The 250,742-nt window shown below is 37.9% G+C and overlaps 9 protein-coding genes and 1 pseudogene across 19 annotated transcripts; 3 read left to right on the forward strand and 7 right to left on the reverse strand.

The window, feature by feature from the left end:
• The first annotated feature begins 2,613 nt into the window (after positions 1–2,613).
• LOC127437928 (glypican-1) lies at positions 2,614–57,343 on the forward strand. The gene is made up of 9 exons (XM_051693096.1): positions 2,614–3,168; positions 37,706–37,864; positions 41,388–41,785; positions 46,259–46,424; positions 46,856–46,986; positions 48,288–48,425; positions 48,573–48,703; positions 52,990–53,165; positions 54,092–57,343. The coding sequence occupies exons 1-9, from the start codon at positions 3,012–3,014 to the stop codon at positions 54,298–54,300; spliced, it is 1,665 nt and encodes a 554-aa protein (XP_051549056.1). The 5' UTR covers positions 2,614–3,011; the 3' UTR covers positions 54,301–57,343.
• A 4,459-nt stretch (positions 57,344–61,802) lies between these two features.
• On the reverse strand, positions 61,803–81,849 carry ankmy1 (ankyrin repeat and MYND domain containing 1). The gene is made up of 16 exons (XM_051693351.1): positions 81,649–81,849; positions 80,166–80,312; positions 79,528–79,988; positions 79,212–79,428; positions 78,681–78,857; positions 76,995–77,878; positions 76,698–76,869; positions 74,456–74,596; positions 74,028–74,174; positions 71,917–72,024; positions 71,540–71,671; positions 65,786–65,899; positions 64,160–64,325; positions 63,882–63,981; positions 63,221–63,375; positions 61,803–63,044 (listed from the first exon to the last, which is right to left on the reverse strand). The coding sequence occupies exons 1-16, from the start codon at positions 81,847–81,849 to the stop codon at positions 62,893–62,895; spliced, it is 3,474 nt and encodes a 1,157-aa protein (XP_051549311.1). The 3' UTR covers positions 61,803–62,892.
• Positions 81,850–84,740: 2,891 nt separating this feature from the next.
• hsh2d (hematopoietic SH2 domain containing) lies at positions 84,741–92,508 on the reverse strand. Its single transcript, XM_051693099.1, has 6 exons — positions 91,974–92,508; positions 91,150–91,307; positions 90,875–90,964; positions 88,958–89,123; positions 87,189–87,425; positions 84,741–85,638 (listed from the first exon to the last, which is right to left on the reverse strand). The coding sequence occupies exons 2-6, from the start codon at positions 91,272–91,274 to the stop codon at positions 85,126–85,128; spliced, it is 1,131 nt and encodes a 376-aa protein (XP_051549059.1). The 5' UTR covers positions 91,275–91,307; positions 91,974–92,508; the 3' UTR covers positions 84,741–85,125.
• Positions 92,509–92,648: 140 nt separating this feature from the next.
• LOC127437937 (tropomyosin alpha-3 chain-like) lies at positions 92,649–109,702 on the reverse strand. Of its 4 annotated transcripts, none has more exons than XM_051693106.1 (9): positions 109,386–109,702; positions 106,506–106,631; positions 98,538–98,671; positions 97,703–97,820; positions 97,549–97,619; positions 97,357–97,432; positions 96,586–96,648; positions 96,418–96,487; positions 92,649–93,678 (listed from the first exon to the last, which is right to left on the reverse strand). In XM_051693106.1, the coding sequence occupies exons 1-9, from the start codon at positions 109,497–109,499 to the stop codon at positions 93,596–93,598; spliced, it is 855 nt and encodes a 284-aa protein (XP_051549066.1). In that variant the 5' UTR covers positions 109,500–109,702; the 3' UTR covers positions 92,649–93,595. The 4 variants fall into 4 exon arrangements, with proteins under 4 accessions (XP_051549066.1, XP_051549069.1, XP_051549065.1 ...); XM_051693105.1 differs by lacking the exon at positions 92,649–93,678 and adding an exon at positions 95,283–95,490 and having other exon boundaries at positions 109,386–109,696; XM_051693109.1 differs by lacking the exons at positions 106,506–106,631; positions 109,386–109,702 and adding an exon at positions 103,712–104,181.
• A 2,039-nt stretch (positions 109,703–111,741) lies between these two features.
• On the forward strand, positions 111,742–139,616 carry LOC127437929 (lipoprotein lipase-like). Of its 2 annotated transcripts, XM_051693098.1 has the most exons (11): positions 111,742–111,862; positions 114,398–114,514; positions 133,205–133,392; positions 133,670–133,849; positions 134,055–134,166; positions 134,550–134,783; positions 135,060–135,302; positions 136,046–136,166; positions 136,672–136,851; positions 137,805–137,912; positions 138,052–139,616. In XM_051693098.1, the coding sequence occupies exons 2-11, from the start codon at positions 114,502–114,504 to the stop codon at positions 138,101–138,103; spliced, it is 1,431 nt and encodes a 476-aa protein (XP_051549058.1). In that variant the 5' UTR covers positions 111,742–111,862; positions 114,398–114,501; the 3' UTR covers positions 138,104–139,616. The 2 variants fall into 2 exon arrangements, with proteins under 2 accessions (XP_051549058.1, XP_051549057.1); XM_051693097.1 differs by lacking the exons at positions 111,742–111,862; positions 114,398–114,514 and adding an exon at positions 130,464–131,063.
• A 2,446-nt stretch (positions 139,617–142,062) lies between these two features.
• Positions 142,063–176,189, reverse strand: LOC127438069 (disintegrin and metalloproteinase domain-containing protein 10-like; annotated as a pseudogene).
• A 1,782-nt stretch (positions 176,190–177,971) lies between these two features.
• On the reverse strand, positions 177,972–187,400 carry LOC127438303 (scaffold attachment factor B2-like). Its single transcript, XM_051693799.1, has 21 exons — positions 187,113–187,400; positions 186,577–186,664; positions 185,730–185,794; positions 185,416–185,643; positions 185,029–185,082; positions 184,906–184,942; positions 183,737–184,175; positions 183,321–183,367; positions 183,108–183,205; positions 182,288–182,437; positions 182,098–182,195; positions 181,966–182,009; positions 181,797–181,879; positions 181,555–181,700; positions 179,932–180,228; positions 179,394–179,528; positions 179,182–179,224; positions 178,995–179,095; positions 178,751–178,806; positions 178,561–178,615; positions 177,972–178,446 (listed from the first exon to the last, which is right to left on the reverse strand). Exons 1-21 carry the CDS (start codon positions 187,263–187,265, stop codon positions 178,326–178,328), a joined length of 2,538 nt encoding a protein of 845 aa, XP_051549759.1. The 5' UTR covers positions 187,266–187,400; the 3' UTR covers positions 177,972–178,325.
• A 1,834-nt stretch (positions 187,401–189,234) lies between these two features.
• Positions 189,235–206,064, reverse strand: LOC127438167 (mucosa-associated lymphoid tissue lymphoma translocation protein 1 homolog). 6 transcript variants are annotated; one of them, XR_007896662.1, is made up of 18 exons: positions 203,912–206,064; positions 199,960–200,114; positions 199,702–199,868; positions 197,440–197,570; positions 197,054–197,204; positions 196,774–196,961; positions 196,505–196,601; positions 196,235–196,279; positions 196,111–196,152; positions 195,797–196,000; positions 194,545–194,722; positions 194,371–194,445; positions 194,157–194,284; positions 193,863–194,012; positions 193,545–193,702; positions 193,158–193,295; positions 190,755–190,940; positions 190,314–190,459 (listed from the first exon to the last, which is right to left on the reverse strand). XR_007896662.1 is itself a non-coding variant. In XM_051693515.1 (17 exons), the coding sequence occupies exons 2-17, from the start codon at positions 200,094–200,096 to the stop codon at positions 190,016–190,018; spliced, it is 2,433 nt and encodes an 810-aa protein (XP_051549475.1). In that variant the 5' UTR covers positions 200,097–200,114; positions 203,912–206,059; the 3' UTR covers positions 189,235–190,015. The 6 variants fall into 6 exon arrangements, 4 of the variants coding, with proteins under 4 accessions (XP_051549475.1, XP_051549477.1, XP_051549476.1 ...); XR_007896661.1 differs by having other exon boundaries at positions 190,326–190,459; positions 190,747–190,940; XM_051693515.1 differs by lacking the exon at positions 190,755–190,940 and having other exon boundaries at positions 189,235–190,459; positions 203,912–206,059.
• Positions 205,737–206,986, reverse strand: LOC127438169 (39S ribosomal protein L54, mitochondrial-like). Its single transcript, XM_051693520.1, has 3 exons — positions 206,825–206,986; positions 206,318–206,474; positions 205,737–206,215 (listed from the first exon to the last, which is right to left on the reverse strand). Exons 1-3 carry the CDS (start codon positions 206,961–206,963, stop codon positions 206,083–206,085), a joined length of 429 nt encoding a protein of 142 aa, XP_051549480.1. The 5' UTR covers positions 206,964–206,986; the 3' UTR covers positions 205,737–206,082.
• A 1,385-nt stretch (positions 206,987–208,371) lies between these two features.
• On the forward strand, positions 208,372–211,212 carry LOC127438181 (protein FAM32A-like). 2 transcript variants are annotated; one of them, XM_051693544.1, is made up of 5 exons: positions 208,372–208,573; positions 208,810–208,948; positions 209,412–209,465; positions 209,553–210,005; positions 210,460–211,212. In XM_051693544.1, exons 1-4 carry the CDS (start codon positions 208,506–208,508, stop codon positions 209,619–209,621), a joined length of 330 nt encoding a protein of 109 aa, XP_051549504.1. In that variant the 5' UTR covers positions 208,372–208,505; the 3' UTR covers positions 209,622–210,005; positions 210,460–211,212. The 2 variants fall into 2 exon arrangements, 1 of the variants encoding a protein (XP_051549504.1); XR_007896669.1 differs by lacking the exon at positions 208,810–208,948 and having other exon boundaries at positions 208,442–208,573.
• The last annotated feature ends 39,530 nt before the right edge of the window (positions 211,213–250,742 follow it).

Below are 250,742 nucleotides of genomic sequence, written 5' to 3' on the forward strand. Positions count from 1 at the left end.
TTATGCGTCGATCACTGCTGCTGTAAACCCCAAATAGCTCAAACTTTATATCTGCTTTTACCTTAGGCAGTTAAAAAAAAATAGCCATTTATTACTTGTCTGTGAGCTTGTTTGTGTGAATAATCCAATGTTATACCTTAGATGTCCAGAACAAAATATACAGTCCTGCAGGAGATGCATGCTAAACAAATCATCAGAAATATATGTTATCGACTATCGATGATAAAATGAGGATCTCAGTTTTCTAATGACACCTAGATTGAGTTTATAGTCCACTCAGAGGCCGAGATATTGGATGAAACAATAGGGGTGGTGCATGGACTGAAAATTAGACTGAATGTCTATGGACGAGTACATCTGTGTGGGCTAAAATGAGTTCAAGCACCACCTACATTTCAGATCAGCATTTTGTGACAGAAGAAAAATACATTTATTTAGTACTTGCTGCCATCTAGTGGAATAGAATAAGACTTTTTGGAGGGAGATGGAGTGAACAGAACCAGAATTACAAGCTTACAAATTTAGGACAACTACAAAAAAAGGATAAAAAAAAAAAAAATTGTATTCATCATAAGATTGTAAACATATCCAATATTATTGATAAATAATTGCAGTCTTTTTATTTTTTAATTGGGATGATCTCTGAAAAAATGAGACCAATTTTTGGTAATTTGTCCACATTATGTGTAAATAGTGAGCTTTTAAATTTGAGTGTGAAAAATTGCAGGCGACAGCCCAAAAATCCTCTAGAATTGAATTAAGCATTTTGTTTTTTTTTTATATCTGATAGCAGTTTTATATTTTATTTGCCAATGGAAAAGCTTTGCAACTCGAATCCCAGTTTTCATGTCAAAAAAGAAGGCCTAATCTGATTTATTGTCTATTGCATAAATAATTTCCGACATCATACTTTGTAGTCCACAGATGAGCAATGTTGGCAATTTTATATGCCAGTAACTCCCAGAACACATCTTGAATCATCATGTTATTCAGAAGTCATTGTAATTTATGCTGCTTTTTTTTTTTTTTTTTTTTTTTTTTTAATTAGCTGCGTCTTATTATTTAGATATGAATTAAGCTGTCAGCATGAATGTTTCCTGGTTTCTGGCCACAGTTAAACCCTTTATTTTGCTGTTGCTACGTTTTTGTGCCAACATAGTGCATGGCAACTGCCAAAGACATGCAGGAAAACTGTTTTGAATAGCGCTTTGAGCTTTAAGGTGAACGCTTTACTCTCTCAATGTGGTGAATGATGACTCACTAATTTTTCAGTGGCACTGCTATGATCAAAGTTCAAACAGGTTCTTTCAGGTGTAGCGAGGTTAGATTGTGCAATATGTGCTTGTGGACTTGGTGTGAAAATAATTCTTCTTCTTTAGGAAGCTGTGAAACCCTCATATAATTGCAATGAACCCATTCAGCACAAACCAAAAGAATTTAAGTGCTCTTAATTAGACGTGTCTTGACTAAAAAATAACAGGCTTTCATAACCAACTGCGTTCTTCTTGGTTTCCATCCCTGAACTGATTCACTCTGTTATATGATCACATCTATTTAATATCTAATCTCAAAATCAATTGTCATACAGAATGCATTCTGTTACAGTAATCGAGGAGGGCGGCAGGGGGAGTCTAGTAGGCCTACCACCCGCAGGTGTCTTTACCCCCACCCTCCGCTTTTATTCTACCACACGGCTGGTACATGTTCAGCAACGTTGGGAAATACGATTCATTTTAAAGAGTCGGTTCGTTCGAACAGTTCATTTCGATGATTCGATTCATTTGATTCCTCATTTCAAAATGTTCCAAATGGTCTGCATGTAGGAGAACGTCGCAATTTTTATTTTATTTTATTTATTTATTTATTTATTTTGTCTTGAGACAAATATTTACTTAAATATTGATGTTACCGCTAATGTTTATCAATGTTTCCGCTATTTTAAAATGTTGTCTTTTGATTTGTTGTATTTATTGTATTAGTGTATTTGATGCAGCCACTCTAATTGTGTGTACAAAAAAAAAAAAAAAAAAAAAAACAGGCTACCATTTACTGTTTAGGAAAACCGGTTTTCAATATGGCCGCTACCAGAAGTCCCGCAAACCAAACATGGCCGTGCCTCCAAATCTACTAAACTACCTATCTAAACAGCATTTTTGGGCATCATAACCACATTCTGATTGTTCGAATGCACGTATTGAGCCTCAAAACGCTGTCTTGATAGTAGCTCATTAGGTTTTGAGACAGCCATTGTGTCAAAATTTGGATTGAAAATGGTCTTATCAACCTTGCAGTCTTTTAGCAGAACTTGAATGGAACTTAAACGCAGTCTCAAACCACGTTTTTAAAAGTATTTAAGTTCTTTTTAACTTGACACAACGTCTTGAAAAAAAAAAGACGTTGAAAACCGCGAATTAAAGACGTCCGTCTAGCACGTGACCCAAAGCCAAAGAAAATAAGCTCAGATGGACGGAAAAACAGTTTGGTGTGAACAGGTCCTTGCTCCCAAATTGCAGCCGAGTGATTTACAAACGCGAATCGGTTCGTCCGAATCGATTCAGGGTTCGCGAATCGAACACCACCATTGTTCAGTGAGAACGGGACAGTAGAAAGACAGACAGCGCGAGAGCGCACAGCAGCCGCACTGAGCACTTTCGCATATAATTTCTAATGGGGCTGTATTTACTGTCAATACTAAAGTAGTCATAAGGATATTATTAGTTATGCATTATTAATAGTGCGTAAAGACATGAGCACCAGAAACAGATCCCCACCGCCGGACTGATCAATAACCAACATCCTCTTTCATCAGGACCACCAGCTGTATACCTGGAGGGGGGCGAAACAGCAAAGAAGTGCATGTATATTCCTAAACACGTGGATTGTATATATATATATATTTGCTATTATAGAAATGCTGGATGCTTAAATTCGCTGTCTAGTACCTGTTTTGAGTAGCATCAGTGGACTTCATTGAGTTGCCCGTCAACAGTCAATCGCTGGATCCGGACACAATGGATCTTACACCAGTCGCGCTCCTCGTGTCCCTCATCTCCGTGTCTCTGTCTGCGGATAACGCGGGCGGTAAAGCGCGGAGCTGCGCGGACGTGCGCCAGTTCTACAGCGGGAAAGGGTTCACGTTAAACGGCGTCCCCCAGTCCGAGATTTCAGGTATGAATTACCGGTGATAGAGGTCATAGTCACCCGGGCTGCTGTCTGATTAATATTGAACACAGTCATTTCTATTCTGCACAGTTTCTGCTCAGTGCCATTATTTCTATTCAACAAAGTAAAACAGTTATTTTTCATTCAACAATTTTTATCTATCTATCTATTCTTTCTCTTTTCTTTCTATCTATCTATTTCTTTTTGTTCTCTTTCTCTTCTCTATCTATCCATCCATCCATCCATCCATCCATCCATCCATCCATCTATCTATCTATCTATCTATCTATCTATCTATCTATCTATCTATCTATCTATCTATCTATCTGTCTATCTATCTATTGCTTTCTCTTTCTGTTCTTTCTCTTTTCTTTATCTATCTATTTCTTTTTGTTCTCTTTCTCTTTTCTATCTATCTATCTATCTATCTATCTATCTATCTATCTATCTATCTCTTTCTTTCTCTTTCTGTTCTTTCTCTTTTCTATCTATTTCTTTTTGTTCTCTTTTCTATCTATCTATCTTTTTTCTTTTTGTTCTCTCTCTTTTCTGTCTATCTATCTATCTATCTATTTCTTTTTGTTCTATTTGTCTTTTCTATCTATCTATTTATCTATCTATCTCTCTCTCTCTTTCTGCTCTTTCTCTTTTCTATCTATCTATCTATCTATCTATCTATCTATCTCTCTCTCTCTTTCTCTTTCTGTTCTTTCTCTTTCTATCTATCTATCTATCTATCTATCTATCTATCTATCTATCTCTTTCTCTTTCTGTTCTTTCTCTTTTCTATCTATCTATCTATCTATCTATCTATCTATCTATCTATCTATCTATCTATTTCTTTTTGTTCTATTTGTCTTTTCTATCTATCTATTTATCTATCTCTCTTTCTGTTCTTTCTCTTTTCTATCTATCTATCTATCTATCTATCTACCTATCTATCTATCTATCTATCTCTCTCTTTCTCTTTCTGTTCTTTCTCTTATCTGTCTATCTATCTATCTATCTATCTATCTATCTATCTATCTATCTGTCTATTTATTTTGTTCTCTTTCTCTTTTCTATCTATTTATCTATCTCTCTCTCTGTTTTTTCTCTTTTCTATCTATCTATCTATCTGTTCTCTTTTTCTTTCTATCTATTCTTTCTTTTTTCTTTCTATCTATCTTTAGATTTCAAAGGCAACATTTTTGTTAAAAAATCGGATTCTTTGACATTTGCACCAGTTTTGCACCTGACACATTCCTTGTTACATTATGAGGTGCTCGGTTTTATTGTCAAGTTCAGGATGCACATGAACAGATGGGCGTCCCAGGCAAAAGCTCTACTTGCCGCACTAATGAGAACAATAGACAAAACTGCTAAACGGGGCTACACCTGGCTTTATCTTTGTTATGACCGACTTGCCCATCAGAAATGACCTTTTGGCTCATTCATTATCTTTACAAAGACACCCACCTGATGTCTGGATGATCATGTGGTTTTAAAAGTGTGTGTGGTGGGCTGTTCCCTGTATATGTGGTCTCAGTAGGTCATGTTACAAAACGAACACGTTTGGGTCCCTACAGAATTCCCCCAGGGTTGCAGTTTAGTTGTAAAAGCATAGATGTGCCCACTGTAATTGAAGTATTTGTGGTTATTTTGCAATTTGCAGGTTTAGCAGTGTAAAGGAAGTAAATCATGTAACATGATGAGCAGGTCTCATGATTTTCTTTGTCATTTGCAAGTAACAGGCAGCGATTGGTGAAATTCACGAGTCAGCAAGAGATTCACAGCTGCACTGTGATTTTTTAAATGTTGTTTGGCCAACTCGATGCCAGAAAATGTTGGCAGGTTGTGAACCTGTCCTGCACATGCTGTAAACTCCAATATATCTGCCTTCAGTCATTTTTAGACAAAGGTATCTTAAAACTAATGTTGATAATAGATCACACATTATAAACCGGCAATATGTCATGACTCAATCTGCATAAACATCATTATTCTATGTGAATAATGTTTTTTTTTTTTTTCTCAAAGAATACCCCTGGGATGTATAAGTCTAACTGTGCTGTGTGCCCAAGAAGCTAAACAAGATAAATGATTGCACATGGGCCACACTCACAAACATAAACTCTTGTAAATAAAGCCTAAGCCATTACAGTTGTGGAAAGAAAATCCCCCACAACATAATTTGCACAACATGGTCATTATTTACATTTGCTATAGGATGATGAGAATATATCCATGCAGTTTATGCTGCATCACAATTGTATTCCATACACATTATATCTACAGCCTCAATGGTACTCATCACATTTCCTCTTCAGTAATAAGTGTATTTGAGGCATTATCCATTGGCTTCCTCAGCAGATCTGAGAGGCTGAGAGAATTGGAGAGTTCTTATTGGCCGGGAGGAAATTCTCAAGGTCACTGCCTGCTGTTTCAATGACAGAATGCACAAAAGGGGAGCTGAGGAAAATGTAACATGTGTCAGCCACCTACCACACACTCATTTAAGGCCTCTGCATCTTTTATTCATCCGTCAAAGGCGTTCAGAACAGAAACCGAGATACGTTTTTTATTAAAAGCTTTTAAGTGGTTAGCAGCCAGAATGTGTCGGTTTGCTTGAAGTTCAATGACAACTTCAAGATTCCTTGTGAATCATTTTAGAAGTTAGTTTTGTTTTCTGTATAAATTAAAGAAATAGTCAGGGTTCAATACAAGTTAAGCTCAATCGACAGCATTTGTGGCATAATGTTGATCACCACAAAAATTAATTTCGACTCATCTCTGACTCATCTCTGAAAAAAAGAAAAATCAAGGTTACAGTGAGGCACTTACAATGAAAGTGAATGCGGCCAATTTTTGGAGGGTTTAAAGGCAGAAATGTGAAGCTTATAATTTTAGTTTTTAGTGCCATTTTAGGGGTTACAGCGTTAGGTTGTCATGGCAACAAAGTTTTAATATTGTATATAACTTTACACGTAAAAGGTTAGTAAGCCATTTTAACACATTAAAATCATGTTAACGTGCATGTTGTTTACTTCTCGCAGCTGTACTTTTGAAACACTGAGTATTTTAACGTTTACGAATTGGCCCCATTGACCTCCACTGTAAGTGCCTCACTGTAACCTCGATTTTTGCTCTCTTTTTTTATTACGGGGCGAGTCAAAACTATTTTTTGTGATGATCATCATTATGTCAAAAATGCTGTCAAATGAGCGCAACTTGCATTGAACCCAGAATATTCCATTAAGTGATCACAATCTTTTATGTTTTTTACAATATTTTCTAGTTTTGAAAGGATATGTTTTGTTGGAGTCATAATCTCTTCTAATTATTACAATAACATATTATTTTGATGCCACTTCATTGGGTGGATCTGTGATGCACATATTGTGCACTCTGAGTTGGGGGGTTTGAGGTTTCCATTACTTATTGTTTTAGCAAGTTTAACGTGTTTCAGAAAGAGCTGATCATAAAGCAATAGCTAAAGGTCAGAAGGGAACCAAAGCTGAATGCTTCTGTCTAGAATTACCAATGCAACTAGTGTGTCTGCCATTTTTATAAAAACTGAGGCATCGTATTGTTCAGCGCAGGACTACATGACACTTTGCGCCCTGCGGTCACTTTAAACAATGACAATCTCGCATTTCACTCAAGTGAAATGTGAGATTGTTACTCAAGGTAACTGTGTGCATGCATGCATTTGTTTGTGATCAGAACTTGTTTTAAAGCACCTACAGTAAAAAAAAAAAAATATATATATATATATATATAGTCATTTTATTTATTTTTATTATTATTTTTGTTTATTTTTAATTTTATTATTATTAATTTTATAATTTTTTTATTTTATTATTATTTATTTTATTTTATTTATTTACATTTTTTTTATTTTTTTTTATTATTTTATTAAATGTATTTACATTTTATTTTGAGGGGGCACCAGTGGCAGTACTGGCTCACTTGGTGCCATATGCGAGATAAAAAATAAAAATAAGAACTTTTTCAAAATTCAAAAGCTAAGATGTGTTAGTCTAGTGGTAAATTTGTTTCACGTTCAAAGGACACAAGTTAAAATCTGACCTAATGTATAATTAATGCTTGTAACAAACTAAGCAAAATTGCAACTGAACTTTACAGCAAGCGATTACCATACAAAAAAGAGCAGCTTTGACATTTTGATAATAACTCATAATAAATAAAAAAAATAAATTAGCATAGAGTGATGTGAGGCTGGGTAAATTACTGCAGAATTTCAGACAAACACTTTTTTTTACCTTCAATATTAATGCAACTTAATTATTAATTAAATTAATTATCAAAGCTAAATTTTTTGGAAGTTGCATTCAAAATCAACTCAATTCAAAATTCTTAGGGGACATTTCTGGCGAGATCAAAGTATCTGATGTGCTCAGATGTGACGGTATTGACGTTTGTGATGTTTGTACCTTTGTAACCTTCAGACCATATTTTTGGCTCATATTTGCATACTGTGCAGCAGACAGCCATAAGCCCTGTGTGAAATGAATGATGTAAACACCCATGTTCTCTGCCACACACATCCAACCCCCATTCAATCCGTCTTGTGCAAGCATGGGGGCCTGTTTTAGTTAAGGTTTTTGCATATATTACTTGAAACCCATTTGCAAATGCACATTCAATAACAGCAGCTGGAGAGTGAAGATCAAATTTACTCATTAGAAGCTGTTTGTTCATTTAACGCATCTAATTATGTTTGTGCCACTGCCAAAATTCAAAGCCAATTCGTAATTGTGAAGTTCATCATAAATTAAGAATTTATTAAGCATTAATTGACTGTTAATTTATGATGGAGGAATTGATAGGATATTTTTCTTTCAGATGTAAAAAATGTTTTTGTTATGTAACAAATAAATTAACTGTGATTAGTCAATTATTAGTCAAGTAAAATGATTTTAGTGTAATCAACCTGACTACATTCGGTTACATCAACGAATGTAATTTTTACGGTCAAAATGAAATGTATTCGCAACCCATTTTACTTACGTAATCTGAAGTACTTCTGAGTTAAACAGAACAGACAACAGACATTACAAACCAGAATGGATCAAGGCGTTGGAAGGCGCAGTGGGAGAAAGGTGCCTCTGGTTGTTCCTTGTAGGGTACTCAGACTTACAGGCTCCGTATGGTTAGGATTAGGGTGGGGTTAGGGCATATGCTGCCTCCCAGGAACAAACTGAGGCACCTTTGTACAGTGGCTGTTGGAAGGGAGGGGTTGAAAAAATAAGAGGTATTTCTGCCGATTTCATACATTCAGCAAAAACGAAAGTCATTACAGAGATGGAGCAAGCTACTACATTTTTAAAGATTGCGAAGATAACAATCGTGCATAATAAGACCAGAAACATTACATCCGTTGGCACTGTTTTTCAAACGGCGAAACAAATGAAAATAAACTTCAACTGTAAAAAACACGTCTTGAGACACCTGCTTTCTGCTTTATTTGTTGTACTGCATCTAGCTTTTTTTTAGCGCAAGAACACGTTCGATCTTAACACTTTCGACTAAGCTGTTTTGGATAAAATCTTCTGCCAAATGCATAAAATGTACACTCACTGAGCACTTTAGGATCACCTGTATACCTACTTATTCATGCGATTATCTAATGAGCCAATCGTGTGGCATCAGTGCAGTGCATAGAATAATGCTAATGCAGGTCAGGAGCTTCAGTTAACGTTCACATCAACCATCAGAATGGGGAAAAAAAATTAATCTTAGTGATTTAGACCGTGGCATGATTGTTGGTGCCAGACGGGCTGGTTTGAGTATTTCTTTAACTGCTGATCTCCTGGGATTTTCACGCACAACAGTCTCTAGAGTTTACTAAGAATGGTGCCAAAAACAAAAAACATCCAGTGAGCGGCACCCTTACAAAAAATCTAAACTTGCCACAAACTTGCTGCTTGTTATGCAACATGCAAATGAGCTTTTGATTCACTGCAAATGTTTGCCAGAAGTTTGCAGTTATTCGGTAGTAGTGGTGAACCTCCAGCAAACTTTTGGCAACAATGAGCAATTTGCAAAGCTCATTTGCATGTGAAAATTATCAGTGGGAATTTGCAGCAAGTATGCAGCAAATTTGCCATGAAATCCCAGTTTTCATAAGGGCAGTTCTGCGGATGGAAATGCCTTGTTGATGAGAGAGGTCAATAGAGAATGGCCAGACTGGTTCGAGCTGACAGAAAGGCTACGATAACTCAGATAACCACTCTGTACAATTGTAGTGAGCAGATTAGCTCTCAGAATGCACAATACGTCGAACTTAGAGGCGGATGGGCTACAACAGCAGAAGACCACATCGGGCACTTTATTAGGAACATAGTGTTCCTAATAAAGTTCTCAGTGAGTGTAAATGTCACTGCATATTTACGCTTTTTACTTTACTTTAAATAACAACAGTTTTAGTAGTTTCAGGTTGCGTAAATGCACACAATACAAAGACGCTTGTGCAAAAAGTCCATGTTTCCACTGATTGATTGTCGACTCATGATTATTTGAGCATAATTACACCTTCTCCCACACAGCTCCTCTCCATCTGGTCCACTGATTGTTCTTTTGATGCATGGGGGTGTTCTCCTGCATGGCTCAGCAGGGCTCTACGATCTGCAGTGTGCTGTGATGCTTGTTAGAGCCAAGATCATGCTGAGCTGATCAGGGCGATGCTGGTTCATACTGGGACGTGCCAAAACAGTTTCACTCTTCAATCTTCTAATCATGAATAAAAGCGCACCTGCATTCATATGTACACGCATCAACACCTGGAACGACTGACAAGTGTTCTTTGTTCAGAGGTGTAGGAATGAGAAATTGGGGTGGACAGATTAAGGCATGGGTCTTTGAAAAGCACTGATTATCTCCTGAAAATTTGGGAGGACAAACATAGACATTTTGACCCAAAAATGTATGTATAATGGACCTCATTCAAGACACACAAGAATATGGTGCCTTGATCATTCCACACACTAAAAAAAAAGGTACTCCTGACTTTATTTCTGGGGATTTCAACTTTATTTCTTGCAATTTCAACTATATCTCGTAGTTGCCACTTTACATCTCACAACTGCAACTTTACATATCACAATTTCTACTTTATTTCTCGCAATTTCAACTATATATTTTGTAGGTGCGACTTTGTATCTTGCAATTGTGACTTTACATCTCGCAATTGCAATTAAATATATTGCAGTTTCAACTTTATATCTCACAATTGCGACTTCTCGCAATTATGAGTTTATATCACGCGTTTGCGACTTAACATCTCGCAATTGCAACTAAATATATTGCATCTTCGACTTTATATCTCACAATTGCGACTTCTCACAATTATGAGTTTATATCATGCATTTGTGACTTTATATCTCATTGCAATTTTACATCTCACAATAGTGAGCTTATCTCTCACAATTTCAAATGTCTCATAATTGTAACTTACAGTAATATCTCACAATCTAGACTTTTTTTCTCACAATTGCGAGTTTAGATCACACATTTGCATCTTTACTGTCTATCTCTCAATTTGTACTTTATTTCTCGCAACTGAAATTTAATATCTTACAATTTCGACATTATATCTTGGAATTGCAACTTTATATCTCACAATTTCGACTTTATATCTCACAATTTCGACTTTATAATGTCGTAGTTGTGACTTTATATCACAGTTTTGTGATATAAATTTTAACCTCTGGCAGTTGCAATTTATTTTAACTATCTCTTGTAATTGCAACTTTATATCTCGCAATTTCGAATTTATTTCTCACAATTTGGACTTTATATCTCGTAGTTACTACTTTATATCACAACTGAGACTTTTTCTCTCAGTTGCGACTACATCTTGCAATCACAACTTTATATCTCACAATTTTGACATTATTTCTCAAAGTTTCGACTTAATATCTCATAGTTGCGACTTTTTCTCGCAATTGCGAGTTTACATCACACATTTGTGACTACTGTATATCATGCAATTTCAACTATATTTCTCGCAACTGCAAATTAATATCTCGCAATTTCGACTTTATATCATGTAATTTCGACTTTATATTTCATAGTTGCGACTTTTTCTCTCAATTGTAAGTTTATAGAGTATAGAATATCATACATTTTCGACTTTATATCTCACAATTTCGGCTTTATTTCTTGCAACTGCAACTTAATATCTCACTATTTCTACTTTATCATAATTACAACTTTATTTCTCGTAATTGTGACTACATCTTACAATTGCAACTTTTTATCTCGTAATTTCGATTATTTCTCACAATATCTCATAGTTGCATAGTTTTTATCACACATTTGCGACTTTATTTCTCATAATTTTAACTTTATCACATTTGCAACTCAATACATTATATCACAATTTCGACTTTATTTCTAAAAATTTCTAAGGTAAAGTTGGTTTCACATTCACACATTCAGACTTCTGTTTTCAGTAGATTTTCCAATGTTAGATGCATAAAAGTTAATATCAGTATATTATTATTATTGGCAACTGTGACAATAAGCTACAACACTGTTTCCCCTGAAGTCAATGCTTTTTAAAAAGCAGAAAATGATCTCTATGGATGGTGGTGACGGTTATGATCTCTAAGGGACAATCAGTTTCAGAATGTATTCTGTCAACCTAGCAAGACTTCTGAAATAAGTGATTCTACTTAACTTGTGTTAATGTTAAAAACAAAAAATGTCAAATTTGCCTTCCCAAATATCTTTTGAATTTCGATAGTTTCGGCACCCTGTAATTCATCACACACACAAAAAAATTGTGAATTGTTTTCAAGAACGAGGGCATGACACAACCCGTCCTAACGCAATTTGATTAGCTTCTACCTAATGAAGGACAAATTTGTACCAAAATACCTTTGAGTTTGACTGGATGCACAGTCTTTCTCAACAACAACAGATATGGGAAGAGTTTTCTCCTCCCTTTTAAAAGCTGATAAACCTATGTATGATAATATGGTTAGTTGCATTTTATTAGCAATGTTTTTTCCTGCTGTCCATAAACAGGCTTGCAACCCACCAAATACTATATATAATCTGCATGTAGAAATTATACAGAACATAATACTGCTTGCTGTAAATGTAAGCTATAATTGATTATGACGCCCCATGTTTTAATATCTGGTTATAATACACTCATATACACATATATCCATGTGTAATTCTGCTTCTCCACACATACAAAACAATTAAATCCCTGACAACCATTCACCATATTAACTAGTTCAAAATAAATTTAGCTGCAGTTCATTGTTTAAGTAACTGTACATTGTAAGCACCTCTAGCCAAATTAATAAAGAAATGGCTCCTTTTGTGATTAGTCTTTTGCAGCCATCGACAAGCGTTTGTCGCCTCGTGCTGAACGCTTGCTAACAGCCGTGTTGTGAATAATTCACTGTAGTGCTGGGCGTTTCTCCAGCCACTTTGCTCTGTCAATATTAATTGCACGTTTTTTGTATTAGCCAATTTGCTGTCCGGTTATCTCGCTGCCAACACGTTGGTGAAAGGGAAGGGAGGTGATGAAGACAGAGAGGTGATTATTATCGCTGACAGTGGAACGACAGCTTCTTTGTTCCTTCAGGGTTCAAGGAACATTATACTGCACAAGTCTTTGAGTGACGGTGTTGTGAAATGTCTTAGTGTTTAAACAAGGTTCAAGTGAGTGAATTTGTGAATATCATACAACAACATGCCTGTTAGTTAGCATCTTGCTGGTTCTCAGCATATTTTTTTTTTTTTTTCTTGGTTTAAATATTTCACTAGCTTTTCAGTTGAAAAAAAATATTGTTATAATGTATAATAAGCTTTTTCTACTGTGTACATCAAGGAATGCTAATATATTTGGAGAAATTTGTTCTTTTCGTTGTGCTGCGCTTAGTTTTTTGTAGCACAATAACACTTTCGATTTGAACAGCGCCAACACAGGGTTCTGCTTGATGTAAACCACTTTACCTTAAACAAAATACTTAGTTGTTTTCACATATATCCGCATCTATGGACTGTGTCCTAACAACAGGGTCACGTCATGTATTGTCAGGGTTTAAAGAAGGTTTGGACATTGGACATCATCCTTTGTTGATTGTCTTATCCAGGTAATCTCTTTAGGGTCTTGACATTGAGTGAATTTTCAGTTCTTTACTACTCATTCATTAAGGGTCTCCTTGAAATTGGATCTGATGGAAAGGAACGCCTGTCAGAATCTATTTAAAGTGAAAGTGTGGTGTTCAGCATATTGCAAACATATCACTGGGTCATGAGCTGACCTGAGATCCTGAGAAGTTTTGGTTGTAGGTCTCTATAAAGATGCAGCCACTACCCAAAGCTCCAGTTCCCCTTAACATAAAATGGTGGCAAAACACTTCACATTTATACGTGTTCTACTAGGACTAAACGATTAATCAAAATAAAATAAAAATTGTGATATGACAGTGCGATTATCAAACCGCTAAAGCTATGACTTAATTAAATAAATAAATAGTCTGTATGTGCTGCTCACTGCACTATCTGTATGTGCACAGCTCTGTTCTCTGTAGTGTGTTACACATACTCAAAGCACGCGTAAGGTTAATGAGCATAGGATATCAAAATAAGAAAAATTAGGATAGCAAAATAAATGTCAACATTTTGGGGCCATTCACATCAAACATATTTTTGCATCCATCCATGCTTTTTTCTTCTTCTATGTAAATATGCAATAGACAGATGTGCAAATAAAATATTCAAAATGCACACAAAAAAAAATCGCAAAATCTTTGAAAGTAATCGCAATTAGATTTTTTGTCCAAATTGTTCAGCCCGATGTTCTACCACAACAGTTGTTTTGCGTGTGTTGCGACCCAAAAATGAGTCTGTTCTGATACATCAAAAGGATGCTAAATCAAGGAAAACATGCAGCTAACTAAATAATTGTGCATAGGATATAAAAATACGCAAAATTAGGATAGCAAAATAAATAGGCGTCAACATTTTGGGGCCATTCACACCAAACGTATTTTTTTGCGTCCATCCGTGCTTTTTTTTTCCTTCTATGTAAACATGCACTAGATGGACGTGCAAATAAAATCTTCAAAATGCATATAAAAATCGCAATCACAATATGTTTCTAAAGAATCGCAATTAGATTTTTTTGTCCACATCGTTCAGCCCTATGTTCTACCATAACAGTTGTTCTCAACAGATGTGTTTGCAACCCAAAAATTGGTTTGCAAACATAAAAAATGGCGCTAAATGGTAAAAAAACATGTACTGACTAAATAATTGTGCAAAGGATATCAGAGTAAGCAAAATAAGGATAGCAAAATAAATAGGTGTCAACATCTTGGGGCCATTCACACCAAACAGATTGTTTTGCATCCATCCGTGCTATTTTTCTTCTTCTATATAAACATGCGCTAGATGGACATGCAAATAAAATCGTCAAAATGCATATAAAAATCACAATTGCAATATTTTTTAAAAACAATCGCAATTCGATTTACTTGTCCAAATCATTCAGCCCTATGTTCTACCACAACAGTTGTTCTCAACTGGTGGGTTGCCACCCAGAAATTAGTCTGTTCTGATAGGGTCGCAAACTAAAAAAAAAGACAAAAAAAAAAACACGCTAAATGGGGCAAAACATGCAGCTAACTAAATAATTGTACATAGGATATCAAAATAAGCTACACTGGGGGCCTGGGTAGCTCAGTGAGTACTGACGCTGACTACCACCCCTGGAGTCACGAGTTCGAATCCAGGGTGTGCTGAGTGACTCCAGCCAGGTCTCCTTAGCAAACAAATTGGCCCGGTTGCTAGGGTGGGTAGAGTCACATGGGGTAACCTCCTTGTGGTCGCGATTAGTGGTTCTCGCTCTCAATGGGGCACGTGGTAAGTTGTGTGTGGATCGCGGAGAGTAGCATGAGCCTCCAGATGCTGGGAGTCTCCGCAGTGTCATGCACAACGAGCCACGTGATAAGATGCGCGGATTTACAGTCTCAGAAGCGGAGGCAACTGAGACTTGTCCTTCACCACCCGGATTGAGGTAAGTAACCACGCCACCACGAGAACCTAGTAAGTAGTGGGAATTGGGCATGACAAATTGGGGAGAAAAGGGGAGAAAATTAAAAAAAAATTACAATTTAAAAAATAAGCTACATTAAAATAGCAAAATAATAGGCATCAATATTTTGGGGCCGTTCACGCCAAACTGATTTTTGCATCTGTCCATGCTGTTTTTACTTTCTTTGTAAACATGCACTAATGGACATGCAAATAAAATCTTCAAAATGCACAAAAAAATCACAATCGCAATATTTTTCAAAAGAATTGCAATTCGATTTTCTTGTCCAAATTGTTCAGCCCTATATTCTACCACAACAGTTGTTCTCAACTGGTGGGTTGCGACCCAAAAATGAGTCTGTTCTGATAGGGTCGCAAAAAAATGGGGTAAATGGGGCAAAACAGGCAACTAACTAATTAATTTTACATAGGATATCAAAATAAGCTACATTAAATAGCTAAATAATAGGTGTCGACATTTTGGGTCCGTTCACACTAAACTGATTTTTGCGTCTTTTTTTTACTTTGTAAACATGCACTAGATGGACATGTAAATATAATCTTCAAAATGCACATAAAAAATGTATACACTCACTTGAGGTTGTCTTGCTATTTTTTAGCGTCTCGCGCAGGAGCGGCACATTTTTTAGACGCTGTGTCAAGTTAAAAAGAACATTAAGACTTGTAAAAACGCACCTTGAGACACCTACGTTCTACTTTATTCCTGGTGCTTTGTCTAGCTTTTTTTTAAGGGCAAGGACGTGTTCGAAGTGAGCAGCCCCTTAGAAGGGAGGAGAAAACTGTTGTTTGTTGATGCTATCAAAGGCATCAGAAATCAGTCATTGTGCACCATCTTAGTACTACAAAATGTTTAGTTGCAATAAAGGCGGTGAAAAGGTGTTCCTCAATTGTCTGAATGAACAAATTTGGTTAAATTAAGTGAACTTTATAGTGAACAGAGATCTGATGCTCAGTGTGCAGGGAGCAGTAGGGACCATGTAATCAGAACGTAGTTATAGTCTCTGCCAAGACACACTTCTGATACGTGACAGCTCAGGGATTAGGATTTCTTAAAGACACAAATACTCTGCCTGTAATCCAGGAACCCATAATCTAGATTTTAGCAGTGGCAAGCACGGCAATTGAAGTTGTCTCAATGACCTTGTTAGAAAAAGAAGACTTTGCAAGTTAAAGAAAAAGCCCTCAAAGGCACTCAAATCACTTATATCTGTTCTGGCCATGTTTTGTTCATTCTGATTGACCCCGTCAGCCAAAATGGCAGACTGTGATGCTGAAGAGATTTATTTATTGTGACATTTATTTATTTAACTCATTATTTTGCATAATGACTCTGTTTTAGTCATGGCACATTTTCCTCACTCACTGAAAAAACTTCACCCTCCAAATTAGCTATTCTAGTCGATGAAAGTCAGTGACAGATTATAAAATTAATATGTCATATGGAGGGTGATGGCACATTTTAATTTCCTGTTTTTATATATGCAGAACTGATGTTAAAGAGATCTTATTTGTGATTTTTCTCTCCTGTGGGCTCTCACAGGCTGGCTACTTGAAGCTCAAACCCTGTGATTTATCCATTTTTATCCCCCTCCAATAATAAGTTTTTATGTAATTGTTTTGTACAATCAAAGTTTAATATTTAAAAGGAAACGGTGCCAAAAATGGTATTTCTCTTCACCCCAAAAAGTGTATGTAAATTCTCTCGAAACCCGAACCCATATGATTTTCTTACATTTTTCCGGGATTTTTTTTTTTTTTCCCCATGCAATCCACCCTAGCTCTGTTTGGCATGTTCAGAACAGAAGTAAGAATGTCCAATTTGTGAACTAATTGTTTCACAACTGAATCAGTTAATTCGTTTAAAAAAAATATTGAATGAATTGCTCACGAATCAGACTAATCTGGTTCTCAAGTTTAACTCACTAGCGTGATTCTGATTAATGCCAGACCCAAAAAATGTATTGGCTGCTATTGCCTCCCAGAAGAACTGTCTGGCGTGCTTTCGAATGAAAAACATGAGGTTCGTGATAGTGTTTTGTCTTCGCATAATTTATTCCATTGAACAAAAGAGCCACAGTAGCTACAACTTCCATTTCCATTTCTGCTTTTTGCACCAATTTCCATGACGATTTTGTTCTCTTGAACACATGGGATGGAAATGCTGCTTTATTCGCAAATCTTTTTCTTGATATTCCGATATTTTGCAAAAATGTAATTCATAACTTGACTACTGACTCAGTTAAACTATTTGCAGTGGTTAACAGCTCTTTGGAGGGGAAGATTTTCAGTAAATAATGACATACATTTCAGTCTGTTCCTTACACAAAGCTTCAGAATACTAAAGTGTGAGTCTTATAGACTACTTTTATGATATGATGCTTTCACTTCTTTTTTGAAGCTTCAATGCATGATTTTTGAGTGAACAATCCCTTTAAGCTGCACTACGTCTTAGCCTTTTAGCCTGTTTTCCTCATCCACACTGGCACACGTGGCTGTGCATCATACTTGATTAGAGATCAGGTCATCCGTTTTAACGAGGTTTGGCAAACATTGTAATGCCCATGATTACAAGCACTGTTTGCACACACACACACATGCACGTGTTCAGTTTCACATGTGTGTCTGGCAGACAAGGCAGAGTCTGAGCTGCGGTGTATTTTTAGATTTATGGAAACCTAGAAATGTCCCATTCAAAGAGCTGGGTCGTCCGCTTTGCCATCTTTCACCATTAGCGAAGCAAGACGTACGTTTCAGATCGTATCCATAATGCATGCTTTGTGTCTACTCCGATTTCAACAAACGCTCAAGAAATTAAGGAGTCACTTCGAAGGAAACTTATCTGTTCTGCCTCAGTGTACTGCCTGAAGCATTAGAGGTTTATATGACAGTTAAAAGTGATTTGATAATATAATACTGTATTATGTCCAGTTCCAATGTATGAATTAATCCAGTAATTTCTCACAATAGAAGTCAACTTGAAATTTTTGCAACTTATTTTACATCTTGGGCGAAACTTAATCAAGATCTGATTGGATTGGATTGACTATTACATTATTATTATTTTTTTTTTTTTAAACATACTAATGACCAGACAAAGCAGACAAAAAATGACAACTAAATTACAAGAAAAGTAACATATACACAAACCATTCTTCCTTACAGAACTGCTTCAGCTCAGCCATATTCTTAGGATGTCTGGTGTAAATGGCTCTCTTGAGGCCATTCCGCAGCATCTCTACTTCGTTAAGGTCTGGGCTCTGACTGGGCCACTCCAAAAGGTGGATTTTCTTTTTTGAAACCATTCTGTAGTGGATTTACTTCAATGTTTAGGGTCATTGTCCTGTTCCATCACCCAACTTCTACTGAGCTTCAGCTGGCGCACAGCCACCTTGACATTATCCTGTAGGATATCTTGATAAACTTGGGAATTAATTTTTCCCCTGATGATGGCAAGCGGTCCAGGCCCCGAAGCAGCAAAGCAGCCCCAAATCATGATGCTCCCTCCACCACAATTCACCGCTGGGATGATTTTGGTACAGTATGCAGTGCCCTTTTTATGCCATATGTAGGGCTGCATGTTCTTCCCAAACAATTCAACCTTAGTTTAATTAGTCCACAAAACATTTTCCCAGTAGTGTTGTGGAGTGTCAAAGTGGCCTTTGGCAAACTTCAGGTGCACAGAAATGTTTTTGTTGGCTTCCTTCGTGGTGTCCTGCCATGGACACCATGCCTGTTTAATGCTTTCTTTATAGTAGACTCGTGAACTGAGATGTTAACCAGTTCCAATGATCCTTCAAGTCTTTAGCTGTCAATCTAGGGTTCTTTTTTACCTCATTGAACATTCTGCGGTGTCCCCTTTGAGTCCTCTTGGCTGGACGGCCACTTCTAGGGAGAGTAGCCACAGTACTAAATTGCCTTCATTTATAGAAAATGTGTCTAACTGTAGACAGATGAATATCTAAGCTCTTCAAGATAACTTTGTAGCCCTTTCCAGCTTTATGCAAAGCAATAATTCTTGATCATAGTTCTACTGAAATCTCTTTTTTGTAAGGCATGGCCCATGTCAGCAGATGCTTCTTGTGAATAGCAAACTCAAAATGTTTGAGTGCTTTTTATAAGTCAAAGTAGCTCTAACCCACACCTCCAATCTCGTTTAATTAATTGGATTGCCATATATACGCAAGAACGCGTACTGTGAGAACTGGACACATTGATGAACTCAATGCAAAGCAGATTGCTGTCAGCTGTAGGCTTGTTCAATGATATGAGAATAAAACAAACAATATATTGAGTTCTTTTTTTATAGTCTAATCAATGCTTTATTCATCTGCCACAATAATGCAATTTATTTCAAAATAAATTTCAATCCGTATTATATATTTATTATATAATGATTTATGCGATTAATTAATCGGCATGTCATGTAATTAATTCGATTAAAATTTCTAATCAATTGACAGCCCTAATAACAGTATATATATATATATAAATATATATATATACTGTTATGAATCATGCACAACAAGACCAGGAATGCGTAAGAAAATAAATAGGATCAAATTTGATGTTGACTTAAAAAGTAACAATGATAGTAACAATATCACAACCTTGCATTATTCTAAGTATTACGATAAAAAAAGTTTGGTCTTTTTACTTTCTTGTACACGTTGTACCCCACATACATTTAATATTGTTTCAAATGTTGGTGCTGCTGTCAGCGTTAAAAGTTGAATATCTAAGCTATGCTATCTTTACAACTCTGAGCTGTACTTTTTGTTTTATTAGTTTCCTAAAGGGCTTCTGTATATCAGGTTCTAAATATAAAGTCAACAGGGTTGTATTTTCTCTTTGAACCCTCTCATATACTGTGTTATAGAATCACAGCAGCTCATTAGACCAACCTATTATGGCCTTTTTATTTCACACTCCCTCCTGTTTCCCCTGGGTCATAAAACTGAAAACACGCATATGAGACCAGACCATGTTCAAACTAAATCACAGTCAGACCAGGGCTATTTTCACTGTTGATTATGGCCAAACCCCAGACATACTCACATGCACTCATTTAGTTTCAATCGCAGAGCTTGCCAATCAAACCAGTGTTGTGACGCTACTAAATTAAAGCTGAAGTGTGTAATTTTTTCCATGTTTAAGTTCTTTCTCCCATCCCAGTTTAATATGTGACAACTAAACTTAAGCGATTTGTAGGTTGATAAACAGTAGTTTTTTCACTAACGACTTTTTCCAGTGAATAGCAGTGTAGCACAACAAAACACTACGTTGCTTTTTATCATATTGTGTTGCACACGCCGTACAACTGAGTGAACTGAGGTAATATTCAAATGTGCTCATCTTAAATATTTAGTCACTCTTATTTAAAGCATTATGAAGTAATAATTTTAGAGAATCAGTTTGCACTCATTGAGCACTTTATTAGGAACACCTGTACACCTACTTATTCATGCGATTATCTAATCAGCCAATCGTGTGGCAGCAGTGCAATGCATAAAATCATGCAGATACGGGTCAGGAGCTTCAGTTAATGTTCACATCAACCATCAGAATGGGGAAAAATGATTGATTTCAACCGTGCCATGATTGTTGGTGCCAGACGGGCTGGTTTGAGTATTTCTGTAACTGCTGATCTCCTGGGATTTTCACACACAACAGTCTCTAGAATTTACTCAGAATGGTGCCAAAAAAAAACATCCAGTGAGTGGCAGTTCTGCAGACAGAAACGCCTTGTTGATGAGAGAGGTCAACGAAGAATGGCCAGAATGGTTAGAGTAACTCAGATAACCATTCTGTACAATTTTAGTGAGCAGAATAGCATCTCAGAATGCACAACACGTCGAACCTTGAGACTGTTGGACAACAACAGCAGAAGATCATGTCGGGCACCATAGTGGTCCTAATAAAGTGCTCAGCGAATGTATATATATATACACTATATTGCCAAAAGTATTCGCTCATCTGCCTTTAGACGCATATGAACTTAAGTGACATCCCATTCTTAATCCATAGGGTTTAATATGACGTCGGCCCACCCTTTGCAGCTATAACAACTTCAACTATTCTGGGAAGGCTTTCCACAAGGTTTAGGAGTGTGTTTATGGGAATTTTTGACCATTCTTCCAGAAGCACATTTGTGAGGTCAGACACTGATGTTGGACGAGAAGGCCTGGCTCACAGTCTTCGCTCAAATTCATCCCAAAGGTGCTCTATCGGGTTGAGGTCAGGACTCTGTGCAGGCCAGTCAAGTTCTTCCACATCAAACTCGCTCATCCATGTCTTTATGGACCTTGCTTTGTGCACTGGTGTGCAGTCATGTTGGAACAGGAAGGGGCCATCCCCAAACTGTTCCCACAAAGTTGGGAGCATGGAATTGTCCAAAATCTTTTGGTATGCTGAAGCATTCAGAGTTCCTTTCAATGGAACTAAGGGGCCAAACCCAGCTCCTGAAAAACAACCCCACACCATAATCCCTCCTCCACCAAACTTCACAGTTGGCACAATGCAGTCAGACAAGTACCGTTCTCCTGGCAACCGCCAAACCCAGACTCGTCCATCAGATTGCCAGATGGAGAAGCATGATTCGTCACTCCAGAGAACGCGTCTCCACTGCTCTAGAGTCCAGCGGCGGCGTGCTTTACACCACTGCATCCGACGCTTTGCATTGCACTTGGTGATGTATGGCTTGGATGCAGCTGCTCGGCCATGGAAACCCATTCCATGAAGCTCTCTACACACTGTTCTTGAGCTAATCTGAAGGCCACATGAACTTTGGAGGTCTGTAGCGATTGACTCTGCAGAAAGTTGGCGACCTCTGCGCACTATGCGCCTCAGCATCCGCTGACCCCGCTTTGTCATTTTAGTTACTGTCATTCCCAATCGCTTCCACTTTGTTATAATACCACTGACAGTTGACTGTGGAATATTTAGTAGCGAGGAAATTTCACGACTGGACTTGTTGCACAGGTGGCATCCTATCAAAGTACCACGCTGGAATTCACTGAGCTCCTGAGAGCGGCCCATTCTTTCACAAATGTTTGTAGAAGCAGTCTGCATGCCTAGGTGCTTCATTTTATACACCTGTGGCCATGGAAGTGATTGGAACACCTGAATTCAATTATTTGGATGAGTGAGCGAATACTTTTGGCAATATAGTGTATATATAGATATAGATATGCCAGATAAATATAGTTTATATGTAATTAACTACTTTTTATTAGTATCTTGTAGAGTAGCTAACTACTATTTAAAAAGTGTACCTTAACTGTATTTAAACTAGGTGTAGCTTGAAAAGGTGCCATTTCAAAATAGCTTTGCTAGCACTCAGTCACACCCATTTACCAAGCAAAGGCTGGTATCTTACAACTACCTAAGAAATCAATTAAAGTCTGCGTTTCAGTGTTTTAATAGGGCATACCATGCTTGCTCTGAAGTCGTTTCTTTTATCACATAAAGCGAGCGGCTGTCAGTCGCCTTTATTGTCGCTTCGTGCAAGGCCCGTTCAGGGGTCAGGAGCTCTTAGCGTAAAACGGCATGGCATCTGGGATATTCGGGGCACTTTGAGCGGCCCTGTGACTCAGCAGGGTAGTGGATAAGAGAGACCAGAGGCAGATGGTTAAGAAGGTGATAGAAACACATTGGGAGGGGGGTAATAAGTGCTAATTGGCACAAGAAGAGGTTGAAATAAAGGTCATCTGGAAATGTGGCAGAAGAGCAATAAGACAGAGGTTAAAGGAATACTTAAGGCAAAAAAAAAATATTTTGTCGTAAAAAAAAATAAAAAAAAATTAATAATAATAATTACAAAGTACTGACTGAATTTTTGCACTACAGCTCTCAAGTCAAATATGTGGCAGGTCTGACATCATGGCGTGTGGTTACGAGACATGCAAAATAAATGACGTTTGGTGTTATTGGCATTTTAAGTGCTTTTATAAAATTATAAGCTTCACATTTCTGCCTTTAAACCCTCCATTTGCCCCATTCACTTCCATTGAGTCTCACTGTAACATCGATTTCTGCTTTTTTTAAAGTATAGAGGGAAGAGCTGAAATACTTTTTTGTGGTAAATAACATTATGCCGCAAATGCTGCCGAATGAGCTTAACCCAGAATATTCCTTAAATATGCCACAGGCGTGACATCAAGTTATGCGAAAACCAATGATATTTGATGTTATTGACATTTGAAAGCTACAGCGGAGGGAAAATGACTTGGAAAGTAGGGCTTTTGTTATTTGTACTACTTTTATGGTGCTTTTTTGTCCTTTTTGGAGCTTGACAGCATGTGGTCACAGTGTCGTTTCATCTGGATTAGCAATGATTTCTGGATACTCCGGATTATTTTCTATAATGTCATCTTAAAAAGGACTAAATCCCTCATCAGTTTTCATTCACAATCATGTACCTCTGTGTATGTAGTCAAACCTGTGTTGCTGTCACAAATGTAGAGGTGTTTGACACACTTTTGAACCAACAAATAAATTCTCTGGCTTCCTAACCTAATTTCACACGTTTTTGTGTGGGTATTTTCCCCATGTCCTCAGAAGAAAGGGGTCTACTGAGGATTACAAAAATATTGGATTGTGTTCATTAACGGCAGCTTATCTTCTTAATGGAGACCAATGTTTGGGCAAAGCGCCATGTCACCCTGTGACCCCATATTTAAAATCAAGGTCAGATTTAGAGATTAGTTGTGAATGCAGGCCAGCTTTGGATGGACAGTATTACACATCAACCAATTCAGATTTTTTTCACAGATCTGGCAAAGATAAGATCTACTGTATGATGTATGCATGTAAACAGCAAAAATATACAAAATCAGATTTGGCACACTGTCAGATGTGGTTCTAAATCCAATACGTCCTCTTAATCCGGAATTTATAGGTACATTGAGGTCAGTGTTTGGCTTGTTAGCATGAGCCAGTTAGCCCCTGCTGGTAGATGCCATCATTACTACATCATTATGGGGGCAAAAAGTATTTTGCAAGCAACATTTAAATCATAAATATTTCATTAGATTGCAGTAGGAGTTTTGTGAGTCACCGATAGTTTTTGAAATTGAAATGTTATTAAAAATGTAGACATGAATAAAATGTGCTAATGCTCTGAGTGGTTGTTAGCACATTGATATGTGCTAACAAGGGTGTTCTGGGTGATTGCCAGGGTGTTCATAGTGGTTTTTAGCACTTTGCTATATGATGCTTGCTAGGGTGTTCACGGTGGTTAGCAGGGCATTCTTATGCAGATGCTAAGTTGTTCTGAGTGGTTGTTAGCACATTGATATGTGTTGCTAGGGTGTTCTGAGTGGTTGCCAGGGTGTTCATATGCAGTTGCTAAGGTGTTCAGAGTGGTTGTTAGCACATTGCTGCTTGTTGCTAGGGTGTTCTGGGTGATTGCCAGGGTGTTCATAGTGGTTTTTAGCACTTTGCTATATGTTGCTTGCTAGGGTGTTCACGGTGGTTAGCAGGGCATTCCTATGCAGATGCTAATTTGTTCTGAGTTGTTGTTAGCACATTGCTACGTGTCGCTAGAGTGTTCTGGGTGGTTGCCAGGGTGTTCATAGTGGTTTTTAGCACTTTGCTATATGTTGCTTGCTAGGGTGTTCACGGTGGTTAGCAGGGCATTCCTATGCAGATGCTAATTTGTTCTGAGTTGTTGTTAGCACATTGCTACGTGTCGCTAGAGTGTTCTGGGTGGTTGCCAGGGTGTTCATAGTGGTTTTTAGCACTTTGCTATATGTTGCTTGTTAGGGTGTTCACGGTGGTTAGCAGGGTGTTCCTATGCAGATGCTAAGTTGTTCTAAGTGGTTGTTGGCACATTGCTGTGTGTTGCTAGGGTGTTTTTGGGTGGTTGCCAAGGCATAAATGTGATGACTACGTTGTTCTTAGTGGATAACACATTTCAGTTTCTTTGGTGTTGTGGGTGGTTACCAGAATGTTCCTGTGTGGTGTCTTGGGTGTTCTGAGTAGCATATTGCTATGTTTTTTAGAGTGTTCTGGGTGGTTGCCGGGGTGTTCCTATGCAGTTGCTAAGATCTGCTGAGTTGTTATTAGCACATTGCTATGTGTTGCTAGGATGTTCTGGGTGGTTGCCAGGGCATTCCAGTTGCTAAGGGGGCTTGCATTTCGTCACTTAAATACAGGAAAAAAGGTGACCTGGATGGGACACAAGGCGGGGTTGTAAACATTTGCCCTCCCTAAAGATCAATATACCCCCAAAGATCACATTTGAGTACCGCCCCTGATGGGACCTCTTTCGGCCAAAATACGGGATGTCCCAGCTAAAATGGGACAGTTGGCAACCTTATCAACAAGGCACATTATTTGAGGCATTATTCATGTCCGTAGCATAAACTCTGCGGGACTAGTAACGTGCCAAAGTTTAATTCTCACGTTTAGGGGTTTTGAAAAATATCTAACCCTAAGTATGAGCAATATTTATAGTGTTGTTTGCCTTAGCAAGCACCAGTAATAAGAGTGATCCATTTGTATCTATGTTAGTATATCAGCTTAAGCTCTTAAGATCCAGTTGTTCCACTTTTGTTTCACTTGATATAAACCTCTCAGTATGTTTACATAAACTGCTTGCTTTGCTGGTTCCTAAACCTTGTGCTATGTGGTACTTATGCGATAACATCGGGGTGTGGTGTTTATGAGACATCCAGAAGGGTCTGGTTGGGAACCAAGCTTACCAAACAGATTCTCATTACTCCAAGACAGCCTGTTAATCAGGCACAGAGGACATAAGCATGTTTTTTGGCCAGCACAGGGATTTCAAACCACGACCGTGCTAACCTGTAGATCCTCACACACCTGTTGCTGGTAAAGCAGCGCCTGAGGCAGGCTGCTCTCTCTCATCTCAAAGGAGTCCACTCAAATCCCCTCCCAGGTAAAGAAGGAAAGGGAGATGGGAAAATAAAAGGACTATTCACATTGGTATGTCAGGGGCTTTGAAGGTGTACTTGAAGAGGGTTCCTTAAAAGAACTTCCTCTTACTGTTTGGTTGTTCGCTCTTAAAATGAGGCCTCACCTTTTTGTGTCTGAAGTCGGTCCAAGTCAATTTTCAGAAGCCAATCCAAAAGACACGAGGGTGTTTTTAGTCTGTCGTGTCAACACCAGTGTTTTTTTATGAATTATCCTTGGTTTGCTTGTTGGAATGCAGTCAGACAGGCCTCAGGAAATCAGTCAGCACATTTCATTTGCATCGCATTGTGTCAGCTTTTGAAAATCCCATCTAAATGTTTTGTTGTTCACTGTATTTCTCAGACTTGCGTGAAACTTAAATTGTTCAGATTCGTATGTATTAAACATCAGCAATATGTATACTTCACAACACTAAAGGTTACTTAAGTAAAGATACATACAAATCTAAATTAAATCTAAAACCAAGTAATCAAACAACTTGGCTCGTATAAAAACATATGACTTTTAGGCCAACCAATCAAAAAAACTGAATTTCAAATCTATACAATACAGGCAACAAATTTCTGCAACACTTTATTTTAAGAAAGGAAACTTCTGTGAACAAATCTAGTTACTCATTCCATATTTATTAATGCAAAACAAATGATTGATCTATGTCAGTCGTTAGACTTTATGGTTAGGTTTAGGTTTGCCGTTTGAATTAGGGGTTAAATATGGGAAAAATAGTAAGAATGCTCCTTCAAAACCTGATGTTTCTCTTTCTTCTGTATAAAATTCATGGTTAGGTTTAGGTTTTTGGCAAGGGGTTAGACTCTATGGTTAGGTTTAGGTTTGGATTAGGGGTTAAACTTGGGAAAAATCTTAAGAATGCTCCTTCAAAACCAGATGTTTCTCTTTCTTCTGTATAAAAATCATGGTTAGGTTTTGGGCAAGGGGTTAGATTTTATGGATAGTTTAATGTTTGGGGTTTGGATTAGGGGTTCAATTTGGGAAAAATTGTAAGAATGCTCCTTCTAAACCCGATGTTTCTCTTTCTTCTGAATAAAAATAATGGTTAGGTTTTGGGCAAGGGGTTAGACTTTATGGTTAGGTTAAGGTTTAGGTTTGGATTAGGGGTTAAATTTGGGAAAAATCATAAGAATGCTCCTTCAATTCCCATTGTTTCTCTTTCTTCAGAATAAAAATCTTTCTTCTGAATAAAAGTCATGGTTAGGTTTAGGTCTTGGCCAAGGGGTTAGACTTCATGGTTAGTTTTAAGTTTGGGGTTTGGATTAGGGGTTAAAATTGTAAGAACACTGAAAATGAAATGTTTTAGATTTATATATGTACAGTATGAAAGTTCATGAGTAGGCCATTCATACTTCACAATACTCAAGGTTACTTGTGATTTTGCTGAAATGTTTAGGATTTACTAGATGTTTACATTTTATGAAGAAAATGTGAGTTGCGTTTACTCGTGCAGAAGTCATCATCATGATGCTAGGATGTTGTGGGTGGTTGCCAGGATGTTGTAGTGCAGTTACTTGGGTGTTCTGGCTGGTTGCTTACTAGCCCACCCCCAAATCTCTATGATATTCTGATCCCCAGATATATTTTGGGTCCCTCTTTCAGTGTAAGTCTACAGTATTAATTTCACACATTTTATCATCCGCCAGACAAAAATCATAAGTAAAAGCACACCTCTCTTCAACAAACTGCACAAATTGAGGTATCATTCATGTCTGTACCACAAATGGTGCGGGACGTACCGAAGATTAATACTTAGGGTTATGGCTTTGTTTAAATCCCAAACACTAAGTATGAGCGATAATAATAATGATGCAAGCACCTCTAAAAATGCTTGTAAGCAAGTCACTGTGTATTTTCCCTGTGCTTTGTTCAAAAATGCTTAGTTATCTGTGATGACCTGTTCAAAAGTTGACACCCTGATGCATTATGAAGCATGTAAGCGAAAATCGAAAAGGCCTTCGTGGGAGAGGAAAGGAAAAAGAGTGCTCAGCACTACGCCGAATGGAGCAATTGTTTGATTAAATAGTCACTGGCCCTGAAGGGATCGAGCCAGTAGTGTTGAAAGCAAGCACATGTTGCCATATCCTCTTATTTAAAGCTTCGGACTAGTTTTTTCATATAGTCATTTAAAAATATGGGCAGTTACATGTTGTGATGTTTTGTGCTTCTAGTTTACAGTGGCACTAGGCTTTGCCCCCATAGCTCAATAAAGTATGCCAAGCACTAATAGCAATAGTCAACTAGATAAAGTTTGTAGACAAACTTTGATGTTGATGGTTTTACAGGCCCAACGGCCAGAGAGAGAGAGAGAGTGAGAGAGAGAGAGAGCGGCAGATATCGACAGAACTGGCTGCCCAGAGAGGGCAGGACATGCCCATACAGTAGCCAAGGAGATATAGAGACAGAGGAACACTTCCTCACCATCTGCCCTAACTATGCGGATCTTCAGAAACAAATATATCCAAATATATCCCAAACAAATATTTGCCCTGTCTTCAGAAAGATGGACAATAATACACAGCTTCAGTATTTATTAGGTGAAAGAAGAGATTGCATTTTACTAGCTACATGGTACTTCAATGCCTGCTACACTTACCTACTTTTTCTGTGTTAAAATACTTTCTCCTATACCTTAATATGCAGAGACAACTATAAGTAAGCCATTCATAGGTTAATTTTCTCAAAAGCTGTTAACACTGTGTTTCTGTGGCACTATGAAAATTGCTCTGTTTGTTTTGAGTGACACGCTTAGACCCGCCCCAACACTGTTACTCAACCAATGGTGTAAGTTGGGGGCGGGACTATCCCTTTGTTTTACCAACGGCAGACGAGGGCGTATTCAGAAATCAAAGTTTTGAAAACAAAGTTTATTTTTGCAAAAATTTCAGACTTCAGCTTTAAAGCAGATTCAATACCTAGTGTGGGTTTGTTTACCAGTTGTAGTTTGAATTCAAAAACATTCACAAACAAACGTCAATGTAAGTCTATGGGACTTTTTCCAATTTTTGATCTTCCGCTGTGTAAACAGTTAGAAGAACAGTTAGAAAAGTCACAGAACAGCCTGAAGGTCTGTGCAAAGTTTGGTGGATGTTGATCTTGATTTAGTGATTATGGACCCTAAACCTTGTCTGTAGAATAACAGTATGTTGACTTTGTCAAGCCAACAAAAATTTTTCTCCCCTTTTTCTCACTAATTTGGCATGCCCATGTCCCAATGCGCTCTAGGTCCTTGTGGTGGCATAGTGACTCGCCTCAATCCAGGTGGCAGAGGACAAATCTCAGTTGCCTCCGCATCAGACCATCAGTCCACGCATCTCATCACGTGGCTTGTTGAGCGCGTTACCGCGGAGACCTAGCGCATGTGCAGACTTCACGCTATTCTCCGCGACATCCACGCACAACTCACCACACACCCCACCAAGAGCGAACCACATTATAGCGACCACGAGGAGGTTACCCCATGTGACTCTACCCTCCCTAGCAACCGGGCCAATAAAAATGACTTTTAATAACTCTTATCCATAATCACAAACAACTGGAAAGGTCATTAAAAAGTCATGGAAATGTATTGGACAATAAGTGTCATTTACTTAGATGGATTCTTGTATGGTGAATTACTTATTTAGCTTATTTTAGCTTATTTTGTCAGACCAAGTTGCTTGCTTTTCTAGCAAGATCTGGTAACACTGGTTGAACGCTTTAACAGTTTAACATGAAGGGCTGTGCAGCCTCATCTGACACAACACAAGGTTTCTCCACTATATTCCTCTGGGCCTGTTTGTCGTCCTGCTTGGCTATCTTTTTAGCTGTCCATCACTGACAATTACGCTATCTGGAGGAACCCTTGATTTTTCAGCTCAGATGGAGGCGGTTGACAGGTGATTCTCAGTCACTTTTTGATTCTGGGTCTTGCTCTGGTGGCGGTCTGTCGCACACACGCAGCAGCACAAGAAGGCTTGAACAATGTTTATATTATATGCAACAGAGGAGAGATAATTCTTCTGGATTTATTTTTAGCTTATGCAGAATATTACCTTTGCGAGCCTCCTGCATCTTTGGATCTAACTGGAATTATGGGTGATGCATACACATGATTTGTCTGTCTTTCTCTAGTTATGTTTGGAATGGAATACTTGCCTACTGCATTCTAAGTAGTATACACTAGGGTGAACCTATTAAAATAATATTCTGGGTTCAGTAAGTCAAGCTCAGTCGATTTGTGGCATAATGTTGATAACCACAAAGATTAATTTCGACTCGTCCCTCCTTTTCTTTAAAATTCTGGGTTCCAGTTAGGCACTTACTTGGAAGTGAAAGGATGGAGGCCTGGGTAGCTCAGCGAGTAAAGACGCTGACTACCACCCCTGGAGTTGCAAGTTTGAATCCAGGGCATGCTGAGTGACTCCAGCCAGGTCTCCTGAGCAACCAAATTGGCCCGGTTGCTAGGGAGGGTAGAGTCACATGGTGTAACCTCCTTGTGGTCGCTATAATGTGGTTCTCGCTCTTAGTGGGCACATGGTGAGTTGTGCGTGGATGCTGCGGAGAATAGCGTGAAGCCTCCACACGCGCTATGTCTCCACGGTAACGCGCTCAACAAGCCACGTGATAAGATGCGTGGATTGACAGTCTCAGACGCGGAGGCAACTGAGATTCGTCCTCCGCCACCCGGATTGAGGTGAGTCACTACGCCACCACAAGGACTTAGAGCACACTGGGAATTGGGCATTCCAAATTGGGGAGAAAATAAAAAAAACAAACAAAAAAAACAATGGAAGTGAAAGGGGCCAGTTCGTAAACATTAAAATACTCACTGTCTCAAAAGTATAGCCACAAGACAAAGAATATGCATGTTAACATGATTTAAGCGTGATAAAATAGCATACTTACCTTTTATGTGTAAAGTTATATCCAGTTTTACAACTTCAGAAACCTTGTAATCAAGGTAAGCAATGTAATCACGGTTACAGCTCCAATAATATGCGAGTTTTAGCAGAAGTATATATGTAAGTGCTTTTTTAAAATTAGAAGCTTCACATTTCTGCCATTAAAACCCTCAAAAAATTGGCCCCATTCACTTCAATTGTATAAAAATGTCTCTAGCTCATTAAATTCCCTCCCTATTTTGTCAAATGTAGTAGTCCAGATATTCCATGCATACAGAAAATGTACACTGTGTAGTGTGCACATGCACACTGCATCCTGGCAAAATAGTATGAGTAGAATGGTAGTATGCTGTTCGAAACTCAGCATTTGTTTCTCTCTCCATCTCACATGTAACGTTTTCACACAGTTAATGTGCAAAGCGACATCCCTGTCCCAGTAGTAATGGCTTGTGAATTGTGCATATATGTCTGTGCCTGCATTGGTATGCAGGCACATGTCTCTGCATATTCTTCCTTTATGTGCCAGAGCAGGAAGAAAAGCCTCATCTGTCTTGTGTCTCGCGTTCCCTCGTCGGTGCCCATTGATATGTAGGCCACACGCTTGCGCCACTCACGGACAGAAATGAAGGGCCTGGGATGTGATCCGTAATGAGACTGAAGTCTTTTTAACACCACGAGACATCAGGCACAGTGTGAAACACAGAAAATGATCTCAGTATCCTGGTGCGTGTTTATGTACATCAGCGCACGTTTAAAATGGGCTCGTTATACGCGCACATGTGATTTAATGCAGTGGAGCGTGTTTGAAACCTTGTCCTGGAGACTTAAGTTCAAAGTATACTTCGGTTTTGACACGAACTCTTAGCATCTGTATACAGTACTCAACTTTCAAAAATATACTTTATAGTACGTGCATACACACTACGACCGCTATGAGAGACTGAACTATTTCTCTTCGGGAGTTCCCATAAAGGTGTCTTTATATTCCTTCAGAGTCAAGGTATACAAATACAGGTATCTCCAGACCTCCTCACACACACGTTCTACACTTGCACATCCGCTTTGGTTGTTTCTACCGTGATCTCTTGTAGTTTAGTGTTGACTACATCTTCTTCTAGCGCTTCTTTGTGACAGCAATGGCTCAAATGTGGACCCACTTATAAGTGCAAATTATTCCAGGCCCATGAGTATCCACCTTTTTCCTACATCCCGTTGTTGCAGTGTATGTCCATTCATTCTTTCGTTGTGGTGTTGGGTTTTGTAGGAGAGGGTGTCTGATTTCATGAAGACATACATCAATCACTATGTCAGTGTGTTCCTGAACAATAATAATCTGCAAAAAAGTCATAAAGACAAAGAAAGCGCAAACAAAACCGGTGCGCCAAAATTCCCAGATGCAGTTAAAATTTAACATAACATTTCAAACAAAAGAGCCGTGAAGTTCTCATGCTTGGGGATGTAATCACTTTTGCAAGTTGTCCGATCAGACGGGTATTTCATTTTAAATCTGCATGCAAGTTTAAACTTTTATTCAGTGCAGCGATTGTTTGACAGATGGTGCTTCGCTGCCGTCTGGGATGCATCATTTAGGATGGCATTTACACCTCAAATTCAATGTGGTAACATGCGTTTTTGACTACCTCTGTATGTGTTTTTTTGGGATCCAATCACAAAACTTTTTGCACCCGTTTACAATTTAGTGCTGACCATTTGCAATCAGATCATCCGAAACTCGTCTTAATACCAGCTGTAAACAGGGTCTAAAATGAATGCAGCTGAAGCTAGCGAATGCTATAGAACAACTTCCAGTGGAAGTCCCACACACATCCGTTTCCCCAGTAGACCCCCAGGAAAAAGGTGGATACTGCTCTTTCAGAGTATCCCCGGTTAGAAAAATCAGGCCACACACGTTCAATGCTCGAGCACTCTGCTGATGTCTAAATTTGTGCCACACGTCCTGCACGCAGACACCTAGCGTTCACATCTGACCTAAGTATACTTTGGTCTTTACAACCCCACAATGAGAGATATAGAGAGCGAGAGAGATAAGCTGAAAGATATAAGATATATATGTATATACTGTATATATCACAGATCACTTGCACACATTTACCACGACAACTAGAGTTTACCACCGAAATACCATAGTTACCACAGTTATTGTAACTACTGTAAAATCATAATAAATTAATAGGGAATCTCCTTTAAAATAACAGTGTTAGGGGCAGTTCACACTGAACTTGTCGTTGTGCTAAAAAAGCAAGCTGTAGCTCCACGGATAAACCAGAAATCAGGTGTATCGAGATGCAAGTTATTTTTAACTCGTGCTCCTGCGTGAGACACTGCTTAATGGTAAAAAATGTCTGTCTAGCATGTTAGCATTGGAAAACAATTTAAAAACAGTGTGGATGGATGGCAAAATGTGTTCGGTGTGAACAGCCCCCCAAGACATTTCAGATTTGTTCCCATAGTTATTTCCTTATTTATTTATTTATTATATTTTTTTTTTAATAGCATCATACCACCTTGGTTTTTGGTTTTGGACATGTACAATGGCAATACTGTGTTTTTGACACATGTAACATGGAAATAACATTTGAATTCTTTAAAATACCTTGGAGTACCATGTAAATACCATTGTATATACCCAGTGTTTTCAACCAGGGGCCCAGAATAATTTCAGTATTGAAAATATTTGAGAGTTCCTGTATTTCCTTCGCCATACTTTAAATTTGGATAAATAAAATATTGTATAAAGTCTGTATATGGATGCACTCAAGGGTGTGCAGTCTGGGCAAAACTGCATTAGCACAAAAAAAAACAAACATTTCCAGGCACTAAACTGCAAATGCACACAAGATCTGATTGGACGCCTCTCAGGTTGACCATAAAATGGTGAAAGTGATTTTTCAGCCCCCTCTGCTACAGTCTTACTTCTGTGAATACATAAAATTGTGCTTCTCTGGGATTTTTCGCTCTTGCTGCAGTCAGGCGGCATAAAAAATGCATGGCAGCGATAGCATCTCGCGCTCCAGTTCCCAAAGCCATGACCCAAGATAGACTCAGCCGGGAAAGTTGTTTGCTAAATGTCAACCGGGCTCAAGAAGCTCTTGCCCTGACTGACCCAGTTCTGGGTGTGTATTTACGCCTTTACATGGTAACACAGTGCAATAACTGCTTTGTAAAGATTTGACTCAATCAGCCAGGAGCATTAAAATGTAAATTGTTTTTATGCAGATTCATGCATCCTTAATAGCCACAATTGAGCTGAATTCCACTTGGCTGGAAGCCCTTGATCAAGTTTGTATGACGTATTGGTAAGTTATACTTTCAATTAGGGCTGTCAATCGATTACAGTTTTTAAATGAATTAATTACAAGGTATGCCGATTAATTAATCAAATTAATTGCAATTAATCGCATACATAAATATTTGCTTAGAAAGCCCCTCAAATAACAATAATTCAATAAAATGTATATATTTTTAAAAACTAATAATACAGATAATTAAAATTCATTACAGTATTTTGGCACACAAGTAAAGCATTAAAAAAGACAAAACAAAAAGTGGCTTTAGAATGCAGTATATTGTTTATTTCCATATTATTGAGCATAAGCCAAGCTTTGGCATACAGTTCACAGCAATCCATTTTGCGACTGAATTCAGTCCGAGATTTATTTTAAGGGCTTGTTTAAAGAAGCGTCAATATACACCTGCGTCAGAAGGACGCTTTTGGAGCGTCTCGGTAGCGTCGCGTCATAAACATACCGTTTGTAGGTCGACGTGTCAAGTTAAATGAAGTTTGAAACTTAGAAAAAACACGTCTTGAGATCCCTGCGTTCGGATTTGTTCAGTGTTTGTACGCAAGAACGTGATCTCATCTTGTGTAGTCTGCTCTCTGTAAGTGTGGTTTGTTCTCTGTATAAGCTGTGCGTTGCCTATACAGCAAGTTTTGCTTACTTCCCTGTGGAGAAAACAGGTTAGGTGGTACTCCAAGCTTGAATTTCTCAGATATAAGGAATATTCCTTATTACAGGGACATGATTAACTGCGTTAATTTCTTTACGTTATTTTTTTGTGTAATTAATAGCACCGAAGTAACGCATTAAATCGACAGCCCTACTTTCAATCAGATTTTAGTGTTGACCAGTGTTGGGAAGTAACCAAAAAGTATTAGGTAATTAACTAAAAGCGCTACTAACAACATTCTTCAGTGGCCTAACAGCAAGCAGCTCAGCTATTTTCAAAACAGAGCAGCTTTTGCAGTAACAAACTATTTTTTTCCAATCTGTAGCAGGTTGTTTGGACGGTTCACTCAAATGAATCAGACTCTATGGTGGAATCAAATGCCTGCGCAACATGATCACACAGGAAATCGACATGCTGCTTCCGAATGTTCATGTACCTGGAAATCTACCTCATCCTGCCAAATAAATGACAATTGCTATCGTCCATCAGACATTTTTGCATAAATTCAAACGTGTTCTGGTACCATGGAAACCAGGAAGTAATTACGTGCACATAAACAATGGTAAGCGCTATTCAGAGGTTGAGTTTTCGCTCTAAAATTACATTTATACTCCACTGACAGTTAGGTTTAGGGTTGGAGTCTGGGTTAGGAGGTAAGGTTAATAAAATATTCATTCCTGTTTACTGTATTACGTCATTTACAACTAAAAATACAACTAGCTTTTGGCGCCACCCTGTGGCCATTTCATCTCAACAACACTTCCAGCTTTGGCAGCTCTGACAGCACTTCCCTGTCAGTGATAAAATAATGGAGAAAAGACCTCTTAACGCTATTTGATGTACAAAACAAGCCAGATGGGACGTGTGATAGGCTGAAAAATACTTTATTTCTATGTAAGGTGCAAATCTCACCAAAACGCAGAATGAGAAGTTTTTGTCTGCAAGCGGTTTTCATGGTGAGTTCAAAGCGGTGCTTGATGCTGGCATAGATTCTCTGGTGCAAATCATGAACACAGCTTCATGGTTACTGTAGGAAATTGGATAGCCACAGTTTACTGGAAGATTAATATCGTGGAGGATGAGAGTTTAAGAGATTTAAAGCACATTGCAATGAATATGCAATCAGTGGGGAAACTAGTTCTTTCAATGAGTCAAATTCCCACATAGATTTTGGGAAACATTTAATTTTACTTGAATTGGTGCTATTTTAGTGCATTTCTATCTTAATACTGTGAAAGGCTATGTTTGGAAAATGTTAAAGAAGCATTATATTGTAACATATTGTTTTGTTTTCTTTCCTAAGATGTAAATAAATGCATTTTGACAAGAAAAGAATTACATATAGTGTCAAATTTCAGCACTTTCAAAATCTGCAATTAATGGCGATTAACTACAAAAAAATACTGCTGTTCATTGCTGTGTTTTCAACTAAGTTATATCAATTATAGCGTTTCTTGTTTTATTGGTGGTATTAAGTGTAAATTGATAATTGAGATCCTCATTGTTTGTGTCAGATAAATGCTGTTCTGATTTACATTTATGTATGTATGTGTATATATATATATATATATATATATATATATATATACAGTAGATATATATTCCAATCCATTATATATATATATATAACATTTTTGTTTTATTCTATAAAGTACTGACAACATTTCTCCCAAATTCCAAATAAAAATATTGTCATTTTGAGCATTTATTTGCAGAAAATGACAACTGGTAAAAAAAAAAAAAAGATGCAGTGTGATCCAGGGGTGCATCAGCAAGGCTAGAATCGAGCAGATTCGTCTTTGTGAAGTACGCATGAATCAAGTCACGTACAAGGTTATCCTGGAAGAAAACGTATTTCCTTCTGCTCTGACAATGTTCCCCAACTCTGAGGATTGGTTTTTCCAGCAGGACAATGCTCCATGCCACACAGCCAAGTCAATCAAGGTGTGGATGGAGGACCACCGGATCAAGACCCTGTCATGGCCAGCTCAATCTCCAGACCTGAACCCCATTGAAAACCTCTGGAATGTGATCAAGAGGAAGATTGATGGCCACAAGCCATCATACAAAGCTGAGGAGTGGCATAAAGTCACCCTACAGCAATGTGAAAGACTGATAGAGAGCATGCCATGAAAGCTGTGATTGAAAATCAGGGTTATTCCACTAAATATTGATTTCTGAACTCTTCCTAAGTTAAAACATTATTATTGTGTTGTTCATAAATGAATATGAACTTGTTTTCTTTGAGGAGGTGTTATTCGAGGTCTGAAAACATGGCATCTGTTTTTTGTTATTTTGACCAGTTGTCATTTTCTGCAAATAAATGCTCTAAATTACAATATTTTTACTTGGAATTTGGGAAAAATGTTGTCAGTACTTTATAGAATAAAACAAAAATTTTCATTTTACTTGAACACTTATATATATATATAAAACAGAGTAGTATATACTGTATATGTATGAGATCCATCTTGGTTAATGCATTTTTTGAATAAGTATGCCATCATGGTCAACCTTTTCATCCACGATCAGTTTAAGATAAGATTTAAAACTTATAGAACTTGACGTATGATGTCTTTTGAGTAATAGACATCAATGGTAATGGTGCCATAACTAGGTTAAAACGCTTAAATTATTTTATATTTTGATTCCATTTGCAGGGGAACATCTTCGCATCTGCCCTCAGGGCTACACCTGCTGCACCAGTGCTATGGAGGAGACGCTGTCGAACCTGAGCCGCCGGGAGTTTGAGGGTCTGGTCAGGGAAGCAGGACGTTCCATACAGGCCTCGCTCAATGCCCAGTACAGGACATTCGACAGTGAGTTCTCACCTCAAACACACATATACGTTGTTTGCAATCGGTCACAATTCGTTAAGTATTGGGCATATTGTCTTGTAGCTTCTTACACGTCTGTTCAGTTTTCCCAAACTGAAAAAATTCAAAAATACTTCTGCCAGTGTGGTATCTTTTCATATTTATGGGCAGGAAATTAGCTGTATGCTTAGTCAGTGAGATGATTTTCAAATGATTCTTAAGCTGTTTGTAAAGCTGTCGTTTCTCCACCAAGAGTGTACAATTGAGGAAGAACGGAGTGCCAACTGCAAGAAATTAGGTTTCACGGTTTTACAGTGTACTTGGACTATCACAGACAGCTTTCTTATCTGGAGCGATAGTTTATGAAACTTCATCTGCTCTTCGTTAACATTTTTCTTTTACTCTTCTACATCTTTAACGGCATCAGGGTTAATGAATGTTATGGGTGAAGGATTTGCAGCACTTTGAAGCCCAAACTCTCTTCTGGTTTGTGTCATTGTGAGTGCAGATTAAAGGAAAACTCTGAAGCTCATGTGCTTTCACACCGAGTGGTCCTCATGGGGCAATTACAGTGGGATTTTTATGGTGTTTTACTGCAGTGCAGCCATGTTAAACGATAGAGAAGGCCAATAATGATTAAAGATTTCTCAGTTTCTTGACCCTGGATCAGATACTTCCTGCAAAAACATGTAGGATTATGCTGCAGTATTATGTGTGAATAATATTAAATTGTTATTATGTTGATTTTGACTTTTGTATCACTTTTGTGATATTTTGTTCATGGCATTCCTTTGAAACAACTTATAACCACTAAATTTTTTTTTTTTAATTATTAATCATACATGCATTCAATAGAATTTATTGTAGTAGATGGGAATGTTGGATTAATAATGCATATATTATTAAAATGAGAGTAATTATATTTGTGTTACGTCTTACAAATTCCCCTAACAGACAAAATGCTCAATGTTTCATACCAAGTCCTCACTTTTCATCTCTAAAGGAAGTTAAAGAGACTGATGATTTATTTATTTTTAGAAAACTCACAGGCTGAATTTTTTTCTTCTTTGAAGAAACGCAAAGAGATTTGATTTTTCAATTTTTACAAAAACACAAATATACTGTATATTAATTAAATAAATGCCATCACAACTTTATTTATGCTTTTTTTTTTTATATATTAACTCAAGCTTCTGGTCATTTTTTTAATATTACATTTTTCATTCAAATTTAAAATTTCACATAAGCTTGTGGCGGAAATATTAATGTTATTATAACATAATATTATTAAAAATGTATTATAAAACATAATCCCCAGATCCAAAGAACTGAATACTGCTTGTACAATCTATAAAATCCTTGTTCTTATGTTGTTGTGTTGAAATCATTTTCTTAGTATTTTTATCTTATTTTCCGGTAAAAATATCTAAACATCCTTAAAAGTTGCATTTACTAGAGAAGCAAAGATATTAAGTCGTGTTTTCAGAAAATTCTAACCAAATTCAACTCTGGGCATTTTTGGGCTGTCTCCTGCAATTATTCACACTCAGATTTAAAAGCTTACTATTTACACATACTGTGGAGTAATTGCCAAAAAATTGGTCTATATTTATAGGTACAGTATGTGTTTGAGTAAAATGAACATTTTTGTTTTATTCTATAAAGTACTGACAACATTTCTCCAAAATTCCAAGTAAAAATATTGTAATTTAGAGCATTTATTTACAGAAAATGACAACTGGTCAAAATAACAAAAAAGATGCAGTGTTTTCAGACCTCGAATAATTAAAAGAAAACAAGTTCATATTCATTTTTAAACAACAAAATACTAATGTTTTAACTTAAGAAGAGTTCAGAAATCAGTATTTGGTGGAATAACCCTGATTTTCAATCACAGCTTTCATGCATCTTGGCCTGCTCTCTACCAGTCTTTCACATTGCTGTTGGGTGACTTTATGCCACTCATGGCGCAAAAATTCAAGCAGCTCGGCTTTGTTTGGTGGCTTGTGGCCAATGACAATATGTTTATTTGGAATTTGGGAGAAATATTGTCAGTACTTTATAGAATAAAACAAAAATGTTTTACTCAAACACATACCTATAAATAGTGAATCCAGAGAAACTGATAATTTTGCAGTGGTCTCTTAATTTTTTCTAGAGCTGTATATATATATATATATATATATATATATATGTATGTATATATATAGTCCTAAATTTGTAACCATGTAATTCTGGTTTTGTTCACTCCATCTCCCTCCAAAAAGTCTTATTCTATTCAACTAGATGGTAGCAAGTACTACAAATGAATTTGTCCTCTGTCACCTTCTGTCACAAAATGGCAATCTGAAATGTAGGTGGTGTCCCTCACAGATGTGCTTGTCCATAGACATTCAGTCTAATTTTCAATTCATGCACTACCCCCATTATTTCATCAAATATCTCGGCCTCTGAGTGGACTAGAAGCTTAATCTAGTTGTCATTAGAAAGCTGAGATACTCCCCTTTGTGATGATGTATAATATTTTATCATCGTTAGTCGATAACATATACAGTATTTCCGATGATTTGTATAGCATGCTTTTCCTGCTGGACCGCATATTTTGTTCTGGACATCTAAGATATAACATTGGATTATTCACACAAGCAAGTTCACAGACAAATAATAAATGGCAAATTTTTTTTAGAAACTGCCTAAGGTAAAAGCAAATATAAAGTTTTTAGCTATTTGGGGCTTACAGCAGCAGTGATCGATGCATAAAAAGACATTTGTATTTTATGTCTTACAGATATCATATTTCACTGATATCATCATTCAAATTGTGGAAAATTTTAAGCATAAACTTTTTTCACAACACAGCGCCCCCTTTTGGACCCGGCGGGAGTTGAAGAGGTTAAAGGTGCAGTCAGTAATTATGCCTCATTAAAGAAGTTTTACTCCTAAAGAAGTGTAAGAAAAATATGTATAAAATCACGAGGACTCACATGAGATGAAGCCTCCAGTCATTTCAGTAAGCTTATAAAAGCTTTTTAAATTTACATGGAGAGGGTCCCCTCATGGGGCTGCCATGTTAGGATCACATGACTAGCCGAATATTACTCGCTTAATCTCAGTAACCACACTGATATTGAATACTTTCACTCAGGGATTAAAGTAATCATGGTTAACTGTGAATAGTGAATTTCTACAATGGTATCAATATCTGAAAACTATTGGGTTTGAATGATGCTTCACCCATGCCTCTAGGTGTCAGTGTAAATTCAAGATGACATACATAAAAAATTACTAAATGCACCTTTATAACAAGAAAAAATTATTTGCCAATGAGGTATGGAAGTATAAACCGCACTAAATGTTGTCAGATTTCTCTGAATACAATATTAAATATTTTGTCATTTTGCTTTTCAAGTAAATTTATCTTGTGATCTTTAGATATTTTGACTGGAAAACAAGTCAGTGGATTCAGATGTACAGTACATTTCTTAAGCTACACTCTTGGAAAATAGCCATTTTTTTATCCTTGCAGCGTACTTCCTTGAACTTCTAAATGGCTCTGAACGGTGGCTGGAGGAGGCTTTCGTGGCAGCTCTGGGGGATCTGTACCGGCCTAATGCGGGAGTGTTTCGTGATCTCTATGCCGACCTGCGGCGGTATTACAGTGGCGCCGCCCTAAACCTTGAGGAGGTGTTGGACGAGTTCTGGATGAGGCTCTTGGAGCGTCTGTTGAAGGCGTCTGACCCTGAGACCGCCTCCCTGCTCTCTGATGACTTCCTCGAGTGTGCCTCCAAGCAGACGGAGACCTTGCGTCCTTTTGGAGACGCTCCACGTGAATTGAAGGCCAAGTTGGTGCGGGCGTTTATCGCTGCTCGGGCATTTGTCCAGGGCCTTAATGTGGCGGGAGAGATTGTACGAAAGGTGTCTCAGGTACTACATTATTGTTTGTTTGTTTTTTTTTGCAGAAAATTTTAATTTGTCCTCTGTATGTGATACACATTAATACTAAACCTACTTAACGAATTCAACCGTCCTCCAATTGTCCTTAATGCTCTTGCAGATCACTGCACATTGTGCTCCAGAATCTGTAGTCACTGCAGATCCAGATATCCTTCTTTGTTAATGGGTTTTCCAATTTAAGTTGCCGGGTTAAGTTTGTGCCAAATATAGTGCTTTGCTTCAAAGCTTAAATGTACCATTTAGGTCTCAGAAGATCAGACCATGGATTCTTCTCCAAATCATTCAGTCTCTCACATGCCTTTTGGGCAAATACCAACAAAAAAGTAATAACAAAAGCTTCGTTCGTCCATCCTCCCATACAAGCCAGATTTATGAAGTGCGATTTGCTATTGTCTCATGTCTCATGTTTTTTTCCATCTCTGTCGTGGAGAACTGGCAAATCCTGTTGGGTTGCTAAACTCTTCTTGTCCAGACAGTCAGTTTTAGAAGATTAACAGTTCCATATTTTCTCACATATTTAATGATAGATCTCACAGTGCTTCAAGGTACTTTGAATATTCAAAGTTTCTTGTATCCTTGCTCTGACTGGTGTTTTTAAAGAACCTTGTCCCAGATCTGCCTATAATGATCCTTGGTCTTTGTGGTATAGTGTTGCCTTTGAAATGGAATTTCACAAAATTCCACAAGTAAATTTACCATGTTAATGTGTTTGATTGTGTATTTATCTATTCGGGGATCGCCGTAGAAAACGTATGTCCATACACTGCTTTCAGTGAGAAAACATTTACTTTCACTAAACACTGACTTTTTTGCCTGTTTTGCCTGTTGTCAGTGAGCACATTTACATGCACGTTCTTGCACCTATTATGTTTAATAAGCAATGTGTGTGGTCGTTTAAACGCATTAAACGGCTTTACTTTATCGATGTTTGGTCATAAACCGCTTAAGAATAAACCAATCGGCATGGTAGATTTTTGCCAATTAACCTGATTTTGCATTGTATGTAAACACCTTTACCATCGATCTTATAGACTTATACAATGTACGCAAGTTTTGTGTTCCATTATTGTGGTAATGGGAATAAGCTGTGAACCAGAAATCTGTAGCATCTGTGTTGGAAGTGCACACCAAACATATTGGGTAATTTTGCTGTCCAGGAAAATCGTGGAAAGGAAAAATTCTTATATCAATGCATCTTTGTTCAATGCTCCAAAGCAATGTGATTGAGAAAGTCCAAGCATGAAGAATAATTTTTTTTTTTTTAAAGACATGACTACAGTATATTTATAAAAATTATGCATGAGGAACCTGGCTATTCAGATATACTTGTTTGAATGGACTTGCTTGTATCTCTTTAGGTGATCTGGTTGCATTCAAAGGGGGCAATATCTTAAAGCACCTTGTTGCAGAGAATGCCAGTCAACTCCCAAATTCATCGATTTTGAACCTGCTTTGAAACTATTATAAAGGGATACTTCACCCAACAATTAACATTTAATACCTCATCAAGCTTCAAGAGATTGCAAAAGTATAATTCAGAAGTCTAATAAATTATTGTATGAGCAAAAGCAATAATAGAACACAACACAACTGCACACAAAACAGAGAACAGAACTTACTAAACATGCCTGAAGAGTTTGTAGTCAAAAATTTATGCATTTCTATGCCCAGCCTAATTTTTTGAACAGAGGACTCGGAAATCAAACAGAAACACAGAGGCGGCTACAGTCAGCCACAGTCACACCGTGTCCTGATCTGACTGCATACGACATGCGATAAAAGGTATATTTTCTATGGTAATCAAAGTTTTTGTCCTAACCAGCAGTGACGAGCCATGGTACATTCTATCAATTGCTTGTTTTCTATTTTCGGCATTGTGTGGGTAACTCCGTCCACAGTGAACTGGTACTGGTCCAAAGGATGGGTATAGAAATGTATCAATTCTTCGACTACAAACTCTTCAAACATCTTTAGTAAGTTCTGTTCTCTGTGTGCAGCTGTGTTGTGTTCTGTTGTCGCTATCACTGTGGAGGACCTGTTTTTAGATAAACAAAACGAGTTTCCACTTGAACACACCAATGACGCAAGGGGGCTGCATGAACTGTTGCTTTCGTGCCCTATCATGAATGCGCACAGGAGATCAATGGTCAGTGAATATTTTCACTAAATAATACCTTACATTTCGGTTTGTTTCGCACCAAACCTTATCGTATGCTTTTTTTAACAATCATGAGTCTCATACAGTAATTATTAGACTTCTAAATTATACTTTGTGTACTTTTGAAGCTTGAAGAGGTGGTCAACATAAACTGCCATTGTTTGACATCACTGAGCACAATATTGTTTCACAATTTCTCCCTGTTAAGAAAGAAAAAGAAATTCATATAGGGTTATAACAACACAGGGGTGAGTAAACAATGACTGAATTTTCTTTTTTGGGTGAACTGATCCTTTAAGGATCCACGACATCAAGACAGAAATAACTAAACAGCAGCATTCCGGATTATATTCACCCCACAAGGAAAATCAGTCCAAGTCCTTAGTGGTTAGCCTACACTTTCCTACAACTCCCTGCTGCTTTGACAAATGAAAGTAGAGCGCAATAGTACATCTCCATTCTTTAAAGGATTTCTTACAGCATTGGATTCAGTCTCCCGATGAAGAAATCTCTGGACATTCCTGCTGAGAAGACCTAAATTCTTGCTGATGTTGAGAATATATTGGTTCGTAATATTCCATATTTTTTAGAAACAGCTATCAGTAAAACATCTTGTGTTGATATACTGTACGTAAAAGCTTGAACTCGCTTTCTAGAATCACGACCTTACTGCAAAGCAAATATGGAGAGATTTGCATGCACTGAACATGAATACATTCATTCTATGGTGTTTGCAAGTTCTCACACGGTCTAATCAAACCATGAAAATGGGTTAGTTCACGCAGTAAGGTGATTATATTGAAGTTGCCTTGGGCTAATATACAGCATGATTAGTTTGCCTTCTATACTTGGCTCTCCCAAAAGACTTCAAAGATACATTTAAGTTTTCATTGCAAAATATATCAAGAGGTTGACCTGAATCCAAACACACATACAGTAATATGCTAAGATGGAAGCATCTAGGAAAGATGCTTTCTACTTTACAGCGAGCGCTTTCAAGTGTACAGATGTCCATGTTTATTGTACCAAAAACACATTTTTTATTTTCTGACCCCACATAAAAACAGACAGGAGAAGAAATGTGAGTAATGATTTGGGAAGAGAAAGTATATTCCACTGTAGTCCATAGGATATTTAAGGGATGGAGAAGAGACTTAATTTGGTAAAACAGGGTTACAGGTAATTCAAAGGAACACTAATCTCCCCAAGGGTAACTTTAAGTCAAGCATTGTAATTTAACATAACACTACATAATCAACACTAAACTGAACTCGAAACAGAATAATAACCCAAATTACTGATAAATGACAAATGTTAACATTCCTTCGTGGTGTTCTGCCATGGACACCATGCCTGTTTAATGTTTTTAGTATAGTAGACTCATGAACAGAGATGTTAACCAGTTCCAATGATCCTTCAAGTCTTTAGCTGTCACTCTAGGGTTCTTTTTTACTTCATTGAACATTCTGTGCTGTGCCCTTTGAGTCATCTTGGCTGGATGGACACTTCTAGGGAGAGTAGCCACAGCACTAATTCGTCTCCATTTTTAGAAAATTTGTCTAACTTTGGACAGATGAATATCTAAGCTGTTTGAGATAACTTTTTAACTTTATATAGCTTTATGCAAAGCAGTAATTCTTGATTGTAGGTCTTCCGGGATCTCTTTTTGCGAGGCATGGTCCATATTTGCAGATGCTTCTTGTGAATAGCAAACTCAAAATGTTCGAGTGCTTTTTATAAGTCAAAGTTGCTCTAACCCACACCTCCAATCTCATTTCATTAACTGAATGCCAGGTTTGCCAACTCCTGACTCTATTTAGCTTTTGTTGACATCATATTATTTCCAGCCTACACTGTTAATGTTTGAATGATGTATTCAATATGTACAAGAGCAATACAATAATTTGAGTTATTAGTTAAAACAGATTGTGTTTGTTCATTATTGTAACAGATGAAGATCAAATCAGATTTTAAGACAAATTTATACATAAATGCAGGTAATTCCAAAGGGTCCAGATAATTTTTATAGCCACTGTATAAAAAAAGAGCATGACGTAAAATGTACAACCTAGTCCGTCAAAGTGACGAACATTTTTTATTTAAAGTGCAGTCTCTGCATACAAACTTAATTTTGCAGCCCATGTCTTCAACCACCATACCACAATGTACAGTACAGTGGCTTTTCTATTTTTGTGCTTAAAATTGGATGCAGAACTTGTTAAAAGAACTCTGTTTATTGACCATAGAAGTGGATGTAACACTACTGATAAACACCTTTCCTATAGGTTCCTCTGAGCCCGGAGTGCAATCGTGCCATTATGAAGCTGGTGTACTGCCCGCACTGTCGAGGCCTTAGTTCAGTCAAACCTTGCGTCAACTACTGCAAGAACGTCATGAAGGGTTGCCTGGCCAATCAAGCTGACCTGGACACTGAGTGGCAGAGCCTTATAGGTAAAATCTGAGATTATAAAGGCTGAGATTATATCCTCATACATACAGTAGATGTCTCTCAACAAAACCACGTTGAAACCAGGTGCTATTTGGTACAGCAACAAGCGATAAATCTTTTTTTTGTCAAAATAATCCATGACCACTACAAGCATGCATGCATGCTCACAACGGCGAGGCCAATTGGCCCGATTAACGTGTATGCATGCTGGACGAAGCTGAGTAACAATCGCATTATCTTGGTCTGTTAGTCTGACTTCACAAAATTGGATTGAAAATTTTAAAATTACGATTGACATGACATTTAAAAAAATCTAATTATTGTTTTAGTCTTACTGAAATCTAACTTTTAATGTGCATGTAAATGTACTGCCTGAGCACAGATAAATTATGCTGGAAAATAACTAAACATAGTCTTTGTTTTTCTCGATCAGAAACCATGCTACAAGTGGCCTCCAGTTTTAGTGCCGAGCCCAGTATGGACACAGTGATCTATTCCATTCCTGTGAAAATCTCAGAGGCTGTTCTCACCATGCAGGAGAATATGGAAATCTATACCAGCAAAGTTAGAACAAGAAATTAATCATCTTTTTTTAACTTATGTGTGTGGGTCAGGTTCGGGTGTACAGTGGGGTCCAAAAGTCTGAGACCACTTGTTAAAATGTTTAAATGCTAAAATGATTTTTTATTATTATTATTAATATGGAAGCCCTGAACCGCACTTTGAAAAAAAAAAAATTCACTAGGTGAAATTTTTGTTGTTGTTGTCTTTGTGCCTTCCTGAGCCAGTCCTACAAAAAAAAAAAAAAAAAAAAAAAAAAAATTTCTCATGAATTATTTTCTCTCTAATTGTATTTTTCTTTCTGAATCTTTTTTTCTCAAAATTTTTTTGTTTTGTTTTTACCTTCTTTTTTTTTCTCCACAAGAGGCAACACATGAGCTTTTTCTTTTCTTGCTAGCTAACAATTAGCATGTGGTACCAACCTTGGCCACCAGGTGCCACTATCAGTAAGCATAAAATCTAATGCTTACAAGGTGACAGAATGTCTGTGGTTTTGGATGTTCTCTGAATGTTTTGCAAAGAAAACCATTATCAGAGAGAAAAAAAAAATCAGAGAGAAAAGAAAATTCAAAGAAAAAAATCAGGGGGAAAAAAAACTTTTTCAGAGAGAAAAAAAATTCAGAGAGAACAAAATTGTAGGACATAGGCTCAGGAAGGCACTAAGACACCTAAAAATAAATCACCTAGTTAACAAGATTAACATTAGTGTGCACACTACAACAGGATTTTCACCTAGTGAAATTTTATTATCACAGTGCGGTTTAGGGCTTCCGTAACTGGTATAACAATTTGAGAGAAAAGTTATTTGAAAATTTAACATGAATTTAAAAATGTCTTAGTATTCGTTATGTCCATCTTTTGCTTTAATAACAGCATGCACTCGAGCTGGCATGGATTCCACAAGTATGTGCAAAACCCTGATGATGCATGTTGTCTCAGCATGATTTGAGAATGTTCTAAAGAACATATTTTGTTTCAGTGGAAGCAAGGAAATCTGACCTTTTGTTCAAAAGGAGTTAACATGGTCAGTGTCACAAATGTGCTTACTGTATATTTCATTAGTGACCTAAAATAGTGCAGAATCTTAAATATTTCTTCTACATTTTACACCATAACTTATATATATATATATTTATATATATATATATATATCTCATCCTAAAACTTTGTTTACTCCCAGGTGTCAATGGTATTTTAAGACTTTTGGACCCTACTGTATTGTGTTTCTTGTAAAAGTGCTATTTTTACTGGACTCTGTACTTATCAAACAATTTGTTGTTTATGGTTATATTTATGTGTTTCAGGTTTTTAAAGCTTGTGGTGACCGTGGCGAGGAAGGCACACCGAGCTCAGTATCTGATGAGCCAAAAAAGAAAGCAAGCACAGTAACAGCCCTTGAATACAAACCCAGCCCCAAATCTGCAGCCAGACTGGAGGTACAGGTATGTGTGCCAGATACAAAGAGGGGACACTTTTGCCCAGTCTCAACTTTTATGAGTTTTATACAATATTATTTAAGTGTGTGTGTGTGTGTGTGTGTGTGTGTGTGTGTGTGTGTGTGTGTGTGTGTGTGTGTGTGTAATTCCCAGGTCACAGATGTGTCTAGTAAACTGAAAGAAATGCAGTTGTACTGGATCCAGCTGCCCTCGGCTCTCTGCAGTGGTAAAACAGCATCGACCGCCAATGGTGACAAATGTTGGAATGGCATGGCCAAAGCTAGGTATTACCAAAGTACCTTTAATTCCAGTACCTTTAAAGGGGCCGTTCACACCGAACACCTTTTTAAGCCCAATTGCGCTATTTTTTTGGTTTTGTTTTTCAGCCCCATTTTATATTAGGTGTTTTTAACTACTATGTACTAGCATTAAAATACATACAATACAATGTACTTATTGTGTAACTACATGTTTTCTGCAAAATTCTCGCAGGAGGTAGAGGTACATGTAGGTTTAGAAGTAGGGGATGGGTTAGGGGTTAGGATTGCAGCAGGGTTAGGTTTAGGGCTAGGGTTCAGATTAGGGTTAGTATTTAAATTAAGGGTTGGGGAAGGGTTAGGTTTAGGGGTTAAGGTTAACAGTGTAACTACATCTGACTACCACCCCAGGAGCCGCGAGTTCAAATCCAGGGTGTGCTGAGTGACTCCAGCCAGATCTCCTAAGCAACCAAATTGGCCCGGTTGCTAGGGAGGGTAAGAGTCACATGGGGTAACCTCCTCATGGTTGCTATAATGTGGTTCGCTCTCGGTGGGGCGCGTGGTGAGTTGTGCGTGGATGCTGCGGAGAATAGCGTGAAGCCTCCACACGCGCTATGTCTCCACGGTAACGCGCTCAACAAGCCACGTGATAAGATGCGCGGATTGATGGTCTCAGACGCAGAGGCAACTGAGATTCATCCTCCGCCACCCAGATTGAGGCGAGTCACTAGGCCACCACGAGGACCTAGAGTGCATTGGGAATTGGGGAGAAAAAAAAACAAAAAACGGTGTAAAAACAGATGTAATTAAATGCAGGTACTTCAATTGTAACAACACGTATGTACATACATTGTATCAAAAGTTTATGTAAATGGTAGTAAAAGACACCTAATATAAAGTGGGTCCTGTTTTTCTATGTGAATACGCACTAGATGGACGTCTTTGACCGTTGCATCTTTGTTCAGCATTCCACGCAGGACTGCCGCATTTTTAAAAGACAGCGTTTTAAGTTAAAAGAACTTCAGCTTTTAAAAATGTGTTTTGAGACACCTGCATTAGGTTTCATTGTAGCCTTTTTACCAAAAAAATAATACTAAAAATGGGTAAAACTAATCAGTAGCTTTAACAGTAGCTGACACTGCAAACTGTATCACAACAACAGTTTTGGCAGGGGAAAAAAAGCATATTGAATGTCACAGTTTGTTAGAGTCACACTAAATTCACCAGCCTGGTCTCATGATAATTGCTTGACCATGGCAACATTTTTGAAATTACATGCCGAATTACACATTTGGCTGCAGTTTCCCAGTGAAATGTCCAGCAGGAGGCGCCAAAAGCGAGTGAAACGGTGTCGTTATCAATCAAGGTTTTATGGTGAATATAAGATAGAGGTTTTAATGAATAAAATGGACCTCTCTAACATAAAACTTTAACCTAAACCTAACCAATAGTGTCCTAAAAACACATGAGAGGTAAACAAAACTGACATTCATATCCTTAACCAGTGCCTAAACCTAACTGATAGTGTCCAAAAACACAATGCGAAATCAAAAGCACATTTTCTTAAGCAACCACGTCATCTCTTGTCACTTCTATGATACTCTCGTCTCACGTGTCAGCTTTCATGCTTGACTGATCTCGAACCACGGTTTCCTAGTCTACAGTCCAATATCAAATAAGTGTTTATAAAGTCATAATAAAGTCATAGGGCGCCAGAATGGTCTGAAATGGCCCTGTGTTGGTCTAGATTACATTTAGACAATATATTTCAAATCAGGAATAAAATCTAACCATAACAATAACATAAATTGTGCCTCTATTGCTTAAATTATGCTAAAAACATTACGTTTTTTGTGCTGGTCTAGAGTAAACAAACCGGCAACTGGCCTTTTTAACGGTAAGGCAGGAGTTCCAGTATTGCGTTGCCTCAATCAAGAAGCCGATTGGCTCTTTTTTTGTAAGGCAGGACTTTTTTTATCGTTACAATGCCCCCCATTTATTTGTGTAAGTGTGACCAGTCTCACTGCCTAATGATGTCTTTGGGTATTACACCTTTTGGCCAAACAAATCTTTTCAGTATGTAAGTGGCTTTTCACTCAGCTTGTCAGTACGTGTAATTTGCTGTTAATTTTGATATAATGAATTAATTTACATGGCTCTCAAGGCTAAATAGATCTGCAGGATTGTGATGGATGAATGCACATTATGAATTTCTAAATCATTACTCACGGTCAGTGCTGGCGGACTTCTGAAAACTGCGTCCCTCTCTCTTTTTGTGGCCAAAATTATTAAACTGATTGTTTAGATATCACTGCCAGAGAACTGAAATCCTGTTCCTGAAAATTGATCAGAAGTGATTAATCATTGAATGGAGTTCAGGTGTGTTTGTTTGTGTGAGGAAGGATGTGCAAGTACATCCAAACAAACTGTATTTTCAGTCATCAGTAATGCCTATTAGCTGCATGTAACAAAACTAGTGCTTAAAATACTTAGAATACCTTATCAACTTCGTGTTTTGCATAGGCACGCTCACACTTTTTTAAAATTATTATTCCGAAAATGTTATCTAGTATGAATAATTACTGGCATACAAGCCTGTTTTTTTTTTTTATTCTGCATATAATCATAAATTGTCAAACATAAAGTTGTGCTCAAAAGTTTGCATACCCTGGCAGAAATTGTGAAATTTTGGCATTGATTTTATTTAAGTCTTTTATTTAAGGACAGTGATCATATGAAGCCCTTTATTATCACATAATTGTTTGACTCCTTTTTAAATCATAATGATAACAGAAATCACCCAAATGGCCCTGATCAAAAGTTTACATACCCTTGAATGTTTGGCTTTGTTACAGACACACAAGGTGAAACACACAGGTTGAAATGGCAATTAAAGGTTAATTTCCCACACCTGTGGCTTTTTATATTGCAATTAGGGTCTGTGTATAAATAATCAATGAGTTTGTTAGCTCTCACATGGATGCACTGAGCAGGCTAGATACTGAGCCATGGGGAGCAGAAAAGAACTGTCAAAAGACCTGCGTAACAAGGTAATGGAACTTTATAAAGATGGAAAAGGATATAAAAAGATATCCAAAGCCTTGAAAATGCCAATCAGTACTGTTCAATCACTTAAGAAGTGGAAAATTCAGGGATCTCTTGATACCAAGCCAAGGTCAGGTAGACCAAGAAAGATTTCAGCCACAACTGCCAGAAGAATTGTTCGGGAAACAAAGAAAAACCCACAGATAACCTCAGGAGAAATACAGGCTGCTCTGGAAAAAGACTGTGTGGTTGTTTCAAGGAGCACAATACGACGATACTTGAACAAAAATGAGCTGCATGGTCGAGTTGCCAAAAAGAAACCTTTACTGTGACAATGCCACAAAAAAGCCCAGTTACAATATGTCCGACAACACCTTGACATGCCTCACAGCTTCTGGCACACTGTAATTTGGAGTGACGAGACCAAAATAGAGCTTTATGGTCACAACCATAAGCGCTATGTTTGGAGAGAGGTCAACAAGGCCTATAGTGAAAAGAATACCATCCCCACTGTGAAGCTTGGTGGTGTCTCACTGATGTTTTGGGGGTGTGTGAGCTCTAAAGGCACAGGGAATCTTGTGAAAATTGATGGCAAGATGAATGCAGCATGTTATCAGAAAATACTGGCAGACAATTTGCATTCTTCTGCACGAAAGCTGTGCATGGGACGCTCTTGGACTTTCCAGCATGACAATGACCCTAAGCACAAGGCCAAGTTGACCCTCCAGTGGTTACAGCAGAAAAGGTGAAGGTTCTGGAGTGGCCATCACAGTCTCCTGACCTTAATATCATCGAGCCACTCTGGGGAGATCTCAAACGTGTGGTTCATGCAAGACAACCAAAGACTTTGCATGACCTGGAGGCATATTGCCAAGACGAATGGGCAGCTATACCACCTGCAAGAATTTGGGGCCTCATAGACAACTATTACAAAAGACTGCACGCTGTCATTGATGCTAACGGGGGCAATCCACAGTATTAAGAACTAAGGGTATGCAGACTTTTGAACAGGGGTCATTTCATTTTTTTCTTTGTTGCCATGTTTTGTTTTATGATTGTGCCATTCTGTTATAACCTACAGTTGAATATGAATCCCATAAGAAATAAAAGAAATGTGTTTTGCCTGCTCACTCATGTTTTCTTTAAAAATGGTACATATATTACCAATTCTCCAAGGGTATGCAAACTTTTGAGCACAACTGTAATTAAATAACCATTAACAAAATATGAGTGATTGAAATGATTATGGAAAATTGATTACTCTGCAGTTACCTCCCAGAAGTTATGGGCGATGGGCTGGCCAATCAGATTAACAACCCAGAGGTGGACATTGACATCACCAAGCCAGACAGGACTATACGTCAACAGATCATGCTGCTGAAGATCATGTCTAATCGCTTAAAAAACGCCCTCAATGGCAACGATGTGGATTTTCAAGACACAAGTAAGCTGCTTAAAATGCTAAAAGTGTAAATCTGTGAGGAAAAAAAAAGGACATTTCGGAAGGTTTTATTTTTCATTTTATTTTTTTAAAACTTAAATAATATTTTAGAAATATGTGTAACCCAAGTAATGTACTTAAAAGTAATTACCTTAATTGAAAGTGAGTAACTAATCTGATTACAAGAATGTAAAATGTACTATGTTACACTACTTTCTGACCAAAAATAACTCGATTACAGTAACTATTTTTGTAATCAGATTACACCCAACACTGTTCATGAAAAACTAACAGATCTTTTTCTGAGTCATTCATACAACGATTTTTACATCAATTTTTCCACACTGAATAATTTTTATGGTAAATTTAGCACTGTTTTAAAGACCCCATGAAATCACTTGACAAGCGTTTTTTACTTTTCTTGTGTTTACGTATTTCCAATCGAAACAGGACGTTTACGGAGGACATATAAAAGCGTTTGTCCATTTTTTTTGGCCATGTTACGCCATACACCATGATTTGCTACTTGCTGGTCCACTGAAAGTGGTATTAGTGGGAGGGACATTCTCATTCTAGAGGGTATTTGATTAGACAAAAATCTGTGTAGTGCGGGATGAGTCATCAATATTTTTGGTCCTTTTCCTGGAAGAGAAAGACTGTGAATTTTAAATGTATATATCTACTTAAGGTTAATTTTGTCAACTTTTAAGAATACACTTGCATATAGGTGGCTTCAAAGCTAATAGACAAATCCACAAACACCCATTTTGATTTCATGGGGTCTTCAAGATGGGATAGAATTGCAGATCATGTCATTTGCATCCTGAAGTATGCTGTAATTTCACATACATATGCCATAACAACTGTTACTGTTTGTAATCTATTTTGCACCCAAGTATTCATCATCTTTTTCCATGATGTGCCTCTAGGTGACGATTTCAGTGGCTCAGGAAGTGGTATGTGTGCGGACCACCTGTGCATCCGTGGTAGGCCACCAGTCTTTGGGCCGAAAACTGACAGGCCCAAACTTTATGCCTATGGGCCTGAAAACAAAAGGGTCAAAGGTCCCGGAAACCAGATCCAGCCTTCTGTCATCTTACTGGTTGTGTTACTTGCGAGTCTACTGCTGAGACGGTAATGGAGACACAGTACCGCTAAATTGAACTTTGGGATCTGGGTCAGGAAATTTGGATAGGGTGGAGACAGGACATGGAATGTTAAAAATAAAAAATAATAGAAAAAAAGAGAAATGGTGAGCTATTAAAATTGCCAAAAGAAAAAATGAAACCTTGTGAGTGAATGGACATTTTACTTCCTCTGGGATAAAACAGAGGCATGAATATAGCTGGAAATGGAATGGGGTTTTTTTTTGTGTGTTTTTGTTATGTTTTGTAAAACACGTCAGATTTTAAGCGCTGACTTGTTGCATCAATCGACATCTTGCTTTTTCTACCTTTGAATGTAAAAAGATGAACTGGAGAGGAAGAATTCTGATTTTAATTCACAATACGAGGTTTTCAGCCACTAAGCGACTTACCCACAATTCTTTGCTCATAAAGTCACTCATTCACCAACTACACTAAGTCACCTTGTGGTTCATTTCACCATACTTGAGTTATGCAAGGTCATTTTTTTTTACAAATGTTCATTTAGTCTAAAATATTTCACAGAGAACCATAATTAGGTATGACTAAAGGCTCAAGGGGCTGTTCAAACCAAACATGTTTTTCTGTCCATTTGCTGTTTTTCAATTATTAATCCATGTAAACATATTCTAGATGGACGTCTTTGACTGTTGTGCCACGTCTTGCTTTTTTTTCCAGTGTCTCGCACAGGAGTGCGTCAAGCTAAAAGAACTTCAATTTTTAAAACGTGCCTCGAAATACCTGCGTTATATTTGTCTAGAACATCTAGCGCTCTTTTAGAGTAAGAACTTCTACCATTTTTAGCGCAATAATGTCTAGTGTTTTTAAGTGCAAGAACAGCTAACATTTTTTTAAGTGCAAGAACATCTAGAATTTTTTACTGCAAGCACGGCTAACATTTTTTTAGCACAAGAATTGCTAGCATTTTTTAGCGCTGTAATGTCTAGCGTTTTTAAGTGCAAGAATGGCTAACGATTTTGTTAGCGCAAGAACATCTAGCATTTTTTTTGTGCTGTAACGCGTTTGGTCTCAATGGCCCCTAAGTCAGTTCTGTTTTACATTACAAAAATATATTAACTTTGGCATGAACATGAATTGAAATATAGAAACACTGACTATATAAGAAATTATGTGACAAAATAAAATATAAAATGGTGGTTTCTTTAACTGTGATTCATCATGAAAGGTTTAGATAGTGAATTTACATACACAATGTCTGCAACAATTTCATCCGATAACAAGCTGCATTAACGGGTGAATCTCGCGAAAATTTTCCAGGTCATATTTCACCAAAAAATCAAAAAGAAAGAAAATAAGAAATTATATTTTGCATAAAGAAATAGTCACAATGCAAAAATCTTAATGGTCCTCCAAATAGGCTTCACACTATACAGTTGGGTAAATAACTTGGATAAAAAAGTAATCCACTACAAATTACTTATCTAAAATTGTAATTGATGGGGAAAAGTAATCATGTTACTAATTACTTTTAAGTTACTTTCTAAAACATTTTTCACAGAAGCTTTTGTTTTCCTGTCAACAAATTCAAATGTCAATCGTTCCATACACTTGCGTTTCTTTCTTACAATGACTCCTTACTGTCATTGTTATTTGTTATCACAGAAACACAAATGTTTTCTGTTTTAAATGTATTCTATGTTATTTTAGAATTATATGTATCCCAAGTAATGTACTTAAAAGCAACTTAATTGAAAGTCAATTTAAAGAATTTTAAATGCGTGACACTACTTTTGACTTCAAAAGTAATTCGATTACAGTAACTAATTATTTTGTAATCAGTTTACACCCAAAAATCACTAAATATGAGTATTTTTTCCTATTGATTTTAGGGTAAAATATGACGTAGTAAGAGGACAACAATCTCGTTTGAGATGCTCTTGTCTGAAATTGTTAATGTACAACAATAAATGATAGAAAGACAGCTAGGAACAAAATATTTGCTGCACTCACGCTGATGCAAACCATTAACTTGGATTTAGGAACTGTTGGCTCCGTTATTGCTCAGAGCAGCACAAACTTATATCTGGAATGTAAATTTTGGAATTCATTTTGTATGAGCACTGATGGCATACTTACGTGTTAATAAGAAGCATGTGTCAGCCTTGAATGAATTGATTTGCCTTGAATGGAATTTTATTATTAGCCAAAGCTCATGCGAAGCAGTCATTTACAGAATGTACCATTTTAAAATATAAACACCTGTCACTTTCATGAAATAAACTCATTACAACAGGCATTACAACAATTTTGATTCCAGAGAAATATGATTTGGACAAACATGAGAAAACAACTCTTTGAAATGATTTAGACAAAAAGTTAATATCAGCATCTAGTCCCTAACTGTTACATTTAAAGATGTGAAACAAGATTGAAATATCCTTTATTCCTCTTTTGTCATCTTCTGAGCATCTTCTGAAGTGTAATTACCACATTACTCTTTTTTTGATACACAACTGCTGTTCAATACATAAGGACTTGGTTTTGTCAAATAGGTATGATATGTGAAGCAAAAATGTAAAAAGTTGTGGAATGTAAACAAAGTACCTGAGATGTAGTGTACGGTCTCTGTCACAGGAAGGTTAGTTTTTGTACTCGGTTGTCCGGTATAAATTAAAAGCACATTGTATACTCTTAGTCGAACGAATGACTCATTGAATGGCCGTTGAGAAAGGCCTTAACCTTAATGTGTTCCATACAGTATGTCAGTGACAGATTGAGCACACGCTCATTTGAGCATATTTGAGGAATACCGAGATGTGTGTATTGGGAAAATTAATTTGTTATATTTTTAGCACTAGCATTTTGATTTGAGGTTTGGATTTGTAAATTTGGTCTGTTTTACGTAAATAAACATGCACATGTTGTTCAAACAAAACGGGCTTTGCCAATCTAAATCTTTTTGCATAATTTTGATGTTTATGACCAATGCATTGCAATTTCCTTACGCAGTATTTTTGTCTTGTTTTTCAGTAAAATATCTAAACATCCCTAAAACAAGATACATTTACTTGAGAAGCAAAACTGACATTCGATTTTAAGTCTTGTTATGAGAGAAATTTAGTGAAGTTAATGCTTAAAGTAAAACAAGAATAAACTATTTGCCAATAAGTTAAGAAAAATAATATATACACTGATGAGCCAAAACATTATGACCACTCACAGGTGAAGCGAATAACGTTGATCATCATGTCAAGGTCTGGGCAGATTAGATGGGAAGCAAACAATCAGTGCTCGTAGTCAACGTGTTGAATGCAGGAGAAATGGGCAGAAGTAAAGACCTAAGTGACTTCGACAAGGGCCAAATTGTTATGGCCAGACGACTGGGTCAGAGCATCTCTGAAACGGCAAGGCTTGTGGGGTGTTCCCGGTCAGCAGTGGTGAGCACCTACCAACAGTGGTCCTAGGAGGGACAAACCACAAACCGGCGTCAGGGTGTTGGGCGCCCATGGCTAATCAATGCGCAAGGAAAAAGAAGACTATCTCGTCTGGTCCAAACTGACAGAAGGTCTACTGTGGCACAAGTCACAGAACATTTTAATGATGGTTACGAGAAGAATGTGTCGGAACACACAGTGCATCGCACCCTGCTGTGTATGGGGCTGCGTAGTCGCAGACCGGTCACAGTGCCAATGATGACCCCTGTCCACCATCGAAAGTGCCTACAATGGGCATGCGTTGGAACTGGATCTTGGAGCAGTGGAAGAAGGTCGCCTGGTCCGATGAGTCCAGTTTTCTTTTACATCACTTGGACGGCTGTGTACGTGTGCGCCATTTACCTGGGGAAGTGATGGCACCAGGATGAACTGTGGCAAGACAACAAGCTGGTGGAGGGTGTGTGATGCTTTGGGCAATGTCCTGCTGGGAAACCCTGGGTCCGGCCATTCATATGGATGTCAATTTGACATGTGCCACCTACCTAAACAATGTTGCAGACCAGGTACACCCCTTTATGGCAATGGTATTTCCTGATGGCAATGGCCTCTTTCAGCAGGATAACGCACCCTGCCACACTGCACAAATTGTTCGGGAATGGTTTGAGGAACATGAGCAACATTGAGTTCAAGGTGTTGCCCTGGCCTCCAAATTCCCCAGATCTCAATCCGATTGAGCATCTGTGAGATGTGCTGGATCAACAAGTCCAATCCACGTCGGCTCCACCTCGCAACTTGCAGGACTTTAAGGATCTGTTTCGACTCATCAGTGTATATACAGAATATACATATTATATATATATATATACAGTGGTGTGAAAAAGTGTTTGCCCCCTTCCTGATTTCTTATTTTTTTGCATGTTTGTCACACTTAAATGTTTCAGATCATCAAACAAGTTTAAATATTAGTCAAAGATAACACAAGTAAACACAAAATGCAGTTTTTAAATGAAGGTTGTTATTATTAAGGGAAAACAAAATCCAAACCTACATGGCCCTGTGTGAAAAAGTGTTTGCCCCACCTGTTAAAACATAACTTAACTGTGGTTTATCACACCTGAGTTCAATTTCTCTAGCCACACCCAGGCCTGATTACTGCCACACCTGTTCTCAATCAAGAAATCACTTAAATAGGACCTGCCTGACAAAGTGAAGTAGACCAAAAGATCTTCAAAAGCTAGACATCATGCCGAGATCCAAAGAAATTCAGGAACAAATGAGAAAGAAAGTAATTGAGATCTATCAGTCTGGAAAAGGTTATAAAGCCATTTCTAAAGCTTTGGGACTCCAGAGAACCACAGTGAGAGCCATTATCCACAAATGGCGAAAACATGGAACAGGGGTGAACCTTCCCAGGAGTGGCCGGCCGACCAAAATTACCCCATGAGCGCAGCGACGACTCATCCAAGAGGTCACAAAAGACCCCACAACAACATCCAAAGAACTGCAGGCCTCACTTGCCTCAGTTAAGGTCAGTGTTCATGACTCCACCATAAGAAAGAGACTGGGCAAAAATGGCCTGCGTGGCAGAGTTCCAAGACTAAAACCACTGCTGAGCAAAAAGAACATTAAGGCTCGTCTCATTTTTGCCAGAAAACATCTTGATGATCCCCAGGACTTTTGGGAAAATACTCTGTGGACTGACGAAACAAAAGTTGAACTTTTTGGAAGGTGTGTGTCCCATTACATATGGCATAAAAGTAACACCGCATTTCAGAAAAAGAACATCATACCAACAGTAAAATATGGTGGTGGTAGTGTGATGGTCTGGGGCTGTTTTGCTGCTTCAGGACCTGGAAGACTTGCTGTGATAAATGGAACCATGAATTCTGCTGTCTACAAAAAATCCTGAAGGAGAATGTCCGGCCATCTGTTCGTGACCTCAAGCTGAAGCGAACTTGGGTTCTGCAGCAGGACAATGATCCAAAACACACCAGCAAGTCCACCTCTGAATGGCTGAAGAAAAACAAAATGAAGACTTTGGAGTGGCCTTGTCAAAGTCCTGACCTGAATCCTATTGAGATGCTGTGGCATGACCTTAAAAAGGCAGTTCATGCTCGAAAACCCTCCAATGTGGCTGAATTACAACAATTCTGCAAAGATGAGTGGGCCAAAATTCCTCCACAGCGCTGTAAAAGACTCATTGCAAGTTATCGCAAACGCTTGATTGCAGTTGTTGCTGCTAAGGGTGGCCCAACCAGTTATTAGGTTTAGGGGGCAATCACTTTTTCACACAGGGCCATGTAGGTTTGGATTTTATTTTCCCTTAATAATAACAACCTTCATTTAAAAACTGCATTTTGTGTTTACTTGTGTTATCTTTGACTAATATTTAAACTTGTTTGATGATCTGAAACATTTAAGTGTGACAAACATGCAAAAAAATAAGAAATCAGGAAGGGGGCAAACACTTTTTCACACCACTGTATATATATATATATATATATATATATATTTATATATATACACACTGATCAGCCACAACAGTAAAACCACTTGCCTAATATTGTGTAGGTCCCCCTCATGCCGCCAAAACAGCGCCAACCTCCGATATTCTTCTCACCACAATTGAACAGAGTGGTTATCTGAGTTACCGTAGACTTTGTCAGTTCGAATTAGTCTGGCCATTCTCTGTTGACCTCTCTCATCAACAAGGCATTTCCAACCACAAAACTGCCACTCACTGGGTGTCTTTTGTTTTTGGCACCATTCGGAGTAAATTCTAGAGACTGTCGTGTGTGAAAATCCCAGGAGATCAGCAGTTGCAGAAATACTCAAACCAGCCCGTCTGGCACCAACAAAAATGGCGGGTTGGCGTTGTTTTGGCAGCATGGGTCTGTTGAATGCTTGATTCTGATTGGTTGACAGACGTTCTAAGGTGTGCAATTATTTTTCAAGAAAAATGTCTATAATATTCCTGAATTTATTTAAATTTCGGTTGAAAAGCATCCTGCGCTCGCCTCACTCTCTCTTTCGCTCTCGTCTCACACACACTCATACGATGACTGACACACATACAGTACATACACACGCACACACACAAACACACACGCACATAGAGACTCAAGTTGCGACCAACAAACAGATCCGCAAACATGTGACTTGATCAGTACAACAGCTTTTTAATTATCTGAAATAACTTAATATGTGCAAGTGTTTCATTGCATTTCGCCCTAATAAGCCTCACTGGAAAGCACCCTTGTGCTCCCCCTCTCTCAACTACACTCAGACACGGACACACACATTTTTTTCATCCATGTGCACATACTCGGAAGCCTGATACATAGCGGTCTCAACGGACCCACACAACTTAATAAAACAGTTGTGTAGCAATGGGAAAGCTATATACAAGAATGGCAACACTCAGAAGTATACTTAAACTTACATCTTGGTGATTTGAAGTGATGTTTCTGCTGACGAGAGCCGCAAACAGGTAATCCAACACGCAATCTCTCTGTTTTCTTGCATTCTTTTTCTCACTTTCACTCATGTGCACAGTCTCACACACACACACGAGCACAAACGCTCTACCTTGTTACTTAAGTGCTCCAGTAAAGCAGCGCAAGCTTCGCAATCCTCTGTTGCTAGTTCTAAAGTGACGTTTTCGAACTAGCAATGGAGGCTTGAGCTGTATCAAAACATGATGCTGAATTCGTGGCGGAAGAAAGTTGTTCCACTCACAAGAGTGGTTTTAGGGGATGAAAACCAGACAATATCTTTATATTAAAACCTGAACGATATCTTAAGGTGTGGTAACCGTAGTATAAGCGGAATAATTGACTCTGGCCCGTTGAATTATTGAAAAATAATGCACACCCGAGGTGTAACGGCCACCTCGGGGTTTGCATTATTTTTTAACAATTCAATGGTCCATCGTCAATTATTCCTTACACACACTCACACACATACATATATATATATATATATATATATATATATATACACATACACTATAATTATTTATAATTATAATATATGTACACTGTATACATTACACCGAAAAATACGACTAGTAAGATTTACTTCATTTTTATTTCGCAGGTTTTTGCATACAGTTCTTCTAATAATAGTATATCAAATATAATTAGTATTGGTATAAAATTAAGTAAAATATACTACTTTTACTTATAAATCTGATGTCCATGGTCCTAAAACTTTGTCAATTTTAATTAAATATTTTTTTTTAAATTATTATTAGACAACATCGCTTTGCACTACTGGCTTTGGAAACAAGATGTTGAGCTGTGCGGTGTGCATGCAGACCTCAACACTTGATGCACAAAACACCATGACGGTAACAGTCAACAGATAATTTTTTTTATCATGAATGGGTAATTTTGAGAAGAAACTTCACTCTTCACAAAACAAGAAATTACCAAACGTAACAACAAAATAAACGATAAAAATGGTATAAATATACTTACAAACAGTGAAACCATGCAAGCTCATTAATTATCCAGGCCCAGTACATGATGGAAACACCATCATTTATTGTTAAAAGTTATGTAAAATGTACTTATTTTATTTACCTGTGAAATGTACTCAAATTAGCAAATAAAAATTACAAGGTTTTCTACTTTAGGACTGACACATGATGATACATTGTAAAGATAACAAACAATCATGAATAATATTTACAAGCTAGAGCATTAATTTTACTTGTTTGAATTGAGTGCAAATGTGGAGTTTACTTTTTTTTTTCAAGTTCACGCTTTAACTTATTCAATGTAAAAAGTAGTACTTTTTTATATGTACTTCTCCACAAAAAAAAAAAAAAAAATTCAATATACCTTTATATCATATTATATTATATTTTATAAATTATAATCTTTATTTCATTAATTTTTTTTTAATTAAAACATTTTCTTACCCATTGAAAAATCGTTTTTATTCATTTTTTGCAATATAAATAATCTGCCAAGTCAATTTCTACACGACCTTCACAATTTTATTGTTACATGTTATACGAGGATGTATGAGGTTAAAAAAAAGTTTTAGATGGAATGAGATGTCACATTCTGTGACAGAATATTAGAACAAAAGCTTTTCAGAAAATGTAATGTGAGGTCACAACCTTACATTACTAATTATATTTAATTGGAGTCTGGGGAAACATTTAAGCCTTTGTAACACCTAAATAAAACTGTAATTTTCTTTAAGGTCATATTCGTGTATTTCTGGGGTCACGTTCAGATGGAAGGTCTTGCCTTTGAAGTCTTTGGCTGAAAGAGGTTGACGGCGATTGCTGGATGTGTGTTTACCTCCACTATTGTGACCACTCACAACTGGAAAAACAAAAAAACAAAAGCAAAAATGCATTTGTTCATCCTACATCATTTGCAAATTGTTGGTGTTTTCAAAGTATTCTCAGCGCAACAACTCGTATAAGTAAAAGTCATTCTCACTTGTTGGATGTAGATGGTTGAGGTGGATTGTTTGAGAAACACATTGTTTTACTGACCTGGCACACGGATACACTCGTCTCGGTGACGCTCGTCCCAGGCCTTCATTTTGCAGGTCTTGCTGCAGTAAAAGACCTCAAAACAGCGACTACAAGCCGACAGGACCACCCCTACCGAACGACCACACTGGTAGCAATATTTGAAGAGAGGTTTTCTGCAATTAAAGCCACGAACAGGCATATTTGTAAGGCCAAGGTTTCCTTCGGTTTTTCACGTGCCGCTACATCTCACATTAAGCTTTATATTATTACATATTGTTTTGTTTTCTTCCCTAAGATGGAAATACATGCATTTTGACAGGAATAGAAGTATAATTAGAGTCAAATTTCAGCACTTTTAAATTCTGTGATTAATCGTGATTAACTAAAAAAAAAAAAAAATGGGATTAATCGCAATTCACAATTTTAATCGACTGACATCACTATTCTATAACAATAGAATAGGTTTTTTTTTTTTTGTCTGTACGGCTGGAATTGCGCTTACTGCCCTCTGCTGACTGAGACTCGTAAAAACACAAAGATGGTACTTTAAGCTTGAATTGTTCCGATGGTAGGAAAATTCCCGGGGCATAATTATTAGGTGTTCATTTATTATATAGTAAATCACACTGAATTGACGGTGTAAATTGACAGCCAGTGTAATACCTAAGAGTGTGTATACCTCTGTACTTTCCGACTAATGTCATTCTCATCAGAAGAGCTCAGCAGACTCTGTGTGGCACCTGTTCCAGTGTACACAAACCTATCTGTGGGACTGACGCCTTGAAACAACAGAAACACACACACACACATAAGTAACCACATAAAAATGTGTTTTCAATCGATAGAACACACTAAAAAAAGAATACTCCTTCAAGCAATGCTTCCACACCCTCTGAAACCAGGGAGATAAAATCCATAAACTGTTGTACATTTATAGAAATGATTGCCCTGTCTCACTGAGTATGTCTTGGCTCCGTTCCTCTTCAATGTGGTGTCTTTCCATTCGGATTGCTGCCTGTCTCAGCAGATCTCCCATGAGGCCTAGCAACTGCCGCCGGCCGTTATAAGCTTGTCTCTCACGTTTGTTGAGGGCATGATATGGGGTGTGAGCCACTCGCTGGTCCTGGTGAATAGGAAGAACAGGTCTGGTGAGCGAATTATAATTGGTTCAGGTAATAAATTTGATTTTACCTGAGTTTTTTTTACCATGATGGGTGATTTTTACTTTGTATAATCATATTTTTTTATGTAAATCCCATTGACAAAGCCAACATATTGTTATTCTACAGACAAGGTTTAGGTTTTTTCAAAATCCCTAAACCAAGACTATTTTTTTTACTGTAAATCCCAAAGTATACTTCGATCAGATGTGAAACCTAGGCGTTTACATCCAGGATGCGTGACGCAAATTTCATCATCAGCAGAGTTCCCAAACACTGAATGTGATTGAGCCGATTTTTCTAACCATGCGCATTCTGAACGTACAGTATGCGCATGCGCCTGTAATTATTTGCACTAATTAGTGGGTCCACAAGATTGCAACACACACCGTTGAGCTTTTGCTGTCAAGAAGCACTAGAAGAAGATGCAGTCGCCACTAAACAGCAGAAGGCTAATGTGGAAACAACAACAGTGGATGTGCACCTCAAGAGCGCGTATGTGAGGAGGTCAGGAGATACCTGCATTTGTATAGCTCGAGTTTGAAGGAATATAAAGACATGTTTATGGGTATAAACTCTTGAAGATATAGCAGTCGTAACGTGCATGTGCTAACTGCCTGTGTATGCGCACACAGTTAAGTGAAGTATACTTTGAAAGGTAAGCATTCAACTGTACGCTGACACTAAGCGTTCGCGTCAAATTCAGAAGTATACGTTGTGCTTAACTCCTCCTAGAGCTTTTAAGCTACATTCATCAAACTTGGTACAGACCTTCAGAGTGTTCTGACTTAGTTTGCTAAGTCATTTCTAACTGAACAGAATTACGGTTCTCTCATAGCGGATGATACAAAATCCGAAAAATCCCATAGACTTCTACTGACAGAATGTTCAAACGAGCCAAGACTAACAAAATTAACATAAAAACACACAAAAAAAGTTACTTGTAGCAAAACATTGTTTTGTTTGGTTTTCTGTGATCACCATATCAGAGCGGATCTGACAGGCTACACTAAGAGTCACTGCTTGGAAGAAGAAATTACTTCAAGACATATATCCGAAAAATATGTTGCCTTAGCAAGTAAGTACCATACCTGCCAGCTGACCTTCTTTTCTTTGTTTAGGGACATGACGTAAACATGCAAGGACAAATAACGGAAGCCTGAAATGTCCTGCCAAATCGAATGCGACAGCTCTTAATGTAAAATCATTGTAGGCATAGTGAATTGGGGGTAATGCATGAACGCTTTTTTTATGTACTGGCTCAATCATGGTCTTTTGTTAATTTTGAATGAACAATTAAAGGAGAAGTCCTTCGTAGTGCACCTTTACTATATATGCTTTGGTAATATTGTAAATGCTAACAACCACACCAATAAAGCTTTGCTGACTCTGGCTCTAGATGAACTGGCGATGAAAGCCGCACCTGTTGGAATGCGTAGTGCGCATAATCCACGACAGTTCCCACAGCACACCTGCGTCCCTCACCCATCATGACAGGCTGGAGGATGTTAGCGCCAGCTTTGATCAACTTCTCAAGCTGAGCAAACCAAAATAGAATCAAAGACAGCACAATGATTAGGAATAACTACATACAACTAACATTCAACATACGTTTATTTATTTTTCTGTATCTTCTTGACAGGCATGCCTCTAAAGAATTAAACTGTTTCTGAATTAGAGTTAACTGATAATTAGAAGGAGAGGGTAAAAAATCAGCATTTTTTTTTTTTTTTATTTGTTTATTTATTTTTTAAATATCTAAAAACAAGGTACATTTATTTTAATTAAATGTATACTTAAAATTGCATAGGATAGGAATTCTACCTTAAATAAAGTTTCTTTTTCTCACCCAATTAGCTAATTGTTTTTCCTTTTTTTAAGCATAAACCTCAAGAAATTTTGTTAGATTTACGCTTTAAACAAGAAAAATCAATTTGCCAATGGTGTAAGAAAAAAATAATTTATTTCAAGATACAAATGCATTTTTTATGTCTTTAGAATAAAATAGCTAAAAGGCTCATTTCATCATGTATCCTAAATACAACTTAATAATATTTTCACACTTTTTGCATAGTTTGGCTAAATTACATCTTGATTGGAAATAATTCCCAATAAAAAAAAATACTCTGCTCTCAACTGATATTTACCTTGAATTTTCTTCAAACATCACTTGTCTCATATTTCATCTCAAGCATGCTCTTCATTGACTCTTTTGTTGACCTGGTTAATAAGTACACTAACTTCTGAACAAAAAATATTAGCTGCAAAACTGTTTGGTGTGGCGGAAATGAAACCACAACTGTGGGACAGACATAATTTTTTAGCAAAATGATAGAAATTATTTTCACATGATAAATATTAAAATGGTTGATATTTATTTCACTATTTGTTTAGATTATCATAGTATTTAACATGAAATAATTTGTGTTTTTGTAATGGATTTTTAATAGCTTAATATTGAAAGTCCAGGTCTGGGACAAGGCTAAAACAGTAATATCATAAAAAGCATTTAAAAAGTACCAAAATAATTGATGAAGGCCTGGTAAAAGTTGTAATGTGACATGCATGTACAGTACTGTAACAACAAGAAAAAAGTTTAAATCTGTTTTTAAAATCATTTTAAAGGGATTATTCACCCAAAAATCAAATTATTTCATAATTTACTCACCTTCATGCCATCCCAGATGTGTATGACTTTCTTTCTTCTGCTGAACACAAACAAAGATTTTAAGACGAATATTTCAGCTCTGTAATTTCATACAATGCAAGTGAATATCAGAGTGGCTAAAAGAAGATACTCTGAGAAGCTGAAAAACAAGTTTTCAGCTAATGACCCTGCATCAGTGTGGAGTGGCATGAAACAACTTATGAATTACAGGACTCCTACCCCCAACCCTGTGGTGAACCAACAACTGGCTAACGACCTGAATGTGTTCTACTGTAGATTTGAAAGGCCCAATCTCACACCCCACACCCACTCTGACCTTCACTTCACACAAACACCAACACCTCCTGCAACCCCCCTCCTCCCCCCTCCTGCTACTCAGCCGGTACTACACATCTGTGTAGATGATGTGAGCCGCGTCTTTCGAAAACAAAGGATAAGGAAAGCACAGGGCCCAGATGGCATTTCACCTGCTTGTCTTAGATCCTGTGCTAACCAGCTGGCCCCCATCTTCATACAGATCTTCAATAGATCACTGGAGCAGTGTGAAGTCCCATGCTGCTTCAAACGTTCCACTATCATCCCCATCCCAAAGAAACCAAAAATCACAGGACTTAATGACTACAGACCTGTCGCCCTGTCGTCTGTGGTCATGAAGTCATTTGAGAGACTGGTGTTGGCCCACCTGAAGGACATCACTAGACCCTTTCTAGATCTCCTTCAATTTGCTTATCGAGCAAACAGGTCTGTGGATGATGCAGTCAACATGGAATTGCATCATATCCTGTGACATCTGGACAGACCAGGGACATATGCAAGGATCCTTTTTGTGCACTTCAGTTCGGCTTTCAACACCATCATCCCAGTTATTCTCCGGACTAAATTACACCAACTCTCTGTTCCCATGTCTATCTGTCAGTGGATTACCAGCTTTCTGACAGACAGGCAGCAGCTTGAGAGAAATTCACTTCCAGCACCTGTGCAATCAGCACTGGTGCTCCCCAGGGTTGTGTGCTCTCCCCACTACTCTTCTTCCTCTACACCAACGACTGCATCGCCAAGGACCCCTCTGTCAAGCTCCTGAAGTTTGCAGATGACACCACTGTCATCGGCCTCATCCGAGATGACGATGAGTCTGCATACAGAAGGGAGGGTAAACAGCTGGCTGTCTGGTGCAGTCAAAACAACCTTGAGCTGAACACGCTCAAAACGGTGGAAATGATTGTGGACTTTAGGAGGAACCCCCCAACACTGTCCCCCCTCACCATTCTAAACAGCACTGTGGCAGCAGTGGAGTCATTCAGGTTCCTGGGCACTACCATCTCACAGGACCTGAAGTGGGAGACCCACATTGACATTGCGAAAAAGGCCCAGCAGAGGTTGTACTTCCTTCGCCAGCTGAGGAAGTTCAACCTGCCACAGGCGCTGCTGATACAGTTCTACTCAGCAGTCATTGAGTCTGTCCTCTGCACTTCAATAACTGTCTGGTTTGGTTCAGCTACGAAATCAGACATCAGAAGCCTACAAAGGACAGTTCGGACTGCTGAGAGGATTATTGGCTGCCCGTTAAAACTGCCCCTTTGAGCAATAATTAATGTGCAATACATAGCTTAGTCTTTTTATATTATCCAACACATTCTACCTCTTCTGCCATTACATTCCCTTGCACTGTACATAACCGATTTGTATTTAGATTTGCACTACATATGTGTGTGTATGTATGTATATATATATATATATATATATATATATATATATATATATATATATATATATATATATATATATATATATATATATATGTGTATATATATGTGTATATGTATGTGTATATGTGTATGTATGTGTGTGTGTGTGTGTGTATATATATATATATGTATGTATGTATGTATGTATATATGTATACCCCCTTCCCCTTGGGAGTGACCCCCCCCCCCGACATAGACATTTATGGCCCCCACTCTTCCACTCTTTTTGGGGAGAAAAAAGAGGAAAAGAGGCCACGTCTGGGCTAGCCTGTCCCTATTTGTTGGGCAGTCAACTTGTTCCCGAAGGATCGTTCGACGCTCATAAGAGCATTGGGGGAGGTTACGTGATGGCCTGGTGTGCTGGCTGCGAGGCACACAGCAGTCTGCCCGTCTCGCACTGCCAGTCCACGTAACATAGTTCAGCTAGTTGTGGCATTTTGTAAAGGGACCCCTAGTGTCACTACATCAACACAACGTCGAGTGAGTGACAGATAGGGAATGTCCTGGTTACTTCCGTAACCTCCGTTCCCTGATGGAGGGAATGAGACATTGTGTCCCACTTGCCACAACACTGAACTACCTGCTGAAATGGCCGGGACCTTGTCTCGGCTCCTCAGCACAAAACCTGAATGAGCGTTTGCATACCAGCTCCTTTTATACCCATATGTCCAGGGGAGTGGCATGCAAATTCCACTTGCCAATTCCCATTGGCATTTTTTCACAACACTCCCAAGAGTGACCCCTAGTGTCACTACATCGACACAACGTCTCGTTCCCTCCATCAGGGAACAGAGGTTACAACAGTAACCAGGACGTTTTCAGTTTAAACTGGACCTGAGAGACACAACCGACCCAGAAAACACAATCTTTTCAACTTTAAAGTTTGTTCGAGTCGTTTATGGCAATAATGAAAACATGGAGTGGTATCAGAAAATACAGGTAAAAGTGAAATTCATAATTGTTCTTCAGTTGTCTCCAAGGAATGATTATTAGGCTACTGTAGATTTGATACATTAATAGGTTACTGATTTAAGCTATCAGACTTAAGGTCTTAAATTAAATTAAAATGAGCAATTTCTCATCCTAATTTTGTGTTCAGTTTTAAAGGGTGTATTAAGTTATCCAGAAAAGAGCAGTGAATGTTTTTCTCTTTTTCAGTGTATATTAATATGGAGGAATGGTGGTGGCGTAGTGGGCTAAAGCACATAACTGATAGTCAGAAGGTTGCTGGTTCAATCCCCACAGCCACCACCATTGTGTCCTTGAGCAAGGCACTTAACTCCAGGTTGCTCCAGGGGAATTGTCCCTGTAACAAGTGCACTGTAAATTGCTTTGGATTAAAGCATATGCATAAATGTAATATTCCCTACAATTTTATATTTAGGAATTGTATGCAATCTAAAGGACTGTGGTTATTTATATAATAATTATTATATTAGTAGATACCATGTGCCCCCTTTGTTTTTCCTTGATATTTTTAAAGCAGCATAAAGTGAATCTGGACTTGCGTGCATGTGCTCTTTATATGTACAGCAGGGTTTAACCATGGATTTATCAAATAAATAAAAAATAGTCCTGCATAAAGTGAGATATTGTCCAATATATATATATGAAATCATGTTTAATGATCCCAAAACAAATTAAAAATTACACTGCGTTTAAGAAAACTTTTTTTTTCTAATGTACAATAATTTATATCTTTATCATGATGCGCATTCTGGGTTGAGCGAGTGGCACTGAGTGGCCTGAGCGAGTGGAGTGGAATCTTCAAAAAGGCGTTCTCCGCTCAGGTGGAATTATCAATGCTCCACTCACATACTCTGGTGGCAATATGCATGAAGAATGCGGATCGCCAAAAACAAAAGAAGAAATATGTGAAAGTGAAAGTAGAGATTTATAGTAAAAAAGGACTTAAAAGGGGGCTTGGGTAGCTCAGCAAGTAAAGACGCTGACTACCACACCTGGAGTCGCAAGTTCGAATCCAGGGCGTGCTGAGTGAATCCAGTCAGCCTTCCTAAGCAACCAATTGGCCCGGTTACAAAGGTGGGTAGAGTCACGTTGGGGTAACCTCATCGTGGTCACTATAATGTGGTTCTCGCTCTCGGTGGGGTGCATGGTGCGTGGATGCCGCAGAGAATAGCGCGAAGCCTCCACACGTGCTAGGTCTCCGCGGTAACGCACTCAAAAAGCCATGTGATAAAATGCACAGACTGACAGTCTCAGACACAGAGGCAACTGAGATTCGTCCTCCGCCACCTGGATTGAGGCAAGTCACTACACCACCACCACGACTTAGAGTACATTGGGAATTGGGCATTCCAAATTGGGGAGAAAAAAAAAAAAGGACTTAAATATTGATCTGTTTCTCACCCACACTCATCATATCACTTCTGAAGATATGGATTTAACCACAGGAGTCTTATGGATTACTTTTATGCTGCATTTATGTGCTTTATGGGCCTTAAAGTTCTGACCACCATTCACTTGCATTGTATGGACCAACAGAGCTGAGATATTCTTCTAAAAATCTTCATTTGTGTTCAGCAGAAGAAAGTCATACACATTTAGTATGGCATGTGGGTGAGAAAATGATGAGAGAATTTTTATTTTTTAACTATCTCTTTAATAAACATCAACCTCTCAGACATTGAAAGTGCCCAAAGTTGAAGAAACACCTTTATGTTGTTTTACAGATGTTTTGATATTTTTACTAGTAAACAAGACAAAATACAGATTAAGAAATATATTTTTCGCAGCTGCTCACCAGCTTGACTTGGTTGCGTGGATGTGGCCCACAGTCATAGTTGATATTGGCAAGGGCACAGAGGGCGCTACCCACGCGACGAGTGAGTGGCAGATTAGGATCTACTCCCCCCTCCAGCAGTTCATCCACAGCCTGGGAAAAGAGTGTTTATACACACTGCATGTCAATGCTGACAAAGTGTTGAGACCTACAAAAAGTAATTACAGCGTAGTTCTTGCCCTTATCCTTCAGTAATGACCTTAGATTTTGATAAGCCGATTTTGATACAGTGAATAGTGCATCTTTGATTATACAAGTATCTGAGGATGATTTCCTGGAAACAGCTGCAATTGACAAATGATTCAGGTGAAAGGACTGTCCAAATACTGTTCACATACAAGGTCGTTACCACTTGCGATGGCCAGAGACAGTGGTGAATGGCCACTCCACACATGGTTAGTACTTGCTCTGTGAGAAAGGAGAAGGGCCACCACATCTCTAGCATTCTGAAAAAAGGCAGTAGCAAACAAGCCTTTAATTAGTATTTTTGTACACTGATCTCTCATTATTGCATTTAGCAAAATATAAATTTATTTAATATTATTAATACTTTGATATGTTCTTTAAAAAATGTCCCTGATCCTTAAGAAAACATCAAATCAAATTTGACCATGTTTGCTTTCTTTAAAGGTGCACTCAGTAATTTCTTTGAAGTATGTCGAAGTGGCTTACATTGGCTTACATTGACATCTAGTAGCCTGGATGCTGCATCATTCCAACACAGTAGTTTTCAGTTACCAGTGCCATTTTATAAATTCACTATGCACAGTAAGCAAGAATTAATTTAATTCATGAATGAAAGTGTCCAATAACAGGGCAGATACTGAGATTAAGCAAGTAGTATTCAGCTGGTCATGTGACGCTATCGTGGCTGCCCCCATGAGGCACGCCTGTCCCATGTAGATTAAAAGAGCTTTTATAAGGTTACTGATAGGATTGAACTCTTCATCTCACATGAGTGGTCATGATTTTCTACATATGTTTCAAAATTACAATTTATTTCTTTAGAAGTAAAACATTTTAAATGAGGAAAAAAATTACTGAGTGAATCTTTAAAAATGTCTCTGGTCTTGTTGTGTTTGATTGATCAGTGCAAGTTAGTTTTCATAATCTTTCAAAATGTAATTCCCTCCAGTTCTGAAGCAGCTTTTCTTTTTTGCGGTGAATGTGAGTGGAGAAAAATAATATAAATTAATCATAACCTACTTTTCATAATCCAATTGAAACCCAATGGATAAAAGTCCTGTCCAACATATTTGCGAAATATTCCATTTCACTCAGAAATACGTCATGTTACTATAACGTTACATGAACTATGAATGCTGTTTCATGTTGTCAAATTGGATGATTTCTTTACATTTATTGGTTTTATTTCACTTTGTTACACCTTTTGTGTTCCCGGTCAAAAATGACCAGCCATTGGAAATTAATGGATTAGATTACAAAATACAGAAATATTAAGTGTTCAGGAGCATCCCAATCCTTTAGATGAGCACATATGTGGATGTGTGTTTGCACACACAAAGTCCTCATACATGTGCACACTCACACACACACACACACACACACACACACACACACATAACGCGTTAAGCACCCTTTTGTGCATCGTCTTTCCATGTACACTCTTTGAGGAATATTTCAAAATCTACTAATCATATTATGTTGTGTTTGAGCTCGTTTGAATCAGGATAGCTTGCTGTAAGTTACAATATGTCATTGTCTATGTTATATGTATGTTTCCTGAAGTAATAATGAAAAACGTGACAAAAAGACACTCCTGTTTATTATATTTATGATATAATATTTACTAATTGGTCCCTTTCCAACGATATACAACACATGGCTATCTCATCTTTTTATGGTTTTACCAACTCTGAATATAATTGCTTAGATAACAAATCTGCAAATTATAAGAAAAAAAAATCACCTCTAATTTGTCAGCAAATTAAAAGAATTGGTAGGATTAGCTATATGCATTGTAATGTCCAGATTCTAAGCTTTAAAATTACACCTATTTTTTTTTAGACCAAGCAAGTGGTTATTAATTTATTACATAATTATTATTATTTTTCTTTTTTTCTTTAGGGAGTGCCCCCCTCTAGTCCGGTATAAGCTCAGTTCAATGAATCATTCAATCAATAAAAAATATATACTGTATTTCTAAAATGTGTTTAAAGAATTACAAAACCTGTCATAATTAGTAAAAAAGAAGTTGACAAAAATATCTAATGCAATATCTTGTGATAATATAGGCAATATGAGAGATTTATTAACAATCTTAGTGGGCCGGTCATTTTTGACCTGGAACACAAAAGGTGTTAGCACAAATGAACACAGCACAAGGGTTAAGTAGCAGTCTAAATAAAACAGTTGCATTGCTATTGAGACATTTTTTTTACCTCTACTGCTGAACACATGCAACTTCATATAGTTACAGCATGCTTACTGTATAATCACTGTCTCTTTGGCAGGCCACATGCAGTGGTGTCCTCCCGCCTTCCTGTGGAAGCTCGACAGGGGTGCAACTGAACTTAGCTGGGGGTCCAGAGGCCATGAAATGTTTATTCTCAAAGGCCTGGAGCTCAGACATGTTCTGAGGGTTTGTATGTCTTTGATTAGAGATATATAAAAAGGTTGTGGTGCATATACAGTATCTCGGCAGATACTGCATATGCAAGAATAAGTACTGTGTAATTTGCATGTCACCATTAACAAGAAAACATCATAGAACAACAGCATTGTTACTCCATACAAAACAACGTTATAGAGTAGGTAGAAGTTTATAGGATAAATTTTACATTAACCCTGGTGTTTCTACATGATTCAGCAATTGTGCGATCTAAATTCACAAGGTAAGCCAAAAGAAACTCTGACCTTATCAAGCTCATAGACTTCATCAGCATCCTCAGCTTTGACGTCAGGGTCTGCCAGGGCATGAAGGAGGAGTTCAGTGATTTCTGTGCCCTCTGCCCCTGGTAATCCTGCTGCTATGTGAAGGGGGTAAAGGCCCTTTTGCTGTTACAGAAAGAGGAGATAACTAATTTAATCCAACAGCCTGATGACTTTACCTTACTTTTGATGTTCTTATTAAATTTAGTGATTATTTTATTAAAACAATGGGATAGTAAAAAATCTTACAAATAATCAGTGTTGGGTAGATTACTCTAAAAAACAATCTGGTACTGATTACAAATTACACAACTAAAATCCGTATTCAGTAACATTCACTTTTTTAGATTACACTTTTAGATTTAAGATAATCATATCTGTTTACTTCTGGAAATTTTTTGGATTTCTTATTGAACAGTCTTAAGAAATTGCAGCCTCCTTTTTTTTATGCTTCAGGTCATTTTTGACCCATATTGAAAACCATTCAAAATGCATGATTTCCTGATAAGTGTGCAATGGCAGTAAAGACCCCTCTTAACGAAAATCTGTTTTATTATAAAAATATATATACTGTATATATACATTACTTTCCACTAATGTCAAACAATTTGTTGCAGTGTTACAGGGGTTTAAGAAGGTGTTGTAATAGTCTTTCTGCTATCTAATTTCTCTGCCAGAAAATTATATTCAATAGGTCTTTTACCACTGGGGGGGCTTTAGCCCCATTGTTCCCTATAATATAAAATCATGTTAGTAAATGTATGTACTATGTATACAGTAAATATATATTTGAGAGGAAAGAATGCAATTTGTGGGAAAGGTGCAGTAATCATTGGAGTAGGTGGGGAAGCTAGAGAAAATGTAAAACATTTTTAGCTCAAATTGGATTAATAGATGTACAAAGACTGTTTAAAGCTGTATAACATCCAGAAAGTCCGAAGGTGAAATGTCACAAATGGTTCTTTCCGTATGGGTCAAAATTGACCAGTTAAGACAAAGGAAGGAACAATTTGTTTTAAATTAATATTTTTTTTAAACAATTATATACAAAAATACATTTTCTTTTTTAAAATTTAGTTTGTTTTGATGGTCTTGGCAAAGTCACAACTTTTGGTTCCAATACCAAAAACTATGCAGTATTTATAACGGATTCTTTACCTGTCCCGGGTCAAAAATGACCCCAAGACAAAATGAGGTTTAATTACCAATTTACACTCCTTTACTAAATGTAATCATGTTATCCATCAAAAGTAACTGTAATCTTTTTACGCACATTTAGAAATTGTATGTAATCTAATCACAAGTACTTTGTTTTTTGTAATCTGATTACACAATCCAGATAAAAATGTAGTCCATTACTACCAATCACTGCAAATCATCTTCCACTAAAATGTGTCTAATGGAAATGCGAATAAAACTTCAAAGAGAGTTGAAAGACTTGATTGTTTTGTTGGTCTTGTCAAAGTCACAATGTTTAGTTTCAGTACCAAAAACTATGCAGTGTTTATAACATATTCTGTACCTGTTCGGGGTCAAAAATTACCCTAAGAAAATATGAGGTTTAAGTGCCAATTTACACTCCTTTACACACTTTTATTAAACAGAGCAATTCTTTGAAAGTCATGACTGATAGGTAATAGAAAATGTAATCATGTAATCCATGAAAAGTAACTAGTTATATTACACACATTTAAACATTTTATGTAATCTAATCACAAGTACCTGATTTTTTTTTATCTGATTACATATTTTAGATTACATGTAGTCCATTAATACCCATCACTGCAAATCATCTCCTATTACAATTTGTTTTATGGAAATGCAAATAAAACTTCAAAGGGAGTTGAAAGACTTGATTATTTTGTCTTGACAGTCACGTTTGGTTCCAGTACCAAAAACTATGCTGTATTTTTAAAGTATTCTTTACCTGTCCTGGGTCAAAAATGACCAATTTACTCTCCTTTACACTCCTGTACACACTTTCATTAAACATTAGAGCGACTCTTCGAAAGTCAAGACTGATAGGTAATGTAATCTAAATGTAATCATGTAATCCATAAAAAGTAACTGTAATCTTTTTACTCACATTAAAAAATGTAATGTAATCTAATCACAAATACAATCCAGATTGCATGTAGTCCATCACTACCCATCACTGCAAATCATCTAAATCGTTAAAGGGAGTTGAAAGACTTGAAACAGACTGGAAGAGCAGATGAATCCTCACCTCTGGAGGTAGAGGTATGTCTGTGCGAGCCCCACACTCCAGCAGACGGCGAACTCCCTCGACGTGGGAGGCTTTGATAGCCAGGAAGATGACTGGCATGGGGACAGTAGAGGCATTTGGGTCTGCTCCTCTCTCCAACAGAAGCTTAATTGTGACCCATCGATTCCGATGCCTATTGGAGCAGCCAATCACCAATTATAAAACAAAACAAACAAACAAACAACCTAACAAATAAATGAACAAAACCACACACACATACATGCAGACAGACAGACAGACAGACAGATATGCACTAACTCTGTCTTTAGAAGGGCAATTTTCCAGACCGTCTCTAGGGTGTCTGCAGGGGTCACTGTACTTATCTGGCACAGGGCCTCAGCACTCTTCTGCAGGTCCTCCTCTGTGACGTAAATGTGAAAACTAGCCATAGAACATGCAGAATCGAAGGTAGGGTCATCTGATTTGATGCTACTTCCCAAAGCTTCATCCATCTCCTGATCTTCCTCTTTCTCAGAGTTGTTATACTTCTCCAGCCTCTTCTCCTGCCAGGACACCGAGCCCACTGGGATTTTATCATCAAAGACTTGAATGGATCTAGTCTTAAGTATCTTTGAGAACTTGATGACATGTGGTTCTACCATTTGCCTGTCTTGTTCATGCTCAGGCTGAAGAACTACTTCCTTGTTTGCACCCATGTTTTCATTGCTTTGATCTTGAGCTTGAAGTTTCTCTAAGTTCTTGGGGCCTTCAAGTTGGTCAGGCTGGGGAACTGTCTCATCTTTGTTTGCAACATGGTTTTGTTTGATTGGCTCTTTAGCTAAAGGTTCCTCAGAGTTCTTGAGGCCTCCAGGTTGCTGAGGGACAATCTCATCCTTGTTTACATCCTTGTTTTTGTTGATTTGCTCTGGAGCTTCAGGGTCCTCAGAGGTGTTGAGGCTCTCCAGATGTTCAGGATAAGTAACTATCTCATCTTCCCTTGTGTCCTTGTTTTCATTCATTTTCTTTAGAGCTTCAGGTTTCTCTGAGTTATTAAAGTTCTCAGGTTCAAGATTTTTGTCAGCATGGTTGTTCTGTCTTGGTGTCTCAAATGTCTCTTCACTGCTTTCATCTTTGGGTGCTTCTGTCATTGGATCTGGAGAGGATTCATGGGAGACGTCCTCAAGAAGTGTGTGGGGTTTAATCTTTGGTGTAACAGCGAGAAAAAAGGGAGGATTGAGAAATTAATGCGAGAAATCGTCTTTTTAACACCATCTAAAAATATATAAGCAGCCTAGATTAATGTAAATTAAATGTCACAATGCACCTCAACCATTACTATAGCTATGCTACTAAGTTAACTACCAATTATGTTTTCAGTAGTGTGACATTTAACTTTTTCTAACAGTAGAGCAGCTTTCCAGTAACTAACCACTTTTTCCAATGAGTAGCCGTTTAGCGTCTTTGCATGGAGTCTTTAAAGCGAACCAGATCAAATAATCAAATGTGCTCACCGAAATACATTTTGTCTCGTGCTTATTTAGTGCATGAAAGTCCAAAATATTTAACTGAATCGGTTTGTTTGGACAATTCATGTAAGTGAATCGGTTTAAACGAACAATTCACTAATTCACTTATCTGTAGTTCCGGCAAGTTCGATTCATTTTAGTGAATCTGTTTGTTCGGTAGTTTAGTAAAATAAAAAAAAATAAAAAACACATTGTGTCTTCTTTTTTAAGCAAAATTTTAATTTTTGCTGTTTATCAAGATGTTCTCAACTCATTTATACTAAAATAAGGAGTTTTCTAGTTTTATTTTGATATAATGTATTGATATTATGATTAATGTTTAGTATAACATTAAGTTTACAGCACCTTTAAGTTGGGAAGCTATAGTTTCAAAATAGCTACCCCAACACTGACTTCAACCCCCAAGACATTACAGTGAATCAGATCGTCTCACAATATGAGATATCATAATAATTGTCTTTATTATTACAGTTTTTACCCATGTTTCAGAGCTGATATTCTGGGTAATTTTCTCAGCCAGTGTCTCATATAAAGATTGGAATGGGTAGTAAAGGATATTGCAGACAGCAAGAGCAGACATGCCTTCATCATTTAACTTATTAACATCAGCCCCACTATTCAGCAGCAAGTGGATGACGTCATTGTGGCAATTAACCTGCATAGTTTGAAACACAATGCACACATAAAAGTTACATTGTTGTATATGTTTATAGCTTTTCAAGATCTCAAATTAACCATTTAGTCCAAGATTTATACATAGCTGTGAACAAGAAATACCAATGCTGCCATCTGCTGGTAAATATTGTTTACAATTCATTAAGACAGGAGAACAAACATTTTAAGAAGGGCAAATGAGTGTTCTGCCAAAAAAATGTGAACTATGTAATATACTTGAAGTTAAAAAAACAAAAATGTTACATCCCTTAAAAGCTATGTAAATTGCTGTCACAATTGCATGCAAATAGTCAATCACCATATCAGGCTGTGTTTGGCTAAAACAGAACCGTACCGTGGCTGCGATGAGTGCCGTATGTCCTCGTGCATCACTCACGTCAGGATGGACGTTTCCATCTCTGAGAACTTGGTAAACGCTCTTGCAGTCACCATGTGAAGCCTCTTTGATCAGTTTCTCTGAGTTCAGTTCAAGTTGACCTTTGGGCCCAAACTGATCTCTGTTTATATTTAGGACTGCTGCAACATCCCAGTCTAATGTCTCTATCTCAAATCTGTGGTTAAAAAGAAGGAAATCATATAGACAAATGAAAAGTTTAAGATTTGAGGGACGGATTAGAGCAATTACAACTACCGTCCTAAATTATTCCTACCTGTGTCTTCGAATGTTGCCATTCATGCGCTGCTGTAGAGGCAAGGCTGTGGGTGGTGACTGCTCTTCTACGCTGATGTCACTTCTACCGAAAAAGTGCACGTCCAGTTCCTGGCGTAGAAACTTGGGAACGGGTAGGTGGTCTGAATCCGTAGAATATCTCTCAATGTCTGGAGGCAAGATAAAGTGTTCTTTGTCCTCTGATGTATCTTGATCAGAGACGAGAGACGAGACTGTCTCATCATCAGTCCTTGAATCTATGGAGAGAAGTTGAGGTTGGATCAGAAGGTGTTTCTTGGGTAGTCCGTCCATGTGTTCTGGGAAGTCCCTAAGAATAAAGCCGCCCTCCAGTATGGTACACAGTCGCAGTAGCCTATCTCTGTGCCAAAGGCCCACGTCTTGTCGCCCATCAGGGTATTTTAAAACCCCTGGCCCGAAGCGTTCATCAGCATGATACAAACCCTGTGTAGATGGGAAGAATAGTAGTAATGCAGTATTATAAACTATTCTACAAATAAACTGTGGCACACATGTTAATTTATAAGACTTACTATTAAAAGTTAATATTAAAAACAGACATAAACTACTATATTTGCAATGTACAGATATAAACAAAGAAAGCCATTACTGTTATATCACCTTGAAGGTTGCTCCATCTGAGAAAACCTGAACTCCATATCCCTCTTTACGGTTCAAATAAAACTTTCCAGTGAATTTGGATCCATTCGGCCAGGAATAAGTGCCTTTTCCGTGTCGATAATCCTTAAAAAATGAACCTTTGTAGAACTGAATATAAATGACAATACTTTAGAGTTAAAGGGATAGTTCAACCAAAAATTAAAATTCTCTCATCATTTACTCACCCTCATGCCATCTCAGATGTGTATGAATTTCTTTCTTCTGCTAGATTTTTAGAAGAATATTTCAGCTCTGTAAGTTCATACAATGTAAGTGAATGGTTGCCAGAACTTTGAAGCTCCAAAAAGCACATAAAGGCAGCATAAAAGTAATCCATAAGACTCCAGTGGTTTAATCTATATCTTCATAAGTGACATGATAGGTGTGGGTGAGAAACAGATCAATATTAAAGACTTTATTTTCTATAAATTCTCCTCTCTGCCCAGTAAGTGGCGATATGCAGGAAGAATGTGAATCGCCAAAAGCGAAGAAGAAGAATGTGAAAGTGAAAGTGGAGATCTATAGTAAAAAAGGACTTAAATATTGAACTGTTTCTCACCCACACCTATCAGTTCGCTTCTGAAGATATGGATTTAACCACTAGAGTCTTATGGATTACTTTTACGTTGCATTTATGTGCTTTTTGGACCTTCAAAGTTCTGGTCACCATTCACTTGCATTGCGAGGACCTACAGGGCTGAAATATTCTTCTAAAAATCTTAATTTGTGTACAGCAAAGAAAAAGTCATACACATCTGGGATGGCAGAATTTTCATTTTGGTGTCAACTTTCCCTTTAAAACACAAGCGTTCTCAGAACGTTCTCTAAAAGTTCTCTCAAAGTCATGAACAAACGTTTTTGCAGTAACGGTAACCTTGAATGTTTTTTTTTTTTTTTTCAAGGTTTTCTGTTGTTAATAAACGTTCTCAAAATGTTAGCATGAAAACATTATTGATATATTGTTAGTGGAACTTTATTTAAACATAACTACATTGTAAAAAAACTAAAAAAATATTGGTTTGCGCATCAACAAAAAAAAAGTAATGGTCCAATAACATTTCAAGAGCGTACTTATAACCAAAGAAAAAAATTATTGAAACAGAAAAAAAAAAACAAAAAAAAACTGGACGTTTTTAACGTTCTTAGAACTTTCAAAAATAACGTTTTCACAACCTAACCGTAACGTTATGAAAACGTTCTTAGAATAAAAAAAGATATATAAATAAATAAATGTTAGCTGGGCTGTGACGTTTACTATGGATAGTGTTGCTATGCAAAACTGAATCCCATAATTTGAAAATCTCAAATCAAATGACATATTGCTTTTAAAAACAACAACAACTATGTTTATTAAGGACTTATAAAGTACTTATAAACTTCAATTTCATCTTAGAACCACCAGACCATTATATTTGGTATCCAATTGCTTGTAAGTGAAACATACCTCTCCATTTGCCCATGTGAATACACCAGTGCCATGTTTCAGGTTATTTTTGAATTCTCCCTCATATTTAGATCCATCTGGCCATTCCTGAATCCCATGTCCATTTCTTTTGGGGAAATTATCCTTTCCCCACATTACCAAACTATTCTTTCTTTCTTCTAATACATCTGAAGTTCTATTCTGACTATTTTGGGATGCCATTTCATGACTTTATATACGTTTATATGGTCTTCATACAGCGTTTGACTTCTTAATAGAACGGGAAAAGACAGTTTTATGTTTAACTTCGGATGGTTACCTTGACGCCGCGAGTTATAGTTTTACTAGCCGCGCGCCCCAGTAAATTGAGCGTCGTAAATTTTCGTATCCAGGCATCTGTCAGAGTCAAATGCTGCACGTCATTCGCAAGAATAAATGTCCTTAAATTAATTAGTTACGCTCCTTCCACTACAAGTGTGCTGATACTCCAGATGGTCTATTTCTAATACAATTATCAATGCCAAAGGCTTGTGACCTCCCTATAAAAGGAACACGTGCCCTTTTTTGGTTTGTTTTCATGTTTCGGGTGACCTGCTGTTTAAAGCGCCGCGTAACCATGCGACCGGGACGTCCCACGGGGCTCTCGCGCTTGTTCTTGTTTTCGCTCTCACTCACATTAATTTACGTCTCAGTGTCTATTTAAGTAAATTATTACATAATTAATGTTGCTGTTGCCCAGTTGTTGTCCTATTTGGCAGCTGTCAGACATCAGCGCCAGCACAAAGCGTCCTCAAGGGCGCGCACTTCAGCACGCGACACTCGACACCTGCAGTGTGATTAATTACAAGTGGCTGATCACACCTGAGTGGACTTCCAGCTAGATCAAACTGATAATTTAATTAATAATCAATCGATCTCCTTGTACCATTATTGTACGATTTCCACTGACCATATTATGAGAAGCTAGAGACCACAAATGTTCTGTACCATGGTACAGATATGGCATACTACAATCATAGTTATTACAATATTACCCTGACATCTGTTTGATGTGCATGTTTACATCTAGGAGACGTTTATGATTTAGAATGTTTGCAAATCGTATCTTTTTAAGATGTTTATCAGATGTTAATTACCCTGATAGCACACATACAGTTGAAGTCAGAAGTCACCTTAGCCAAATACATTTAAACTCAGTTTTTCACAATTCCTGACATTTAATCATAGAAAACATTCTCTGTCTTAGGTCAGTTAGGATCACTACTTTATTTTAAGAATGTGAAATGTCAGAATAATTGTAGAGAGAATGATTTATTTCACCTTTTCTTTCTTTCATCACATTCCCAGTGGGTCAGAAGTTTACATACACTTTGTTAGTATTTGGTAGCATTGCCTTTAAATTGTTTAACTTGGGTCAAACGTTTTGGGTAGCCTTCCACAAGCTTCTCACAATAAGTTGCTGGAATTTTGGCCCATTCCTCCAGACAGAACTGGTGTAACTGAGTCAGGTTTGTTGGCCTCCTTGCTTGCACATGCTTTTTCAGTTCTGCCCACAAATTTTCTATCAGATTGAGGTCAGGGCTTTGTGATGGCCACTCCAATACCTTGACTTTGTTGTCCTTGAGCCATTTTGCCACAACTTTGGAGGTATGCTTGGGGTCACTGTCCATTTGAAGACCCATTTGCGACAAGCTTTAACTTCATGGCTGATGTCTTGAGATGTTGCTTCAATATTTCCACATAATTTTCCTTCCTCACGATGCCACCTATTTTGTGAAGTGCACCAGTCCCTCCTGCAGCAAAGCAGCCCCACAACATGATGCTGCCACCCCCATGCTTCACGGTTGGGATGGTGTTCTTCGGCTTGCAAGCCTCACCCTTTTTCCTGCAAACAAAATGATGGTCATTATGACCAAAAAAATTCATTTTTGTTTCATCAGACCAGAAGAAATATCTCCAAATAGTAAGATATTTGTCCCCATGTGCACTTGCAAACTGTAGTCTGGCTTTTTTATGATAGTTTTGGAGCAGTGGCTTCTTCCTTGCTGAGCAGCCTTTCAGGTTATGTCGATAAAGGACTCGTTTTACTGTGGATATGGATACTTGTCTATCTGTTTCCTCCAGCATCTTCACAAGGTCCTTTGCTGTTCTGGGATTGATTTGCACTTTTCGCACCAAACTACATTCATCTCTAGGAGACAGAATGCGTCTCCTTCCTGAGCGCTATGATGGCTGCGTTGTCGCATGATGTTTATAATTGCGTACTGTTGTTTGTCAGATGAACGTGGTAACTTCAGGCATTTGGAAATCGCACCCAAGGATGAACCAGACTTGTGGAGGTCCACAATTTTTTCTGAGGTCTTGGCTGATTTCTTGTGATTTCCCCATCTTGTCAAGCAAAGAGGCACTGAGTTTGAAGGTAGGCCCTAAAATACATCTACAGGTACACCTCCAATTCAGTACACCTCCTGTCAGAAGCTAATTGGGTAATTGTCTAAAGTCTTGACATCATTTTCTGGAATTTTCCAAGCTTATGGAAAATGTATGTTAATAAGTATGTCTCGTATGCCAATAAGACGTTCTGCAGATGTCTTTGAGATGTTTATGATTTAGAATGTTTGCAAATCTGATCTTTGTAATATGTTTAGCAGATGTTAATTAGATTGTGATGCTTCCAGATGAAAAGTTCTAAAACAGACATCTCGGAGATGTACGTGTGCTATCTGGGGATGGTTTCCGCCCCCCCCCCCACCCCAAAAAATACAATAAATACTACTACACTGATGGTTTATTTTTGAAAGGGAAGGTACCAGTTAAATGTTTGGACACATCTACTGATTCCTTATTTTTACTTTTTCGACATTTTATGTTGTATTAGGTCACACAATGTCCTGAGTGTACTGTGGTTGCAGCTTAAGCTTGAAATGGTTTTATATAAATCAAAACTATGAAATAACAAAAATGGAAGTATGAAAATAATGAAGTCAGCACAAATATTAAACAGATCTTATATTTAAGCGTCTTCAAAATACGTCCAAAAAATCCATGGTAGTGACATGATACTTTTTTGTTAGTGTGGTGTGTTAGCCTTTGAAATTAAACACAGATTCCATTTCAACATTCTTTATTGTTTGGTTTATATCAAACTTTACAAATGGAGTGAAAAGTTAACAGTTATGGTGGGTTTTTATTTTACTTTCCAAAGTATATGCCAAAGTATTTATAAAAATTGTGAAGTAAATTCAAATTCATGCCCACAGGCATAGGCACAAGACAACAACAACTCACTGTCACTTTAAAATATTTTACCATGCCAAACAGGTTTTTCCAGATGTCAAACTTTTGTTCACTGTCCACAATATAGAGTATTCCCTCAGAAATGAAAACGACAGTAGAGTAAAAACGCAAAGAACATAATAACAACAAAAAGATGTGATCAAACAAATAGATGATAATAAAATAAATACTTTAAGTAGAACCACCCATCTATTTATTTATCTAGTAACCAGGAGCAAATGGAGGTGGATTTAGGTACTCTACTGGTAATTCACTATCTACAAATTTAGGAGTACCATCAGATGTTTGATGTCCTACAGCTGGACAGTTTTCAGGCAATTCTTGATAGTCATTTTCCATCACTTGCTGAGGGTTCAAATTATAGTTCTCCAGTGTTGAAAATGTATCGTCCTCTTGACATACATTTTCAGTTATCTCTTCATATTCGTGGTCTTGAGATTGACTGCGCTTCTTTTTAAACTTTTTCTTAATTTGAGCCAGGCTAATAACTGGTTTTGGCTGTTGTTGGTGTTTCTGTTGGGTACGGTTGTTTCCATTGTCTTCACAGGGTGTGCTGGGTGGCATTTGCTGTCTGTCAGATCTGTCTTCCTCCACTGTAGTTAGTGGCCGTCTTGGCAAGGAAGCTCTGGGCGGTAACGGTGGTGGTATGTCCTGGATTGGTGTTATGGAAGTATGTATTGTTCTGGGCTTTGGAACAGGCTTTGGTTGCTGTTCCTAAAACAGATACATCCACCTGTTAGGTGAGTTAGTTCACCTACAAGCAAAATTTCATGTTGAAATGTCCAGACCCATATGATTTACTTTCTTCCGTGGAACACAAAAGTAGCTCCACCGTAGCTCTCAAATCCCATTTGTGTTTGCGTATATTCAAATGCTGCGTGAAGATGCGTCACGGCAGGTTTGCAGTCAAAAAGTTAGCAACATGCTTATAACTACCAAAAAAACAGCTCATTCAAAAACATCCATCAATGCAAAAAACCCTCCTTTACATAAGATTTAAAATCATCTGATTATTGTCTACATTCGACGTCAAAACGTAAGCAGTCATGCGCACAACACTTGCGCACACTGGATAAGCCGGTGAGAACATGGGTAAAGGTGTTTACATGCAATGCGAAATCAGAGTAATGGGCAAAAAAACTGCTGATTGGTTTTTGCTTAAAGGAATAGTTCACACAAAAATGAAAATTCTCATTTACTCACTTTCATGCCATCCTAGATGTGTATGACTTTCTTTCTTCTGCTGAAAACAAACAAAGATTTCTAGAAGAATATTTCAGCTCTGTAAGTCTATACAAAGAAAGTGAATGGTGACCAAAATTTTAAAGCTCCAAAAAGCGCATAAAGGCAGCATAAAAGTAATCAATAAGAATCCAGTGGTTTAATCCATGTCTTCAGAAGTGATATGATATGAATGGGTGAGAAACATATCAATATTTAAGTCCTTTTTTACTGTAAATTCTCCTCCCTGCCCTGTAGGTGGCGATATGCACAAAGAATGCTTATCATCAAAAACAAAAGAAGAAGAACGTGAAAGTTCAAGTGAATGTGGATATTTATAGTAAAAAAGGACTTCAATATTGGTCTGTTTCTCACCTACATCTATCATATCTCTTCTAAAGACATGGATTAAACCACTAGAGTCATATGGATTACTTTTATGCTGCCTTTATATGCATTTTGGACCTTCAAATTTCTGGCCACCATTCACTTGCATTGTATGGACCTACAGAGCTTAGATATTTAAAAAAAATAGTTCAGCAGAAGAAAGTCATACGCATCTGGGATGGCATGAGGGTGAGTAAATGATGAGAGAATTAAAAATTTTGGGTGAACTATCCTTTTAAACCGTTTATGACCTTATCCTGATAAAGGAAAACAGTTTAAAGCATTTACATGACCACACAGTTATCGACTTATAGGTGTAAAATTGTGCATGTAAACACGCTCAGTAATGTTAAATGTCATTGGTTTTGCGTGTCACATCGCAGTTTCCTGACGTGGCAAGTTTGCACTTATGGAAATGTGAGAAATAAAACTCCTTTTGTGCTCCACAAAAGAAAGAAAATCATATGGGTTTGGAACAACATGACAGAATTTAAATTTTTGTGTAAAATGTGTAATAGAAAAATGTGTATACTATATAATTTACCTCCTTTAGGTGGAGATTATTGTCTACTTTATAGTGTGAAATAGCACATGAAAATCTATGAATTTACATTTAGAGGTCTATCATTTGGCAATTAATGATGTTGGTGTATTACCATGCTCTGTAGATGTAGAGTGGTCAATTCTGTCTCTAAGCTGGGATAAAGTCTTGTTGTAGGACTTGGCGGTAGCGTAGGTGATTCATTTTGGAAGGCTGAAGTCGGATTGTTTTCAGAGATATTTGAGTGTGGTGATACATTTGCTTGTGTGAAGGAATTCAGAAATCCACTGGGATCAGGGTGCAAGTCTTTCTTTCTGGGAAAAAGCAACTCGACGTAGTCATTTTTGCCACCCTGTGAGGGAATGAGTCAGACAACAAAATATTTTTACACACATCAAGATTCACTACCTGCTATACAAAGATTATGATGTTAATGGAAATAAACATGTCTTTAACCCTTATCATATTGTTGGCTGGGTAAACAAACTTTTAAAACACATACTCATAGATTTAGATCTGTATTTTGAAATTCCCCAGCTGAAGGTGTACTGTAACAGATACACTATATTGCCAAAAGTATTCACTCACCCATCCAAATAATTGAATTCAGGTGTTCCAATCACTTCCATGGCCACAGGTGTATAAAATGAAGCACCTAGGCATGCAGACTGCTTCTACAAACATTTGTGGAAGAATGGGCCGCTCTCAGGAGCTCAGTGAATTCCAGCGTTGTACTGTGATAGGCTGCCACCTGTGCAACAAGTCCAGTCGTGAAATTTCCTCGCTACTAAATATTCCACAGTCAACTGTCAGTGGTATTATAACAAAGTAGAAGCGATTGGGAATGACAGCAACTCAGCCACAAAGTGGTAGGCCACGTAAAATGACAGAGCGGGGTCAGCGGATGCTGAGGCGCATAGTGCGCAGAGGTCGCCAACTTTCTGCAGAGTCAATCGCTACAGACCTCCAAAGTTCATGTGGCCTTCAGATTAGCTCAAGAACGGTGCGTAGAGAGCTTCATGGAATGGGTTTCCATGGCCGAGCAGCTGCATCCAAGCCATACATCACCAAGTGCAATGCAAAGTGTCGGATGCAGTGGTGTAAAGCACGCCGCCACTGGACTCTAGAGCAGTGGAGATGCGTTCTCTGGAGTGACGAATCACGCTTCTCCATCTGGCAATCTGATGGACGAGTCTGGGTTTGGCGGTTGCCAGGAGAACGGTACTTGTCTGACTGCATTGTGCCAACTGTGAAGTTTGGTGGAGTGGGGATTATGGTGTGGGGTTGTTTTTCAGGAGCTGGGCTTGGCCCCTTAGTTCCAGTGAAAGGAACTCTGAATGCTTCAGCATACCAAGAGATTTTGGACAATTCCATGCTCCCAACTTTGTGGGAACAGTTTGGGGATGGCCCCTTCCTGTTCCAACATGACTGCGCACCAGTGCACAAAGCAAGGTCCATAAAGACATGGATGAGCGAGTTTGGTGTGGAAGAACTTGACTGGCCTGCACAGAGTCCTGACCTCAACCCGATAGAGCACGTTTGGGATGAATTAGAGCGAAGACTGCGAGCCAGGCCTTCTCGTCCAACATCAGTGTCTGACCTCACAAATGCACTTCTGGAAGAATGGTCAAAAATTCCCATAAACACACTCCTAAACCTTGTGGAAAGCCTTCCCAGAAGAGCTGAAGCTGTTATAGCTGCAAAGGGTGGGCCGACGTCATATTAAACCCTATGGATTAAGAATGGGATGTCACTTAAGTTCATATGTGTCTAAAGGCAGATGAGCGAATACTTTTGGCAATATAGTGTATCAGGCCATCACACAAAACAGTAGGCATTTGAACCAATCGTGACCTTTAAGAATTGTATCTGGAAAATCCCTACCTGTTCGCAGGCCACAGTTAGTAGTTCATTATACGGCATAATGGGGTTTCTGCGATGAAAGGCCACCAAGTCATAGAGTGAACGATATGCCGATGTCTCCCCAACTATCACAAACTGGTTATCAGGCAACAGGTCAATCATGAAGTGTCTGCAGCGATCATCAGCTCTAGGGGAAAATTTATATTATGTAAAAAGAAAAAAACTGCAGTCTTTGTAGAATGATCCAACATGAGCACTCAGGAAATTGACATGTTGCTTCCGAAAGTTCATGTAGCTGTGGTGCTACCGACTGCACGTCATGATAGTAGGAAGTAGTCACGTTCAAATAGATAATGGTGAGCACGATTTAATTCAATATATAATGATTAAATAATAATAAATAGTTATATTTAAATAATTATAATTAAAATAGCTATATTTTTAAAAATAGTAATACAGAAAATTAAAATGCATTACATTATTCTCTGCATTCGGATTTGTGCTCCATCAAGCTGTGTTTGTACGCAAGATCATGTTCTCATCTTGTGTTGTCTGCTCTCGGTATGTGTGGTTTGTTCTCTATATAAGCTGCGCATTGCCTATTCAGCTGGAGTTTCGCTTACTGCCCCCTGGAGAAAACAGGTGGTACTTCATGCTTGAATTATTTATATGGAAGGAATATTCCTTATATGGTCCGGGAACATGATTAATTGCGTTAATTTTTTTAACACATTATTTTTTATATAATTAATCGCACTGAATTAACACGTTAAATTGACAGGCCTATTTACAAAAAATACAACTGTGGAGACTTTCACCTCAACGACACTTCCAGATTCAGCCACTGGGAGTAGTGGTTTGAATTTCGCCCAAAACGATTTCAGTAGCAAAACATTCAACCTCCTGTCTCCCAGTTAACTGTGTGATCAGTCTGAATTATTAAGTTCAACCTTGGGAAGACTGAGCACATACTTGATTCACGTCAAACTAGGCGATTTAAACAAATAGTTCTTGTGACTAAAACTGGGGGGGTTGCAACCCATCTGTTCTGATAGGGTCACGGACAGTAGTGAAACTTGTTAAAATGCAAATAATAAAACACAACTGACTATATAATCATTCAGAGAACACTCCATTTTGCATTTTGCTGGGCCTGTGCAGTCCATGCTAATATAAAGAACTTTCAATGTTTGGTTTTAATGGAATATTCTGGTTTTATTACAAGTTAAGCTCAATTGACAACATTTATGGCATAATGCTGGTTACCACAAAAATTCATTTTGACTCGTCCCGTGGTTTCTTTAAAAAAGCAAAACTGAGGTTTCAGTGAGGCACTTACAATGGAAGTGAATGGGGGCCAATCAGTAAATGTTACAATATTCACTGTTTCAAAGTTATAGCAACAAGACGTTAACAAAATGTGTGTTAACATGACTTTAGTGTAATAAAATCGTTTACTAACATTTTTTGTTTAATGTAATATCCAAATTTACAACTTCGTTGCCATAATGCCATAAAAACAAAATACAGCTCAAATAATACACAAGTTTTAACAGAATAATTCATTTAAGTGCTTATATAAAATCATAAGCTTCATATTTCTGCCTTTAAACCCTCCAAAAATTGGCCCCATTCACTTCCATTGTAAGTGCCTCACTGTAACCTCGATTTTGCTTTTTTAAAGAAAACGAGGGACGAGTTGAAAGAAATTTTTGTGGTAATAAACATTATGCCACAAATGCTGTTGACTGAGCTCAACTTGTACTGAACCCTGAATATTCCTTTAAGGACATTTTTACTTTTCCTCAGTAAACAATTTTGGGTCACCACATCTGGGCCTTGAAGCAAAACCAGTGGAGAACCACTGAATTAAACCACTTCATTTTATAATGAAGATTGTCAAAGCCGGCCAAAATGACCACATTCACACTGACTTACCGATAAGATAGCGTGTATCCCACCCTACTCTCACCGACACGGATGAGGAAGTAACCTGGAGGTTTGCACATCAGCATTTCCTCTGCCGCCCTATAGAACATTTAACAAAATACTGTAGGTTATCTGAAATTTACAAAACGCTCAGGAACCTGATTTTCTGCTCTATGACCTCATCATGTAAACATCATGACAACATGAGCAATCAAGCACATGTTACACACTCTGTCTGCTTATTTTTAAAATATTCTGTAATGGTAGCAATATTGGGACATTACTTCCTGGAGATAATGCCGTGAAACCATTCTGGAACAATTCCATTCTTCAAAATGCAGCTGCGCTGGAATTCTGTGAACCAGCCGAACACGGCTTCACTGTTGTCATGAGGTAAAGGCACAGCCATATATATTCAGTGTGTCCTAGTGCCAAAAAGAATCTGATAGAAAGATATGCATTTCAAAAATATTTACTTATTCACACAATGTAAAAATGTTTGGACAGACCTACACAGCCTTAATGATTAGGCAACTATTTTCCACATGTTAGAATATTAGTAAAGACCATAGGCTAATATAAGTTTAATTCATTAGTTAATGGTTAACTGTGCAGGTTACATTTTAATCTGAGGACAGCATGGAGGAAGTGATGGAGATTTATTTAGAATAATAAATGTGATATTTAGAATCGGTTCAGACAATAACATATCTTTAATAATTAAACTCATGACTCATGAACTCAATGTTACTATCCCTTAAAATGAACCAACTTGTTTAGAGTGAACTTTACAAAAAAAAAAAGGAAGTTCCATTTGGCTAAGCAGATTAATTTGCATACATTTTAATATTATAATGTTAAATTAGTAACATAGTTGACATGGAAGGTTGTTGTGACATGGGAAGAAATGACTTACCATTGAAACTAACGAACGTATAATATAGGATAAACCCTTCAAGATCTCGTCACCTTTCAGTATCATTTCGCATTAATAAACATTTTAACAATGTTTGATATATTACCCAACTGACCCCAAAACACTGCATCAAGCCAATCTGGACAAGAATACTTGTAAGTATATTTTAATACATTTTTGTTTATTGCTTACCTGCGAGGAACACGGTTTAGTGACGATAGACGACTTGACCTCACCTGTTAAAAATGTAGGGGTGTGCTTTAAAAACAAAGGCCACCCCTTTCAGATCACTTTATCAAAATATCCAGCTCTAGTTAGAAGTCTACCAATGTAATAACCGATGATCCAACATAAGGATTGTACAGACGTGAAACATCACCTAGTGCTTAAAGCTAAACTTTACGGGCTGTCTTATAATATGAATATTAACTAAATGTCGATGACGTCGTTTAATTACCTTCTGAAGCGTCCAGTCACTCATCTTAATTAATATTAATGAGTCAAGCCTTCAAGCCAAGATTACTTCCTCCCATTTACCATCGGACGTCACATCATGTCATTAATATTCATGAGCCATGCCTTCACCGTAGTAGCATTTGTAAATTCGTACGCTGGAATCTAATAGATATTTAAAATGTAGATGTTTTTTTATTTGTTTCACTTTCGTTTCTATACTCAAGAATGTCTCAACAATATCTGTTTTAACATGTTTAGAATATGAAGTGGCTTGTAAAAAAAATAAATAAAAAAAAGTGAAAAACAACAAAAAGTGGCCCTATTTTATGTATAGTAGGCCTACTACATTTAGTTCGTGTGATGAATAATTTTGAAATATAATTTATAAAACAGGGTGATCATACATACACAGACTTTTTATAAAAATTTATTACACAAGAGAGTGGAAAAGAAACTTATGAGGCATTTTAAAATAATTGACAGAAAAAAACAATGCATTCACAGAAAAGTCTAGTTAATGAACTGGTATTTCTTTGGTCCCCATTTCATGGTGGCTTTATTATTACCATATTCACGTGATATACCATATTCGACAGCATTTCCAGTGGCACCATATCCAAATCTTAATGGTACAACCATGGTGTTTTCTGGTACTTTCTTGATGCCAAATGGAATCAAATAATGGAAATAAAAAATTAAGACATATTTAATAAAGCATCAACATCAATCATTTCGTGATGTTATATCTCAAATGATCCACTATAACAGTCAGTTATAAAGTTTTTGATGCAGTGCACCATTTGACCAATAGGTGGCAGGCTTGACACAGTCAAAAATACTCCATGGAAAACTTGCACTTTTAATGACTTCATTTGCCCGGGAATCATTAATGCCAAAAATTTGAGGGAATGTTGAGGTATTTCTACCCAGCACACAAACGTATACACTTTCCATGTGGTATAGCATTTATTAAGCTACTTATAACATTGTTTCAGTGGGGAAATGGGGATATAGCACCTCAGGAGAAATGTCAGCTAATTATTTTGAAAGCTTTGGTAGCGATTCAAGGGCGTAGATTTGGCTTGAACATTGGGGGGGTTACAGTGTGAAGAATTTACATGGGGGCCGGGGGGGGGGGTTGCTTTGTACTTGCATGTTTTTATTATTGGGTTGGTTACCTCCCCTATTCCCCCTGGAATCTACACCCCTGTAGAAGGTACAGAAAACGCTAAAGAAATACCTAAAAATTTAAATTAATCTTCTGTGAGAAAATATGGCTTAATAGCTTGAGATTTGGAGTGAATGAGAGTATTTGTGGAATGTTGACGGATGGACATCTTTCCTTCTCTCTCATCGCCTTATAAGCTGTTCAGCTCTTGAAGTGTCTGATCCAGGACTTGATGCATTCCAAGGTTTTCTTCTTTAGCACTAGATAATTTTTCTAAAAAATGAGATAAAGGAAAATAATTAGATGCTATGGCCATTTTAATGTTAATTTAGAAGATTAAAATGCTGCTTAGTGCCCTTGTTTAGTGATTAATGTCTCTTAATCCACAACCACACAACAGTGTTGGAAAGTAGCTACAACATCAAAATGAATTTGGTATGTCATGTATAGCATTCAGATACAATAACATTTGTGTATGAATAATTTTTCAATAGCCAAATGAAAGAATCTTTCATCAGTGAGGATTAGTATAATATTACACAAACATACGTAGAAGCTGTAAATCACTCATCATGACTGAAATGTAACCTTACCTTTGAAGAAAGTAGAGTAGAAAACCGGCAAAACTATCTCATACGGATCTACACTAGCATATATGATTATTTTTTTAAATTAAAAAAATACTTCCAAACACTTAATTGTGGTCTAAGCTGAGCCTTAAGCCCAAAGTATACTTCTGATTTGACGCAAATGCTTACAGTTGAACGTGAGCCTATCAAAGTATACTTCATTTTACTGAAGTGGTTGACGCATGTGCACTATGACTACTAATGTTGGGTTTCCATCCAAAATGTTTTGCATTTTTTAAGCGCATTTCTAAAAATGAAGTCTTCAGAAAATACAGCTGAATGACCTCTCCCTGCTTTGGGGACAGTTTTATTTGCAAGATTGGAGCAAGTATCTCATTTTATTAAATGCATCCACGATATAATGTGGGCTAAAATATCTGCAATGCCCACACGCCGCCAGTCTCCGCGTATCTGGGAGCGCCCGCTCTCAAAACTGTTCTGGCGGATTGTGAGGACCCACTTTATTGACCAGCTGTGGGTTAAACACTTCTGATGGCAAGCGCTATGTTCAAATAATTGTGTGCCAAGGTCAAACCTTTTGGTGGGCTAGTCACATCAAGCTATAGCACACTCATAACACATGCATGAATGGTCAAAACACATCATCGTTTTGCAAATAAACCGTTTCCATCACTTTATGCACATTTGAACTAATGTGAAACTCTTGAAAATCCACCTCCTCCTCCTAGCGCATTAAATTTTAAGCAAATTTAGAAAGTTTATTCACATATCAAGCGTTTCCATTCAGGACTTGTTATGCGCAATTTCAAAATGCAAGTTACTGGACTATTTCTCCTCAGGAGTTTAGACACATAAAGATGTTTTTATATTCTTCGGATTTGAGTTATACAAATGCAGGTATCTCCTGACCTCCTTACAGATGCACTCTTGATGTGCACATCCAATGTTGTTTCCACATTCGTCTCCTATTGTTTACTTGCAATTACATCTTCTTATAGCGCTTCTTGGTGACCGGCTCAAATGTGAGTGTTGCCACCTTGTGGACCCACTAATTAGTGCAAATAATTTCAGGCGCATTCGCATTTTGCGCATTTAAAGACGCACGGTTAGAAATATTGGGATTTGCGCGTTCAGCGCTCAAGCACTCTGCTGATGACGAAATCTGTGAGTGTCTGACCGAAGTATACTTTAGGCTTTATAGTCCTATCAATAATTACACTGGATCCACTCGGTCCTCATAATAAAGTATTAACAATGAAAACAGACTGAAAGTTCGAGAGACTGAAATGGGACCACGAGATCATTTTTATTGAGACTAGCATAGGCATGGCACATTGAAGAGAATGAGGCAGACGTGAAGAAAGTAGCAAGAAATATGAGATAGCAGAAGACATCACAGGACAGAGATGCGTCTACAGGGAGGTCATGTCATTGAGAGCATGGTCCAGCTCCTCAGAGATGGCTTTATATTTCAGCTTCTGAGCATAGAGTTCATCTGAAGATCAGCAGGAAAAGCGGGAAAGCGAAACATGAAAAGCAGCAACGAACAAAAACCAAATGGAAAAAAAGAGAGACAAGAGAAAGTTAATGGGTATGGAAAAGCTACTCAAGAAAACGTACTATGAAGCTCACAGAGATCGTGGTATACATTCTATCTGGTTAATTGCCAATAACACTCTAAGCAAATCATATGACAAATGAGGATGGTAATGACTCTAAAATTTCCATACGATTTAGAAGATATGCTCCCTAGTTATGTTTGCTAGTCATATAGACCTTTAATAAGCAAATGCATAGTTCAGTCCTGTAAAGAGCTGACTTGCGCTTGTGTAGGAAACAGACATACTTTAATGCTCTTGGTACAGAAGCAATATTAGGCTTGTTCAAACTGATTCCATATACTCAGTCGAATATATCAACTTCCAATGAAGGGTTCCAGCAGTTGAAACACAAGCTTGTTGGAACTCTGACAGAATTTATCTAAAACAATATGGTGTTGTGAGTTTCAAAAGGTTTTATAACCGTTATATAGACAGGGGAGGATGACCTGTCTGTGACCTGTATAAACTTGTCCATGCAGGATTTTTGAACGATTCTTACTTGGTCATTTCTGGTGAAAAGGTGAAAAGTTCACTTAACCACTTGGTCTTCACTAAAGCAGTTTAGTGTGAATCAGAGCAGCAGTGTTGGGGAAGCAACTTTAAAACTGTTGCTTCCAAAGCTACAAGCTAATAATAATTTTAATGATTCAAATAAATATAGTTTTTGAACCGATTTGCAAGAACAAACAATCCGAATCAAATGGTTTGCTAAAATGAACCAAACCTCTGAAAGCTAGCTGTTTCAGTTAAAGCTCTATTCCACACTGAGCTTCCACACTTGACACAAAAATATTTGAAACAACTAATTAATGTGTTCGTACCTTCCAGGTCATCGATGGATTTTTCCAGTTTGGTCACTGATCTTTCTGCAAACTCTGCACGGGTCTCAGCCTAAAAAACACAATAAGGATGTTGCAAAAGTTGAATCAAGAAATTGGGCACAGGGAAGAGCTACTCGTCTTTGACCTTGATTAATTTATTTGCTTTACCTCCTTCAGCTTGTCACTAAGAACCTTGATTTCTTCTTCATACTTGTCCTCTTTTTCTGAGTACTGTAACATACACAAACAATGTTACAGCCAATCCACTTCACATACCAACACATTTAATAAATCAATGAAATTCATGCTCTGATGCAAAAGAGTTGGGCTTCCTAAGACCAATTCTTTTATATTCTTGAGGTAGGTTGCACACATAATGAGAAGTAGCCTGCCACGTTGCGTCACATGTAAGATAAAGCGATGGCATAGAATCGTTCTGTATGCTCTAGCTTAATTTAGAGTCAACTATGGGTAAGGTTTAACTTGACAATCTCTCCAATAAAGATAAATAATTTTGATGGAATAAATCATTATTGCACATTGAATTTATCACGTTGGTGAATCTGGCAATATTTTACAAGTCTTTGTTTGCTACATAGGTAGCTATGTGGCAGTAAAAGTTACATAGTAACTATCTATATAGTAAGCGAATGTTAGCTTGCTAGCCTGAATGCTAACTAAACAGGTTATCTGATATGTTTGTGTCTAAAAGCCAGTTTGGGGCCGAATTTGATGGAAGAATTTTGAGAAGCCCCCAAAATCGCAGCCGGATGCCGTTGATGGACGGCAAATGGTGGCAGCAGCAGAGTTCAGAGACAACAATGGTTTGGAATTTTAGGATGTTGTATGTTGTCCGTCTACCACTACCGGTGTGTAGCCCCTTTTGGTGCACTCAGACTTGTGTGAATGCAATCAGTTAGGAAGAAGGTGTTTACTTACTTTCTCTGCCTGAGCCTCTAGGGATTTAAGGTTGTTGGTAACATTTTTCAACTCCTCCTCCAAATCGCTAGCTTTGCTGCAAGCATTCAAGCAGAAAACACAATGTTTTTAACCAGCCAATCACAAATACCTATACTTTAGTCCACCAAATTGTTTTGAAGTCTGCAAAGTGTGAGAATTGGCAGGCTATACCATTCTGCAACTTCGGCTCTCTCCTCGGCTCGTTCCAGCTCACCCTCAAGAATCACCAGTTTACGGGCCACCTTTAGACAAGACAGAGTTCAGATAAAGAGCTTCAAATGTCAAACATCTGGAAGCAGTGTTACTTCAGATGCTTGTAACTCACCTCCTCGTATTTGCGGTCAGCCTCCTCGGCAATGTGCTTTGCCTCTTTCAGCTGCATTTCCTGAATCTCCATCTTCTCCTCGTCCTTCATGGCGCGGTTCTCAATTACCTTCATACCTCTGGAGGCGAAACAGTGAAATCAGTGGTCAATAATAAAATTATTAAGGGACATTGTTGATGGCCTCTTCAGATATTTATGAGAGGTATACAAATTTATTTCATAACCAAACAACTGCTTCTGAGGATACAGGTAAAACCCCTTGAGGTCTTGACTTGGGAGAACTGTTAACTGTCAAGCTAAACCACACAAATGGGGTTAAAAGTAACCACATTTTCTCTTAATAAGATCTTTCAATCACATTGTGCTAACTTTTTTATACAATCAGCTTATGGATTGTTCTCCTAAAATAAAAGATGTTCTGGAGGCTAAAGGTAGGGTATACCTAGTTTTTCCACATGCCATTACATCTTGTGCTAGTAGGGCATTCTAGCCTTTTAAAGTGTACTCTTTTTTCCACAATACCATACAAAAGCATTCAACACACACCCACTATGACTGCTTTGTGATACTCTTTAGTACAGTGAACTCCAGGCTGGAAAACTGGGCTTCGCAAGGACTGTACTGATGATGAAATGTAGCAGCACGTGGAAAACCGAAATATACTCCAGCCTAACAGCAATTACAGCATTTGGTTGAGAGGGCTGATGTCCACGAAAAGCATGGTATGTATTGGAATCAGGGTTGCAACCATGTTTGTGCCTGAAGAAACATAGCCATTCATTGCTCCCTCCAATATTTATGAATGAATGCTCAGTAGGAGAAGACTTCCATTGACCTCTCGCTCTCGTCTGCTGCTTTCTCAGCCTCTTCCAGTTTCTGCAATGCAGTACCCAGCCTCTCCTGAGCCCGGTCCAGTTCCTCCTCCACCAGCTGAATCCTGCGGTTCAGAGCCGCCACATCGCCTTCAGCCTGTTGACAATGAAAGGTCAAAGGTTAATATGGCAGGCAGGGATTCAGAGGTCCCCGTGTAGTAGGAGCCTAGACACAAGTGTACAAAATGTAATATGTAAGGGTTAATATACAGTCAACTGGTCATTATCGCAAAACAGCCTAATGTGAAGAGAAGGGGTTTTGTATTACCCATGAAACAGGAACAGCTGGGATAACAGGCAATTATACAGTTAAGCAGTCATTATACAAAAATATTTGACCATAGAATGGCATGACTGATCAATCAGAATCAAGTACTCCAGAGAGCCATGTAAACCTTTTATAGTAAAAAATGATGTCCTGGCATTTTTCTAAGTCTGTTGGGACTAATTCACAGGAATATGAACAATGTTTACACGTCAATAACAAAGGATCTTTATAAAGTACTGAGATGATGCAAAATAGATGTAATCAAAATTGATAAAATGAAACTCACTGCACAAAGCGCAACCACGAATGGAAAAAGAAACAATTTTTACATCCTTTTACGACCGCAACCCTGTTGCGATTCAAACAAAGATTGGCCTCAGAATGAACACAATGGTGCCTCTGTGACATTTTTCTGTTTAAAGAGACCGCACAGCCAAACTGCCCATTTACTGAATTAATACTTGCACTATAATTATGACAAATATCACCACGGCTCTCTTACAGTGTGGACGCTCAATTGAGCAAGCACACAATCCTGTCAGAATAGTTGGAAAATCTCGCAGCCAAGTAGTTGTATATGTGTTTAAAATTTGAGTGCCTAGGAAAAAAGAGTAAGAGGAAACAAGGCATATGGGAAAACTCAAATAGAGCCAATCCTTTCTTAGCCATTTTCTGATCACACCTTTTCAGTTTTGAGTCTGAGCTACTAGTGTTTCAACCACCAAGCTCCTGGAAGTAAGGCTTCCTGGCTACAGCTTTGTTTCAACGGAGCATTTGGAATGTAAACAGTAGTAAACAGATCAAGGATTAAGTAACACACTACTTTCAAGGTTATATTTATAGCTGGTTTACTACTGGATGGCATAAATAGGTCTAAGCTTTATTAAATACATAAATTAATGTAATACATCATAGTATACTCTATGGGTATCGGACTCAAAAACTAACTGCAATGTCTAAACTTAAATTTACACCAGTAGTGCATTTGAATAACACCAGGTTCCTGCTGCCATCCCGCAAAAGAAAACTGTGCCTGGAAAAACAGAATATGCATTTTCTCAATGGTAGATGCCAAAACATAATTTCACCCAGAATATGCTATTCATAACCGTGTCTGATATGCCATCATTAAAAAAAATGGTGGTCACATGAACATTTGCTTGCACATATTTAATGAGCATATCAAATAAAGAGTGCTTTTCACCCAGTAAATGATGACATGAAGTTTTATTTTGGGTGAACAATCCCTTTAATCCCTCTATATCTGAGCAAGAGCATACTGAGGGCGTAGGAAGTATTAACCCCCTCCGAATAAAAGGGCCACATTTAAAGAGGGGAGGAGAAAAAATGCACAGGAAATGGACACACACCACATCCTCTCCCCTCCCAACATGCTCATTCAGTTCAGGGTCAGGATACTCCCTCATTAGCCATGCCCTTTCCTTAGTCACCATGTTTGCTGGCTACTTTAGATGCAAGCCATATATGGTAAAACAAGCTCTGGAGAATGCTTGTGGTGAGCAAGCATTTTTAAAACAATCACCCTGGAGAATATAAAAAAAATAAATAAAGGCACTTATGAAGCCATGTGTTATCAGGAAAAAAAGAGGCAAGCAATGTCAACTACAGCGTCTGGAAGCCCTGAACAGTTTATCAGGCACTAAGCAAACTTAAATGGCACCTATTTGTGCTGTTAAGCAGCAAGAATCCCAGATCCATGGATTCCCAGCCTGTTTACACTACAGTACGAACCTGCACAAACTAGACCAAGCCAAAGGGAAATCTGCATAGAAGTTATTAAGAGTCCTTATGTGATTTTGTGTCTAACCATGCTGTTTTTCAGTTGCTTTTCTATGTAAACATGCATAGGTTAAAAAAATGTCCATTTTTAAAAAAGCATATTGATACCCCTGCGTTCTGTTATATTTTTGCGTTGCATCTTGCTTTTTTAAAAAAGGTAGGAAACATAGCACAAGAACACATTCCGTCTGAACAGCCCCTAAGGCCACGTCCAAACGAATGCGTTTTCGCTTGAAAACTCAATTTCACTATGTTTACACCTCCACAGATCTGCATTCTTTGTAAAACAAAAAACGGATTAGTGTGGATGTGGCCTAAGACAAACAGATCTTATTAGAACCACAATGACGTCCATGTCCAAATGTCAAATTATACATTTAAGGTTGAAATGTGAGTAAATAACCTGGTACTTCGGTTGCCGTATAGAAGACTTGCTTCTGTGAGAAGGGACAGTACCTACTATCATGTGTGACACTGAGCAAACACTAAAACAAACCCTATCAATATAATGACCTTTTTATGGGCTGATATTATGAAAATAATGCCTCATTAATCAGATTAAAGTGTAAATGAAGTACAGTCTCTCTTGTTAATAAAAGAGCCATATTAGAGAGTGTTGTGTAGGTGCAAAGTTGTTGCCAATTTCTAAACTGTGGTAACATTACAGACTAAGTATTATGGAGCAAGCTTCCTTCTGTATGACAAGACTTTTAAAAGACATGCAAAGGAGGTTCTGATATCCTTTTTAACACCATGGGAACTGTCAATGAAAATTGAGGCTTTGAGCTGCATTCTTCTGTGCAACTTGCTAGTATTTCGAATTAGAAGCAATAGTACTGATTCCTTTCCCATTTCTAAAAGCCTTTGGCTTGCACGGTTTGTAAGGCACTACCCTTATAAAGCTGCTTTGGAACTTCATATATTGTGAAAAGATCTATAGAAAATAAATGGAATTGAATTGTGGTTTCACAACCATTGGAAAAACTTTGCATATGGTCTCAGTTATTTTTCTGACATTAAGCACTACTATGAATTATGACCTGCATGAATTATGATCATCATGAAGAGCTAAAAGTTCATGCCAGTCCCTGTCATGATGACAACGGGCGGCAGCACACTGTTGTGGAAAAGACTTACTTAAAGTTCCACCCCAATGAAGGAAACAGGGAGGTTCGTGTGGAAGTGGGATGCCGTGAGAATTGTCTGGAGTGTGACAAGCAGCTGTTAATACATTTAATGTTTTGATTGGTAGGTTTATATGAACACAATCCTCCAAACTTTACTAAGACCTCTATTAAATCTAACAGACAACAGATACAAAAAATTTAAGTCGTGGACAAAGACACATTGTTGGTCTTCATACATTTGAGGAACATACTGATCCTTCTAAACATGACTTTAGTGAAGCAGTCCCAGTTTCCTGCTGCATGGTCTTTTGAGAACGAAAGAGGGTCCACAGGAAACTCAAAAGTGGAACAGAGACAACATCTTGACTCAGTTCCTTTGGGAGCTCAAGACGGGGCCATGGTAGTTAACAGTATGTGACATCCTCTCTTGAACAGATGGTTCAAAAAAGTCTAGTTCTTCTGTTTGAAAACTATGAATCCTAAATTTCCAGGTTTAATATAGAACATTCTTTGCATACAGCAACTTGAGCTTAAGGGTTCCTAGGGATGAGTCATTAAATTTAATCAAATGGATCCTCTATATCCCCCAAGGAGTATGGGGGAAGTAAACTTTAAAAACATGCATCTTGGCATCTAAAAAAAAAAAAAAAACATTTCACTAAAATGCTTCACATAATCTGCCATATAGAACCATCTTTGGAGTTGGATCAATGAACTGTTCAAGTGTCAGGATGGATGGATGGGTGGATAAATGGATGGAGGGTCCAATATGTGTAATATGGCTGAATCGACATGAATACATTAGGTTATACCAATGAAAGCCATTTAAAAGAGTCAGATCAAGTATTACTAGCTCCTTTAGGTGATGGATGGATGGATGGATGGATAGTACAATAAATGTAATATGGCTGGATCAACATGAATACATTATGTAATACCAATGAAAGCCATTTAAAAGAGTCAGATCAAGTATTACTAGCTCCTTTAGGCGATGGATGGATGGATAGATGGATGGATGGATGGATGGAGAGTACAATAAATGTAATATGGCTGAATCAACATTAATAACATTAGGTTATACCAATTAAAGCCATTTAAAAGAGTCAGATCAAGTACAGCTCCTTTAGGTTATGTATGGATGTATGGATGGAGAGTACAATAAATGTAATATGGCTGAATCAACATGAATACATTAGGTTATACCAATGAAAGCCATTTAAAAGACTCAGATCAAGTATTACTAGCTCCTTGAGGTGATAGACGAATGTATGTAGGCCTATGTATGTATGGATGGATGTATGGATGAAGAGTCAAATATATGTAAAATGGCTGAATCAACATGAATACATTAGGTTATACAAATGAAAGCCATTTAAAAGAGTCAGATCAAGTATAGCTCCTTTAGGTTGTGTATGTATGGATGGATGGATGGATGAATGGATAGATAGATAGATATCAATTATACATTAATAAGTACAAACTAAGATAACTAGGATATGCATTAAATACAAAGCAAGTTCTGCAAAACCCTGAATAAAACACTACAGATGCAGTTATTCAATAAAATAAATAAAAAGCGTATAGTGATTTGTGAGACTTACACTCACAAATGCTAATATAAGCCTGTTTTTAAAAAGCGTTAATGCCAAAAAAAAAAAAAAAAAAAAAAAGTGCGTAAAAACCGTCACTTTTATTCCCTATATATATTTTCCAGTTAGATTGTCCATCTTGAACCAACGCCTTTCATTCCACATGAACCTCACGTTAGCATCCAGGTCCAACTGTTCACCTAAACATGCAATTATCGTCTTCAAAGGAGCATGAGAGCTTTTTATAGACGCTTGTCTTCACAGAGGCACCATGTAGAAGAGCCCAGAGAGTAGGGGAAAAATGAGAATGAAGAAGACAGAAATAAGAAGAGGAAGTAAAGTTTTTTTCTCACTTTCTCTCGGAGCTCCCGTTCATTGTCCAGCTCGCGCTGTAAAACTAAAGCCCGGTCTTCTGCGTCGTCCGCTTGTTGTTGCAAAGTTTGGATTTTTCTCTTAACAGCGTCCAAAGAAGTCGCACCTGTCATTTTAACTACTTTATTTAAATTATATGTACTACTAGAAACAAAACGAACTGCTATTTTGATAATACAATATGTGCAAAGACGCGAAAAACGTTCTTTTTTTTTTCTTTTTTCTTTTTAAAAACGATTAAAAAAAATAAATACGTCTCAATTTAACGCTTACAAAAATACAATCCCGAAAATGCGTTAAAATAACGGAATGGTGCCGCGCTTGAATGGCCAGTGCAAAGAATGACTTAAAACTTAAAACTTGAATTTCAAGTCCGGATCAATACAAAAAAAGGTTTGATCAACAAAGAAGCTTTCACAGGAGGTTATTCCCGTCTCATGGAGTCATTGGAATGTTACGTGTGGGATTTTAAGGAAGCAACTTGAACAGAAAAGTTACTAGTATGTAGCCGTCCTGACGACGTCACAATGGGCGGGCCGCGCGGGAACGCTATTCAATTCAGCCTCGTTGTGTCTTAATTTCTTTTCTTTCACTGGATTTGCGTCACATTTTACATATACTGTAGTAGTAACTCAATAGCTCAGTGATTATAGTTATTATAGCTGTTTTTAGCCAAATATTTCTTTAGTTATTAACATTTTCATTACTGTTTTAGGATTTGCCATTCAGTTCCACAGATTTTATTTCAGAGCTTCTGCTGCGATACATAAAGTGAAACTTTTTACTAACATGATGTAGCCATGTTGGCTCTGAATTATTATTATTTTTTTTATTATTATTATTATTTTCTCCCCTTTTCTCCTCAATTTGGAATGCCCATTTCCCAATGTGCACTATGTCTTTGTGGTGGCGTAGTGCCTCGCCTCAATCCGGGAGGCGGAGGACGAATCTCAGCTGCCTCCGCGTCTGGGACCGTCAATCTGCACATCTTATCACGTGGCTAGTTGAGCGCATTACCGTGGAGACGTAACACGTGTGGAGGCTTCAGCTATTCCCTGCGACATCCACGCACAACTCACCACGCGCCCCACAGAGAGAGAACCACATTATAGCGACCACGCGGAGGTTACCCCATGTGACTCTACCCTCCCTAGCAACTGGGCCAATTTGGTTGCTTAGGAGACCTGGCTGGAGTCACTCGGGGTGGTAGTCAGCGTCTTTACTCGCTGAGCTAACCAGGCCCCCTCAAGCACATTTTTAGTATATCTGACAAAACCATTTTTGAGTCCATTTCTAATAGTCAATTTTCATCTAAACAATTAATACCTGCAATGGGTTTTAGAGACCTACAACTAACTATTTGCATCTTGATGTTACACACCATTTCTTCTCTCAGAAATGTGCTTTTGTTCTGAAGATGAGGCAGGAATCTCAAAGCACTGATTTCATTAGTCACAGGAGTGTGGCCCTCTCCGTTTGCTTTTGCCACATTCTTGGGATTCCAGAGCTTCTGCATGGCAATTGAAGCCCCAATCTCCCCTGCTGTTCCAGTGACTTATCAGTACCAGGCCTCTACAATCCCTTGTTCACTGAACTCATCGTGAAAAGCCTTGCATGCATTGGAGTATATTTTTCCCTTTCAATACTCTTTAGGTGCTGTGAATTCAGATATATAATTAGTTTACGGTTTCCTCTAATGCATGACATGTGGTAGGCTTGTCTAGAGCACATTTTCAGGGCAAAGCTCCAAAGAACTGAAATAGTGGTTGTGTCCCCAGCTTCAGGCCTCTCTCAGTCTGCCCTTACAAAAACTAGAATGTTCTACAGGAAATTATTCTAACACAGAACTACTGCATTTGTCTTGTTATTGGATAAAGTAGGATATTCTGATGTTCCGTAGCAATAGCTGTGTGGTCAAGGGACAAAAAAGCAGAGAATGAATCATTTTCAATTTTCAATAATGAACATAAAGAAAAGCGTGTACTAACATTGTGTTTCACATCTATTTCTATCTGACCCTTAAAAATAAATGTATTGGTGTGATCCTAGTGTAGTTTTAGATGTTACCAAATGAAGCACATTTGTTAGGTTACAAAACATTGTTATAGTGGATAAGCCTTGCATGGCCCAAATGAATTTACCCCATGCTGGAATCATTAGGGATTCACAAACAACCTTTTTGCCCATCCTTAGCTTCCTTCTCAAACTATGCAGTCATTTCCTTTGAGGTCATAGTAAGGAGGAACCTGAGCTTATCAGAGTGGTGGGCAGGATGTACAAACTCAAACCAGAGGTGTGATTACAGCAAGACTTAGATCTGGGAGAAGCAATAGTAATTTATGCATTGTAGTCCTAAGGCCAAGCAAGTTACAGGTGGAGGTCATTCACTTTATGTGATTTGAACATAAAATCATCTTTTCCATTACGATGAGATAATATGTAAATTTTTGAAGGCATTATAAAAGCAATATTAAGGAAAAAGGTATTTCAAAATATTCAGTGAAGATTGATTGATAATTTTTCTTGTGTTGACATGTTTTACAGAGGTAACTTTTTACTGCCCGATAAATTCCCATTAATTTAAATGGTGCCATTACCCAGAAATTGACTAATTGGGGTGGAACCAACAGTGAGTAACGGAAATAAAAGAATCTTAACTAAGCAGCACAAATGACTCAAGAAGTTTAAGAAGAATCATGTATGGTTCAAATGATTCATTCTGATCCGGTTTTTTTTTTATTTATTAACCTTAGTCTATAGGAATGTGTCACTTACGTCAGCAGCTTTTTTCTCAGACAGTTCCAGTTTCTCCTGGGCGTCTTTCAGGGCCTCTGAGTATTTGTCCAGCTCATCTTCAGTCTGTTTGAGCTTTTTCTGCAGGCCGGCCAGCTCATCCTCAAGCTGTTTAAGGAAGAGTGAATAAACATATAAAACTGCACTGCACACATGAAATTATATAAGGGAATGTTTCTGGTCTCGTAATACTGTCTATATGGTACAATCAGTGATAATTTAGTGACAATCAGTTTGACTAATACTTTTACAGATATTAACACTTTTCTACTTAAACTGTGATCGCTTCTTCAATATCAGGTCTACAGATAAGTGAGCAACATTAAACTGATTAAGCTTAACAGTTAAGGCCAAAGTATACTTTGGTTCAGTGTTGGGTGTAATCTAATTAAATTTTTAGTAGAAGAAGTAGTTTAATGCATTACATTTAAAATTCTTGTATTTAGATTAAAGTTACCGACTTTCGATTAATTTAATTACTTTTAAGTACATTACTTGGGTTACACATGACTTATGTTCATATACTTCGGCTTGCATTTCTGTGTCAGCAGAAGAGACACTAACAAGTCATTGTTGAGGAGAAACACGTGGTTTCAAGTGTACGACTTCTGTGTGACAATGAACGAGGAAATATAAACATTATTTAGAATTTGTGGAGCGGAAAAAGAAACTTTCGTGATAAAGAGTTTTTAGAAAGTAACTTAAAAGTAATTAGTAATGTGATTACTTTTAAAATGAAGTAATCATTAAAGTCAGTAATCTGATTTAAATTTTAGATTAGTAGTGAATTACTTTTTTTGGAGTAACATACCCAGCGTTGCTTTGGTTTTCCGCGTGCCGCTTCTTCTCACGCACAGTGCGCGTGACGCAAATTCCTTCATCAGTACAGTGTACGCAGACTGTTCACATGCAAGCCAATGCGCAAGCGTCAAACGTGTCTGTATGGACTCGTGGTCAAAAGAGTTTAGGCTGTATACTTAGTTTTTCCGCATGCCGTTTCGTCTTGCACACAGTCGCGCTTAACATTTTAAAGTATACTCTTTTGACCGAGAGCCCATATGGATGTGCATTTGACGCGCACTACAACTGATTTGTGATACTATTTTAACACAGTCAACGGCAGACTTGCAAAGACACTTACTGTACGCCACACATAATGTGCTTGTGGTGAAATTTGTGTCATGTGCACTGTGTGCGAGGCGTAGCAGCATGTCTACTTTGGCATAATACTTTGAAAGACTGAGCGCTCAACCGTGCGCAAGACAGAACACCACGTGGAAAAATGAAGTATACCCCTGCTTGTAGACATTGTCCAAAACAAATCTGAAAATAAATGTGCGACCATTTAATTTGCTAAAAAAAAAAACGCAACATTAAAATTACATAATTATAATGCACAACTATAAATTGATTAAAAAAAATTCATTGTTTAGTTTTTATATTTTTAAATATATTAATAATTTATTAAAATAATGTAAAAAATATATTGTATTAAATTATTCATAATGCATATATGTATCTTTTATTTGTGCAGTCTAATGATTATTTATTTTCAAAGAGCAGTAATAATACAATTCATTATGCTTTGAAGAAATTAACAGACGTCGAGAACTAATGGTTTTGGACACCCACGTTATATCATAGGCTGGCTCTTTGGTGTGGATTTAATTTTAGTCTGAGGTAATCAGTCATATGACAGTAAGTGAGATAAATACTCAAAAACACTTTACTAATCTATGGCTATCAGTTTGGCTGTAATCTTATGCTCAAGAGAGGGTCTGTTAATCTACTGGGATTCCAGACAGCCTGACTTCACTTTTCCATTTATAACCTGTGGTGTTCTGAATAGTGGAACAAATATCGGTGTATTGACCTGTCGTACTTTAGAGAAGCTACAGTAATATCACTTACTGGCTGTTTGCAATGAGCAAACAATAAGTCTTCAGCTAGCTGTTATCCAGACCGACTTTCCAGAATTTTCCAATTACACACAAGCACATAAAATAATTAGTCAAAATAAACCATTTACATGGTTGTGGACTGAGTAAATTCGCCATTGTATTGTATTGTGGACACTTACTGTACACCGTACTTGAAAATATATTAATTGAACTGGATTAGAAACAAAATACCAAACCAAGTGGCATCTGCAAACAAATGATGCTAGATCTTATCTTAACTTTTCTTGTCCATTGTTTGGGGATTACTGTGAACCAACTGGTCCCAAGGTAAGTTTTAGTGGATGTATGAAGTCAATTCCTTTGAAGTTCACACAGGTGTAGTTCATCACCATTAACAATGGACATGTTCCACTAATGTTTGACAACCAAAAAGTGTCCAAAGTATGCTTGTGCTATTATTAAACCATTTAAGGGTGGTTTAAGTGTTTTGGGGCCATGGAAGGCCAACCACATTACATAATATTAAAATCCCAAATCAGAATTTTATGGAGACCCTAATAGCATTTCTTTTAACAAAATTGTACAAAACAAGTAGACATTGTTCTGAAAGACACACAATTGCAGCTCAAATGCATATTTGGTGTTCAGGTATGAAGTCTTGGCACACTTTACAATCACATTATGACCTTATCTTTGAGTAATGTTGTTGCCAGGACTTTTGTTTGGACCTCTTAATCTTTCCATGTTGCTCCGAGGTACCTACACACTGGATTTCGATCTAGATTCTATTTATTCTATCTGGATTTAATCTAGATTTTTATCTGGATTCCATTTAAAGTCTATCTACTGTCTTCTGTATATTTTTCTATCTGGATTCTATTTGGATTCTGTCAAGATTTCTGTGTGAACTACTATCTGGATTCCATCAAGATTCTGTACTTCTGATTTTCTATTGGTTTACCTGCTTGCATTTTTCCTCTGCTGCCTTCTGTTCCGTCTCGGCCTGCTCTGCACGGTCGATGGCGTTCTCCTTGTCCAACTTGAGCATTTGCATCTTCTTCTTGATGGCCTCCATGGTTGCAGGTTGGTGTAGTGTCTGGGTCAAAAATGAAATTCAAGAAAGATACAACTGAACTGCAGTTCTTGGTCCTTCAGCTGAAAGTGTCACCAGACAAATGGATGGGAGGCAATTTTGAGAGCAAGCAGAAGTGAGATAGAGAAGAATGCAGCTGATGCTGCCTGAAACCAAGGCTGCTACCAATACATACAAACACTCTAATACACACTCACACACATATTCCCCTTCACTCCCCCACCCATCTCCAAATCTAGCCACTTGTGAGAAGGAATGGTCTGGACCAAACACAGTCTGAACGCACTTCTCCTTATTTGGAGTGGTGCATATTGTTTTTAGAAAAAGATGGATGGAGAGGTGAGCAGTTAGGCCCTGTGTCCAGATTTAACCCCATAACTGAGCATAAGGGTGAAAGAACCATGTTACTTATACACATGTTAATGGTTTCTGTCATGTGAGGGAAAGAACAAATGATAAGGATTTGATTTATACTTTAAACAACTTCTATTCTTTGAATGGGATATCCAAGACTCTTCATACCAGGGGAAGATGAACATTCATTTGGTGGTATTGCTGTCAACAAGAATTCTGAAGAGAGACAACAACAAGGCTTTGAGACTTATAGTCCCATCAAGATCAAGTCCCTGTTAGGTGACATCCATTTAAAGATGAGTAGAACTGAGTAGATGTTTTAGTGGTGCATGGCTGTTTGCAAAGGCAAGCATTAAAATTACTATTGTTCATACTTTGGATAAGTAACTTTTCAAATCCCTAACCCTAAAGGTTCGGTCACATTTACATTTGCACTGTGAAATTTTGAAAGTGAAATACAGTCATCTCAATGGGAATCTACATAATCAGGACATTCATCTGACGGAGAAATTTCCCTAAGCAAATTTTGCATGGGGTTTGAGTTTGGTGAACCTTTACACAAATTCTCAGCAATGACCAATAGGAAGTTGCTTGTTTTGTTTTTTTGCATCCAACCACACTGTTTTTTAATTGTGTTATGTAAGCATGCACTAGACGGACGTCTTTGACCATTGTGCCGTGTCTCGCTGTTTCTTTGTTGTCTCGCTCAGGCTTTGTGTCAGGTTAAAAGAACTTCAGCTTTTAAAAATGGGTCTTTAGAAACCTGTATTCAATTTTATTAGTGGCACAGCGTAATGCTTTTTTAAATGCAAAGATGTGGTTGGTGTGAACTTACAGCGGAAAGGCCAAAATATTCTTTGGCTTGCGCGCGCCAGTACTTCGCACACACAGTGCGCGTGACGCAAATTTGGTCATTAGCACAATACACGTAGACTGTCTGGGTGCAGCCTAGTTTTTTTAGACATGCGGACAGCCTGCGTCTTTGTGCGTTGTCTGTACATATGCCTGCCGTTGAGTGCTAAAAGAGTATCACAAGGCAGTCGTGGTGTGCATGCGTCAAAGTTGTCTATATGGGGTCACCATCAAAAGAGTGTACTTTGAAAGGCTAAATGCTTGACCATGCGCGAGACAAAAGGCATACAAAAAAAAATAAGTATACCCTAACCTAAACGTTTCCTTCAACTTTTGTGCTATGGACATGAATGATACCTATAATCCGGCAGCTTGTTGTGGAGAGGTGCTTTTACTTTTTTAGCAATCGGACAGACAATTTTCACGATAAAATTGGCTAAATAAAATCCCTTAAACTTACACTGGTGGAGGGACCCAAGCCATATCTAGGGTATAAGCCCACTACAAGTTACGCCCCCTTCAAATAACAAGCGAAATGCTGAAGTCTTGCAACAATTAGAACACATTCATACATTGTGTTTATTGTGTTTATTTGGAGTCCCGCAGCAACCCTGCAACTACACCTATCCCTACCCCTAAACATAACCATACCCCTATCCCTATGCCTAACCCTACCCACAAAGATTAAAACTAAACAGTTTGTAAATTATTAAATATACCGAACTTTAAAGTTCTATAGAATACAATCATTCCACAGTATCACTAGGTGGCGACAGTGAGGAGAAATGTGATGAAATTGAATAGAAGAAACTTTGCTAACATAATAGGCAAACTGGTTAGCTTGTAAGCTAACTGGAGAAAACAAAACAGAGAATTTTTTTATTTAAACATTTATATCTCTGGTTTAATAATATGATATATGACATATCATTTAAAAGTTATCCAGAAAATGCACAAGTGTTTAAAAGTTCTTTCAATCGCTTTGTGATCCAAGGGGGGTGTTACTTGCAGTGGGCATGTCATGTAGTTGGTGTACCTTGTCGTCTTGCAGGACGCAAACAGATACACTTGACTTAGGCAGGAACAAACCTCAGTACTCAAGGGGGCGATTGAGTTACCTAAAATGGATGTGTTATCAGGTAAGTTGCTAAATATATTGACTTTATCTTCCTTGCCCAGCAATATTTTCTTCAAACTGTTGTTCCTCCATAACAGTAGTTGGCTTGAAAGAGAAAACTCCCTTTAGAAGCAGACAATAATGTACGCTACAGCTCCCTTTGTGGCAACTTTGAGAATGTAACGTGTACTTGCATTGTGTAATTAATTGTGGTGTGACACATTTTGGAACGCAACTATGCACAAAATCAAGCTTGCATAGCTAGAAGCGTCTGCGTTCATGTACATGCATAGAGTATGTTTCAACCTTAACATTCAGCCTAACATGTTCTTTTGAGTTCCACGAAAGAAAGAAAGTCATACAAGTTTGGACAATCATGAGGTTGAGTAACTGTGATGACAGAATTTTTAGGTGAACTATCCCTTTAATGTCCCAATCACAAAACCACAAGTTTAGCATGAAGGTGGTAAAACTGTGAGACATGTTTGGCATGTACGTCAGACTGTGTGTTTTATGACCTACTCGTCTGTCAAACTGATGACTCACTCTCCACAACACCTGAACGATCATTCTGACAGCAGTGTACAAAACACACCTGCGCTGCAGACAAACAGATTCCCTGATGTCTAGTGCATGTCATCAATACATATGACGTCATGGCGCACCCTTAAGCAAAACACAGATGTTTGGCACCTGTATGCCCAATCAAATGTGCCCCTTCTTTGTTACCAACTCTTGTGCAGTGGTGTAAGGAAAAGATGTAATGCGCTTTGCCGTTTGTTCAAGATTATTTGTGACTCACGCCTCAAAGGAAGTATATGGAAGTGGGTTGCAATGTTCCTTGTGGAAGTACAGACAAGTACTGTACAAATCAAAGTGTACTCTGTAAAACTGGCCAATGGGCCAATTAAACAGGTTACACTGTCTTGCTAAAATTTCATAAAGTAAAGTTCGGTTCAATTCAAGTTAAGCTCTACTGACAGCATTTGTGGAATAATGTTGATTACCGCAGGAAATTATTTTAACTCATCCCTCAACTTTAAAAAAAATGAAAAACGGTTACATATAATGGTTAAGTCTTGTGGTTACACTTTCAAAACTCTTTATACTTTAAAGTTTATTTTGTTACCCTGTTTATTTCCATTATTTCAAAATTATATTCTGTGGTAATCAACATTATGCCACAATTCTTGTAGACATTAATGGAACATACGTGCCATATCTCAATAAAATTACGTGCTGTGGCGAAATTTTTGCTAAATTATATTACGCGGTTTATTTCACATATCGCAGCAGTTCCGAGGTGAAATGTCCACCGTGTGGCGCTAAAAGCTGAGTAAAATTTTCTCTCAAACTCATGATGTTTTTAAGGTTAATGCTCTATCGAGTTTTAAAGGTGCACTCAGTAACTTTTGTCTTTGTGTCATCTTGCACTGACATCTAGCGGCTTGGATGCAGCATCGAAAATCAATAGTTTTCAGTTTCAAGTGTCATTGTAGAAATTTAGTATTCACAGTCAGTCACGAATACTGTAATCAATGAGTGAAAGTGTGAAATATTAGGATGGTTACTGAGATTAAGCGAGTAGTATACGGCTGGTCATGTGATTCTAAAATGGCCGCCCCCATGTGTGGACCCTCTCCATGTAGAATAAAACAGCTTTTATAAGGTTACTGATATAACTGGAGTCTTCATTGTAATGTGAGAGCTCATGATTTCCTACGTATATTGCAAAATTACAATTCATGTCTTTAGTTAAACTGAGAAAAATTACTGAGTGCACCTTTAAATCAACAAAACCGATCTCCCTACCTTAAACCTAAACCTAACTGATGGTGTCATAACAGAAAATGTGACATGAAAAACGCAATTTCTAAAGCTACCACATCATTTTGTGGTGCTTCTATTAAACTTTCGCCGAATGTGTCGACTCGCGTGCTGATCAGTTGAGCAGTTGAGTTTGAACAAGCTTGTAAATGTAGTTGGTTATGTAATGCAAACGTTAAAATGTATCCCCTTACAAGTCATGCACTACAGTAAAAGTGTTAGATATTATAAGACAGCATTGTGTGAGGAACAGCGCAAAAAGTGTCTTTGAACATATAATCGGCTGTTTTCCTTGTGATTTGTGTGAAAGGAAATACAAGTCATTGTTTTAGCACCTCTAGTGTTCATTTGACCACAAAATGGCTACGATATGTTCAACAAGCCATGTAAAAATCAATTAAGCATAAATGTTGGTATAGTAACGTGTTTCTGTGAGACAAGGTCTGAACGTACATATGATATCAGAGATGTGTATGGTACCTAGCTTGTGATCTATTCTTAAGTATGGTGTCAAAATACACTCCAAAGGAAGTAAACCACACTAAACACAAAGGACAAATATTTTGATTGTCTCTTTTCATTGGACTCACTTCATTGTGAGTAGAAGTATGTGCATATAGGCTGAACACCAAAACACACACATATCCCCTCAACTATGTGGACACATTCATCTTAAAAGTGAGCACATACTGCAGCTAAGTGCTGAATGATCTGTTCTGTGGTCTTGCAGCTGGAGATAAGGGAAGTTGGTGAGTAATTGTGAGTGAGGCTGAAAGAGAACCAGAGGCAGAACAGAAGAGGCCCCTCCTACAGGAAACCATAGCTCAACTCAGCATGACCTTTTATGGTAAAAATTTCCACAAATCACTGCCTGGCTGTCTTGGGAATAGGTTATAAGATAAAACTGGATTTAAAGGAACAAGAGCGCAGAAAGCACAGCCAAAATGCTTGCTTTTTACAGTAGCATATAAACGGATAAACTGAAAAACCCACAAAGTAAAGGTTCTGACATTGTGATCTTTAAAAGTGTTAATTCTCGACAGGACAAGTAGCAGGTAATGTGTTAACATCAAAACAATCACAGCTACACATCTGTTTTGTAGAGTGGTTATCCATCCCATTATTTAAACAATTTGAATTAATTTCTTTTAAAACATAATTAATTGCTTTTATTTAACAGTTTAATCTTACTTTAAGAATTTAACCATTAGGGTGCCGCCCAAGGGCGTAGATTTGGCTTGAACACTGGAATCTATGCCCCTGGTGCCAACAGAAAAACCTGCAGGCATGCTAGTTAGCATTAGCAAAACACTTTAGCTTGTTCAGCTGCAGATCAGCTTGAAACTGTGTTTTGTTTAGTAGTCTGTACTCTGTCAGTCTATAAATTTTTTTGAGTTTTTTTTTTATCTACAGTTATGCAAACATTGACGTTTGATTTTATCTACAGTTTCAGTGCCACTCACAAGAACTGAAACGCCACCTTGTGCCATATAGAAAGCCATTGTAGACAGATGACTTCTGGATTGAAAATAAGCAACTTCTTGAATCATTATTTGAGACAGACTGCCAAAGGTTAACATAATTTCTTTTTTTACACAAATTAGAAAATATTTCCAACTTGCAACCATTGAATCCTTTATTGTCCGATAAAGCTGTTTTACATACTGTTTTTTATATATACACTACCGGTCAAAAGTTTTGAAACACTTGACTGAAATGTTTCACATGATCTTAAAAATCTTTTGATCTGAAGGTGTATGCTTAAATGTTTGAAATTTGTTTTGTAGATAAAAATATAATTGTGCCACCATATTCATTTATTTCATTATAAAACTAAAATTTAATTTTAAAAAAGGTTTTTGAAATTGATGACTTGGACCAAATAATAAAGAAAAGCAGCCAATAAGTGCCCAACATAGATGGGAGCTCCTTCAATACTGTTTAAAAAGCATCCCAGGGTGATACCTCAAGAAGTTGGTTGAGAAAATGTCAAGAGTACATGTCTGCAAATTCTAGGCAAAGGGTGAGTACTTTGAAGATGCTAAAATATAACACAGTTTTGATTTATTTTGGATTTTGTTTAGTCACAACATAATTCCCATAGTTCCATTTATGTTATTCCATAGTTTTAATGACTTTACTATTATTCTAAAATGTGAAGAAAAAAAATTATAATAAAGAATAAGTGTTTCATATATATATATATATATATATATATATGTATAGGCAGTACTCTGTATACTGCTGCTCATTCAGTTGCCAGTAAGTTAGTATTCCAATGCAAACATTTTACAACAATTGCATTTCCATTATCTACTCTTCAGATTTTTCAAGCCCAGTGCCACCATCTTGTGGTCATCTTTTTGGCTGTGTACAATGTTTTGTTTCTAGATTAAGTGGAGTTGAAAACTTAAAATTAAGAATTAAAAAGTTTTGGCAAACCATTGTGGCAAACATGCTGCTTATTTGCCTCTTGATATTTTAACATGCAAATAAGCTTTGCGCCAAGTTGTTTATTGTTGCCACAGTTTTGTAATTGAAGTGTTTACCAGTAGTGGCACATCGTCCATTATTCCCAAAGGTTTAATTTCTTTGGTTGCTGCATAATTTATTGCCATTTTGTTGCATATATATATATATAGGCAATTGGGCTAATCAGCCGAGGAGAGGGATAAATGCGGTGGAACGCGGCAGTTCGAGAGAGAGAGCCACATGCAGCTGCCATGTGTGTGTTTATGTTGTGTGTCTTATATATATATATATATATATATATATATATATATATATATATATATATATATATATATATATACATACATACAGTACTGTGCAAAAGTTTTAGGCACTTGTGAAAACTGTTGCATAGTGTGGATGTCTTCAAAAATAATGCCATAAATAGTTTTCATATATTAATTAACGTCATACAAGGTGCAGTAAACATAAAAAAACTAAATCAATATTTGGTGTGGCCACTTTTGCCTTCAAAACAGCACCAATTTTCATAGGTACACCTGGACACAGTTTTTCTTGGTTGTTGGCAGATAGGATGCTCCAAGAATCTTGGGGAATTCACCACAGTTCTTCTATCTATTTAAGCTGTCTCCATTTCTTCCATCTCTTCATTTAATCCCAGACTAACTCGATGTTCAGTGGGGGGGGGGGGGGGCTCTGTTGTGGTCATGCCATCTGTTGCAGGGTTCCCTGTTCTTCTTTTCTGTTTTATTATATTTGCAAAAGGAATGTTTGGGAGTTTAAAATGTATATTTCCTATTGACACACTAAAGCTGAAGATATGAATAACCATCTTAAGACAAATGTGTGACGAGGAGAAGGGTGGGGCCGGGCCGTGACTACGCACGCCCGGCCCCCAATTGGGCTAATCAGCCGAGGAGAGGGATAAATGCGGTGGAACGCGGCAGTTCGAGAGAGAGAGCCACATGCAGCTGCCATGTGTGTGTTTATGTTGTGTGTCTTTTTGTTTAAGTTCTTATTAAATATTATTTTGAATGTTCAGCCGGTTCCCGCCTCCTCCTTTCCCAACCTTAACCTTGTTACAAAATGTTTTTATGAAACATCTTATCTGTCTTATTCTGCACAGTATTGTGTATATATATATATATATATATATATATATATATATATATATATATATATACAGTGCTGCTCGAAAGTTTGTGAACCCTACAGAGATGGTCAGTATTTTTGTAAAAAAAATACTAAAATAACCTTATTAAATATTAATCTATACCCCAATTCATAATACTGACACTCCAAATAATGGACTCAAACAAAAGAAAATGATATATTGTCATTGTTTATTTAACAAAAGTGGTTGATTTAACAAAAACTCATGGGTGCAAAAATATGTGAACCCCTTCAGTTAATAGGGTATTGCACCTCCTATCGCAGCAATAACCTCAACCAAACGGTTTCTGTAGTGACTAATCAGTCACTCACATCTGCTTTGGGGGATTTTTGCCCACTCCTCCTTACAGAACGCAGCCAGTCGAGTGAGGCTGGATGGGCGTCTGACATGAACTGCCCACTTCAGGTCCCGCCACAGCATTTCAATTGGATTCAGGTCCGGACTTTGACTGGGCCAGTCCAAAACATGAATCTTATTCTTCCTCAGCCATCCTTTGGTTGTTTTTCTGGAATGTTTCGGATCATTATCATGTTGCATGATCCATTTTCGGCCAAGTTTTAACTTCACAACTGACGGCTTGAGGTTATGTTCCAGGATTTTACAATATTCCTCAGAATTCATGATTCTCTGGACTATGTGGAGTTGTCCAGGTCTCGAGGATGAAAAGCAGGCCCAGATCTTAATGTTCCCACCACCATGCTTCACTGTTGGGAGAAGGTTCTTATGGTGGTATGCAGTGTTGACTTTTCGCCAAACGTGGCGGTTTTGGTTATGACCAAACAGTTCAATTTTGGACTCATCTGTCCACAGAATGGACTTCCAGAAAGCTTCAGGTTTCTCCAGGTACTCTTTGGCAAAGTTGAGATGGACAGCTTTGTTCTTTTTTGAGAGCAGAGGCTTCTTCCTAGCAACCCTCCCATGAAAGCCATGTTCATGGAGTTTTCTTTTTATTGTGGAAGCATGCACATGTGCCCCAGATGCAGCAAGAGAGGTCTGCAAATCCCTAAATGTTATGTTTGGATTGGATTTTACCTGAATTATCACTTTTCTTGCGGATATTTTAGAAGGTCATCCACTTCTAGGCAGAGTTGCAGTAATTTTCAGTGCTCTCCATTTGTAGATGATCTGCCTCACGGTGGACCGATGGAGCTCAAATTTATTTGAGATGAATTTATAGCTTTCCCCAGACAAATGTGCTGTCACTACCCTTTTCCTAGGGTCCTCTGAGATTTATTTTCCTCTTGGCATGATTGACCTGTATGGGTTCACTTTGGTAAGACTAAACTGACCTGGTTTTATCTCTGTTTCAATCAGTGCTGCCCAGTTTCTTCCCTAAAGATCTCTCATTTCATTGGTTAATTTAGCCACCAATTTTGTCCCACCTAATTGTATTTACCTGCTCATTTTAAGCAATGCAGCTCAGGGTTCACTAACTTTTGCACCTACAAAACTTTACATAAAAAATATGTTTAATTTAGTCTTTTGACTACACAATTGATTTCCTCAATAAAAGTAAATGGAATTGATAAACATACACATGTTATTTCATATAAAAAATACTGGTTCTGATTAACTAAAGAAATAATGGTAAAAAAAATAGAAAATTCCAACATGCTCAAGAGGTTCGACAAACTTTCGAGCAGCACTGTATATTGCAATTGTGGTACTGACAGTTATAAAAGGAGTTAAAGTAAAATAAATGCACTTTTACTTTTCTCAGACCAGATTCTATCTGTTGGTGACTTTAACCTAGTAACCGCGTCTAAAGGCTGACAACTTTTTAAAATGAACAGCAGGGGGAGCCATGACTTTAACAATAATGTCAAAAAGCCTGCTGTTGTTGCCCCTCTTAAACAGGTGAACTCTCAGATTAGAAAAATAAATGATCTTGATAAACCAGAGGAATGGATGTTGATGTGCATAATTTTGTGATGTAAATTTGTTCTCCTATCCCAGTTTAATAGGCAGATGCAACTATAAGTAAGCCATTCGTAGATCGATTTTTACCAAAAATTGGAAAACATTGTGCCACATTCGCAACTGTATGAGTTTGGGGTGGCACTACCAGTTTGTCTACCAATGGAAGACAGGTGGAGTGTTTAGGAAAGTTATTTTTTGCAATTCCATATGGTACCACAAATGGTGCAGAAATTAGAAACCTCAACTTTGTAAAAAAAATAAATAAATATACATACATACATATATATATATATATATATATCCAAACAACTTATGTATGAATCAATAAGTAATGGAATTATAAAATAAGTCTTGCCAATTTTAACGTACCACCAACCCTGAAAGCGAAACCACTTTTGAAATCCTGCTCTTGAGACGTTATTGAACTTTGAATCCTGCTCTTGAGTCTTCTAGTTGCTCCTCTGAAAACAACAAGAGGCCCCTTTATCTTGGCACACATTTAAACAAAAACATCAAGAGTTTTTAATCTTCTGTTCTCATTGAAGGCATAGTTACTATCGGTCAGGGGACTGGGCTTAAACATTAGATGCATGCCTTGACTTAAAGGGACGTGATACATAATGTCTTTCATACTCACTTGGCATCAATCACTCAGTCTCTACACTTAATGAAAACCAGATTATGATGGACTACACCCCACCCCCCTGCAGTTTATGGTGGTGGACGTACGCACTGTGCAACAACAGAGAGCAGCTAATCTAGGACGCCACTATCTAGGTCCCTCTTCAGGGGAGCAATGCTATGAAAACACACAAAGCTGTGAAAACATCCTTATTGTGTTTCTGCAGAATTTGTTCTTGGAAATGTGCACTGCTAAGAGACGTATATTTTAAGATTATGGGAATAATGGAGAAACCCAAGTTTCCGCCCCCAACAGACTTCAATTTTAAAATGGGCAATGTACCAATAAAATCACAAAAAACTTGGCCTGCTCTAATCAGAAGTATTGTGAAAGTAAAGAGGGAGAGGTTGAGCCGAGGTCTTCAATGTGATGCTGGTAGGGAGTGAGGACTTGTGAAATGCAGTTTGCAGTAGTCTGTGGTGAGGCACCCGCTGGGTGAACACTTCGCTAGTTTGCAATGCAATTGAGTTCTACAGTATGTAAAGTTTTGTGGTAAATCCAAAAAGACAAATACTTCGATAACACAGTGCAACTGACATCTTCTCCTGAGTCATTACCTAGATACATTGGTAAACAGATGCCGCGAGTACTGATGACACAGTTGCATTGCGGTTCTAACCAAATAATAGGATGTGAAAAGAGACCTGTGGTGGCAGGGGGAGGTGATAAAAAACTAACTCAGTTTCGGACCAAGCAATCGAGCCAAGTCTGAAAGCACCTTAGAGAATCGGGTGCTGAGACTACGCAGACAGCACGCAGTGCAAATAAAACGTGTGATCATTGTGCTAAATTAATTCTTACACCCTGTCTACAACGGAAGTGAGCGGCCCGTCATGTCCGAAGCAATAGAACCCATTGTAATCAATGATGCTGTCTACACTGGAAATGTCATTTATGACAGTAAACGGGTGTCCCGTACCATTTTACACTGCACGTTTAGAACATTCGTGTCAATGTGTCAAGTGTAGACAGCCTCGAGCCGTTGCGTCAACTGACGTGCATGGTGTAGACAGGGTGTTGGTGAATAACCCAAATTTTCTGATGGCAGTAGGTTTCTTTGGTATAATTATAATTTTATTTACCACACATATACAGTGAAATTCTTTTTTTTCACATATCCCAGCCAAGCTGGGGTCAGAGTGCAGGGTCAGCCATGTTACAGTGCCCCTGGAGCAGATAGTGTCAAGGGCCTTGCTCAAGGGCCCAACAGTGGCATCTTGGCAGTGCTGGGGCTTGAACCCCCACCCTTCTGATTAGTAACCCAGAGCCATAACTGCTGAGCCACCACTGCCCCTGCTGGTATGTATTATGTTGCACAGTGAACTTCTTTTGCAAACACATTCAAACAGATGGCATCTCCTATCATACATATTGCATCGGTTCCTATGTGTTTACCTTCCCCTGTGGCATGACTGGAAGCATGTTGTGCCAGCCTTGTGGGAGACCTGGGTTCATATCCCACATTGAAACTAGCAAGTATTTGTGTTTGGATAAACAGTTTGCATTTTTTTTCCCTTAGACATACAATTTTTACTCCACTGATGGTTAGGTTTAGGTTTGGGGTTTGGGTTTGGGGGATACAGTTTATAAAATATGCATTCCTCTTCTCTGTATTACATCCTGTACAGCTGGAAACAACTCGCTTCACTAGTTTTTGGCACCCCTCTCTGGACATTTCACCCGGAAAATAGACCTTATTCACAGGGAATGAAAACGAGGCTGTGAAGGATAAACTTACGGTATCTTCAATGACATGCTCTGTGTAAAGCTATCAAAAAGCTCCAATATCACATTTAATTTTCCAGAACTCATGTCGTCTGGAGTTTTTTGTCCACTGAAATTTCTTGGAAAGGTACACTGCTGTTCAAAAGTTTTGGGTCACATGTTTCTCATGATCTTAAAAATCTTTTGATCTGAAGGCATATTCTTAAATGCTTCAAATTAGTTTTGTAGACAAAAATATAATTGTGCCAACATATTAATTTATTTAATTACAAAACTAAAATGTTATTTTATAAAAAAAAAAGTTTTTGAAATGGATGGCTTTGACCGAATAATAAAGAAAAGCAGCCAATAAGAGCCAGGCATAGATGGGAACTCCTTCAATACTGTTTAAAAAGCATCCCAGGGTGATTCCTCAAGAAGTTGGTTGAGAAAATGCCAAAAGTACATTTGTGCATATTCTAGGTAAAGGGTGACTACTTTGAAGATGCTAAAATAAATTTTGGATTTTTATAGTCACAATATAATTCCCAGTTCCATTTCTGTTATTACATAATTTAGATGACTTTACTATTATTCTAAAATGTGAAAAAAATAAAGAATAAGTAAGTGACCCTAAACTTTTGACCGGTAGTGTATTTTTTCAATATTTCATCAGCAGGATGATCCAAAAACATTTTCAACAACTGTATAACCCATTGAAGAGACTGTACGTCTGACCTTACAGCATCGTTGTCACAGCGCTGCTGTGAATAAGGTCTATGGAGCTCATTCGTGCCCATACACCCAACAACACTTACTGTTTTGGCCACTGGGGGGCAGTGCTTCGATTTTTGGTAAGCACAAACCGATTTTAGCTAAAGAAAAGTCAACCTACTGTTACCGATTTCACTGTGAGATCAGCCTGAACTGCCTGCCAATAAAGGTTTGCGCCAACAGCAAATTACAGGGTCCTTGCCCTGATTGCTATACAATCTTTGCATTGATGTCACAATTACAGCTACAGTAATTCAAAATTACAGAAAAAAGCCATGCGACATACACAACCCAGCAATGGCAAAACACGCATGTGGTATAAAGCTTGTCTTTACATCATGTACCATACACAATGAACATGTGGCATAACAGATGTGGCATATGGAACAGAGGTCTCTATCCTCTGGTGGGAAAGAGGTGGGGGTACAGCAAGAGTATCACTGACAAAGAACATAATTCAAAGACCCCTACTGACAGCCGTGTTATTCCATATGAAGGAGTGCTATGATGCATTCTGTGCTACATGACCTGATGTGGTGAAGGCATATGCTGTCGATGTTGATTTCAGAACAGTTTTGTCCTGAATCTGAACATGGATATATATGCATATATGCAGTATACACACATATACAGTATACTGTATATATGCCGATACATACTGTACACTGGGAACTAAGTCTGAGACCACTAATGCAAATGCTTCTATTTTGCTTTTTTCCCCCGAATTTTTTATATTACAAATTATATGGTCTGCAAAGCAATTTAAGTGAAAAGTTGAGTTGAAATATTAAATGAGCTGAACCTGATGCAAACCTTCAAGCTACTATGTAAAATCATGCATTTGATGCTAAAATGGTCTTGCAAAGTCAGCATTAATAAGTCACAGAGTTGATTTATGTCAGAAAGGGGTTGAAAGTCAACTGTAGGTATCTTTTGGTCTGACTGTGCTTTTAGTATCCCCCTAAAAAAATGGTGTGCAAAGGGAAACACATGGGTGTCCCTCATCAGGGGCCAGCTGTCTAGAAAAGATTAAACACTTCTCCCACAGTTCTCAGAAAGCAAAATGCTCTCAAAGTCGGCCAGCTGTTGCTCATGATGGCACCCGACAGTTCTGACTTTTTCCCCTTAACAAACCCAATAGATAAAGACTGTAACCACAAAAATATTATGTGCCTGCTTTCTAATCCGTTGCATTTGCTGAGCTTCACCAGTCGCTGTTTCACAGCCCATAGTTGAATGCAAGCAAAACAATGAGGCTTATCTTTTGCTGAAGAGAAAACCCTCGACAGCACGTGACATGTTCTGCTGTAAGGCTTATTTGCTCTGTAAAAAATGTCTAAATCCCTGCTGAACAAGTTTAGTACATTAGGTGTGGGAGTGAGGTTTACTTAAAAAACACATAGGAAACGATTTTCAAGTAAAGGATACACAGAATTCTTGGTGGCTTTAATTTTAACTTCTCAAGTAGAGTTTACTTTCTAATACTCTGTTTCAAGGAAATTTTACTCACTTTTTGTTTGTACATTTTACTCAAGCAATGTAGCACTGAATTAACCCATGCTTTTAAAAGTGTACTGGCATTTCAATGCTTTATTTAACATACTTAATCATGCACATGACACATGGAAGCCTTCCACAAGGAAGCTTAATGCATGCTTTGTAGTCTATTAGACAATATCGCCTTGCTTTAATGGCAATAGAAACAAGAACCAGAGCTGTGCGTGCAGAGCTGAAAACTTGGTGCATAAAACATTATGACGGTAACAATCAACCAGTGGCGATTTCTCAGGGCCAGCAAAGCCTTCTCTGCTGGCCTAACATGTCAAATAAATAAATATTTTTCATCCTTTCATTCTCAATCACCTTTTTGCCTATGTATTTTTAATCGCTTTCCACTCTTAATTAATCTACAAACAAATAGAGAAAATGAAAAGTTTATCCAGTCAGAATTTATTCCTTGATGCTTACAAGCAAAGTGTGATAGCCGTTTCACAAATTGCATGCCAGAAGCAGCACGTGAGATTGAGCTCCACCCCGTCAGGCCTTCAGAATCCCTCAACAATGCAAATGAATGAGCAACTAAAGTCAGATTGTCAGATTCATCAGCCAATCAGACTGATTTATTTGTTCTTGGAGGGTGTGATCTTTAGAATATGTCCCAGTCCAGGCCTTCTAGCTGGCCTTGAGTGACGCAATCATGCTTTAAGTGATGTACGTAATTTGAAAGCGAAGAGCGTGAGATCTTGCTGACGAGTCGGCTGTCATCACTGCTGCTATGCCATTGAGAAAGAGATCCTTATGGATTTAAAAACAAAAGATGTTTTGCATGAACGTGTGATTGCTTAATTTATTAATCATGAAAGGAGGACTGGTTTTCACTTCAAGTAAATTGGTAAGTGTTTTTTGCATTGTTATAGCAACATCAGGAGTTTTCTAAGTGTAAATTAGGCTGCTTGAGCATTCAGTGTTGGATCAAGTTTTGAAAAGTAGTGCTGCGTTCCATTCAACTCGGAAAGTTGGATTTTACAACTTTCTACTAGGAAAAGTGCAATGGAATGCATCTTGAAGTCAGAATTACAAATTGTAGGCTCGTGCAGAAATTCTCATTCTTGCCGAGATGCAGGGGCATGATGTCACATAAACATGTCGACACTCAGGGAGATATACAAAGTAAGTGCTAAACATTCACTTTATTAAGTAATATCGATAAATGAGTTTGTTTCCACATTAAAGCTTGTTTAACAAACGCCTGCAGAAACAGGTGTATAAAACATGATAAATTATAATCTCTTTTGGTAATCGTTTTAAGTTCTGGCATTCGTGCGTGGACAAGTTTTTAAAATGTCAATTGGTATTACTAGTTAGCTATGACATAATGTATGATGCCCAAAGGCATAGGGTGTCTTATTCATTGTGAAACTGTGTTTTCTTAATGGCATGAATCACACTGAAGGCCTAGACTTAAAATGCACGGCCCGCCACTGCAAACAACAGATAATTTCTTTGACCATGAACAGGTCATTTTGAGTAGAAAATTAACTTTAGACTTCACAATACTAGAAATTAGCAAACTTAACAACAAAATCAACAATAAAATTGGTGTAAATCAACTTGCTAACAGTGAAACTATGCAAAATTAATTATTTATTCAAGCCCTGTGCATGCTGGTAACACCAGCTTTAAATAAGTAAAATTTACTTATTTTATTTACCTGTGAAATTTACTCAAATTAGAAAATAAATATGACAAGGTTTTCTCCTGTAGGATTTATACATGATGACGCATTGTATATAAGTAAATAATATTTATTTATAAGCTAGAGCATTCATTTGAGTACAAATGTAGAATTTACTTAATATTTTCAAGTTCACACCTAAACTAACTTATTCAATGAAGAAAGTACTTAATCTATTCTGCTTTATTTTCTTCACCACAAAATAATATTTTTCAGTGCATGAGCAAAAATTAAGCTCTCTGATTCATTGACGATCTTCATCCTACGTCACAATTAGTCAAAATTTGACATTTAACATTGATATTTGTCAGAATTGCAACACTTCCAATGAGTGATGTGAATGTTAACACAATTAAACATTCTATAAAAATAGAATAACTATGAAACCTCTTACAACACTTCCTTGATTTTGAGAAGTGAAACTTTTGATTATTTTATCACATCCTCTTACTATAATCCAGTTATTAAGACCAGGTTTTCAGAGTACGGTTAATGGGCCCCAATCCTGTAGAAAAACGGTGTTATAGTACAGTGTATGTCCACTAATTAACAGTAACTGACAACTAATTTAAAATTACTCAATTTTTTCAGTAGCACGACAGTCGCTCATTGTTTTAAAAACAGTAGAGTGGATTTTCCAGTAACAAGCTACTTTATCCAATGAGTAGCCGTGTAACACGACAAAATGCTACATCGCTATTTTTGACGTGTTGTATTGCATACGCAGTTTAGAACAGCAGAGCAAACTTAAGTAATAATCAAATGTGCTTTCCTAAAATGTGAACTCTCTCATATAAAGGAGATATCAAATGATCTACAGTCATATGTGCACAAGAACTCAAATTAATCTTATGAACCGACTGATTCAGCATCCGAAAGAACAGATATATATTAACTACATAATATTTAGTTAAATGCTTACATTACACATTGAAATAGCTTCAATGTAGTTAGCTAGTAGCTTGTAGCTACCTTTCAGAAAGGTAGCTAGACTGTAGTTGAAGGCGGCCTACTGTATGTTATGAGCATCTTGCAGCTTGCCCATTTATAGTTTCAAAGTAGTTTCATCAACATTGGCATTACAGTATTGGAGCGAGCTTACCAGAGATTGCAATTGAGGGTTTAAAGGCAGACAGAGTTACAACATCCACAGCTGAAAACAGTATTATATCTATGCCCATCGGGACCTAACTCTGCAATCTGAATGTTTCAACATGGAGTGAGCTGGATGCCACAATTGCAGCTCAGGAGACGCATGCATTGTGCTTAATAAAAAATACATTGCTTCTTTTTAGACAAAAAGATGAAAGCTTTCGAAGTTTAATGAGTCACAGCCTTGACCAGATGGGTTTTATTTAGAGCTCTTGCAAATATTTGGAATCATTGTGAACATGTTTCTTTGAACTGTTTATGATAAACTGTGTGTAAACAGAGTTTTTATTGCAAATCTGTACATCTAAAATGCTGCTTACTGTCAGAGTTGCTTTTGGATAAAACTTTGTTATCTGGTAATCTCAGGTTACACTCACAGGTCACAAAACAGCTATTTGTAAATGAGTAGTTGACATGAAATACTTTTGGGAAAATGGCATTCCCTTATACATTCATATAAAGAGTTTAACCTAAAAACTGCTGATTAAAAAAGTGTAATAATCCATGGACATGTTACACTTCAATCATCCAAATGCAAACTATAGCATTGTATTAATATAGGCAATATTTGTAATATTTGTATGCATTTTTAATGCATTTATATCTTTTTTTTTTTTTTTTTTTGTCTTACAAGACAACGCTTCATGGTGCAAAATATTCAGGTTATTATTATTATTATTATTATTATTTATATGGCACTTCTAAACGTTATCATGCATTTATTTCAGTTTAATTTAGTTTGTTAGTTTTTTTATCTTATTTTTTCTTAAAAGACCATGTTGCATGATGAAAAATATTCTGTGTATAATTTTTTAGCATTTATTATTCACTTATAAATGCCATATAACATGTTTTTTTAACCAACCATATATGTACAAACTATTGCATTGATGCTATAATGATGCTATATTTGCAGTACACTTTATGCTGTATATGCATCTATATACAAAAACTATAGTTTTCTATTTACAAAAAATGGTAGCAGTATTGCATTGCTATAGATGGTGATGCATCTATAGCAATGAAAAAATACTGTTAGCAATAAAAGGTATATTTACACATATAAAGACATATATATTTAAAAAATATATACATATTTGTGGAGGCAGGCTTGCATTGGGAATTTTTCATTTTCAACAAAGTAATATTCTTACTACTAGCTATGTTGTTTATACTGATGGAAATTTTTGATGGAACCTACGTCTCATTCCCATTCTTTCTTTTAATCAGCATTACCAGAGCCCAACAAACTGTTCACAAAACACAGTCTCGATGTTGATTACTATGACTATATGACTAAATTGTAACCATTAGTAAATGGTAGTTAGGTGTAGTCTGCCTTGGAATTTCTGGGTTGGGTCATTTAGGTTCACGTAAGCTTTCCAAACACATTCATTCAAGACAAAATACTATTTGTGACATAATAGTAGTTGATGAGAAACAAATATATTAGTGTGTTTGAAGAAGGACCAAACTCTTCTTGTCTATGGGAATGTGCAGTTGTCAACACATTGCAATGGTTCTCCAGAAATCGACACCTCAGGAACTAGGTCATCTCATTTTAAAGAGCTACAAAGTTCACGTTTGTATGAGGTTATGAAGTTAGTGTTCAAAGTTGCAATTATAAACCTGTTTACAGAATGTCTGCTGAATATTACATGCTCCAAAAATCATCCACACTAACATGAAACTTACAGTATGCAGTTCAGCTTGAACAACTATTTGAATCAGCATTTGCCTTTTGTCTTTTTACACCAATTTTAAACTGTAAATGTTAAAATGCAAACATAGCAACCTTGCATTTCTGAGCTATTGTATTATTCGTGTTGTAATGACTTTATGCATTCAAACATGTGTTTTGTATAAAGCTCTACTTTGTGCCAAAGCAATTGCATCCATGCAATAGTTTCTTCTTTGTTGCTTTGTAAGCTGGTTTACTTGTATATAAAGTGTATATTCATGTTCAGAGAGAATATAAATGTTTATCCTTTCTGAGAGAGTGCGTGTAAGGGTGTGTATATTAGAAAACAGCACGTGCACATGTTTTTAGCATTTCCCTTTATCGTTAACCGAAAATGCAGTGCTAAAAGAGAAGCACTGTACATTTATTTATTTATCATGAAATATTAATGATTTGCTGCTAGGAATGGGTGCATTTTAAATAATATACTTTCAATAGTTCACATTAAAATATTGATCATTATTGCTTTTTAAACTAGTGAACTTATTATTTATTTAGTAGGAAAATTAATGCATCATTAAAAATATGATCTTGTATCAGCAGATAGTTGTGTAGGAATGAGACCATATCTTAACATGAGCAGATGATGTTCTGTGTATTTTAAATGAATGATAAACAGCAACAAAAGGCTCAATATTTAAAGTTTAAACGTATTAAAATGATGGCAAACAAATATAATGTTAAATGGCTATAATTACCCATTTTATCCCTAGAAAAATATGTGTCTCAATTGAAAATGCGACATCACTTTTCTTTTCTAAAAATGTAAAAAGGCTTGGCCATCTGGCCAATGAGAGGCAGGGTGACCAAACACACCCATTGACCGTCTCCCTGAATGGAAATCAGACTGATATCTGTGACCCTCTTCCACATGCGGCCAAGAGCAGGCTGTGATTTGCACACATTGTGAACACATTGTGTTGTTGGTTTTTAAGTTGGCAAATAGCATCATGACCAAGAAATAAACAGGTAGAGTGGGTGGCATTCTGTGTGAACAAAATGAGCAATATTTTCATTTAGAGTAAGATTTTAATTTCAAGAATATCAAAATCCAAAAAAGGAGGTAGATCATTTTCCTATTTGGCTCCAAAACTATGGAATAGTCTCCCTAACACTGTTCAGGACGCAGACACACTCACTCAGTTTAAGTCTAGACTAAAGACTCATCTATTTAGCCAGGCTTACACCTAATTTATCCATCAACTCACATTTAGGCTGCTTTAGTTAGGTCTGCCGGAACCAGAAACATCCATCATGATCTATAACTCTGCATAAAATTGAATGGCATCTACGCTAATATTATTCTATTTATTTCCATGATTCATATCCTGATGTTACCAGAGCCTGCCAGATCTCCACTGCTACATGTCACTGAGAGATGATGACAAACTACACCCGGTGCTAGCCAGACATCACTTCAGTTTTTTTTACTTCAGAGGATGAACTGATGCCAACTCCAACTGTAAGACATCAGATACTTCATATGCCACTGCCTGAACCTTGGACCTCTTGAAATGGAATACATAGACTATCATTTAATTGCCAACAAAAGCCTTCATCAGCCAACTAACAAAGGACAGTGCAGGGGGGTTGTTGGTGTAGAAAGACTAACTAGAAACACTAACTAAATAGTGCCCAAGACAAGAAATGACCAAAATGGCAATTGCAAGTGGGGTGGCCAATGGGGTGGCCAGGCTTCAGTCAATGGTGGCAACGGCCACCACTGGCCACCCCCTAGCTCCGCCCCTGTTAGTGATACAACAGTGTGGGCGGTGTTATCAGTTGGCAGGAATGATGTTGTGTAGGTTGAGGCTGTGGTTTAGAAACAGGAATGAAGTAGGAAGCTGGTAAACCAGATCTGAAATGTGGGAATGAATATAGAGGCGTTATCTACCATTTTGAAGAGCACAAATGTGAAAAAATGTTGACTTTTTTTTTTTTTTTTTTTACAAATATGTACAAAAAAAGACATGGAAAAACAAGGGATTTTAAAAAAAACATGGTATGTAAAAAATACAAATAAAGGAAAGAAGGATAAAAGTAAGACAACAAAAATAAAAAACCTTGAAAAATCGATTTACGCAGTTGTGGGTGCACAGGGGCCCCATTACTTCAATAACTTGCAATGGTGAGTGATGAGTCAGTGTGGGGGTTCCTGGTCTTTTATTGGTCACATCAGGTCTTACTCCACCCCTCTCGACCAATAGAATGTGAGTGATTTGCATGAGGTCCCAAACTGAGGATAAAGACACGCTTGGAGCGGCAACTGATTTAAACTTTGAGAGAAGCTCTGGACACCGATATCTAAAAGTAAAGCTTCTATACCTCCAACTGGAATATAAACCTGCTGCTAAACTGTGAATTACTGGATCACAACTGCTTCAACATTAGATTTAATCTTCTAATTACAGCCGTAAATAATTTAACTAAAGTAACATGGGAAAAGTGGGCAATTTTGGTTTTATAACTTGGATATGTTTTGCGTCCATTTCCGCTGGTTTGGCGATAACGATTGAGCCGACAACTGATTCGACCACTTTTAGTAAGTATAAACACATTTATTTTATAAAATTGGAGAATGCTGCTTAAAGTATTTTAAAAAGTTTTAAAATTTCACTTTTCAGATGCTTACACGCCAATATTTAGACCAGGCAGTCGTAAAAATATTATTTTACATAAATAACGGAATGCGCACTTATTAGACTAGTCAAAGTGTAGTGCGACAGATCAAGAGTTAACTGCATGCGTCAACAGGTAAATAACAGGAGGCCATAACTTTATCATGCATGAGTGAATAGGGAATGGGAGTCTATTACTTTTTAATGCATTTATGTTGTCTTTTTATTTTGTTATTTTAGTCTTAAAAGACATGGTTAAAAATCGATTCTGTAAAACACTAATGTTCTTGCGTGCTTCTATCATTTTATTATTCAAATCACACTTAAAAACTATTTATTGAAGTTTATTTATTTAGTCTTAAAAGACAATGTTGCATGGTAAAAAAAAAAAAAAAATGCATTTACTGTATTCAAGTTTTATTTATTTTGTTATGTATTTATCTTATTTATGCTTATACAATGTTGCATGTTGAAACATTTTCAGATTCTGTAAAACTTAAAATTTTGTATAATTGTTTTATATATATTCTATTATTATAAATGCCATATCAGTGCATGAGTAAATAGATATATGGGAGTATAAATTCTTTAATGCATTTATATCAGTTTTTTTATTTTTATTTTGTTATTTTAGTCTTAAAAGTCTTGGTAAAAAAAAAAAAAAAAATGAGATTCTGTAAAACACTTTTTTTTTCTGTCATTTTATTATTACATTTACACTAATAAACTTTTATTTAAGTTTGATTTATTTATTTAGCTATTTTATTTATCTTCTTTAGTGTTAAAAGATAATGTTGGATGGTATATATATATATATACATACAGTACTGTGCAAAAGTTTTAGGCACTTTTGAAAAATGTCTATAGTGAGGATGTCTTCAAAAATAATAACATAAATAGTTTTCATTTATCACTTAATGTCACACAAAGTCCAGTAAACATAAAAAAGCGAATATCAATATTCGGTATGACCATCTTTGCCTTTAAAACAGCACCAATTCTCCTAGGTACACCTGGACACAGTTTTTCTTGGTTGTTGGCAGATTGGATGTTCCAAGCTTCTTGGAGAATTCACCACAGTTCTTCTAATTGTTTCAATTGCTTCTGTCTCTTTATGTAATCTCAGACTGACATTATGTTCAGTGGGGGCTCTGTGGGGGCCATGACATCTGTTGCAGGGCTCCCTGTTCTTCTATTCTAATCTTTTCTATTTGCAAAAGGAATGTTTGGGAGTCTAACATTTATATTTCCTATTGACACACTAAAGCTGAAGATATAAATAACCATCTTAAGACAAATGCTTTTGTGAAACATCTTATGTGCCTAAGACTTTTGCACAGTACTGTATATATTTAGATTCTGTAATTTAAAAAAAAATAAAAAATTTCATTGATCATTTATTCATATGACACTTATAAACTTTATCATGCATGCATTTATTCAAGTTTTATTTATTTGGTTATGTATTGTGTGTTTTTTTAGTCTTTTGCATGTTGAAACATTTTCAGATTCTGTAAAACTTAAAATTTCTTGTATAATATTTTTATTTATCTTTTATTTGTATAAATGCCATATAAACTGTTAGAAGTGTCTTTTATGGTCAGTTTGTTTTGTTTTAATAGTGATTTATGCTGTTACATCAATGTTTACATTTCAGATTATGTCATACAACTCTTTGTAAGCATACAATCTGTAAACATATCCTATAAAACTTATAAATATCTCAAAAACTAGGCAAATTTCTTGACTTTTACTGATATGGCAAAGTAGTGCAGATCAGACCGTCAATAAGGCTTTAACTGAATTTTGTTGGCATTTATCCTTTATTTTTTACATACAAGCACTGGGAAAGGATCCAAACTTTTTGGAACTAATTCCTTAGATTCACAATAAGCGAAAAGCATGAGCACATGAAAGATAAGCTTCTTTAAAACTTTAATAATTAAAATATTTATAAGCAGCTTACAAGTAAAAGCATTTAATGTAAGCAGCATTTATTCTATGGCAAGTGTTGTAAATTGTTATTGTTGGCTGGTTAGCTCATTGTTGATGTGTTATTGGACAGGTAATATCATGGACAATGCAACAGAATGGATGATGGACTTCACTGACATTGAATCCAAGTTCTCCTTTAGAACCATAGATGAACCGGAGGATGATCTGTGTTATATAGTTCCTGGTCAACCACAAACTATCAAAGAGTGCAACTTTAATACAGAGACTAAGACTTTCATAGTTATTCATGGATGGACAGTAAGTGCATATACCCCATGTGTTATTCTAAAACAGCTACTAAAACATCAACTCACCCTGGTCTTTTGAAGTAAATGAACGTTTAAAGGGATAATTAACCCAAAAATGAAAATTCTCTCATCATTTACCCACATCCCCCTCACTCTACGTTGATTCTACAGTATTTTCTATTTTTATTGTTCATAATCTCACAAAACATTTTTGCATGACAGTCATTAAAGAGCGTTGATGAATATGTATAGCAGTTCAAACCATGACGCAAGTGCTTTCATCTCAGGTCACTGGTATGTTTGAGAGCTGGGTTCCTAAGCTGGTAACAGCACTGTATGAACGAGAGCCAACAGCCAATGTCATTGTGGTGGATTGGCTGTCCCGTGCACAGCAACACTACCCTACGTCAGCTTCCTACACCAAGCTAGTGGGCAGAGATTTGGCCAAGTTCGTCAACTGGTTACAGGTATGTTAAGCACGCACAGAGCTGGTTAGTGTTACATCAGAATGGCAATCGTTGACATTGTAGAGCACCTGTTGAAGATAAATAACTGATATTGTAGTTATACTTTTCTGAACTGCATGAATATATGATTTTATGGCTTATTTCTTGAAAATACTGTCTCCTTGCAAAACACTGAAAATTCTTGTGTTTTTGTTTTTTCCTCTAGGCCGAGCTTGACTATGCTTGGGAGAAGTTGCATTTGCTGGGCTACAGCCTTGGCGCTCATGTCGCAGGAATTGCTGGTCTTCTTACTAAAAATAAGGTTAACAGAATCACAGGTAATTAGAAGTTGGGTCTTTGGAGCCAATCACACTTAACATGTTTTTACATCCATGTGCACTATTTTTCGATTGTTTTTGTACAGTATGTAAACATGCACTAGATGGATGTCTTTGACCGTTACGGCAAGTTTTCAGCAACTTAAAAAGAACTTCAACTTTTAAAAACGCATCTCGAGACACTTGTGTTCTGTTATATTTGATGCGCAAGAATAAAAATGTTTTCTCCATTTTCATTGTTTTCAGTGCTTTGCTATGTAAACATGCACTAGACAGACGTCTAGCCATTTTTCGTTTTTTTTTCAGCGTCCTTCTAATCAAATCTTAGGCATGCAAAGACCACACTGACAAACTAAATAGTAATGTCTTGGTTGTCCCATCAGGGTTGGATCCTGCTGGTCCTAGCTTCGAGTATGCTGATGCCCAGAGCACTCTTTCCCCTGACGATGCCCTTTTTGTGGACGTTCTTCACACCAACACTCGGGGCTCTCCGGATCGCAGCATTGGGATTCAAAGGCCAGTTGGCCATGTGGACATATACCCCAATGGTGGGACCTTCCAGCCTGGATGTGACCTTCAGAACACTGTGATGATGGTGGCCACTACTGGTTTAAGAAGTGAGATAACATTGTTGCCCTCAAAGATGTTTTTAAATTTCAAAATCACTTAAACCCCTAAAATCTGCCTAAGCTGTTCTAACTGGTCTCCCAGCCTGGCTAAGCTGAACAGTGCCCCAAACCCCTCTAAAACCATGAAAACAGACCAGCTTGGCCAGGCTAGGAGACCAGCTAACCATCTTAGAAGGGAACCCAGGCAATACAATGCTGACTACTGAATACTGTATGCTAAATATTGGAATATTACCTTTAACCTTTTTTCCTGGCTCTCCACAGACATGGATCAGATTGTGAAGTGCTCCCACGAGCGCTCCGTCCACCTGTTCATTGACTCGCTAGTAAACATGGAGCAGCAAAGCTTGGCTTACCGCTGCAGCTCCAAAGACAGCTTCAACAAGGGCATGTGCCTCAGCTGTCGCAAGAACCGTTGCAACAAGGTGGGCTACAGCATCAACAAAATTCGCTCTCGCAGGAGCAGCAAGATGTATCTGAAAACCAGAGACATGATGCCCTTTAAAGGTGAGGAGCACCAAGGTTTACTTTGGGTTGAAATGTGGTATTCAAATAAGCAGACAGTCAGATTTGTGTCTATGTACCATATTGGTCTACTGGAAGCATAGTAGAGCATGATAATCTCTGTCGAAGTGTTGCCCGGGACAGATAGGGGAAAAATTATGTTGACGATTTGTTTTGAAACTGAACACCATTGCACATGATTGCTAGTGCAAATCAAAAAGTCATTACCCTTACTTAATTGAATTTGAGAAAGTTTTCACAAGCTGTGTGTTTAATTTTGTTTATTCAGATTAAGTTATTTTCATTGAGCCTACATAATTTAGTTAAATTAGGTCAAATCAATGTACTATAGTCAAACTCAATTTAATAACATTTAATTTTATTAATTTTCTTATGATGGTCCAACATAATTTATTCATTAATATTAGTATTTGCCAGGTGAGCAAGTGTAAGGACAGTGAAACTGTTGCACTGACAATTTGATAGCAACTAAAGCACAAGCGCCAGTCTTCACCACAATGGTAACCCCCAAAACTTCAGCCTAATAGACACTCTTTTTAAATTTGTACCAATGAAGGGATGAAGGCATAGTCTACTGCATGATAATAGCTTCCTTCCTCTAAAATTACACCAAGAATGTGCCTTAACAGATGTCTAGAGAGGTGTAACCAAGTCAGGATTACTGAGAGCCGGTTGAGTGTTTACATTGTCCAAAATACTTTCTAAATATAACCATCTTCCCACAGTTTTCCATTACCAAGTGAAGGTCCACTTCTTCAGCAAGACAAAATTGAGCTACACTGACCAGCCAATGAAGATCTCATTATATGGAATCCACGGTGAGAAGGAGAACATCCCCTATGTTATGTAAGTTTTAGCATTATTTGATGGTATGTCAAGACTTTGGGTTCTGAATTAACTAGAAATGCTTCTGAATTAAGACTAAAGCAGTTTTGTGGTGTTATACCAGGACAATTTCAGAGAGGCTTTCACGGTGCCCAACAAAGCCAAAATGCAGTAACAAGAAAAATAGCTTTTAAAGGTTTTTTTCAATTGTCCAGCCATTTTTATTGTTAATTATAAAATAATCTCACTCTGTTTTCTCTGAATCTGAGCATAGTTGAGCCATATCAATTAAAGAGATACGATTTCTAAATAAATTTTGAGTAAATGTGTTGTTACTCCATTTGCACAGTATGGTTTTATGACCTTAATTACAAAAATAGGTCAGTCTTTAAGTATGTACAACTAAACAGAAGAACAACATACAACATTTTGGCAGCACGCTGCCTGAGATTGGACTCTGCCCTGTGCTAAACTTGCTGTTATGTTCTGTCCAAATGGTAATAATGGCTTTTGCTTGATTCTACAGGCCTGCTTTGAACACAAACTCTACAGTATCCTTCCTGTTGACCACAGATGTGGACATTGGAGAACTTCTGATGGTTAAGATTCTCTGGGAGAAAGATACATTCATCAGCTGGCCCTGGTGGAACCCTGATACCTTCCACATCCGCAAACTACGTGTCAAGTCAGGAGAGACACAATCAAAGTGAGCATAAAAACATTTAAGGTTAAACTTGAATCATGAATTTAATCTGAAAATTTTAATTATCCTTGATGCTAAATTTTAAATTTAAATAAGGTATTTTTAATTCAGGGTGAATTAAAAGTGAAATGCGTAATTTCTGTACCCCTAGCGAAACCAAACGGAATTGCAAAAATAATGAGCACGCATTTACCAACTTATCCAATGTGCCCAAGTGTTGGGCGCATGCCTGTTTACATGTTGACGTCAAAAGCAGAGAATAATCGAATTATTTCAAATCTCACATAACCACAGTTTTCTTACATTCTCACGTTTTTTTTTCTTTTCTCCCCTTTGGAAATTTGGAATGCCCAATTCCCAATGCACTCGAAGTCCTTGTGGTGGCGTAGTGACTCAATCTGGGTGGTGGAGGACACATTTCAGTTGCCTCTGCGTCTGAGACCGTCAATCCGCACATCTCATCACGTGGCTTGTTTAGCTCGTTACCGCGGAGACATAGTGCATGTGGAGGCTTCACGCCATCCACCGCAGCATCCACGCACAACTCACCACACGCCCCACCGAGAGCGAACCACATTATAGCGATCATGAGGAGGTTACCCCATGTGACTCTACCCTCCCTAGCAACCAGGCCAATTTGGTTGCTTAGGAGACCTGGCTGGAGTCACTCAGCACACCCTGGGATTTGAACTCGCGAACTCCAGGGGTGGTAGTCAGCGTCTTTACTCACTGAGCTACCCAGGCCCCACATTCTCATATTTAACTACACGCCATTGGTTGAGCCGATGTTATGTCGAGCTCAGTCGATCACTCAAACATATGAACCACATTTCTGTTTGTTGCCACTAGTGGTGCAAAAATTACAGTCTTCAACTTCAATGTTGAAGCTAAGCTTATTCGCAAAGCTCAAATTATCCTTGAGTCTATATTCAAACTTAAGGTCTTTTTTGATACAGAGTCATCTTCAGTGCCAAGGACGGTGAATTTTCCTACCTTGTGCGTGGAGGTGAGGCCGCAGTCTTCGTGAAAGACAAAGAAGCCCAGTCAAGCCGCAAGAACCAGAGGTAATTTCCACATCCACTTTTCTCCTCATCTATTTACAAAACTCCATACAAATGACCTTCCCTTTGAGCTACTATGTGCTTGTTTTATTTGTTGTGGTGGATTTAGTTTGACTAAACCCTCTGCACTTTACTCTGACAGATTGCACAAGCTGAAGATGCACGGAAGTTCATTCAAACAAAACACAGAATAAAGACGCACTTCCAAATCCACCTCTGCTGGAAACCTCTACGCAATCTGCTGGGAACTGGAATGGTAGAGACTGTATGTTCTGACTTACTGAAGAATAACCTTCACCTGACCCAAATCCTGAAACACATCCTGCAAGAAACAACTATCTTGAACATGTACTGCTGTGCAGTTTTAAAACACAAAATCACTTTGGACATTGCAAAGTTTTTCATTCAAGTTCTAATGACATGTCACAGGTCATTCGCTTCGAGACAATTGCTGGCTAGACAATCTTTACTGAAGTAGTTGAATATATGAAAATTAAATCTCATGTGTCTATGCAATACACATATGCAAGAATGCTGCAACACAGTGTTTGTTCCAGTCTGTCTGCTTTGGTTAAACAAAAGTGAAATGTGTTAAAATACAGCAGGTGTGCAGAAAGGAAAGTGAGGTACTTACCTGCACTTAACTAACAGGGTTTTGCTAGTTGTCTACCAAAGAGAAAATCAATATGTTTATATGCACAGTAATAATTGAGCTACAGAAGGTTTTTGCATTGTCAAGCTGTCCAAGTATGCATGACACAATGCGTAATCGAATATTTGACCGTTGCGCATCATTTCTGTCTTCCAAATTATGCGCACAAGGCCAAGGCTTATTGTGGTCCTAATTGTGGTCCATTTACATATATACACATGCTGTTATTGTATGTTACATACTTAAAGTGTTAAGTTTAAACTGTTTTAGTCTGACTGAAATCAAACTTTTAAAGTGCATGTAAACATACTTAATGTTCCAGGATAGCACACATACATTTCCGAGATGTCTGTTTAAGATATTTACATCTGGAAAGCATCACAATCTAATTAACATCTAATAACATCTACAATCTAATAAACATCTTTAAAAGATCAGATTTACAAACATTCTCAATCATAAACATCTCAAATACATCTGCTGAATGTCTTATTGACATCCGAGTCATACTTATTGACATACATCTTATGTCACTCGAAACAGGTCTAAAGTTAGCTTGGTTTAGCTCTCTGTTAACAGTATTACTCTTGAAATTCCACTTCGAGACTGAACCGCTATGTTATGTAGCCATTTGTTTTGGTTGCACTGTGAAGTAATTTTCTTAACCAAAGTGATCTGCTAGCTATGCTAATCCTCTTTGCCTCAGTTCCCAAAGCAACCATTCAGATTTGCCTTTGCTACAGACGAAAGTCAGTCTGGCAAATCTGTTGTCTCAAATTGCCTACAGTTTTCCGATTGGATAGCCTTCACCATTAGGTGTCACCAAAAATGGGACCAAATTCACTCTCTGCTGAATCAAGATGCAATGATTACTGTAAATATTTGTAATTGTCATTATATATACACATATATACAGCTTTTCAAATGTCTACCTTCCTTTTGTTTCTTGGGTTATTGTGTCTGGCACAGGTCACTTTAAAGGCTTTGCTCCCTTTGATCATTCAATTTTGTTTGGCTAAACCAGCAAAAGTCATTAAACAGTTTTGTCTCTTTTTCCCACTGTTTTGTCTCTCTGTACCCCCTTCATAGCAACTTAAAAGTTAGAATTAATTGTTTAATCTGCAAAATTAATAAGAGAATTAGCCCAAAGTTCACACATGGTTCAATATTTGTAAGTAAAATAAAATACATTGGACCTAAAGAATACAATGTGGACATTTTTTTAAAACGCCTATCAGGGTTGACTGTCCCACATACTAGCCACAAATACATAAAAACTGTTAATTTGTCCTATTTATTGAATGTATATATTTGTATATGAAGCACATAATGTATGTATTCCATGTTTCTGAAGTGCTCTTAGCTTATTCTTTTGAGTTATCTAACCTCTCTATTTTATATATAAGCAAATGAACTTTGTTTTGAGTAATTGAACTTAATGGAAGGAGATGATCTGAACAGTATTTGGTCACCTGTTGTGATCATTTATGATATTAATATATATGCCATGCACTGTGTGACGATGTCAATTTTAATAAATGTTATGTTACAGTATTTCAAGGCTTTAGATCTTTATTTTAACAGGGGTTTATTTACAACAAATCAGTCCACCATTTCACCATCTCTGAACTGCCTCTCTTAAAGCTGAAGTATGTAATTTCTGCACTACTAGTGCCAACGAACGGAATTACAAAAGTAAACTTTGTTTTCAAAACAGCTTTCTGAATACGTCTGCCATTGGTCAAACAAAGTCCACAACTCATGCCATTGGTTGAGTCCATGTTATTGTGTTTGTATAGACAGGTCGCTCAAAACAAACAGAGGAAATTTTATAGCGCCACAGTTTTCGAAAAAATGAACCTACAAATGGCTTACTTATAATTGTCTCTGCATTTTAAGCTGGGATTGGAGAAAGTATTTTAACACCGAAAAAGTTACATTCTTTAAGATTCATCTTTAAGATTGAATACATTTGCCATGTCGGTATGAACTTTTAAAGGAATTTTCATGGTTCAAAACAAGTTAAGCTTAATCAGCAGCATTTATGGCATAATGTTGATTACCACGCAATTTTGTTTTTCGACTCATCCTTTTTTTCTTACAATGGAAGTGAATGGGCCCAATTTTTGGAGGGTTTAAAGACAAAAATGTGGAGCTTATAATTTTATAAAAGCACTTACATTAATTCTTCTGTTAAAACTTGTGTATTATTTTGAGCTGTGAAGTTGATTAAATTGTCATTTGTATGGTCATTTTAGGGTTTATAACATTACGTCAAAATGGCAACGATAGAGAAAATGTAAGTAAGTGATTTTATCACACTAAAATCGTGTTAAAATGCATATTTTTGTCTTATGGCTATACTTTTGAAGCAGTGAGTTTTTTAATGTTTACAGATTGGCCCAATTCACTTCCATTGTAAGTGTTTCACTGTATCTCTTTTTGCTTTTTTTTTTAAGAAAATATATTATATTTATATAAATATAAATATTTTTTGTGGTAATCAACATTATGCGAAAAATGCTGTTGATTGAGCTTAACTTGTTAATAAGTGATTGAACAGTACTGACTGGCATTTTCAAGGCTTTGGATATCTTTTTATATCCTTTTCCATCTTTATAAAGTTCCATTACCTTGTTACGCAGGTCTTTTGACAGTTCTTTTCTGCTCCCCATGGCTCAGTATCTAGCCTGCTCAGTGCATCCACGTGAGAGCTAACAAACTCAATGACTATTTATACACAGACACTAAATGCAATTTAAAAAGCCACAGGTGTGGGAAATTAACCTTTAATTGCCATTTAAACTTGTGTGTGTCACATTGTGTGTCTATAACAAGGCCAAACATTCAAGGGTATGTAAACTTTTGATCAGGGCCATTTGGGTGATTTCTGTTATCATTATGATTTAAAATGGAGCCAAACAACTATGTGATAATAAATGGCTTCATATGATCACTATCCTTAAATAAAAGTTTTTTTGCATGATCAATCATATTTTCAAAATCAATGCCAAAATTTCACAATTTCTGCCAGGGTATGCAAACTTTTGAGCACAACTGTATAGACAATTTGTCTAAATGTGGATGAATATCTAAGCTTTCTGAGATAACTTTGTAACCTTTTACAGCTTTATGCAAAGCAACAATTCTTGATAATAGATCTTCTGAAATCTCTTTGTGAGGCATGGTCCACATCAACAGATACTTCTTGTGAATAGCAAACTCAAAATGTTGGAGTGCTTTTTTATAAGTCAAAGTAGCTCTAATCCACATCTCCAATCTCGTTTCATTAGTTAGATGCCAGGTTTGCCAACTCCTGACTCTAACACTTACTTTTTCTATAGCACTGGGAATGTTTAATAGGATGTGTTCAATAAAGACATAAAAGATTATAATTGTTTGCGTGTTGTTAGATTTTTCTTGCCACTATAATATAATAATCAAATAATATATTTATATTTGTGTCATAATCAAACATTTTACATGTTCAAAGCTGTTTGAGTCAAAGAGGAACTCCAATGCAAGCACATATGTGCTTGATTTACGTTTTATATAGAGCAGTACTGTCAGAGCAAATCGTCCATTAAAACAAACAGCTGTTTTTGCATCTTATTTATCTGGAGCCGTAAACAACGTTGTAATTATGGTTGAACATTGTGGTTATCTCTCTGCTGGAAGCACATGTGGCACTTCTCAGTTTTATTCTCCTCCGAGCAGTCACACTGCACCATGCCGTACAATGCACAATGAGACGGGGCACATTTCTGTGGCATAGCAGTCAAGCCACAATCAGACATTGGTTTTAGAGGACCGACACATTGTGAAATAGGACAATACATAAAACACAAACTTATATGCATTAGCCTTTATGATTATATGCTCTGGGAATAGTTTTAGATAGTAACTACTGTATATAAGTAAACTAATTCTTTATGGACCTCGTTTTGTGTACAGGGCCCTCCCCAAAATGATGCCACAATGTTGAAAGCACACAATTCTCTACAATGTCATTGTGTGTCATAGCATTTGCCTTCACTGGACTAAGGGGATTGGCCGAGCACATTAATTAGAACAGGGTGTCCACACACTTTTGGCCATGTAGTTTATGATTTTGGCTTATTGAAAATGGGCTTTTCTCTCAGTGAAAACACACTTTAACAGCACATATTGTACATTTCAAGAGCTCAAAGGGGTTTAAGAACAGCCAAATAGTCCCTTTTGAATGCATCCCGTTGAACCAGACATGTGTACCCTTGTTGCATATGGTCATGTTTGGCTTGGAAGGGGGTTCTGAATACACTGCAGAGGAACACACTCTGTTCTCGACATTCGGCTTCCTTGAAGACACACTGCGAGCTGCAGCACAGGCCTTGACTAGGACTGATACAGATATACAGTGAACAGTTACCACCAATTGTTGTATCAAGCCCATTGACCCATGTGTCCATGTGCAGACGAAAACAAAAACATGAAACAAAAACAAAAAACAAACACAGAACTGAAACCGCAAAAAAAAAAAAAAAAAACACAAAACAAAACAGGAAACAACAAAACAAAACAAAACAAAACAACAAAACAAAACAAAAAACTAAATGAAACGAGAAACAAGACAAAATTAAACACTAAACAAAAACCACAAACACAAAACAAGAAACATGAAAAAACAAAAACGAAATGTCAGGGATTGCAGAGAATGAGAGAAAAATAATTCAAAAAGCAGGGAATTTATTAATACAAAAATAAAAGCAAAAAATAAACAAACTCCCACAAGTGGGAAAAAACACACATTAACAACCCCGTTGGGGAAAACACTCCATCCAGCGTGGATAATCCTTGTGGACCTGGAATGGGACAGATCAGTGGGGAATCAGGACCGATCGGACCGAACGGGGCGAAAAGCAGGACCGACAAACAGGACCGACATGGATCACACAAGGTGAACTGGCACTGGACAGCACACACGAGGAGACTAAAATAGGGAGAGAAATCAACAGGTTAACAAGACAGGGCAGGTGTGACTAATAAACTAATAATGGGCAAACAAGGACGTGGGGTGTGAGGCAAGACAGAGAGACACGCGGCGATACAGAAAAAACAAAGCCACATGCACTCACAAGACAACAAAAACACCCGAATGGCATGAGCGCACACACCAAGACAATAAGGCAATATACGCCCATGCCAACCGACAGAACAGATGAGAGAATGCGTAGCAACGCCAAACAAAGCGATGCCACGCATTTCTACACTAAACAAAATCTGAGCGTACATCACGAGGCAAACGGCACACGATGCACGCAACAGGTGACAAAACGAGACAGGACACCTGTGCCAGAGTTCGGCCACACACACACCTGACACCTCAGATCGAACTGACCAAACCTCTGCACAACGTGAAGACAGCTCTCGACACGGGCGCGCAGCCCAAAGCGGGCACAACATGCGTTCGCAGTCGTGAGAGACAGACATAGATTATTGATGCAAGTGCATGCCGCCAAGGTGATAAGTGCAATGCACTCACGCCAATACAAGACAAAACAAGACATGGTACATGAGTGTCCGGATCCCGACATCAAAACTGAAACCGAACCAGACAGAAGGGTCAGGATCCAGACACCATGCTCCGGACATGAAACAAGACAGACCGAAGAGCACACGGCGGGAAATCACAACCAGACCCGTGCGCTCACACAAAGACAGCACACGAAACACAAGACAGACATGGGACGATGATGCCACGGTCCTGCCAGACAAAACCCCAGACTGACAGAGTGACAGGACCGTGACACTAAAACAAAAACACTAAAGATACAAAACAAAACAAACAACAAAACACGAAAAAAAACCATGAAAAAAACCTGAAACAAATCAAAACCATTAAACATAACACAGACAAAAATCAAACAAACAAAGACACAGAACAAAACAAAAAACAATTTCATATGACAAAAATGTGTCCATGTGCAGACAAAAATCATTAAAACATGAAACAAAAAACAAAACAAAAAACAAATAAAGACACTGAACAAAACAAAAAAACTACTTCATAAGACAAAAATTTACTGGTCGTACTGACACAAAATAAATTTGTTTGCTTCAGTCAACAGTCAACACCTAAAGGTTCTTTGGAGCTGTAGCAGCATGGATTGTTATCCTTGTGTCCCACATCACATTCCTCCCCCTCTTCTACAATGCGGTTTCCACAAATGGGCTGCTCACTTACTGACAAGAAAAAACAGGTACATCTCCAGTCAGCTAGCTTTACCTTGAGCCCTGATCTGCCATGGAGGTAAACCCCACTGTATTAGAGATTTAGGACCGAGACAATGTGAAGGCTTGCTAACATTCATTAGCATGTTTATCTCCTCAAGGACTTGGTCAGACTTCTCACCTACAAAACATTTGTCCTTCTTGATAGCGAGTATGCGACTCATGCCGCAGGCTGCAGGGGGAGAATCTGTCGCTGTTATCTGCAAACTTGTAGGTGGCTTGGGGTAACAAAAAGCTTCCTTTTCCACCGGTGATCCCAAGGTCTCCACTGTCAGGACCCTCGTTGCCACAGACAAAACATCGAAGTTGCTTTATAAAATACACAGAAAAAGTCTAACATTGGAGATCAAGAGCATTATTTAATTTAGTTTACCCCAAAATGTTGTCATCATTTTGTAATTATTGAACATTTTATGACACCCAAGGTTTTAGTGCACTTCACATCATAGCCGAATTACCACCTCAGGTCTGCATTGTTTTTCAATAACTCAACACTCTGTTGTCAATTATACCTTAATTATATGGTCATTTTCTATGATACACAAATGACGTACACACTATAGTGTTGGATTGCTTTACATTCACAGAAGTAAAATGAGATAACTGGGCCAAAGGCCACTGGCCCCATTCCCAGAACCCTCCATAAATCACAGGTAAGGAGGATCCTCTGATCCCCAAAAACAGTCTGGAAACAATGAGATATGCCTGTCATCCAGCCGTTGCCAAATGTGACTTTACATGTAAAAGGAACGTAGACAGCTGGGCCAGAGCAGAATTAATCTGCCCACGAACACTATGGAAGAATCTGTATCCCTAGAAAGTGTGAAAAACATGGCTACTGTAGGTGGGGGGTAGTATAGACAGTTTGAGAAAGGTTCACCAATCACTGAAAGGCATTTTAAGGGGCCGTTCAGACCAAATGCGTTCTTGCGTTAAAAAACGCTAGTCACAGCTCAAAGAAAGGAACAGAATGCAGGTAGCTCAAGACTCGTTTTTAAGAGTTGAAGTTCTTTTAACTTGACATAGCATCATAAAAGCATGGTGCTGAAAAACAGCTAAATGCGGCGCAGTAAAAAAAATTGTAAATTGTAAGTTATTTTAAAAGAGATTTGCACTGATTTGCTGCCCTGTAACATACAGTATATATATGACATATGGGTGCGTTCCAACCAGAAGCGATTCCCCTCATACTTCACCTTCCACTGTAGGAGGGCTGAAAGTTTTAATAAAAAGGTCATTCTGAACTCACTTTTTAAGTATTTTTTTATTGAAAATTCTCTTGTAACGATCCTACAGCGTGGCCATCATTATTGTTTTACCTTCTAAATGTCATTTGAAGGCAATGTTTATTCTGTATGGTATGCAGTACATGTCTTCTCATCGCAACACCTATCAAGCACAACGAATAATGGGAAAAAACACATGAAATCCGATCTGAATGTTTAGACAGTGATGCATTAAGAAAAATCTGATTCAGGCTTGTAAAAATCAGATTTTTTGTGTTTTTGTCATGTTTAGACTACAAAAACCTAAATGGATTTGAGTCAGACTGTGTGAACAAATCCTAATTGTACTTAACTTGCACACTTCACACACACACATACACAATCCTTCTTTGTCTCTTTCTTCTGCATTAGCGCCTATACTGCTCCTGCCACCTTGAGAGCTTGGAAGTACATCACTGTAGATGCTGTTGAACTTTGTATGACAAATTGCTTGCTATGTTCCTCATTTGTAATGGATGAAAGCATCTGCTAAATGACTAAATGTAAATGTACAGTGATAATAATAATATATCAATAATAAGTACAATACCTCACATAAGAGTTTCATCACTGCTTTCATTAATACTGTGATGCTCTACTGTGCAGCACTGTATTTGACCAAATAATAATAATAATATTAAAATAAAAAAACAAAAATCTCAAATTTTGGGTTTTGGATTGTGTGAGGATCAGTATAGACACTTTTCATTTAATAAAAAATAATCCAATGGTAAGTAATTGTTCTGTTTTGAGTGTTGTGTTGATTAAAATTCTATGAATTCATTTGATTAGACAGTTTTTTTAATGATAAAATGTAAATAAACTTTAAAACCTGGAATTCTGAGAAAATAAAACGGAAAACATGGAATTTGGAAAAAAATAAAACGCCTACTTTGGTGACAGTGAAGAGTTTTCCAAAAAGCTAATTTGCATGTAAAAAATGAGTGGCGAATTTGCAGCAAGTCATCATAACTGACTTAACAAAGCATGCTATCAAACAAAAATAGCCTATTATCTGACAACAGCTTAGCAGCAAGAATGTTCGAAACATAACAAATGATGCAGCTGGAGATTGTGGCCATATTTGAAATGCAAAACCAGTCCTACCCAGCTGAAAAGCTAAGACAAGCATATATTTCCATGGTCTGGTGCTGGTCTAGCTGGTGGACCATAGCCATGTAATATCAACCAGCTGTTGGTGATGGCAGAGAGAGGCATCGAATTTACAGAAGCTCCAAGACTATGGCCCAACTCATGGGCGAAGGTCAGGTTTGGTAGAAAGGTAGTAGCCATAGTTTTGCAGCATGATCAGACCTGTGTTGTGGCTGCAATTGCGACCATCCTTTTTAACCACCTGAGAGCAGACTCCTCCCCAATCATCTAAGGAATCAGAGAGAGGAGTCTGGCAAAAGATTCAAATAAAAAAACAAAACATCAAAGTACAATTATAGATTGTTCCATTTTCATTGCTTTATTCTGCCATAACAAAATGGTTATTACAGTTTTACTATAGTAACACCATGGTTAATTTGTGGTCCAAGTCTAGACCGAGTTTAGAAGAACAATGGTGAGTAAATGATGACAAACTTTCATTGTTGTGTGTGGTTTAAGTTAGTAGCACCACTATTTGTTCACTGTATCCTGCATAACAGCACATTGTGCAATCAACATCGGAAAGGCTATAACAGCAAAACAGTCAATCTCAGGGTCACTCAGGACATTTTTCTGTAGTTCTAGTTTAAATCCAGCCAGCTCTAAGTTTGCTCCCTTGACTAGGTTCAAGGTAAAGGCATCCTGTCTCCTGGAAATGGATGTGTCAAGTGGGCTTAGCTGAAATATCTCCTGGCATAATTTACACAGAGAGCGAGAAGAAACCCCAAGCAGAGCTGCTTACTTTTCTCCTATGGGCTCCTCTGTGTTTCAAGCTTATATAATGCCAACAGAGAATTTTACTGCTGATCACAAACAGCTGGTCTTTTTCACACAGCACTAACCAATTACATCATCTCAGACTGAAGTCTGCTGCTGTGTGGTAAGAGGGGCTTGACTTGTGGTTGGTCACCAAAATCAGCCTGTCCATCAAAGTCCAAAGACCTGGGGTGCAATTAACCATTCCTTAGATGTTGCATGATTTGTGAGATTATGTGAGAGAGCCAGGCTGCAGTGAAAATATTGGGGAACCCAAAAGTGTTCATTTACTTTTTTTTTCTTTTTTTTTTTCGCCTGTCGGGGGGAAATTTACAAGAACCATACATTGAAGTTGGATAAACTGGCTCTCATAAAACATGTGAACTGAGGGTTTATTGAGGTTTATGACCCTCATCTGTGTCTCATTTATGGCTCTCATCATGACATGAGAAATTGGTATTCGTTTATGCAGCAGTCATGCAGTTATCATTGTAGTTATGATTTTCAGAGCTGTGGCAGTTTGAAATAGTTTTAAAGGAAAAAGTTTTACATTTCTAAAAATGTTATCTCTAAACATTCCTATTGTCAGCTTAACTGATTTAGATAAAATATTAATTTTTTGTATGTCTGTATGCAGAAATGATACTTTTTTAATATTATTAATAAAAAACTTTTATAATTGTACTAATATATATATATATATATATATATATATATATATATATATATATATATGGGGGGGCAAACAGGAAATAAATAAATGTATACATTTTGAATATATACTTGTAAATCTAAATATATAGAAATAGTAATAAATCCTGAATATTTATAATATATAGTTATAAATCTGAATTTATAATTGTAAATCAGAATATATGTAGTCATTAATCCTGAATATATTGTTATTATTCTGAATATATACACCGATAAGCCAAAATATTATGACCAACTGGCTAATATGCTGTTGGTCCTCAGCGTGCCGCCAAAACAGTGCCTATCCGCTGAGGCATGGACTCTACAAGACCCCTGAAGGTGTTCTGTGATATCTGACACCAAAACATTAGCAGCAGATCCTTCAAGTCCTGTAAATTGCACAGAAGGTTCATCATGTTCTTCAAACCATTCCCGAACAATGTGTGCAGTGTGGCAGGGCGCATTATCCTGCTGACAGAGGCCACTGCCATCAGGGAATACCATTGCCATGAAGGGGTGTACCTGGTCTGCAACAATGTTTAGGTAGGTGGCACGTGTCAAATTGATGTCAACATGAATGGCCGGACCCAGGGTTTCCCAGCAGAACATTGCCCAGAGCATCACACACCCTCCACTGACTTGTCATCTTCCCACAGTGCATCCTGGTGCTTTCACTTCCCCAGATAAACGCTGCACATACACGGCCGTCCACATGATGTAAAAGAAAACGGTACTCATAGGACCAGGCGACCTTCATCCACTGTTCCAAGGTCCAGTTCCAACGCTCGTGTGCACATTGTAGGTGCTTTCGACAGTGGACAGGGGTCATCATGGGCACTCTGACTGGTCTGCGGCTATGCAGCCCCATACGGAGCAGGGTGCGATGCACTGTGTGTTGTGACACAATCCTCTCGTAACCATCATTAACATTTTCTGTGACTTGTGCCACAGTAGACCTTCTGTCGGTTCGGACCAGAAGGGATAGCCTTCGTTGACCTCACGCATCGATGAGCCTTGGGCGCCCAACACCCTGTCGTCGGTTTTTGGTTCGTCCCTCCTCGGACCACTGTCGGTAGGTACTCACCACTGCTGACTGGGAGCACCCCACAAGCCTTGCTGTTTCAGAGATGCGCTGACCCAGTTGTCTGGCCATAACATTCTGGCCTTTGTCAAAATTGCTCAGGTCTTTACTCTAGCCCATTTCTCTTGCATTCAACATGTTGACTACGAGAACTGATTGTTCACTTACCATCTAATCTACCTTGACATGTGGCCTTGTTAGGAGATGATCAACGTTATTCGCTTCACCTATGAGTGGTCATAATGTTTTGGCTCATCAGTGTGTATAGTTATTAATCTTGAATATATTGTTATTATTCTGAATATGTATTTGTAAATCTGAATATATAGTTATTAATCCTGAATATATTGTAATACTTCTAAATATTTATTTTCTGGTCTGAATATACTGTACAGTGGTGAATTCTCAGGGCCAGCAAAGCCTTCTCTGCTGGCCTAACATGCCAAATAAATACATATTTTTCATCCTTTCATTCTCAATCACCCTTTCATCATGTATTTTTAATCGCTTTCCACTCCTAATTAATCTACAAAAAAATAGGGTAAAAAGCAAAAGTTTATCCAGTCAGAATTTATTCCTTGATGCTTACAAGCAAAGCCTGATGGCTCTTTCACAAATAGCATGCCGAAGCAGCACGTGAGTCTGAGCTCCACCCACCTCAGGCCTTCAGAATTTCCACAGAATCCCTCAACACTGCAAATTAATGAGCAACTAATGTCAGATTGTCAGATTCATCAGCCAATCAGATTGATTTATTTGTTCTTGGTGGGTGTGATCTTTAGGATATGTCCTGGTCGAAGCCTTCTAGCTGGCCTTGAGTGATGCAATCACGGTTTAAGTGATGTACGTAATTCGAAAGCGAAGAGCGTGAGATCTTGCTGACGAGTCGGCTGTCATCACTGCTGCTATGCCATTGAGAAAGAGATCCTTATGGATTTAAAAACACAAGATGTTCTGCATGACCGTGTGATTGCCTAATTTATTAAACAGGAAAGGAGGGCTGATTTTCACTTGAAGTAAACTGGTAAGTGCTTTTTCCATTGTTATAGCAACATCAGGAGTTTTCTAAGTGTAAATTAGGCTGCTTGAGCATTCAATGTCGGATCAAGTCGGATTTTCCAACTTCCTACTAGGAAAAGTGCAATGAAATGCATGCTTGAAGTCAGAATTACAACTTTCAAGCTCGTGCAGAAATTCTCAACTCTGATTTCGCTGAGATGCAGGTGCGTGACGTCACACAAACATGTTGACACTCAGGGAGTTATATGTACAAAGTAAGTGATAAACATTCACTTTATTAAGTAATATCGACAAATGAGTTTGTTTCCACATTACATGATATTAAAGCTTGTTTAACAAACACCTGCAGAAACAGGTGTATAAAACATTATAATCTCTTCTGATAATCGTACACCTGAAGCACAAATGCTAGCGCTGCAGCATTGTTTATCAGTTGGGTTGCTAGGAGACATCTCTAATAAGAGTCAAACCCCTGCTAAGCTAACGAGAGTGTTGCAGTTCCAAATATCGGGGAATGTAATGCATTTATGGTCGGAGATCGGACATGTCAAGTAGGAATATTCCACATCCAACTCGAATGGAACGCAGCATAAATGTGAACCCTGACGAAACGAAATTTATTGCAAGTAACATTTAATTTGCAAATATTATTAGATAAATTTTTCCAGGTATTATAGACCTCCTTGGTAGATTCATATGAAAAATTATGATTTTCTGTTCGGGAGACGTTCATTTCACAAAACAGTCATGCTGCAGTTAAAATTAAGCTTGCTTGAGCATTAAGTGTCATTTAAAGTTTTGGCGTTCTTGCATGAATGTGTTTTTAAAATGTCAATTGGTATTATTAGTTAGCTGTGACATAATGTATGATGCCCAAAGGCATAGGGTGTCTTACTCATTGTGAAACTGGGTTTTCTTAATGGCATGAATGACACTGAAGGCCTAGACTTTAAATTCATGGGCCGCCAATGATACTGTATAGTTAAAAATCCTAAATATAGTTATAAATCTTAATGTATAATTGTAAATCTGAATATTTAGTTATTAACCCTGAATATGTTGTAATAATTCTGAATATATATTTGTAAATTTGAGAATATATATTTAATAAATATGAACATTCATCCAAGATCTGAGATTTGTGATCCGAGATTGGTTTGAAAATTAACCAGCAATGGTGCTATTGGAAAGAGAATTGGGTTGTTTGTGTCATGTGAACTATATACTGTTTTGGATAATAAATGCTATGCATCGCGAGTTAGCAATATGCTTGTAGGGTTTACTCATCACAGCTAATGAAATGAAGGTGAACTATGTACTCTTGTTTACTATAGTTCATTTCATTTTATTGGGGCAACTATACAGAACTTTGAGCTCATTCATCGTCATGCAAGCTGACCAGGATGAAGCCTCAGAGAGGTTCTTAATGGTTGATATAACTCTTGCTGAAGTCAACACCTTTCACAGTGCTATATCTGGCTCTTTTTCCACTGGACTCACATGGAGGTTGTTTAGATGTTAAGCTGTTGATGGCAGTCTGATTGACAACAAAACACTATTAGTTCAGAGTTCAGAGACAAGACAGCTGTTATGATGTTATATTACGACTAGGGATGAAACCAGTGTTAAAAGTTTTCATGTTGCCAAAGACTGAGACAAACCAACAACAATAGTCAGATTGCAACCAGGACATTGTTTTAGAAATAAACAGAACCTCATGATACCCGAGAACTGTGGGAGCATTTTTAGAATGAAGCTTCCGTTTGGTTTATCATGCCAAACTAATACTGTAAACAATACAATTGAAAGATTAAACAGTGCTCGATCCAAGAAGTGAAGTGAAATGTGATTCTATGAGACCTGGGCTGCATTTCCCAAAAGCATTGTAAGCTTAAGTTGATCGTAGAGAGGTGGCGCCAATGCTTTCTATGATCTACTTAGGCTTACAATGCTTTTGAGAAACGCAGCCCAGGTCTCATAGAATCACATTATTTTACCAAAGTTTTTGCAAAATGGTTTTTACGTGGCTTATTGTACGTATCGTGGCAGTTTCATGTTGCAAGTCATGAGCAATTATCAGTTCATAAGCACATTTTCATCCTGTTCCTCACACAATGCTATCTTATGACGTCAAAACACTTTTACTATAGCGCTTGACTTGACAGGCGATATATTTTAACATTTGCATTATATAGCTAACTAACTAACTACATTTACAAGCTTGTTTGAACGTGATCAAATTGTGCAGTTGCTCAACTGATAGAGCGTTGCATTTGTGATGCAAAGAATCGGAGTCCTGAAGAGCATGCGGGGCGAAACATGAGCCGAAAATATAATATAAGCTCCACAAAACGACGTGGTTGCTTCAGCAATTGTGTTTTTCATCTCACATTTGCTTTTTATGACACTATCAGTGAGGTTTAGGTTGAAGGTTTAGGGTAGGGAGGTCAGTTTTGTTGATTTAAAACTCGACAGAGCATTAACCTTAAAACATCATCTGTTTGGGAGAACATTTTACTCGCTTTTAGCGCCAAACATTGGACATTCCACTTTGTAACTACTGCGATACGTGTTATGAACTACGTAATATAATTTTGCAAAAAATTCACCACCGTCACATAATTTTCATTAGATCAGGCTGTAAAAAAACTGTATTGTGAAGTTTGTATTTTTGTTAAAACACTTAATGTTTTAATTTAATAAATTGTTTCTTTAAAATGTGTTATTTGAGCAGTTAAGTTGTCTAAATAGTCATTTTGGCAGATTAACTTCTAGTTTTTCATCACACAGCTTCTGTGTTCGGATATTTAATTACAAAGTTCTTCTCTTGTATTCTTGCACAAGTCATGACAAGAATAGGATTTAATTTTGCGCAGACAATGGATTCTATCACACTAGTCCCAACATAAAATGTTTAACTTTTGTGGCAATACTTTCATAACAGTGTGTATTTTAACGTTTATTGTGTTGCCTCGTTCACTTCCAGTGTAAGTGCGAAAAACGAAGCGACAAGTTGAAATTATTTTCTGAGTTAATCAACATTATGCTGCTACGAATGCTAACAAGCTTAACCTTTTGAATATTTTTTAAAAGGCAGGTAGATGCGGTCAAAGTCATAGTATTTCAACATTCACTTGTCTACAATGAGCCTTTGTTTGATTGATTTTTTGACAGAGTTGCCCAACTTCCATGGCTCTTTAAAAATTAGAGACATCAAGCCCAGTTAAAACAGGGCCAAATGTCCTGGGGCTGCTGTTGGACCAGGAAATATTGCAGATGTCTTGGTTATACTTTACAGTGCAAAGGAGCGCAAACTACCCATCCAGGACACAACTGCTTTCTAGCATGAAAGTTTATGCATTATGATTCCTGGAATGATCACATGTTCGGCTGCTAAAGTACTTAAATGTCACATCAAAGTCAACGGTACACTGAAGTGTCCAAAAAATACCTGAATTAACAAATATAATGTGGCCATCCCATATTGCATGCCGCATTAAACACAAATTGATGATACTGTATTAGTATGGTGTGTGAATGTTAGTATGCGTCAGGGTTGGGCAAAATGTAATTTAATTGTCCATGCCCTATAATGTTGAATTTGAATTTGAATGACAGAAAGAGGAACTGACGGAATTGCAATTAAAGGAAATTCAAAACTGTTACACAACAGAGGAATTGCAATAGTCTAACAGGTTTTGCGACAAAACATAAAAAATTAAAGCATTCAATTTGATTAACTGAACGTACACTCACTGAGCACTTTATGAGGAACACTGTGGTCCTAATAAAGTGCTGACTTGGTCTTCTACTTGACGTGTTGTGCATTCTGAGATGCTATTCTGCTCACTACAATTGTACAGAGTGGTTATCTGAGTTACCGTAGCCTTTCTGACACCTCGAACTGTCACTTTCCAACTTTTTTTTAAAAATAAGTTAATAGATCTAGACTAGTGTCACTTCCTTGATCCAAATACAAATTTATTGTGTGACTGACATTTCCTTTAAAGTAAATAAAAATAAAAAAATTTGTTAAAAACAATTAATGCCATTATTGTAATTTTGAAATACAGCACCATAAAATGTCTAGCACATTGCTTTCAGGTAACTTTATAAACATAAATACTGACTTCAACATATGAATCTTTGAATATATCATATACTGAGTAAACATTTGAGAATTTCTTTTAATTTAATTCCATTTGAATTCTACTCTATTAACTTAAAATTTGAATTTCAATTCTGCATCCAATTTGCTACTTGGATGCTACACAGTTGCTGCACAACCCTGGCATGCATGCAGGAGTGTGTGTGTGTGTGTGCGTGCATGCGTGCGTGCGTGCGTGCGTGCGTGCGTGTGTGTAATGATATCTCCTCACATGAGTACTTTGCCATGGAGACAAATCCGTAAAAAGGAATGTGGTAATCCCACTGTTGTGGTGGATAACGGATGGGGCAGGGGTCTAGAGCACATACCTCTCTGGTCACATGTGATCAATTCAGTAGACTCACACCCCCTTTCTCAGCCAATTACAATTCACTGTGGTCAATATTACTACAACCTTAAAGAGTCTCAGTTGGTGGGCCGTACCTTAAATGCAACAATAATAACCAAAACAATGACTAACTGTTTGCTGACAGTGTGAGATCCAAGTGACATTCAGATATTGTAACCAAAGTCAGGATATTTCCAATGTACCACCTCTGCGAATAAATCCTTGAGTCAAGCATGGTCAAAATGTAAGGAATTTGTTGTTGGAGCAGTCAGTACATTATTTCAGTGAATACTTTATTGAAAAAAACAGTATTGATCTAGTGATCGGATTGCTATCAGTCTTGAATGCATCTTGATGGACATTTAAACTTGAATGGGTTTTTCACGATCAGATAGCTTTGCGATCTGTAAAAATGCATAATTTATACAGATCAACAATACTGATCAAGTGTAAATACCCACAACCTATGTTTTGGATACTTGTTAGCTAGTGTCCCCACCAGGCTTCTTAACTAGTCTAACCAGCAAGAGTTCCATCGCCAACCAGCTTCACGAGAAAGATGCTGGTTGACCAGTATATTTTATGGTGAATAGCAATGCTAATTCACTAGCAAACCAGCACCAAATTAGCCTGAACCAGTATAGAAATTCATGCTGAATGATGAGTGCATTGAACAATAAAAATGGGAGACATCATATTAAAAAGGTTTTGATATTCAGATTCAAAGGGACCGACAGCTGAGGCCATGTCATGGCATGTAGGGGAAGTAGCTAATGTAGAATGCCGCAGCCATTGTTTTATTGAGTGGAATGTTAATTATTAGGTCTGAGTTGTGGGAATTCACAAGCAGCAGTCACACAAACAACTGTTGTAATTCTCTAGAAAAACATCCCAGGGCTCCAAATAGCCGTAGAAGGATTCAATGGATTGGGGAGACCAGGGCAAGTTAATTGGATGGCTCGAAATTTCCTTCTACTTAATTCTGACTAAACAAATGTATCTCAGCAATAACAATATTGCTAAGTTATGAGTCATGCTCTCTGTTTATGATGCCGAAAAACAAATTCTTGTGCTCATGACCTCAAGACTAGATTATTGTAATGCAGTATTTACAGGATGTCCTGCAGGTTCAATAAATAAACTTAAATTGGTTCAAAATGCAGCAGCTAGAGTGCTGATTAGAACCAAGAAATATGATCATATCAGCCCCATTTTATCATCGCTACATTGGCTACCTGTTAAGTTTTGTTTTAATTTAAAAATTCCATTAATTACTTACAAAGCTTTGAATGGTCTAGCTCCTCAATACTTAAGCGACCTTCTATCACGCTATATTCCATCACATTCACTATTATCGTTAAGTTCTGGTCTGTTAATAATACCTAGAAAATCAAAATCCACAAAAGGAGGTAGACCCTTTTCCTATTTGGCTCCTAAATTATGGAGCAGCCTTCCTAGCATTGTTCAAGACTCAGACACACTCTCTCAGTTTAAGTCTAGACTAAAGGCTCATCTCTTCAGCCAGGCATACACCTTAATTATCCCTCAACTCATAGTTATGCTGCATTAGTCAGGTCCGCTGGAGCCGGAAACACTTCTCATTTTTTATAACTCTGATTTAAAAGGAATAGCATCTACGCTAATATTATTCTATTTGTTTCCCTGTCTTAACCTCAGGATACATATCCTGAGGTTACCAGAGCCTGCCAGATCCAGCTCCAGTCCTGACTGATGTCCAATTCCCACTGCTATATGTTGCTGAGTGATGACTACTAAATGCAGCTTGTGCCAGCCAGACATCACTTCAGTCTATTATGATTGGCCTTAACATAGGATGAACTGCTGCCAACTCCAACCATAAGACATGTGAGACTTCACTGGCCACTGCCTGAATCTTGGACTTAGGATGGGCTGCCACAAAGCTCAAGTCTAGTCCTGTGCTCAAGCCCCTCCATTATTGACAGAATGGCAAATACATTTACCTAAATGTGCTCCAGGACTTTATTAACCAGTGAACTCATTAAATAATATTGTGGTAATTTCTGTTGGGTTTTAACACAATAAAAAACACTAGCATACATTAAGACAAAAGTCAACTATATAATGAAGGTAGATTTTTACTAAACTGTTTTCTGTTAGCCAAAACTATGGTTGTTTCTATTGTTACAACTTCTTACCCCTTAAAGAGGCTATTGGGGCAAGTTGTCAGAAAAGGTCAACATATATTCAGTGAACTGAATTTTGTTTTCTTGGGCAATAATTGTGGAAATGTTCAATAGTTGACATGAATTGTCACTCGAGTCAAAGAGGGCAAAAAAGTGGGGCAACTAGCCCTGGTCTCCTCTACATATGTATCGTCTTTATAAACATGTTTATCATTGTCTACTTCCTTGCATTATATGGGGTATACAATTGCTTGTCTACTTCTCTAATTAGAGTGTTTGTAAACAAATAATTTACTATGAACTCAAATGGTGTATCAGTTTCATATTAGTTACAGTATTCGTAATTTAATACAGTATTCGTAATTTAATGTGTCCAATAAAACTCTCAAAACAGCACATACAATTACATAAACACTTCCTGGAAGGTCGTTTCTCTGAATTTATCAGAGAATCTATGTCCTTCCCATAGATCACTCCACAACCAATTCCCATAACACCCACCCATTAAAATTTTCAATAGGGTGTCTGGGGTTGAGTGATGTTATCGGATAGCTTTATTTCAATATCATGTCGCATCAAGGACGACCATGGACAGCGGCCAAAGGCCTTATTGGAGTACAAAGCCGAGTTGGCTGCCACTGAGTACAACAATATTCCACAAGCAGCCTCCACGTGACATTTGTTGTGGCCGTTTATGTGGTGGCTATCTAGAGTGGATGGGCTGATATCTTACCCGCTTTTCCTCTCCAGGCCAGACCAAGAACCCCACTGAAGTCCCTGTTGGTCAAGAGATATGACAGGCAGTAGTCACCCCAGTCCATCTCTGAAAATAAACTTAACAGCTTCTCAGGCCCAATGTGAGTGTTGTTCAATGGACTCTTGGAATCTTCCTCTGTTGCCACCTGTATTTATAACAATTGATCAAAATGAATATTCAATGAATATATGCGTATGTGAAAAGGAAAAAAAAACAAGAATGGACAGAAGACTTACAGTGAGGAATTTCACTTTGAAGTTGACCAGCTCTATCCCGTCAAAGTCAGCTTTGTCATAAATATCATTTACTGCTTTTTAATGTAGGAGGCGACCTGTAAAAATATTGATGCTTTAAGCAATTAAGCTTAGACAGACAGACAGACAGACAGACAGACAGACAGATAGATAGATAGATAGACAGATAGATAGATAGATAGATAGATAGATAGATAGATGTTACACACAGTAGACTCAAAAGAACCGGCTCATTAGAATCATTTGCTAGGGAATCGGATTTTATTGAACAGACTGTTGGTTTAAAAGAACAGGCACATTAGGATCATTCATTTGGGAATCGGACTACACTGAACACATTCGAGCTGTAGATTCAGTAGTGGGGCAGAGCTGTCATAGTATTATAATGAAAGGTTCCAGTGTAAATTTTTTTACAAATAAGACTACAAAAAATGCCAGCAACAGAAAGATAGTTATGTGGATTCATTTCATCATGGTAATCTTATCAAATTATTTGATCAATTGAGACACTTCAGAGTGTCTTTGCTTCAGTTGCTAGAGTTCTCCAGAGTCTCTTGCCCCAATCACCATCAATGGAATGTGGCACAGTTTTCTGGAGGGAATGCAATTACTCCAGGGTCAGTTGCACACATTGGAGAGGCAAGAGCTGGTATGCCTGATGAGGAATAAGTCCAATAGAGCGGCAATCTGGCCACCATCGCAAAACCAACATGTTAGCACATCACATCTGTGATTACTGGATTAAGGTAATGTGCAATAACACTGAGGCATGACACACACCCTGGGCAGTGGGCAACCTACACCCTGTTCTATGAACACTTATGAATCTGGAAACAGTTCTATCATTGTTCCAGTGTGCCTGGATGGAGTATACATATATAAAGTAAATGTATATAAATAAAATATTTAGGCTTACAAAATGTGGTATTTTATTAGTTATTTATTTCATTAGTCTTGTGGCCAGTGCACAGGTCATTGTTGCCATAGGACATTGTTGCCCTTACAAAAAGTACTGTGATATCAGATGGTAATACCATGGTACTTTGATATATGCCCACCTGCCTAATATTGTGTAGGTCCTCCTCGTGCCACCAAAGCAGTGCCAACCCACATCTCAGAATAGCATATAGAATAGCTATCCTTCTCACCACAGTTGTACAGAGTGGTTATCTGAGTTACCATAGACTTTGTCAGTTTGAACCAGTCTGGCCATTTTCTGTTGATCTCTCTCATCAACAAGGCATTTCCGGGGGGCCTGGGTAGCTCAGTGAGTATTGACGCTGACTACCACCCCTGGAGTTGCGAGTTTGAATCCAGGGCGTGCTGAGTGACTCCAGCTAGGTCTCCTAAGCAACCAAATTGGCCCAGTTTCTAGGGAGGGTAGAGTCACATGGGGTAACCTCCTCGTAGTCACGATTAGTGGTTCTCACTCTCAATGGGATGCATGGTAAACTGTGCGTGGATCGCGGAGTGTAGCATGAGCCTCCACATGCTGTGAGTCTTCGCGGTGTCATGCACAGCAAGCCACATGATAAGATGCGTGGATTGACTGTCTCAGAAGTGGAGGCAACTGAGACTTGTCCTCTGCCACCTGGATTGATGTGAGTAACTGTGCCACCACAAGGACCTACAAAGTAGTGGGAATTGGGCATTCCAAATTGGGGAGAAAAAGGGGATGAAAAAACAAAAAAACAAAACAAGGCATTTCCGTCCACAGAACTGCTGCTCACTGGATGTTTTTGTTTTTGGCACCATTCTGAGTAAACTCTAGAGACTGTTGTGTGTGAAAATCCCAGGAGATCAGCAGTTACAGAAATACTCAAACCAGCCCATCTGGCACCACAAATCATGCCACAGTCCAAATCACTGACCTAAAAAAATTTCCCCATTCTGATGGTTGATGTGAACATTAACTGAAACTCCTGACCCGTATCTACATGATTGTATGCACTGTAGCCACACAATTGGCTGATTAGATAATCACATGGATGATCGTTGGTGCCAGATGGGCTGGATTGAGTATTTCTGTAACTGCTGATCTCCTGGGATTTTCACACACAACAGTCTCTAGAATTTACTCCGAATGGTGCCTGTAACAAGGTTCATTTGTGGAGGAGGGAAAGGAGGAAGCGGGAGGCAAGGAATCCAACTCAAATGGTATTTTATGTCACGTTGGACACTGCGGGCTGCACAGACACACACACACGTGCAGGCTCGGCTCTCTCTCCCTCTCTGGGGTTTTGGGCAGCCTTTTATCTCCCCGCCTCTCACTGTGAACATAGAAATCACAATTATCAGTGATTAATTTCAGGTGAAAACCCTTACCACTTCCTTCTCCCCAGATGAACGCTCATCCACGCTGTCGCCTCCACAGTGCCAAAAACAAAAAACATCCAGTGAGTGGCAGTTCTGTGGATGGAAATGCCTTGTTGATGAAAGAGGTCATCAGAGAATGCCCAGATTGGTTCGAACTGACAAAGTCTACGGTAACTCAGATAACCGCTCTATACAATTGTGGTGAGAAGAATAGCATGGCACTGTTTTGGTGGCACGAGGGGGACCTACACAATATTAGGTAGGTGGTTTTAATGTTGTTGCTGATTGGTGTATACCATAATACTGAAATGCATATACCATGTACAATATCTTAGTACTATGGTACTTTTTGTACTTTGGTAATTGAAGATACTAAAAATACCATGGTATTACCAAGATACATGTCGAAAAAACATGTTAGTACCAACAAAATAACAAAATAATACGTAAAACAAATGTTGCATTATCTGCAAATGTTTCCATATATTCTGATGGCAGAAACATATTTGACATGAAGTGATGTTGTAAAACAATAATAAAAAAAACATCTCCAGCTGTGCAGAGAAAAATAAAAACATTGCGTAACAACCAAAAATAATACAAAGACCATGGAAACTACCCCTAGAGATTAATGGGTAAGTGAGGAGGGAGGCCCAGCACCCGGAACACAGCAATCTGGAAAACTCGTCAGATAAAATATAAATAAGGTTACTTAAACTTGTGGAAATCCTGGCTTTTATATAAAGCATACAAACGTTACATAATATTATGTTTTGTGCAGACGTCCGTTCAAGAACATTGTTTTGTACAGCCATAGTAAAGAACTTGGCAAAGGACCAGGTTTGACACACCACCCCACAATTTCACAGAAGTCTCCACTGGGATTGAGGAAAGAACATGCTGTGCCACCCAATTGGAGGAAATTATGTACCGAAGAAGGGCAAAACTTTAGAGAACAGGTATTATGGTCATCACTCTGAAGACGTCATGTTGTCGGTCACATGATGTAGAATCAAGGTTGTTGTAGTTCTTAATATTTCATTTAGATTTTATTTCTATTTTAAATTTGTCATTTTGATTTTGCTTTGTTTTTGTAAGTGTTCTATGATTGTTAGTTTTTCAGTGCTTTTAGCTTAAATTTGGTTTTAGTTTTTTATTTCGTTTTTATTTTATTTTCAGTTTTAATATTTTAGAGCAGCCAAAAGTAATGCATTAACCGATCATTTTTAAATATGTTTAGAGGTGGTAAATCTCTCACGGTCATCTAGTGTTATCTCTATCTAGTTGCATTTGCATGTTTAATGAAGGTGGATTGTAAAGGTTTCAAATTTTATAATACACTGTGTATCAGAAAGTATAATCAATATGTGGTAATTTTTATTTTATATAAGTTAGTTTTGAATCATGGAAACACATTTTAGTTTAGTTTTTACTATGGTGCCTTGATCCTGCCATGGCATAAAAATAAAAAATTAAAAAAGGTAATTCTAACATTAGGGCTTTTCACACTTGAAATTGTTAATCCAGTGTCATCCCACATTGCTTTAACTGGGGTTAAAAGCGGGGTTTTAAAAGACAATTACCCAGGGTTTAAGCACAGTATGAAAAGCCCTAATATATCTCGCAATTGTGACTTTATTTCTAGAAACTGCATAATTTCTCCCAATTTGGAATGCCCAATTCCCACTACTTAGTAGGTCCTCGTGGTGGCACAGTTACTCATCTCAATCCAGGTGGCGGAGGACAAGACTCAGCTGCCTCCGCTTCTGAGACAGTCAATCCACGCATCTTATCATGTGGCTTGCTGTGCATGACACCGCGAAGACTCACAGCATGTGGAGGCTCATGCTACTCTCCGCGATCCACGCACAACTTACCACGTGCCCCATTGAGGGTGAGAACTCCTAATCGTGACCACGAGGAGGTTACCCCATGTGACTCTACCCTCCCCAGCAACCGAGCCAATTTGGTTGCTTAGGAGACCTGGCTGGAGTCAGAAATTGCATAAATTTAATATAAAGTAAAAATTACAGAAAATAAAGTCAAATGCAAAATATAAATTGGAGATATTAAGTCACAATTAAGAGAAAAAGACTGAACTGCAAGATATTAAGTCACAGTTACGAGAAAAAAAACTGAATTGCGAGATATAGTCACAATTACTAGAAAAAAGTTGCAATTGCGAGATATACAGTCACAAAAACAAGAAAAAAAGTCATAATTGCGGGATTTAAAGTCACAATTATGAGAAAAAAGTGCCAATTGCGAGATATTAAGTCACAATAATGAAAAAAAGTCAGAATTGCGAGATATACTCACAATTACTAGAAAAAAGTTGCAATTGCGAGATATACAGTCACAAAAACAAGAAAAAAAGTCACAATTGCGGGATTTAAAGTCACAATTATGAGAAAAAAGTGCCAATTGTGAGATATTAAGTCACAATAATGAAAAAAAGTCAGAATTGCGAGATATACTCACAATTACTAGAAAAAAGTTGCAATTACGAGATATACAGTCACAAAAACAAGAAAAAAAGTCATAATGGCGGGATTTAAAGTCACAATTATGAGAAAAAAGTGCCAATTGCGAGATATTAAGTCACAATAATGAAAAAAAGTCAGAATTGCGAGATATACTCACAATTACAAGAAAAAGTGCCAAACGCGGGATATTAAGTCACAATTACGAAAAAAGCCAGAATTGCGAGATATAGTCACAATTACAAGAAATAAAGTCATTTGCAAAATATAAATTCACAATTACGAGAAATAAAGTTGCGATTGCAAGATTTAAAGTCACAGTTATGAGAAATAAAATAGCAATTACAAGATATAAAGTCAGAATTTCCTTTTTTATTTTTTTGTTTTTTTGTGGCAGGATCAAGGCACCATATATTCCAGTTATGTAAGTTTATATTCTTATTTCAGTTAACAAAAAACATTTTTGTTAATGATAAAAACACTGCTTTGAATAGGGTTCTTCAATACTCACCTGAGCAACAACAGCTTCAACACTTCCAAAGCGTTTATGAAAGCGGTGGTCTGCATGGAGGTGAAGAAGACAGCTAGTTTTGGACTGGTCGACCTTACGCTTTGACCTGGACACTGGTATCTGTTAAGGTCACAAGTCAGAGACATTTCACATTCCTACAACATTGAGAAGGCATTGAGTAAGGACGAGGGAAGGAGGTTCACATCTGTTTCTTCAATGTTGCCACCGAACAAGTGGAAATGATGTGCTGTAGTAAATATGAGCTTAAAATACAGCATAGCATATTATCTGATTAAAAAAGACTGGAAATTGTCCTTGAACCCATTTTGAGTAAATGACAACTAGGCCCTAATCCAACTCAGATCCTGAAACAATAGTCAGATCGATCAGATGGTAGTCCATAGCATACTATTCAAAATGTGCTAGAACAAAACATTACTGCCATTAAGGCACTGCAGAACATCCATAGGTCATAACATCTATTAAACTGAATTACATTGAGCAACATTACACAGTACTGACTCATTGTTGGCCATCTCCACTACAAACCATCTAAGGAACCTTTGAACATGTGATTTCAGAATTATTTCCAGACCATTTCTAGTACTTAATCTTAATGAATTATTTCACTATGTGAGGACACCCAGTATCCAAACCCTAACTCAGTCTGAGATTCTGGCGGTGGTCATGTCTGACCTCTTGGTGGTTTCGGAAAAGATGTTGCAGATGTTCAGCACCACAGAATCCAACATGACTGTCTCTCAAGCGAGCACCGTCTGTGGGTGTTTAAGAGCAGAGAACAATTAAGAGCAGAAAAACAAATTTTTGTGTCCATCTGCACTGTTTTTCAATTGTTTTACTATGTAAATATGCACTAGACTAGACGAACATCTTGGACCATTGCGCCACACCTCTGTATTTTTACCGTTTTGTTTATAGATGCCTTTCCAAATCAAAAACCACTTCTTCTTTACACTTTTAAAAACACGTCTCGAGACAACTGTGATCTGTAAAACCAAATACTTATCTTCAGTATCAGGTTTAACCCTAGCTAACGACAAATTAACAAACAGACCATTCTGACAAAGAAAGATTGCTAAAATCTTGGACCCCTTGTACAATCTTAAAATTATTAACGTATTACAAAACGAATGTGCTTGCTCAAGCGGGTATTGAGAAAAAAAAATTTCTGACCTCTGTTGAAAAACCACACTGTAACAACATCTTTACTGTTCGGCCAAAATGGGCGTCCCATGTCACTCGGACTGTGAAATAGATTTTGTTAGAGAACTTGAACAGACCAGACTCTTAGGCCTCATTAACCAAAACACTCTGCGTTTAGTAAACCTTTTATGTTAAGCTACTGTAACACGGCTTGTGTTGATGTGAGGGGATGCCATCCCCCTTTTTAAAAAAGAAAAAACAAAAAGCATCCCTCTGTAAATCCGCCATCCTCCCTTTCTATTCCCTTTAAATCAAGGGTCTTTAACAGGGGGTCCGCAACCCCCAGGGGGTCCGCAGTGGTACCACAGGGGGTCCGCAAATTATTGTTTGATCCAGCATTGGTATTTGTAATAATCACTCACTCACTTGCACATGAGCGACAGCGAGAGAGTGGAGTAGGAATTTTAGTCTATCCACATTTCAGGAGTGTACAGCCTGGACAAACCCTCCACATGACCACCGTTCATCACAAGCCGCTCAATGCATGACACACATCAGGTTTAGCAGAGCTGCAGTGGAGGGTAGCGTGAGTAAATGCGTCTGATTTGCGTCGGTCGCGCTGTGCGGTTGAACAGATGACAGCCTACAGTTTGTTTTTTATTAATAGTTGATTTTTGCTTTCAGAACAATAGCTTACTTGCCTGGTGTAAATAAATAGTTACCACTGAGATTAGTCATTGTTATTCTCATTACAAATTTTTACTCAATGAAATGAACAGTAATTTTGAAATATATGTATAAAATCGACCACTCACATGAGACGAAGACTCCATTTTAGTAACCTTATTAAAGTGGTTTTATTCTTCATTAAAGTGGTTTTATTCTCTGTTTTTCTTTCTGTCTGATTATCTGTCTGTCTGTCTATCTATCTGTCTGTCTTTTTCTTTTTCTTTTTCTTTTTTGGAGGAGGTTTGGCACAAGGATTAAAAAGGAAATTTAAAAATGTCACTTCATGTCAAAAATGTTGCAGACCCCTGCTGTCCTTGCTGAAAAGACCAGCTAAAACCAGCCTAAGCTGGTCAGTTATCTGGTTTCAGAGGGGGTTTGAACACTTTTTAGCTGGTCAGGCTGGGAGACCAGCTAGCCTCCCAGCTTAAACCAGCTTGGCCAGGCTGACCAGCTAAGACCACCCAGACCAACTAAGACCACATTGACCAGCTAGGATCAGCATGACCAACTAAGACCACGCTGAGCAGCTAAGATCAGCATGACCAGCCTGATGAGCTAACATCAGCATGACCAGCTAAAAAAGTGTTCAAAACCCTTTAAAACCAATCTGACCAACTACTGTATGACCAGGCTGGGTGACCAGCTAAAACCAGCCAACCACCTTAAGCTGGTTTTAGCTGGTCTTTTCAGCAGGGCAGCATTTAATGATTATTTCAATGGCTTTGCAATGTGAACATCATAAAGTATGTACATACAATAGTATTGAATACTGTAGCACCATACACGTTTTTATAGGCATAAAACGCAACACTCAATTTTATACAATATCTAACTGGGGTCCCGGCTCTGTCTCTGTAACCATAAAGGGGTCCTTGGCCTGAAAATGGTTGAAGAACCCTGCTTTAAATCAATTGTGTTATGTATGCAAATAAAATATTTGAAGTCTCTACGTATGCTAAATAACAGACTTTGAATAACGGCGATTTGCCGATCAGAATAACATTTTCTCATGAGCCTCATAGATTAAGACAGGTTTGGGGATGCCAAATATCAAGAGATGCAATCCCCCAATCAGAGCTTTACGCTTGCACAGTTATTCTGCTAGTGTTATGATTAATTTGCACAATCTGGCAACCACAAGCATGCAAGCTCTCTCTCCATTGCGAAAAGTTAGCCGGTGTTGTGCCGAAGTCTAACTCCCCGCCAGATTCTTACTCCCCGCTATCTGATTGGTCCCTATTCCTAAAGTCCAAGCCTTACCCCAACCAAAGTAGGGAGTCATTGGTCCCTATCCCTAAAGGCCAGACCTACATCTACCCCTAATCATAATCATACTAAGGAGTCAAAATTTGGCACGCCACTAGTGTTTTGAAAACACGCCTTCAAAAATGGCAAAGAGAACAGTTCAAGGAAATATTTTGACTTTCTTAAAAAAGATGAAAATGGAAGATATTTCTATTACAAATGTTTTAGGACATTTTCAGTGACTTAATAACGCTTTGTCTATAGATCTACTTTCTTACACCACTGTTTAAGATCCTGCATAGAAACAGCCTCCAGTACTAGTTCAGTTATTGGAGTAGAAAAGATGCATTTGCGTGACTGTGAGCAAACAAGAGAGAGAGAGAGAAACAAACTTTTTTGTGATTTTAAGTGGATTCTTCCAACAAAATTCATCATAAAATACAATAACAGAGGGTAACAGGTTCAGATTATGGCCACATATAGCATTTAGCTTTGTATTAGTGCCATGAATGCAGAATGTAAACATGATAAATTACACATTATTTACTGTATATATATCACTTTCAAAAATCATTGAGTGGTTGTAACAGCTTCTTTTACTGATCTAATGTGGATTTCATACATAGAATATGGCAGAAAGCAGATTTATTTATAGATATAGGCCTACACAGCATGACAGCTGCAGTGACAGCTCTGCCTGTTCCATAATGCTTTTCAATACAAGACTGATTGGAAAATAAAGACAAGCCTAATGTTTTCGAAATCATTTGTTTATTTATTTACTACATGTTCCATCCATCAAAACTTTATTTTAGAAGGTTATATGAAGTTTATAAGAATAGTATTGTAATATGGTATGAAATAGAGTATATGGCAAGTCCCTATCATGTGGGCTGAGAGGTATACATAATGGAATTCTTCTAATGTCCATTTTTAACATGACAAATCATACGAGCAGCCTCCCCCTTTCTGAATGCATGTTAACACATGCTATATGAGAGTACAGCCCTTTAGTGTTTCAGATTGAGTAATTTAGTGTAAAAGGGACATGAATGACAATTCTTTCTAAAGACATTTTTAAATAAAGAGAACCCATCAATATTTCTCTAAATGTGCACAGTTTTTTAATAAACATTTGTAACCCCATAACATTTCTAGAATAAAACAGTGGCGAAATATCGAAGCTGGAGTATTACACTTTTAACATACCTAACCATCCTACTTAAATATGTTTTTTACAAATCAAACATTGAATGTTTTAATGGCCATTCTGATAAGAACCAACTATCTTTCTCTTTGTATTCTTATTATTTGAGTATCAAAGTTAACCTTGAAATTTCAGTTGGATAAACCTAAGACTCCTTTAAAAGTTATAATACTCCTAAAACCTTTTCCGCAAATGATGTTCCTGAAAAAACAAGTTGATAATGCTGATTTACTATTCTACTTAAAAAGAAAGCTGATGCAGCCTTAAAACATTTTCATTGAAACTTCTAGCAGCTACAGTTGTATCAGGACGATATTTGGTCTAGTTGTACTGATTGTTTGCGGACTGATGTATGCTGACCCAAACCAGACACAACAATGTAGGGCAACATAGACAGTGACCTTAAAGCTCAAGGTAAATGATTCTCAAAACCCATGGGAAAAGTTTTGCATGACAAATTATTTCAAACTCTGTATACAGACCCTGTTTAAAAATTACACAAGAACTAAATCAGATTAAACATTAATTTGAAATTGTTTGCTGAAAAAATACAAGCTTTTTCTAGAATGCCATGCATAGTCACATGATTTACATCCACAAAACTTGGTTAAGTTTGACCTACAAGTGTGTATAAAATGAATGGGAGGTTGTTCCTCTAACTTTAAACAACGTGATTGTATCACACCATTCTGGTGCGTGGGAGTCGACCAATAGGAATCCTTCATGTAAATAAGTCCCACATCTGGTCTCGGATCATGCTTTGGATTATGATCATATTAGTTTCTATAAACACAGTGGATGGTGGAGTTGTTCCTGGATCTGTGGCTATGGGTAGAGAGGAGCATGTGAGAAGCATGGGTAAAAGTCGGGCATTGACCCACTGATGGAATTACTTCCAGATTTTGGCTTCATCCTGCATGCCTCTCTTTCAAGTAGTTGCACATGTGGAGACCAGGGCAAAAAGGTTTCAGGGGTTGTTTAAGAAAAATATGAATTAATTTATTGAGAAACAATCCACACCGGAGGGAGGCGGAAATTAAAATGAATTATTTTTCCAAGAAAACACTTGTGGAATCAAAGACCACATGACTAATCTGAGGGACAGATTTTGTAGTTTTGTTTTTTATCTAAACAACATGTAATTTATTAATCTGGCAGGCGCTATAAAAGCATTCAAGGTATACATTTGATCATTTTGTGGTTTCCTTGGGAATCAAATCCATGACTTGGTATTCCTAGTGCAACACTCTGTCAGTTGAGCTAAAAGTAAAGATAAACTAAGATATGGCAAAGAATTGATAATGAAATTCAATCGCAATGACTTGGCAATTGCAGTCCAATTTGATTGTTTACGTTTGTGTTGCTCAGGCGGTTGGTGCTGACTGGTTATTTCCTTTGCACAGCAGTAAAATCTAATCAAAGCTGCCCCTCTTCCTGTTAATTTTACCATCCAGATGGCAAAATAACTGCTGGATTGTTCAGAAAGACATAAATCACATATAAGCAATAGATTCGATTTGTAAACTCAACATTTAATCACTAAGCGATTTGAACAAGAAATCCGTTAATTGCTGCAAATGACAGTTCCTTATCCCCCCCCCAAAAAAAACCCTGTAGTCAAAAAGTCTGAGACCACAAGTGAAAATGCTTCTTTTTTGCATTTTTTGAATTTCATACAAATTTAGGGTTACACACTGTCTACCCCGGGTGCGTCACGATCTGCAATGGCATAAGGCAGTCTACAGTGGAAGCACTAAAGCGAACATTCTAAACCGTTTATTTGTCTTGTTGGCAGGAGTAGCGCCAGGGTGTGCAGCACAAAATGGAACAGGTTTGCTTCAATGATTTAAATGGTATCTATTTGCCTTTGACACAATGCAATGCAACTCTCGCATCCAGTGTAGACAGAGTGTTAGGGTTATACAGGCTGTAAATTCGGCAATAGAAGGTTGAAAGTTTTGCTGGAATCAGTCTGTACTTACCAAAAATTTTACTACTGCCCCCAGTGGCCGAAGCTGGAGGTGTTATTGAACGTATGGGCAGATGTGAGCTCCAGTTTCCAGGTGAAATGTCCACAGAGTGGCACCAAAAGCGAGTTGTATTTTTTGCTATAAATAATGCCATACAGTCAACAGGACTGCATATTTTACCTAAACCCTAACTCTTAACCTAACCGTCAGTAAAGAAAACATTTAATTCTAGAATGAAAATGCAAACTCCGAATTGCACTTACCATTGTTTATGTGAACGCAATTACTTCCTGGTTCCCACGGGATGAAAAAAACGTGTTTCGAAGGTTACTCGCACAACGCGCTATGAGTAGCGCTAAAGCGTGATCATGTTTGAATGGGAGCTGCCGCTTGTCAGTAATTCGACTGAATGGGATTGATTTCAGGGTACATGAATTAAGCACCTAAAAATTACATAGTGCACCTTGCAAAACATGTCATACAGTCTACTGATGAACTTTCAATGTATATGAATAACTAGTATGGCTTCTGGAGCCATGGGAAATGCCCTAGAGTAACCTTGTTGCCACGTGGGCATGGTGTGACTGTAGCCACGAGATCACATGACCAACAATATCCACAGAATATACAGACACATATACATCTTTCTGGCAATGTTTAACTCATGCGTGTTATACAGAGAGAGGGTTTTTTTACCCTAGAAAGAAGAAAGAAATAAAAAGACATTGAAAACACTGATAATTGCATCAAAATTATGTTTTTGCAACAGCTCTCACGTGTATACAGTCGGTTACAATAGTAAAAATGCTTTTAATTAGTGTTTTTCTAATTTAATACAAAATTTTAATTACAAATTATATTATAAGCATTACAATTCATTTGAACCGTAATGACAGCATGCACGTAACAATGGAGTTAACATGATCAGTGTCACAAATTAGCTTAAATTGGATTTGTTACCTTGAAAAGGTAGAGAATCTTAAATATCATAACTTTTATCTTTGTTTTAAATGTTTCAAAATCCTAAAACTGTCTGTTTATTTCAAGATATCAGGAAAATCTATTTTTTGATGTTACCTTACAGTACATGACAGACATCTTTAATCCTGGTGGTCTTGCCCAGACATGGTACTTAAAATAATGAATGGGGGCCAATTTTTGAACATTGAAAAATGCTCACTTTTCCAAAAGTATAGCCACAAGACATAAACGATATGGATGTAAACATTATTTTAGTGGGATAAAAGCACTTACTAACTTAATAACCTCTGTGTAGTTACAGCCAATTTTACAACTTTGTTGTCATTATGATGTAATGTCAACAAATCCTAAAACCCTTAAATGACTGTAAAAATTACAATTTAAACAACTTTACAGCTCAAATAATACATGACTTTTAACAGAAGAATTAATGCAAGTGCTTTTATAAAATTATAAGCTTTCATTTCTGCCTTTAAACCCTCCAAAAATCCTTCGACTCTAAGTCACTGTAACCTCCATTTTTTGCATTTTTTTTTTTTTTTAAAGAAAAAGAGGAATCGAAATCTAAATGCATTTTTGTGGTAATTAACATTACACCACAAAGGCTGTCGATTGAGCTTAACTTGTATTGAACCCGGAATATTCGCACTGCTCCTATTAACAGAGCATTGAACTGCAGTAAAAAAAAAAAAAAAAAAAAGCACACTGTGCATGTTAAATCAAACAGAAATCGAATAGAATTGCAACAACGCCACCTTTAGAAGTACAAGTCTCACTTTCAAAACTGTCATAACGCTCCAGTATTTGAGCTAATTTGAGGTTTCTCCTAGACCAAAGAACTGTGAACATAACTAAGCATTTAAAGTCAACATGTGATTACTTATATAAAACATAATCCATAAAGAAATTATGCAATTAATGTCCTAGGTCCATACCTTGGAATATTTTTATTCTGAAATACCACATGCATTCAGCAGGGGGCAGTAAGCAAAACTCCAGCTGTACAGACAACACGCAGCTGTATAGACAACAAACCAAACTCAGGCTTGCTTGACACTAGCGACAGCACAAGATGAGAACACGTTTTTGCGTTCAAACATAGCTGAACACAACAGAGTGCAATTCCGAATGCAGGGATCTCGAGAAGTGTTCTCAAGTTTTAAACTACGCTTAATCATTGATCGCAACCAAACTGAGACACTCCAAAAGCGTCCGTCTGACACATCTGTACATTGACGCATCCTTTGAAAAGCACTTATAATAAATCTGTCTTGGACAGACTTACGAATTCAGTTGCAAAAGGGATTGCTGTGGACTGTAGGCCATTTATAGGCTTATGTTAAAATGGAAATAAACAATATTGCCTTCTAAAACCACTTTTTGTGTTGTCTTATCAATTTACTCATCTGCCACAATAATGTAATGCGTATTAATTATCTGAATTATTCATTTTATAATATTATATTTATAATTATTTAAATATAACTCTTTATAATTATTTTATTATTTTAATTTCATTAATTATTTATTGAATTATTGTTATTTGGGGTGCTTTCTCAGCAAATATATATGTGTGTGTGTGTGTGTGTGTGTGTGTGTGTGTGTGATAAATTCGATTAATTAATTGGCATATAATGTAATTAATTCAATTAAAAATTTTAACAGAGTGACTATTTGCACCCAGGTGTAAATAACACTTGCCAAACAGTGTTGCTTCAGTGATGTGGGGCATAATACCAGTGCACTTTTTTGACCCAGGTTCGATTCCGCATTTGCCGCACTCTTTTCCCCAATCTGTTTCCTGTATCCTCTCTCAATATTTTCTTTAATACTACTTATAATAATTCATAAAAATTAGTATAAAGGTAGTTTCACTATAGTAATATAGTAAAAAACATGTAGTAACCATGTTTATTGGTGAATGCCATAGTTTAATGCACTTATTGCTATTACTACAGTAATAAGGTGTTTATATAATAACCATGTTTAATTTTGTGGTTACTATAATTTTACTACAAAATACCATAGTAATACTATGGGTACTGTGGTAAAACCATGGTTATTTTTGGTAAATGAAGGGTTAGGTTTAGGGGTAGGGATGGGTGTAGGAAGTCTGTGGGACTTTAAATAAACACAATGAAAAAGCTGCAGTGATGCCCCTATACTGTTAGTATTTAATTAGGGGTGCAAATAGTATCTGTAACTATTTGCACCATGGGGCAAACAGCATCTACCATTATATGTACCAGGCTTGGGGTGCAAATAATATTTGCCACTATTTGCACTAGGGTGTAAAAATCATCTATCTTTATTTGCACCAGGGTCTGCACCACATCTGCCAAATTGTAATCGACTGACAGCCCTATCCACCCTAAACATTTTGACAGCTGTAAATCTGTCAGTGGGCTCGACGTAGAATGTGCCATTAGCTGTTGTGATGGAACCTTCAGCAGACCCTCAAGAACAGAACCTTCAAATGATGATTCACTCTCATCTATGAGACAAAGCAGAGACCAGTTTTATTGTAGAAATGTTATTGTGACATTTGGTCAAAGAGCTTGTGACTATTGTAACTGTGATTTGTCAACTAAAGGCAGGTTCACACTGCGATTTTGGCCATGAATTTGCCGTCAGAGGCAAACTTTGGGAAATGTAAAATATGTATTTTGTCGTAGGGCAAAATCAGCCATCTTTGTTTGCTTAGTATCACATGTTCACAAATGGCAGAATTATTGCTCTGCGATAGCCTCCAACAAAGTTCTGACAATGTCCGAAATTTTGCGAAGCAGTTGTGTAGACAGCCAAATGCCGTCACTTCAGTCAACACTGTCAACTGGGACAACTGGTACCAAAGTCTTGGTTAAAATGTGTATCGTACAGTCTGACATAATGTTGCAGTGTGCCATGAATTTTACCCAAGATCTCACTGGCATCATATCGTACAGTCTGACAAATAACTATTGTAAAGGGATGTAAAAATACCACAGTGTGCACTCGACCTAAGACGTGTTCCTGGATCAACACATTTTTGCTGATCCTGAAACAACATTCCTGTCAAATAAACATAGACATAACCTTAGTCCCAACCCTAACCCTAACCCATGATTTCCTCCTAAAATTTTGAAGGAAATTTTGGGTTTATAAGAAAGTTTTTCCAGCCCTAAGACCATCCCTAAATTCTGATTGTTTGATAGTGATGTTGTTCAAGAACATGTCCTACTTGGCAAAATAACAGTGACCAAACTCATGGTCATCTTGGTGACAATGTGATCATATTGATACCATTGTAAATTTATATAGGAAATTGCTCAAACTATAAATGGTTTAACACGTTCCACCTTCTAGTACTCTTGAGTATATGTGAGAGAGATTCCCCATCTGAGTTTCATCTTCTGACTGGATCTTGAAATCTTCTGTAAAGCCATCAACATCTTGTTTGAAACGCAAGTGAAATAAACTGCAACAACCCAGTTTCAAAAAGTTATACAAGAAAGTGCTAAACTCATGTGTGGTCATCGTGCAGATGTCTGAACATCTTAAGTCAGTTCAGTTTAGTGCATTTGAAAGGCTTTGAAGTCTAGATGAAGCTCTTGATTACGCAGATGAGTTTTCCGTTTGATGCGCTGGTGTTGTTGTTTTAGGAGCTCTCTGTCATAAGACAGACCTTCATAGTGTTTTATGTACTAGCTGATGTCTTGTAAAGCTTTTGCAAAATAAAGAAACAACAACAATCAGTTCAAATGAAAGAACTGGCTATCAAAAAGTCTATCCATTATGTCTTTTTCCTAACCGTCTAGAGTAAAATACACATGAACATTTCATCAGAAGCTTATATCCAAAGCAAAATGGATAAAAAGGCTGTAGGCTATCGTCCAGAAAAGTCCACCCCCAAGCCTCAATGTGTTCTGGTTCCAATATATGGCTCGAGTCCCTCCTTCAATGTAAATCTATTGGATATTCCACCTGTTTAATGGTCTGCTAGATGAAATTCAATAGTCGAAACCTCCTTAGAATAGTAGTAGCACATCTGTCCTCCACAAGCCACACAATCTGATGTATCAGTCACTTTCTAAGTACAAATGTTGCATATTACAAGCTGATGTTTAATACTTATGGTTAAGGGTTTGCTCCAATCCCTAACTCTAAATATGACCAATAGAATCAGTAAAACTTGCCTTAGCATGCACCACTAACTTCTATTTAAGCACCAATGATTGAAGTTGTTACTTATTTCTGCATTTGAGAGAACAGTTTTTGAGAAGACAAGTTCAGTCAAGAGATCCTGTGCAAACTATTCCAAAATAGTTTCAATAATCTAGACAAATTTCCTTTCTGTGGGGTCAAATAAACTCCACCATCTGCAAGACAAAATGCATCAATGAAGTCTTACCTGTGAAATGTCCTCTAGATAAAAGATAAATCAGCAAACAAATCTGGGAAGAATTCAAACGTGTGGCTATAATGACTCCTTCTTAGCTCACTTGGAGCTTGGAACATACATTGAGAGAGAGGAATGTTTTTGGTTTAACATGCCTGAACTATAATGTGGTATATTCAGATTTGTAGATCTGTTTTGAAGAATGAACGCAATTTGGATGCAATTCATAAAGTGTAATAGGAATACTTAATGAGTTCTGCTTAGGGAGACATGTTGTGTATGTTTGTGCTCGGCATTTCTGTTGTAATGTTAGGTATAGTGTTGGGGTAGTACAATGAAATTGTTCTGACAGGAAAAGGGTCCCCCACATTCATGTTCTGTCAAGGCTTCAAAGTGGAATTTTTCTGCTGGGAAATGTCCAAAACATTCCATTGTTTAGTTGAATGCAAGTGAGAACAAAAATTCTCTTGGGTGTATGGTATAGTAATTGAATTTCCAGCTCTGCTCAGGTTCTGCTCCAAACGTCTTGGACCATCTGTGTCAATGTATTTGCAGGAGTGAACATGTGCCAGTGTAAACAGCCGAACATCGTTTAGACTTGAAACAATGGGCAATGTAATTAGGACTGAAGACAGCCAACAATTGTTGGAAAATACTGTAGCTCTGATTGAATTGTAGGGTGCATACTTTTATGAAGACTCCCTTGGCACATTTCAACATCTTGATGAAGAACATTTTTGAAGTGTTGAAAGATTTATGGCATCCAGGCCTTTCTGGGCATGTATATCTGAGCCTGACTCCGCCCCCAAACCCTACTTCCTGGATGTGATTGGCCAGTGGTGCAAGACATGTTCTAAGTTTGTGACATCATTCACTTTGGGCAGGGGTTACTTTAGGACATGGTAGAATTGAAACATCAGACACCAAATTCTCCACCTCCCAGGATGTCATCTGTTATGAGTCACTGAAGACCAATGGAGTCAAACCAATAGTTCTTCCTACGAAAACCAATGCTCCTCAGGTCTTTCAAACTTTATTGTACATTTGAATTTGGTTCATTGATCTTATCATTTATATCTTTATTGATAACTACTCTTGAAGAGGGTCACAACCCCCCTAGACATTGGGGGGGGGGCACATGCCCCTGCCCTCAATATTCAGTTCAATGGTCAGTAGCCTAAATATGGGGTTTTCAATGGCCAATTCTTGAATTTAAACCTCTGCTCCTCAACATAAGACCATTTGGCCTAGTTACATCCTTGCTATTGAAAACTTTCAGGATATTTTAATCATAATGGCTTTATTAAACAAAAATCATTAAACAAAATCCCAATAAATTACAATGGCAAATTAATGCACAATATCCCCTGTAGAGTTTGTCAATCGAACGCATTAACACGCACAATCTAACACGATTATGCTTAATAAAATGGCATACGGTCAAGTAAACGCCTTAAACAGCTTTCCTTTATCGGATAAGGTCTTAAACAGTTTAAGCACATTGGTTAAACCAACTGATACAGATTTTTGCCCATTACACCAATTTCGCACAGTATGTTAACGGGCGTTCTTACCAGTTTATCCAATGTGTGCAGGTGTTGTGTGCAAGCCTGTTTACGTTTACACGTCAAAAGCAGAAAATAATCAGATTATTTCAAACCATTTGTAAACAGTTTATTGTAGTGTCGTATCTTTTTAAATAGGTGATTTTGGGTAGTTATCAACGTATTGCTGTGCTTGTAAACACGCTCACTGATTAAACCGATTCAGGGTAGTAATTAAGTGAAAAAGCAGAGTGGGGACAACATAGTCCCTAACTTATACAATAAGATTTGAATAATAATATCACATTATTTGAGGATACACACCAAAATTAAACCTGGGTTATGTGAGATAGGAAGTTGGGGGTTATTGATATTAGTGACCTAATAATCTAATGATTAAACTTGCACAATGAGTGACCTTTAGATTGCCTATACATGACATTTGAAATCATGGAAGTGCTTCTATTAATAAAGAACTGGAGCACTCATAAGAGTTCACTGGATTAAAAGCCACAATTCTCCAATGCTATTTGTAAACCAAGCCCTGAATAATCAAGATGTATTGGGCAATTTTGTCAAGCAGCAGGTGGACATAATTCCAGTCTTTTACACACTCATGTTGTAAAACAGCAGATATTATCTCATTCTGTTAATAGCAGTGAGAAAATCCATAGCTAAGTCTACAGAGAGATGTTTGTCACAGACACAAATGATACCTCAAATTGTTTTTTGAGCAACATATAGCATCCCCAGCATCGTGGTAGAGAGTTTTACACAAAGTACCCTTTAGATTATTTTCATAAAATGTAAAAATCTAGATACATTCCTGCTTTGAGTTTTTCAATCATGTGCATGTTCTGACTTCTGCCATTATATCTCAATACCCTCCAATACTATTTTGCATCAACTGCAGTGTTTGTAGACTAAGAGCGCCAACTAGTGGCAAAACAATACTATCATGGACAACAAGCACTCAAAGAAAACTCCACAATTTTATTGAAGCACAATCAAAAAGAAGTGAACATCAACAAGGTCATAGTTTTAGGACAGGTTTAATTTCTGCAAACATTCCTGAGCATTCACCATGTGTTACACAAAACAGAAAAAAAAAGAAAAAAAAAAAGACTAAAATCTATCAAGATGTGGAATGGAGGTGGGGGGGGGAAATCAAAATAAAATCTCAAACACTATCTTTACACAACATAATCAATTTTCTCTTGCCTTAACAGTATGAAAAGAAAAGTGGACTTATAAAATACAATTACAAAGCTCGATCGGCAATGTACAAGCTGCAAAGTGTAAAAGACACAAGGGAAGAGGTTTTAAGTTAGTAACGTCGACCAAAGGCTCCGCCTCCCTGCATCCCGCTGCTCTGCATAATCTGGTTCGGTCGGTTTAAGGCTCCAGAGAGAGACGGAGATGCCCCCGTTGGCAAGTACCCGCCCCGGCTGAGGAGCAGACAAACAGCCTTACGGTAAACACAAACTAAACTCTAAATAAGCTTTGCTGCCATTATTCTCACATAAAATCCAGAAAAAAAAAACTATTAAATCATAAAATACCTTGCCATTCCTCCTCGTGCAATGTGACCTGGTCCTGGAACACCTCGGTCGGCTCCTAAAAAGCAAGGTAATATACATTAAGAGAGGAGAATATATGATATCTTGGAACTTCCAGGCATATTTAAAAAGTAAAAGGCAGAATTGTTATTTTGGGAGAACCATCGCTTTAACTGATGTTTGTTGGACAAACCTTGCCAGTTTCTGTCCCCATCCATTTTACGCCCAGGTTCCCAGTCTCTGTCACGACTACAAACAAAAGGCATTACCACAGCAAAGGTCATTGCTTGCATTCCAGTAACAATGCAATTTATTAAGCGGAGACAAGTATGATTTTAGGAATGTGGATAGTCTTAACTTCAGCAGTAAATGCAGATAAATCTCGATAATTTAAAATGAAACCACATCTGGCTATTAGACCTGACAAACCGACTTACCTTCCAGGCACTGGCCTTGTAGGATTCATTCCACGTTTGTCATAGCTGCCACCCCAATTATCACGATTGTCCCTGCCGTGCCTGTCCCGATCAGACAAGTGCTGTGGATAGAAAACAAGAGAAAGAGATCAGACAAGGTCCAATACTAGAGCATGAAAATGTATATCTACAAGGGACTTTTTGTTACCTGACTGTCTCTGTCCCCTGACAATCCACCTCTGTTGTCTCTCCTGTTCATTAAGGGACGTAAATGAAAATTACTATGGTATATAGTGGTGTACGATAGAGTAAAATCTATAGTCAAATGCACAGACAGAAGTTGAATCACTGGGTGATGTCAAACAAGTAGATGTGCGTCTACAAAGAAATGAGAGCTTGGAAACAGGAATTCGGTATTACCTGTCCATCATCATGTCCTCCTGATGGCGGCTGCGATCTCTGTGGTCAAAATCTTGGTATCGGTCTTGCCGTCCAAAATCTGACCTTCCATAGCGATCGTCCATGTTCACTCTCTTCACTTGCCAGTCGTCTTTTCTGTAAAAAAAAATAAAAAAATAAAAAATTATGGGCCAATATTTCCTGTGTCTCCTTGGAAAATGCAGGACTTCAGCGACCCCTTTTGCCATCCGTTTGTTTTTTTTTTGTTTTTTTTTTAGTGGTTGAAGCTGATCCCAGTATCCAAAGAGCAGGGTGGCCGATGACCAATGTAATGCCATATTGTATATATATTTAATGCTAGCAAATAATATGTACACATTTACATTAAAAGCATTTACTCTCAAGAAAATGTCCACTATTCATGGGCAAGGCTGTCAATGGATTTAGGAACTGACGACATCCATTGGCCATAGTTATCAGCTGATGCTGATAATCTAAAAATGGCCAAATATCGGCAGATAAATTGGTTTATCACTAGCACCAAGCATTTCCGACATACCTGCCATCCATGTCATATGGCCTCTTGAGGGGACGTCGGTCCTGTTCATAACGCAGTTGCTCCTGCTGCCGCCGCAGCTCCTCCCTCTCACGATGAATGCGCTCCTGTTCACGCCGGCGCTCAAACTCCACACGGAGACGCTCACGTTCCAGGAACTCACGCTCCATACGGTCGGCATCCAGCCTCTGCTTCTCCACCTCTAGCCAGTTGCGCCTCCTCATCAGCCTGTCTTTCTCCTCCCGCTGCCGGAAGAGACGGATGCGTTCACGCTCCAAACGGCTATCACGGTCTCGCTCGCTGCGATGTCAAAACAATAAAATAGATGGGAAATTAGTTGGAGAATGGTTTTATTTTAAATTAAGACAAGAAACTGGACCAGAATCTATTTGTATCTACATTTATAACAGATTAACAAAAAGTAATCAAAATTTAAGTTGTTGACATATTTCCATTTAAGGCCATGCCCACACATCCATTTTCAATTAAAAACTGAAAGTTTTCAGTTTCTTAACGTCATTGTTTTCCAATTATTTTCCAAAATTTTCTGCAGAGCATCTTGTGTGCGTGCATGAATGGTAGCAAGTAAATGTGAACTTTTGTACGAAATGAGTTGCACAAAACAGTTATCACATTTTTGATTAGTAACCAAGAAATTGTGTGGAATCTTAAATATTTATTATATTATGTCATACATTTTTCAAAATCCTGAAACTTTATTTCCAGGTGTCATGCATATTTTAAATGGGATTCAGAAACCCAGATGAGTTTATTTTTACTCTTAACCGTTTAATGTAGTTTTTTTTAGAATCATCATCATTGTGGTTTAAGGTGGGTGTATGCTGGTGTCTTATTTACATCATGTTTTGTTCTGAAAGCAAAAAGCAACAAATAAAAAACAAAAATGTAGGCTGTCTTCCGCTCAACCGCGCAGCGCGATCCAAACGGAAGCATTTACTTGGGCAATTCATTGAAAGTATAGCGCTGCCTGAATTGATCTGTGCTGCTGGCTCGTGATGTGCAAATTGCTTGCTCGTACAGTGATAGTCTGTTGACTATACCGTAGTCTCATCACACTTTAGTGTTTTGCCTCCCATTCAGCTCATAAAAACACGCTCATTATCATGAGGAAGGATTCCATAAAGAGGTAGATTGGCAAGCCTACTCCTCTCTCACTGTTGCCAATGTTACCAACCACTGGCCTAAATCAATGTCAGTATTGTTCAACCACCAAATAGTTGAGACTTATCTCTCTGCAGAAAATGGCCTTTTCCCAATCAGTGGGCATTTTCAAACCATTGAGATTCCCTACTTTCATTGGAAAGTTTAGAAACACCCACCCTGGTTTGGAAACGCCTACTTATTAGTAAACACCCATTATTGTTCTGCAGATACCTATACTTAAACTAGTTGGTTAGTAAAATTCTAAATGCACCTCCTTTGAAAATATTGCCACGACAGCCATCAATGCTGCTACTTTTGTAACAAATTCAATGCAATTAATTCATTGTAATGTATTCCAGCAGAGCATCTAGTTAGTTATATGGTGTTACGCCATGTTTTTTTGCATCATTTACAGCTACATTTGTTTGTTATTTTTGTATGACAAATCAGCGTAAAACTTACCCAGAGTGTTTGCGTCTCTCTACCTCTCTGATCTCTCGTTCTTTCTGCCTCTGACGTTCCCTCTCTCGCTGTTCTTTGATCTGATCAAAGGACAAAATGTCCTTCCTCTCTTTGCTGGAGGACGTGCGGTCACGACTCTTGGTGCTCTGCGGCCAACACAAAATGATTTTAACAACATTTGAAAACCATCCTAAAAACAAAGTGTATGAGGAAGTCAAAACAGTTGAAGCCACTATACATACTCGCTCTTTGCTTTTGGTTTTCACGCTAATAACTGGCTCTCCTTTTGACTGGTCCATCACGACAGTCCTTTCACCACCATGCTCTGTAACAGCAAGGATGAACCATGAAGACTTGTGTACTATGGCAATTTACTTAGGGTACTAACAAGGCTGGATGAAAGCTTATTACCTTTGCCATCAGAGCCTTCAGTCTTCTCATCCTTGTTCTCAGATCTGTAAGGATGTAACTCTATTATGAGGCTGTTCCAGTTATTAGGTATGCAAAGATTTATATAAATACCAGGGTTGAAGTATGGCTTACGTCTCAGTCTTGGAGTCAGTGGATTGTCTTCTGTCACTGCCAGCCTTTTTACCTTCACCTTTGTCAGTAGGCTTCTTTCCGGCTGGTTCATTCTTGGCCTAAATGAAGATAGATCAATCAGTTGAATTTGACTCTATATCAAATCAATAATGTTGACAGTCACCATATCACCAAAAAAAATATCACATACTCTTTCAACTGATATCATTCTGCCATGCAGTTCGGTTCTGTGCAGATGACTTATGCACTTGGTGGCCTCCTCAGTAGAACACATAGTGACGAATCCATAGCAGCGAGCTCCTGGGCTTCGAGCGTTTGTTACTACTTTAGCGCCAACAACCTGTTAAAAATAACACATGTGGATATCAGGACATTGTAAAATTAGTACAACATAATGTTCATCCATTGCACATTTAGAAGTAGGTATGGGAATCTTAAGGAATGTAAGGATTCTGATTCTGATCGAAGCTCTGGTTCTTTAATGACTGTACATACAATTATTTTAGTACTCCCAATTTATCACAACAAAACTGTTCCAAATGTGTATCATTAAGTACACATTTATCATATGACCAGTCTGTAATTACACTGAATTAAGTCTCACAAATAAGTACACATTAGCAGAGTAAAGGCCAAAATATACTTCGGTTTTATTACACAAATTTCATCCGCAGCACACTACACAGACTACTGCAGACAGTCCGTACTGTACTAAAAGAGTATCATAAAGCAGTCAAAATACACCTGCATCAAACGTGTCCGTACGAGCACGCAGTCAAAACACCATACTTTAAAAGCCGAAGTGCTTGACCTACCACGAGACAGACCGGCACACAGAAAATAGAAGTAGACCGTAGGCCTTTACAGTCTAATTAACAGTCTTTTTGACCAATTCATTAAAACGGACATGCTTATGAGAATCTGTTGTGAAGAGCACTAGGGATTCCCAACCCTAGTTAAAAGTGCCTATTAACCACGTTTTCCAACTTGTAGTTTGTTCAGTTGCAGACCTTGCCATATTTGCTGAACAGATTCTTCAGATCCGTCGCTCTAGTGGTTGAAGAAAGTCCACTGACCCAAAGGTTCCTTCCGCTAGCACCAGCGCTACCTAATGGGTCCCAAAAAGAAAAGTCCAGCAGTAATATCTAGCTCTTTGCTTGGCCCGAGAGAGGTCAAAAGTAGTCTTCATGTACAATAGCGAAGACTTTTCATTGCACACCCACCTTTTTCATCTTTCGACTCCGGCTTGCTTGATTTATCCTCGTCACCACTAGAGAAAAAGAAAACGCTCTTATAAGAAATTGAATTGGCGGTTTGAACGCGATCACCAATGTTGATTATAAATACCTACCTAATGAGGACACACAACCTCAGGCAGTGAACAAAGACTTAACATTTGGATACTATGACTTAAGTATTGAAGCCAAATACACTAAACATACCACTGCCTTAGATGGCAAACCAAATTTCTGGGAAATTACTTTTTGGAAGAAAAAAAAGAAAAAAAAAGAAAAGGGAAATGACACAATGGTATACGAAATGCGCAATCGATTACACTTCCCAAAAGCACCCATACTTGTTAACAAAAGGAGCCAATGAAACAGAAAGCCATTGTTCTAGTAGACAGAAAGCAACAAACCTCTTTGTCTGATCATCACCCTGTACAGAGGACTCTTTGACTTCTGAAGACTCAGCAGGTTCAGTCTTGCTTTCCTCGACCCCTTCTTCTTTTGACGCACTTTCCGAGTCAACTGCGATTTCAATTTCACGCAAACTCGTTTCATTATCATTAGCGGCCTGAGCGGAAGTGCTCTCGGTGTTCACCAAAGTGTCCTGAATGTTTTCTTGGCCGTTGCTTCTGGATTCAACTTTGTTTTGCTTTGCAGTGTCAATGTCCGCTTCACAGGCCATCGATTCTGCTTCCAAATTGCTGGCGTCATCAGCGTTAGAAAGGTCGTGCACATTGTCTTCCTCTTTGTGAGACTCCAAGACTGAAGATTCTTCCACTTCAGTCGGCTCTTCAGTGAAGTCTTCCTTAATCAGCTCTGATATACAAGACCCGGCTACTTTCTCACTTTCTACGGATTTAACAGGAATAGAATGGCACAGAGTTTAATCACTTCTGAGACAATGCAATGGTTATCGTGGAACTGGCAAGGCTGCACTAGGACGTGACCCAAGCAAAGGCAAGCTAAACCCTATAAAGAGACTGGAAAAACCAAAGCAAGAACAAGCAACCAGCTTGCAGACAACAGGTGATTTTGTTTCAGTTCACCTGCCCACAAAGCAGAGCGTGTTGTCGACTAGATCCAAGTGTCCATCGTTGGCTTGTTTAGAACTTGAAGTGTCCATGATATGGAAGTGCTTTGTGCTTGCTTTATTGGAAATGTGATTCTTTTGAATCAAGCAAATGGTCCATTAGTGAAATCTCCAATTAACAAACTTGAGTCCTACAGCGATTTTGCTTGAGTGTGATCCATTTCTTCTCATCTTCTCTTTGTTGTCTTCTTTAAGCAACCTAGAAACACTTGGCATCTGCAACAACCATTTACACCAACCTAACGTACTAACTGAAACAGATTACTGGCTCTCTGCTTATCTGAGACTTCTTTGCAAAAGCAAATTTTTTTTTAAAGTGATTTTACCATTATTAAACAAAAATCATTTATGTCTATTATCAGCAACACGGAAAGTCAGTAATCAACTTTGGATTTCCAGTCTCTTTCCCCGAGTTACCTGGTTCATTAAAACTAATGGAGCTTAAAGGCTTCACCCTGACTTTAATGCCATTTCTGCCCCATACAGTACCTTTTTCATCTTCACGCCCATCCTCTCCATTATCCTCCTGTTAAAGACATAACATTAGTCAGACGAACAGAAGCACAAAAAACATTTCTAAAATCTATATGTTCAAATTGCATTCTTGATTACCTGACAAGTGGCTTCCTCATTTTCCTCCATGTTTGTACCACTGGCCTCCATTTCCTGTAAGCAAACAAATATTGAATAAAAATTCATACAGTTTGCTTCAGTGGTGTTACAATAGAACAATAGGGTTCCAGAAGTAAAATTCCCATTCATGTTGTCCATAAACTAGACCTACCATGAGATTTAATCCTCTTTACAAGCCACAAGTGCAATTGCAACATATTTTTTATAGTCAAATTACCATTGAAGAACTACACAACCCATAATCCTGTGATCACCCACTACAGTACCCGTTCCAATGGAAATTAAATTTGTGGCCAAAGAGCTCAACAATCTCTATGGAGAAAATGAATGGGAGAAAGTGTGGCGCTATATAACACGCTATCTCACCTCCTCCAACTCAGATCTGCTTATGACGGCATCACTGGCATTTGCCGTATCAACTTTTTTAACGTCATCTTCCCTTAAACTCTCTTCATTCGACATGGTGTCTTGAAGCTCATCATCATATTCATCTCCATCGCCCCCACCTTCATTGCCCATATCGGCTTCATCCAGAACACTCATGTCCATGATATCCATATCCTGAAGGTTCTCTGGAATAGCATCTGATTCGTCCTGAAAGAGGTGAAGATGTTAGTTTTGATAAAACTGCAACCTGTTATGCATTTAATATACACTGAGAACTTATAATTTGAGACCACCTGGCCATCAACGGAGTCCTCCTCAAGGGTGCAATCTTCAGGTTCGTCACTGTCTTTGCTTTTTCCTAGAGACAGAAAGGAATAATTATGATTTCAAAACATAAAATGGATACACCGAACTTCGTTTCCACACCTTTGGACCAATGAATTTCCATGACCTTCTTCGTCACTGTGAAAAAGGAATCAAATTATTCAGACTTCTAGTGAATCATTTATTCAACTGATTCATTAAAAAGAACTGACTCAAAAGAATGATTTCCTCACAAATTATGTATAAATATGGTTTGCAAGAAAGTTTAGGCCTAGTAGTAGAAAACTGTATATGGATTATAGAAACTTGATTTAAAGGTGCACACAGTAACTTTTGTCTTTGTGTCATTTTGGACTTACACTGACACCTAGAGGCTTGGATGCAGCATCATTTAAAATCAATAGTTTTCAGTTTCAGATGCCATTGAAGAAATTTAGTATTCACAATCAGTCATAATTACTTTAATCAATCAATGAATGAAAGTGTCAAATAACAGGACGGTTACTGAGATTAAGCGAGTAGTATTCGACTGGTCATGTGATTCTAAAATGGCAGCCCCCATGTGCGGACCCTCTCTATGTAGAATAAAACAGCTTTTATAAGGTTACTGATATGACTGGTGTCTTCATTTGAATGTGAGTGCTCATGATTTCCTACATATATTGCAAAATACAATTCATGTCTTTAGGAGTTACACATTTTTAATGAGGAAAAAATTATTGAGTGCACCTTTACGTGCCTTTCTATGACTTTTCCAGGTCTGTAAATCAAAATTAAAATAAACGAATAATTCCAATGTTTAAACTCTGCTTTTACCTTTAGGAGTTCGTCGTGGTGTTTTCTTGGGAGTTATTTCAAGGTGTACAACAATCTCATCTGGATTGCCGCCCTCTTCTTCAATGGCCTGAAGCGAAAGTGAGAGATATGTAATTAAATACATCAAGCACACTTTTATCGTTATCCATTTCCCTATTGTGTACATGTTCACAAGAACCCATCGTTTTTATTTTTAACTCCCCATTCTTTTATAGTAATATTACACAAGCCTTAAACTCACAACCTGCAGAGCATCTACTATCTAAAACAGTCCTTATGCATATCAAAAGAATGAAAAAGGAACACAAACTGAAAGTAATCGTCCATATACCTCCCAAAAAACAAACAAAACAAAAACAAAAAAAATCAAGAGATTGATTACTCTATAAACCGCACGCATTGCGTACACCCCAGCGACATTAGACTATGCAAGACCTTGCTTATGCCATTTTTTGGACTTTATACTAATCCATCGGGAGTTGCAAAGAGCTAAAAGGCATTTTGTGGCTATATGGACATATCTGAAGCTCTCTTGCCTTTTTGAGTCTCTCTGAAAGCAGGCTTTTATTTCCGCTGATGTCGAGGTTTCGGCGTTTCAGTTCGGCCTTCAGATCGATCACTCTCAGCTCCGATAACTTGCGAACTCCCGCCTCCGCGAATCCCACATCTGCTGTCGACGAGTCTGACATGCTTTCAGGTTTAGAAAAAGTTACGGTGGATGTTGGATTACGAATATCTTTTCCCCCGCGCGCACACACTCACCGGATTTCTGATGCAGCGCGATTAGCAGCGTTTCACGCTCGAAGCAAAATGGCGTATTTCTTCGGTGCTCTGCGCATGCGAGGGGGGAGGGGCATGATTCTTTCGGCGCATGCGCAAAGACGGCATCGTGGGCAAAGCCAATGGTCGTTTTGACAGAAGCGCGGGAATATTGTGGTATTGCTGGATATATTTGTGAATTTTTATATTTCGAAAATGTGACAGTAATTGACGTTTTTAGCGGGTAAAAGACGTTCCGAGTCGCACATATATTATTTAAGATAGCTTATTTTTCTCCGCTGAAAACATAAACTAGCCTAAACTGGTTGCTGGTCTTATCTGGGGGGGGGTAATATAATATATATATATATATATATATATATATATATATATATATATATATATATATGTGTGTGTATGTGTGTGTGTATGTATGTGTATATATATATATATATATATATATATATATATATATATATTCCTGTTGTGTATTCTATATATACTTTTATTTTCTATTCAGTTTTTATTTATTTATTTTTTATTCATTTGTTTATTATTATCTATGTCTTGTTGCTGTTTTGTATTGTTGTGCACTGGAAGCTACTGTCACCAAGACAAATTCATTGTATGTGTAAGCATACTTGGCAATAAAGCTGATTCTGATTCTTGTTGTTCAGAAATGCTTTTCTGCATAGAACTGTTGTAACGCGTGTTTATTTGGGTTACTGTCACCTTCCTGTCAGCTTGGACCAGTCTGGCCATTCTCCTCTAACCTCTGTCATAAACAAGCCGTTTTAATCCACAGAACTGCCACTCGCTGGATGTTTTTTTTTTTTTTTTTTGTTTTACACACTTCGAGACTGTTGTGTGTGGAAATTCCTGGAGATCAGTAATTACAGAAATACTCAAACCAGCCCGTCTGACACCAACAATCATGCCATGGTCGAAATCACTGTTATCACATTTTTTCCTCATTCTGATGGTTGATGTGAACATTAACTGAAGCTCCTGACCCATATCTACATGGTTTTATACATTACACTGATGCCACGCGATTGGCTGATTAGATAATCACATGAATAAGTAGATGTACAGGTGTACCTAATAAAGTGGCCGGTGAGTGTATATTTAAAAGTTTTACATGGCTGTAAAGTCAATGGACATGTTTGTCACCATATTTTAAAAATGACCCTTGCTCCAGCTAAGACCAGCATACCTATTTAGGCTGGTTATTTATTTATTTTTTGTCATCAAGTCCTGACAAGAGCATGGGAACTACTAATAGTATTTCATCCTTTACTTCTAAGAATGTAATTTTTAAGTGTAAATGGCATTAGTAAATATATTACAACCACAAATAATTTTTCAAGGCCAGTTTGATGGGAGTGAGGGAACTGCTAATAGTAGTTCATCATTTATTCCTAAAAATTGTTATTTTTAGCTGTTTAAAAACATTCAGTCATACAGTAATATTCGTTAAAGCTACATGTACCATTTGTGGTGTATTTTAATGAAAAACCAATAAAAAAATAAAAAAAAAGCTCTCTAAATGCACTAGCAGACAATACACAAGACAATACAATAGACCTTATTCACAGTTGTGCCATCTTTGATTTCTGACAGGAATGAAAACGAGGCTGCACTGTAAAGTGAAAATCTCCTAGATCACATCTTACTTTCCTCAACTCAACATGAAGATTTCACTTCAGTTTTTTGTTTACTGATATTTCTTGGAAAGATATTTTTTCAATGTTTCATCAGTGAAATGATCCAAAAACACTGTACAACCCATTAAAGAGACTACATCTATCCCTTACATTCTCATTGTCATTCCCATCAAAAATCAAAGATGGCGCTGCTGTGAATAAGTTAAATATGATAGCTTGCGTAAACAACAAATACACCAATTTTCTCAGTTTTATTTTAAAATACAGATCTTCAAACAAGGTTGCCAAGTGTCCCGTATTAGCCAGGATATCCCATATTTTGGCCAAAATGAAGACGTCCTATTGTCCCCTTTTTTTTTTGCTTTTTTTTTTTTTCAATTTGGAATGCCCAATTCCAAATGCGCTCTAAGTCCTCGTGGTGGCCTAGTGACTCGCCCCAATCCGGGTGACGGAGGACGAATCTCAGTTGCCTCCGTGTCTGAGACCGTCAATCCACGCATCATATCACATGGCTTGTTGAGCGCATTACCGCGGAGACGTAGCGCGTGTGGAGGCTTCACGCTATTCTCCGCGGCATCCACGCACAACTCACCACGTGCCCTACCGAGAGTGAGAACCACACATTATAGCGAACACGAGGAGGTTATCCCATGTTACTCTACCCTCCCTAGCAACTGGGCCAATTTGGTTGCTTAGAAGACCTGGCTGGAGTCACTCAGCATGCCCTGGATTCGAGCTCACAACTCCCGGCATGGTAGTCAGCGTCAATACTCGCTGAGCTACCCAGGCCCCCCATAGTCCCATTTCTAATGCTCAAGGGGGACCACCCCCTAGTCTGATGGCAAAAAAAATCCCACTCTGAAGCACTTAAAATCCTCAAGTATCCCATATTTTCATGATGAAATGTTAGCAACCTTAGGCAGACAGGTATTGATCTAAAGAAAAAGTAGCACTGTTGCATTTTATAAAGTTTGTAACACTTTTGTACAGCTTTGAATTGGAACACTTTCCCACTAAATGGAATTGGGTAAGTTGCTAAATTTAAATGGGAGCTCCTCAGAAGCAGCACTAGGCAAACTCTTGATGGCAGGAGGTTCTTCGGACTCAAGGAACTCTGGGCTTATGCTTTCCTCAGGTTCATTCTTTAAGTCAGATCTTAAGAGTGATTCACTGGGCCTCTGATAATAAGACCAAGTTGTGGAGGCAGATCCAATTGAGGAAGGGTCTGAGCCAGACAGGTTAGCTTTGAAGTCTTCGCTGAAGGATGAAGACTCCAGTATACTTGACATTTGTAGGTCTAATGAGGAAGATGCTGAGAAAGCACGGGGGAGTCTTGGCTCGTGGAGGTTAAGTTTTGAAACAAGAGGTTTGCCTATGGACACTTTTTGCTCCTCCACTAACTCTTCATCCAGGTTAGTGTACTTGTAGTGTAGACACACAGTAAATGAGAGCTCCATCTGTGAGGGGAAAAGCAAGTCAGTTTTTCCATTAGATTTTCTAGATTCTACCTTACACTGTATAATACGACAGCATTTTAATTGCATTTTAAAATAAACTATCCATAAAATCAGTAGACATGCTGTAATTAAAAGGTGGGCAAAATCTTCTGGCTTTTTTAAAAATAGGATCAAATAGACAAATTAAATTGATATAAAAAATGTATTGGCAAGAGAAACTTAAGCGTACATTGCCAGTGCATTATTAGACACTATACATAAAGATATGTATACCAAAGTCACTGCACCCGTTTACCAAGAAATTTTGGAGCACTTCAGGCTTCCTTCTGCTGACCAGCTTTTTAAAGATGCTGATTTCATTTTCCAGCAGGATTTGGCACCTGCCCACACTGCCAAAAGCACCAAAAGTTGGTTAAATGACCATGGTGTTGGTGTGCTTGACTGGCCAGCAAACTCACCAGACCTGAACCCCATAGAGAATCTATGGGGTATTGTCAAGAGGAAAATGAGAAACAAGAGACCAAAAAATGCAGATGAGCTGAAGGCCACTGTCAAAGAAACCTGGGCTTCCATACCACCTCAGCAGTGCCACAAACTGATCACCTCCATGCCACGCCGAATTGAGGCAGTAATTAAAGCAAAAGGAGCCCCTACCAAGTATTGAGTACATATACAGTAAATGAACATACTTTCCAGAAGGCCAACAATTCACTAAAAATGTTTTTTTTATTGGTCTTATGATATATTCTAATTTTTTGAGATAGTGAATTGGTGGGTTTTTGTTAAATGTGAGCCAAAATCATCACAATTAAAAGAACCAAAGACTTAAACTGCTTCAGTCTGTGTGCATTGAATTTATTTAATACACGAGTTTCACAATTTGAGTTGAATTACTGAAATAAATGAACTTTTCCACGACATTCTAATTTATTGAGATGCACCTGTATTGAATGCTGAAGTTTAATTTGCTGAAGTTTAAAATCTCAAAACTACTACTTTCATCAGAGCCTTTCATCTTACGTCACAACTTTCGTCATAAGCTGTGCTCATGACATTATGGTGCTGATGCATCGCGGGTGACCCGAGTTCGAGTCCCGGCTCCTTTGGTCCTTTCCCGATCCCATTCCCAATCTTCTCCCCCTCTCATTTCCTGTCACCTCTCTACTTTCCCTATGCCATTAAAGCCAAAAGGCCATAAAAATAATCGTAAAAAAAAAAAAAACTACTATTTTCTCTGTCTGCCGTTCAGTCTCTACAAGTAAACCTGGCCGCAGCTTGCTGAATGACCAGGTCCTTCTCAGTCTCTATTGCGCACGTGCCGGGTCTCACTTGGGCGGTTTTGCTTTTGACAGTGGTTCAGATAAAGTGAATGAGCAGTTTCTGGCAATGCGAAGAAATACGGCAGCTTTCCCATATCTCTCCCACGCCTGGTTCACCATTTGCAGGTGAAGTCTCCATATTCTCCGTACAGTAAGTCCGCTCCAGTGGTTATTATGCTTGGGACATAAGTCGCGCGTAATGAATAAGCGTGAACAACTACACCTTGTCTATGTACACCAGCAGTTCCAGATTCAGCTGATGAATGCCCATCAGATAAAACATTAGGGTTGTTGGAGTGAAGGTGTCACAACATCGTGGAAGTATTATTGTGACTTGACAACTGTTGGTAACAAATCATGCACTTTACAAGGTTGCTATCAATGTTGTCCAAAAAATATCGAATTGCCAAAGTTCTTGCCTACGTAATAACCCAAAACATCTGGCCATTTTTATTTCTTTTTATAGTTTATTTTTGGAGGGATTTCACATCAGGTGATCAGCAAGACATCTTGAGGCAAGCACTGACCATGGATCAGTCCAAACACTATTTAATAATTTCAATTATATGAATCAATATTATAAAACTGACCTGAGATCAGTTGAAACCCTATGACACAGGTTCACGGGTTCACTTAGGTTTCAACTCCCCCTAGCAACTAATGCAATGAGCGCTGCACATGCAAAGTAAACTATACATTTACCTCATTAAATTGCAGCTTTTGCAGTTAAATAATCTCACTAGGATATAACGTGGTTAGAATTTGTGTGCTGATTGTTTACGTAATGACATTTGTACTTGAGATGGTATCAGTTTTTAGTATCGAAGCATTTTTACGAGCACGAGTGACCAGATTCCGACACCAGTATCAGCCTCAGGACATCCCTATTTAATAATAATAATAAAAAAATAAAATAAAAAATATATAAAGTAATAATATGAGAATAATGTTGGAGCATTACGAGAATAAAGTCATAATATTATGAGAGTAAAGTCATAGCATTATAAGCGATTACAGTAGTGTTTTGAGAATTAATAATACGAGAATAAAATCATAAAACTAGGAGATTAAAAGCGCAATATTGCGTAACGTAGAAACATTTTCGTAATGTAACGACTTTATTCTCGTAAATGGCCTATTATGAGATTATTCTTAAAATAATACGACTTTATTGCCCTGTTATTACAACTTTATTCTCAATATCTTTGATTTTTTCCCATATTAACGTGGCACTAAAATGTAATCGTTGTATAACGCAGGCCCTTAACCACCATAAACATTGAAGAAGAATTGTCCCAATATTCAGAACAGTGGTTAATCAATATGAATTTTCTATTGACTTATTTTAAAACTGGAAGACAGAGACAGAATTGCTATACCTTGAGCCTTTGCAAGGCACTAATACGAGTGAAGAGCTGAGGCTGTTCCAGAAGCTGTAGATCATCCATGGTAAGTAGTAAACTGCCAGCCTCCTGGAGACTCTCCTGATTGCTGTGCTTCAGGTCTACTTCAGGGCCCTGAAATAATTGTCAAAAAACAGAGATGCTAAGGGTAAATTCTACTCGCATTTTTGTATACGAATTAATAAAAAATATTGTGTTTATAATCTTATCAATGTACATCAACTTTAACTACTGGTCTTACTAAAAGACAATCTTATTGAGGGGTCAGAAATTAATGATACAGGCACATATAATATTTTCTTAAGCCTAAACCAAAACCAGTTTTATGCAGCTCCTCTTGAATCTACAAGAAAGACAGTTTACCTCTGCGAAGTCAGCGAGTTGGGCAGAGCAAGACTCAATGTCTTTAGGTGTTTCCAATATCCGAGTGTAGATTATCATGATATTGGAGAACTCTGCAGCAAAACCCAGCTGTACCTTCACGCCACTTTTAAACTCAAGACAGCGGCTGTCTGGGAGGACTGGTTTGAATTACACAAAAATCGTAAGTGTCAACTTATTCTGCATTTTATCCACAGTGTTTGTACATTAATACTATCTATATGTATTAATATAAGAGCAGTATTAATTACAAATATATGAATAAACCTGAGAAGTGATTTTATAATAAAAGAGTCTCACCATGTGCAATAGCCCACTGTAAATTGCGTGTTGATGCTGTTATGGGGCAGGCTGGGGCTTGTATGCGGTCAGTCAAAGCACGGCGCTCAGAAAGATTACTGCGCAGTTCCAACGCCTGCCGGCCTCGAGTGATTTCACATTTTCCCATGTCTGCAAAGGCACACGGACTCACAATGTTACACTTTTAGGTGAAAACAACCTTCAATATCTCATAGCTCAAACAAAAATTCCAAACATGGAATTTTCAACAATGAAATGGTAACAAGCAGACAGTTTAGAAGTTTAACCCCAAACCTTCTGCTACTTTGTCAAGTAAGACCGTGACCTTCTCTGGATCCATCAGTCTCTTCTTGAGGTAGCTCATAAAAATTCCGTTAGAGAGGTCTTCTTTGTTTACTTCAAATGCTTCGGCATCAACACACCTGCATCCAAAATATATAGACTGTAAACACAATCTCTGGATGTCAATAAAAGTACTAGGGTGGCATGATTATATAATGAGACGCACGTTGCATAGCCAAACACTATATTTGCGGTAACTTTCAATGGGCCAGTCTGTGTGATGCTGTCATCATTTGGGTTTCTGTAGAACAACACGACTGCAGTTAGACTACCTTTTCATTTTCCTTTTGTAAAATAATTCCAAATAATCCTACAGAATTGTTTACACTATGAGTCAAACCGTTTGCGACACATGTCCAGCAGAAAGACGTTAAGTCCTGTCTCACGTTCTTGCATGCGCTGTAACACGTCCTGCACACAGACACAGTGCTTTGAGGTATGAGAGGCTGGAGCATCAATGGGTACCATGAAACTGTTCCCATAGTTTTCATAGCCATGACCAGCAAAATACAACAACCCTAGAAAGGGTAAACATACAAAAGGAGGCATTAGAGATCAAACATCTACAGTTGACCCTCTATTGAATGTAATATTATTTCATCGGTAAATTGTGGACAAGTATGGACCGTTTTCACATTTGTGGGTTTGGAACATGGAAGTATACTATAGCAGTGAAACTTCTATAGCGGTGAATGGGAGACCATAGCAAATATTATTATTGTGTTCACATTTGCTTCAACAGCAAAAGAAAATATCCACTCTTATGTTTCCACAACTTTTCAAAAGAGGGTTTTTAAAAAAAGTGTAGAGGCTTCAAAATTGTTTGAGGAATGACTGTGTACTTTATGTTGTAGAACAAAACTCAAGTCCTTTCAGATAATGTTAACCCCGACATTATTTTCCTCATAAATCGAAAATCCTCATTCATAAAACCCCTTGGAAATTCCCTGCGTAAATGCCGACGCCTCTAGCTACGCAAACTCGATTTCCTCCATTTTTGTATTCCAAAATGTGTCGAATCGCAATTCATAGCACAACATTAGTATGCGTTGCATTCTCAACATTGCAACAAGGGGGCACAATAGTGGACATTAGTGTGAACTGTTCGCTTCCACTGTGAGTTTTCCCTTTCAAGCCAACTACTGTCATGGCGGAGCAACAGTTTGAAGAGAATACTGCCAAGGAAGTAAGGTAAAGTCAATATATTTATATAAACTTGCCTGATTAATGACAAATTCAGTTTAAGACTTTTGAAGGTCACTCCATCACCCCCTTGAGTACTGAGGTTTGTTACTTCCACAGGAATGCATGTTAAGCATGTTCAACAGGACGTAGCGTTGGCAATGCACTGACCAAATGCTCGAATCTGTGTATGTGTTCTTGCGCAAAGTATTTTCTGTCCTTAGCATTTTGGGTTGGCCTACAAATTGATGTCATGAACATCAACTGAACAGTTCTATTATCCAATATATTCATTTAAATAATGAGTTTGTTTGTTTGTTAATGATTTAATTCCATGCCAGCTTCCATGGCTATGTCCATGGCGAAATTTGTAATAATGAGTAATCCAACTGATTCAACATGGAACTAACCATAAACACCTCGATCCAACAGCAACAGGAACTCAGTAACAGCACTGTGCATCTCCTGCCAGTTGAGGTCCAGCAGAGAGACAACTTTAAAGTCTAGCTGGCGTAGAAGGTTTGTCAACTCATGCACATCCGCCATGGGTGCTCTCAGCTGTCGGTGATGCTGGTAGTTCATATTCCCCATAAGCAACGCTACCTTATCAGTGGCTATAAATTTGTAAAGTGCATAATAATGTTTTTATAATGTGGAATGACAAGATTGGTTCAGCAGATCCCTTAATCACAAAAACAATCACCAAAACGTATTAAATACGTACCGCAAAAATCACCCATTTGCTTTGGAGGTGCATCAGGTGTATCTGTGAATTACAGGTGCATGTGAATGACAATGAAACATCATAAATAGATGTGTTAAAATTTTACAGAATAGATTGTGCTTACCTACTTCAGTCGTTTCCCATGAGACATCAGAAAAGGAACCAGGACCTGAGTGAAAACAGGCCATGCTATCAAGCCAAATCTTTTAATTTATCTGGATGATTTTACAGAGGTCATAAGGATTGAAACCCCAACACAACCCATTTTAATAATGTGTACAGAATCATTTACAATAAACCAAGAATGTGTATTAAGAAAGTAAACAGGGTCAAATTTGATGTCATGTTGAATTTAAGTGAATAACTATGGATGATTTTGTCTCAAACAACTTACCTATGTTAACTTGGACCTGATCGCTCCACATTTCATGATAAAGGTTGTAAACCCTACAAGTGTATGTACCTCTGTCAGCTGTGGTTATGCATGGAATCTGTGGACAAGCCCAAGCCTTTGTGATTACCCTACACTGTAGTTGAATATTAAATAGCAGCAAACTTGGGCATGACCCATTACAATGTTCCTTAATTATTCCAAGCATTCACTGACCAAGAGACATAAAACAGACAAAGGGAAGAGCTATAATGAGTAAAAAGTTTAAGCACCTTCAAGAAGCTTCTTGTGGACTTTGGCATTGGCTGTCTGTTATGATACCACTGGAACTGTGGTGGCGGGTTGGCCTGAGCAGCACATTCAAGATATAGAGTGTCTCCCTCCACCAATGCCTGAGCCCTGGGATGCTGAGATATATATAACCCACTAGATGACGATGGGAAGTAGCTACCACTGGGGCCTGCAAACACAGACGTTCAAATACACAATTTATGTGTGGCAAAAGAAGATTGATCAAGTTCTGAGTCAGCTTAAAGACAAATCTTCACATGCCTGCACTTGCACCTCCAGACCTCAGTAGACGTACATGGGCCCATTTCGAGAAGACAAACTTGTCTCCAAAACTTACACGACAGATGTAGTGCCCCTGCTGAGCTGAACCTACACAATTCAGCAGCAGCTCTGGGACGTTGCCTCCAGGAACCTACCAAAAAAAATAAAGAATCAGACTGTTTAGACAGAGAATGGTTCACACTGAACACATTTTTTGCATCTATCTGCACTATTTTTCAGTTGTTTTTCTATGTGAACCTGTGCTAGATGGACATCTTTAAAGAACTTTTAAAAACATGTTTACAGCAATCTGTTGTATTTGTTACACTGTGCCTTGCTGAACGGCCCCTTACCATTTCTAATCAGTAGGTTTATAGTTAACTGACCTCATCTTTGCCCTTGAACCACTGGTAGGTGAGCTCCAGAGGTCCAACTGCCTTGCAGCTCAGAATCACAGGACTTCCCTCTGGTACCCGCTGACTCTGTGGCTGCATTGTGATGGCAATTTGTTCCATCACTATCAAAAAACACAAAGGAAAAAATAACACTAGCGTGTATGCACACTTTATGAATCACCTTTACAAACCAACAGTACAACCTCATCTGGACCCTATAAACCTACAACCTCATCCATTTGAGTGAGCGCAGTGGAAATATATTCCTAGCTAAAACCAGCCTGTTATGTTAGCTGATTTCCCAGCTGGCCAGGCTGGTCTGTTTGGATGGTTTTACAGGAATTTAGGGTAATTTTGAGCATTTGTCAGCTGCTCAGGTTGGGAGGCCAGCTCACCATCTAGCTAAACCAGCAAAACACCAGTTTGGCCAAGTTGGAAGACCAGCAAATCATTGTAGGCTAGTTTAAGCTGTTTTCCAAGGGTTTATTAGCTTGTTTTGATGGTTTAACATGGGATTTGGGGTGTTTGGAGCCTTTGTCAGCTGGTCAGGTTGGGTGACCAGCTGGTCAACCAGCTAAACACCAGCTTAACCATGATGGGAGACCAGCTAAGACTAGCAAACTCCCTTAGGTAGGGTTAATATAGCTTGTTTAGATCCGCTGTGGCGACCCCTAATGGGAGTAGCCGAAAGAAGAAGCAGAATATAGCTTGTTTAGATGGTTCTACATGGGTTTTGGGGAGTTTTGGGCAATTGTCAGCTTGGAAGACCAGCTGGCCAACCAGGTAAACACCAGCTTGGCCACGATGGGAGACCAGCAAAACCAGCTAAGACCAGAAACCCCCTTATGTAGGTTTAAGCAGTTTTTTGAGGGTTAATATGGCTTGTTCTGATGGCTCTGCATGGGTTTTGGGCACTTGTCAGCTTGGGAGACCAGCTGGCCAACCAGCTAAACACCAGCTTGGCCATGATGGGAGACCAGGAAAACCAGCCAAGACCAGTAACCAGCTTAGGCTGGTTTAAGATGTTTTTTCACGGTTAATATAGCTTGCTTTGATGGTTATAAACAGGCTTTGGGGAGTTTTGGGCATTTGACAGCTGGTCAGGTTTGGAGACTGGCTGGCCAACCAGTTAAACACCAGCTTAGCCATGATGGGAGACCAGCTAAGACCAGCAAACCACCTTTTGCTGGTTTAAGCTGTTTTTGCAGGGTTAATATAGCTTGTTTTGATGGTTCTACATGGGTTTTGGAGAGTTTTGGGCACTTTTCAGCTTGGATGTCCTGCTGGCCAACATGCTAAACACCAACTTGGCCATGATGGGAGACCAGCAAAACCAGCAAAGACCAAAAAACCCCTTTAGGCTGGTTTAAGATATTTTTTTCAGGGTTAATATGGCTGTTTTTTTTTTTTTGTTTGTTTTTTTTTTATAGTTATAAATGGGTTTGGCGGAGAATTGGGCACTTGTCAGATTGGAAGACCAGCTGGCCAACCAGCTAAACACCAGCTTGGTTATGATGGGAGACCAGCAAAATGAGCTAAGACCAGCAACCCCTCTTAAGCTGGTTTAAACTGTTTTTTCGTAGTTAATATAGCTTGTTTTGATGGCTATACATGAGTTTTGGGGAGTTTTGGGCACTTGTCAGCTTGGGAGACCAGCTGGCTAACCAGCTTAACACCAGCTTGGCCACATTCGTCTGGTTTAAGACCAACCAAACATCTTAGGCTGGTTTAAGCTATTTTTTTTTTTAGTTGCTGTTTTTTTCAGAAGGATTAACATAGCTAAAAATGGTGGTCAACATCTTAAAGGTGCTGGAAGTGATTTTAGCCATTCTATTTCCATGAGACTGAGCCGTTGGATTAACCATGCCCCCTCTTTCCAAAACCCTGAACTCCAAAGATACCAAAATTAGCTTTATTGAGAGCAGAAATGGTTGTTTAAAAGAACAGCTGCAAAATAGTGCCCTCAACTGACAACTGGTATGAACATCATGGCATAAAAATTCATTATGCCTCAATAATTTACTGCAACTACATTACTATAAAAAAGCGCAAAATGATTGACAGGCAGAAAGAGACCGCGAACACGTTTTTGTTTGCTGTTTACAGAGTCTAGAGCTGTCACAGAGACAGGTGAGATATCTCAGGGCACTTATTTTATTAATATCTTTCAGGGAGTAGGACATTTTTTTGCATACCTTTCCATGAAAAAGTTGCTTACAGCACCTTTAAGTGTATCTGTTTATATTCGGTTACCTTGTGTAGTGAGAAATCCAACAGCTTCTCTGTGCTCAATTTTCCTTAGGCACTGAAGCAGGAAATCCAGGGTACACCCTCTATCGGCAAGGAGGGCAAGGAGGTATCGGCCAGGGCTGCCATTAGCACTTAACACTTTGAGTGAGCATTCAGTCAAATCTCTGTCACTGCAAAAAAGGTGATTCTCTAACAGTGAAATGATAATAATTAAGCACAATATTAGTTAGTTTTAACAAGTTAGCCTATAATTGGACTTACCTACAAGAGAACTGTGGTTGCTCGGCTACTGCCTTTGCCAGCTGTTTCCAACCACACTTTAAATTATCCAGCATGTAACCGAGTCTGTTTAATACTGCCTCATTAAGGGTTCCCACACCCAAATTCATGCCCTCCATAACTCAGTGAAAGATTACCTAAGAGAGCAATTACAAGAGGCTTATTTAAATTTATTGTTGAACAGAAATGACATCTTGCTCTGTAATATAAAGCATTTATACAGTATATTATTATACACCGATGAGCCAAAACATTATGACCACTCTCAGGTGAAGCAAATAACGTTGAACATCTCCTAACAAGGCCACATGTCAAGGTCTGGGTAGATTAGATGGTAAGCAAACAATCAGTTCTCGTAGTCAGTATGTTCAATGCAGGATAAATGGGCAGGAGTAAAGACCTGAGCGACTTTGACAAGGGACAAATTGTTATGGCCAGATGACTGGGTCAGAGCATCCCTGAAATGGCAAGGCTTGGTGGGTGCTCCTGGTCAGCAGTGGTGAGTACCTACCAAAAGTGTCAGACGAGGGACAAACCACAAACAGGCGACAGGGTGTTATGCACCCAATTTGACATGTGCCACCTACCTAAACATCAGAATCAGAATCAGCTTTATTGCCAAGTATGCTTACACATACAAGGAATTTGTCATGGTGACAGGATCTTCCAGTGTACAACAATACAAAAACAATACAAAAACAGCAGCAAGACATAGATAATACTAAAAAAAAAAAAATAGTTATACACATACGTACATACACACACAGACACACACATACATAGTGCAATCTAATACAAATCTGTTATCTGTTATGTACAGTGCAAATGTTTTTTTGTTTTGTTTTTTCCCCAGAGGAATGAAATGGCAGAAGAGGTTGGATGTGTTGGATAAATATAAAAAAAGACTGTGTATTGCACATAGTTATTGCTCGATGGGGCAATTTAACTGTTCATGAGATGGATAGCCTGAGGGAAAAAACTGTTCCTGTGCCTGACGGTTCTGGTGCTCAGAGCTCTGAAGCGTCGGCCAGAAGGCAACAGTTCAAAAAGGTAGTGGGCAGGGTGAGTGGGGTTCAGAGTGATTTTTCCAGCCTTTTTCCTCTTCTTGAAGGGGGGGCAGGGGGCAACCAATAATCCTCTCAGCAGTCCGAATTGACCTTTGTAGTCTTCTGATTTCGTAGCTGAACCAAACCAGACAGTTACTGAAGTGCAGAGGACAGACTAAATGACCGCTGAGTAGAACTGTATCAGCAGCGCCTGTGGCAGGTTGAACTTCCTCAGCTGGCAAAGGAAGTACAACCTCTGCTGGGCCAATGTGTGCTGAGTCAATGTGTGTCTCCCACTTCAGATCCTGTGAGATGGTAGTGCCCAGGAACCTGAATGACTCCACTGCTGCCACAGTGCTGTTTAGAATGGTAAGGGGGGTCAGTGTTGGGGTGTTCACAATCATCTCCACTGTTTTGAGCATTTTCAGCACAAGGTTGTTTTGACTGCACCAGACAGCCAGCTGTTCAACCTCCCTTCTGTATGCAGACAGTGGTGTCGTCTACAAACTTCAGGAGCTTGACAGAGGGTTCCTTGGCGATGCAGTTATTGGTGTAGAGGGAGAAGAGTAGTGGGGAGAGCACACATCCCTGGGGGGGCACCAGTGCTGATTGTACAGGTGCTGGAAGTGAGTTTCCCCAGTCTCACAAGCTACTGCCTGTCAGTCAGAAAGCTGGTAATCCACTGACAGATAGACATGGGAACAGAGAGTTGGTGTAATTTATTCTGGAGTATAGCTGGGATGATGGTGTTGAAAGCCTAACTGAAGTCCACAAAAAGATCTCTGCATATGTCCCTGGTCTGTCCAGATGTTGCAGGATATGGTGCAATCCCATGTTGACTGCATCATCCACAGACCGGTTTGCTCGATAAGCAAATTGAAGGGGATCTAGAAAGGGTCCAGTGATGTTCTTCAGGTGGGCCAACACCAGTCTCTCATCATTGCAAACCAGGTACACCCCTTCATGGCAATGGTATTCCCTGATGGCAGTAGCTTCTTTCAGCAGAATAATGCGCCCTGCCACACTGCATACATTGTTCGGGATGGTTTGAGGAACCAAGAGTTCAAGGTGTTGCCCTGGCCTCCAAATTCCCCATGTCTCAATCCGATTGAGCATCTGTGAGATGTGCTGGACCAACAAACCCGATCCATGGCAGCTCCACCTCGCAACTTACAGGACTAGAAAGATCTGCTGCTAATGTCTTGGTGCCAGATACCACAGGACACCTTCAGGGGTCTTGTAGAGTCCATGCCTCGGCGGGTCAGTGCTGTTTTGGTGGCACGTGGAGGACCAGCAGCATATTAGGCATTTGGTCATAATGTTTTGGCTCATCAGTGTATATGTGACCTGCTTCATTATTTTGAGTAATTTTATGTCACAGAACAACTTCTGTCCAAACTGAATCTATATAGAACTTCCCCGCCTTTAATTTATAATTACTACAGTAAATTATGTCTAACACATCTTCATTTTTAACCAGTTTTCACCATGCAGTAAATGCTTTTATCTTGAATATTGGAAACAACCACACTTTCTCTCGCTGTTCTCACTACTTTATATGTAAACTGAACATTCATTAGTTACACCACTTAATTTAAAGGGATTTCTAATAGCTTAACTATTTATTCAAACCTCCTAAAATATGTTGTTTCTGTAACACCCTATTCAAAAATTCCTGAGAATTGTTTGAGTTCAATGCCATTGTATATCACAAAGGGGAAGATGTGTCTAACCTCTCAACCCAGATCACAACTATCAGTTTTTTTGTTTTTCAAAGAGAAAACCGTTATTGGTATGCTAAATGATGACATGAATTAGGGAAGAAAAGGTTGGATGGACTACATTTGAAATACCTAAGTGTAAGCAAAATAAGGGAACTAGCATTAGAAATTTAGAGCCACAAGGGTTAAACATTAAAACAAACTGTTCTTTCAGCAAAATATAAGACCACCTCACATTCCTAACATATCCTTTGGACAGACCTGTGTACATTTATATAATAGCTAATATTTGTACAGTGATTTCCCTGGTACATGTTTGCCTTCTATAAAAAATTAATTGACTAGAACAAAACCTATAGTTATTAACTTTATGATTTACCTTCTACTTATGACTATTAAACTTGCACTAACATTTACGATCATAAAGATAACAGAAATCGGTAACACTTCATTGTTTTAATAAGGCTGTATTCATTAACATGAGTTTATTTTAGTTTAGTTTAACTACATAAGCTAACATGAACTAACAATGAGCAATACTTTTACACTTTTAGCTGACCAATATTTTTATATTATTATTAAGATGTATATGTTAACTTTATTTAAACCATTTTTTTTTTTTACATAAATTAACATTAACCAAGATGAATAATAATGCTGTACTACTGTAAAAATATTGGTCATTATTAGATCATAATACTATATATTAACATGATTAATTTAACACATTTACCAGCCTATTAGCAATTCGGTCTTATTCAATAATTAGACATTAAACATTAATATTAAAACCAATTTAATCTCCAACAAATATGTCGTTTCATTTGTTCAAACATCGACTTTGTTCCTGTATATAAATATAACACTGAAAAGCCATCAAGTTCATGAACAAACGCGAAAATGCGGAACTAAACATATATTTTTGCATTAACGACATAGTTGGCAGCGTGCGTTATGAAAATTAAAGCTGAAATACCCATGAAACATTTAGTCCACTACGTATCACATAATTGCCACTGAAGAATAAAAATAAAAAAACTCAATATAGTTTATTGCGATCACCACATCAGGTATGCACAGTAATACACTGCTCGACTTCTTTAATAAGTATACTAAGAAAATCTCTTAGTAGCAAATCATAGAGGCAAAAAAGAAAAGTGTATTTACCTGTATTGCGGTAACTCAGGCTCCAGGAAGTTTATCCCTGGTTTGTAATATGTAGGTTACAAACTTGACACGCAAGTGACGCCTGTCAAAGATATTGATATTTTGATGCAATCTTTGCGTATTAACTTTGATCTACACATAAACAGTCAATCAGACCCTAAACATCTGTTCATCCGCTTTGAATCAGGGTCGGTTGTGCGTCTTTCTGCTAAAAGGAATCCGCAAATCAGTACAGATCTACATACGAAGCAGTTTCTTTCTTAGTTTGTAGTTCCTCTTTCTAACATGCATTTGCATGCACATCCTGCGCGAATAGAACTACCTTTTTACTTTCAGCTTCTCTCGACCTATAGCAGCAAAGCATCATCATCCATACGTCACTCAGTGTCAAGAGGATATCAAGAAATCAGTTGGCATGGATGGATTGATAGAATTCCCCACACATCCATTCTTTATTTATTAAAGGATCTGTTCACCCAACAATGAAAATTCTCTCATCATTTACTCATCCTGACCAAAACTTTGAAGCTAAAAAAAAAAAAAAAAAACACATTAAGGCAGCATAAAAGCAATCAAGACTCCAGTAGTTTAATCAATGCCTACGTTTACATGGACACCAGAAAGCAGCTTATTGCGAGAAATCATCGTTCCAGTTTCCGTGCATAGTATAAGCAGCATGATCTTTACTCCCATATACATGTGACTCGGTCATTAATCAGCTTTCTCCACAGCAATGTAATTCCCCCGCAATCCTTGGATACCATGTTTGTTATTTACACAAGGAAGACTTCACCATTTTATATCCTGTTGCTTTGCTTTATTTCTATTCCATAGTTGTTGCTGTGTTTGTATCCTTAACTTACTATGACGACCTGCAGCAGAATTGCGCTGCAATAATGGGATTTCCTCTTATGCAAAACTCTGGGATTCCCCAAATGGGTGAGCGCATATAAGCGAATGTGAGGGACCGTCGATATTTTACATTGGTGTGTATAAATGGGTGCAGTTTATAGCGTCTGTGCTTTTCCCACTTTAGTCCCCGAAATGTTCAATTCTTTCCGCTTTGTTGACTTGTTGCTGGGCTCCATCCTATGGCATTTGTTATCCGGTCTGTTCATGCACATGTGCTCTCTTCAAAACCCTGTTAGAACGCCGCTTGTGTTTACATAGCCGCATAAGTTGTGTACTACAGGAGAAACCTAGGTGTTTTAAACCGCTTTCTCTTAATCCCTTAAACGTAAGTAAATTTGACTTGTTTATATGACATTTCAGAACACCACTTTCTGTAAAAACCCTGGAATAAACCATTTTCTTAAATCCATGCAAATGTGGTCAATGTCTTCTGAAGCGATCTTAGCGATTTTGGGTGAGAACAAACTAAAATATAACATTTTTTTTTTTTTTTGCCGGTATATCTGCTATTGCAGACTCTAGGCATGATCATGATTAGAAGACATGGATTAAACCACTGGAGTCTTATGGATTACTTTTATCTGCCTTTGTCCTTTTTGGAGCTTCAAAGTTTTGGTCACCATTCACTTGCATTTTATGGACCTACAGAGCTGAAATATTCTTCTAAAACTCTTCGTATTCAGCAGAAGAAAGTCATACACATCTGCAATGGAAGTATCTCAACAATTGCGCATATTATCTAACAATATAACTATTTTCAGTAATTGACAACCAAACTTATAGCTTTCCTGGCTATGGTTGTGTGATTTGCAGAAAGCTTAAAGTTTTCAAAACTTTGACTTGGTTTATACCAAAGTTAAAAGTTTTCTTCAGTCCAAAATAAGCACAATAGAGTACACTTTTTAGACATGGCTAATTGATAATGTAATAAGGATTGTATTCTTTCATGTGACTGGAGTGAGACCAATCCACATAATGACAATAATTGTAATGCATAGAATGACGTCAAAACCCTTAAATAAACACAGCAGTGAAAATACAGCTAATTGATCCTTGGGTACATGTTTGTTTAACCTTGTCGGTACTGATTTAAACATAAAATAGTGGAGAGGCTGGGTTTCCAAGAACTGTGAAACTCTCTGTATTGGTAGTCCACTCAGCTGACAAACAGAATGTGACCTGTGCACCAGGTAATGTCCACTGTACCTGCTGGAAAAGCAAATGAGGCACTCATAGATATATGATTCAGTACAAATCCTTTACATCTTTTTGCCTTTATGCAGTTTATTATGCCTCCAAATATGCTCCTTCCTTAAAAGCGTCCAGTATTCCCAACTGTCTGGATCCAGTTCACTGAGTTTTTTGGTTGGACCAAGGTCCAATTGAAATAGCCTGAAAGTATGTAGCAAAACATACAACTTGGGTAACATGCAATTTTGCAACATGAGACAATAATAGCATTAATAAAGCGCATAGTAAAATAAACATTCATACCAATCTGGATACTCCTCCTTGGGTTTAAGAGGAGGGTCCTCGCCCTGTTTGAAAATGTTGACTCCAACTGCATGCGTGCAAAGTTTAACTGGATCCTTACAAACTTCTGGACCCTTAAGAACTTCCTTTACCATTCCTTTACCTTTCGCTTTGGTTACTGAGAAAGGCCAGAACAAATGATTACACCATATTGCCAAATGTAAAAAATTGAAGACAATATTTGATAACAAATAATTGTAATATAAAATATTGCACTATAAATACCCGATAATAAAACATATTGAATGAAAATCTGATTTATTTGGGGTCTGAGCATTACTTTAATTTCAAATGTTGAAAAACTATATTGGATTTAAATATAACACGCTGTCAACAATTGTATTAAATTGTCTTGTGCAATCAATTAAATGTATTTAATTTCACAAACTTGTAATTCAATGTCAGAAGTTGCAGGCTAATGTTGACATCTATCAATACATCTTAAATACAAAAACACGTCAAACTTACCTGCTTTCTTTGCATAACCACGTGACTGGGTTAAAAAAGCACACACAAAACAGTCTTTATAAGCATTGAGAGTAGGCAAGTTTAACCTCTTGAAAGCATGTAGTACGTTATTTAGTGCCATTGTGCCTTCTATAATCATCCACCATGCTGTCCGGATGTACATGTGAGACGTCCTTCCGGGAAAAGCTTCTTCTTCTTCTTCTTCTTTTTAACGGCGGTTCACAAACTAACATGTGCATTTACTGCCACCCTCTGTTTGCATGGACCACCTGATGGTGCGTCCCAATATACATACTTCCCTACTATACAGTATGCCAAAAACAGTATGCCAATGGAGTAGTGTGTCCGAATCCTCAGTATTCATGAAGCAGTAAGCGAGAAGTACCCGGATGACCTACTATTTCTGGTGAGATTCTTAGGTGTGGATCGACTGGACACTTTACGATCCCATAATCCCTCAGGATCTGAGGCGACGTCACGTTCAAAACACTAGATTTAATGGAACGGCGGTGAATCAAAAGTCGGATGGCTCTTCTCAACTTTAAATGCTATAGATATTTGATCCTTGTGCTTGAATGGTGCTTGTTTAATAAAACCAAAGTAGAACGTTTTCACAGTTTTTGTTATTACATCATATATTCGGGTCATGAGACAATACCCATGTACCCGGATGAAGTATGTCCGAAATGTATTCATACTACTCGCATGCATACCTAAAAGAACTAACTGAAAAATACAAACAATGACACATCTTTAATTTCACAATCTGTAACTTCAGTTATATATTATTATGTGTAACATATGATTTAAAAGACATTAAATGTTGTATTTACATTGTTAAAACTGCATATACCATAAAGTGAATTTGTAAGATTTTTAATCAGGCATTGAATAGAATACCCATTACTAGCTATTGAGCCTATGGAATTGCTGTGATGTCGATTTACCAGTGTTGCGAGAAATCGAGTACCCCCAAGTGAAACCTAGGTTTTGTGTATTTCATAACGAGTTTCTTTCTTATACAAAAGCCCTTAAGGTGATGGAAAATAAAAATGCAATACAACTTTTTAGCATAATAGAAGAATATTATTTACAAAAAAAAAGAAAAAAAAAGCTTTAGCCCCATGTGTGTGTATATATATATATATATATATATATATATATATATATATATATATATATATATATATATATATATATCAATCACTTGTTTGTTTTTTATTTGTCCTTTTATGCACCTGATTCTACTGTTCCAATATTATTGTTGCCATGTTGTTTGTACATGACAAATTGTTAAATAAAAAAAATAAAAATTAAATTAAATTAAAAAATACAAATCGAGTCCCCCCCGAAAATCGTGTCACCCTCTGACGTCACAGCAATTCCATTGGCTGAGGGACATATTAAGCGAAGCTACAAGGCGCATGCGCACTTTGATGGAGCCCTGTTGGCTCAAACGTTACCAGTTGCAATAGCGGGTTTCTAAACTTCACAAAAATCCTTTCCACCCTCTGTTCTTTAATTCTATGTCAACAAGGAGTGTACGTAATGTAAAAGTATTAAAAGTAAAAAGCACACTATTGACCGAAAAGTGGACTCCAGTCCGCTAGATGGCAGTAAAACGCGATAATTAATAAATGCCTTCCGCTTCGACGGAAACTGCTGACGCTGAGAAGCAAACATGTCGGAGTACGTGTCTGTCCAGAAAAGCTCTTTAAAACTAAAAGGAGTCTCTCTGGCAAGTAGAAAGTATGCAGATGTTTATATTAATGCTATAGTAAAATAGTAAATGGATTTTTATCTCTATTTGTAGTGGGAAAATCGTCAACCACCACAAGTAACTTAATTGTACAGTTAGCTATTATGCTAGATTATGCTAGCTCTCTGTTGTTTTGAGTTACGCAAAATAAAATGTGGACTGAAATGAGTTTATATATATATATATATATATATATATATATATATATATATATATATATATATAGAAAGAAGAAGAAGGACAAGGAAAGGAAACATTTAGAGGAGCAGTTGTTAACCACTCAAAATGAAGAGGGAACTAAGAAAGGATATGTTGACAAGAGAACACCAGCTCAGATGGCATTTGACAAACTACAAGAGAAAAGGGTTTTTATATCATTTTATTTTATTAATCGAATCATAATCCATTTTTTTCTTCTGTTATTTAAGAGTGATATAAGACAACATCCATTGCGATCCAACATTTTTTTTGTGTATATCTAATGGTATTTTTCTTTCAAAAACAAAGTACCATGGTAACATTATGGTAAATTTGGACATGTACATTTGGAGTATGTAAATACAATGGTACCTACTGTATATGAATATGCTAATTATTTAGCATCTACATAACTGTCAAAGTACTAAAGTAATATCATCTGATACCTTAATGTACCATGGTACACCACATCACTTTTTTGTTAGGAATTTTTTACTAATCTATGGATAATCTGTTGAGTTTATGTAATTATTTTAAATTTAAAAAATGTATTTTAAATTGCTGTTTTATTGCAAAGTGGTATATTTGTTCTCCTATATTATTTATTGTTGTTTTTTTTTTCCATTTTAGCAAATGGAGAGAATTTTGAAGAAAGCCTCTAAAACACACAAGAGAAGAGTTGAGGTAAGCCTGTGCTCATGTTGAAGGAGAACACATGTAAATTTGACATTTGTTGATGTAGTCACAGCTCTTTTCTTTGTCCTGTTGCAGGATTTCAACAGACATCTGGACACATTAACGGAGCATTATGACATTCCCAAAGTCAGCTGGACAAAATAAAATCAAAATCTATGGCTTTACTATGGATCTAGTTCCTGGTGGAGTAAAAGTAGCCGCCTCAGTGTTGCCAATAGGGTTGCAAAATTCTGGGAATTTTCAAAGTTGGAAACTTTCCATGAGAATTAATGGGAATAAACTGGAAATTTGCAAAATTGCAAGTTAGCCTATAATAGGGAACTTAAATGTAGTTGGAAAAAAAAAAAAAAAACATCTTGCAGCATAATGGTTTAAATAACCAGATTTAATGCAAATTCAGTTGAATTTCTACCCTGCGCATCCCTCAATCACATGCACACAGCACACTACTTACTGCAGGCTACTTACTACAGCAGGACTATTGAAGCCACACTACTGTGTTTGAGCACAAGGACTACATTCAGTCAAGTAAGTTTAGATGATATTACTAGGGTAAATATATTTGATTAATGGTATTAAAGTTTAACTAGCAAATACTAAATCAAAATGTGTTTATACAATAGCTAGCTAGCCAGTAAATCAGATATGCTAAATGTAAGCTAGCTAACACCATTTCATTGACAATTTAAGAGGCTAGTTACCATGGTGCTAGCTAGCTCAACTGTGATGCTGTTTTTCTGCCTTCTGCTAGCCAGTTTTCTGTTATCATACAAGAACGTAGGTTATAGTTTGATTTAGCATGCTGATTGAGGAGTGTTCATCTATTCATCTAGCCTATTTCTATTCATTTGTCCAGCATCAATTGTAAACTATTTTTACCATTCCGGAATATTCCAATTGTTTAGCTAACTATTTATATATATCTGTGCATGGCATTGCATTAGTGTTTTTTTACAAGCTTTTTTCTAATCTTATTCTACAGAACAATGCCACATGCGCCATCTGATGTGTGGATACATTTCACCTCAGCCAATGTAGAAGGAAAGGCTGTGTACATTTGCAGATGCTGTGCAAAGACCTATGTTAAGAATGCCACAAAGATGCTGCAGCATATAGCCAAGTGCCCAAAGTTTTTTCCAATATTTCCAAAATTCACCAGCTTAACTTCCCATGGAAAGTTTCTGGAAATTTACCGGACATTTTCCGCCTCTTTGCAACCCTAGTTGCCATACATCCTTTTTTTGCCTACTCGCTATGAATTAATGTGACATCAACTCAGTTTAAATGTGATTTGTGATTTACTTTGTGATTCTTAATAGATTTCCACAGGTTGAGTGTATAGGAAAACTGTTCACCATTGATTGGTAGCTTGATTTTTTTTTAATGTTTTTTTCTTTTTTTTTTTTTTAGTAAGCCTCCAAATATGTGCATGCAAGCTGTGTATTTTGTAAATGTAAGTTATTTTAAAGTAACTGTTTCAGGTTTTCTTCTTTAAACCCCTTTTAAAGTTAATGCAAGACTACATTTTATTTGTGGAATGCTATTTTTGGTGCATTGCTTGCTTGCTGTAATGCTAATTGTTCCTGTGTTTTCTAAGACCTCTGTTACCAAATACTTCCCAAGTATTTTATATGTTCTTGGTATTCCTTAAGATTTTTTGAATGGTTTATAATGGTATACACCGATCAGCCGCAGCATTAAAACCACCTGCCTTATATTGTGTAGGTCCCCCTCATGCTGCCAAAAGAGCACCAACCCGCATCTCAGAATAGCATTCTGATATGCTATTCTTCTCACCACAGTTGTACAGAGTGGTTATCTGAGTTACCGTAGACTTTGTCTCTGTTGACCTCTCTCATCAACAAGGCATTTCCATCCACAGAACTGCCCCTCACTGGATATTTTTTTTGTTTTTGGCACCATTTTGAGTAAATTCTAGAGACTGTTGTTCGTGAAAATCCCAGGAGATCAGTAGTTACAGAAATACTCAAACCAGCCCGTCTGGCACCAACAATCATCCATGCGATTATCTAATCGGTCAATCGTGTGGCAGCAGTGCATAAAATCATGCAGATATGGGTCAGGAGCTTCAGTTAATGTTAACATCAACCATTAGAATGAGGAAAAAATGTGATCTCAGTTATTTGGACTGTGGCGTGATTATTGGTGCGAGACAGGCTGGTTTGAGAATTTCTGTAACTGCTAATCTCCTGGGATTTTCACACACAACAGCTCTAGAGTTTACTCCGAATGGTGCCAGAAGCAAAAAACATCCAGTGAGGGGCAGTTCTACAGACGGAAATGCCAGACTGGTTCGAACTGACAAAGTCTACAGTAACTCAGATAACTGTTCTGTACACTTGGGGTGAGAAGAATATCATGTCAGAATGTTATTCTGAGATGCGGGTTGGCGCTGTTTTGGCGGCATGAGGGGGACCTACACAATATTAGGCAGGTGGTTTTAATGTTGTGGCTGATCGGTGTATGCATGCACAAAATCTAAACTGGTTTTCAGGTTTAATACTATTGCTATCCAGTCACACCATTTCTCCCTGACAGTTTGTTTTGCCCTCTGATTGTTGTTTGCTTTGCAGCTACCAGTGAACTGTAGCTTGTCATCTCGAGAAAGATTAAGGGCTGGGCATTGTAGATTTAATTCTGATGTCTTGAAGAACGATGCTTTTGTATTCTGTTGCCCATTAATGTATTTCAGTATAGTGCAGCAGGTGGCGATGTTGGTTTAGGAGTGACTGAACCATTTCAAATGGATTGACTCATGAGAATCATGCAATTTGAAAGATTATTTGTGAATCTTTGATTTTAATTCTTTTCATGGTGGTCATTGAACAATATGTGGAAGTTGGCTTACTTTATCTTAGATTTGTTGACCACTGGGGCAAGATTACATGTTTATTTTTTCAAGTAAAACATGAGCCCGTTTACATACACACCAAAAACCATCTTATTTAAAAAAAAAAAATAGCAAGACATAGCAAGAAAACCACATTTGCATGAGATTTGAAATAATCGGGTTATTCGCCTTATTCACAGTAACACCATCTTTGATTTTTGATGGGAATGACAGTGAGGCTGTGAGGGATGGATGTACAGTCTCTTCAATGTGTAGTACTGTTGTGTAAAGTGTTTTGAATCGTTCCGCTGAAGAGACATTGAAAAAAAAAAAAGAAAAACATCTTTACAAAAATTTTTAGTAGATAATGAGTTTTAGGAAATTAGATGTGATCTAGGAGCTCAAAACAGCAGATGCCAGACAGTAAATCTATCCCTCACAGCCTCGTTTTCATTCACTTCAAAAATCAAAGATGGCGGTACTGTGAATAAGGTCTGTTCTCTTCTTCTGAAGTTGATACGTGACAAGGCTTGTGCACATTGGATAAGCCGGTAAGAACGCCAGTAAGGGTGTTTACATGCCATGGGAAATCGGGTTAATGGGCAAAAATCTACCTGTGTAGATCGGTGTATTCTTAAGCGGGTTATAACTGTACACCAATAAAGGAAAGCCATTTAATGCGTTTACCTGACCACACACATTGTCGGCTTATTAAGCCTAGTTGGTGTAAGAACATTGTGACTGTTCATTTTACACCAATAGGTATCTTAAAAGCCCAAACAGTTTTTAGTCAGTAAAATTGTATGTCTTGCGTATCTACTAGCGTAGAGATGTATGAATCACAAATGAACCGTTCATTTGAATTATTTCCTTTTAATAAATCGATCCAAGCCAACGGTAAGTAAAAGACTTGTCTGGACCAGATTCTTGTATGATCTAATGTAGGTTATAAATAAGTGTGCATTGTTAACAATTTAAATTATGACTTCAGTAAATAAAAATGGAAAGATTATAGTTCATTGTTATGATTATGAAAGACGTATTTTCCTTGTTTCCAAGGGACACTTCAGGTGCAAACTGTATTGTAAGTAACATGAGAAGCCAAGCAAAACGCCATGTTCATTTACAACCAGAAAATTAATAGCTGAATCCATTTGTTAAAATGATCCATTGAAGCGAACAATTCGAATGAACCGTTTCGCTAAAATGAATCAGACCAGCACAGTTTACTGCTTGTGTGGGTGTGCATGTACTCAGCACACACATGGGATGAGCAAACATGAAACGGAAAACCACATAATCACCTTGTCAATTACACACTCATAAACAAATGTATCAAAGTGCTGCCAGTGGGTATAATTGTAGATCAGCGTGACTTGTCCTTAGCATCAAACACTTAATAATTTATGTGAATTCGAGTCATTTTGCACGTGAATGTGGCATTTTGAATATAGAAAATTGTTAAGCTGATTGTAATACTTTAAAAAGCCATCAGAGTTTAAGAGAGCTATAAACAGGGCCCTTCCTCATAATTTGCTGAGCTGACACACTAGGCAAATGTTTGACTGGCTGAATATGAAAATAATCCAAAAAAAAAATAAATAAATGAAGATGTCAAACAATACTTAAAGCAGTGTTTATACATTTGTGTGATACATATGTTTATGGATGGCCAAATTGTTTTTCAATGTTCTCAGTGTCAGTGTTACTCGTCAGAATTGCATTTTTACTAGTAAGAATTCCAATTAGAGAGACCTCTAATTTAATTTTTCTAGTAATTACTTCAATTACGGAGTGCTCTAACTTAAATTTTACTAGTTAGAATTCTATTAAGAGAGATCTACAACTGCAACTTTGGCATTGTAAATAACCATGTTGGTGTGATTAGGACTGCCACTATTGGGCTGATATAAATCCTTGCCTGTCCCATAAACTCTTCTCTCTCTCTCTCTCTCTCTCTCTCTTTTTTTTTTTTTTTGTTTGTTTTTTTTTTTGCAGTCCAACCAAAGCGAACCATGCGTATGCATTTATGACAGGTAGAAATTGTTTTTTCATTTGTGACAAAAGTATATAAATGTGGAATTTTTAGAAAGCTTTGACTTCTGTCATTTAACAGTTGTGATGTCATTTATATATTATTATAATACATTTTATTATCATATTTTACATGGTGTTTTTTTTCCCCGCTCTTAAATACTTTTCAAAAGAGGTGAATTAATATAGTGATTATATATTATCAGTCAGTAACAAAGCATATCCGAGTTGTCATCTCAATATTAAAGTAAAATTAAAGGCATTTGGAAATAGAAATTTGTGTAATCACTTCTATTTTGCATCTAAAGTTTTTACCAGTAAGAATACAATTGTAGAGCTGTGTAACTGATTTTTTACTAGTAAGAACTGAGCTCTTTAACTGGAATTTGTACTAGAAAAAATGCAATTGCAGAGCTCTGCAATTGCATTCTTACTAGTAAAAATATAATTAGAGAGTTCTGTAATGATAATTTTTGCTAGTAAAAAAGCAATTGTAGATATCTTTAAGGTTTTTACTAGTAAAAATGCAAAAAGAGAACTCTATGTGGAATTCTTACTAGTAAAAAAGAAATTATAGAGCTCTGTAATTGGAATTCTTTCTAGTAGAAAATCTGTTGAAGAGCTGTCTGCTTGAATTACTACCTGTAAAAATGCAATTACAACTAGTAACACTCAGAGCATTAAAAGCTAAATTGGCTTGCCATATGTGTTGACTGAGCATTGATTTTACATATTTCTATAATTAATCATTACAAGATATAAGGATATACAGAATATATACAGCAAAAGTGAAACAAATATATATATTCAGCTTAGTGGTATCTTATTTTTTCCAGAGCTGTATATATATATATAGTTTATTAAATATACATACACAACAATGCCTATATTGCTAAACTGCTTTTGACACTAGGCAACCACCATACCATCCAATACGAAATAATTGTGCACTATATTTTATGTAATGTCAGAAAATGTGTGTGAGTGTGTACCTATGAGAGCAGGGTATATGTCAGGCCTACATTTCCCCTTGAGCCAATATCTACAAAACCCCAGACACTGTGCCTTAATTAAAATTTTGTCATAAATTACTGTTTCCACGGTGAACAGGGTGGATTCATCAGGTCTATAACACTGGATTAGTGTCCCATATGGTTCTGATGAGAATGTAGAGTAACTGATGTTATCTTAGACCTGACTTCACAAGGTTCAATTACAATACTAATGTAAATCTTAGTCCTATATTGTACTTGTCTTATCTTTAAGATTTAAAACATTAGTTGCCTTTTGGCTACAGATTTTGTGCTAGAAAATTAAATACTTGGCAGGGATGTAATTTTTCAGTTATTACACATTATACAATCTCTGCAATGTAAAAAAAAAAAAAAAATCTTTAGCAGTTTAGAGTAAATGCCACAACGGAAATTTCCTTTTGAAACTTGAAGACATTGAAGAGGATCTCTTTTTAAAGATATTTAGCAAGAAAGGGGAAATGCATTTGTACAGCTTCCTAAAAAGCAAAAATTGCTTCTACAACCTCAAGCTTCTTTTATTTTTATCTTCACAACTGATGTAAACATACAGTGATGCAGTTTTAATAGTTAAAGGTGACGTGTATCATTTTTGCGTAACTAGCGGCCCCAAACCAATCTGCAAAACAAGTTTCAAACACTCCCTACCAGGGACGTGCACAGACATTTTGAGAGGCAAGGGCTCTAATCTGATACTTGAGGGGTAGTCGCTTCAAAATTGTCCGTCGGACTGGGTGGGTGCGCGTACATGACCTCAATTAATTTTTTTCTAAAATTATTTTCATTAGCCCTGTGTTACATTTTAAATGCTTAACTAAACAAGTTAATGACACTTTTATCAATGGAGTAGGCAGTCCTGGTAATATATCCACATTTTAGGCTTAATAATTTGTCATAAAATTTGATTAAATTAATTTATATTCATAATTATTTTCCAAAATATGCTAAAGACGAAAATATAAATGGTGGGATAATTTGTACTTTACAGGAAATAAAAATAATAATAATAAAAACACCTGGGTTTAGGTTACATTCTCTGGTTCAAAAATGTAATTGTGGATAAAAAATAAATGTATAATGCATTGTGTTGAACAAAAGAATGCACAAATTTCTTAATTTAAGGTGTGTGCTTGTTTCCTCAGTCACGCTGAGAGTGCGCAAGAGTACGCGTGTTTCTAAGACAACACATCGGGTATTGTTATTATTAAATTCCATAATCGATGAAGTTTTAGGATAATATTGATGCATTTTTACACCCATTTATACTATTAGCCTATTAAGCTTAAAGAAGTAATTTAATTTGGGTGTGCAAGCTTTCACACCCTAAGCCATTGCTCCGTCAGAGGGGCACCTAAGCAAAAGAGCAGGGGCTCGAGCCCCTGGAGCCACCCCCTCTACACGTGCCTGCTCCCCACATTTGCCATTGTTAATCCAAACAGGTAGTCATGCTCCAAAAACACCATTGCTTGAGACAGTGTTGTTATGTCCAGCCCAGTCGGGCCTTTCAAACAAACAGATTTAAATGACATTTGGTGCCACTACTGGCACAAAAATCTTAGGTAAAAAATGTAAAAAGATGGAAGAGACTCATTTATTTCATATTAAAACAATTTAATTTGTATTTTTTTTCTTTAAGTTGAAGTGCGACACACTTGTGCTGTCGCCACCATTTAGTTTCAAAGATTAATCTCAACCTCATGATGAGCCCGCAAAACTCATCACCCAAGATGCACCGCTGACTGGTCTCTAATCATGAGTATGATGCCTGCACTGGCCGCAGGAGCTAAACACAGACCTGGAACCCACAAACATAATGAAAGTGCTGTTATGGAGCTGTTACTGGCCTCAATGAAAAACAGAAGGGATTTCTGAAGCTTTCCGAGAAGGGTCCACATTAGACTGCAGTGCAGGGTGCCGCAGTCTGATATAAGGCATGCTCAAAAATAGTGGCGATTTTGATGTATTAAGAATGAGTTTAAACACATCTGGGGTAAAAAAAAAAAAATTTAAAAAAAAAGTATTATGAAAAATTTTTAGTCAACAAACACTGCTAAGGGCCATTAACTGATTTCTGGGTTTGACATTAGGATGTAGCAGACATTAGACAGTAAAGAGATGTAGGTTCTGTATTTTTTCTCTGCAGCAGAGTTGGGGAAGCTACTTGGAAACTGTACTTTGTGCAGCTACTAAATTTACAGTAGGGTAGAACAAGTACAGTTTTAACACTGAATATTTCCCTTGTAATGCAGATTTGAACTGGCATTATCAGGGTGCACATTCATATTATCATCCTCTCTCTGCATAAGAAATATAGTAGCTCCTCCTAAAATTTTGTTAGATTGCTTAGATAAGAAAGCAAGATAGATAGATAGATAGATAGATGGATGTAGGGTGACAGAAAAATACATACATTTATACAAAAAAATTGAATATAGCCTAATTTATTTAACTTATTCAAAACAGTACTTAGCAGCATTTCACTAAATATCGCTCTAATATATCGCTTTAATTTAAAGTCATTAGAGTGCCACACCGTGATCAGGGTTGGGAGGGTTACTTTTTAAATGTATTCCACTACAGGTTACAGAATACATGCTATAAAATGTAATTTGGAACATATTTAATTAGATTACACAAGGTCAGTAACATAATGTAAATACTCTGGATTACTTCTCAGCAGTTTTGACTATAAAAAATCTGCCAGTACAGTAAGACAAAATACACATTAAAAATACATTATTTGAAAAAAGCCTAAATATCTTATGCAGCGTTGCTTCCAAAACCAAATAAAGCAAATTGATCTTGTTCTAAGGATTATTTTTAAAGACAGTTTTACAGAAAAACAATACAAAAATTCTCATCAAGAATAAGATTTTTGCCCTTATATCAAAGGTCTTACTAGAGAAAAAAACAAAAATGATCTAACACGGATTTTCTAGATAAAAAATATATATATACACTACCGGTCAAAAGTTTTGAAACACTTACTCATTCTTTATTATATATATATATATATATATATATATTTTTCTTTTCACATTTTAGAATAATAATAAAGTCATCAAAACTATGGAATAACATAAATGGAACTATGGGAATTATGTTGTGAATAAAAATCCAAAATAAATCAAAACTGTGTTATATTTTAGCATCTTCAAAGTCACCCTTTGCCTAGAATTTGCAGACATGTACTCTTGACATTTTCTCAACCAACTTCTTGAGGTATCACCCTGGGATGCTTTTAAAACAGTATTGAAGGAGTTCCCATCTATGTTGGGCACTTATTGACTGCTTTTCATAATTATTCGGTCCAAGTCATCAATTTCAAAAAACTTTTTTTTTTAAATAAAATTTTAGTTTTGTAATAAAATAAATGAATATGGTGGCATAATTATATTTTTGTCTTCAAAACTAATTTCAAACATTTAAGCATATGCCTTCAGATCAAAAGATTTTTAAGATCATGAGAAACATTTCAGTCAAGTGTTTCAAAACTTTTGACCCGTAGTGTAATTGTGCCTGATAACAGATGCATGTTAAATGGCTAGAAATAGCATTTTAGCTTAGCATAAAGCTAAATGTTCACATGACAATTTACACAAGGTTTATTTCTATTTCTTCTGTCCAAACTTACTTCAAAATTACTTCTCTGTCTGCTCGTATGAATGTAACACATCATAAGAAATTGTTTCACCGCTGTTCAAATGCACTTTGGATCGCATCATTTATATGTATAAATGTTTTCCATCTGAAAGGACTAAATATTAAATGAAACAAATGACAATAAAATGCAAAGTAATCTCTTCAGTAATCAAAATACTTTTTTAATGTAATTGTATTCTAATTACCAATGATTTAAATTGTAACTGTAGTTACAATTTAAATACAGTTACTTATATTTTGTATTTTAAATACGTAATACCGTTACATGTATTCCGTTACTCCCCAACCCTGGCCATGAAGTAGGGACTTGAATCGCTAAATCATTTTTTGAATTAATTTATTTACACGAACTGTCAGAAAGAACCAACAATACAGGACAGTTTAAAAACCCTTTTAGTATACGTACATTATCCAGACGTCTATTTGATGTGTTTGTTTACATCTGGAAGATGTATTTTTTAGCGTCTGCAATACATTTCCTCTTGGAGGTCAATAAAACATTAAGCAGATGTCTTTGAAATGTTTATGATTTAGAATATTTTTGTAAATCTGATCTTCTTTAAGATGTTTAGCGGATGTTAATTAGAATGCGATGCTTTCCAGATGAAAAGATCTAAAACAAACAAAGATGCAACGTGACATAAAAACAACAATGTAGAGTTTTTTCCACAATACATTTCTACTTATGGGAAATGTAGTTACCGGAAGAGCTACAGTAGGTACACTATATTAAAAAAGATAAGCTACTGTCACACTACTGAAATTAACAGTTACCATTGCTATACTTGTTACTCCCCAACACTGCAGCCTGGTGCATTAAATCATGACATGGTAAGAAATTCACATATGTGTTTGTGTTAGTGTGTTTATTTGTAAAAGGGGCCATTTATACCAAACTTTTTTAAGTGTCATTAAACATGCGCTAGATGGACATCTTTGACCGTTGCACCGCGTCACGCACAAGAACACAGCATTTTTTTACACACCTATGCATTCGATTTCAAACAATTGAAAAACTGTGTTAACGGATGCAAAAAACAAAAAACAAACAAAACAAAAAAAAAAAACACGGCTCCAAACACTGCAGGGATTAAGGCATTTCTAGTCCCATCCTTGGTTACATCTCTGCCTCTTGTTGGGCACCATTTTAACTTCAGAGTAACTATTTTAATTATGCTATGTAGGACAGCACTCAAGATAGACTGCTGACACCTCAAAGTCTTTGCTTGTTTTTGGTCTTTTTCTGCAGATAAACTCCCAGTGGAATTCCTGTCAGTGTTAGACCTTGATAAAACATGATACAAGTGTCTGGAGGGGGAAGTCCTAATGAATTATGGACATATAATTCTGATTTGACGGTAACCCTCTGCCATCGAGCAAGAGGGTCAGGTTTGTCCAGAATGTCCAAATGAGCACCACTTGGATGTAGAAAAATAAAACACTTAAGGAAGATGTTGAAAATCAGACGTTGATGTTATCTTTTACAATAACCATTAAGTGAAGAAAACAATGGGGAGAAAGCGTAGAAAGCTCAAGGGGAAGTAGGGCGTAATATTGCAAGCCTGCTTTCGCAGAGGTCTGGCTGTAGTTGTCTGCCAATAGTGTTGAACTTTTGCAGTTAAGGGTCAGTTAATGACGAACGTTGCGCTACCCTGTGGGACTCCAAACACACGACTAGAATCTTAGATGTTTATGTTACAATTTTTTGCCTCAGGGAGACTACCATTGCGGAAAGTTTACAATTGTGATGTCATAATGCACATATGAGCAAGACGCCCATGTAATGCTGATTTACATTGGCAGGCGTAAAGGAAATGCAATTAAAATAAAACGTACAAGTATATCTTTGATTGATAATGAACTAGACAAGTTCTTGTCAATGCTTAAGCAGTCTTCCTGTGCATAATTGAAGTTCCATCAATAGTTTGAAAGCCAAGATATGTAAGACACATGAAAATTGTTTTTAATTTACTATCAGCACAAACTCAGTGAAAACAAGGACAACCGCCACATGTTCTCAAATCTGCCGAGCGAGACTTTCAGAGAATTTAAACTCCACCTAGAGGAAATTGACATGGAGGGAACTTGATAGAACATTGTAGTCAGTTGATTTTGTGCATTCTGGTGCTGGCATGCACTGCCACATTTTTTGGATTATTTTCCAGAATGAGCAAGTTCTCCAGTTGTTTACACAATAAGAAATAATTCACCCAAACACGAAAATTCTGTCATTATTTTCTCACCCCCTTACACTGATGAGCCAAAACATTATGACTACCTGCCTAATATGCTGTTGGTCCTCCGTGTGCCACCAAAACAGCGCCGACCTGCCAAGGCATGGACTCTACACGACCCCTGAAGGTGTCCTGTGGTATCTGGCACCATGACATTAGCAGCAGATCCTTCAAGTCCTGTAAGTTACAAGGTGCAGCCACCGTGAATCAGACTTGTATGTCCAGCACATCCCACAGATGCTCAATCGGATTGAGATCTGGGGAATTTGGAGGCCAGGGCAACACCTTGAACTCTTCAACATGTTCCTCAAACCATTCCCGAACAATGTGTGCTGTGTGGCAGGACACATTATCCTGCTGAAATAGGCCACTGCCATCAGGGAATACCATTGCCATGAAGGGGTGTGTCTGGTCTGCAACGATGTTTAGGTAGGTGGGATGTGTCAAATTGACATCCACATGAATGGCCGGACCCAGGGTTTCGCAACATTGCCCTGAGTATCACAGTCCCTCCACTGGCTTGTGATCTTCCCACAGTGCATCCTGGTGCTATCACTTCCCCAGGTAAACTGCGCACACGTACACGGCCGTCCACGTGATGTAAAAGAAAATGGGACTCATCGAACCAGGCAACCTTCTTCCACTGCTCCAAGGTCCAGTTCTGATACTCGCATGCCCATTGTAGGCGCTTTCGATGGTGGACTGGGGTCATCATGGGCACTCTGACTGGTCTGCATCTACGCAGCCCCATACACAGCAGGGTGCGATGCACTGTGTGTTGTGACACATTCCTACCGTAACCATCATTAAAGTTTTCTATGACTTGTGCCACAGTAGACATTCTGTTGGTTCGGACCAGATGGGATAGCCTTTGTTGCCTTTGTGCATCGATGAGCCTTGGGCACCCAACACCCTGTCACCAGTTTGTCCCTCCTCAGACCACTGTCGGTAGGTTCTCACCACTGCTGACTGGGAGCACCCCACAAGCCTTGCTGTTTCAGAGATGCTCTGACCCAGTCATCTGGCCATAACAATTTGGCCCTTGTCAAAGTCACTCAGGTCTTTACTCCTGCCCATTTCTCCCACATTCAACATGTTGATTATGAGAACTGATTGTTCGATTACCATCTAATCTACCCAGACCTTGACCTTGTTAGGACAGTGTGATGAGGAGGAGGGCGTTGCCGGGCTGTGAGGGTGCATGGCCGGCACGGAGTCACCTAATCAGCTGGAGAGAGAGATATAGGGGAGCTGGAGATGCCAGTGATAGAGAGAGACACACAGAGTTATGTTTGTGTTTAACTTTATGTTGACTGCTTAGCCAGGTCCCAGCTTCCTCCTTTCCTGACCGACCAGAGGTCTTTTACATTTGGTGCCAAAACCCAGGAAGGAGGAGGGATGCGCTGTTGTGAAATCCACGCTGCTGCCGTCCGCCGGGAAGCGGAGGAGCCGCTGCCGTCCACCAGGGGACGGAGGAGTTTCTGCCATCTGCCAGGAGCCGGAGGAACCACTGCCATCCGCCAAGGGATGGAGGAGCGGCTGAGGACCAGGTGATAGCGTGGCTCTCAGTTTCCCATAGGAGGCAGGGAAGGCCGGCCTGAGGAAGGATGGCTGAAAGGGCAACAGTCAGGCCTCCCTGACCTGAATCTGGTGGTGGAGGAGTATGACGAGGAGGGGTGTGTGGCCAGGCCGTGATGACGCATGCCTGGCGCTGAGTTGACTAATCAGCAGGAGAGAGATAAGGGGGGCCAGAGATGCTAGTTCGAGAGAGAGAGATGCACAAAGCTGTGTGTGTGCATCTTTGTTTTGCAGTTTATTTTACATTTGAGTTCAGTTTGTTATTAAAATTTTACGTTGTTCAGCTTGTTCCCACCTCCTCCTTGCCCATTTTAAGAACCTCATTACACTGGTGCTGAAACCCGGGAAGGAGGAAGAGCTGTCCGGGAGAACTCTCCGCTGCCATCTGCCAGGTCGCGGAGTAACCGCAGCCGTCCGCCAGGGTGTGGAGGAGCTGCTACCGTCTGCCGGGGGCAGAGCGGCTGAGGACCAGTGGACGCCGTGTTCAGGACTGGCGAGCCAGTTTTTCTCTCCCTCTCTCCTCTCTCTCTCGTTGTCTCTCCCGCTCACTCTTTCTCTCTTCCCTCTCCCTCCCCTCATCTCTCTCAGTTTCCCAGGAGGCGGGGAAGGCAGGCCAAAAGGGCAACACCTCCCCTCCAGGAAGGGAGGAGGGGGAGTAAGCCAGTCTGGATAGCGCCCCGGCCTGAATCGGGCAGTGGAGGAGTGTGACGAGGAGGAGGGCGTGGCCGGGTTGTGAGGGTGCACGGCCAGCGCAGAGTCACCTAATCAGCGGGAGAGAGAGATAAAGGGGAGCCGGAGACGCCAGTGAGAGAGTGAGAGACACACAGAGTTATGTTTGTGTGTGTCTTTTATGTTATGTTGAAGTTTATTTGTATCATTAAAACTTTATGTTGACTGCTCAGCCGGGTCCCAGCTTCCTCCTTTCCCGACCAAACAGAGGTCTTTTACAGAGATGATCAATGTTATTCACTGCACCAGTGGTCATAATGTTTTGGCTCATCAGTGTATGTCATTCCAAACCCTTATGATTTTCTTTCTTCTGTGGAGCACAAAAGGGGAATTTTTCAATCCTGGTCACTCTGTAACATACAGTATAATAAAAATGAATGACAAATATGACAAATAACAATACACAATCGCTATCGTATGGCCACAGAAGCCTTGGAATATAGCAAACGAGATGTATGGACCCCTTTTAATGGTGTTTTTGTCACTTTTTGGATCTTGACAGCACAAGTCATTGTTTCATTGTATGAAAAAATATAGAGCCCCTTAGAGGACAGGGAGGGAATTTATTTTCTCAAATAGTTTTACATTCCCTCGCATTAGCTTTATCCATCCCTTACGAAAATTAACGTCATGGTTACTTGCGTAACCTCCGTTCCCTGATGGAGGGAACGAGATGTTGTGTCGATGTAGTGACACTAGGGGTCACTCTTGGGAGCCCGAGACACCTCTGGTCTTTGATAAAGGCCAATGAAAATTGGCGAGTGGTATTTGCATGCCACTCCCCCGGACATACGGGTATAAAAGGAGCTGGTATGCAACCACTCATTCAGGTTTTATGCTGAGGAGCCGAGACAAGGTCCGGCCATTTCAGTGGGTAGTTCAGCGTTGTGGCAGGAGGGACACAACATCTCGTTCCCTCCATCAGGGAATGGAGGTTACGCAAGTAACCATGACGTTCCCTATCTGTCACTCACTCGACGTTGTGTCGATGTAGGGGAGGAGTTACTACAAACATGGAGACTGGGGCAGAGGGGCTCTGCCCGAGGAAGACGCAGTTTGCCAACAGGGAAACGAATTAGCGGAAGATATACATCGCATGGGGTTTTACCTTACAGGGAACCACCACATGTGGAGCATCTACCCCAGAACAGGGCTCTTAGTTAGCACGTGTACTGAGCTGGCAGCGAGTCTCTCCGAAAACTCGACTGCCACAGGGCTCGGAGGAAGTCAACCAGGGAACATAGTTTGTGAACACTACTGGGAATTAATGGTGCACGTCTTCAGCTCAAAAGAGGTGGAAGGCGCTATGTGCAAGCGATACACCCGGCCGGCTATCCCGGGCTTATTCGCTTGTATTGCGTGCCATTACCTGGGATGAAACCGGTTCCACCCGGAGGTTGTAGAACCTTGCAAAGGTGTTGGGTGTTGCCCAGCACACTGCTCTGCAAATGTCTGTTAGAGAGGCACCCCTGGCCAGGGCCCAGGAGGCTGCTACAGCCCTGGTAGAATGGGCTCATAGCCCTACCGGGGGCGGCATGTCCTGGTCGTGATATGCCATAGCTATGGCGTCAATGAGCCAGTGGGCGATCCTCTGCTTGGAGACAGTGCTTCCTTTCCACTGTGCACCAAAACAGACAAAGAGCTGCTCAGAGATTCTAAAGCTCTACGTGCGATCCAAATAGATGCGTAAAGCGTGCACCGGACACAGCAACAATAGGGCTGGGTCTGCCTCCTCCTGGGTCAGCGCTCGCAGGTTCACCACCTGATCCATAAAAGGGGTCGTGGGAACCTTGGGCATATAGCCTGGTCAGGGTCTCAGGATCACGTAAGAGTAGCCCGGACCGAAATCCAGGCACGTTTCGCTGACAGATAATGTCTCCTTCCCTCTTGATGGAAGTGAGCGCAGTCAGGAGGGCAGTCTTCAAGGAGAGTGCCTTAAGCTCCACTGACTGCAAAGGCTCAAAGGGGGCTCTCTGTAGACCCTGAAGAACTACAGAGAGGTCCCATGAGGGAACGTGGCACGGTCTGGAGGGATTCAGCCTCCTGGCGCCTCTCAGGAACCTGATGATCAGGTCATGCTTCCCTAAGGACTTACTGTCGACTGCTTCATGGTGTGCTGCTATGGCTGCAACGTACACCTTCAAGGTGGAAGGGGACAGCCTCCCTTCCAACCTCTCCTGCAGGAAGGAAAGCACTGATCTGACTGCGCATCTCTGGGGCGGCTGTGTGCCACAGCTGGGCGCTCAGGGGCGGGAAGACCACCACTGGAGCGCCAATCCTTCAAGGAAAAACCTGTGGACTGTAGTCGTGATGACGACCGTGCACACTGGGCATGTGACCCAGGGAAGAAGGAAACCGCTTTTTTGCTGAACTTTTGGGTACCGCAGCCACTTGGGCATGCAGCGAAATCAAACAAAAAGGCAACAAAAGATTCTCCACCCAGCCCTGCACCGGGGGATGGAGTGGTCTTCTTACCAGCTCCAGGTGAGTGGGTTTCTTCGACCCTGGGTCGCCCGTCTCAGGGGCATTTTGACGACCTCCGTGGGTTCTTAGCGGCCGACTGTGAGACGGGTGGCGTCTGCTTCCTGCGGTGGGCTCCATGCCAGGGCCGGGCCAAAGGGGCGGGCTGCGGCGGAGCTGGTGCAGTCAATGCAGGGGGACGCCCTTGGCGATGAGCAGATGGGGTGTGGGATCTTGAGCCGCGCTGGGGCAGGATATGCCAGATAGCCTCCGTCTGCTGCTTCACCACCGAGAACTGCTGGGAAAAGTCCTCGACGGTGTCGCCGAATAGGCCAGCCTGGGAAATGGGGGCAGCAAGGAACCGTGTCTTGTTGGCCTCACCAGTCTCGACCAGGTTGAGCCAAAGGTGGAGCTCCTGGACCACTAATGTGGCCATCGTCCGCCCGAGAGACCGCGGCATGACCTTCGTCACTCGGAGAGCGAGGTTGGTCGCCGAGCGCAGCTCCTGCATCAGATCTGGTGTGGAACTACCCTTGTGCAGTTCTTTTAGCCTGCAGGATAGCCATGGCGTGCAGGGCAGAGGCGGCTTGTCCAGCAGCACTGTAGGCTTTAGCCGTCAGGGATGACGTGAACCTACAGGGCTTAGACGGGAGCTTAGGGCGTCCGCGCCAGGTGGCGGCGCTCTGTGGGCATAGGTGCACAGCGAGCGCCTTATCCACCAGGGGAATCGGCATATAGCCCCTGGCCGCCCCGCCATCGAGGGTAGTGAGGGCAGGGGGACCGAGGAATCGGGGCCGGGCAATAAAAGGTGCCCCCCACGATTTCGTCAGCTCCTCGTGCACTTCCGGGAAGAAAGGCACTGGAGCAGGGCTTGGCTCCCGAAGGGGGCAGCCCAGCTGAGGCTTCAGCGTCCGACTGGACAAGCCCGCTCTCCGATGCTGTGCTCGAGAGCTCATCATCTTCGCGGGCTCCGAACAAGAGGCCAGACTCGCCATGAGACGAGCCGGCGGACTCATCCGGAAGCCCGAAAGGGGCAGACGAGTATGCTGGAGAATGGGAGGTCCGCGGGGGGATACCCGGCGGAGGCAATACCATTGGGGTCTCCAAATCGCCCCCAGTGCTAGCCGCGCTGGCCTCAAACCCGTAGGTAGAAAGACCGAGACGGGGAGCCGCTGAGGTGGCTTGCTTCTTTACAAAAGCAAGCTGCGACCGCAACGTTGCCATGGTCATGTTCTCGCAGTGAGAACATGAACCATCCACGAACGCTGCCTCCATGTGGGTCGCGCCCAGACACGAAAGACAGCGATCATGACCATCCGAAGTTGAGAGATAACGACCGCAACCAGGAATAACACACAATCGGAAAGGCATCTTTAAAAAGACGTGTCTTTAAAAAGATGTTCCGTGTGTGCCACTCTTTTAGAGAAATATACTCTCTTTTTTCTGTCGAAGCGTCCAGGGGCGTTCTCTGCAGTGCACCAGTGCAGAGGAGGGAGAAGATGCTGAAATGCGCCATCAGATCCAGCAGAGGTGAATGAACAGTAGTAATTCAGCTCAGTGAGCATGACCATTCGGCTCCAAAGAGAAAATCTGAATGAGTGGTTGCATACCAGCTCCTTTTATACCCGTATGTCCGGGGGAGTGGCATGCAAATACCACTCGCCAATTTTCATTGGCCTTTTATCAAAGACCAGAGGAGTCTCGGGCTCCCAAGAGTGACCCCTAGTGTCACTACATCGACACAACGTCGAGTGAGCGACAGATAGGGAACCATGGTTTTACTAAATTAATCAGTTCAACTATGATAATTGTAGTAAAATCACACTAACCACAAAATTTTCCATAGTTTTACTACAGTAAACATATTTTAACCATATTTTTTATATGTGTAGTAAAATCATAGCAGTGATTCCTTAAAAAAAAAACTGCAGTTTTACTATAGTGAAATCATGGTTAATTTAAATAAGAGCAAGTTCTTTTGGTCGGAACCATTACAAAATTCTTACAAATGCATTCAGTGACCCATTTTTCCCATAAAAACTTTGTGCTGAGTTAGGGGGTTGTGGTACTGGGCCAAATTACAAACCTTCCTGCATCGTCTAGTTAAGGCTGCTAAACTCCACCTATCAATTATGGGTACAAACCCCCCTAACATCAAACCATTCGGTTTCACCCTTTTTAATGTTCTTGACATCTAGCAACCCCTCCAGGAAACCAGATTGTTTGATGGCTCTGTAGACAGTCATTTTAGAGGATCCTTCAGAAAAGAGGAAACAGCAATTTGGATGCATTGTCTAGACATATACTAGGAAAAATGCCTAGTTTATAATAATCTAGTTGAAATATAAGGGATTTTGTAAACATGGTCAATTTATTGGTATGGAATGTGATGTGATGTTTTGTTAGTCTATACAGGTTCAAAAGTCTGAGTCCACATTCAAAATATGGGATTTGAAATGTAAATAAATAAAGTTAAAGGATTTTGATTTTTTTTTTTTTTTTTTATGTAAAATTTATACAAAGAAATGTTATGACGTAAAATAAATAAGAAATAGCAAGATGGAGGCATACCAAATACTATCAAATTCATGGTAGTTTTTCAGTTCAACTTTTCACTCAAATTGTTATGCTGATTATATAATTTGTAATGGGAACAAAAAATATTTTAAAAATGAGAAAGATTTTAAATAGAAACATCTGACTTTTGAACCTCACTGTATATCCACTCATAAGTTTGATTTCCATAGCAACGGCATACACATGGGTCCTGCATGGTCTTTGTCCATAATTGTTCTCATAACAAACATATTTTGTAAGCAAATGAGAGCCAGATATGCCTGAGGGAATGGCTTCAACTGTCAACACGTAATCCTCTATGCTGCATTGCCAATAAAAACTCCCAATGGCAACCTCTCATTGTTATTGTTATACAGCAAAAGTTGCACACTTGAGCTAGTGTAAATTTCCCCATATGGTCTCCTCCAACAGATGGTTTGGTCTCACTGTGACAAATTCAACAGCAAACATGCGCACGTGGCCTATTGTTTGAGCTCAGGCCGGACGTCAGGTTCACCTCCACCGCTGGTCTCCAGATCCCAGTGCAGATAGCACTAACGATTTGGCTCAAACTAAAAGACTGAAATTCAACACAGCTGTTTCACCATTCAGCCAACACTTACAAGTAGATCTTGCTAGCAGGCCTTTTCGAAAAGCTGAGTGTCATTACAAGATGATACAAAATGAACAATTAAGAGTCCTGAGTGTCTTTGTAGAGTCGTAAAAAGGGGTTTACTCAAGATAAATTTGAGGAAAACTTGGCATAAAACCGGGATATATATTGGAATAATTAGCCTGTCAGTGAGCAGGATGTAGAATTCTGAATATGATGATCTTATAACATAGCTGGATAATCTTAAAGCATTATTTGAAGAGAAGAAAGTCCCATGTTTATCCCAAAACTTATCAGGACACGTTTGAAGAATGGGGACCTGCACACAAGTTTTCCTACTAAATCATCTGAAACCGGCCTGAGGTGGTTTACTGGTCTTAGCTGGATTCCCAGTATGGTCAAGCTGGTGATCAGCTGATTTAGCAGGCTGGTCAGCTGATCTCTCAACCTGACCTGCTGACAATTGCCCAAAACTCTTCTAAAACCATCCAACTAGACAAGTCTGGCAAGCTTGGTGGCCAGCTTAGAGTAGCAAACCACCTTTTTGTAAACGATTTTCCCCCTTGGGATTTCATAAAATCCTTCATAAAAGAGTTGTAAGCCATGAACCAATCCAACCAGCTCCGAGGTAAATTACAACATTACAAACCTTGATTTGAAGCAAAAAACTATTTAAAAATCGACAAAGAGACAAAAAAAACAAGACTGTGTGCTTTAATGTCTTTAATGTGGGAATGAACATTGCGAATGATGCAATCAAATAAAAAACGATGGAGAAATCTAAAACTATTGATTTAAAGTTGTTGAATTTAAGTATAGAATCAATATATTTAAAGAATATAGAAAAATATTCAGACATACACAAATATATAATTTGCTTGAGAGTGTTGGGAGACCCACTTGATTACGTCATCCACAGTACGTCATGGGAGTGGGCGGTCGCTGCAGAGTTTTTTTAGTGTGCTTTGTTTGCTGCAATTCTCTGATTGGTGTATTATCCCTCTTATGATCATGGGCACTGTAGTTCTTCACCAGGAATTCTGCTATTAAACACACTTTTTTAAAGTGTAGTTGAAATAACGCAGACTGGTGGCTTCAACGATTGAATAGCTTCAGTTGATGAATAGCTTGTGCTAAGCTCTAGCTGAGCATTGTTTCATCTTGGCATGATTGCTGGTTGATTAATAGTTGCTCTGGGCACTGTGAAGGTGCTGAACATGCTAATTTCTTATTTACCTAGGCTGTGTGTTTTGGATCCAAAATAAGTCTTCCAATTCTCCCCAATCTCTCCCTGCAAAAAGCATTAGCTAGCAAACTATAATGTTCTAGGGGATTATGCATAGTGCATACACTTTCAAACTATGAAAATATTTTTTTGCCGTTGAGTAAACACACTTTGGCTAGTGTGTCGACTTAAGGTCAGAACATAGTTTTTGTTGTGCAACAATATTGTTATAGTGGAGTCCAAAGGTCTAAGACAACACTGACAATCTTGGATTGAAAATCTTATTTAAAACAGGAAATAAACAAAGTTTAAGATTTTGGTAGTGCGCAAATAAGAAAGGTTTTGATGTAAAATTAATAAGAAATAATTGTCACAAGTCATCCAAGTCACCAGAGAGCACCCTCCACCCTAGAGTGTTTCTAAAAAGTAACTCCTTTTCAATGGAGAATCCTTTTCACCTGGGACTCACTAATACCTTATTGGTCAGGGTTGGGAGGGTTACCTTTGAAATGTATTCCACTACAGATTACAAAATACATGCCGTAAAATGTAATTTGTAACATATTCCGTTAGATTACTCAAGGCCAGTAACGTATTCTAAATACTTTGGATTACTTCTTCAGCACTGGTAGATTTTTTCACTTGTTTTGACTATAAAAACTCTGCCAGTACAGTAAAACAAAATACACATTAAAAATACATTCTCTGAAAAACATAAATATCTTATGCGGTGTTGTTTCTAAAACAAGATAAATCTAACTGATCTTGTTTTAAGGATTTTTAGATATTTTTTACATGAAAACAATATAAAAATTATTATCAAGAATATGATTTTTGCCCTAATATCAAAGGTCTTACTAGAAAAAAATTAATTATGATCTAACAAGAATTTTCTTGATAAACAAATATGATCGTGTCTGGTAACATGTGCATGTAAAATGGCTAGAAATAGCATTTTAGCTTAGCATGAAGCTGACAATTTACACAAGGTTTATTTTTATTTCTTCTGCTCCAAACTTACTTCAGACTTACTTCTCTGTCTGCTCGTATGAATGTAACACATCATAAGAAAGTGTTTCACCGCTGTTCAAATGCACTTTGGATCGCATCATTTATATGGATAAACGTTTTCCATCTGAAAGGACTAAATATTAAATGAAACAAATGACAATAAAATGCAAAGTAATCTCTTCAGTAATCAAAATACTTTTTGAATGTAACTGTACTCTAATTACCAATGATTTAAATTGTAACTGTAGTGGAATACAGTTACTTATATTTTGTATTTTAAATACGTATTCCCGTCACATGTATTCCGTTACTCCCCAACCCTGCTTATTGGCTTCCTTAATTTGCCCGTTAATTTTTGGCCAATTGCAGATCTTTCCTTGACTACGTAATTAGTCTAATCAATTAGAAGCAACCATATAAAACCCCCATTTTGTATACTTTGGTTTTTCCGTGCTGCTACATCTCGTGATGCAAATTTCATCATCAGCACAGTGTGCACGGACTGAGCATGCAGCCCAATCTTTGTAGACACGTGGGCCATGTTGTCAGAACATGCAGTTGAATGTACTAAAGAGTATCACAAAGCAGTTGTAGTGTGCTTGCGTCAAACGCGTCCATAGAGGCTTGCGGTAAAGAGAATGCTTTGAAAGACTAGAGCGCTCGACTGTGCGTGAGACTGAATGTAGATTATACATGTACTCGGAAATCCTGAAATTTCTAGCTTTTTCACTAGCGCTCTCAAACTTGTGGACCCCACTGTACATTGAAGGCTGAATTGGGGGAAAATTACTTAATAGAGCCTTTCCTTCCAGCTGACCATAGAGTGCTATTTAAGGAGCTAAGGTCAGCACCCTGCATTCAGTTGATGTCACCTCCTGTGCTCTGAAGTGGTGTATTTTGGTTCAAGAGTGCTAGAATCTGGTTGAGGAAGTGGTTGAAAGCTACTGTCTGCCAGAATCTCCTTGGACACAAAATATGGACAGGACACAATGAATGGGACAATGCTACTGTCCAGATTCATGCAGGGCCAATTCATGTCAGTGTTGCCTTTGTATTGTGCCCAATTTATAGATTCTGTGTGAATTCACCATATTTTGTTTAAAAATATGAAGTCATTGTAGAAATCCCTTCAACTGAAATACAGTATACAGTGACATGTTTTGACCTTTTCAAACCGTCTGGTTTTAGCCATCTCTACTAAGGAACAGTTCCAACATGCTCACACCAGGGACATGCACAATTAATCGAGTACTCATTCAGCTTTAAATATTCAACAAGTAAAAACACTATTTGAGTATTGCAATTCGATTTTCTATGTGCCTTTGCCTGCTGTGGGCAGCAATGAAACCACTTCCCTCACATAAATCTTGCCGTTACAATTCAATACATTTGTTGGCACAGGGGATACATAACGTTGTTAAAAGAATAGTTCAACTAAAAAAATAAATAAAAACAAATTCTGTCATTATTTAAAGTGATTGTATTGCTTCGGAAGACTTGGAATGTATGTTTCTACGTGTGTGCAAATGTTTTTTTGTTTGATTTTTGTTTTTTTCATTTTTGAATCTAGATGTTATTGTTTGTGCATAGTGCTAATTTTAAATAAGAAAAACAGGTTATATGAAATCAACCCCATTCTAATGAATTACTGACAAACGCCATCCTCAATCAGACTTTTTTGCATCAATTCAAACATTACCAAATTTCCCTTTTAACGCATTACGAGAATAAACTCTAAGGTACAGGTTCTGGACCCATGGGAACCAGGACGTAATTGCGTTCACACAAACAATGGTAAGTAGGATTCGGAGGTTGCATTTTTGCTCTAAAAATAAATTTTTACTCAACTGATATTTAGGTTTAGGGTTGGAGTTTGGGTTAGGGGGTAAAGTGAATAAAATATGCATTCCTGTTGACTGCATTATGTCATTTACAACTAAAAATACAGCTAGCTTTTGGTGCCACTCTGTGGACATTTTACTCAGAAACTGGAACTGTGCCCATAAGCTCAACAACACTTCCAGATTTGGCCACTGGGGGCAATGATTTGAATTTCTGTAAGCACAGGCCGATTTCAACTTTCGACCTATTGTTGCCAAATTCACAGTCTGATCAGTTCACCCAAAAAAATTAACATTTTGGCATATCTAACTTGAGAGCAGGAACAAAGGGCATGATTTTCAGTGAAAAGCAACTTACATTTCAGTTTTTTCCCTCACACAAAGCTATTGTTTGTCTTCAGAAGATTTGAAATACAGCGCACAAGTCATATGGACTACTTTTATGATGTTTTTAAGTCCTTTTTGGAGCTTCTTCAAAAATTATCTTTCTGTGTTCAATGGAAAAAAATAACAATGACATGAGCGTGAGTAAATAATGACAGAATTTTCATTTTTGGTCGAACTATTTCTTTTAAAGTAGCTGAATTTGTACTTGATATTTTGAACTTATAAAGTACTCCCCACATACGACCACTGAAGAAATCTTCGAAGTCAAGACCCAGTGTTTGCCTGTCTGATACTGGCATTATGCTTGTTTGCATAGAACTTTGTCAAGCAGACGTTTCCCCCAAGTATTTTGCGGTTATCTAATCTGATTGCCTCACTTTGGTATGTGAGGTGCTTGTGGTCAATGTGGCTGTATTGCACATGCACAGATAGCTGTTTCTTCACGAGCGAGACAGGATGAGGAGCTTTTGGTAATCGCCTTGTCTGATACTCTGAAGCTATGAGGGGATTACAGTGAGACAGTTAATTGCAGGGTTAATAAATTGCTGCAAAAAGCAACTGTGACGAGGGGATGTGACGAGGAGGAGGGCGTGGCCGGGCCAATGGACGCCTGGATAAGAGATAAGGAGGAGCTGGAGATGCCAGTTCGAGAGAGAGAGAGAGACACACACAGCTGCGTGTGTTTCTCTCTCTCGTATTGGCATCACCGGCTCCTCCGTATCTCTCTCCCTTATCTCTCTGATTGGGGCAACACTCTCCTCCTCATCACCTATCTCTCTCTCTCCCGCTGATTGGGGCAACTCAGCGCCAGGCGTCCATCGTCACGGCCCGGCCACGCCCTCCTCCTCGTCACATATCTCTCTCTCCCGCTGATTGGGGCAACTCAGCGCCAGGCGTCCATCGTCACACCCAGCCATGCCCTCCTCCTCGTCACAGCAACATTTTTCTCTCTTTTCGTAGGCTAACAATGTTTTCATCAAGAACATTAGTGTCCAAGGTATTTAACCATACAAAATAAAAATAAAAAGTACATATTAATGGAGGTTTTTACACTACAATACAATGTTATGCACGAAGACAGATGCAATGTTCTGAATGGATTACTGTTTACTAAATAATGCACAGTATGCACTATACTACCTTTAAATAAGTGAAACAGTAGACATTATAACACTTTAAACAATAGTATATGCATCACATGACCTCATTGCTTTGCATTTTTAGTGACATCCAGATATCATCTTGGAAATAAAAAAAATTATCTTCCATTTTTAATTACATCTTGAGGCAAAATATGGATGTATATGCAGAACATATTATATAGTACAGCAATAGTAAAAGTAGTATGTTAGCATGCTATTCCAAATGTAGCCATGCTGTGCAAAGGAAACCATTGGCTAAATGTTTTGCCATAACCAAAACGATCCTGTAGAGGGCACTGTTCCCCACACACTGTCCTTTTAATTCAAGTCAGTGACGGGACAAAGCTGCGAACGTCTGCAGAAAGACTTTCCAAAAAAACAAAACAACAACAACAACAACAACAACAACAAAAAAAAAAAAGGCACATTAGACACATTCAATGTGTTTATGTGAATTAAATGACTGAAAATCTCTAAACACTCTGGCCTAAATTACACCTTACCTTGAGTAGTCCAAACAAGCAAAGCCATCTATAGAATTCAGCACAACCCAAATGAATGACTTGGGGAGGCATAAGTAGTTTGAAGCAGTCTGAATGTTATTAGAGTTTATTTCTTAATGTATATTTCATTGCAGCTTATAGATTTATGATGTTATATATCTGGAACTAATGTTTTAGATTCTGTCACTAAAAGAGAAGATAACCAAGGTGATAACTGACTTAAAATCATTTTAGGTACATATGCACGATTGTTTAAAAGACAGCCGATGATCAGGGTTCAGGGCCAATTATTTCTGTTATTTGTGCTATTTGAATAAAACTGTAATTTAAATTTGGTATTTTTCAAAGCCTTGTGTTTGCTTTTGATGTCATATGATTAACTACATTGCACAGGACATAGAGTGCCTCTTGGCTCTCAAAAGGTGTGTTGCGTGTTTGGGAGTCCTTCTGTTTGTTATTCTCCAACGGTATTCCCTAGCAACCAGTTTTTTTTTTTTTTTTTTTTAGGGAAATCCTTGCGTGTGAGCACACCTGGTTTTGTGACGTGAGCAGATGTGTCATTTCTAGGCTAAAGCAGACAAAATATGTACATACCGTTGGCTGAGTGGCATCAGCTCATGTGGGATCATTGGATGCAAGCCACAAACATATAAGTAATAGGCAGAAAGGCTTAGGTTTATGGAGTGTAGGATTGGTGAAAAGCTTTTAAAAAGATTCTATTTGAATACCTCAACCATGACATTGATGTACATGACTTTAAAATTTACTACTAAGGATAATGTCTGAGAATCTGCTCAGAATTAAATCTGAAGTAAATGTTCAATACAAAATCATATTTTCTTATTCAGTGTTTTTGTCTTTTTTCAGTAATAATATCTAAGCATCCTTAAAACAAACACATTTACCTAAGATTAAAGATTATGCAAGATAATAAGACTTCTTGAATTAAGTTGATTTGACCCCAATTGCCAATAGGCCTAGCTTTTTTTTAAGCATAAATCTAATGAAGACATTGGTCTGAAATAATCATTCGACCTGCTGGGAAATATTTCTGCATGTCTTCAGCTTGCTGTGCCCTTAAGCACCAGACGGATGCCACGGTATGTACACTTACTGGAATTATGATAGCGAGATGATGTGCCTGTGAGACGTTTGACTGCTCTGTGATCATAAACTGCTTTCCATGCCTCTCTGCAGTAACGACTGATACTGAGCAGCAGTCAGTAAAGTCAAGTTACGACATCAATCCGTGACCTTTTCACCTCTGATGACGGCAACACATGCAGGTACACTTTAATGTCAACCTGAATATGTAAAAGCATAACACATAAAAAGCACCACAAAATAAACACAATGAAAGACTGCAAAAACATTTGGTAAAATAAGCTTCTTTTCACATGTAAAAAAAAAAAAATTAAGCGTCAAAAATGGTATGTATTTCTCAGGTGCAAGTAGGTGAATGCATACGTGTGTGCTCAATTTTGTCCGTCTCTGCATTCCAAAACGTGTCAGTCCGCAATTCGTAACTCGACGCTAGAACACATTGAATTCTCACCATTGCCACAAGGGATGCTATAGCAGACAAAAGCATAAACTGTCATCTAATACTATATGTACTACTATGTCTACTACTTCAAAAGCTTGACTAAATAAACATAATAAAATACTGCAAAACATTTAGTAAAATAAGCTTCTTTTCACGTAAAAAAATGTAAGCATTAAAAGTTGTATGTTAAAACTAAGTATTAATCAGTTGCAAGTACTTGAATGCATACATGTGCGTCTACCTTTGCAAGCTCAGTTTTGTCTACTACCTCAAAAGCTTTGACTAAATAAACGTGATAAAGGAAGACTTCAAAAACATTTCATTTTCATTATTTCAATAAGCTTTTTCATTTAAAGTTTAATATTTAAAGTTGAATTGTGCAATTTATTTCCGAAATATACTTTATGCAAGTATGTGAACGCATATGCATCTTCCTCCACAAGCTTGTTCCGAAATGCTTTAGTCTGCAATTCTTACAACGCAAGTCTGCGTTTCATTCTCACCATTGCCACAAGGGGCGCTATTGTGGCATTAGCGTAAACTGTCTTATACATTTAGTTTTCTTTTCAGGACACCTACTTTCATGCCGGAGCAGTCTAAAGAAAATCTTGCTGAGCAAGTTGGTTAAAATTGACATATTTATACTACCTGAATAATAACATGTCCAGTTTAATGGCATAGAAATTTGAAGGTATCTCTATCACCTACTTGACTACTGTGGTTTGTTACCCACAGCGACACAAGAGTGCATATGTGAAGTATGTTCAATGGGACTTCACGCTTGCAATTCTTTGACCAAGCATTATCTGTATACTTGCGTAAAGAATGTTTCTAGCATTTGGGTTACATCTGATGGATATTTTTGTGAAATTGCAAAGGCAATTTCAGAACACCTGCCTTTCAAGACATACCTTGCCTGACAGGTTAACACATTACCCTTTAGATCAAAACATTGTAAATTGCGCGCAATCCACAGTTGAGCTTTGAAGTTTTAAAAATGTGTCCCACTTGTTAGAGGTCAGCATAATTATTCAATAGCTCAAGTAGCTAAATCCTAAAGAAAACAGCATTTTCTTGAGGGTTTAGTACATTATGGATTACACAAACATTTTACGTATTGTGTAATCCATAATGTACTAAACCCTCAAGAAAATGCTGTTCTGTTAATAAAACAACTTCTTGGTCTTTTAACAGATCAATTCCAGTTTTTAAGATCTAAAAGCAACATGAGTATGTTACATTTAGCTTAGCATCACAAAAAGTGCATGTCATCCTTTTTATAAAGACCATTCAAGCCGGTTTATGCAGGTTAGTGCTAGTTTGGTGCTGATCTAGATGGTGGACCAATATAGCCATGCTGATCACCAGCAAAACTCTGTCTTTTTGGCTTGGTCTTTTGGTGAAGTTAGTTTATCAAAGGTGTCATCTAAGATATGAAGGTCTTTTCAACAGGAATTGCATGCTATGAATGTCCAGTGTAACTAATCTGAAGGATTTCCCAATAGTTCCTGTTTACTCACTGTTCCTATGATACTTGCAGACATTTTATATGGATGAACTTTATTGTCTATTCCTAGGAAGCGAGACAGGATTCTAGCTGTGTACTTTGTGACTGCAATTCACATAGCTTGGTTCAAATTAAAGGTCATGGTCCAGGTGTGCATCAATCAGTGCATTTACATACGCAGTTATTCACAGTTTGACCAACTACTGGGTGGCGCCATGATGACTCTGATTGCCGCTGGACTGTTTTCTTGTTCCAGTCTCCAAAAGAAATGATATAAAAATTACCAAAATGAGTGATCCAGACAGAGAACAACAACCATTTTAAGTGTTAATTGGAGTAGAAATTAGTTCAGGCTCACCTTGAGCATTTGTTGGCTGTCATAGCAACTCGAAGTAGTTAATGATATCAACGAAACACCTCGGGCCAACACTTAATGTCGTCTACCCACTCCTTAAACTGTGACAGGTGAGACACTGTCAAAAGGCAGCCATCGTGACTCTGTATGAATGTTTTTATTTAGCAATTTTTTACACATTTAATCTGTGACACATTACATTATCTGCTAAAGACATACGCCGATGTGAGTGAAAACAATGGAGATCGGAAAACAACAGCACACTTCGGTTATAAATTGAGGAACAAAAAATCTAGAGTTCTGACAAACTTCCTGCAAACTTGCTGCAAATTTCCCACTCATTATTTTCACATGCAAATGAGCTTCGCGGCAAACTCTTCATTGTCGCCAAAGGTTTGAAGCAGGTTCACCACTATCGGTGAAGAGTTGCAAACTTCAGGCAAACATTTGCGGCGAATCGCAAGCTCATTTGCATGTGAAAATAATGAGTGCGAATTTGCCGCAAGTTTGCAGCAAGCTTGCCAGAACTCTCGATTTGTGTATGGGTGTATAATAACCGAGCTCCAGCAAGTATTTGCATAGTCAAGCTACAATCTTCACGTTGTGCATCACACATTATCTACCCTTACAAAAATTGAGAGTTCATGGCAAATTTGCTGCAAACTTGCCGCAGAATCGCCACTGATTATTTTCATATGCAAATGAGCTTTGTGGCAAACTAGCATCATATTGTCCATTGTTGCCAAAGGTTTTCTGCAGGTTCACCATTACCGGTAAAGAGCTGCAAACTTCTGGGAAACATTTGCTGTAAAACACAAGCTCATTTGCATGTGAAAATAATGAGTGGTACATTTTTGTAAGGACACCTTTTTCCTGAACACGCAAGTGTTCCACGATTTATAACCTAAGTGTGCTATTGTTTTCCAATCTCCATTGTTTTCACTTGCATTGGCATATGTCTAGTTATGCAAGTCTTTTCAGCAGGAATTCCATGCTATGAATGTCCAGTGTAACTAATCAATTAAAATAAGATTTAAGCATCTACATGACATTTTAATAAAACAAATAATTATTTCTTAGACTGAAATCAAACTTTTAAATTACATGTAAACGCACTGTGTAATATGTCGCTAATGCTAATGCTAACTCGCTATATTCCCCCCGCTTTTGCGGCACCGCGTTTCCATCTGCCTCTTTAATACAACTTCCCATGTTGGAACGCAGGAAAACCACCAGGGTGACATGTGCACTGGGTGACATGTCCCATAATTTTGTCCCTGCAGCGACCACTCTCCTTTTAAGCCATGAAGTGGTTTCTAGCCCTTCTAAACTGCTTTAAAGGGGAGTAAAAATAAACCCTGGAGACACATGTGCTTTCCATTTGACTCAAAGAAGGGGGGGGGGGGGGGTTAAGAAAGAAGCACTCATTGTGACCTATTTACTTTGAGTGATTAAGCTGAAACCAGCATGCAATTTACAGATTATTCCCTTTAAATAAGAGGGTGCACACGACACAAGAAAGGCCCCGAGATGAGTGAAGTGGAGGGGGGGTTTTCAATGAAAGAAAAGTTAAATATAACATACCACATAAAGATACCCCCAAAATAGCATGTATAAACCAATGGTAAAGCATATCGGATGGAAAGCGTACATATGTCTAAGTCAGAATATGTGAGCATGAAATTACATGCTTAATGAAATGTACCATAACTGTCTCTATAATTAATATTGCACACACAATATAGAATATCACCAAAAATGTGGCCAATGACTTCAAAACAAACTAGACAAGTCATTTTTAAGTCTTATTTCAATGAAAATCTTGACTTCCATTGTGCCTTAGTTACCGTTAAGGCCAAGGGTGCATTGCTTAGTGCTAAACCACTACACTGCAAGTTCTTGCATCAATGCGTGTGCAACTACGAACGACATTTTCTCATAGTGCTAATGAATGTGCAATGTAAATTTTGGGTTGTTTCTCACCAAAACCTATTAATTGTCTTGAATAGACTTGAAACAAGATGCACAAGTTACATGGACTACTTTTATGATACTCAGGGGTCCTTTTTTAAGCTTTAAAATGAGTTTTAAAATGAGACAATATGCCCTTAGGGATTGCTAATCGACTAATCTTTCATCTCATGTTCAAGTCAAATGTTGCACTGCATATTGACATTGTCCTTGCTTTAAACATTTATCTTAGACATGGATGACTCAGTGTGCAAATAACAAAACTAAGTGTTTAATCAATATTCTTAGACTAAGGAGGGAACATGCCTTATCTTTAAGATGTTCGCCAACTAGGGGATTCAGAGATAATGTTTAAGATGACATAGTGATAGTAGCTTTCCATTAAATGACTAATGATTGATCTTTATGATATATTTAGAGACTATTTCCCATCTGATGCACTACAATAAACATGACTGCCATTCAACAGAATTTTAACACACACACAATGCTATGTAAACATAACCTTAAAAAATGCCTGGACTGACATATGGCATATGAAATGCCAACTTTAGGGGAACTGACTTAACACGTCCACTTAAAACACCTTCAGACTAGTTGGATACAAGTAATTGTAAAAATGGCTCACACTCAAATTGGCTAAAAAAAAACAGCAACAACAACAACAACAACAACAACAAAATAATGATTTTTAGATTCACACATTTAAATTTCATAACAACATTTCATCAAGTTGAATTGAGTCATTTTTAACAAAATAAAAATGTATAAAACCTAAATATTTTAAGTTTTATTAATTTAATTTGGTGAAAAATTACACATTTCAATTTGATGGAAGTTTGTTATGAAATTGAAATGCATACATTGTAAAAATAGGCTAAAATATTTTTTTGAGTGCAAAAAGGTAAAGTTAGTTCTGTGAAAAGCTCTAGCATTACTTGCAGATTCCACTTCATGGTTTGATATTTTGTTATCTAAATCAATGAAGTTCATACATTCAAGTGTGGCGTGAGTTTCCAAAAGTTGGCCACTGTTAGCTGCAACCTACATGACAACAAAAACTGAATAGGCTGAAACTAGATCAACTTGTACGCATAAAGTCTGACATGTTCATTCATGTATTTGTCAGCTTCAAAAAAGCAGGGACATCCTGTTCTATGCGGTTTGTGTTTTGAACACAGAACAAGCGAGGTCGTGCCGCAGAATGCCGCTGGGCATTGTGGAAAATGCGTACAGACAGTTCTTACCTGAGACGCAGGTAATCGCAGCAACTGTGCCAAGTCCTGTTCTAAACTTAACTTGGTCTCTCACCAAACAAGTTAAGAAGGCTGGGAATGATCTAAAGAAAGCGTGTGGTTCACTGTGGGTGAAGCTTTTCAGTAATCCAAACACTTTGCATTCAAAAACAAAGCTAACTGAAAACATTGTCCACAGATGCCCAGCTTGGACAACCAGTTGTGTTGCTGTTTAGTAGCTAAAATTACACACAGATTTAAAAGGCCTTCCACCACACCTGCTGTTACAGGGATAGTTCACCCAAAAATGACAATTCTGTCGTCATTTACTCACCTTAGTCACTAACTCTAGGTGAATTATTCCACACTTTTCCCACCTAGTTGTTGAACAGGTGAATCCCAGATAAAAATCAGCCTTTGGCAAGGATTAACAGCTAGCGTTTTCACACTGCTTTCCCTAAACTGGGACAATGGCAATTTTGCTTAGGCCTGAATTTGTTTTAAACCCCAATCTCAATACAGGTTCCAGATTAGATCCGATAAATGATGATGTAGGCTAGATCCTGACCAAAAAAATATAAGAATTAAGGCTTGTTTTAATCCAAACCTGCTGTGTTTATGTGTTAAAGAAAGACAAACATCCTGATAACATTAAGGGAATGTCTGCTTGAAAAAAGTGAATTATGAAGGCATATAGTTCACCTTAAAGCCACCTGACAGACAGAAAGCTATTTAACAGATACCACTGGTTTAGGAGCTAAACCAGCATTCACTCTTCAAGGTGCTGTTAGCCATTTTAGCCATTCTTCTTCCATGAGACTGAGCTGTTGATTTAGCCATGCCCCCTCTTTCCAAAACCCTGCAGTCCTAAGATACCAAATTAGCTTTATTGTGACCGACATCGTGTAGAAACGGTTGTTAAAAACAACAGCAGCAAAATAGCGCCCTCAACTGACAACTGTTATGAACAACATGGCATAAAAATGCCAGTAAGCCTCAATAACTCGCTGCAACTACAATACTGCTAGAATGCACAAAATGATTTACAGGTCGAAAACATCAGAGACCATGGCCTCGAGGACACTTTTTGCTGTTTAAAGAGTCTAGAGCTATCACAGAGACCAGTGAGATATCTCATGACACTTATTTCAGTAATATCTTTCAGTGAGTAGGAAAATGTTTTGCACACCTTTCAATGAAAAAATCACTTACAGCACTTTTAAGTCCATGTGTTTCCTTGCACAAGCTTTAGGAAAACCTCAGGTGCTGTAAAATTTTAATTAGATAATTATATCATTATAAATAGCATCAATGTTATTGTTAAACATCTGTTAGAAAATACAGCTACAAACAGTCTGTTTTCCAAATTGTATTATGTTATGGAGTGGAGTTTAATATTCAGAACCTATTTTAATATTAAGTAGACTGGTCACACTGAGAACTCGGCAACAGTAGGTCGAAAGTTTTGGAGTTGAATTAGCCTGTGCTTACCGAAATTCAAGTCACTGTCCCCAGTGGCTGAAACTGGAAGTGTTGTTGAACGTATGGGCACATCTCCAGTTTCTGAGTGAAATGTCCACAGTGTATTTTTAGTTGTAAATTATGTAACACAGTCAACAGGAATGCATATTTACCATTTAACAATTAACCAATTTAACTATGTGAATATTATTAACCATACGCCCTAACCCCAACCCTAAACCTAACCATCAGTGTAGTAATAATGTAATTTTAGAGCAAAATTGCAACTTCCAAATCACGCTCCCCATTGTTTATATAACACAATTACTTTCTGGTTCTCATGGGACCAGGTCGCTTCTCAGTAATTCAGTGGAATGGGGTTGATTTCAGTGTACATGAACTTTCTGGGGCAACATGCCAATTTCTTGCACTATCATGTTGTATTAAGAACCTTCACAGTTGTTTTTGATAAAACCCTGCTGATAAAGCTGGTCTGGCTTGCTAGTTCTAAAGGGGTTATGTGCACTTGTCAGTTGACCAGGCCGGGAGACCTGCTTAAACCATCTAAAACCAGCAAAAAGCTGTTTTTTGAAAAAATAAATAAAAAAGAGAAAAGAACACATGTGAAACCAATAATGGCATATTACCTTATATGAGGTCAAGAGTACGACCTCCCGCTAGGAAGACACATTTCAAGGATTCTCTGAAGCAAAACCAATACTGTAAACATTACAGGGCTTTATTATATTACGAGATGGTCAGGTGATCATCCAAGGATGAAAGCAGGTCTTTCCACCCCTCTGGGCAAGCAGCTGTCATAGCTGTAAGGTGCACAAAACAAGATCCACCTGAATTCACAGGACAAAAACTCTCACTGTTCACTGCACAGATATTCAAAGGTTGTCTGGGAATGGAATATTTGAAATATACACAGCATACCTTTTAAACTATATTCTGAGTGATTTAGCACGTTGCTTAAATGTTGCATGGTGGTTTCTAGGTGGTTAGTTACTGGTCACAAGTCAAAACGCCCCATTCACAAGTCTCTATGATATACTTGTCCTTGGATATGGCTTTAGTCCCACCTTGTAAGTCAAAGGTATTTTTTCACCCATTTTATTGCCTGTTAAGCAAAAATTGTAATTTCAACTGCATAGAAAAGTAATAGCACACCTCTCCTCAACGAGCTGTATGATTTGAGGTGGTATTCATGTCAACGGTTATGCACTGAAGTTTAATTCTTAAGATTAGAGATTTGTCTTACTCTTACTCTTGAGTATGAGCAAAAGTAATAGTGATGCTTACTTTAGCAATAATAATGAAGTTCATACACACAGCTGGGTTCTCAAAATCAGAGGAGGCAAACTCTCAAGTTCCGTAAATTGAAGTTCCCCACGGAGCTTTGTCTCGGATTAGTTTTGCATGTTTTGTTTACCAGATGTCTGTGAGTCAACATGGAATGCTGCCTTCTTTTTATGTACCACAATCAATCTCAGACATCAAAAAAGATAAAAATCATGTTGACTTTGAGTAATCCAGTTAGCATGTTTTCCGCCTGTCCTATAATATCAGAGATTCGCCTTTTTTTTCATGAGTAGTTGCAACCAGGCAAACAGAACAACAGCTAGGTGCAGGCACATTAAAAGGATAGTTCTCCCAAAATGTGTCATCATTTACTCACCACCATGTCATTCCAATTGTAACCTGCTTGAAAACAGCTTAAACTAGCTTAAGATGGTTTGCTGCTCTTAACTGATCTCAGGTTTAGGTACATTTCCAGCTTAAGCCAGCAAAGACTAGCAAATTAGCTTAGGCTGGTTTTTCTTCATCTCAGGAACTCAAGAGAAATTTCCTGTTACCAGAAAGCATGTTGACACTGCTTGTTTATCCATACAATGAAAGTAGAATTAAGGCTGAGAACATGAAAACAAAATTTTTATTTTTGAACTAACTTTCCCTTAAATTGCTGAAAATAAACTTATACTGAAGATGTGAAACACTGATCTGAAACATGTATGTTGGAGGCATATTTTGGCCACTTGTGAGTTGTAACACACTCTTATAAGTTCTACAGTTACAGCATCAATATAAAACCGTAAGATCCAACAGCTCTGGGTGGGCATTTGACCTGCTACCAGGAATATAACAGAAGGTATAAGGGGGCCCATACACATATGTTTGTTTTTTCAAATTCTGCTTTGATCTGAAGCTGTGAATTTGCTTTAGTTTGATCTACACATGAGCTCTCCGTAAGAACATCAAAAAATAACATAGCCCGGTGAGGAACATTCCATGCGTGTTTGATTTTCCCTCAAAAATGGGCCGCTTCAAAGGAACACTCTACGACGAATGGGACAAAATCGAACAAAGTGTCAACGTTTCAGCTGAAGAAAATTCCTTACCTTACATCACTGAAATAACAAACTGTGTAAACGACCACCGTTGATTTTCATTGAGCCAAAAAACTAATATTATTCTCCCAGCACAAACTAATAACTGTATTGGGAAGATTTTCAACTCGTTAAAAATGCAGTGTGAAGTCTTATGTTAACAACAGGCTGTTTTTGCAATATTCACAGAGTATGAATAACCTTTTCAAGGGCATTAGTTTCACCTCCCATACTTGATAAAAAGCACATTTTTTATGCTGCACTCTATACTCTGGGAGAGTGAAATTCTAAAGAAAGTAACCGTTAAAACGATTTGCTTGTACATGGCGAATATTCAGTGTAGCTATGTAGAAGCACCTCTGCTGCGAATTCGCATGTAAAAGTTCACCAAACTTGAACCCCACGACATTTGCATAGGTAGAGGTAGACCAATATATTGGTTTTACAAAACTGAATAGTAGGTGGTTTGACAATTAATTTGTTGCTGCGTTGGAGAACTGCATGTTTGCCGACAAGCTGGAGAGGATGCTAACATTAGCTGTCCGTATGGTTAAAACAATGTTACAAAGTGATGGATGGAAACTGCTAACATTTCGTCTTAATTCATGGTTTTTAATAAAAAATTTCATATATGTGATTCATGCTCGAGTTTTTATTTTGGGGTGCTGAGGGTGGTCCAATTTGTTACAGTAAGGTTATAAAAACAAGCACAAGATGAGGTTTTGTTGATCATAAGTTCACGTTAATGCATGTTGATTTTGACTGAGGGAAAGGAAAATTTTTTTTATATAATACCAGAACACTGGACAATTCTGAAAATGCCATTGTAGATGTTTTTTTTTTTTTTTTTTTTTTTTAAAAGAGTCTGTATTTCCCTCATGTGTTTATGTGAGCTGGGAGCACAGAAATGTCAAAATAAGAGGCCTTGGTGTAATGTGGGCTTGTTCATAGTACACAGGGGGAATATGCTTTGAATTTACATGTTTTAATCATGTGCATCAGTTCCACATGAATCAGTTAAACCTTGTGCGACCTTCACAAGGTTTAACTGATTCATGTGGCCAAAGGTGTATATTTTTGGGGGAATTTTGATATTTCAACCTCAGTTCCTATAATACATCCATAATACACCGTGTACACAAAATAGTTACACTCAGAACCTTAAGGACAAAAATGTCCCCATTGAAACCCATTAAAACTGCAATATTTGATCCCAGTGCCATTAAAGCATAAAATCATGAATTCTATGATATTATGCTTTCATTCCGGAGCCCTGGCATCAAATGTCAATTTTTAATATTTTTCACCAGATGGCACCATTTTTCTCATGTTTAGCCTATGGAGCAAATACATGCTTTTTTCCTGTTTGCTGTATTATAAAGCACTGCAGACCAACTGAATAAATGATGCAGCTAAAATTGTGTGGGTGTGTTGGTATGGATGTCAGAGTGTGTTTTGTGTGTGTGTATTGAGAAATCTGTGTGTGTGTGTGTAAAAAACAACAGTGGCATTACGTAAACAAACAGGCACTTAAAGGGTAAAAATCCTGAAAATGAATGAATATTTGGTAGTTATGATCAGGACTGATGTTGGTTAAAAAAATTAATTAATTAAAAGTTGAAAATAATATTAATATATAATTACCTCTGAGTAACTTTTTTAAATTGACGCACAAGTGTTAAGTTACATCAACGTATTTTTTTCCTCTTGGTTTAGCTCATTAATTCTTAGTCAGAAAACAGAATTTGTTTACGTAATTTCAACATAATGGAATAAAGTTATTTTTAAATGACCCAATTAAGTAGCATCAAAATTATTTTAAATGTGTCCCTAACATAATTAATTTCCGTAGTTTTACGTATTATTTTTGTGTCACATTTCTGATTTATGTTGTAAGGCGTGGAACTATGGCGAGACCACATTTTAGAGAAATACATTAATCGAAAGCAAAGAAAACAAGTTTAGAAGAGAAACACTTGTTGTGCAGATCACACATAACATGACTTAGTAAATAGGATAACCTGCGTTTTCCCATTTTTTCAGTGTAAAAAGTCCTGTGTATTGCAAAATATATTTTTTTGCAATACACAAAAAAATTTCTGACTAGAGTAAATCGATTTTAAAAACTATCGGCTGATTAATGGTATTGGCCTATCACCAGCAAAATCCACTATTGGTGGACCTCCAATTGGAAGTCCATCAGACCAAATTCCTGATCGTGCGGATTCCCATTGACTATATTTCGCCTGCAATTTTTGCTGTGCAAAGTTACATGTCACTGCGTCTTTCACTGCATGAAAAGAGCTGTATCCAGACCAGTAGACTCCTGTATAAACAACTGAATTTCTGACGTATTCAGAAATCTACTGGCCCAGAGTCTCAAATTCCACAGGCCTGTTTACATCCGATTATATACCATTTTGGATGTATAGTGGCTGACGATTCCTTCTGTGTTATGGCCATTTGTTGCCATGGTAAGTAATCCCCTTAAGGTGTCTGTCAGGAGACTTTTTTACACCTGAGTCACATTTGCATTTCTCACCGTTTGGATAAAATGGTCACTCCTGTTGGTAATTTATCTCAGACTGGATTGGCTGCCCTTAAACTTAAACTACCCTTAAATCTTGACAACCATTGGGTCACTGCATACACTGGCTTTCATTTTATTGGTTACAATTTATTTAGCACATCCCTAATTCATGAAAGCTATAGGGCCACTGAATGAATTGGCTTTCATTTTATTGGTTAAACTTAAAAATTTAGCCCACCCAATCCCAAACATCATTTAGTGTATGCCTCTTATTACAGGCCTTTAATCAATGTTGACACGACATAAATGCTGAGACAATAATTAGGTTTAAAGATCTTTATTAAAAGGAAAACGTGAAATATACAAAATATAACAATAATAAAAGATATAAACATCTGAGATAACAACACAGTGTGAACCTTCGATTTGAGTTCTGTAAATTAACTGGCATCTGACTCTGTTACTTGTCATCACATGAAAGTGATCAGTCCCAGTATAGTGTGGGTCTGCATCAAGTTTCTTCTGTAGCTCCTGAAATGGAGCTTCTCAAAGCTGCTGGTTTTACAACCCACAATGGGCTCCCATTGACAACGCCATCTTCTTCATCAGCCATCATGTCCACACAATACTCCCATGTCTGTCTCTGTTGATCTGGTCTCCAGGAACTGCAAAACACAACAGTCATTTAACCACTGAAACACCCACTTAAAGAACTCCTAACAACATATGCATTAAAAAAGATACATCAGCTGTATTTTAAACTTACTCTTCTCTCTCTTTGCCACAGTCTTGATTGAGTCTCTCAACTCTGCCTTTTCCAGGATGAAAGTAAGAATGCTTCTTCCTTGTAGTCTCATTATAAGTCTTGCAGGACACTTAGAAGACATAAAATATTGTTAGTAACAGAAGACTGAATAGGTAAACCAACCTAAAAATGGATATGTAAGCGCAGCATAGTTCTAGCGGGAAGACTAGCAGCTGTTTATCATCGCACCATTAGCTAGGTAACTCCAAGCCAATAACATGTAAGCCATCGCTTTATAAGTCTGCTCACAATCTATCAAATTGCAGTTTCAGTGTGCTAACACGGCAACCTCCACCACCCCACTGCCACCAATTGAGTCCCGTGCTGCACGGGGGTAGGCTCCTCGCCCCTGCCTCCAATCTCCGGCAGGATCTGATGGTTCCGAGTACAAGCCAGATGGGCTTACGCCAAAGAGAGACATTACATTCCTGTTTATATTCATCAAATTAATGTCATCTAAAACTTGACTCAAGTCTGCGAGTCTTCCTAATAGAAATTAAAGATTGCTACAACAGTTTGAATGTTACCTTACATACTCTCTGAAGATGAGTTGAGTCTGGTTGTGTGGGAAACATTATTCTGTAGAAAAGAAGGACCATTATGTGTGAGGTTATAATGCAGTTAAAATCAGATGAAGTTAAATACAGTATTTGTATTTAATACAGTATAAATCATCTGTCTTACCTGGTTAGTGAATTATTTTCATGAAGATACTTAACAAGCAAGATTGACCTAACAGCATGTTGTTGTTAACATGGTAAATGTAACATGGTTGCACTTTCATTCTGACAGACATTTTTTGGGAGCCCTGTGGAGGTATGGAGTTTCCAGGGCACATTTATTGCAGGCAGATGTGTACTTGGTACTTGTACTTGTACTTGAACTTGTCTAATAATACATTCTTATGTGATTTTCTGCAATACATTTTAGTTGATATTTTCTGACCAAGTGATCATGTCTATTGACCAAATGTTTTAGGCAGTTGTTATGAATGATCCATTAGCCATTTATATGAACTATTATCGGCACATGGTAACCGTGAACGTGTTGAAAATGTATCAAACTAAAAATAAAAAAACTACAGATAAATCTCTGCATTTTAAAATAATTTTTTTCTGTAATATCTGTCAAAAATATCAGGTCAGTGAAATGTAGTTATTACTGAGTTAAATATCACCACTGTTTGGTTAACAATTTTTGATTTCAGTGTGTTTATTTTAGCATGTTTGTCTGTACAGTAATGTAGTTTGCTGTAGCCTACAATAAGCCAAACTTTCAGTTATTTGCATTCCCCTGTACTCTGAAAACACAGTTAGCTTGAAGCACCTAGCAGTCATTAACATATAAAGGCCCTCACAGCAGGACCGGCATCATTCCTCACAACCAGCCGAATTTCAACTGTAAATTTCCATTAACCTTCACAGTTCCCCTTACATGTCCGCTGAATTGAGATACAGTATGTGGCTGTTTGTGGACGTTAACGGTTTCATGATACTTGGGTCCGTTTTTTCTCTAATACATCTAACACACTTGAAGTTAAGTCGGAGTTTACTATTCCCACATTTTTCCAGATTTGACTCATTTCATGCAGTTTCGACTTTTGCAAT

This window comes from Myxocyprinus asiaticus, chromosome 49, assembly GCF_019703515.2.
Source record: "Myxocyprinus asiaticus isolate MX2 ecotype Aquarium Trade chromosome 49, UBuf_Myxa_2, whole genome shotgun sequence".
Lineage (NCBI taxonomy): Eukaryota > Metazoa > Chordata > Actinopteri > Cypriniformes > Catostomidae > Myxocyprinus > Myxocyprinus asiaticus.

Excerpts from the sequence above, each read along its gene's own strand:
- LOC127438181 (XM_051693544.1), top strand. The coding sequence starts at position 208,506 with ATGTCGGAGTACGTGTCTGTCCAGAAAAGCTCTTTAAAACTAAAAGGA. Across the intron at positions 208,949-209,411 it reads ACAAACTACAAGAGAAAAGG|CAAATGGAGAGAATTTTGAA; the intron begins GTTTTTATATCA and ends TTTCCATTTTAG. Across the intron at positions 209,466-209,552 it reads CACACAAGAGAAGAGTTGAG|GATTTCAACAGACATCTGGA; the intron begins GTAAGCCTGTGC and ends GTCCTGTTGCAG.
- LOC127437928 (XM_051693096.1), top strand. The coding sequence starts at position 3,012 with ATGGATCTTACACCAGTCGCGCTCCTCGTGTCCCTCATCTCCGTGTCT. Across the intron at positions 37,865-41,387 it reads CCAGTACAGGACATTCGACA|CGTACTTCCTTGAACTTCTA; the intron begins GTGAGTTCTCAC and ends TTATCCTTGCAG. Across the intron at positions 41,786-46,258 it reads TTGTACGAAAGGTGTCTCAG|GTTCCTCTGAGCCCGGAGTG; the intron begins GTACTACATTAT and ends CCTTTCCTATAG.
- LOC127438167 (XM_051693515.1), bottom strand. The coding sequence starts at position 200,096 with ATGGAGGGCATGAATTTGGGTGTGGGAACCCTTAATGAGGCAGTATTA. Across the intron at positions 199,869-199,959 it reads CAACCACAGTTCTCTTGTAG|TGACAGAGATTTGACTGAAT; the intron begins GTAAGTCCAATT and ends CCTTTTTTGCAG. Across the intron at positions 194,723-195,796 it reads GTTGGATCGAGGTGTTTATG|GGTTGTTGTATTTTGCTGGT; the intron begins GTTAGTTCCATG and ends TACCCTTTCTAG.
- ankmy1 (XM_051693351.1), bottom strand. The coding sequence starts at position 81,849 with ATGGCATCCCAAAATAGTCAGAATAGAACTTCAGATGTATTAGAAGAA. Across the intron at positions 80,313-81,648 it reads TCACATGGGCAAATGGAGAG|TTCTACAAAGGTTCATTTTT; the intron begins GTATGTTTCACT and ends ATTTATATTCAG. Across the intron at positions 65,900-71,539 it reads CACGCAACCAAGTCAAGCTG|CTTGAGAAGTTGATCAAAGC; the intron begins GTGAGCAGCTGC and ends TGGTTTGCTCAG.
- LOC127438303 (XM_051693799.1), bottom strand. The coding sequence starts at position 187,265 with ATGTCAGACTCGTCGACAGCAGATGTGGGATTCGCGGAGGCGGGAGTT. Across the intron at positions 178,807-178,994 it reads ACAAGGCCAGTGCCTGGAAG|TCGTGACAGAGACTGGGAAC; the intron begins GTAAGTCGGTTT and ends TTTTGTTTGTAG. Across the intron at positions 178,616-178,750 it reads TGGGGACAGAAACTGGCAAG|GAGCCGACCGAGGTGTTCCA; the intron begins GTTTGTCCAACA and ends CTTGCTTTTTAG.
- LOC127437937 (XM_051693106.1), bottom strand. The coding sequence starts at position 109,499 with ATGGAGGCCATCAAGAAGAAGATGCAAATGCTCAAGTTGGACAAGGAG. Across the intron at positions 97,821-98,537 it reads GCAGCAGACGAGAGCGAGAG|AGGTATGAAGGTAATTGAGA; the intron begins GTCAATGGAAGT and ends TTTCGCCTCCAG. Across the intron at positions 93,679-96,417 it reads ATCCATCGATGACCTGGAAG|AAAAATTATCTAGTGCTAAA; the intron begins GTACGAACACAT and ends CTCATTTTTTAG.
- LOC127438169 (XM_051693520.1), bottom strand. The coding sequence starts at position 206,963 with ATGATTATAGAAGGCACAATGGCACTAAATAACGTACTACATGCTTTC. Across the intron at positions 206,475-206,824 it reads TGGTTATGCAAAGAAAGCAG|TAACCAAAGCGAAAGGTAAA; the intron begins GTAAGTTTGACG and ends GGCCTTTCTCAG. Across the intron at positions 206,216-206,317 it reads AAGGAGGAGTATCCAGATTG|GCTATTTCAATTGGACCTTG; the intron begins GTATGAATGTTT and ends ACATACTTTCAG.
- hsh2d (XM_051693099.1), bottom strand. The coding sequence starts at position 91,274 with ATGGCTGTGCCTTTACCTCATGACAACAGTGAAGCCGTGTTCGGCTGG. Across the intron at positions 90,965-91,149 it reads CACGGCATTATCTCCAGGAA|GGCGGCAGAGGAAATGCTGA; the intron begins GTAATGTCCCAA and ends AATGTTCTATAG. Across the intron at positions 89,124-90,874 it reads GGATACACGCTATCTTATCG|AGCTGATGATCGCTGCAGAC; the intron begins GTAAGTCAGTGT and ends ATTTTCCCCTAG.
- LOC127437929 (XM_051693097.1), top strand. The coding sequence starts at position 130,958 with ATGGGAAAAGTGGGCAATTTTGGTTTTATAACTTGGATATGTTTTGCG. Across the intron at positions 131,064-133,204 it reads AACTGATTCGACCACTTTTA|GTAATATCATGGACAATGCA; the intron begins GTAAGTATAAAC and ends GTTATTGGACAG. Across the intron at positions 136,167-136,671 it reads GAGAACATCCCCTATGTTAT|GCCTGCTTTGAACACAAACT; the intron begins GTAAGTTTTAGC and ends TTGATTCTACAG.